The 288358-nt window shown below is 40.3% G+C and overlaps 1 protein-coding gene and 1 long non-coding RNA gene across 3 annotated transcripts; both read right to left on the bottom strand.

The window, feature by feature from the left end:
- Window positions 1–40964: 40964 nt before the first annotated feature.
- On the bottom strand, window positions 40965–41536 carry LOC133026272 (uncharacterized). The gene is made up of 2 exons (XR_009683185.1): window positions 41230–41536; window positions 40965–41088 (listed from the first exon to the last, which is right to left on the bottom strand). It is a non-coding gene; the product is annotated as an uncharacterized LOC133026272 (long non-coding RNA).
- An 18271-nt stretch (window positions 41537–59807) lies between these two features.
- On the bottom strand, window positions 59808–268475 carry sorcs3a (sortilin related VPS10 domain containing receptor 3a). Of its 2 annotated transcripts, XM_061090022.1 has the most exons (28): window positions 268185–268475; window positions 267804–268100; window positions 175316–175383; window positions 153210–153309; window positions 144414–144572; window positions 116475–116548; window positions 115207–115271; window positions 113548–113666; window positions 110320–110409; window positions 109733–109912; window positions 102556–102702; window positions 100548–100650; window positions 98393–98469; window positions 97370–97461; window positions 95991–96098; window positions 94842–94959; window positions 94603–94736; window positions 88910–89023; window positions 86979–87150; window positions 79395–79581; window positions 75580–75713; window positions 74432–74555; window positions 73816–73928; window positions 65704–65835; window positions 65522–65621; window positions 64046–64151; window positions 63094–63254; window positions 59808–60104 (listed from the first exon to the last, which is right to left on the bottom strand). In XM_061090022.1, the coding sequence occupies exons 1-28, from the start codon at window positions 268473–268475 to the stop codon at window positions 60046–60048; spliced, it is 3624 nt and encodes a 1207-aa protein (XP_060946005.1). In that variant the 3' UTR covers window positions 59808–60045. The 2 variants fall into 2 exon arrangements, with proteins under 2 accessions (XP_060946005.1, XP_060945997.1); XM_061090014.1 differs by having other exon boundaries at window positions 267804–268475.
- Window positions 268476–288358: the final 19883 nt, after the last annotated feature.

The following is a 288358-nucleotide window of genomic DNA, read 5'->3' as shown; positions in this document are numbered from 1 at the left end:
CCTTTTGGTATGCACCAGGTGACTCAAAGGGCCCTTTTGTTTTGACTGCAAAGGGAGCATTTGTCTCTCGGCCTGAGCATAAATCGGCGCTGACAATAAAATACAGCCTTCAGCAGAATTTACCATTGGCTGCGAAGGAGAATCACTGGTATTGTTTCACCACATGGTTTATATGACTGTGCAACTGCAGAGAAATGTATGTGCAGTGATGTATGTGCAGAAATGTATGTGCCTGTGACATTTTTGTGGTGCAGATGAAGCAATGTGTGTAATTGTAACCTAAAAATTAGTGAGTCAATTTTACTTTAGACTCTGGAAAAAGAAAAGTTAAACTTACGCCCATGCATTATGCAAACGTACCCTTTGTGCTTCTGAGGTTTTGACCTCTGGCCAAGAACATTAGCATACAGCACCCTGGAAACCAGCCGGCTTAACTTAATGTTCCTCCTCACATGAAGCTCACAGCCACAGAGTCAAAGCTCAAGCTCACTGGACTTACTGGGCAGACTAAGGGGTTGCACCAAATCCCAACTTGTGATTCCTCAGAGACCTCAACCATTAATTCCTATTACAAGAACACAAGCAGACGCAGTCTTTCATTTGAAATACTTTCATCAGCCAGCATCTGTTTTCTCTCTGTGGACGTGACTGGTGATGCAAACAATGCAAATAGTTACTTTTAGACTGTGATTCGTTAAAATCCCCCTCAGAGGCGGAGACAGTCTTATCTGGATTTGTGAATGAGCTGTGGAGGATGACAATATCATCTCAGATTCATATTTGTGAGGGGCACTGTTTGTATAGAATAGTATTAGAGTTTTGGAACTTTCCCAGCTGACGTGTCCCTAAATTCTCTCTGAGGTTGTTTCCTCCTTAATATCATCACACTTTGCTATAATTGTTCCGTCATTTGCATATGAAATAGCTGCATTTATTGTAACTATGAAACTGATTTTCATGAAATGAAATGAACTCGGGCTAAAGTGAAAAGAAAAAATGACCCAACAAGCAAACGGCCACAATCTCCTGATGTCTTCTCTCCATGGGAAAATGGTGAGATACTGACAATGTTGTAACAGTTTAGTTTCCAGTTCTTTTATTTTGAACCATACACATATACTTCAGTCTTTTGGAGACCAGTATGATAACACTCCCAATGTGGGTTGTATTCAGTGACTGAGGATCATAAAAACATCATCTATCCCCACGGAAAGGCCAAACAAACATGCAGGTATGATAAGACATTTGTCTTGGTAATCTGTCCTGTCTGATCATATCATATTGAATAACAGCAGCTGTAAAGGTAACATTCTCTCTCCTCTTCGATTTCTTTTTATTTCATTTCTTGTTTTGCCAAGGTTACACCCCCTCCTGCTATAAGTCGAATTGACTTGTAATTTGACGCACAAGTTCATCTCAATGTGCTCGACTAAAAGCCTCCAATACCATACAACTTCACCGTGATAGATATTTCTGCAAGGAAGTCTTGGGAAAAAAATCATCAAGCCTGTTGATAACTCACTAATTTTCAAGATCCTGACCAATGAACTTCACAATATTTCAAAAGTATTTATAACTCATGAATGGTTTGTCTGATCACCATAAATCTGAGTACATGTTTGGTCTGTTAAAGCATTTTGAGAACAAACTCTCAGCAGATTAGGTGTGCCTGCTATATTTTATCAAAACTCACTGGAGAAGTCCTCCACTATCACTGGAACTCATACAGGGTTGTATTCCAATCCACTGAACAGAGGTGGAACGGTGGGACGTTGAGTGTTCACTTATAGAAATGCTGCAGGTTCTGCGATGATGAAACAAGTGTGTGTCTGGAGTGTGATGTTTTCTTTAAACAGAAATGAAATGGCTGCAGTGATTGTGCTCGGTTTTGTGAAGCCTGAAGCACCCTCAGATCTGCCCACAGCTTTGATTTTGCCTTGAAGATGCACTTAAGCTATGGTCATATCTTATTCACACCAAATGGCCACGTGACTGTGTGTCTGTGAGGCCAGCGCCGTTTCAGCAGCATCAGCTCAAACTGGAGGCATCGCATGCAGCGTTTTGACAGCAGTATACTTTTCCCTCAACAGGGGGAGATGTGGCTCTGCCATATCAGACTCAGTCCTGTGTGAGTGAAAGGTGCACCCTGCGCCTCCCAGGCAGCGATAACCCGCCACACAACCCTGCAGCCTGCTGATCTGGCTGCAACATGCTGTTTTTATGTTATTTAATAGGATTTTCATAGCAATGTGTCACTTCCCCGCAGACAGTTACTTCCACTGACGGAGCGCATTCGTATGCTGGGAGCTGGTGAGAAGTTCATCATGGCAATCCAAGCAGGGCAAAACCTGACTCTGTGTGACTCCTCAAAGTCCAAGCTGTGTACATCACAGATATGTTAGGTGGCCCGCATCAGCCGGAGAGCTCGAGGAGAACGTGCACAAGATTTAAATTAATCAAATTCAAACGTATGCTGGGTGGAAGATCTAAAGAATATTACATAGCTATTACCATCTGTCTTAACATTCTATCTGACTGTGTTTATATTGAACATACAAAGCACATATCTCTGTGACTGTACATTTCATATCTTCTGCTTCTGCTTTTTCTTCTTTGTATTATTACATCTATCTGTAACTATCACTCTTATTGTTATTATTATAACAACCACTTTGACTGAGCTTAAATAGGATGGTTACACAACTGTTCCCCATCTTTCCCTGCTCACTCCAACCAGTCTGGTTCTGGAGGTTTTTTCCTGTTTAAAGGAGTTTCTCTCTCTCTCCACAGTTGTGCTGCTCATTGTGGGAATTGTTGGGTTTCTCTATAATATGGTAAGACCTTATTGTGAAACGTGACTCCGGATAATGTGCGTTGTGAATTGGCGCGATACAAATTAAATGGAATTTAATTAACTGCCATCTGACATAATTACAAATGGAGCAAATGGACAAATAGCAACATTTAAGATAAATAACAGTCTCAACTACTGGGGCGGCTGTGGCTAAGGGGTAGAGCGGATGTCCTTCAACCAGAAGGTGTGCTGTTTGATCTCAGTGTTCCCCATCCGCCTGCCTAAGTGTCCTGAATTTGGCCGAATTGCCCCTGATAGAAAAAATGCTGCCCATAGATTCACTGTATGAATGTGTGTGTAAATGGCAAACTGTTCTGTAAAGAACTAAGGGTGGTCATCAAGACTAGAAAAAGCATTATTTAAATACATACCATTTACCATGTTACTGTAGTTAACGAATACAGAAATGTTTTTTTGTTTCAGTGCTCCTGTTTGTGCCAACATCAATTTTCAGCTTTGGTTTTTGACACGCGTAGTTAGCTGTTAGCATGGGATTAAGTCGACAACATCGTATTTCCACGACTGTGATGGATGATGAGGAACCACCCACTGTAAAAAAAAAAGCCTCCACGCTCCCCCACAATATTTTCTTTTCACAACGGACTAAATATTATAAATTGCCATCTCGCACACGGCTCCTCTCTCTATCCTCTGTGACTTCACTCTCCACATTTCTGCATTTCCTCTCCATCCCTCTCTCCTCTCAGCCCGCTGGCCCTCGAAGATTAAAGCAAATGGACTGATCTTAAATAGTTTAATTTGGGCTATGGAGTGATTCTTACCCAAGAGGCAGGTCCTTTTGTTTTCAATTTTAGGGGTTTTAAAACTTTCAACCCATGACCATCAAAATGTCGCTGCCAGATTTTGTGACCCCAACGATCCCCGCAGGTGGTTGAAACACAGAGGATATACTTTTTAACAAGTCAAGAGTTCTCATTGGCCATGGTGTAAAAACTATATTGACATAGTGGTGTGTTAATACCAGCAGTGACATTTTTATACATGAGATAAACAACATGAGCGTCTGGGCATCAGTTTCTATCCATCAAACAACAATGACATTAGCTGTGACAAGAGTGGTGGACAGTGAAAGCGATAGATAGTGAAAACCTAAACTGCAGTATAGTATTACAATATTTGATCATTTTGGCATTACTGATGTTTATCACTGTGTTTCATTATATAGAAGACCCTAAAAATAAAATTGCCGTCACGATAGCAGTGAACCTTGCCCTGCCTCATGCCCTGTAGCATGTGTTCTACAGTTTGGGAGCACGCCAGCGTTGGCCCTGCACACCAGAAGCCCATGCGATAAGGCAGAGGCCGTGTTGTCTGGCTGTGCATCTAAACACGCAGCTTCATAAAGTTGATAACCACATTAGAGCTGCGGAACACTAGCAGAGATACATTACCCAGCACAAGGAGCACAATTTAGTGCCGTGTGTGTAGTTTATACTGGTCTATGATAAACTGCTTCACACTACCACAGACGCTCTCTTATGCGGTTTACAAGGAAATGGTTACACCGGGAGGGAAGTGCGGAGGAGAAAGGAAGAAAAGGAATTTCACTTCACTGATGTCGGCAGCTTTCATGTCTTGTGTGTAGACAGCAGGCAAGAGAACTGATGAGCGGGTCAGAGAGAGAGCATCCCCTCCATCGCTCGTCTCTCTGTCTCGATCTCTGTGTCTTTCCCTTTTCCGTTCATGCTAAATTTACCCCTGCAAGGTGTCAGACTGAAGATTGTTAGCTACTTGGCATTGATGTGGAACAATAAAAAAAGGAAACAGACAGTGTTGCTTGTAGGTCAGACACTAATTGTTTGTTAATAAAATGTAGCTGGATGACAAAGAGAGATCGACGACATATGTGCGAAGGAAATCCGCACTGTTTTTTTACCTGTTGTTTTGCTGCAGCCCTGGAGGCTCAGGCAGTAATGAGAACATAATTTGCATTTATCAAGAGGTAAAAAAATGTGGATGCTCGGAAATCTTATCAAAGTATAATAGCAATGATTTAAAAAGAAACTGCAATGAGAAAAATAATGTCTGATGCTCTTTGATTGTGTGGAAAAATAACTCAGTGTGACACCCTCTATGCTGGTATGTGTGTGTGCTGAGCGCCGTGTTGCTCTGTACATGTGTGTTTTTATTTGTGTTTTTTTCATTCCACAATCTTACAATCATTTTCACACGTCTTCTGCTGCAGAGGTGTAACAGTTTGTTGCACTAGATGGCACTGTGCACATGGTTGTGGCGAACCCACCCTGAATAATGTGACGGGATCAAAGCACACAAGCATCATTTGTGATCAGTTATTGACACTGTGTTTTGTATTTAGCCTTCAGCCCCATCAGTTCGGCTGCGTTGCCGTGGGAACAGGTCTGAAAATTGGCGTTACAAATCCACAGGGTGCAATTTATTCCCCCATCCAATGTCTCTGAGGCGAGTCACTGGGAGGCATACAGCAGCTGAGTTGAGTCAGCAAAGGTCACTGAAGATGACACTACACCGTGATAGTGAATTAGCAAGGGTCCCTGCCAGGGCCAGGTGCTGAGCTGTTAGCCCTCGTTGGCTCGCAGCCAGGCAATAAAAGTCAAGTCCTGGAAACTGATGTCCTGTAAAAAGCCACGTCTTACTCCAATACTGTGGTGGTCAGGTAACCCAGCAGTCCAATGAAACGTCAGCCTTGCTTAACATGCTTTAGCAGACATGCTTGGTGAAAATTAGGTAAGGCTCTTTTGTTATAAACAGCACCCACTTAACCCCAAACTAGTTTGAAAAACATTTATTTTTCTTCTGCTATTGCCATATCTAGCCAACACTGCTATAATATTCTTCACCTGCAGATATGTGATATGACTACAGTTCATCCTGTCTGGATGAAAATATGCCTTAATCTATGAAGAGTATATGTGTGAGTATTTTTAAACAATGACGCACAGTAAGTTTCCCTCAATGCTGAAACTTTAAATCTTTTTCAGTGAAAATGTTTTTTTTGCAAATGGAATTAATCGAAATCCATCATTAATTGGCTCAACAATTCTTTAGTAAAGTAATTACAGTGAGAGACCCTGCCAAATGCGATGCCATTATAATTGGAAGTTTTAACAATCGACCACTGACAACACCAAGAATAGCGCAGCAGGAACTTGATTCAAAGATATTTCATCAGTTAATGGAGTTTCCCATGAATCTGAGTGTCCAGTGTCATTTATTTTGTTTTTTGATTTCATTCTAACAGGGGATTAGCCTGCACACTTAATATTTTGGCCAAATCGGGTTTTAACAGCCATTTGTGCTGTATTCATGCTGAAGTAGTGGTAAGCAACAGGAACACATTTTTTTCAAAGATATATAGTTTAGGGGCATTTTGCCTTCACAGGGAAGCCATGCAGCAAAGGGCCGGGTCACAACCAAACCTGCGGCCACTGCAGGAGGCCTCAAGCCTCTGTGTGCAATGTGCAATGCTACCAGGTGAGCTGGCAGGCACCCCACAGGATATTCGGTCAAAAGAGGCTTCATTCTGTACCAGTGACTATAGAATTAATTTCAAATTTAAAGTACCAATAATAGGTCTTGTTCTGAACATGAAAAGCATGTTGTGAACACACTGAACAGCTTGTTGTCTACAATATTAACTCATCTGTTCATGTTTGAACAGACATGTGATGAAGCGATTTAGAAACAATATTTACCATATGAATGTTCAGTGACAAGTTATCTCTTTTAACAATGATTCCTATCATATTGACACTGATGCCTTTTGCAGACTCTGTTATTACTTAGGGATCAGAACCATATTTTGTGGCATTGTCCTCATATCTTTCTGAGAGTACTGCTGTGAATCCTCCTTCAATTTCTATTTCCACATATTTCCAAGTGAAGTAAATGGAATCTGGTTTGTTTCACCCATTGCATTGAAGAAATACACTATGAGTTTTCTTCGGAACAGAATTTACGTTATTTTCTATTTGTATGCAGATAGATGCATGCCTGATGGATGCATGTTATTGAATGCACCTCAAATTATAGAAGGACAAGTCATCATCCAGTGGTGCACCTCCTGTTTACTAAATAGAAATTCCATGGAAATGACCCATGCACAGGTTGCTCCTCATTGTACTTTAGAAACGAGTTCTGTCAAGTAGCCAGCTCCACACTCATGAATAAAGATCAAAAATGCTTTCTGCATTCAGCAGCTTTCTCCACTCAAGGAGGTAAAAGAAACACAAAGTATACATTTCAAAAGGATTTAAAAAAGGTGCAATGAGATCAATGATGCCATTGAACGCTTGTCTTGGTAATAATAAAGCAATGCCTTATTTTTAATACATCTATATAGAGCACATATAATCAAAATAAAGGTTTACACACACACACAAACACACACACTGGAATTTGTTGATAATCAAGATCAGAATAGTATTTATTTCGAGCAATATTTAATAGGAATATGAAGGTCAAAGTACACACATGTCCAGATGCCAGATATGATCTATAATCTGTTATTATTATTATTAATACTATACGATTATCATAACTTCATTGAGACAAATAAAAAGGGTTCACAAAAGTACAACTGAAAGCAAGCAGGTTTTCATGTCCTGCTCCACAGAGTCTGCTTTTAATGAATTTCATGAAATTCTTATTTTATGAAGCAAAGTAAGACTACATTCTCTTAACATGACAGTTCTCATGACAGTTCTGTCAGAAAAGAGGAATCAACAAAGACAGCAAATCTCATAGCTCTACAAAAGCACGATAAACTTTCATTTTAAACCAAGTGTGTGGGAGAAACAGTCAACCACATAGAGATTACCTACTGAATGTTGACGCAGGGCAGACATGTCCACATGTAGAGCTCTAAATGTCAGAAAAAGAACTGAATCCTGGAGCCAGTGTACAAACATCAAGGACAGGTGTGATGTGATTGGTCTGCGCATAATTTACTGACCTCAGTCAAAGATATTAATACAGTTGAGGCTTGTTATCTTTTATCAAGAAGACACATGGTTATGAAATATTTAATATAACCAGGAAAAGCTTCATAAGAAATCATAGAAAGGATCATATTATCACGCTGAAAATATAATGTCTCACATGTCTGACCGCTTCCCTCTGTTGGAAGTTCATTCGCTATAAATGAATGAGATTCTGTCAGTGAAACAGTAAAATTAAGGCATCAAAAAGAAATGGAGTTCAGAGACTTATTTAAATTTCATCTACAAAAAGCAACCAAATATCGATTCAGCCCCCTGTTGTTACTGTAAAGGCTGTCAGGGGTTATGTGCTGAATTTGCATTTGAACTCCTCCAAATGCTGCTGGTGTTTACTGTGTGTGTGTGTGTGTGTGTGTGTGTGTGTGTGTGTGTGTGTGTGTGTGTGTGTGTGTGTTTAAATCAGCATGTATACAAAGTACAAAATCCACATAACACAAACACAAAAGATCATTTTAGATCAAGTCACAGTTATATTCCTCTGGCCATGTGCCATTATGTGTCAATATATCATAGAGAAAGGCATTTATTAATATTTTTAATACAATGCACGCAGGTATACAAGATGAACAAAAATGTGAATGGATAGTTTACACACACACACACACACACACACACCGAACACACACACGTACATTAAAAGACGTGTTCACACATTCCTGCACATAAATACCACTCCCCTCCCTCTGCTCTCTCTCATCAGAGCATTGTCATTGCACTGGTAGTGGGACATTTTGCTCCTATTCTGAAGAGAAGTGGGTAATAGAGCCTAACGTCATTTGCATCTATTTTGCAGTTTTAAGGCAAAGCCGCCCGGCTGCTCTGATAGGGAGCTTAATGAAAAGACATGCTGCCACAGAGACTGGGACTAACAGGCTGTTGCATATTTCCTATACTGTGCAACTGTGAGTAATTATCTTTCTCTTCGGGCAATCAATTCCATATCATGGAGGGTTCCCACTAACTCGCTCCCCTTGTTGAAGCAGAGCATGGTGGTCGTCCGTCTACAACAAATGGGACTGTCCTACCCTGAAGTCGTCCTTGACTCCCGCAAACCTCTGTGGTGATGACAGATGGGCTGTAACGAGACTTAGATCTGCAGTCACGCTAGCAGTTTTGTGAGGCGGCACTTAAATGTGGTGACGCCTTGAGCTTAGCGCTATCATCGGTGTCCTTAACTCTCCTGATAATTATGCAAATATGCTAATTTTAGACCTGCAGTGCTTTTGTGGTCACTTGGTGGCAAGTTGTGAACCCATCCTTGGTATCTCATTGTATTTTAAGGTGCAACTGTGAATATGAGAAACATTAGAAACGCATTTCTGCACCAACTCTGTCATTGATTAGCAGTTAGCTTTGGCCAACCGGTGATACAGGTCCAATATTTACTCTGTTTTAGCTCAGATTTTGGTCTCTTCCAACATCTGAGGGAAATATTTGTGTCCTTAGCTGCTAAATGATCCCCTGTTGTCACCACCTATTGCTAATTGTGTCTAAATGATGCTGCAAGTGGGGCTCAAAATATATTATACACACAAACAGAAAGTGTTATTAATAAGACAATATATTAGCAAAACAGTGTTATATTAGATCAGACATGTGAAGGCATCATATCTAGATTTCTCTTCTAATTTATTTGTGTACATAAAACAAAGAAAGTGTCAATGCATCAGATATAACACAACATGGATTTCCTTCTATTGTTCCCTTTTAAACTGATACAAATTGATACACCAATATTTGTATGGATATAATTACACTGTTTTCTTGGTGTAAATGAAAAACAGTTCAAGCTAATTTCAACAAGCAATGTAAAATATAACATTCTCCCATTGTTAATGATTTTGTCTCATTTTACTTATATTTGACTTCAAAGATTGTGCAGACTGACAGGTATTTCCTGTTGCAAGTTGAATGCTTTTTATACAGCATCATCTGTGCAAGAATATGTGAGTCAATAATGTATGTCCAGTTAACCTTGTTAGGCAGTCAGATGAGAAGCTCCAAATTGAAGCTGCAGCCATGTTGATGTGTGAAAACTGCAGGCCATGTTTTCAATTTCCCACCATATATTAAAAAGCCGCCACAGGTGACAGGAGATGGGGATGGAGATGTGTAAACGACTTCAGATGGTAAAGATCAGGAGCTGGAGTTTAATTGAAGATGCTGAGGCTTCCTTACCTCCAGGCCTCCCATCAGCACATGTAGTGTTTTGGATTATGTAAACAACCATAACCACATATATCACATTTTGGTCAGATCCGTCCATGGTACCGTTTTAAGTTTCTACTCCTCAAGTTAAAAACATCTTTACATTTCCATTCTACCACAAGTGTTCATCATTGCTGGCTTCTAATGAAATATCTAGACAACTACAAAGCTGTGAATGCTCCATGTTTGTTCAAGAAATGCTTCTGCCTCTTGACAAGTGACCCTGGGGTGGTGCTGCACCTGAAGCTTACATTTAGACCTATAATCTTGTTTGAGTCCTGCACCATGCCAATATTACTGAAGTGCACTGTTTGCATCCCCCTCAGGACAGTGAAACAGGATAGAGTCGGTAGAGCAAAGGTTCAGCTGCATGAACATGGTAGTGGTTACTTAATGTATTGCCAGCAAGCACATCATTATTGAATCATTGCTGGGCTGTACACAGAAGGACACTGCTTTTCAAACCATGCCTCCACAACAATGGCTCTCACATGAGTTATCCTGGCTCAAAGTGATGCCATTCACGAATGGCGGTCCTGTCTGGCCAGGCCAGCCAATCCATAGTGGCATCTTGCAGTCAAGGTTTACAGGCCATGCAGTTGGGTCAACCACAGATGATGTACTGACCCGATTTATCATAACATCAATATCCTTTAGAGATCCTAGGTTGCATTTGGCATCTTTAACTTTGTGTGATTTGGAAGAACTGAGGATTTAAGCATAATTGGTAGATTACAAGAAAACCTAAGTGAGAATGAAGTGTATTTGCATAGCCACCAATCTTGGTAATGTTCATTAGAGTCTTACTTTTACGTCCTAAAGCAACAGCCTTGCCGGAGACGCAACATTTAACATTTTTGCTACTGACAACAATTTAGCACCAGTTCTACATATATCAGGCCCTTTTTCCCCTGTCTGGTTCTTGGACATGCATTTTCCAATGGTTTGGTGTATCATTACATTTGACTCAATAAAGTGGTATCTAGCTATTCATATAGTGTAGTTAGGCTTTCATGTGCCAACACTTAGAGATCTGTTTCTGAAATGTACACCTCCACCTCAGTGTAGTGAAGGTGAACAGTGCTTTATTTTGAGAAACGGGAGTTTGAAGGTTAGTTATGATGGTTTCTTTGTTTAAAACTCTCGCCTCTTGAACAATTGATTACCCTCAATTAACATTTACAACTACTTCAGTTAATATGTTTGTGAAAATTATACCTGCCCTCATGATCCCTATTATTGGTTTATTACCTCTGTTTTATTCTATTGTTGTGCCGTGCATGCTTTAAACTTTGCAAATACAATAAAACTGTATGTTCTGTAATAATTATGGAAAAGACTAAATTGTCAATGAGTGTTTTGCTGCTTTTCATTCTCAGCGCGTCACCAGTCTCTCATTAATCAACTAATCAAACAACAGAGAAAGCATGGCGACCGCAAACAAACGGTTATGTGGATTGACGGACGCTCTAGCAAACACAAAACTCATGTGTTGCTTCATTTTGTTTCCCAGCTCCTCATTATTGCTGTCGCTCAAGCCTGCTACACGAACTGAATATAGGTCACTTGCTGGTTAGTGAGGAAACACTCCCATTATTTTTCCTAAATACATGAAAAACAAGGGCTCATACAACAAAGGCTGTGATGCATTACTTTTGTTGTTGAGGAGAAAAACATATTTTCTCATCTGATGCCTCGCATGCCAATCAGCAACATCGTTGAAACCAGTTACCGGTTTTAACTTCGTGTCTTCTTGGTGTATTCTTTCTCATGGGCAAAGCTTTGAGATGGGTTTTTTTCTTACATCTCGATCTCCTTAGATATTCATCATCAAAGAAAAAGAAAAACTGTCATCTTGCCTCCTGTATTGCCAATAAAACAGTTTGTTATCACCTCAAGACGGAGCTTTCACATGTTTACTGCCACTTTTATTGCAGCTCCCTCCGAGAGGAGAAAAAGATAAATGCGGAAAATCTCTACGATGATATATGAATCGATGGGTGGAACATAAGTACCTGCTGCTGCCGCATATGATAGTGGTGTGAAATTAAAAAGATCCTGAATGTTGTTGATAGTATGTTGTATGTTCATGTGTGGGTGTTTTAATTGTGCTTCTTACTTTATGATAACGGTTTGCAGAACAGTTTGTGTAATAATAGTTTGAACTTCACGACGAAGTCCTCCTGTCTGAACTTATCAACAGTGACTTTTGTTCTCACACTCACAGGAAATTGTAATTATCTCTGCAGCGCACCAAATTACCTGAAACAAGACTCTACGGCGCTGCGAGTTAGTAATTACTGACAATATATGACATAAATCAGCAGGTGCGCAGTAACACACCATACATCACTGAGCAGACTGGCTTTTGCTCCGGCTAACACCTTGTTCGTTTAACTCCATCAGCAGGCGGTACCTGAAGAGGCAACACTGATGATGATTACATATCAGGATTCATTTGTGATGAGAACCATAAAACCAAAATGAGAACATGTTCTACAAGTTAGAAAATGCCCCCATTACTTTTAGTGTTGAGAACATTCGGTAAATCTCTGAAGTGACACGATCAACAGATACCACTGTTGACATTTGCTCTGATCCATTCCAAATATAGATCCTCACAAATTCTCCAGATCTTGTCTCATAATGATCAGATTCATTATTGTTCGTGAGTGGTTGTTTCTCCAAGTGGTTGTTGTTTGTAGAGCCGGAGGAGGACCGCCAGGAGCCAAATTATCAAGCCTCTTAATGATAATGAAACAAAAAGTCTGGAGGCTAAAAGCACAGTAGTGCATTCAGCTCCACGTGCAACATTCAGTTATTAATTGATACTCATCCTCAATAAGTTCTCATTAGTTTTCACCAGATAATTTTTGCAGCCTTTGTGTTGGCACAGATGATTTTTCCAGATATTTTTTCCGTCATAGATGAAGAATGCATTCGGAGATTGTCCAAGTCAGAGGCGTTCACAACAACAGGAACATCAACACAGTGTTTCAGGTGAGGAGTGGAGCTGCATGCAAGAGGCAGGACCTTACGTATTCACTCTCTGTGTAGATCACACCTTTACAGCACTTTGACACTGGCGTCCTCCTGTATCACCAAAAGCTCTCGACTCAAGTTGTCTTCCAAGTGTTTGGCTCCTTACAGCTCCTTGGATCATCCTCACCTGGTCCCTGCCTTCTCTTCCTGCCTGTCCCGGCTGTTCTTGCAAGTTCGACCTGTTTAGATACTGCACCTGCTCCCCTTTGTCCTCTGCCAGATTGTCCTTGCATCTCCTTGTGTGTGCATTACTTCCCTGTGTTCTCCCCGTGTGGTTCCCAAGGTTTGTGACTTTGATCTGTCATCTGGGTTTTTTCTCCCCTGCTCCCTGCCTACTTTGATTGTCTGTCTCTTTTCTAGGCAACCGTTTACATGCAAAGCACCAAACCGCTGATTTTGTTGGTTAACCCTGTTTGATGTCGTATTGGTTACCAGACTAGTAAACAAGTAGGCCGCGCAGTAACTCACTGCCCTCTGCCATCTTTTCAATGATATCATCTTTGTTAAGTGCCATAAGAATTTCCTTCTCTGTTGCCAAAGCCAAAACAGTGAAAATAGGATATTTTAATAACTCTTCTTGGTTTAAAAAGGTGGCAGAGAGGACTTTAGAAGTTATTTTGGGCTTCAGTTATCATTTTACCTAATGTATTTTGCAATGATCTATGGATACAGATCCGCTCTCTCAAGTGTTCAGGCTTCTTGGCTTCAACCTGTCCGACATTCCCTTACAAAAACATGATGTATGTTAAGTTATTTGTGTCGGACTGACCACGTGTCCATACATGGACTCCTTTCTCTCGACCAATCGATTGACCGGACAACCGCTTGCATGGTATGTGATCAGAGACTTTTCATCACTTTGAAGTTCTTGGCTTCCAGAAATGCGATATATAAAAAATACGTTACCTTTGTTCTACGAGACGCTTGACTGAGTTAACTGTGATAAGAAGAAACTAAATAAAGACAATAAAATAAATTGTATACAATATATTCTACTTTAACCCTTCAGTGTTTTGTGGCTGCATTTATCAGATCCATTTCCAGCACAGGACAGTCACACATGGAGAGGAGACACAGACACTGACTGGTACAAAGAGACAGACATGGTGAGAGCCAAAGAGCTGAGCGGTGCTGCCACCAGGTTATGTTGCAGAGCGATTTATGCCTAAAAGAGGAAATTTATGTGCAGTGTTTAAAGTTTGTGACATATTCAACAGATAGACATTGAAATATATAAAAGCTAATGTTCACTGTCTATTTTGTTGTCAACCGCATAAGAAACTCTGTGAAAACAGGCACAGCCTCTAGAAGAGCAGCATCTCAGATACGCGGTATACACAGGCAGTGTGGCTGCTCAAAACTAAGAACATGGGCACAGACAAAAGCAAATGTTCTGCCATCCACACGCAACCGGTGTGATATTGGATTTCAAGTTAAAAGCTGAGCAGCTGCATTTTGAACAGTTTGGAGACAGCTCAAAAAAGTTTAATTTAGACAGGTAGAAAGAATTCACATTAATCTAAATTAGAAAAAGGATGAGCGATCATCTTCATGTCAACATTGGTCACCTCAGATTTTGATTTAGCAATGTCCCTCAACTGGGAAAAAAATATGTACCCATAAATGTGATGATGATCAAAAGACAGATTGGTCAAAGACGACATCATATACCACTATGATGTAGGGCTGTACTGTGCAAACTATATGTCACATGTGCTACAATATAAACTGAGTGATAAACACATTAACTGCTGAAGTACCTGTGTGATACAGTCTTATGTGTGTGTGTTTGAAACACAGACACGTATGTGTCCGGACTGTGATAAGAGGGTTTGTGTACTTACATCTATGTATGGTCAATTAATGATGCACTGCTATTCTACCTTGTTGTTACAGTCTGTCCAAACATAAAACACAAAATCCCCAAATTCCTATCGACAATCCTTTTTTTGTCAGTGCATTGGGCGAGCTAGCACATCAAGAGATGCTATAACTTGATACATTTACTTAAATGAAGGAATTAGGGATGGGCATTCGATTAAATTGTCTTAATCGATAGTCAGGAGAGTTAATGAAAATTTTTCGATTAATCAGTAATATTTTTATATTAAAATTCACTATCTATAGGCTGTTAAAATGCAATGAAAATAGAAAAAAAACAGCGTGTTTCCTCATTGAGATCTTTATTACAAGATGAACAACTCTTGTGGCAGTTAAACGGGATGCGTTCAATGGTTACACTTGAAAATATGCGCTGCTGTACACTTCAGCCCCGCTGAGAGCTAGCTCGATCTGACAGTTCTCGACCTCTCAGTCCGGTGGTTGTCACGTCCTCACTCCCAGAACCCCTCCACCAGACCCGGCTTTGTCCGGGTCTGAAGGCGCTAGCTTTGGAGCTAGCCTCCGCTAGCTCCGGCGGCTAGCTGCGGAGCTCGGCTTCAGGTCCGCACACGGACCCTCAGTCTACGGGGAAGGGAACCCGTACAGACCCGGGTCTAGGTGAGGGGTTCCGGGATTGGTGACGTGACAACAAACGGACTGAGAGGTCGAGAACCGTCAAATCCATCTAGCTCTCAGCGGCTAGCTCGGGGTCTTTCAGCGGGGCTAGTAGAGTATAGCTCCGGGATGCTTCCTACAGCTGATAACATCGTCACTGTGCTGCTTTCAGGTAACTCGGATATCCCGACCTCCTGCTTGAAGAAGAGCAGTGGACTCCTCATGCGCTCATGGAGACGTATAGCTTCGCAGTGTTGGCAGTGAACGCAACATAATTTCGTCGATGACAAAATAATTTCATCGAAGAAATTCTTAATGATCAATTAATCGATCGTCGATTAATTATGCCCATCCCTAGAAGGAATATTAAGCTGTTTTGTCCGGTAGTAAATCAAACCCCAAAACCCAACAGCCCTATACGAGAAAAACAACCTTTTGGACACGCCAACACACAAAACCACATATACACAGAGCTCCCCCTGTTCATATTTTGTTGTCTTTTAAGTGATTTACACACTTTTTTTTAAATCAAATATAAAATATGTGTATATTAATGATGAAATGAGTTTAAAGATAATTGAATTGATGACTTGAATATATTGACGTTTTAATACAGTTCGAATGTCCCTGTATCAAAGACAATGTGTATCTGACAACATTACCTAAGGTTTGGTATTTTTGTTGTAATGAATCATTTCCTTGTCACATACTTGTTAAAGTGGACTATATCATGATTATTTTTTTTATCAAAACTACCAACCTCAGTAACACCAGGGCTATCTGTGAAAAGGTTAACATACATTCCTGTAATGGATCATCTTTAGAATGTACATGCCACATAAAGTCCATGTAGGAATGAGCAGGAATCACCACTTTCATCTTAATCCTTTTTTGTTTGAATGCATTTAATAATGCGGGGCTCCAATCCACTTCTTGGGTGGATACAATGTCAAACCACAAACACCTGTATCTGTTTCCCTCTTAACTTCTTGGCAGTTAATACACCTTTGTGATTTGAAATGCAAATATGAGAATGACACTTCCCCGGCATCTCTGGGTGCCAACTCGATCCATCTCCGATTGGCAGAAGTAACAGGTAATCATTAGAGGTGTCATCCAAACTCTGTGATTTAAAGACCCAACTTCATTTTCTTGAGGGTCAGTTGTCATTGAATCATGGCAACAGCTCGGCACTTTAAAACAGAGAGTTATTCAGTCCACGGCATGAGCACTCCTCTCAAATACACTCATTTAAAGCAGGGCCATCATTTCAATTTAATAGTACCCTACTAATAATATCATATATTATGGGAAAATCATTATCAAATGGTCGTATATCAAACTTAAACATAATGCATGAATGAAGTAAGTTAAGATCATTCAAAGTGTGTTGCATCAGGCAAAGGAATGCAACAGAGCATCATTTCAAAACAAGTGCAGATATAAACTGAATGAAAATAAAAGCATTTATACTACTATTTTTCTGTAATAATGGTTATAGTGGCTATAAGAATGATTTAGTTATCGCAACATTAGCATTTACCACTGTGAACTCACCAATCTAGCACGTGCAGCTTCAAACTTTTTCTCCCACTCACTTTTTCCTTCCTTTCCTTCTGTGTCAAGCAATGCAAAGCAAAGTCAATGTTACATCTCAATACACTACCATGCATGTTATCCAGCCAGCCCTTGTGTGGCTGACCTTTCTCATCACCTTCCGAGAGCCTCCAGTCTGTACTGGGACCTCTTAAATTGCAAAAGCAACAATGGCTGGAGCTCTTGGAGATCAGCCAACACACCACCACCTGCTCCTGGCCAGAAACCACGGCCAGCAGCAGAGAAAACTTAGAGACAAGCTAGTGATACGAGTAGCCTACACTTAATAAAAGGGGAATTTGCTCTGGAACAAATCAATTTTCATATATATAATTTTGAAAAGATGAATTTGTATTTGATAGAATGAGCCATGACAGCGGGCTGCTCATGCTGTGTGCTTGTTTCATAATGGCTAAATCTATTCCTGGAGACAACTGTAACACACTCTACCAAGTCCATAAAATGTCGTAAAATGGTCTAAAGTAATTGACACTCTTCATTTTAAATGTGCAATATGTTTTCAGAGTGGTGTCATGGTTCAGATTTCACACTTACAGCTCTAGCCTCTCAGTGCCATCAATATATTGACTCACTTTTTGTTACAGTTCCAAATTAGACAATATATATTTTCGCTTTTTATGACATTGTGGTGATTTTTCTGGGTCCCTTATCCTCAGCAATTCTTATTCTTATCCTTTTACTGGTGGTCATGACCAAGGCATATATTAAAAGGTTTAATCAAAGATTTTCCTGAAAAAATACAAAAAAGCATATTAAGCTAAAACAAATTAGCAACATTAGCTGACGGAGAGGCCCTGAGATACAAAAACGTTTTATTTAACACAAGTCCATGTCCCGGATAAGCTACAGGCCATCATAGTCCTGGTAGAATGTTTTGTTGTAAATGGGGATTTCATTACCACATAAATTGATCCGTTTTGTTCCTCCGTAGAAGGCTGCTCTCATGTTTTCCATATATCTACACTCCTCTCTACCATCTGGTAGGCTAAAATTATAAATGACAACCTGTTCCTATGATGGTATGTTCTCTATATGCTGGTATGTTCTCTATATGCTTCCCTGATAAGCGAAGTCTTTTATTAACTGACTCTTCTTGCGTATTTGCCTCATATCATTACAGTTCCTACTCAGTGCAACTTTCATATCCTCTGTAGCAAATACATTAACCTGAATAACATGAAAAAGACAGACCATTATAAATGATATACCAAATGAAGGTGAGAGTACCCTTTTGTGGAAACTATGTGAAAGTTGTCTCAAAGCAACTTATAAAAACAGACTCCCTGCAGAGCCTGGTGTAACTGAGTGCCAGAATGTCAATCAGGGACTGAATTACTGACATTTTGCTCAGTGTGGTGTCTGTGCTGCCGGATCTGAGGAGTATAGGAATCCATCACTTAGGGTTTATTTCAGGGAGGTTGCAGATGGTGTATACAAGTTTATAAGTTAAAAATGACACAGTTGGTTGGTTCTGTGTTGATCAAGTAGGCTGCTTCCACAAACACAGATCTGGAGGATGTGCGGTCTGTCCCTACTGAAGTGTGAGCATCTAATGCAGAGTGATGCGCAGGCTATATATTAGTGATGTCCAAAAGTTTGAGACCATAGTCTAAATCTGACTGCTCTCTGAATTTTGGACTCTCTTGTTTTTCTATTGGATATGTGTTACTTTTAATGCCGACGTTCTTTCCCCCTGGCATTTAGTAGCACTGTTGGAGCTGCTGTTAGAAAGAACGGGTCACAACATGGACACTGCAATCAGCCTAGCAACCATCAAACCAAGAAACCATCGTAAAATCCTAGTTTGAGCTATAAACTCTGATCTCAGTGCGATGTTTGAGGCAGACTCAAAGACCTGATTGTATTAGTTAGTGCAGGGCCTCTTCTAATCATACCTGTTGGGAATGAGCCGTTTGCTTGGTCTGTGGTTAAGCTGGCTGCAGCTTTCTCTCTGAAACTATGAAGGTGCCCTGCAGTAACTGACCTGCAGCAAGTAAAGAGCAGCAGACTCAGTCCACAAACCCCTGAAGCCACGACTACACTGCTGCACAAAGAGCTGTTCACCTGTTTATTCAAAGTTCAGTGAAGCTTGTCTCAGTGTCCTGAACCTGAACTGGAGAATCAGTTGTCTTTGCCACTGTTGTGAATGAGCCCTTTGTTGTGAATGCAGTGTCATTATCGACAAGGTCCCCTTTTCGTGAATTAATCCCAGCTGCTACTGCCACAGAGCCCAGCCCGTCCCTTTGTTCAGCGTTTCAACAATACACACGCCACACTCGTGCAGGCATGAATGGTTTTTGAGATATCTGAGCTGACAGACAGAAAACGGCTCCTGTAATTTTAAATATATAAGAAGGCAATATCTGTTACTTGATGATCTGAGGGGGGGGGGGGCATTTTGGTTTTGAACCTTATCAAACCCTGCACTGCTGGACCATCCAAGTATTTATTGGAAGTGTCAGTCTCTTTAGCAGCCCTCTTGGTGCGCCTGTCTTTCAGAGTTATAACCTCAATCTCTTTAGTAAGCAATTATAATAAATATATTCGTAGAGTAGTCAAAGTCGAATTGAGGTTGTAATTTTGCACACTGTACTGGAGATTGTGGTGTGTATTTGTTTGTATTATCTTCTGTGGGTGGACGTTTCCAGTGGCTGCAAATTAACTGAGAACTGAACCGGCGTTGCTTGGAGATGTGCTATCAACTTCCATGGTGCTCCTCTGACCAGTGTGTCGTAGTGGATGTACATCCTCACAACAAGCCATTCAAGTTGCTGTTTCATGTCTTTTCTCAGCAAGCCCACTCATTCTGTATTTACTGTGATTTCAGCCACATCATTACAACATCCAGAAGTTTGTGTTCAAATCTAGAAGTGGAAACTAGGAAGCTGTACAGTCAGAGCTTTAATGCATCATAACATGAGGGGTAATATATATTTTCTTTCTTTCCTCAGTAAATGACCATCAGGCAACATTAACAAGTTGCATTTTAACTTTAAAAACCCACCAGTTACCCAGTAAGTTTAATCACTGCACAGATACTTAGTATAAGGGATCATACAAAGTAGCCAGCCAGCAGTGTGACCACTGGATGAGAAGTGACATGACAAACTTCCATTCACACTGATGTCACATCAATCAAATGAACAAAGTATTTATATACTCCATCATACCAATTTATCCAAGACTTTGAATGAAATTCAATTGGCATCTTTTAAGTAATTACAGTAGTGACCCCATGAGTCAAATCAAAAGCTACCTGTTCCAAAATGGTGAGTTTGACATTGGAAACAGACATTTTCACAACCTGGATATTGTATTGTCTTTGTCAGTAACTTATTATCCCTTAAAGACACATTTGGTTACAGCTTATGAACGCTTTGTAAATTTTGACTCAAGTTTAATATAATGTTACATTATTTTTTATGTCAAAGTTGTCTGAGCCAATTTTTCAACAGTGATAAAAAAAGCCACATTTATCAAGTCGCAGAAAAATGATTTATAGCTGGTAATAGATCAAATGTCTTCTGATAAGCCACATAAATATTAATCAACAACCTTTTGTTGAAATTTGACAGTGGATCATCTTTACATTGTGATTATGAGGGGGGGGGGGGAACACGACTTTGCTTGTGCTGTGAGAACAAAAGAAAGGAGTGAAATTAAAGATTTGGAGTTCCATCCTCCAATGTGTTGATGATGAATGGGAGCTAGGTAGCTAAAGCTGAGGTCATCCATCATGAGCTATGGTGTTAATTAATGTTGTAGGAGGCGAGCCAACGAGGCCTGTTCCACATCAGCAAAAAAGAAAAGCTACTGTTTTTTTCTTAAGCTCTGCAGAATCACGGCAGACTAAACATGAGGTTCTTTGCAATGAGAGTCAGTCAGAGAAACATACATGAGAAGCATGGAACACACGGACTGACAGAAACACACGCCAACAGCTCTCTCACACACTCACACCTTCCAATGTATTCCTTGTCACTGTGGCTGAAAGCAAAGGCATTGCCTGCCATGTAATAGCTTCACCCATAAACCCCACCCTATCAGCCTGAGTTGTGTCTGGGTTTCATAATGAGTTCTCATTACACTATAATATGATTTATGTCCGCGGTCATTTTGAACTGTCTGCCACTGTAACTCATCATCCCAAAGGAAAACCCTGCAAATAAACCGGCATGTCATGATCGTAAGCATAAAGTGATTTTAATTCATTGATAGCGGCCTGCAGGAGAACGTCGGTCTAATGGCGGGAGCACTGGGCCATTTCCCCATCACCTGAGGGTTGTATTGGCTGGTGCCGGAACCAGTCAACTTGATCAGTGAGGTTATAACAAGCAGCGATGAGGACTTGATGGAACTCTGGCGTGTATGTGATGAATACTTCGCTGAACTGGTGCGTCTCTCAGCGGGTGTCCACGCCGCTGCTGCTGCCTGCCTCGTCTTTCTACACTGAGTTTGCCTTTTACAACTTGATGACTAACAATATTAATAATATTCATTGTTGATACAAAGTTGGAAAAGAAAAGAGTTGTAATCAGGAAGCAGTTTCAAGATTTTTGAGAGATCTGAAAGACATTTAAAAGAAAGAGCGAAAAAGTGACTGCACCTTCCTGTATCGCTATTCTATTGACAATTTGGGTTATTGGGTATATTGATGTAATGATTATTGATAATATATGCTTTGACTCTGCACATAATCTCCACTTTAACCTGTTATAACATATAATTGCTAAAATGGTTAAAAAATCATACATATATTGGTCATAATTCTTTTCATATATTTTTGTCAGTCACATATTTTAAGATTGTGTAACCTGGATCCACGCACAGTAAAATGTTGGCCGAATTAACTAGTCTGGTATCTATTACATCAACAAGCAGGATAAGTCACTAAATTAGCAGTGTGATTGTTAGATCCTGGCCTGAACTATTGTTACCATTGAATGGCAACCATACAATTGGGATAAGTGAAGTTTCATGTGCATGAAAAAGCAGTGAGATCTCAACTATTTGTATTTCTTTGGGAACAAAGAGGGTAGGCTTGTAAGAAAAAACAATTATTAGTGTGATGGTGCAACCTTCAGCATAGACTGTGGAGCTGTGTTGCATTTTTTTTTTTGAAATCTTACTGAGTTACTGTCCCTATAAATTATTCTGGCTGTTTACTTGATATTACATTTAAAGGAATGGAGAGTGTGGGGGTATGCTTATTTACTTTCTTGCCAAGACTTATATATGATTGATATCACTTTCATTATTGTGCATTCACTGGCTGGAGCCATCTCTGCAGTCAGCTGAGCATTGTATTGTAAGAATAAGATAGGTCTGCACAAAAATAACAAAACTCTCTATGTATATACATCTAAAGCCCATTTATTCACACATTTTGTTATTTGTTTAAGTTGGACAAAAAACAAAATAACAGTTGTTCCTCTTCTGGGGGTTGTGTGATGGACTACAGTTAGTCAGTAAGCTGAGATATCCTCCTGATCACTGCTGCCTGTATATCTTATAATGTCAGACAGTGGAATCTTCTAATCTTACTTTTCATACAAAGTGAATAACCACGTCTCCCATTCCGGTTTAGTACTCCTTTAAAACAAGTATTTCCACAAGTTTTACATTCACGTCATTACATTATTGTTGCAATAAAATGTCAGCCAGACTGTCTAACATACAACTTATCGAACACTAGTTGTTGTTAGAAATATGAACTAGATATTATCAGTATTACTAATCTATTTACTCTATTTTTACTAAGAATAGAGGGTCATTGACATTTTCCTACTACTTGAAAACAGAATTTTTTTGACATATACTGTCGACACTTCCCAAAAAGTTAGATGGGTGGGATGTCTGATTAGCTTAGCTTAGTTTGGCATAATGACTCAAACCAGGGCGGAAAAGCTAGCTAATTAAGAAATATCTTGTTTTTGCATGACCAAAGTGTAAAAACAACAATTTATGGGTTTTTGATTGTATATTTATATATAATTTGTGGCTGGATGCAGTATATTTCTTAAGCACAGTGTGTTTAATCTTCTCATATAACTCTTGTCAATATGTTATTTTTCTATTATTACCTGACAAAAGGTCCATGACTGATATAACTTTGCAGGCTGTAAGTAGTATTCCGATTTTTCTCTACGTGAGTTGCACTAGCTTCATATCTGTCTAACGAGTGTGCATTTGCCTGCACATAGTTTGCCTCGGATCCTCTGAAAACAGGCGGCTGATAAAGGAGCAATGTATTTGCTTTCGGGTTCACTTGGGAAAAGGGCGGAGTGCAGCTTTGAATCTTTAAAATGTTTCGCACAATAGTTGACATGGATGTTTTCTGCAGTGAAGAGGGCAGGGAGAAAAAAAGCAGTCTGTCAGTGTGATAGGTTAAATGTCAGTGTATCAAGAGAAACGCAAGGATGTGTCTTAAAGTCCAAACCTTGTGATTGGTCATGAGTGGACACAAAAGGCCATGTTGCCAGAGCACTGATAAAAACAAACAGGTCAATGACGTTCATCTTGACATATCTGAAGCGTAAGACACAATAGGTTGTGTCTAAAGGTTATGCAATTCACAAACTGCAGCACGGCACTGCTGCAAGGAAAACAACGCTGGAAATAGATGCCCTGTCCACTTTAATGAATTCCATTTAACACAACAATACAACAAAAAGTTCTTGTCTCTCAACAAACTTCAGCTTTATTACAGTTCATTAGTCACCACAAATTCAACTTGCATGCCCTTTAGGTGAACAAGAAGCCTGCGTCTGTGAGACAACAGTGACAAATGACGGTGCAAATGACTTAATAAATGTCCGCACCCTCTCTTTGGATTTTTTGTTGAGTCACTAAATGCACCCTGCCTCCTCTGTTCTGATCCTAAACAATACATCCTCCTGTCTTGGTCGGATTTCACCCTCATTATTCATTTACAATCACCCATGCTCTGCTGGTAGACTCTTTCCGTACATCTATCTCTGAACAAACCAGAGTCAAAGTCAGCACTGGGGACACATATCAAGAAGGCAAATTATCAGCTGCCATCATCTCTCCGAGGGCATTATAAATATGGCATTTATCTCAGAAGCGATGCTCAAACCTCACTTTAATATATTCTCATTTGACAGCAGGCAAAGTGATAAATCTCTCCTTGGACCGTTTTAGACGAGGTAACTACAAGTTGGAGAAGCAACAACCAGAAATGAATAATTCATGCAGTGACAAAATGGTGCACCAATTACCCAGCACATTTATAGCACAGTTGTATCCCGTCTTCTTAGCAGTTAAACGTGGGCATGACTGGGGAGATGGATGTAAGATCAAAGTTTTGGGGATTCTGCGTCATCAGGGGTTTCATTTCTCACACACTATCAATATAATGTTTGTAACACACTGTGGCACTTTGCAGTAAAGCAATGCACTGCACATTTCACAGGCAGCTGTGGGTGGATAGGATTATCATCAGAGCTTTGCATTGAGATAGTCTGAGCAGACTTTAACACTGACCAGCAGAAACTACATCAGGAAATTGCAGAAAGTATACATATACATGTTCTCATTGCCTTTGGAAACCTATGGAAACAGTACAAAGAGACTACAGCTAGCAGCTCTGAGGTTGTTCTGAGTTACAGCAGCACTTAACCACTTGCTATTGTCAGCGCAACATGGTCTTAATGATAATTCCAATATAAAAAATGCTTGGTATGCAAATATGTGTCACTGGTATTAAAAACAAATTACAGCTCAGGCTGTTTGGATATTTTTTAAAAACAAGATAAATAAGTTAGGTTTATGACTTGACTCATTCCCTTCAGTAACTCATGAGAGGATAAGGGAAAACTACCCAGCGTTAGTTGCCTCTGAAATGTAAGGAATTAACCACTTCAGTTATGCATGACATAATGTGAAACAACAGCACAATCACAGTATCTCACTTGGTATAAACCCTGAGTTAACCCAGGGAATCCACATACACAAAGGCAAACAACTTGTGTCGAATCACAGGGACCACGCCCTTGCAGATCTTCCACTCCTGGGCAAATCCTCCACGATGACCAGTGAAGCTCTTCCTGAACACAGTCTCCACTACCTGGAAAACAAGGGATGAGCACTGTGTATAGTTCACCAAACAGTGGACCAGTTATCTGCAGTGCACAGTCCCAATCTCACACAGGCCCCAGGACATGAGTTAACCAACAACTGTACAGCTCACAGTAACACGTCCACACTGAACACTGTCATCAAACCCAATTACCGAATGGAATGATGGCTTTTCTGCAGTCTGCTCCTGTTTGCCAGATCTGGGCTACAAGTAAGCTCTTCTCCATTTTGACTCTCCTTCCACTTCCACTTCTCTAGTGGGTTTTCCAAGAGGTCAATGGGAGATCAGTCCCTTCTTATTCAAATAATTACATTGACAGAGACATTTATTTTAGCAATAATCCCCAATAATCCCCATTAGTGTGTGCCCCATAAAAAATGATGTCGTATAAATCAGGGAATTACATTAGACTTATCGTTCTAACGTGAGAGAATAAAACGGTCCCCAATGACAAAGATTTACTCACATCACTATAATTGTCCACTCTAATCTTTTATTTTGTATATTTGTGCAACATGGAGGCACCTGCCCATCAAAACATTTTTAACTGACTCAATGACCAATGAAAACATTATTTTGCATTATACTATATGAATTAGATTGTTTATAAAATGATTAAAGTTGATTAAAAAATGAGTTACAAAACTTTGATATTATATTATCTTTCTGAAAAGAGATGCCCCTTCTGCTATGAAGCATTGTCAATAATTACACCCGAATTAAATTTGATGTTGCATGCTGAAAAGATTGAGACAGAAAGTTCCTTGCACAAAGAACTCAGGAGATTGTTTTATAATGAGACGACCGCTTCCTATGGTAGCTATTTTATTTTGATTCACTCAAGTATTTTCAGAAATTGATTGTGCAATCATAGTTTAGATCAAAAGGAAAAGTTTTACAATGATGTAAAATACTCCGACATGATTTTGGCCAGTAGCCCTGGGGCGGTGTAGAAGTTGCATAAAATTCCCCCTTCATGCATGTAGAATCCATATATGCATTACAGTTTTAGTTTGATTCATGAGCCAAGACTGCACTTACATGATGGTGACACAGTTTTCTGAGCAGTAGTTGCTGGTTTGATTTTTACTGAACCAGAACCCTTATTGGGCTCTTGTGGAGCTGCTCAGTGAAAAGCAGTGCTGATATCAATGCAACAAAGGGATGTAGGGCATAACTGGAAGAACAGAAACACCCCTGTATAGATAACGGCTTCAAAAATAGTGCAAATCATGAGTGACACTTGGCTGTATTTGTTGCTTTTGTATCTGTGCTTACAAAACCAGGCGAACCAAACCTTATAGTGCTCCAGACAGCAGAGATTAATCTCCTAAATTTAATATTTTCACCTGACAGCAGGGAAACAGATAGTTGCTGGAATGGCCTTATGGGTCCTTTGCAGGACATCTATAACAGTACTTGCTATTAATCTCCAGTGAAACCCTCTGAACTACCCAGTGGATGGCAGAGTTTCACTTCACACGTCTCGTCTTGACAGTGATTTCTTGGCTCCGTGATGGGTTGTTTGCAGAGAAGAATTGTATTCTACACGTCATGGTAGGCAATTTGCAACACTGTCATTGTTTACAAGTATATCTTTGCACAAAAACAATTACTGTGGTTTTTGTCATTCTTTTTCTGTTACTGGGCTAACAAAGGACAGTCATGAATATGTGCGCCTTCTCACTTCCTGACTTAATTGACTTGGATCGTTGCCCAGTCATTTTGCTCCTAAGATTCTCCCAATCATTTCCAACCCTGTTGCATTACGTATTGTAAAAGACTGGATGTGGATACAAATCCTGAAGCTTTGGTGTTGTGATGACATGATACAATGATCCTGAGATTATTCGTTACTAGCACTAGCAGTAATTAAGGGATAATATTAGAGGCGGGAAATTATGGGAGAGGCGGTCGACTCCAGGGAGAAACAACAAAAAGACGAACCTGGATTGATCTGTCCAAAAAATCCAAGAGGATTCTCCTTACCCTGTCTAGTGCCCCTGAGCAAGGCACCTTACTCCCCCAACATCTGCTCCCCGGGCGCCGTACATGGCTGCCCACTGCTCTGTGTGTCCTGCACCAGATGGGTTAACTTAAAAGCAGAGGTTAAATTTCCCTCCTTGCATGAGTGTGCTTGTGCATGTCTGTGCATGTGTTTTGGACAAATAAATGTATCTTAATCTTAATGTTAATATTAAAGTTATAAGAGGGGAAGAGGAGGGACAATTTGGGGAAGGTTAAGTTTTGCATTGTTTGCTTTTGAGGGAGAGTTTTTCTCTCTCTCTCTCTCTCTCTCTCTCTCTCTCTCTCTCTCTCTCTCTCTCTCTCTCTCTCTCTCTCTCTCTCTCTCTCTCTCTCTCTCTCTCTCTCTCTCTCTCTCTCTCTCTCTCTCTCTCTCTCTCTCTCTCTCTCTCTCTCTCTCTCTCTCTCTCTCTCTCTCTCTCTCTCTCTCTCTCTCTCTCTCTCTCTCCTGCTACAGTTAAAGTATGTAAAGTTTGACCACACTATCGACACTGTTCACCTCCTAATGAACGATATTTATTTTATGGGTCAAAATGTTTCTTCATAGCTTCATTCAGCCCATCCTGACTCCGCTCCCTCGCCTTCTCTCTCTGTTGCTCTGACACATGCAGACACACTCCATCACACACACACACACACACACACACACACTCACACACACACACACACACACACACAAACATAGTATAAACACATCTGTAAACTCAGACTGGGAAAAATAACATAATTTGGTCTTCATGAAATCTAATGACGATGTGTATGTATGTGTGTGTGTGTGTGTGCAGCTAATACCTGCATGAACATATCGTCAATGATGGTTGTTAAGCTGAAGGTGGCCGATTGGAACATTTTTGTGTCTCTTCTAACCCTCATTGAAAGGCTACGGTGACTCAGATAAACACGCATGTGGCTGCAGTAGACACAAACCATCACTGGACAGTTGAAGACTGAAAGACGGAGCCTGGTCTGCTGAGGCTGCAGATGGAAAAGTCACAATGAGGAGACATAAACATGAATGTACAGGTGACAAATCCACAGAAATTATGTCATGCCAACATTGAGCAGAATTTCAAGTATAAAACACATTGTTGAATCTATGACATTAAAGAACAGAGTCTGTTTGAGAGCAATGGGAGGAAATGCCCTGTATTAGTATGGTGTTCCAAGTAGAGAATGTATAATGTTGGGTCAAGCTGCCAAGCACCTGCTCTTTACTCAGGTGACAGTGAAGTTAAAGACAATGGTACGATTCAGGGCTATAGCATGGTGCTGCGTGTCAAGGGGCCCAGCAACTTGATGACGACATAACGTGTTATTACTGTGGGGCCTAAAACATAATTTAACATGAATATTGGGCTTCCATCTTTTGCTGTGTGCAGATACTGTACCTCAACTGGATTCACTTGAAATTCCTATTTTCTTTCAGGTAGGTGTACAGACTGGCTTTTAGTATTTCCACTGGAAAACAATATGGAAGATATCAGTAAAGCTATAGTCAGCCAGCAAATTGAAACAAGGGCTACACAATAGTGTGATTGGTTCCAGCGGATCAACTGCAATGTCCTGAATTGCTGTGGTGTGGTACTGTCTTAAGTTTTACTCCACACAACTGTTTATGATATGTTCTTGGAGAAAAGGACTTTTGCCAATCAGTGGCTCCAGTCACTATTCTTTTGGAGTTGTGCTTTTGTCACTTCAGCTACCACAATTACATATTTTAATCACATTTAAAGAACTTTATTGATCTAAAAAATTGTCTTATCTATTTACTGGAGTCGCCACTACCAGAGGTCTTCATTCATTTTGATTCACTTTCAACCTTGCAAGAACTCCAGACAGCCCCAAAATCAATGAACAGATGCAATTTCCATGCATAGAGTAGCTGCCCCTGTAATTCTTTGCAGCATTCAATCCTCTATTGTGTTCCCCAATCCATTGTCTCATATAGTTAGCTAGAGTTTGCTGTCAATTCAACCCTTGTATGCGGGAAAGCAACAATGTGTTGAGCTGTGTCCTTATCATTATAAAAGATACAATCCCTCAGGATCTATACAGCTATTATTAGAGAACTTAATTGATATTAAATGTAGTTTTAATTATGTGTAAAATATTCCAGAGGGGTAAGTAAAATCTCTGCATATCACTAATGCTATGGGGTGAATTTGAATAAATGAGTCTTTCATGCCGTCAGTACTTTGTAAAACTCAGTCAAATGGGATTTATTCCACCTTGAAAATGCGAACAATACCAATGAATGAATTAATAAACAAAATTGGAGATTGGAGTCATGAAAGAGGTCGAGCAAACAGAACTCTATTTAAAAACTACTGGTAACACAAGAAGCCATCAAGTCAACTAACTGACTGTAGAAATGAGACACGAGGGAGATATAACCTCTGTACTGGCTGATCAGACTATTTGAAAACAAAAGGGGGAAACTTCACAGTCATTGAATAAAACCCAAGACAAAGAAACAACATTTCCCTCATACTGATGCAGCTCCTGGCCTGGTCTATTGCCTCTGTAGTAAAGCAGGCTCCACCTTTAGCCACCTCCTTTAGTTTAGTGAGATGCCCACGTGAAAAAATACATGTTCAAAGAATGAGAGGAAAATGTAAAACTATATTGAATATTATTGGATGTTTATGGACCAGAGAGTGGGGAGCAAATATATATGCTTTAAAACCCATTTAAACTGATGATCAGGTAGAACCTTGAATATAGATGTATATTGTATGATTCAGCACCAGCAACTTTATTTAAGAAGTTGGATACAATCCAAAATCAAGCAAAAATACAGTGCTGTGGGGCTTTAACTATGACCCTGCATGCAGCTTTGCTGGTTGAAATGGATTGAATGCCTTTGGACATCAGAACACCTCGAGCATTAACATATTGGAAAAATGTAAAGGAACAAAAGGGGAACCATCTGGCTCAGAATATTTTACAACCACGTAAAGAGAAGGGAACAGGACAGACAATGAGCTCCGGGTGGACAATAGAGAATAAGGTCATAGGAGTACCTGATAACATGTTAAGCCCCACTGTGCCTTTCTCTATTGTCCTTCTATGGACTCTAAGAAAGTGAGGGTTGATAGCAATATGTTAATTAGGAAAAGACAAAGGATCGTGACAAAATCAAGTCAGTAAAAGTCATTCAAAATGTATACAACTGCATGTAGAGCATCAGCGTTATCATTTGACAAGTATACGGAGTGACAAGCTGATCTACTTCCTTTACTTTGGAGAGAGGAACTAAAATCAAGCACGTGTTGATAGGACCTTAATTCAGCAGTGCATTACCAAGTATTTTGAAAATCCAGGCATATTCTTCAGGACAATCAAAAACATCAGTGGAGGTAATTAAGAGGGCAGTTCCTGGATTTCGGGACTTATTGGTGTTGAAGAAAATGAAATTGCGGATAACTATGACGTGAGATGAGAAATTAAGGAGATTAAATGTATAATAAAATCAGGAATTAGAAATGACAGGAAGAGTGGGACAGAAGGAATAAGGGCCAATATTATTCAAAGAAAGGTTGGAGAAATAAGAGAAAGCAATGGAAAATGAAAGTAGAACCTTATTTGAAGAATGAGATATGGTCATGCCAGCCTGAATAGTACTTGTGTACAATATTCAGTAACTATTCTCATCACACTCCAAATGAGAAGGTGGCAGGATCTGCATGGTGTTTATTTAGTCTTACTTGCCTACTGTAAAGCCGTTTATCAGTCCTGTCCTGCACCAAAATCCAGAGAATTGGTTATAATTACCCAGAGTTTGCCTTTCACACATGCACAACACAGTGGGAGGCTCTCTGCGCAGACGCATTCACAACAGCAACAAGTCCTCCATATTACTCAGGCGAGAGGTGGAGCAGCCAGGTGCAGGAAGTGACGTATTTCCTCTGCTGCAGAGAACACGTAGTATTCTTGACACACTCACTGCGGTTACATGTGTCCGAATGAAACCCGATTTCTGGCGTTGTCGGGTTTCAAGCGGAAATGGCTGTATCACCACTAGCTGTAATGAAAACAGCGCCACCTATCGTAGCGGAGTATGAAATGCTTTCGGACAAGACTCGGATTTCTCAGTGCCATGTACCCTGAGATAGAGCAGTTAACCCCCCATGGATAGAGAAACCGGGCTTCAGCCGAAATCGGGTTTATGCCATCATGTAAAGGTAGTGACTGACACCGGTGTCGGCTCCTATCACCACAAACTCCCTTGACATCTTCGCCGGTGAAGATGTCAACATTTTCAATGGGAGATATATATTTTTTTTAATTTAATTTTTGCGCCTGCGTTAGAAGCGTCATCAACCGCCCACCCCCACCTGCTCGCAGTGAATCCAGGATCCCCTGCTGTGCTCACACATTGAATTCTCTGGATATTATATCACTACTACCACTCTACCCCTCAGGCTGTGGCTGAGGGGTAGAGTGGTCGTCCTCCAACCTGAAGGTAGGGGTTTCGACCCCCAGTCTGAACCATCTGCATTTCTGATCTGTGCACAACCTGAGTTCCATGAGCACAGAGATGAGGTAAGTCCGACAGCGGCTCACTCATCAAATTGAATTTTGAGACTTTGGAGGCGGGGACAGTGCTTGATGCTCCCATTGTTCAATTGGTCACTGAATTCTCCAGTCCCCACCCTGTCTCTAAACTGCTAAACCCCATTCTTGGGGACAGATTCATGAAGAATATGTCGAGAGAATTACAGAGAAAAAAGGTGCATGGAGCCAGCCACTTCTATAATGCCTCGAACAGAAATGTGTGTGCCTGTCTGCTCCCTAGATACTATAATATGCACTAGCGTGTTGTTTTTACCTGTGCACATTTCGAGGCTGAACAAATTACATTGGAGTGTTGGTACACAAATGTTGTGCTGCAATAACTCTTATAGTGTATCATCAGGCTTTACATCATTCAATAGTTACTTTATTTGTATACAAATTGAAATAAACAAAAAGGGACTAATTTAATTTCCTGCATGTTTTTGTCTTCATATGGATGTAGTGTCTATCAGGTCTTGACATAGGGGGGCTCATTGCAGGGAAACTAAGGGAAAATAAAGTCCTTGTCTGGTTTGCATGCTGTGGATGTGTGTCCCTTCACTCAGGGCCACCTCGTCGACCCATCAGAGAAAACTGTCTGACTCAACCTGTGAATCACTGAACTGTGTGTGAGAAAGAATCCGGTCCACACAGATGGTGAGCCTCCCTGTTGATTTCACCTGCACAAAAACATCTGCTTCATCCCTCTGATCCTCCTTTTAGCCGGGTGTCACACACACACACACACACACACACGTATGCTCTTTCAAAGTGCACCATGTTACAAACTCGGCATTTAAATTAACAATAGCATATTAGTTTATTTTTTATTTTTATGTTATTCTTCAATTTAGTTCTGTATGAAATGGTTCGGTTGAATGCCTTTGGAGTAGTTCAGCTCTATAGCTATTGTTATATACTTAGATTAAACTTTTTGACTGTTATGGAAGGATCCCTCTTTATATTTGATTGATTCTCTTGGTCTACATGATATTATTTTTTATTGACCTTTGAAACCAAAGCATCTCTTCATAAATGTTATTAGCTATGAGGAAGGCAATGCTAGTGGGATAGCCCTTTGGTACAGACTGATACTGTATCTCTACAACTAGAGCGAAACAGTGACCACCCACTTAAGAAGGGCCCTGGTTCTGGCAGGAATTTCCCCGTTCATTTTCTCGATTAACTTTTCAGAAATCCTTGTAAAAAGTTTAAAGTCTCTGACCAGGCGTAACAGCTGCCAAATGACTCGTGACCAAAACAAATTTAATTCAGAGCAAAAAAAATTTGAAAGCAAAAAAAGGCGAAAGTACAAGACTATATACTGTACATAATTATTTGAGTGAAGGAAGTACACATACCATAAGCCACTAAGAATTATCTCTTTCCAAAGGCTTCCCATGTTTCTTCTTGAACTCAACCTTGATACAAACTACAAGTTATTGTTGCAATATATTGTAGTCTTTATCTTGTATGTATAAAGTGTTTCATATAGTGCACAGTAACGAAGTGTAGTTCCCCTGAATGATGCAGTCATTGCAGATCGTAACAGATCCTAGCCGGCATGATTTTCAATTTTGTGGTCAACATTTCCATGGTAACAGCAAGCTCCACCAATCAGAGATGTTGCTGACAATTGTGGCTGGTGTTGTACTTATCCTTGACTAAACTTGCTTTCTGCATTCAACATTGTCTAAAAATGTCGTAGATTTTGGTATATCTTGGAAGATTACTATATTATGGTTGATAATCAAAATCTCTATTAATAAAATGAACAGGATTTTTATCTATGCAGCCACATCACTCAGCTCACTTGGATAAACCTATAGTCGACAAACTGGTGCTGTAAACACATCTGCTGGTTTATTATTCCTTGATAAATACATAAGAATTTGGTGCTCAGCTGATTTTACTTAAATTTTCTTCTATAACCTTCATGAAATTGAGACAATTTTGCGAAGCTATTAGATGCATTGCAATCAATTAGATTCAGACTAGTATGAAATTATAAGAATATATTCTAACTTGATAGACCCCACAACCTTTCATCTAGTCTAAATTCAATTTTGGCCTATACTTTGTCTTCTGACCAATTACCTGCAAATCCGTTGACATTTCCGTCAATCTCAGACATATTTTATGCAAAATCTGAAAATTAATTGTTATTTCGAGGAATTTTTCAGGGAGCAGCTCAGTCTCCCAAAGAGCCCCAACTCTCTGCATGAATCTGCAGAAGCAAAGTCGACAAAAGCAAAACAGCTGCAGTGTGGTAGCTGTTGCATGTTTCTGTTAATGAGCTTTGAATCCGGCCCCTTTTGAAGTTGAAAAACATCTCTAGATGAAAGCAGTTATAAGCTTGGCATAATATGAGTTTCTGGGAATCCATGAGTAGCACAGTTTGAACAAGTGGAGCACAAGAATGGCTCATAATTCCACAGTAAGAAAGTAACAACAAAAAAAAAATCAATAAGTTATGGTACTGCAACAAAACAAGAACTCTATTGTCTTTTTCATATATTCATGGTATACTGTTGTATATATGAAAGCAAATGGTATACTGTTTTAACCCCATACAAGTTTGATTAACAACATTTGATCCAGACCAAGGCCAAATAAGCACTTGGGTGGGACCAGTGGCACAGCAGACCATGCCATGTCACTGTAGTTAATTTTACAATCAAACCACTTATGCTGCAATTTAATTAATGCTTTTTCATCCAACATATTTAAGTTCTGACAAACACAGTCTAGCTTGAGGAAGCCTTTTTAAATCTATTTTTCCTCATAATTATCATGACTTTGAAGATCTCAATAGAAAAAAAGTCCAACACCAATAATTAAAGCTTTACCCTAGTGTCCTGCTTTGTATTCATTTTGTCTTTTCAAAGATTTGTTGTTGTGGAAAAAAAGTTGTGAATTATTTAGGACAGGTAGCTATATTTTATAGTGTGGATGCATTGCTTGAGGGAGAATCCAGAAGCGATCGATTGGTGGACAACTTCCACCAACTTCTCTAACTCTTGCTGTACAAATGGGGTGTAAATGGTACCTGCTAAGAGAATGAGTCTGTGTCAGCAACATTGCTGCTCATTTCCTAAAATCACTTTTCCAAAGTAAATTGCAAAGGACAGCATTTAATCCCAGATTAATGATAGGCAGTACGATAAACAATAAATACCTTGACGATAATGTGAAAATGAATTCAAATCTGTCCAGGCCCATTATAATCTGACAACATTTTATGTAAATGTGCTCATTACACGATGTTAGTCATTTATTGGAGCTCACGAATCCCCAATGCGGCACAGCTAAGTAGATCCAGGCCAAAATGAGCCTTGAAAAAAGAGGCTTCATCTGCCAGCCCAAACTGTGAAGTCCAGCTGTCGGTGACCATGAGCAGTCACAACAACATCGAGGATCACAGAGCAGATTCCAGTTATTTTCTGTTCAATTGCAACTGTATTTAAAACGTCTGCTCTCATGTAAAAAAAAAATGCTGCAGTTAGCAAACACTACCCCGGAGTTTCTCAGTTACCAGAAGCTGTAGCTCTTCCTGCAGTGTTGTACTGCAGCTCACCTCCAGCTGTCGCACCTCCGAGCCAAGCCATGTTGTCTCCTGGGAGGAGAGAGAAGGGGCCGGGGAGGGCTGAGAAATCCCCCCCTGAAAAATACATCTATGAGAAAAGCCCGTGTTGAAAGCTCAAACAAGACTGCATTCAAACAAGAAGGAGTCCTGTGTCAGAGTGAAGGCCAGGGTGGACATTCTGACGTGTTTCAGAAAACACAAGCAGGTTCCTCTGATGAGCTCATCAGTTTTAACATGAACCCCAAACTCCTGCCAGTCCCCTCATGTAAAAGGAAAGAAAATATTTTCCTAATGTTCAGTTTCTTGGTACATTGCGCTCTGTGAAACAATCACTGGCTACTGCCTCATGTATTGCTCCCTTTCACCAGAGCGCACATTTCAATACTCCATCTATACACACAATACCCTACTCTCAATGTGTGGATGTAGGCTGGCATTCAAATATACATGTTGCATCCAGGCCAGCTGCTCGGGTATGGACCTCGGAGTTTGGACACTGCATGTGTGAGGGTCTTATGGACTCATGGTCTTGCTCCTGTAACACATACACTGATATAGTTGATGGTAAAAGGAGACAATTTGTTACATTTGAAATATATGACAGAATAATAGGACCTGGTTTAATAATTTGACCTGATTTGTTAATTGCCAGACTACGATGAGCTCCTTATATGAAATGTTTTACTGTCTATGTATGTTCTCAAATAGACAATCAAAGCTACCTCATCACCAACATGACTTCTCCAATACCAGACTAAATATGGAATGCCAGATTGCTTAATTCAGATTTGATGAATGATTTGATGAATGATTGTAGGTCCAATTGTTGTATGCACCTAATGCATTTAGATATTTTAGAAGTCATGTTATTCAAGCAAATATTGAAAGTTAGTTCCACTCAATTTAAGTTTATTGTCATAAAGCATAGGAAGAGACAGTGAGTTGAGTATGAGTCATTTTCTCTGTATCATAGCTGGTTACCTGACTTTGACATGGTAGCTTACTTTTTTTCTACAAGATCCTTGATGAAATGTTGTGTTCTTGAAACAAATGAAAGAAATTTGATTCCCTCATGACTTGAGCAGAGAGCACAGAAACTTTGAGCAACAACATCTCACCCAGTGTGCCATTATCAGTCTGAGAATATTGTTCACGAACCACATTCACACTGTTTGTAGAAACCATCAAAGTTTCCCTCGGCTTTAAAAGTAGACAAGTGTTCACACTTGCTGATGTGCTCACTCATCTCTGCAGGAAACAAATGGACTTCCAGTGATGTGTTGATAGTGTTGCTTGCAGCGCAGACACAATTTTACTGCCTTTTGCGCTCCATCGAGAGTCATATTATTTGCTTAGAGTGAATACTATAATTAAATGCTGATTGGGAGAAAATTCATGATGATGAAGATAATTACTGGGAACACTAATATTCTCTCTTTCTCTTTGTTGTTGCGGCAATCTTGCTGCACTTGGGGAATAATTGCAAGAGAGGACTAGATATTGAATTTTTAATTTGCAGTGCCCTGAGAGTAGAGTGACCTGCTATGCATTGGAGTTATTGGGAGTTATTCAAGTTCCATTAGGAATTCTCCTGGTATGTTAATTAAGGTTGATGAAGTGACCAGGGATCTATAGTCATTTAGCAAAACCGGGCAAAAAAAGTGAGTAAGAGCCAGAGAAAATTTTCCATTGACTTTCTCCACAGAGCCTCTATGAGGCTTTGTCATTGAAAGGATAAATATGGGGCAACAGTAAGGGAGGTTGGAAATCTGAACTTTCCAAAATGAACTTAATAAATGTTCTGTCTATTCCCATTAGTGGAGGGAAAGTGCGAGTGAAGGAGCTTCAAAGCTCCCGCTCTGTTTAGCAGTCTGCAGGTAGCCGGCATACAAATGATTGCACCAGACTGCTTTTCTCCAGCGCCGTCTCCATCCTAGTGCAACTAAAATAGCTCTGCAAGTTTTATGTTTATCTCAGCTGTTCATCTTGATATGTGTCTCTAGGTGCTTTGAAGTGGGTACTTACCTCCTGAAAGCTGCAGCCCATTCTAATCTTAATGAACAAATCACCTTGTAAAATATGGGAGGCACCCTATTGATGAAATGGAAATGCGTATGCTGACCCAGCAGCATCGTTCAAACACTGACATAAATTACCAATTCAGGCCCTGTGTCTTTCTTATCTGCGCGGCCACAGTGATAACTCACAAGACTAATTAATTTTCATTTAGCACGTTTTAAATTTGTAAAAAAAAATATCCCCAACATCAATTTCACTTTGTTTCACAAGGTGGGGTATTTATGGGACGTGAACTAAAGGGTGCAATTATTGATGACAAAATGAAAGCTGACATAGCAAGTTATGAAGCCTCGCTCATTTGTGCACTCCATGTTTATGTGTACTAGTTTTTTTGTGAAAGAGGTCTCCTGTAGTGGTCAGAAAATTATCACTCAACGCTGCAGCTCTCCTTGGCTTTACAGAGCTTTATAGATAGTTTCAGTCTATTGATTATCTGCCCGGCCCACAACTTTATTGCTTCGGTTCCCCCTCGCTGCTCTCAAAGTATCATTTCAGCCACTGCTGCGAGGTTAAAACGCTCTGAAATCCCACTGTGTCCGACTTACTCAGCACCCAATGTTTGTGACTAGCTGGTGAACATTGAGTACCTAAAGAGAAAGAGATATTTCCAAAAAACAGAGCTAAACTATTTTAGACTTTTACTCACCAGGTACACACAGCTTTGACTGCTGCATGTAGGTAAATACTTAAATGTTTGAATTCACAACCTATTTATCCTAACCCAAGTGGCCTCAAAACATTAATTACTCCAAGTAAAATTTTCCAATTTTCCAGTGTTTGGTGTTCAGCAAATCTCAAGCCACGATTGCACGGCACACGTAGTATGATATGGTGTCAACCAGAAGTAAATCATGCTTCATTAACCTCTCAGTAACATTAGGCTGTCAGCTATATTTAACTGATTTCACAACTCAAAAAGGGGTATACTCTACTTACTGTAGTAGGCTAAATTCTATAAAATGAACCAACCCTTATGTACATTGTATAATAACAGTAGAAGAAATGGTCTGAAGATGATACAAATATTTAATAAGAAAAACAATGGATATTGAAAAAAGAAAGTTCTTCTCACTTTGCAGATGCAAATGCTCAGAAAAATTAAAAAGGACACTGGCTGTCAGAAAAATTTAAAATAAAATTCCTATATGGACTCCGTACGCCCCAAAAGAAAAAAAAACATTGATAAAAATTAGTTTTGTACAATACTCTAGTATACTTTTAATATTGCAGCAGTCCATGATTGAAAGTGATCCACTGCCAGTAGGTTAGATTGACAGAACTGTATGTTTTTGCAAAACAATTAGCTGCAAAGCCTTATTGCTTCAGGAAAGCCTGAAGTAAAACGGCATACAGGTATTGACAGGCCCTCCTCTATAAATTAAATCATATTTCTAATAATTCATCATTTATGTGCAACAATTTCAGCATTTTGTATTAAATGCAAGATAACATACATGTGTGTGTTTAAAAATTATAATTAAGCGCATCAACAAGTGGATATGGGTCATTATAACATAATCACATACGTTATGAGTGATTACACAATTTCGGAGAGGCCTTGATTTCAGCTGCCAAGCTTCAGGATTTGACATCTTTAAAATCAAAGCATCACTAGGTGTAGACAGGAAGTTAGTCAGCTGGAGTCCAGACTGAGGTGCAGACCAAAGTAGTGTACTTTAGCAACTCATGTCAGGAACACAGAATTTAATGTTTCATTAGAAATGTCAAATGAAAGAATCACAAAAGGGTTTCACAGGTAGGGGTTAAAGACAGTCAAGGCAGCAAAGCAAGTCCAACAAGGCATGGGCAGGCAGTCGTAGTGCAAAATTAGGCTATAGTCCAAAACTCAGGTACAATAAGAAGACACAAGAATAAAGAGAAAATGCACTGAGCGGGAAAACATAATGATCTGGAAACTGAAAGGTCGAAACACAAGGGTATACAAATGAAGTGGGAACTAATGAACTCATGAGACACAGGTCACACAGAAAAACAATTTGAAGGCCTGAGTAGAAAAATACATGGTGCACGGTGCAAGTGGAAAATAACATGGCAAGTTTCAAATGAAGAGGGTTGATTATATTGGTTACATTTATATGCAGTGCAGTATACTTTATGGGAATCTGCCTTTCTCATAATGATACATGATGAACAAAAGTGAAACGTTTTAGCTAATTGTAGGTCTGGTCAGAGGGCAGGAACACAGCAAGAATAATCCCTTGGGGGCCTTGAATATCCACTCACTTCATAGCAAGTAGCAATACTGTATCTTACCTTGAGTAAGATACAGTATTGCTTCTTAGGACTCAATAAAAATAGAGTTCAACGATTACCAGAGTTCTATGTACTGATTTTGGCCGGTCCAGTGAAGCACCACTTTCATCCTAGAAGCCTTTTTATCTGTGAGACCTTTTGGGTAATTAATTCGACTGCCTACTTAGTTCCTGTGAGACATGTTTTGTTCTGACTCAGAGTGAAAATCAGGCTTAATTGACCTTTAAACTAATATTTAATCTTTGCCAAATTGCAGTGCAGCCGTTTGCGGAACTCTGACCCTGTTGCTTGCTGTCAGTTTGATTCACCATAAATAACCAACACAGCCTATAAAACTGGTATCGGCTCTGATTCACATCCTGTAGACCACATGTGTCAAACTCAAGTTCATTCAAGTTCATTCAAGTTCATTCAATTATATGTGGCCCGCATGATAAAATCTATTTACTATTAGAGCTGGCCCGCCAGCAGTGTTTTGCAAGTTCTCAATACAAAATAAGTAATGACAATTCCTGAGGGTCAGTGAACACGTCGGGATGGGGCACGTGACAGTTCTAGACCAATGACAGGCTCTCATTGGCTGACGAGTGGGCGGGTCAATGGTGAATGACAGATCCCACAATGCACTGCCCGTGTGTCGGCATGTCAATCACGGTCCCGCGAACGAGCGCCTCACAGTCTGTATCACATATCACTTGTGACAACTTTCAACTGTCCCGCTCCCCAAAAATGGCTAAACGAAAGGTGGCATTTGAAAACAGGAGCTTTCAAGACAGGTGGGAGGCAGAGTACACGTTCGCGGATGTAAAGGGTGGATCCGAGAAAAGATGAAGGAGGAAAAAAGTGAGGAAAAAAGTGAGTTGACAGCTTATCACTGCATCATACACCAGGGGCCGGTTTTTCAAAAGTTTTAATATGGATCAAACTGATCCAGATTAGGAAATCTCTTTTTCTGCTATCCAGGATCACGTAATCCATTTATTTATGCTGGTTTTTCAAAGCAATGTGGGATTGGATTACTCTGATCCGGATTCAAACTTTTCAGGATTACCAAATCTGGATTACCTGTGGTCTAAATGGGACTATCACAATGTAGCTATGTAAAGAACAACAGGTAGAATAGTGTGGGGTCACTCCAATATGCTTTATTTGAACAGAAAATAGGACTGAACGGAACAGCAAACAAACAATATAAACATCCCCCTCCATTGTCCATTTCTTGGAAACAGGCAGTCCACTCATCTGAGACCTACAACAAATAAATAAATAAATACATACTTTACTCACAAATACATTATGGATGTTTTTAACAGGTTTCAAACAAAGATTTATTGAATTGAACTGGATAAAAAAAAGGCTTAAATGTCCAATACTTAACAAAATAAATTACTTCTTAGTTCTTGTTATGAGTAGTTCTTCTTATGAGTTCTCCTTCTTCTTCATCATCATCATCTGCTTCGTCGGGCAATAATAAGCTGTTCCTCTGCTAGATGGATCTGTACTTCTGCCCTTTCACTCTCTTTTTGCAGAAGTACCTTATAGGCGTCATCTTTCTTTGGGTGCTTTGAGCCTCTCTCTGGGGGTCCTGTGGGAACTAGGCCTTCTGGCTCCACCTGTGATTGACCTTCTCCCTGGATTACAGGGCTGAGATTAAGAATAAATGTTTCTGAAGAAGGCTCACCATCCTCTGCAACATCTTGGATCTCGTGCAGAGCTTCCGACTTTTCACCTCCAATAATATCATGGACTATGTCTGTGTATTCACCCCTCTTATATGGGTTGTTGCCTGTTTGGTTGTTCTTGGCTTCAGCGTGGTCTTTTGTTGCCTACCTACTTTATGTACTTCCTGTTGAACAATTCAAGTGAAATTGATGAATAAATATAAATACTGTAAAATGTATGATATAAATGTTGTATTATTTAAGTAACCAATTTTAGTCACCTAGTTTTATTACTGATATCCACCATGAATCCACCCTCCTGCTGGGATCAGTTTAATCCTGATTTTTGGGATCACACTGATCCCAATCCTACCAAAAAGTTTTGAAAAACCCAAACTCAAGGTTTGATCCGGATCAACAACAAGATTAGATAACGTGATCCAATCCAAATTCTGAATCCTTTTTTTCTTTTGAAATACCCAATTTCAAGATTTGATCCAATCCGATAGCTGTATTCCGATCAAATTACTTTTGAAAAACCGGCCCCTGGAGTCGTTGTGTGGCAAAGCCTTGAAAACGAACATGTGATGAGCATCATAACATTAGCGGTTAACTTTATCAGAGCCAAAGGTTTAAATCACCGCCAGTTCAAGTCTTTTCTGAAGGAGTTAAGTCCAGAATATGGTGACTATCACACACAGGTGCAATGGCTGAACCAGGGAAAGGTGCTGGAAAGATTGTTCCAGTTGCGTGAGGAGATCTGTGAGTTTATTGAAAGCACAGGGAAAGGCCCAACAGAGCTCCGAAATAAAACGTGTCTGTGTGACATCACAAGCCACCTGAATGCGCTCAACCTGCAGCTTTAGGGCGGGGCCGTGTCGTCACTGACATGTACGCTACAATGAGGGCTTTAAAACCAAGCTGCGCCTGTGGGAGACGCAGATGCTGCAGGAAAACTTTTTTTTCTCTTGCTACTACAGGACATTTGATTTTTCTTTGAAGTCAATTATTTTTGTCTGTTGTTTGCCTGTAGAAAATGTTTTCACTGGAAATTACTCTGGAAATACTGCAGATAAAGCCAGAAAGCAATTAATGAAACTGATTTTATTACTTTTATATTTATTTATGTATTATTTATTATTTGTATTTCATTTATTTCATAATTAATGTTGTTTTATCGGCAATACTCTATAGGCCTTGTTAGTTCCAGGTTCAATATGTGCACTAAGGTTCTTTCAATAAGTTTTCAATAAACGTTGAAATTGTGGCCCTCAACTTGAAGCAATTTTTTGATTTCGGCCCACTGGGTATTTGAGTTTGACACCCCTGCTGTAGACTATTGTTGGTGCCTGGTTCGTTACAGCCAGCTGTATACAAAACAATCTCAGTGTGGGTCCTTGAGTATTTGGGTGTAACAAATCTCCTTTGAAATCTTCCATTGTATTTCATGACATAAATTAAAGTGTCTCTTCACAGTGAGTCATTGTTGTCTAGTCCAGTGCTGACTTCTGAGTTTTCTGTACTTGAAATCATCAAGGACTTCAAGCATTTAAAGAAAAAACTTGTAATGATATGGCAAAAGGCTGGACCCAAACGCCGACTCAGACAACTCAGGTCCGAGTTCCTGAGGAGCGAAGACTGGAGAGCCGGCAGGCAGGTGAGTAGCTGCGGCAAGTGAAGGGGGGATTCAATGTTTCAGTTCGCAAATTCTCAAACTGAGCCAGAGATCAACTTACTGTCTACACTCCACTATGCCGATGGAGGGGTGACTAAAGTCCACAAAAAACTTTGGAGTTTCAGGGGGAAACAGCGTTGAAGTAAAGTAAAGTAGTGATCGATTCTTCAAACTTAAGAAAACAACAGAAAAAAACCATACATTTTCTCCAAACTGCGCCTTATAAGCCTTATTATACGCTGTGATCCAAGGGTGAAGGCTGTGCCAGAGGAGGACCTTTAGGCTAAAAACATAAATGATGCCGTTTCGAGTTATTGGATTTCACCCACCCTTCCATCGGCATAGTGGTAAGTAGATAACGAGAGAATTTCTGGTTGAACTATCCCTTTAAGTCCTGGCGTCGATTGTAGATGAGATGCAGACGAGACCACTTGAGTGCAGCTTAGCAGAGAGAGAGAGAGAGAGAGAAGCCACGCCCACCAAAATACACAAACAACACAGAGACACAAGGGAGAGAGACAAACAAAGGGGGAGACAGAAAAAGCACTGAGGTCATGACAAAACTATCAAAATACAGCAAAAAAAAACAACTAAATCTCCCATTTGGCAAACAAATCACAACATCCATCCTTTATGTGAGGTGAAAGGCATCAAGGACAAGGACCAATTTCCCAGGGAGTGAAGGAATACACCAGGTTGCGTTTTTATATGCAATTCCAGATGCCTCATTAGGGCTTGATGTCTTTCATCATTATTCTTTCATGTAATTCTGTAGCACACAGCATCTGCACTCTTCTCACACTGTTTGTTATTTATGTAAATCATTTTCATCAAAAAGCAAATGAACATCCTCTGCAAAAAAAAAATTCGAAATGGTGAATCACAAGGTGAACAGGCAACATCGGCCCGATCCTAAGGAGTTTATAACATCCACAAACGAGGAATGGAAACACCAGCTGTCATTTTCCATTTACTGACTCGAGCAGGTGTCTGCCACACATTTCCATTTTAGATATCCCATTTGCAGGCTCCTGTAATCACAATTTATTTTGTTTCATTCCTCCTTGTTTCGTTATTGTTTCAACTTATTACCAAGAAATGTAAAAATTGACTCTGAAAAGTTCAGAATGATTTGCATAGCTCATACCGATCACTTCCTGATTCTTGTGTTTTTATGAGGAGGGAAAGAAAGTTCTCAAACAAACCTGACCTGATTTGCATATCCTGGAATTCTAACTAAACACATCATTATTTCTACAGGTCACATATTGTGGTACAGGAGGTAGAGAGGATCACCCATTAACCAGAAGGTCAGATGTTCGATCCAAGGCTCATCCCAAGATACCAAACACCAAATTGTATGAAACGTGTGTGATGCGCCCGCATTCATCCAGCGCATATAGAAGCATTTTATGAAGGTTATATGTTATTCATGAGTCTGGACGAATGGAACTTACACAGTAAATTAACTACACTTACAATGTCCAAAGTGCTAAGGACTTGCAGCATGAAAATGTAGAAACATCTGACTATCTAATTTCAAGCAAGAACACCAGAAAAGAGAGTTCTTTGACTTTCTTAGTATTGTAATACAGATGCTTGGAGTTTTCTTTATCCCCAACATTTTCAGGACATACCAAAAGGTAATGCTTAAATCTTAAATCCATATTGTGGCCTTATCAAGCTGTTGTGGAAATCGGCTCAAACTTGTTGCAGCAGATACAGAAGAACAAAAGCATTTCTTTGAAGCCATGTTTCTGGCCACCTACAGGATGTCAATCTATTGTTTACTCTCCTTTTAGTTTTGTATTGCTCTAATGCGCCTCTATGTTCAGCAGGCTCAGTGTAAGGGTTTGGTTTGTTGTGCGTCTGCTCCACTGTGCTGGGGGGTGGGCTGTGAGGTTATTGTAAAATTGCGGCTTTAGCGTCAGGGCCACACTGGATGCGTGAGGGGAACTTCTTGCTTTTCATTTCGGCAGCCATGTTATCAGGTTAGAGCGGCCACACTGTGAGCTGAAACGTCTCAGGCCCGTCTTTTGTGGGTGAGCCTCGCTGCTCTGCTTGAGACTTGTGGTCTAGTCTGGTCTTGTTTGTCTGCACAATCAGTTCACAGCAAAATAGGTAGTGGTACTATTCCTTCACCATAGTTTCGATGACTTTCTGTCCAAACCTAAATATTTGAAACCATTCCTGTACCCGTTTCAAAGTAAAAGCACTAGCAGCTTTCTGTTGACTGATACCAGTTTTTATTGTTATTGCAGCACCAGAAAATACATTGCTATACACCGTACAGTCCTGGCATTTAGCTTAGAGTACATAGCCCTACTTGTATTCAAGGGAATTCTGTAGTTACACCCTCCCTGTTTAAACAACAGACAGGATCATGCGCTGCACCTGCACGTAGTGTGGCTACTTGTGGGACCAAAACAATGAGCTGAAACACAATAAAACATTGTAAGACTACAAATACTGTGGGGTTGTTACTACCAGTGACCCCCTTTCACACAACATAAGTATTAAAAAAGAAATTCATACGTTTTACAGTTGATTCATCTACTGATAAAAGGCATGTGTGTTTTGTCAACTGCTGTTTCAGAATAAACCACCCCTAATCAATGTAACATGGAGAGTTTTTATGTTTTACTGATTGGTTTATCCCTGGTATTTGGTTCTTTTGGTTATAATTACACTAAAGTTTCATGAGATCTTGGTACACTAAGTTATTCATTGTTTACATAATACATTTCTGGTGGACATTTGCATTTTGAACATAAATACCAGCAGCAATATTAAGATATTTGTGACAAATGCAGTGCGAAACATCAATGGACAGGTGTCTCTCATGTATTGCTATGCAGAGGTATAGACATGTGGGTGTAACCTCACTTCAAGGTGGCAAGGGGCGCACACTCCCAAAGAAGCTAGTCTCAACTTTTACTTGACTGTTGCTGCTACCTCTAAGCTCAAAGTTTATGGGGACATAAATAAACCTCTAGATATGACGTCCTACTGTCTTGATCTCCAGTGGGCCAGCTGAATGGGATTACAGTGTATTTCACATTAGAAAATCAACCCTTGCTGCACTGTCTCCAGTTTGTCAAAAACACAGACTAAGCAAACAATTTCTTTTATCATTCTGGTAAAAGAAAGGATTAATAATCAATTATTAATAGATCTGCATCCAAGCAACAAGGTGCAGGGATGGAACCTAAGCCGCAGTGTGGAGAGCTGAAAGATCTGCATACAAAGTGACACAATAGCTTCAGACAGTCTCCATATGGGGCTTTGGAGCCAGTAAAATTGAAAATGAAAGCACAGATGCTGTCGCAATACATAGGGGGATCACAATTCAACAAAGAGTCTTAGAGCTGTCAGGATGTGGCAACAGGACTCTGACTTGTGTTACCGAGGAGACGCACCTTCTGACAGCTTCACTTAGTGCATCATCCCTTGTTTTTATTGGAGCCAAATTATCATATTTCATATGTCAGTCAAAAATAAAGAGATGGCTGTTATCTGCTGGCTACGGCAACAGTGTGAAGTGTTTTTTCGCTGTCAGATAGATAATCAGTTTTATGAAGTACTTTTTGATTAGGGACTTTAATAAGTTTCAATTCATTTAGCCCTCTTAAAGTAATCAAACTAAGAACATGCCTCAGTATCCCTTGTACTTATCTTTTAATGGGTTATTTTAGAGGTTGGTGCTAATCCAAATATCTAAATTATTATCAAGGTACAGCAATCATATTGATGTTAGACTCATCAGCGTGCATCTGATATCACTGCTTCATCTATCTCTACATCCATGCTGAACCCTGTGAATTGCCTGTGTGACCTTCCATATACAGCACAGAATCCTTCTCTGAGGGGCTGCCACTTGAAAAATGCGAATTTTGTGAAACGAGACTTGCTGTCACAAGACATTTTAAGCTTACCGGTATTCACGATCCTGGCTCCACTGTGTTTTGGGGGATTTCAAATCAAACAGGGTATCAGAAGGATTTACAGGTAACACTGATTAAATGTTAAATAGCAAAAGAGGATTCAGTGTAAAAGTCACTGCTTGAGGTGGAGACACGTAAGTAAAAATACTGGAGCAATTGCATTTCTGATTTGAATGTTACGACTGACAAATTACATCTGCCGGTGGGTTAGTAAACATTGTTGAGGATTCCTATTGTCTTGCTACTTGTAAACGTACTAACAATGTATCAAGTGTCTGTGTGTAATGGTCTGTGTGGCTGTTTAGCATCTTCTCCTTAATGCTGACCAAAACGCCGCTCTCTCCTCTTCACCTCATTTCAAGCCACATCAGGCAGCTGTTTCACGCAAACATGCTCCAATAACCAAACTGTACGCTACCTGCCCACCAAGAAACAGCAGGCAGACAATGTTAACAAGCAGCTGCTGAACACGGTGCAGCATTTTGCTGCTAAAAAGCCTGATGGTTTTTCGACAGTGGACAGAAACTAAAGGAGGAGACTCCAAATGAAAACCAATTTTGCCCTGTGTCTGCTGGACATGTATAAAGTCAAGCTTTGGCACACATGCTGACTAGAATCAACTACATATGGTGATAGAATGTGAAAGTTTTCAGCTTATAGTGCTGCAACAGTGTTGCCTTAAGCATGTTTGATTTGTAGGAAATCTGAACTGTTGAAGACCTGTTTGTGACCAGAATACATAATAATTACCCTGTGTAAGCTATTGGAAAAATGGTGAATAAAATGTCTGGGTTTCCCTTATAACTCACAAGCTGAACTCCAGTTGCACATGATCCTCATCGTCAATTTCATCTGTAGACGATGCCATCAACATGCTCTGCCTTCAAAAGCTGCTTTCATCCAACTCTGCTGCAGGACAGGAACAGCTTACTGTGTCTGATATCACGAGTAAAGAGAAGGAGCTTGAGAAATTGATGAAACGTGTCTCTGCTTCCCCCCAATGCTGTGTACTGTATCCTCTGCTCTTCTCCATGTGCATCAACAGCTGCAACTCCAGTTATCAGTCTATCAAACTCCTGAAGTTCATGGACAATGCCACCTTCAACAGATGATGAGGATGAACTTCCTGTGGATGTTGTTCATCCTGCCAAAGACCATGGATGTGGACTTGTGCACTGTTTTCACTGAGTTAATTCTCAACCCCTTCATCACCATCTGATACTCTGCCTCCAAGGACAAGTGCAGACTGCACAAGCATGGCACTACACCAGGGTTAAGGTGGGCTGGAGCCATGCCACAAACCTATCCAGCCCTAGTCAAGCCCCCTCAGGCATTTTAGTAGGTTTTATATATATGTCTAAAAGCCTGTGTTTTCGTGGTGGCTGCACTTTGGATATGGTCTTTACTGATTTTGTGGCCGCATTTCTTTTTCCTGAAACATTATGACTAAATTGCATAGTTGTCTTGTTATGCATATGGGATAAATGCACTTCATTTTATTATGGTTTCTGAATGTGTTTGTGATATCAAATATGGCTGCATGGGCGCTGTCCGGTGCTGAAAGATGTTTTTGCCATTTCCTTTGGTCACTAATAGTTTGTTGAATATTCTTTGTCCAAATTGAATCAAAAATGTTAAATAAATCAAATGTTTTGTGTGCCATATGTCCTTTTAAAGTAACTCTGACAATGACTATTTTCTTAGCTTCTGCCAATCTCGGTCCAGTCGCCCCAAGGGTGGGAAAAAATTCTGTCGGCGGCCATAAGACTGCAGTATATGATGGGATGTGTCAAACCCTTTAAGCTAGACAGATTTGAGACTGTCCTTTCTGGCAGGAGGCTGGGGTCCATCAGGAACTCACACAAGAAAAAAGGTTTAATACATTACTCTGTGAATAGTCTGAGCAGATTGTTAATATAAATTACATTATATGTATTTTTAGATTTATTAATTTTAATATTTTACATTTGATATCTTTTCCTTTTTTAAATTATTCTTCCTGACTTGTAAAATTGGTATACAGCTAATATGTGTATGCACCCAAATGCCAAAGCAAATGTGAGGAATTGGCAATTAACCCACACACACTTTTGCAAGAGGAATAACATATTTTCCTTCTACTCTTTCTAATGGGAGGTCCATTTTGTTGGTACAGGAAACACACAAAAATTGTGTTTGGCACGAGAGTTTTGACTGCACCAGTGTGTCCTCTGTATTTACTTTGTGTATACAAACTGTCAAGACAATACAAGTCTTGATGTGTTGGCTGTCTTGCTTTAGTCAATCACTAACATAAGCTATGAGCAATGAGCAAGCAGTATCCTTGGTGTTTCAATCATAATGGCAGGATTTATTTATTTGTTTTGCACAGTTTAGCTGACTCAAGAACAATGATACATATTCTGAGTTTGATTTGATGATAAATGGCCCTGAGCTTGTCATTCTAACTAATCCGACATGTTGGTCTCTCTAAAAGCTTAGACATTTGGTAGATCTGCGATTATGAAATCATAAACTAACCAAAATTGTATTCCAACAGTAAGTTCATTTCAACAAGTTTAACAGTACGTTTAATGATTTCAGGATCCAAACGAAGACATATACCAAGGCAGGCAGGTTTTGATAAGGATAACCAATTACTCTGGCTGGCAAACACAAACAGGATGCAAAACAGGTAATCAAAATTCAAGAGAAAATGGAAACAAAAGAACAGAGCTCAAAGCTCTTTACAGTACAGTTTTACATTCACCCATTCACAAAGTGCATCTATTCGCAGCACTTTGTTATTCTATGGGGGTCAATTCAGGGTTCAGCATCTTGCCCAAGGACACTACTGCATGCAGATGGGTCAGACTGGGGATCGAACTGCCGACCTTCAGGTTGGAGGACGACCACTCTACCCCTCAGCCACAGCCGGAATGAAGAAAGGACTTCTTCAGAGGTCAATCAGGTGGCCAATAGCTTTTCTGGACACAGAGCAGGAGGTTAACGGCATAGGTTATATTTCTCAGGATCCTGACCTGGAGGACATCTTGTACAGTCAGAGGGACTTTAGTGAATGGCCTGAACACTGGTGATACAGGCTTGAAGTTAGGCAGAGTGTTGACAGGGCCGACACATTTAGAACCAGGTGACGCTGTAAGCCAGGCCTCTGACTGGAGAATAGAATCAGGGTTTGCAGGGAGGCAAGCAACTTAATCACATTGCAGTCCAGCCATGCATGACCCCATTAAAGTGAATGAGCTGTTTTTGAGTTGAGGCATCCAACGCATAGCTGCTCAGTTACAGACTGAGAACTAGGCAGAGAGCCTACTATGGACCAGACTAGTGCAGAGTAGTCTGAGAGACCCACTGGTCACTAGCAAACTGGGAGACTGGCTGAAAATAAAGCCTTAATGCTCAATTCAGATTTTTTCCTAGATCCAATTTTTTTTGATGTAGCTGTTCACATTATCTTTTAAAATGTGGCCAGTATCAAACTCCAATGTGAGCCGATCACGGCCATGATGTGACTTACATGCCCGGAATAAACAGACGTCACATGCAGCACGCTTTGTATGGAAGTAAACAAGGAGAAGAAGTCGGTAATTGAAATGGAGGTCATATGGTGTTTCTCTCAATTCACTTTCAAACACAGATTGGTTAGGATATGAACCCTCAGGTTTTGCTTGTAGAGATGTGTCACCCCAAGTACCCATGAGGTTTATATCCTCAATGTCCCTTACACTGAATACATTTATCTCAGCTGTGAGACCCGACTGCTCACCTGCCCCAAATTATGAGAAATGTTGATATAGAGCGCCGTAAAAGTCACATTGAATTCTGATTGAGGTTACATGACTTTTCAGACTGAAGTCGCATTTCATTTCGTGTGAATGTAGTGAAAGAGAATTTCAGCAGAAGATTAGAGGTCTGTTACGCAGACACACACACAAAGGCAGATGGGTGCCGATGAGATGTTTAGCAGTTTCTCCAACTGGCAGGAAGGTGAATTCAGAACAGGGTACAAAACAGATAAAAACTCAAAAGACACAGTGAGGCATGAGGGATCTAAGCAGAAGCAGGTGACACAAGGGAACTGAACAAGTTGATGGAGTGTGAACGAGGGAGATTACAGGGAACAAATGAGTACAAGGGGTGGAGGTAGCAATTTGCAGATACAGCACATTAGGGGCAGGGCATCGCAAAGATGGCAAGAAGTAAAGCATCAGCAAATAAATGAGTAAAATAATTTTCTAAATAAAACAGGAAACCCTAAAGCAGGCCTGGAAGTCTTGAAATAGCTCATGAGGAAGATCATGACACCTTCAAAGATCACGCTAGAGTTTATTGTCTTTGGACAATATTGGGAACAATGACAAGAAAAATGAAATTTGTTAGGTTTGGATCATTGCTCCATATATTCTTCAGATGGTGACTGGTGATGGGAGGTAAGGTTTCCTCTCTGTGAAGCCCAGCTTTGGTGATTGCTGACAAACCTGCCCTTGTTGGTGACAGCATTACCAAAGGTCAGTGTCCCTGCAGTCTGCTGCACTGGCTTGGTGTTGTTGGAACTCCTGGACAAGCAAAGAGCTTTTGATTTCACTAAGTGCCTCTGATTATGTAATGTGCCCTGCTCTCCAAATTTGATTTCTTGGTAGGTTTAATGCATTGATTATTATAAATACAGAAGTTCAATATGCATGAGCGCTGCCCAATGGCTTGTGGACACAATCCTGCACTGCAAAACAACATAGATGTCCCCTCTTTTGTTAGCAGTTTTAGAAAATAGCTAAAAGTCAGCAATTTACTTCAGATTGAGTTGCTGTTACCAGCTCCATGTTTAATAACTCAATTGTAATTTAAAGCGGTGATTAAGGGGAATGGGAATTACATTCCCCTTAATCTGACTGATTGGCTAACCCTCAACCTAACCCTTTAGTGGTTAATTAGTTGTTGGGTGAATATTGGTGTAACATTAAAATATTCAACAAAGATCAGTTGAATGTTACAAATAACTTGAATCTTTGTTTTTTTTTTAACAATCAGATTATACCTTCTTGAACATATGATGGATTTAAATGCAGAATTCATAAACTTTTGATGCAGTCCTGATCGACATGATGGTATGCATTTGTGAGAGACAAGTAACAGGCATGTCAATTAAACTGTTATCATTTTGAAAATGCGTTCAGCTTTACTTAAAAACAGAAACCTGGGAGACTGAGGAGCTCAGAGGAAGGCTTTTGACTGTGGAGCAGCTGCTGTTGAGAAATGCCATCAAGCACATAACCTCAAATCTTCCTTCACTATTGATGGTTTTTAGCTTGACATTGACGTTTACGCATTTGTAATACCAGAGAAAAACAACAATCTCTATAATGAAATGTGATGAAAAGCCTCCCTCTGAAGGTACAATAACAATCAGACTGCTCTATGCAGTTAGTGGCTTGGTGGGAGTGGATATGGAAATCAGCAGAATACCTTTAGGTGTTCATCATGTTCTTACCAGGTCTCATAGTCAGTATCAAACAAACATGCTGTGCTACCTGGACATGTAATGATGTTAAAGTTTCAACAAATACTTTGTAAAAAACATTAAAAAAAATATAATACTGAAACAGACCTCAGAAATAAATAGTGATATACATAAAGTGTGTGACTCCAAAAAGCAGATGACAGCAGATGGCAGCTTCAGATCTGCTCCAAGGAATGAGACGACTATTATCTTCTGTAGATTATCTTTAACATGTTTTAATAGTATAGCAGTGTTTCAGGACTGATTGGAGCCTTTCTTGGTTACATAATGTTGTTGATTCCTCTTCCTCTGCAGCACCAACTGTAGAATTATCACCATCTGTTCAAGCAACCATCTTATTATTATTTTCAAAACATAAATATGTATATATGTGCACTTGGATTCTGATTTTTTTTTCTCAACCATTTGCTCAAAATCTAAATTTGGGTGGAATAGAGAGTAGAGGCTCTTTAGTGTTTGTGATGAACCATGGTTGATCCGTGATTCATACAGATCGACCCTCATATTTCAGAATGCATGTGAACCGCAGATTATTTGCAAAGTTTACATACTAGTGTAAAATACAGTTTCACGCTCCCTGTCAAACATTTGCGTAATACTCATTGCAGAGATTGTTTTAAACCAAAGCATTTGTGTGTCTATTTAAAGCAGTCGATGATGAGAGCCATGGCTACTGAAGGAGTTGAAGAATTGGAGAAGCCTCCCATGTCATTTAGTGAAATGTTTGGGAGCATTTGGGCTTTCTGGTTAAGGACTGATGATGGAAGAAGGGTTGAAACCATTACGTTAATAGGCATTGTGCCACAAGAAATATATCTGTTAATGGAAATGCATCTAGAATGTCCACTAATTTTAAGCAACATCCACATCTGTGGAGGGACTGGGACATAAGACCAGTGGTTCCCACACAATTAACTAATTTTGTAGTGGTAGCGCAGAGGCACCTGCACGTAGTTCCCTCTCAATTGTCACAGAGCTGAAGACAGCTCTACAATGAATCAACAAAGCACAACACGGACTTAGAAATATCTTATTATTTTATAGTAGGTGTTCGTTTATTTTGTGTGTGTGTGTGTGTGTGTGGGGAGGGGGGTGTCCTTAGGAAAGATGTAAAACACCAAAGACACAACAAAATCTACTTTTTATTCACTACTGATCATATAGTACCTTAAATTAACAAGTTGGTTAAAAATAGTTTACTTTAAAAACTTTATTTAAACACTGGAATGTTCCAAAAGTTCCTTGGTATAATTATTCTTTAAGATAGATTAGTTATTTTTGTCTGCCTTTATTGCTAATCTACAAACCATGATCTGATCAGAGACTTTGACTTTTGTGATCTGATGCATCCTTTTCTTTAAATGCCTATAAAAGGTGAGGGTGGATGGTTCAGCCAAAAAGTAGGTTTTACTTCCTTTTCACTATTTATTCTAATCGATCTAATTATTATCCATATTGTTTGACCTGCATCATTTTCTGGCAATCTTTATTTTATTCTACGCATCAATAGCATTGTTTTGTACGTTAAGCCACAGATTTGGAAACATCATAAAATCTGTTACAAAATTCAGAGTACAATTGAAAACAAATGAACGCTGTTCTATGCTGAATCCAAATGTCGATCTTTACTATGTCTCTCCCTGACTTCCTTTCTACTGTCCCGTAGTTAAACAATTTACCATTACAGAATAAATTGTGGAATCAAACCTTTATCTGTATTTGCCACATTAAACCTCCACTGCCCCGTTGTTCTGTATCCCTGTCCTCCACCTGACATACAAGTCTATCAGTAACCTGCACCGAGGTTTTGAGTATGTGTTCAGGGTTCTAAGAGCCCTGAAATCCATTGTATCAGGCTCCCAAGGTGAAAGGGAGAGAAAGGGGCCCGAGATTAATTCAAGCCACAGTATAATAAGGCTGCTCTCAGACTTCCCTGGTGAATAAAGACAAATGGCTTTTGTTTGTGCCAGCTTTGCCATCTTGCAATGATAACTCCAATAATTCCATTTCATGTCTAAGTCTAATATACCATGGCCAAATAATACAAGAAAAGAATAGAAGCAACTGTAATTGTGTTTTTTTTTTACTTAGTGACATATATCACTATATTTCTATACTTCACTGGAAGGAATCCCACGAGGATGGGTGGTAGCAGAGAGTGGGGCTGGTGGAGCTGAGCTCACAATCCTGTCCTCCCCCCAGAGAACAGTCATCTAGCATATCTTGCTTTCAATCATCTTGCTTTTGACTGAGTGGACATTGGTATGCAAGATTCTTTTGTAGCCATCAAACCTAAAGATATTATTTCAGGGTGAAAAGATACAAGAATGGATTTGAATGGAACACTGTGAAGTCATACTACCACTGCAGTCAAAATTAAAGCCCCAATTCATATCGTAGTGGGGTTGAGGCCACAAGCCGCTGTGGCTAGAAGATTGGGGCCATAGCACCCTGAACCATTCATGTGTAAGAGTCACTCTGAACCTGGTCCTAGCCCCCCCTAAGTGCATTGAATGTCTGATTACAACATTCAAATGACTGCACCTCAAGTGGAATTAAATCACAAAGGATCATTAAAGCTTCTTAAAACTCAGGTCAGCCTAGCATGTTCTAGCACCTAGTTGCCTCGTTCGCATTTCCATGTTGTACGTAGCCTATATATTGTATAAAATGATGGTGGTGTCTGCAATTCAGCAGCACTGAGGTGTCCACATGGGCGTCAGGTTTCCATTTCTGATGGTCGGAGCTGGAGCCATCTCACTTTATAAAATGGTGCAATCAATGCACCAACAAAGTTCACTTCAGCTGAAAAATTAGGCAAATGTACTGACATGCACAGTAAGAAATAAAGTGTTGTGACATAAATGAGAGTCTACTTGACCCTTAGACTCCTCATGATGTCATTTAGTTTGAAATGGGGTTTGGCTACATACTTCAGTCTGATTACATGGCTAAAGAGAGTTTAGCTATCTGCATCTTCTCCTGGTTTTTACAATAAACAAGATAATATATGTAGTTAGTATACAGCATACTATGAGATGTTAAATAGTTTGGGGGAGAGACCGTTTGCATCCAAATTTTATTTATGTTGTATGTATTGAGTATTTATGTATTGAGCTCTCAGAGCCACTGTGACAAACTGCTACAGATAAATAACACAACACAATAATCTAATTCAGGTTGTTTATCTAGTGTGACTGCATGGTAAGCACACACACACACACACACACACACACACACACACACACACACACACACACACACACACACACACACACACACACACACACACACACACACACACACACACACACACACACACACACACACACACACACACACACACACACACACACACACACACACACACACACACACACACACACACACACACAAATGCAAACAAACCCAAACTGGTAACATTCCAGTTAGTACTTTCTGTAACTTCAGTGACTGGCAGAAATCTGATATAAATGTGCTGGTGTGGCAGCAAGACAGGAGCAGTGCTCTGTGTGCTTGCTACAGACTGGTACTGGCAGAGTAATTTGCAAAGTATCTTCCCTGCACCGTTCACTTCACAAGAATTTCATCACCCGGAGAATGAATGCGTTGATGTACAAAAATACATTTATTCGAAACAATTTCAAAATGACAGTTTCTTTACCGTAGAAATATCGAAATAAAGATGAAACAGAACATTACAGATCATGCATGCATTGTAGATTTTTGTGCACTGAAGAACATTACAATGCTTTTGCCTTCTGAAATATCACAAACGCAAGAATCTCTTATTTTTCAAGTATGGATTCCCTCAGAGGTCTGGATCGAACAGTGTAATGTGGCATTTGAGATATCAGATGAGACAGCCGTTTCCAGTGATCAGGGTGGTGATTGGATGAACAATTAGGAAGTAAACACCAGGAAGCTACCCAAAACCCTAAGGTTTCTTTCACTGGTGACAGTTCCATATGTGCAGATCCAAAGCTCAACATTTTCAGCTGCCATTCTTTACTTTCTTTACAGACTTTTAAGGAGTTCCAAACTCTTACCCGGCAACAGTTTCTACACGGCGTTATGGCCTGGTTACGACCCAGTGTAGTCATCATACATTCTTCACAAATCCAAAGGGTCAATCAGGCAAGAAAGAAAATGTACTGCAAGTATGATCAGAGATGTGGGCACTGCAAACTTTTTGATATTTCATTTTCTGTTCCTCCTAATCCTGTTATGCTATTAAGAATCAGAACAAAGTGACACAATCAAAGCCCCCACCCAAACAACATCCACATCATCCAGCCAAGCAAACAACCCTTTGCTTATGACATGTGTTGAATACAACAAAGATATAAAACAATCTTTGTTCAGTGTGTGTCTCTCTGCAGTAACACGGCTTGGCTTGGCTGTTTGCTTTGAGATGAGAGCACTCTGTTTGAGGTAATGAATATGTGATGTGGCAGCCCACTCGCTTCTCCTGCAACTGCTGTTGACTTAAATTTTGAAAAAGCATTGTGGGAAGGCTCTGCACAGCATGCCGTTCAGCACGGCTGTCCCACTGTCCAGCTTCCTCTGATTACCATTATTTTGAATACCTGTAGGTCGACATGAGTCGACTTCCACCTCGTAGGACTGGAAAAACCAACACTGGTGGAGAGGTGCATGCTGGGAGGACACAACTCCCTCACTTTAAATGAAATGCAAAATAGTAAGTTGGGCTGTGGAAGTGGCCTGATGGCCTTAGGGAGAGTGGGTTAAAAATATCAGCCCATCTCAGTTGTCCTGCATGTGCTGTGTTTGGGCACTGCCAGACATTATCATAAACTATTTCAATCTGTCTACTTGGGGACAATATTTTGATTTTGTCAACTGAATGAGAATATTTGTAAGTCGGCGTGAAAGATGTGGCAGATGGAGCACTGCAAATAATCACGACACTCACAGCAACCAACAAAAATGTAAAAAGCAACAATGAGATGTATGAAGCAAATACCCCAAGAACCTGAGCGAAGCACCAAATAAGAAAGAGCTTATTCCAAACCAGTGTTATATTCATTTGTGAACGAAATAATGAGCTGTCAATTTTTTTTATATTCTATGCTCATTTGAATATAATATTTAGCAATGCAAGATCCTCTAAAATACCAATAGGCCAACCAAGGGTTTGATTCAATAAAATGAAGTTAAATGTCTTACAAGTATCTATGTGTATAAATAACTAAAACTCATAATTAAAATTTTGACATGTAATCATATTTTGTTAGCTGCTGATAATTACGCTGTTTCCATAGATGAAAAAAAGTGGCCAGTGGTGGATGCTAATTGTGCTAACATTGCCTAAATGTTTCTTCACACACTTGCTTTATAATAGACAAGAACTGTAATTAGACTGTCTGTTAGCATAACACATAAACGGCACCTGAGGCTCATGGGAAACCAAAGCACTGGACAAGCGAGTGAGCAAAGAAAGGATCGCGGAAATCCCAATGCTTCTTTTCGAAGCAGTCAGATGTCTGTACAAACTTTCAGGACAGTCCATACAGTCGTTGTCAGGACATCTCAATCAAAACCTCTTTTGTGACCTGACAGTGGTGCTAGGTGGTATCACAGGATCATCCAAAGTTTAAATTAGTCCCTTGGACACTGTGCAGGTCTAAATCCATCTAAATGGTGTTAAGATATGTGAGTCTGGATCAATGACTGTACATAAAGATGCTCAGCAAGTCTACACCTCTTTCCAATGAAGTACACCAACATATCTTAGCTATGGACGCTGCCATCTTGGATCAATGAGTGCAGCTGTGATATTGAGGTCCAGTCATTACACTGGTTCAAGGAATCACGAGGCTTTCAAATCATTACAACTTAACTTATTAATAACAGGACCACTTGAATATATATATATATAAATATGATAATAATAACCTATAATGATAAAAAACATCTTTGGAAAAACATATTTGGTATGTACATGTATCTTTTATGTGACCCATCTGCTAACATGCATGGGGTGGGGCTTATGACCTGCACTGTAGCCAATCGAGGGGCGATCAAGATGTTTTGGCTTCACTTCAGGGAGCTGTCATGTTATTGATCTTTATTAACGTCACTGGTCTGGACCAAAGTGACGACTCACTGGCTAAAAAGAGTTAGGATTAGAAAAAGAGCATCAGCTTTGTAAAATTGGTCCTTTTGCCAAACAGAAACCAAATCCCAAATGGCAGCAGGTACAACAATCCAACACTAGGCTTACTGGTATTTTAGAGGATGTAAATATCAACTATAATGTCACATTTTTTATTGTCACCTTTTTCCTAACACGTGAGTCTTGTGGATGTGATCACTGGTAGCCACCGTATAATAACGTCTTCATTGTATTTGAGCTTTTGTTCTGAAGCCTAACCACAGAACTCTAAAACCCAATTACTCATGGAAAAACTGTAATGCACTGATGCCGATGGCAGATAATGTTTGGTTCACATAGTTCAGACTCAATGACTTCACCAGACTTTAAAGTAATCGTTGTAATATGTTTGAATATCTATAAGTATAAGTCTATTTGTCTAATGAAAATATAAACATATTGAACATGATCATGTTCACATTGATCCATTTAATTTAATTTCCGCCAAAATGGAGGGAAGTTAAATCTGCAATATGCCAATACAGTTCTGCTGCATGGACCTGTATTAACAGAGAAACGCTTTGTACTAGATACATACCGTCCAACAGTAAATGAAGAAAATAAGAGCAGAACTGAAGTCGAGGCAAAACCGACTGGGCTCTTTTGATGAATGATTAGAAAATAACTATTTACAACACTTGCCCTATCTACAACACATACACCGTGTCCTCAGTAAGAACATGCACAAGTCAAGGACCTTGGCAAAACAAAGTTGATTATCTTTAAGTAATGTTTGAATTTTTTACCACACTTTCAAAAACAGACCATCTTAAGATCTCCTGTCATTGCCATGGTACTCAGACTATGAGCATGTAGAAAGTAATAATATATACATTTAACAGATGATAATATTGTACATTTCAATAATATTCTCTGTTTGACTGAAGACTATATATAAGCAGAAATTATTTTTAAAAGCAAACTTCTTAGGAAATGTACATATCCTTTCATAGGTGTCGATCAAAGATATTTCACTCTGCAAATGAATTTCGTTATGTAGTTTATACATCCACAAAACTGAATACGTTTTGCAAGTAATTACAATAATCTCATTGAGGGAATTGACATTTGCTGCATGGATGTTGTTGAACGAGACATCCATGCAAGTCTGTATAAATGAGGTCCCTTAGAAAACTATTAACATCGGCTGTGTTGAATTACAAAACAGAAAAAGAGAACCCCGACACGGTAATACTTTGCTTTGTACATGGACCGACGTGTTCTCCTGCCTTACACGCTCGTACAGTTTGGAATCTCCCTTGTGCTCTCGCAGGCATTTCCAACTCCCCCTGAAACAGAAGAAGAAGAAGAACAACAAGCCAAGAAGAAAAGATGGTTAGTTCAGCGCTGTCACTTTATGGCTGTAAAACAAACAGTCTCTTTGATAGTGACACATTGCGTTGATTACTGAATTTTAAATGTGCTGTTTAATCAAAGGCTCTGAAGCTGTCAAGAAGCATAGGCATTGTAAAGTGACCCATTATAAAAAAAAATCTTTGATAACTTATAGGGATGAGCGAGTACAGCATTATCTGTATCTGTTGAAGTGGAAGTGGGCTGGTTCAACATAACTTTCTTTTTTAAATTTGAAATTTTTTTATGATTTTTTTATTTTTATTTTTTTTTAATTTATTTCCACACCAGGTGTGTGTGTGTGTGTGTGTGTGTGTGTGTGTGTGTGTGTGTGTGTGTGTGTGTGTGTGTGAGAGTGTGTGTGTGAGTGAGTAGCGAGGGACGTTCACTGTCTCCCGGAGAAATGAACACTCTGTGTTTTTAGTATAGAAAGACGTGAATTATATTCGTTCACAAGTCATACAGACTGGTTTTGTTATTTTCACTTTACATTAACACTTAAAGTTTAGTGCAGTGTAATTGTTTGCCGTGATAATTAAATGCCAGTGTGATAATAAATGACAATTTCAAACCATACAAACTGTCATGTTGTACTGTATTTAATAGAGGTTTACTTTACTGTAAAGTAAGTGTAAATGTAAAGTGAAAATAACAAAACCAGTCATTATGACTTGTGAACAAATATAATTCACGTCTTTCTATACTAAAAACACAGAGTGTTCATTTCTCCGGGAGACAGTGAACGTCCCTCGCATCTTCAGCGCTCCTCTACTGAGCCAATGCAGGTCTCGTAAAATTTTTTCCAAAGACTCGTACCCGAAGACCCAGTCGGGAAATGAACGAATCATTTCTGCTTCCTTGACTGAGCCTATGGAACAGTCCCGATGCGCAGTGAACCTGAGTGACTGAGAGACAGAGAGCTGTTCTGTGAGTGAGTGAGTGAGCAGAGCCGTGTGTGACGGGAGGAGCGCTGTGACGCTGTGTGAGGATTTTCATTCAGTCCGATCACAGATATTGACTCCGATTACTCATATTATACTCGTGATCGGCAAAAGTGCTTTATCCGTACCGGATACTCGTTTCAGCCGAGTATCCGGCTCATCTCTAATAACTTATCATAAAATAAAGGGCAGTTTTAAAATTCATGATAAATGAACTTCACGTCACTTAGACATGAGAGATCAGCTTAGTTGTTCATGAGTTGAATCAGAGATCAGTATATTTAGGAAAGCTCCACTGATTTGGGAGGCTACTGATAAAGATTACTGTTCACCTTAGGAGGCCACTTATGTAATATTTGAAGTGGCTCTGGAGAAGCATCCTTAGGTTTGAAAAATTAACCCTGATGATGTCATTAGGGGTTTAAGATGTAATTTGGGTTATCTCAGCCTGGGATTGGACACTGCACATTTATGACAGGAACCTGGAGTAAGAATTTCAATGAAGGTGTCCTTTTAACCAATTGGAGAGGGTAAAAATTGACCAGTCTTTTTTGCCTCTTGTGATACCCTTTAATGTTATGAACATTCTAGGACCACAAGTAAAAAATTAATATATAAAATGTAACTTTCCCAAATTCCAAGATTAAATCTTCAGATTGCTTTGTTTGACCAACAATTCAAAAGCCAGAGGGCAAGATATCCACAGTTTCAAAGTGAGAATCCAGGTTATATGTGACCTTAGTTTGGCTTCGACAATATATCCATATTTTTGGGAATTTTTCTGTCACTCCATATCGATTAGTCTTCTTATCATTCAAGCACTTGTGCCTTTGGTAGATACGCATATACCTGAGAACCGCTGAGTGTATATCTCTTGTCAAGTTATGTTTGCATCCAGTGTTACTGTGACACATTGTTTATAGTTTTTGATCAGTGGCTGTTTTCAGGATTTAAATTCATGCCAACCGTCGGGAACCCACCCATCAAGATATTGCTCCATAGCGCTTATCTCGGTCCACACCCCCAACTAGATACTTTTAGTTTTGAATGGAAATAACAACCAAATTCAATGTGATCCTCTTCTTCTAGTGCTATTATTGAATTCATTATTTCTTACGGTGTACAAATATGTTCATTGGATTTCATAAGTCTACTTTATTTAATATCTTCTCAGTACAGCAATAATTATTACATTATCTTCTAATCTATATAAAACCTCAGCTCATTGTATAACGGACTGAAATTACTCTGTGGTGGTTGAATAATTGTTTAATTTCTCTCCAGTGCTGAATTTCAAAACCCATGTAAAGCTGGGAGCCTGCTGGAGCCTCTTCGACTGTTTGATTAAACCATCACAGAAAAAAAATCAAGTCGGGATTGCACTTGCCAACCTGTGCTGTTTTCTGCTAGTAATACTGTAAAACAGACAGGGTGAGATTTTACCCAATAGACCACTAACAACCTAGTTGCTTTTATGGTGGCCTGAAGTATTCTTTCTAAACAAGTGCTATTGTGACCAAACAGACAAGTGATTAATGCTGCTCTCTTCATGCTCCTGCTGGGCTTTGGAATCTCAAGGCTGCATTCTTAAACATGTTGCTTTTATTAATTATTCATCTTCCTCAGTACTGCAGGCCTTGCAGGAATCTATTCTTTACTATGTTAAACCTCTCCAAGCAGTGTCTCTACTCTGTTGCTGCCTCTTCAATAAATGATAAAAAAAAACAACTAAAAAGAGGTTCAGTTGCCAATTGTCTATTTGAAACATAATTCAAATTCATAATTTTAAATATGCCTGAGGACTGAATTTGCACACAATTGTTCTGTACATGCAGCAGGATGACTTTTATCTCCAATACAAACCAGAAATCATCAGGAGAACAAAATCCCTTTCAAGGAACTGTCTATGCCACTGATAGTAATGAGAGCATATAAACATTTAGATTATACCTCATTTGCTATCATTATGGATCGCTTCACTTACTTTTGACCCTGGCATCCAGTTCCTTTTCCATGAGTTCTTTGGAAGTGGGGAACTCACTCAGGGTGATTTTTGGCGTGCTGTCGCCCTGGCCCACTGAACCAATCATCTCCTGCTCCTTCTCCTGGTTAACCTCAGCATATATGTTGATCCAAGGTATTTTTCTTAAGATTTGAAAAAGAAGAGATTGCCAAATGAGCCTCAGAGCAATGAGATGTATTGAAATTGAAATGTATTCATTCTTTCAGGGTTAAAGAACTAGAATTTTCCTTTCACCACACTTTAATAAGTAACTTTAAGAAGACATTTGTTAAAGACACACTTATGCATTTCACAATTAAACTCAAAGGAAACTCTTCTGTTGCTGGATGCTGAAAGTTGCATCCCAACTTTAAAATGTGTGGGGACTATTCTGTAATTATACCCCAGTTAATAATTTATGGGCAAATTACAGAAATATTGGCATCTGCATTTACAACACCTAATATACATCTTTATTTAGACACTAACCGATTTATTTCCAATTACTATTCATTTTGGTTATTAATTGCCCTGTTTTGTCAACTGTAAGACTTTTTGAAAAATGCATCCTCTTCAGACTAATGGGAGAAAAATGTATATCCATAATTAATGACAGCTTTTCCATTTCCCTCAGACTTTTCAAGAGAATCATTTCAAGTATGAATAATTTATTCAGCAAATAACGGGCAACGAACAGCAAGCGCATATTAAACCATTTAATGGTACTTTTTACTGCTGAGTGGTATCTGGAATCCAACAAGAAGTACATCTACATGCTTTAGTGGGACTCGTCTAATACAATTTTCACACAGGACTGTAATTGATTGGTACGGACTGTGCTCATCTGGTATCATCAATAATGGAGAAGATGGTAATAGATATATGGCCGTGCTGGATGTGCAGCAGGTGGAAGTAATCGCAAAGATAAAAATACCTCTTGAATTTGTAGATGAGGAACACTGCTAGGCCCAGGAACACGACCGAGAGGAGCATGAGCATAGCAGAGCTGCTGTGTCTGGGGCTGGAGTCCACCAAGGGTGCTGTGGGACAGGAGGAGAGCCCAGTCAAGAGTCTGACGTTGCTACATGTGCTCCGGTGTTGTGAGGTTAAAAGTTACACATCAACATTCACTTGTCCAAAATAAAATGTGATAAAAAAAAGGAGGGGTCTGAAAAACTTTTGTATGCACAGGATATAAATGTGGACACATGCATGATGAGATGAAGCTTAAATCACAGTTTCTACTGCTGGTCAAAGAATGTGACCGCAGCAGGTAGCTTGAATATTTCAAGTGGATTTGAAATGGTTAAATACATTTACATTTATCTAAAAAACAAGAGCCCAACCAAATGGCCACTTAGTCCGATTAATGTCACAGCTTGTGGTTTTGCTCACAAGGAATCTGACTCGAATTCTCCTCATTATTATGAAGAGTGCATTAATGTCTGTCACTGCAGGGAAATTACAGAGTATTTTCCAAAGTTTTAAAGCTACTGCCGAGCCGTTCTGCTCAGAGATGGAGGCATGTGTGCGCCTGACCTTTCTCAAAGCAGCTTTACGACTCTTTTTACCTTTTCTTCGAGGTGAAATATAAAGAGGGATCCAGCTGGGTACACCTCCCGTGTCAGTAGAGTGCAGCACACCAGAGAACTCACAGAGCTGCACATACCAGACTGATAATACCTAACACTTTGAGCTACAGACAACTCATGGCTGTGTGCCTCCAGAGACTGTGTGTCTAATGAAACCAGTCGAGCAATTGAAACAATGTAAGATCCGTCCAGCAATGGGGCACTGGAGTCGCTGAGGACTGCCAAGGCCTGAGCCAGTAAAAAAACATCGAACAGCCACATTATTTACAATCAATGTGGCTCCATGAATCCAGCATTGATTTGATACTTATAACAGCAATTTTTTTTTTGGCAGGAGGATGTTAAATGTCATACCCGCCTCCCCATCTCCACGAGTTAGGAACTGAACTCTGTTGTTGACTGCTGAAGCTAATCTCAATTCTGCTCCTGCCCTCAAAATGTACAGTGTTCTTTCTCAAGGACTAAATAATCAACATAATTATACTCAGTGTAACACTCATTTTGTGGTTGGGTGGCTGTAAAAGAAATGGAACAGATGTTCAGTTTTTGATGGCAGGCATAAAAGATCCCTCGTCTCAAGGAGCTCCACTCAATATCAAACCCCTCCCATGCTCCCCTGTGTTCCGCTGCCTCGGATGGCGAGAGACTGACAGGAATTTTAATCGGTGGACCGAAGAAAAATTATTGTTGTCAAAACACAGTTCTGTTTCTTGGCATTTCGAATATGAAAAACAGGCAAATTAATTACACGTGCACATTACATTATGGTTGATAAACAAATGGCAGTGCTGAAAGCTGTGACAGCAAATGTTTCTTACCCAGCGTTAACTGTGTGTTGTACACAATCACCCTCACTCCAGGCTTGAGCTCGAACTCCACCAAGTTTTGGTTCAGTGCACTTACAATAACATCAGACGCCTGTTAAAACAGACAGAATAATAAGTGTTTTAAAAGCTTTTCGATGATTTGTCAAGCAGAATCAACTCATAGTCTCACGCACCTGCTCCAGCTCGTCCTCACTCTTTTTCTTGCCCTCTGATTGGTTCTTGTGAGGTAACAGGAAGAGCTCGGCAGCTGTTGGAACTCCCGGGAACACGGCTACCAAGAGCTGCTCCTCCGGGAAGTCGGACACCTGCAGCAAGGCAGAAACAGGCTTCATTAGCGGTCATGCTCCGACAGGTGATGGATACTATTAGTTCCATGAAATACAGATGTGTGACTTTGTGCAGTTGATACAAACATCCGGTGAATTATTTGAGGATGTTGAGTTTCCCTGCAACAAGGCACCAGACTAAGCACAAAAGTGAGCATGAAGTGACGATGAGAATTTCTCATTTCTAGAAGACATCAACAATCCAAATACCAGATTTCCTCCACAGACATACTTCCCTCATCTGAATTATAATCTAATATGAATTTGGCCAGCTCCTGCATTGTTCTATACTTAATAGTCAAACATATTGTTATTATCGTACGATGTGTTTTGATAGACATATGGAAAACATCAGCAACATATCCAGAATACACCCCTCTTTTTATCCAATCTGTTGCAAAGACTCTCCTCCATTCCTTTAGTACTTCTGTCCTAATCGTTTTAAGTTTGTCCACAACTCGGCTGCAAGCATCCTTTGTGACACACAGTCCTGGGAACACATCGCCTTTCAGCACTCCCAGTTAAATACCATAACCATAACTCTCACACAAGATACAGCTACCTGCCTGCCGAGTCCCTGTTGGTTGCTAAGTGGTCACATAAACTTAGCACTTAAATCTAGAAAAAGAGAAAAAGATGGTTCACACGTCAGTGATGATTTTCAAGTTGCAGGATTACTTTCACCTTCTTCCAATCCTTTAAGGTTATGAGTGTATGTGTAATTCTGTTTTAACTGAGAAGGGAATATACTTTTTGTCAAAACACATTTTGAGGTAATAAAAAAAAATATATTTAAAAATTCCTTACTTTTTGTTTTAGTTTATAAAAGATCAAAACTGTGGTTAGAATAAACTGACAAGGCAATCAAGCTTATATTACCTTAGTGTTACAAGGTTGAGTGGACACGTTACTTGTGGCTGGTTTGACATGCAAAAGTTGATTAATGCAGTTAAACTGCATCAACTACAAGTTCATGCATCAGTATTTTAAAGTGGTAACGTTCAGGAAGAATGACACTGATTATACCTCTGTAATCTGGTTACGGATAAAGACTTTTTAAAGACATGAAACAGTCCAAATCCATTGAGATAAGTATCAGTAGATACAATAAATCAGCCAAATATGAAATGAACCTGAGTTGTATTTATCTTACAGGAAGCAGCAGTCCACTTACTGTTTCTGATTATTTAAAGAAGAAAAAGAGAAAGACACCAAAGCAAAACAGAAGAGTCTCTTCTTCGGTCTGTCCCAATTTTCAGATACAATGAACCAAGCCAGTTTATGTGATTAGTACAACTTATCTTTGGACATCAGTGGAATAAATGGCCTTTTACTTTAGCGCCACACACATTTGCGTACAGACTGCTGGCCATATACAGCCTAGACCACCTTCCTATTTAATTTAAGTGGTAAGATTGCAGGTAATCTTTGGTGCATTAACGCCAGGGCTGTGGTCGAATAGAGTATATGAATGGAAGACATGATAAGAGCTGGTTGAATTGTCTAAAAGCAAGAAGGAGAGGAGTTTCATGCTTCCTATTTGATCTCCTTTAGCAGATACTGGACCATCCTTTACAGCAGGAAAGGAGATAATGCCATCAGACAATTCCTTATAGTTCCCCATAGAGCACAGTTTCCTCAAAGTCCATAAACCACAACATCACAAAATTCACGGGGGCCTCACAAGACATGTTTTAGGCCTCTTCAACTTGATATCGAATGTCTTAAAATATACTTTATTGTTACTCCCTATGAGAAGGTGAGGGTTAAATTTCTCTACACTCTGCATGAACTGAAAACATCCTTTCTTGAATAGTAATTGTAGGATGGTGCATTTGTCATTGTACTCGTCGTGTTATAAATAAAGATGGTTTGAAGAGAAGCCTGGTGGATGTGCAGTCTGATTCCCTTAGCACCTCAGTCTCCTGTTGTCATTCTGCAGATGCTTTTACAACCTTCTACATCCACGTTTTCTGTGTTATATAAAGCCTGCGCTACTCTCCGCAATGCCACTGCTAAACACGATAGCTGCACAGCAATGTGATTTGAAGCAGAGCATGACTGGCGTTCCCCGCCAAGGAAAGTGAGACAGGTTCTAGCCATAGAGTAAACAACATGGGAGCAATGATTAGTTGGTTTTGCTTCCAGTAGCTGGTTGAGATTGGATTGAGCAATATTGTGTGGATAACTGTGCAATTTGGGGCATACATCGAGATATATATAGAGTCCTCCGAGAGAATCACGCCTCATTACATTGATGCTCTGCCGGCTTCTCTTCTACTAAAATGTACAATTGCACATTAGCACCTAGAATATTTCAGTTCATGGCAGAATTTCTCTAAATCAAATTATCAACATTGGGAATTACTGCTTACATATGTGAGTACAAAGGTTTTTAAAGGTTTAGTATGGGACATTGTTCAGTCATCAATAAAGCAAGTCACGATTAATAACCTTAAACAAGAAGCTCTAACATCAAATTTAAGTAAAGTGTTAAATGAAGGCATGCATGGAAATATTCTGAATATGAATGTCAAAATCCGGATAACCTTCAGGCAAGTAGCAGTTTTTCACTTGATACAAATAAAGAATAGTATTTGGTGAAAGTTTTCTGGCTTCATCTCATTTTTCAAAGCTCATTTTTCTTTTGATAAACAAGTGTGAAGCACAGCAAATGCTTCTGTTTTTGTTTCCCGAAAAGCCTATAGTCTTTTTTTTATACAAGCAAAGGACTCAGGGCCTGTGTGGTGATCATTCTTCATTTTTAGAGCCTGTGATATTTTTATCTTTTTCTCTGTGGCCCGGGTGGACAATGGAGTGGGTAGAGCCAAAGCACATCAATTATCAAGCACAGGAATTGCTATTTGAGTACCAAAGTAGTGGACAAATGATAGCCGTGGGCATGACTTGCAATGAGAAGGGCTGGTGGTGGGGGGGATGGAGTGAATAGGGTGGCAGCAGAGGCAATGGGGTCTGAAAAAAGAAAATCAATACACTCAGACCATGTTTGTTCTCATCGCAGTCAGTCATTAGTTTACAAAGCTGACTGGAACGCTCCTCTATGATGCTCTGCAAATTTACTGCTGGATAAAAAATAATCTGATTGAGACAAGTGAGGCAGTCTGTGAGTTACCTGTTCCAAGTTCATTTGAGGGAATACTATTTGAAGAAGATGAGCTGAGATGATGATCTTAAGGTTATACTTCATCTGAATAATCAAGAGCTCACGCTCAATTTACTAAAGAAAAAAATGAGGCTAGAAAGTTGATGTCTTTAGGTACAATGTCCTGCTTGACTGCATATTAAATTATCACATTACCATGCTAACATTTCTTATTTGGCACTAAACCTAAAGTACAGCTGAGGATGATGAGAACGTGGTAGGCTATTTGGCTAGTTACATTTTTAAACAAATGATGGCAATAGTTAAGGTATCACCATTATAACTAATAACTTCAGAGGGAAAATAAATGCTTTACCTAATTGTATGTAGATACGTGCAATAACTATGAAACACTTTAGTCTGGAGCAAACTGGTGGACCAACTGTCCATCATCAAGCCCACCTGTGTATAACCACTTGCATGAAATCTCCTCAATAATCACTCTGATAATCTTTAATGTCTGTATATGTATGATGACTTAATTAAATATGAAAGGGGGTAATCCAGATTCATCCTCCAAAGACCTTAAATCCAATATTTTCATAAAAAAACAAAAATATCGGCCTCATGTTGCTGTCAGAGGAAAAGTGAAAGGAAACTACTATTGTTCCTCTGAGGAGTATGAATGTCTGGACATGTAATTGCATCCAATAACTGAGATATTTCAGTCACGACCAAACTGGTGGACCCCCTCCACGAGCTGTGCTCCTGTTTTACTAATACTTCAGACATTACCCATGATCTTCCCCCACCAAACCAATACCAATCATTACAGTCAGAATTATAAATCCAGATTGTGTTTCAGCTACTGGAAGGAGAATCTAATGTGCGTTCAGTCATCTGAGAGTTAATTATCAACATCACGATTGCTTAACTGAGTGAAAAGATGAAAAGATCACATTACTGTGCATGATTTACCAAATAAATTGTATCGGTGCCTTTGGGAAAGCAATGTGGAGATGTTAGCTTCATAGTTTGTATGAACCTCTGAGGGAAGCTACGTGGGAGTATGAAAATCTGCATGAGTTTGAGCTATGAAGCGTTATGGCGATGTGAGAGGGAGATGGCTGTCTCTAGAAGGAGAGGAATGAAATAACCTCCATTACTGAGTCTGCATTCAGAACAAAGAGACAAAAGGCACTGAAATGAGCCTATAGGTGAAGAGTGCAAAGTCATGATTCGAAAGATTCGACTATGGGACAATACACACCGCACCTCAGTTAAATGGACCTTAACTTTAATTGCAAGTCGTTCCCTCTCTCATCTCCTGTTTTATTGCTGGGGAGTTGTTTACTATGCTGAAAAGACCATCAGCTGTGGACTGGCCTCCGTGTGGAGCAGGAGTTTTTCAACCATAACGAAGAGCTGGTTAAAAAGAAGCACTTCCTGTCACCACTTGGACAATATATTTGTCTGGAAATGAACTTTGTGTCGGCTCCCGCCTCATAAACAGATCTACAGCTGATATCAAACTGATATCAAGAGGGTCTACAAGCTAACAGGATAATGGGAAAAAGATAGAAACAAACAAAAGTGACACATAAGCACTTTTACACACGTGTAATATAATAACAAAACACATAACGGATGTGACACCATTTTAATGCGCTATTCCATTCCATAAGTACAATGCACTTTTCCCCGTAAAATAATAGTAATTATTCTTATTTCCATTTATAGATCAGACAAAAGCTGAAAAGCTGATTCATGCCTTCCTTTCCAATCATCTTGATAACTGTAATGAACTTTTTACAGGCTTCACAAAGAAGACAATTGAGACTCCAGCTCATGCAGAACTCTGCAGCTCGGCTGTTAACCAGAACCAAGGGGAGAGAACACATTCGTCCAGTTCCAACTGCTCTGCACTGGTCACCTATTACACACAGGATTGACTTTAGGGTCCTCTTCCTTACATACAAGGCTCTGATTGGTCGAGGGCTGAGTTACATAGCTGACTCTCTAGTTAACTATGTTCCCTCTAACACTGAGATCACCTGCAGCAAATCTATTAGAGGGTCCAAACAACAATCAGAGATGCAGTTTTTTTAAACTGCGCTCCATAGGTTTGAAACAGACTGCTCAGAGAATCTAGATGTATATATATCCATAGAAAACTTAAAACATTTCTCTTTACTTCAACCAAGATCTTGCACTTGCCTGCACGCCTGCATTATCAATTTTTTTTCTACTTTATGCCCTATTCTTTTAACTGTCATTTTAACATGTTCTTCAGCTCTTCTAGGTTATTCGAAAATATTTTTATTTTTTTTTAAAAAATGTGTGTTTTCATCTATATTGTATGTAAAGAACTTTGAGCTGCATTTCTTGTACAAGGCCTTATTATTATTATTATTATTATTATTGACTAACTAGGTGTGAGAGGGACACAAAATCAATCAGGTAAGGTAGAGTCTTTCTTTCTTCAATTCTGTTTACATTTTTTTGTGGTAACTATGATGTCATTGATAAGAAAAGCACTCATTTTCAAGCTGCAATCAAGAATCTAAATCTATTTTTCAGCATAACATGACCTCTGGATTAAATTTGAACTGATTTTTTTTCTATGTTTGATGATAGTATTTTTTAAGTAAGACTCAAAGGACCGCTGTTTGTTTTAATTTTTCTGCCATCACCTAAAACAAAGACTTGTTTATTTGTTGGAGCCTTCTATGTCACACATGTTTCCACAGCAGCCCAGCATGGACAAACCAATCACCGGCTCTGGAGAGGACCCAGATTTTAAGTTTTGTGAAGGCCATTGTAGATTCTCTTCCATGCTTGGGAGGTGAAGGTGAGGGGTACTCAGCTGGTTGCTATGTGCAAACTTCACTTTGAGCTGACACTTAATCCGACACTATAAATAGTCAGGTGCCCATGTGCTTACTGTTATCACTCCTCTTTTCATACTGACCTTAAATCAATCCATCCTCAAATCAATTTCAGCAGAAGTGATGGAGGACAAAACTCCACAGCCCTGGTTCTTTTCAAATACTCATTTAAAGTTTAGTGTTTTAGAGTCTTTGTGTCACTGTCCCTCCACTGCAGCCCTGAATGTCCAGGGGAGAACAAAAGGGGAGATTTGTGAGAAAAAGACTGCAACTCCGCGAGATAATGAATTCATCCAATTTATTCAGCTGAACTCTAATGACTTCTGATTAACAGTGGTATGTGTTTTAGCAAATAATACAATATAGATTTAATATTAGTACGATAAGCATGTTCAGAAAAGACTGTACTTTGCATCATCTTAAAAAACATCCAAGTATAAATGGAAATGACTGTGTTAAAAGATTTAAAACTTACAACAGTGTTCAGCCTTATTATTTTAGGTGTATTTTGTGCATGCAGTATTAACAAACAAATGAGTGATTTATCAAGTTATTACAAACTAATTTTCCACGATGTGAACGTGGAGCCTTTGAGCTCCAGGGAGCTCCAGGGCCTCAGGGCACTTGCTCGCTCTGTCTGATTAGTTATCTAGTCTTTTTTTTTGCCTGCTGTAATATGACACAGAAAAAGGAATACGCTAACTGCTGCTTAACAATGCAGCCCTCAAACACAATACGAAATAAAGGCACTTGCAAAGATAAAAGTTGCAGGACCTAATATATCGTATAATGCTACAACATCCCACTCACACAGTGAATGTACTGCAGGCCTGTCAGCCCCCCTTACAATTAAAATCTTTGGCACATAGACATAATACAAGAGTTTAACTGTGATGTTACTAATACGAAATAAAATCCTTGTGTTCTCTCACACAATTCTCTTTGACTTGTGTGATTAACAAAGTGCACAGGCCTTTAATGGCTCGAGAACACATCAATAACCCTGGTGGTGCATTTTAGAGTGAAATATAGACCTTCAGTTGAGTCCCTTCAGTTCACACATAAACAAACCAACATTGTGTCTACAGGGTTGTTAATATTGATTCTGTCTAAATAATCGACCCCATACTTGTTACTTTGCTTCTTGATTGAGCAATATGTCTGTCATGAACTTAGAAGTTAAAAAAAACTTTATTTGTCAAATGATTTGACTTTAAATTATATGCCCAGGAAAAGGTAAACCAAGTGGCTCTGAAAAAACAGGCCTCAGTCTGAGTTATTCAGATTACGCATGAGATCCCCTTCAACCACTTACTTCTTCCTCCAAAAGCACCCACCTGCCGCTCTAACTCTCAATATGGCCAATATGATGGCCAAAAGTACAGCACCACCAAATGCAGTCCGCTATTCATGAGCAGTGAATGAGGAGATGGGCAGCCCTTTAAATAATGTGCGTGCTTCCCACACACACTAAGACACTAAGAGCACTTCCAGCCCTCCTACGTTAAAGTGTGCAAACACGTGCACACACACACGCACACACACACACGCACACACGCACGGACGCACGCACGCACACACGCACGCACACACGCACACACACACACAAGACTTAGCAACAGGTATTGTCAAAATCAATGGTTTTAGTTTTGAGAATAATTTTAACTGTGACTTTTTAAATGAAGGAATCGGTGCTAATGAAGCCTTCCTGGGAGACAAGGGAAGCAGAGGCGTCTTCACACCTGTCTGATGATGAATCACAGTCGCCCAAGGTAGTTATCTTGCCACAGGAATGAGCTTGGGGCGCTGGGCAGCAAAGGCAATAGGGTTATAGGAAATAATTGAATAATAGTAGGGTGAGAGAGAGAGAGTGGGCGATAAAATGACAGTTAAGAAAGAAGACAGAGATACAGAGGGGTAGAAGGAAGGAGGAGAGATGGAAGGACGGAGAAAATGAAAATCACTCACTTGAAGCAGAGCCTTCTTAATTACTCTCCCCACATCCTGTCTCCACTCATGTATGTCGGGGTTGAACTCGTCCAGATTAGGTGAGAAAGATAAAAGTAGAGATTTGAAGAATTCTGTCGAGGAGAGTCGGGGGGGGGGGAAATCAACCATTTATTCACTCGGCTCTCAGGGCATTATTCTCATGGAGCTGTGCCAACTGTCATTTTGCTCAAGTTGAGTTTCAGGTAGTTAACACTTGATGAAAAGAAGAGGGCTTCACATATCCCTGCACTTCCCTTTGGCTAAATGTACCAGATGCACTTTGAGATAATTAGAAAAATGTCTCAGCTTTATGCCATCCCATCTGCTGGTCATAAATCACTGCATTATACAGATACTTGCTGCCAGATTACTACATTTCAAATGAAAAGATATTCTTTAGAGGTATTTTACTCAAGCAGCAGATTAATTTCAGAAAGGAACAACCCAGGGAATAGGCAGAATAACCCTGATTCAAAAACGATGAATTGCAATGTACTTAACTGCTTTAAATGAGACTGAAATTTCTTTTGCACATTAAAAGCTGGAAAGTTATTACTATTACAGACTTGGGCACAATAAGAAAACAAGCACTGACCTTTGACTGCTATGGTCTTGGTATCCTGCAGTATGGTGTTGGCTGCAGCCACTTGGACTGTGATGGTGTGCATTCCCTCATTCGTGAAGGTGTGTGATATACTCCCGTCCAACGTTATCACTGGCTGCAAGCACACAACTAAGAGGTTAAGAAATCCTGTTACACTGCACATGGCACAACTGCTCTACACTACACCATGCCTTATTTAGTACACATATGGATATATAGCTTATATCATTAGTCCAAGTACTTTGACAAAATAAAAGGTTGTGAAAGGTATAAGAGGAACATATTTGTTAGGTGGATATTTTATAATGCTCATATGGGTTTTACTATACTGGAAAGGCAAGCACTTTATCTATGATATAACAATGCTAAAATTTAATGTAATCTACCACACATTTTGGTGTATGGCATTGGCCAACGAGCAACTTCAACTTTGAACTTTGATAACAGTTGAAAAGTAAAAAATGAGGTTCAACATTGTTTTGCCATTGTCTTTTGTGTATGGGTTGATGGTTTATACTACCCTGTTTCCCATTGTACCATCATAGTTAAGTGTTGTATTGGAAAACATTACTAATTTACCCAAATATGTAGGGTGTTCATATTGTGGATGATATATTCCACTTGATGAGTGCAAAGGTTGATGGCTCTTAGTCAAACCATCCACAAATGCTTTATGATTCTCCCCGAGAGCCGTGAATATTCGCACCAATTATACGACAGTCTAGCAAGCATTTCTAAGGACACTTATGTCAACCTCAGGTTGGTGCCAAAGGTGTGGGCATCATTCTTGGAGGATCCTCTGAGGACCATGAATGTATGTACAAACTCCAGTCTGTAAATTTTCATACAAATCTATTTAATGCGTGTGACCCTGACATTTTTGCTGAAAGTGTATTGTAACAACAAACACAAAAGGAGCAACTACAGACAAACTAATGTCTGAGGGATTTTTTTACCAAATGGAATTGCATTATGATTTTAGTTATCCTGTACATACAAATTCCTTTTGGCTAGCTGCAGAACCTTTCGAATTTATACCAAAACTTACAAAAGTAATAAAACATGAAAAATCTGACATATCAAGCAAAATAAATTAATACTAAAATGTATATTAATGGGTCATCTCTTGGATGATTTACCTCTGTATTGTTGCCCAGCCACCAGAAGTAGGTGACGGTACGTGGGTGACTGGGCAACACCACTGCTGTGATGTTCACCTCCTTGTTTCGTATGACCACAAAGGGAGCAAGAAGTTGAACATGTTCCACTGGACCTACAAGAGTTCAAGAAAAGAAACACAACAAAGAAGTCACGGTCCTGTGCATGGTGACTTGCTCTGAGACTCCCTTGAGACTTGTGGAAGCACAAAGAGTGTAACGATTGTCCGAGGGAGAGAAACAAACATCATCACATTCAAATGCTTTTCTCCATCAGTCCAAGACCTGCACCTTGGGAGAAATAAAAAAATATTCCAAAAGTGTATATGTGTCTTCGCCCAGTGATAAAGTAGTGACCTGTCCAAGTTGTCTACCTGCATTCAAGGGTAGGATCCATCTCCTGTCCGCACCTTATTCCCCATGAACAGGATAAATGGATAAAGACAATGGATGGGTGGATGGATCCAAAGTGGATAAAGAAAATGGATGGATGAATAGATCCAAACAGTATACACTCTTAGAAAAGATTTACCCTGCGGGGGGAAGAGTTCTTGCCCAGAGTGTGTTGACATGAAATGATGGATCGAATTAGAAAATTCAAAATGATATGACCTCTTACTGTACGACCAGTTTGATGAAGATTATCTTCATTGGCCAAAAATAGTATGTTATATAAAACTGAATTGGAGCAAATACATAAAAAAAAAAAGCAAAGGCTGCTCACAAACTAAATCTTAATCATACTGTAACAGAATTGTTCCACTTTAATGTCTGTTTTTTTTCAGACTCGATAAATGGAAAATGAGTCAGACAGCCGTCCAATTATTGTGTCCGAACCTCATGCTGGCAGGTGTACTGAGATTGCCTCATAGGTAAGAAATACACCATATGGTGAGCCTTTTAACAGTGTGCATGCTGTGATAGCAGGAGATGAAAGACTGTTGTGTTCATGTGATTATTTTCTTGGTCTCAGATTCCACTTTGTTGTGAAGATATCGAGATGTAACGGTACATTTATTACTACTAATAACGACTGTAAATGGGCATTATTCTTTCATGTATAGTGGAGGGAAAATAATCCTCACATGATAGACTTTCTCAGTTTTTTTTATCCTGTCTGCTGTAACAGCATGTACTCACCACTAGGCCGATGGAGGGTTGGAAGTGCTTGAGTCCACAAGACACTTTTGGAGTTTCAGGGGAAAACAGCATTGCAGCCAAAACTAATACAATTGAAGTAACTGGGCACCGATTCTTTAAACACTTCACCCACCCCCCAGCATGGTGGTGAGTAGATAATGAGTGAATTTTTCATTTTTCGGTGAACTGTCCCTTGTAAGTGCTTTGTCCCTCCTGTGCCATGACCCACTGGAGCTTCTACTGAAATAGTGCCCCAGTCTGCTCATGGAGCAGTTACGTTTCTTCTAGACTGGACTGGATTAAAGTAAGTATTTCCTTAAAATAGTTGGATATTTGTTGTCATAGCAACAATGAAAAAAAATGAATGTGATTGAGGATGAGGAAGAAAGAAACAACGCAGACTGTTTGACTCAGAAAACAAACAGCGGTTCTACATTGTGTTGATCCATCTATCCCAACCTCCCTCGAATGTGGCCTTTTTGCTCTTTATACTAATTGCTACTTTGCTCCTGCCATAATTACTACAGCCACTCTGGCCGGCTTAACAATAAAACTGAACTATGGGGTCATGATCAACTGCAGCTCAGACGATTTATGGGTGCTGTTTTTGAAAAAGAGGACACTTTCCAGCTACGATAGCTCAACTCTTTCTCCAAACAGCTATCTCATATGCACGGTACTCAACTAAATGAAATGTTATTAGCAAGATCTACAACCAGGCAAGTTGAGTCAATTTACTGTTGTTTTTTTCAATATCAGCCTTGGCATCTTTTCTTTGTCCTTTTGCTCAGGGTTGCCTGAAACCATGTAAATTCTAATAGTGCTTTGGGTGTATGAGCAGATATTGTCCAGAAAAGAGATAATTTGATCCTTCTGAAGATACGTCCATCGTGAACACATTTCATTGTCATGATTAAAACTGAAATCCTGGCAAGATCACAGTTTTTTTGGCATTTTAGTAGCATATACATGTAGATAGATCATAGTTATTCCAATCTATCCTGACCACTTATTTGCAAACACATTAGATTTATGGGCGCACCCAGCAGCAAATGAGTTCCTGGGAAATGATCGCCAAAAAGTTGTCTTGAGTAATTCAAAGTGACAGATGATCAAACGATATTCTGACAACGTCTGACAGTATGAAGTGGTCACAGTAAAACTCCCTGATGATAACATTTTGCTTTTGGCTCTGTAACTATGGTGATTTCACCTAAAAAAGTCCCATTCTGACACAGAAAATATGTCAACGCCGTCATTTTTGACATGATACCTTCTGGGTAATGCTTGAAAACATCCCCACTAAGAACCAAACAGGACCTGACAGGGGTCTAGGTTGCTTTACACTAATCTCAGGGATGAAGTTTCAGATGCAATTCACTACTTTCCTAGAAAAACTGCAGCGAAAGCCTGGTGTCGTGCTGTGGTCTGGGGGTGCTCGTCTCGCCAGGGCTTCGGTTAGTTCTCATCCTCTTTAACCAGAACTAATCTTTATCCTCAGTTTGAGATGCTTGGTGTGTGTGTGTGTGTGTGCGTGTGTGTGTGTGCTTGTGCACTTATGTGTGTCAATGAGAGTCAGTCGTTTGGTACTAAAAACGCTCAGCAGAGAAAAATCACTGTAGGGAAGCTCACACACTTTGGAATAAATGCAGATAAATGATCACTATCAGAAATATATAAATCCAGAACACACTGACTGACACATCAGCATGGTAAGGTGTTGAATTAAAATGGATTGAACAATGAAATTAATGAAAGATTAACTAACCAGAAGAAGACACTGAAAGGAACTTATTGCCACTGAGTCTAGCTGAAAAAAAAGGTGATCTTCTAATTTGTCATGTAAGGTGCTGTGTAAAATCTGCTCTATTTAAAAATAATCCATTGTGCTGGAGTCGTTTCCTCAGGTAACCGGCAATTAGCTGGAGTGGCCCAGAAGGCCCACTTCACCGTGTCTGCCTCTGCCCACACTGACATCTCACAGAGACACGTGACGTTTGTAATGACCTTTCTCCCAAAAGATGTGTTTATCAACTGAATTACACCATCCTGCGCACAGGACACTTTGGATTTTGGTTTTGAAATTGCATTTTGTGTGTGCATTAACAATATAAGCACAAATCCTAGCACAGCTTAAAATAATTTTTAATTTACACTTAGGTACATTACTTTCTATCATTTAAAAACCTCTTAAAGCATAATATCTAGATATATAATATAAAACATATATTATCATTATATTCCATATAATATATACAATATAAAACAAAGCTAGCAGATTTTTGTCTTTCCCCATGTAGTTTTTGCACGTGTTCATTTTAGACTGCAAACAGTCCCACCGACCTCCTCCGGAGAGGAACAGCCACCTGTATGCAGCCTGAGAGGAGAAACCCAGGGCGATACAAGAACACAAACACTTGTTATACCACTCTTGTTAAGTTTGCTGTCTGGAGCTGTTGTCTGGACTGCGGTGGCCAGACAGGGAGGGAATAGTTTTCAGAGAGATATTAGGAAGAAAACCTGAAACAAGAAAAGTGAGAGGAGCAAAAATAGAATTTTGGAAATTGATGGGAACATCTTCCTTACAATCCCCAGAGAGAAATGAAGCCCTTTACAAAAAACAATGGCACCATGGTGTTTATAGTGAGAGCCCTTACATGTGATATGCAGGAAGAGCGTTGTGGTGTCAAAACCCAGCGTGTTCTCTGCCAGTGCTATGACACGGAATATTCCAGCAGACTTGTAGACGTGCTTGATTCCCTCCTCAGTCCAGCTGAGGTTGGAATACGACACGGCTGTGCCGTCACCGAAATCCAGCTGGATGTTGGTCCGTAAAGAATCCCCCTGAAACACAGCACAGCAGAGCTCAGTGTGACCTGTGATATCACAAACCTTGTTTCTTTCTCAATCACTCGCTGACACTCAAAGTGTGATTGCATGTTAATATAATCAGCAGTTTTGGTGACAAGGAGCATGAGTGAATGAACTCCCCACAGAGCTATTCAGAGGTTTAACATGTGGTATTTGCCTGCCAGAGCCAGCTGGTGTTTTCAAAAGAACTTGTACGGACACATGTTGTACGCATCTCTTTCGCTTCACTGTTTGTATTCATCTTAAATAAATTAGACTATTTTATCTGCATTAATATGGTTTGCTCTTTATTCATTAATTGATTTATTATATTAGTTTTGGCTCAAAGTATGCTCATGAGCTTCACTAATGTTCTTGTGGACCATGTGTTAGTTTGTGTATTAGTGTAACTATTGTTATGGCACATTGTTATTGTGCATAAGTGAACAAACTACTTCCCCCTAGTGGGAAAATTGGAAATTTGCAATCTTGTCATACCGACAACAAAACCATGCAATTGAAGAAGGTGTCATGCTCAATGAAGAAAAATACAGATAAGTGGTTATAAAGCTTGATTAAATCAGATCAATGCCTCAAGAAATCCCCACCAAACAGTCAGCCACAGTAAGTTTTCACTGTTTGACTGACAGCTCTAAAGTCCCATTTGTTGAACTTCACTAAGTGATTACCAGGGCAGAGGTTGTTGGCCTCCGCCAACCATTCAGGTTGCTGTGGAAAAGGTGACGATGCTCCCTTCCTTTACAAATGTTTCATTTTGAGTAATAGACAAAAATATCACTTTGATAAGTTGACCTTTGTCCACCAAAATGTTATCAGGTCACACCTGGGTTCAAAAAATGAAGAAATGCCATCACAGCGGTCCAGTTCACGAGAGTGGGATGGATGGACCGCCAACCTAAAACCATAATGCTTAAGGCCGTGGCTGGTTAAACACTGTAGCTTTAAGCAGGACATTGTGAATCTCTGTGACCTCTGCCCTCATAATGAATCTTTATCCAAATACTGAAATCCCACCCTCTGATTCATGTGGCTTGTTGGGAGCACAAACCGCTCTCACATTCAGCTTCCAAAATAAAACTTTGAACACTTCAATGTTTCACGATAGCTGATAACCACTGGCAGTGTTTATTATTATCCTTCCCAAAAGTTACTGCATTGTAAAAAAAATCTGAAAATGCTTTTTACACAGCGGACAACAATAACAGTGAAACTCGTAAAGCTCTTGCACAGTGATTCAAGGTAAAGAGACGTTTTTATCACACACTGTAAAAGTGATGGATTTATTAGACTACTGTAACTTCTACTTTCACTAGTTCCTTTTACACTGACATAGAAGAGGGTCATAACTCCAAGCGAGAAACAGATTTGCCTCTACAGTAATACTGAATTGGCAGGGATGGATCACTGAGAAGTAAAAGTAAAAAAACATAAATGGCAGAGAAGTGTTTTAGAAGTATCAGTACTTGAAACGTCCATGAAATGCATAAATGTAGTTTTATAATTCATGAGTGTGATTTTACTTTATTTAGATAATAACCTGTCATCATTTTGCTCATTGCTCAAGTATATATTTACAAAATGTTATGACAGTACTCAGATATAATTACACAGTTAGATAATTACAGTTGTTCCTTCAATTATTCCTCTTCCAGTGTGATAGTAAAAATTATTTTGGTGGCTTCCAGAGTTAAATCTGACAAATTTAGCAGAAAATATACTGGCACCTAATGTGCTTTGTTTTGCACAAATTTGGCAATATCCATGTACTTGGTGAATATTAATTAAATGAAAATATAACTTATAGCTCAAAGAACCCCTGCAGCAGTGAAGTAATTATGAACAAAAGTTTCAGCTTTGATTACTAATTATCTAGATGTTGTCATTCAGTGTATATTCTGTATGCGTGCGTTTCAGAGACTGTGTGCACATGTGCGTCTGTGTATACCACCATGTTTGCCTTTGCATGGTGTGTAAGTCTTCAGCTGCCTGCTGCGTTTCCTCAGGGAATCACATCTGGCGCTATCCGGGGATCAGCACTCAGCCCGAGTGTCGGTGGCTCCAGCTGCCACGGCGACCAAATGTGAGCTCACTCCCCCCTCATTGGGCCCATGAAAGCAAACTCCCAGACTCCCCTTGGCACACCGTAGCGCAAGGCTGGTGGGATCTTCATTTGTAAAACTGCATTAGCGTGCCAGCTCCACCAAAATGCACATGCAAACACAATAAATAAACCAATTGTTTTCTTTCTTTTTCATTTTCTTTCACTCCTTCCATCCCTCTCTACCTTAGTCCCATCTTTGTGTGCCTCCAAGTTTGAAAACACAGAAGGTTTGTTTGAGGCTTTTGGGGATATTTCATGCCACTTTGCCTGGAGAATGATATCTGTGATTGGCTGGAGACAATAGAGAACAGCTAAGAACAGGGTTTGTCGAGGCGGCCATTGTTAAGAGCTGTAATGAGTTGGCACGCAAACAAGACCTGGGCTCCTTGGCGCCAATGTTACTCAGCTCTATGGGCTGTCCATTCTGTGTTCACGCTTGCTCTCGGTATCAGCCACAATGGAATTCACTCATCTGCATGAGACTGAGGCTGACCTGTCTCTAAATGTCAGTCTTTGTGTGCGTGGATCTCTGCGGGCTGAGCAGATCCAAGTGTATTGTGGCTGGAGCCTTGAGACTTGGGACATCAGTGTCACTTGTGCAATGAAAGCACAGTTGTACTGCGCGACAAGGGTTTGGTTACACAAGGCTGGCGTCTGTAGTCGTGCGTGTCAAACCTGAACCCACAATGTCAGTGTGATGGGGGACAACAACAACAACAACAAAAATCACTGTAGCTGTGTATAATTCTGGAATGTCAGCCTGGTTATTTCTCACTTTTGCACTCACGGTCAATATTAAATGCAGGTGCTGTAAAAGTTTGTCAATGAACAGAGTATTGTTTCCATGGTTTAGAGCATCCTATTGTTGTAAGACACCATGGGTGAGAGAAACTAATCAAACTTTGTCTGTGAAATATAGTTAAATAAGCGCTGTTGCTCAATATTTCTGCATTAACAATGGATCTATGGATGGATGAATAAATTATCACATAAAACTGCAGCCCCCTTTAGATCTAAGGAGCCACTGAGCATCCTGTGGCAATGGGTCTGTCTTTGGAGCCCAAAAGTCAAATAATGGAATAGTTATTTGACACAAAAAAGGGACATATAGGTTAAAGTGTTTTAAACTTACTGCTGACTAATTTCTACATATATCCAAATGAGTCTGTACGAATCTATTTATTATCTTGTGGCAGAGTCTGAAAATGAACTCTGCAGTTAATATTTTATGTGGGAATCTTCAGTAGTCGTGGCTGTCATGTTTGATCACAATGTTCATTGGCAGGAGATTCCACAGAGCTTTTCCACTGGGGCAGAAATATGTTTCACAAAAAGATAACATGAGCAAGAACAACTGGAGAACATTTTCCCTTAAATGTGACTGGAGTGCCAAAACGTAACTAGCTCATAAAAATTCAAACCGGCAAACAACTATTAGGGAGATCACAAGGAGCGTGTGTTAACCAAGAAGGACACAGTGTTCAAGTCTTTGAACTTGTTGAACTTGCTGATGATTGAACTGGAGACACTTTGGGAAGGGACCAAAAATTCACATTATGCCGATCACTAAAATTCTAAAATAAGACATTTCAACAGTTATAAATAAATACAATTTTAAAGCCTTAAGGGAACAATTAAAAAGAAAACCCCAAAAAAATCTGTTGTTGAATATACCTATTTTCTGTGGAGAACAGAAGTAGCTCTCTGATGAAACAACTAAAATGAGGCATGCTGTTGCCAGCATCTATTCTCCAACTTAAGCGCTGAGATGGCAAAGCTTGAGTCACTTCAGCTCTGCCAGAGAAACAGTCAAATCTGACTCATGACATCCCTGAACCAAGAGGGAGGCCAGATTACCCACAGGCAGGAAGTCAGTCCTCACTAGAGCTGATTTCAAACATGCACTAAACTCCTGAGATCTGCTGAACTTTCTCTGCAGGGGCTGTATGTGTGAACACAAATGTCCGAGTGAGAGCCTCGGGAGTTCCTGCCAACTGTCTCCCTCTGGCCCCTTAGTCTGCAGAAACTCCGGAGGAGTCGAGAAGCGAACACAGCAGGACTCAGGATTCGCCACAAGCAAGCAACTTATGCAAAAATGCAAAAAAGAAACAACTAAAATAATACAAATATATTAATGATAAAAAAGCAGAGCCACATGGCTAGAAGACAGTTTATGGTGATAAGAGCTGATGCTGGTGTTAATGTACAGTAAACAAACATGCGTGATCTCCGCAGCGAGATTATTATGTTATGTAAATATGAGGCAAGAAGCCCCTGCAGAAAGCACCACCCCTCACCTGGACTCTCTGGAGAACTGCAGTTGTGACCACATCTGAGCAGAGAACCTCCTGCTGCAATGTTCATGTGTGAAAGGCAAACTCCGGAGAAAGTCTGTACCCTATTCTCTGGAGTTTCCCCAGAAGCCAAGTCTGAAAATGGCTTAGATGTCACCATATGGTCTGTTGCAGCCTCCTCGGTTTAAAAATGAATCAGTCGCAAAAAGCTTATTGTAATGAATGGGCTGAATGCGCCAATGGCCCTGTGCAGACCGGGTATTAGAGAGAGGTGAAGAGAGAGGTGCGCAGCGCTAAGTACGTCAGTTCACACATGTGTCTCCAGGGTGCCCGCAAGCTTTCATGGGAGAGCCGGCATCCGATATACAGAGTAAAGAACCCTTCCACATGGTAAAAAAGTATCTTAACATTGTCCTTATATTTAAATCATTTTAGTTATCCATCCATGTGTGATTTTTGTGTAACTGCAGAGGATAAACTTCAGTACTTGTAAAGGTTCGTATTTTGTTAGGGCTGCATTTGTTTGTATGCGGTACAACCTTCTTTTTTATCAGTGCAGGTAATTGTACAATGTCATCATGCAGTTAATCAGCCTCATGCATTTCAGAACTTCATCTATGAATTATCTTCCAACCACCTGCTCTCACACATACACTGTACTCAGCAAACACAACACTGTGTAAAGTGGCAGAGAGAAAGTAGAGTGAATGTGCAAGTGTCTCAAACTCCCTCTGTCGTTTTCCTTTGATGCCAGAAATGGAACGGCAGATAAATTCTTCATGGATTGTTTGAGATTTGCTCAATGTCATTTAGGCACGAGCCAATCGCTTCTCTGCCAAATGCTTAGTGAAAAGTGAGTCACTTTAAAAGGGCTCATTTGTAGCTGTAATTACTGTGTTGCGTAACACTTTTCCTGAACAGTTAAAAAACAGCCACTGTACCATGTGGTCATTTTGTTCTTATGAAATACCAAAGCATGGGTCCCTTTTACTTAGATTTTCTCCTTGCTTTTAAATGTGGATGTGTGCCAGTCTCTTTACCCATTAAATATTTAAGGCTGCTTGCCTTCCCCCTGTTGCAGGCTTCATGAATATAAATTAAACTTTGAATTCATCTTGAGAATTTCCTCAAAGAGGGTTGATGCCACAAGGATTCTTTACTGCATCACTCTTTTATAACATTACTGAGCACCCCAACTCCATTCCTCCATCACCCCCCCTTCCTTTCCACCAGACAATCCCCCTCTTAATGAAAGAAACAGGCTTCCATTCCTCAACTCATCACACAGTAATATGACAACCCGGCCTGGACAACACCCCAGGGGAAAACACTATTGCTAAAGCCCCAAAAGCTTGCAGTTCATTCCGATGGAATATTCTGCCTCAGAAAGATGCAAGGCAGTTTCCTAGTGACCAGACTTTCCAGCTCTGGACAGAACGCCTCTCACTCACTAGAAGGGTCTCTGGTCAGGTCTTTTATTTCTGCCTCCGGCTCAGAGCTCTGACAGACTGTGGGTGAGCTGCAACAATTTGACTCTATTAAACTTTGAGAGTCTTGGCACTAAGGCACTCTCCTACAGATCACCAGACAGTCCTTAAGCATGTGTGCTTCAGGGGTCAGTAAACTGACTTCGGTGAAACTTTGATTGGTACACTCAGGGCCTGATCTACTAAAGGTTTGCGCGTGTAAAAAAGTGTGCAAACTTGATTTCACCCGCAAAAACAAATGCAGGCTGATCTACTAACGATGCGAACTGAGGATTGCGTGCAGAATAACACGCTGTCCATTTATTCCTGTTTCCTTAATGAATATGCATTATCGGGCATTTCTACCCGATTGCGCAAAATATTGGGAGGAGTAGAAGGAAATATTTGAATTAAGCACACGCAATGTGATTTACAAAGCATGAAAATAATTGCAGTGATTGTGACTTTGTCTATATTTAGTACGTTTGAAAGGTAGGTGCTAATCGGCACAGCGTTACGCACACATGGCTGCAGTCATTGTGGTGAGGAGGAGACGGCAGGAAGAAGACGGACAGAGCAGTTGTTTTCTGCTTGTGTTAACATGTTTGGATCGATAGAAGCATAAATGATCCCTCTCTTGCCAGGGCACTGAGAGTGAACTGCATAATATTGGTCAGAGGCACCTCTTCCACCCACCCCCCACCACCTGTTATATTTTGCAGAGGTTTTATTGTGAGCTATTTTTTCTTTTGTTCGTTTTGTTTTACCCACAGCATTTACTTTCTTGCAGATACTTTCCATTAATGGGATTTAGGTCGTCAGAAGACAATGATGGATTATAATGTGTCATCAGCATATACATGATAATTATGTGAACAAGAGCTATTATGGAAGAACTCTTCCACAAAAGACATTCTAATTCAACGCGGCCACAGGAATTTGTTCTTTAGATGAGCAAATGAGGCAAGTAGTGAGGTCTGAAAATGTATTGTGCATGATATACCGATATATTTATTTGCCTTTCGAGCATATCCATGTATTCTGAGAATTTTTTTTATAGTTTCACTAATACATGTCTTTATATTAACATAGCATAAATGTGAAATCTAACAGTGATATTGATAAACCTACAGCCAATTATCACCTGCCTCTGCAGAGTTACCTTGGATCTTAAGGGCGAAGCACTGTGGTGTATACACAAGATACAGAACCAAATATTTCACTGAGAAGATAGGGAAGACTGAAACAGAGCTATGACGAGTGTGAATACTGCACAAAACATTATGCATGTGTCTAAAAGCACAAATGTAAGTAAACTCTACTGATTAGCTTGACAAGGAATTGGATATTCTAAATTGCAAGCTATGGTGTCATAAAGTTGTTCTGGTCCCAGGAAGCCAACAAATAATTAACCCTACTTTCTGTAAAAATCCATTTAATAAATCAGTGCCTTAGGAAAACAGGTATTGATCTAGTCTAGTAAAGGTGCCATGTTTTGTGTGTTCTAACCTCATCCAGATGCACCAGGAAGGTGATGTTTGTGCCCAGGTTGGCCGTGAGTTTTCCATCTTTGGTGGTCACCAACAATCCTTTAGGAGGTCTGTTTGGACACTGCTGCTTTCTTGCTGTGTACATTTCCTTCACTCCTTTAGTGCAGTTGTTCAACACCACCTTACGATACCTTTGGAAAAGCACAAGTTAGAATTCAGATTGTCTTTTTTATAAATTGAATTCTGTTGTCGGTGCAGCCCTTGTGTCTGAATAGCCTTTTCAAAAACAGACTGGATGACAACTGACAATACATACCATGTCAGTGGCTTGGACACCTTGCAAAGCTTAATCACAGCAGTGGTGAATAAAGCACTCGCACAGTGATTAAGCTTTGTAAGGAATATGTCTCCTGGGTATTCTACAGAACCAGCAAAGAGGGCAAATCTTGTTCGCACAAGAAACACCAATGTAATATAATAGAAAGTAAATCATTGCACCCCAGTTATTATCACCTCTGTCTCAACCAAACCAGGTATACAGCTGTGGTTGAAACGTAGCAGATTATGGCAAGTTCAGTTAAGTGGAGTGATGACAAGGTGTAAAGAAAGTACGAATTCACTAATGGAATGACCAGCGTCAGGAAATTATCCCTATACATTGCAAGGAACGTGACTTTGGTCCCACATCTATCATGTATACATTTGTGAAATAGATCAACAAAAAAATAAACATCACTACAATATCTTCATGCAAAGTTTCATCATGGCCTCATGACTCCTCTATCTCACCATACGGAGGCAGTTTACACCAAAGGTGGAAGCAATACTCTACATATTCCAAAGGCATGCTGGTTGATTAAATGGAGACTATAAATTGCTTGTAGCTACCTTTCCTGCCCCTCAGGGGTTAACTGGTATAGCTAATGGATTGACAATCTTTCCAAAAATGAAGATCTACTGAACGGGCCACATGGCTTTAATAGTACTGCGATACAACCAGTAGCCAGTTACATTTACCTTTAGCCTCAGCTTACCCTCAAGTTCAGCCTGTATAATTGATCAAAACCCTGATGACGCTAAGGTGCACATCTGAAGTAATGTCACTAACAACTGCTGGTGGTCGCTAACACCTGCTAACATCTACTGGTAGTTGGTAACTTAAATTGTGCAGAAGATCTTCAAACGTACATGGAATATTCAACATCTTGTCTAAAAGAAAGAGAAAAAAAGAGGATGTTTTAGTGGCTTATATTAATCCAAAGGTAGCAAACACGACACAACACATTTGTGGCTCAGGAGGGAGCAGGGTCATCCAATAACCAGAAGGTCAGTGGTTCAATCCCCAGCTCCTCCAGTTTGCAGCCTAAAGTGTCCTTGGGCAAGACACTCTGACGGTTGTGTTGACAGTGTAAGAATTGGGTGTGTTAGAAAAGACACTGCATAAACAGGTAGACTCATATGACTGTATGTGTGAATGGGTGAAAGTGACTTGTATTGTGAACCTCTTTGAGTGGTTGAGATGAATACAGTCAATTTACATGATTTCATAAAGTCCTGGGGAAAGGCCACAAGCTCACAGTAGTTTTGTAAAAAAAAAAAAAAAAAAGCTCTTAAAGATAATTTACCTTGTGGGATTGTTGTTGATGCGTAAATATTAAAGCTGCATTTTTACTGTTCCTGTTTTTATTCACTTATTTTTCACTTATCTTTCACTCTCTTGATAGTATTAGTATTAGTTTTTCGTGGGAGAGGTTAGAACTTTATTATTCATATTAGCACATATAGTTCGATATCATCTCATTTATATAGTAATAAGTTAGCATTATTTGAAAATACGTCGGGATCTGCTTTAAAACCCTGATTGAGCATCCAAATAATCCACCTGAATTACCAGTATATAACATGATGCTGTTATGAATATGAATCATCCGTAAATAAACAAGTCCTCACCCTGTGCTGTTGAAGTAGTTTTGGCCCTGGCTGCAGCTTCTGGACACAGTAGAGGGATTGAACCAGAATGCAGGCCGGCAGTTCCCATCCCCGCGGCGTTCGTATCCATAGTCACTGTCAGACAACAAAGCACAAGCAAACAGCACCCGATCAATATCAGCATGCGAAGAGGGACATAGTGTCATACAGTGTGTCCCACATCCATGTCTTGTCTGTATCTGTATAACAGGTGACTAGGGGCCTGTCTGGCACACAAACACATGGCTAATATGTATCGATTAAGGCCACTGTTGCCACAGCAGTATGAAGCATTGTGTATAGAAACACACCCTGGAGGGTTTTGTTCTCTTCACCATACGCGAGGGTGACTAACTCTCGCTTGCCTGCTAGTGTTTTTCCAATCAGAACATGATTTACATCCAACAAAGCAAGGTAAGCAAGTGCCCATTCTGATAATGGCTGTGACATTGATGTATCCATTAATTACCAGGGCAGAACAAATACACAAAACTAACAGGCCTGTGGCTGATCAGTCCAGTTTGATTCTGTGATTACAACACTGTGAACTACACCATTAACAAGCTGTCAAGACTGATTGGTTGCACGGACGCATCGGCCAATGAGGTAAAAGGTCAGAATGGAGTCCATTTTCGGACAAAACAGCAGAGAGCATATCTTACAATTGGCATCATGTAACACAGTGCTGAAGCTGAATGGGAAAGCAGAGTTGGGATCACGGCTAAGCCTTATGACATCATTACCTAGTTGCTCTTTTGATTGGTGATGTGTCTTAGTTACTAGGAAACCAATAAGTATTATAAACAACAGCAGGATGATAGGTCATTCATACCATTTTAATTCATGTTTCAATATCTTAGTATACAAAATTAATAAGAAATAATGTGTATATAGTGAATCCAATTTTATATTTTGGGAATTCATCGTACCATGAATTAGAAGATACCTGTCCTGTCTGTACACTGTGAATAGAGGCACTAGATCCAGCAGGTGATGAGCTTATTTTGGCTAAAAGACGACATAGAGGAAAACCTCTAGCCTTACTCCATCCTAAGTTAAAAGACTGACACTACCAACACTTGTAACTGCTGGTAATTAACACATTGTATGTATTGTGTGTAATCTTTGGAAAAACAGAGACATGGAATTGACGGGTAATGATTTTTGTGGGAGTTTAGTTGTAGACAGGCCCCGGCACTTCCTAGAGTCTAAGCAGAGACCCTGTAGACAATGACTAGGCAAATTGATAAACTGTTATTTGGTAAGGTGTGATGTGTAAATTAAAAAACTTTAAAGGAGTTGTGGATTTTTGATATTTGGACAAAACCAGACAATTACATCCTGCTATGGGGCGGCGGTGGCTGAGGGGTAGAGCGGTTGTATTCCAAGAAGCAGGTCGGCAGTTCGATCCCAGTTTACCTCATCTGCATGCCGAAGTATCTTTGGTCAAGATGCTGAGCCCTGAGGTGCTCTTCATAGAAAAAAGTGCTGCCCATAGATGCACTGAATGAATGTGTGTGTGAATGGGTGAATGGCAAACAGTAGTGTAAAGCCCTTTAAGTGCTCACCCAGACTTGACAATCTCTACATGAATACACACCTTTTACTTACTGCAAGGACACAAGACTGGTATTGATCTTTTCAACCTACTCTTGGTTAGAAAGAGATCATTATAAAGTATATTTTGTCTGGACTGAGGAAACATATATAGCAATGTACATGTAAACACAAATCAAATTATGCTCTTCAAGGAATCCTGAAATATTTTTTTACCTCACTTTTTATATATGGAAGACAACAAGAGCAAAACGCGCATGTTATGCGCCACTCTTCACTTATTTATTTAATGATAATCATATGCTTCTATGTTAACCACATAATGTTTCCTGAAAACATCAGGATCAATAGGTATATTTATTTCGACCGGTGTAGATCAGCAGATGGATTTAACATTAATTTAACCTTTAATCGACAGTATTCCACCAGTGGGACAATTTATTCTTGGTAGCACAATGTTTTGTTTGATCTAGACTCAAGCTTTACACAACCTTGACAAATAACACATTATTTGAAAACTCCAAGTCCCCTGATTCTGTCTGTGGGCAACAGTTAAGAGTCCACTATCACTAGAAACGCTGTTGACACTGAATTAGCTCAGGCTTGTGGTTGCGACTGGTTCTCACACAAAAGGTACTGCTACAGGCCTCATAGTAAGACTTTTAGTGCATCAGCTCAGGATTTTAACAATACCAAAAAGACAATAATGTATTTGTTCATTACAACATATATTCTTCTTCAATGGAGCAAGTACCATGTAACTGCAATATTTTACACAATGTTGGATTGTGGGTTATTTGGAGCCTTTAATGTTGTTAGTCTAGTGAGTGTCCAGCTTTAATGAGTCTTTTTCAAATAAGTCAGCCTTAAAATGTTAGGATGGCTCACTTCCCAAGTCGAATGACATGTCTAGTGAAAACTAAGGGATTTGTTTACGACCCACCAATATGGTGTAACTACTTTATCTGAAAAATCAACAGTGTCCCGGTAGCGAGGCTCTGAGAGAGATCCGTAGCGGGCTTCTTCACGCCGCCGGCGGCCGGGGCTCTCACGAGCAGCCCTGGTCACCGGCTGCTTCCTGGGGGCTTTGCCTCCAGTGGATATACGAGCGGCATTAGCAGCAGTTCCATTGATTTATTTAGAGAGTGAACAAACTCGTGAAACAGACAACTGACAACAACTATACGTCGCTTGACATACGTCACATACTACGTTGCTCTGATTGGTTGTAGGTCTATCCAATTGAGCGAAGAGGCATTTTGTTTCCTGGTTCTGTAGAAACACGCCCCATAATCACAGCCCAATGGAGCAGTCTCAGACTCATATTCTGACTAGAATAATGAGTATGACAACGTCAGGCTAGCAGACAGGCTCTTCACACCTCAAATTGAGTTAAGGGATCTGATCTTCTTTCGGCATTGATAGTTTTTTTTAAATCTTCCCTTTAGAATTTTAAGCGTGCACCTAATAAGTCCCTGTAGAGCACATGTGTCAAACTCAAGGCCCGCGGGCCACATGTGGCCCGCATGATAAAATCTATTTACTATTAGAGCTGGCCCGCCGGCAATGTTTTGCAAGTTCTCAATACAAAATAAGTACTGAGAATTCCTGAGGGTCAGTGAACACGTCGGGATGGGGCACGTGACAGTTCTAGACCAATGGCAGGCTCTCATTGGCTGACGAGTGGGCGGGTCAATGGTGAATGACAGATCCCACAATGCACTGCCCGTGTGTCGGCACGTCAATCACGGTCCCGCGAACGCGCGCCTCACAGTATCACATATCACTTGTGACAACTCCCAACTATCCCGCTCCCCAAAAATGTCTAAACGAAAGGTGGCATTTGAAAACAGGAGCTTTCAAGACAGGTGTGAGGCAGAGTATACGTTCGCGGATGTAAAGGGTGGATCCGAGAAAAGATGAAGGAGGAAAAAAGTGAGGAAAACGTGAGTTGACAGCGTATCACTGCATCATACACCAGGAGTCGTTGTGTGGCAAAGCCTTGAAAATGAACATGTGATGAGCATCATAACATTAGCGGTTAACTTTATCAGAGCCAAAGGTTTAAATCACCGCCAGTTCAAGTCTTTTCTGGAGGAGTTAAGTCCAGAATATGGTGACTTGCACTATCACACACAGGTGCGATGGCTGAACCAGGGAAAGTTGCTGGAAAGATGTTTCCAGTTGCGTGAGGAGATCTGTGAGTTTATTGAAAGCAAAGGGAAAGGCACAACAGAGCTCCGAAATAAAACGTGTCTGTGTGACATCACGAGCCACCTGAATGCGCTCAACCTGCAGCTTCGGGGGGGGGGGGGGGGGGGGGGGGCGTGACATCACTGACATGTATGCTACAGTGAGGGCTTTAAAACCAAGCTGCGCCTGTGGGAGACGCAGATGCTGCAGGGAAACTTGTTTTTCTCTTGCTACTACAGGACATTTGATTTTTCTTTGAAGTCAATTATTTTTGGCTGTTGTTTGCCTGTAGAAAATGTTTTCGCTGGAAATGACTCTGGAAATACTGCAGATAGAGCCAGAAAGCAATTAATGAAACTGATTTGATTACTTTTATATTTATTTATGTATTATTTATTATTTGTATTTCATTTTTTTCATAATTAATGTTGTTTTATCGGCATACTCTATAGGCCTTGTTAGTTCCAGGTTCAACATGTGCACTAAGGTTCTTTCAATAAGTTTTCAATAAACGTTGAACCCATGTGGCCCTCGACTTGAAGCAATTTTTTGATTTCGGCCCACTGCGTATTTGAGTTTGACACCCCTGCTGTAGAGAGACATGAAGGAAGGCATAGAGGCAGAAATCAAACTGAGACACAGAACAAAATAAGTCAAACTTTACATTAGTTCAATGGGAACCAATTAGGACTCAATCTCTGACCTGCTGAAATCCCCATTTACATAACTGCTGTATGTTGGGGTGCATTTTTTCTGTTCCCTGTCATTCCAAAACAACAAAATACAACCTTTTAGCATTTGCATACAAATTGAAACTATCTACATCCTCCCTCCCCCCATCTCGTCTCAACAGAATTACAAGCACAGCAGACTGGCTCTACAGACACAGACATAATGAGCAAATTGTGTAAAACTGAACCAAATTTATCAGATTATTGGAAAACGCACACGCACATTGGAGCAAATTGATGATACACATTAATAGCATATGCAATTGATCTCTTTTTAACGGCAACAAAATAGACCACCAGGAGGAACAGTGGAAATATTGTCTGTGAGAAACTCCTCTCTTGTCTCGTATGTGTGTTTAAGTTACGGCACAGATGACAGAAGGTGACACACACCCACCTTTGTGTGAGGAATAAATCCCCCATCTGAAACATTTAGTCTTTCCCTGACAGTGTTTTCTTTTATCAAATGGTAGTGACAATCTATATCTTGGGTTATGTCTGTGCTGCTGTGAAAGAAACCAGCTCATTGCTCTAATGAGAAAAAACACATCTTTAGTTTTCCCCATCTGAAAGGGCACATATTCATTAAGCTAGTTGTATTCATAATACATCTTTATCCACTCATTTAGTCACAATTGTGAAAACCATTAGGTGTAGGAGGTGTGTAAGAACACAGTGGACTAAAAGTAGAGCCTTACAGCTCTAAACATTATTTTTGAGTCTGCTTTTACCTGATTTGCACCAAATTCATCTTATAAAGTTACAGGGTTATGTGGGTGAGATAATGTGTTGCTAAAGCGTGTAGGTTAGACCAACCATAAAGAGCATATTTAAGTGGACTGAACGAGGCATTTAATGGTGGTTGAATGGATGCACTTTCAATAAACAAATGGCTACACTGTGTCTCAAGAAGTCTGAAGCTTATCATTGGGCATAGAATTCAATTAAATGACCCGTTGAGTCACATTCATACTTTTATAAACAATTCAGATATGTCAAGTAGAAAATAATTAAATGATTAAATCGTGATACCATGACACACATTCTATTTAAAGTGGTGCTTCGACATGTGTGGCAGAATTACAGAGCAAACTGCTGTTAATGATGTTCTTTTGCAGACAAAGGAGAGAAACATAATCCTTCCTAATGACTGTGAAGAAAAAAGCTACAGTATGAAGACAGTGTTCATCTTACCATTCAAAATCATGAGCTCGGCAAATACAGGACTCAGCTGAGAGGATTCTGGAGTAGTCTTTTCCCAGCATGCAGTAGTTTCCAGGCCTGCGCTTCATGTAAATCTGTTTTTGTCCCATCACACATGGCTCACCCTATGGTCACAATAGACACCACGATTACTATTAGTGACATTTCCCTTTATGGAATAAACTTTAACAGTTTTTCAGATGCATGTGTGAAAGGCTTTTTATTCTCACCTGGTTGTGAAGGTGCCAAGTCTGATAGTCCTCCTCCGTGCATTTCTTGCTGAAGATGGACTTGTAGTCTATCTTGATGAGCTGCCATTCAGAACGGTGACTGAAGTGTCCAAAAAAACTACACAGGCAAATAACACAATAGCAGTGGATTACTATGAATCAACAGCACTGAGGCTACATCACGCCCCCCCAGGTGGCTGGCTGCATTAATAAGACTCTGCCTCCACTATGATAGTTGTGGGAGCATGGGCCAAACTAAAAAAATCAGAGTTCACATTTTTTTCTAAGTTTGGTTTTCATTCGTTTTTAGATGCTGTAGAAACAGACTCTCGCTCCAAATACAGTCAAAAGTGCAAGATGGAGGCATCTTTATTTACTGTCTATGGTTTAAACTGTTTGGAAACAAGCCAACAGCTCTAAGCCACATTTTCTACACCAGTGGTTACCAATAAGTGTTCAGTCCTGGGAAACAGGATTAGCGGTAATCTACCTCCAACTTATTTCCCAATAATAATTGCTACGTTAAAAAGTTATAAACTATCCTGATATTTATTTAACTAGGTCAGTACATGTTCCCATGTGGATTAAATTCAGGAGTGGTCACTGATTCGAAACTCGTATTTTCATCGCAATGCATATATGCAAGTTTTAAAAATACAGGGAAAACCACTAAAAAGGTGACTGACTCCTCTCCTACTGATATCACATGATAGATGGAAGTGTGCAAAATATTACAACAGGTAGGTAGAGCATTTGATTGATATGCAGGCTATAGGGACCTCATTGTCTGGCTTATGTGACTTTTTGAGCAAAGGTTTATTATTTTTAGCTTAGCACATTACATTGGATCTGTCTTGCTTCATCAGCGGGTTGGTCCCTGTACAGTCTCCGGTCAGTGCTTGTGCCTGTTTCTCTCAGATGGTGTTTAGCAAACTCAGTTATCCTACAACACATCCTGCCAACTGTGGAAATACTGTCTGAAATACTTATCAGACATTACTTGCTCCTCAGAAATGTGACCTAATAAAGAGTTAGGTTCCCTATCCATGTAGCCCTTTGCTACATAGAGAAAACACCAATCATCTTTCAATCAGCCCAAAATACCCACTGTAATTGAAATTGACACCATTCAACTTTCTCTGGACTTACGTCATGATTTGGTTCTCGGCCCCAGCCTCCACCAAGACTCCATCCACAAACAGCGGCACCGAGGAGAAGCTATGTTGGGTCCACTGCCGCCCCTCGTCAAAGCTGACCCTGTGGATGTGTGTCAAATGACATTACCATCACAAATCCAGCAATAACGATAACACGGACGCAGACCCTCTGTACTAAAAGCTGGTCATAGGAGAGGATTTAAGTCGAGATCAGAATGACAGGCTTGTCCCGGCAGACGAGTCTCAGAGGCTCTGTGCAATTAGCACTGTAGCTTTGGGTAAATATCAAAAGGCTGCACATCAAAAGGGGCATTTAAGAAACACTGTGTTTGGTTATCAAAGCAGAGATGCACAAAACTGACTTCAGAGTGTGTGAAGACAGGAAATGTGTTGGTGTCAAAGAGGAGAAAAAGCAAAGTCACGGGCCCTGGGTAAAGTTTACACCAGCGTGAAAGAAAAAAAAAAGACCAGAATAGAACTGTTTCATGTTTGACTACAAAACTGCAGAGGGAGAAGGAGACAGCAAAAAATTGGACAGCTTTCATCAGTGAAGCGTGGGCTCTATTGATTCTGACAGCTTATCAACGTTTGTGCTGATATGGGAACAACTAGGAGTACCTGAGTGTGACATGGGTTGAAACACTACTGAGCCCCATGCATGGAAAAACAAATTCCCCCTTCCCCCATTGCTCTTAAAACCCCCCACTGCCTTCATTTGGCTAAAAGCAATGTAACTGAAAATGCTTTGACATGAACTTATTATGAGATTCAGGCCAGGGAAGTATTTAACTTACCACTGGCTGGAAAAGCAACTCTGTTTCATAGCTGCTTGTACAGTGACTGTGGAGATACACAGGGTTCTTTCTATCTGTCTTTTTTCCCCCACTTTCTCTACCCTTCGTTCTTAAATTGGTTGTGAGACAAAAAAAACAGCAGGATACACTTCACTGGATCTAAAACTAATTTCAAAATGGAGCAACTGGAGAACAGATCTGGTCTCAGTTGGATTAGCCTGCAGTGAGGTAAAGCGTAGGCACCCGATTTGGCAAGAGGAAGGCAACATGTTAATTAATACACTAAAACGGGGGTGGGTAGGTGTTTTGATGTGTGTTTGTGTGTTGGGGGGGGGGGGGGCAGCTCAGACTGCTGGCTGTTAATGATATGTGGCTAGAAAAAAATATCTCTCAATTTAGATTGCCCACGAGTTTTTTCTCAAGAGCCACAGTCAAAGTGCATCACTAAATGGATCGAGTGTCACATGAATAATATATACATGTTCATTTTCTTAGGATCATAGTGCTGGAATCAATGGGGTAAACATTAAAATAGTTGTTAGAAACTTGAAAGCAATTTAAGAAAGAATGGACGTACCACAAGTGTCTGGTTGGCACGGACGGCTGTTTCACAGCGACAAGGGCCCCTCCCCTATCCATGAACCACACGTTGTGCTCCTCCTCAAAAATCTGAACAGACATATGCAGAAATTCAACCTTAAAGTATTTGAAAAGGAATTCTGAGATTAGCAAATACATTTTCACAAAATTGACAGTGTATCCTCATGTAGCTACATTACAGATTGTATTATTATATGCATTATACTGTATGGGATGCTACTCAGAGTTTAAGCTAAAGATTGCATTTACATACTTACAACCTAAGCCAAGTTCAGACTACAAAATGTTAAGCCTGATTGAGTTTAGCAAGCCACTGACAAAGTCCTCCATCTGCACTCAGCCGGCAGTCACATATCACTCTGTGAGAACTGTTCAATGTCCATGTGTGAAAGCGATTAGAAAGGTTCTTGATGCATCAAGACTCAGATTTGATTTACAACCTGCTGGAAATCTAGCTATAGTTGGCAACAACTCCAGCCAGCTCCAGCCAATCAGAGTGGGGGATTAGGTGAAGGTGGTGAAGGTACATGTAGTGGTGAGGTGCCCAAGGAACAAGGCTCTGGTTGGGCAGAAAAAAGTCAATGTCTTTCGGGTTTGGACGGATAAATGTGGCCCGAGTCGCTCTTTGTTCTTTACAACTGAGGTTCACTGAAGCGTTTCACCTCCTCCAGCTTAATGTGTCACCGTATGATCATGGTGAGGATCAGTCCAGTTCACAGTGTTTATTCTTGGGTGTGTTTTCATGATTAATTCATCTTCTGCTGAAAGCTCATGAAGTGTGTGACCACCTGTAGCCACTCAGTCTTACAGTGGAAAGTCACAATGACGGCGAGACTCCCGATCACACAACAGCAAGTTGTGTATTATGAAACAGGCCTGATGCAGACTGCCTTTCTGAAGTGGAAACTTAGTAGGTTGGTGCTTCACAGCTGCTGTTACATCAATTTTTCAAATGGTTGTACCCGTCTATCAGTTGGCTTGATCTTGGTGTGAAGCTCACCTGTCTCCAGCTATTGCCAGCATCAGACGATACGAACATGCCAACGTTGTTGTAAGACAGCTCGGCTCCGATGTTCCCTGTAGGGGGAATGCCAACAGAATAAGCGTTACAAAAAAAGAAAAGCACAGTGAGCTCAAGCAGATAAAGTGGCTGCATGTTTTTTAAACACATGCTGCCAATCACACCACGTTTGTGATACATTTATTCCAATGGCTTAATTCCCAGATCAGCTTTCTCTATCTCGATTCATGTGAATAATACAAAGAAAACCCTGGGGTTAATTCTTATGCATGTCTGCATTATTCAGGCAACATAATGTGAGATGTGGAGGAGGGCGGGCGCCTTCTTCACCTCAGCAGTTTTCAGTGTAGCAACACAGAGTCTCCTTCGAGTGCGCAGCGACTGAACCAGCTTCTTGTGTCGACCTGCTCGACTATCTTGGTGGCGGCTCCGCAAATAGGCTTGTGTTTGATCTGGATGGTGTTTGTCATGTTGGTGAGTTGATTCCTGCGCCAGCTGACGTATTAAAAGGCGGAGCCGGCAACGGCTCGGCCAGTGATGAACACACACACACACACACTGTGCAAGCATGGCAGCAGGGATGTGCTGTAGGTTTTTTCAGTATCCTCACCCACCAAAGGGAGTAACGGAATACATGTAACGGCGTTACGTATTTAGAATACAAATTATGAGTAACTGTATTCCGTTACAGTTACAAATTAAATAGATGGTATTCAGAATACAGTTACATTGTTGAAATCAGTGGATTACATGATGGTACTTCTCTGTTTCACGAGTTTATTCACTCTCTCGTAAATCCACCGGCGGCAAAGCCCCCAGGAAGCAGCTGGAGACCAGTGCTGCCGTAAGAGCGCCCGGGCCCCCGGCGGCGTGAAGAAGCCTCACCGCTATCGGCCCGGGATCGTTACAGGCCCAGGACCGTGGCTCTGAGAGAGTTCCGTCACTACCAGAATTCTACGGAGCTGCTGATCCGCAAGCTGCCCTTCCAGCGCCTGGTGAGAGAAGACCGACATGCGCTTCCAGAGCTCCGCTGTCATGGCTCTGCACTGTGCCTATCGAAGATGAATAGCGCCACACACTAGCACCTGTACCGACACCCACATGCAGCTGATGAGTTTAAGTATGCTAGTAGGAAAGGAAGCTTTGAACTGGCAACACTATTATTTATGATGATACAAATGTAATTAATTTGAAATATTTCATAAAGCAGTAGCGGTTTTAGAAAAAACATTTTTAATTGCTTTACACGGCCTTTAAGAGTTGGCTTAACACCTTCCTTATTTGATAAAGCTTTTAGTTTGGACTGGTTTTGGCCTGTCTTGAACCAGCTCTTAGTTACGCTGATATCAGCTTGGATTGGTGGGAGACAAATGGCATGAGGAGTTTCTCTTCCCATCTCTCCATCTTCATCACATTAATGTCTCATCCGAGTGATGTTACCGACTTCACTTCTTCCCTGGAGTCCCTGTGCTTCATCTGACCAAAGCAGGGATTGCTGCTGTGGCCACCTAGTGGATCATGCATCGTAGATCATGGATCGTGGTGGATCGTGATCGTGGTGGCATCTGATCGTGGATTAGGATTAACACCAAATTACCCAACTAGAGATTTAATTAACAATATGCCTACTCACATATACTACTATTATTGGAAATACCTCTATTGATACAATTGTCACTACTGCTCCCTTCATCTCTTTCAGATATTTTCTTATGCATATATACTTGACACTCTAAACATTCATACATCTCACATTTATGTTCAACACTGTTAATTCTCATCAATGGCGTGAATATATGTATTTTTTTTGATGTGTATTATATTCAACATCTATTGCACTTGTGTCCCCCCTGGGAGAGGGATCCCTCACATGTGGCTCTCTCTGAGGCGTCTTCATATTTTTCCCTGTTAATAGGTATTTTTTATCTTCCTTTTCAATCTTTTTGCTGAGGGTTGAAGGCAGAGGATGGTTCAGTGATTGATTGATTGACATCACACACGCATTAACTCATATCTTTAAAATATTCAAACACCCTGATTTGCAGATATCAATTTGAGGCTTTTCAAATGAAGAAAAGTAGAATGTTTCTGTTTTTTTTCTCCACTGTAAATAACTTCCTGGGCTTCATCTCACCTGCGGCAACTATGATCCCTGGTGCCGAGTTCTTAGTGGAGATGGTTCCTGACAAGTAAGGGTTTTCTGACGTTTGCAGCTGCAGATGAAGTGAACAGAAAGGCTGAAAAAGACAGATAAAACAATAGAGGTGAATGGTCATTTGAAGGAAAGACATACATAGTGCGAAATGAAAAAACTGTTTATTCAACCAGGAAAAAAATGTCATCATATTTTGTGTAAATATTATAAACATATTGTCACTGCGCATCAGCTAATTCAATTCACTACAAGGTAACAGCAGAGGAAAATTATCATTTGAAAATGACAGTCGAAACAAAATTGTTTTACATAAAGGGAAGCATTAAAAAAAGTTTGATTAGTCTCCCAAACAGAACCAACTGTGCCTCATACGTTTTGCTAATTGCACTTAATCTGTCATTAATCAGAGAGCGATGGAATTTGCATTAAAGTATGACGCCAAGTCTCCAGGGCACGCACACAACAGAAGACAATTACATCTGTTCACAGAGCTGAAAAAAAAAGTCTGCTTTCATCTTTGCAGCAGACAGCATGTCACTGGTGCAAGGACATCGAGGGCAGTGGGACTGAACAGAGTAACCAAAAGGAGTCTAAGGCAGTAATTAAAATGTCAAATGAATGCAAACTCACAGGGAACCTGTAAGCCACAACGCAGGGCACTGAAAATCACGTCCTCAGCAGCATGAAGTCCTCGTAATGTCTCAAACATAATTCCTCATAGTTAGTTTTAGTTGCAGGGAGGCTCGCTAATGAGGGAGGAGGCTTTCATCAACACATGCTGTAAGTCTGGCACATTATGTACCTCAAACCCAACATGAACTTCCATGAGCATGCCATTCCAGAAGCACCAACATAAAACACTTACATTAGGGTTTGCCAGAATATTTATGTTTATAGAATTACATAATATTATTATTATTTAGCCTAATGTGAAATCCAGCAATTATCAAATAACAATATGTTAAAAAAGCTACCGCAGGTATAGGTATAAGTGCATTGTTATTTATTATTTTTTATTTTATATGTTGTAAGTATTTGTTTATTAGTGGCAACTTCTGGCAACTGGCAATTTCTTGCTTGTCTGGTAGTGAAAAACCTCTCTGATTAGTGTATAGCCTGGTTTGTCCTTGTTGGTTAAACATTTGCTTCAACAGTTCAGCAGAGTCCCGTAGAAAAAAGGCAGCTGGTTCGATTTGTGACTGGCAGGATTAATTAAATGTAGGGACATTTTTAGGAATCATACAATTTAGTTTTTTTCACACCAACACCTTGTCGATGCAGGAGCCTGTTTACTTTCTTGCTTTACTTATTTTAATTACTAAAACACCATCTGCTGACATTACAAATACGAGTGAATGTGGTGTGTGATATACAAGTGAGGAATGACAGTGTGTGTGTTAGAATAGAGAAGAGCTATATAAAAGTGCACGCACCATTTTAAACTTAACGTTTGGAAGAAGAAAGGAAGAAAAGAAAAGCATTGGAGGGGCACTGCAAACATCTATCCACTGTACATACCCCACTCCGGCAATGCTAACTTTTTAATTCTGTAATAATAACAATAATACCATTTAATACTGATCTCATTACAACATAATTTACACCGTATGAGGACGAAATAAGAATGAATGATTAATCTATTAAAGCTGTAGATTGGGCTTTGCCATTGGTTGCACAGGTGAATGCAATACTTCACCATGTGACATTTTCTGACTTCATATCAATATCCTTCCTACCATATAACCATTACACAGAAACTCACACTTAGACTGTCATGCCTCCAGCTATCCAAGTATGCTGTGTAAAAAATCAAGGGTCAGGAAAAATGTCAACATTTTTGAAGACCAACAAGTTATCACCTGAAGAGTGTAACTGGCATCTTCTTTAATTATTCAAGTCCACATCCTCCCTGAAGCTTCAACACCTATATTTTACATAACTACACAATCTTTAAAGCTATAGTACAAACACCGTATCAGTATCTTACCAGAATACAGTGGATGTCGTTTCCATCCAGGTCAGCAGCAGGGGCCTGCAGCAGCCTCCAGTCCCTGCCCTTGTTGTAGGTGATGTAGGTCTTCACCTGGTTGTCGTGCCTCTTGTTAGCAATTAGCATGCCTTTAACTCCTGCCACCTGACGGACGTAGACACATGAAAAATGTTTTTTATCTTTTTTGCCTTAATGCAAGTGTGCAAGTGAGTATTTTATATCTTTTTAATGTTCCATAACAGTCTCAATGCGGTGGAAAAAGCATACCATTAGAAAGGGCATTTTGTGTATTGCGGCAGCAATTTTCACAACGCAAGTTATTAAATGCAAATGGTGTGCTTATCTGTGTTTTGCTGTGTCTGACAGTCTGGCAAACACCAGCAGCAGAGTCGGCTGCATAGTTTAACGCAGTGTTGAGTGTGGTTTGTAATTATTGCATATCCCTCCATGTTTCAGCCATCCAGGTAGTACACAAATGTTCATTGTTGACAAGTGACATATTACCTGTTCTCTCACAGTCAGACTGAACACAACATCACACTCATACAGACTCACACTTTTCCAAAATTTTCCCGGCAAGTTGTCTGCCAGGGATTCGACATGTTCCTCAATCAGAGCAAAGCGCGATATGCAATGCAAAGGACAGTCATAGCAAATGGTTGCCATAGTGAGGGGCTCCAGTTGGATGTGTTTCTCTCCCTGAAGGAACACGTCTGTATAAGTGGCACTAATAGGCAGCACATTTGACACTGTTGTAGGAACTTTGGGCCCAAGATGGATGTGGCTAACGAGGGTCCCCCCATCCTTATCCAACCGGACCTGTCAATCACTGAGGTAATTATTTATGGCCGCCACCTCCTCAACATGTATGCATGAGCCAAAATGCACACACAAACGCACTTACACACACACAGAGGAGAGAGAGAGGTGTTGATCTGATGTCGATCAAGTTGACCCCGCCCCATGACAGACTTTGAACGACTCATATATATCATCACAGCAGCATCATACCAGATAAGTTATGATAGTCAATCTCAGGTTGGCTTATGTCAGGTCAACTTATATATAATGAATAGATAAATAAAGGTGAATGTAAGTAAAATTAATTTAAAAAAAAAATTCATGTCAGTTAAGTCCTATATGTCAATTTTTCCTATTTCTACCAGGTTATTTTGTAGGAAGAGTAGGCTACCTATACGTATATGTATATTGTATTTAAAGGCACATCAACTAATTTCAGTCAATTATCTTTTTCTTAATATATATATATATATTTTTTTTTATATTGGCAATTTTTGTCTTCCTTATTAAGGGATACAAGCACATTTTGGGATTTATTTTGTGCAGTAAAGATTCAAAGATTTTTTGCAGCAGCAACTGAGTGGAATAGGAAAGAGAATAAAGTGTGATCACTGTGTTGCAGTGTGTTAGCAAAGACAGTGAAAATCCAGCTGGTTTAAATAATCTCTGCTACAACAGTGAAGTGTGAGTCATCAAGTGGTGAATAGATTAAAATACATATACATTTCTTATTTCATTTTAAGATGTTTTCACACGGTCTGTTTTGAGGCAGATGTTCTTTATTATACTTTTTTAGGTTAATCTATATTAGATAAAACACAATACAAATAAATCATTGGATTTAATTGTATTTCAATGTGAATTCAATACTGGACTTGTATCTCACCTTTTTGTATTTAGCAACCTAACCTTAGCCTCTTGTTTTTGGATACCTCTGCCTTGTCTGTTTGCCTTCTCTGTTCCGAACCCTGACTGGAAATAAACAACACTGGGTTTTTTTCAGAGACGTGCTTTTGGGTCCTCAGTTCACGTACTCAGTCATTACAGGTACAGGGTATAAAATATTGGTTAATCATGTCTCATGACACCCTTGAGAAGGCAAGTGTGTTGTTAAGCCCTGGGGTATTTTTTCTAATGTGTTTAATGGTTTTTGGGTGTCTGGAAGTTTTTCATGCCGTATTATTTTTTACATTTGCAGAGCAAGAGTAAGTGTGAGGGGCACCCGGAGCGCTCTTGTTGCTATTATTTTCAAAGGTGATAACAAGTTCCTGGAGCCTTAGGTGACAGCTTCAATTTGCTTTAGTCTGTACAATAGCCCAAAACCCAAAGACATTTAATTTAAAATAACAGCAACCATACAGAGAAGTAACTGGAGATCCTCAAAACGTTGCTTTGGCTAATATGTCAGTAAGGGGTTCTAAAATTACATTTTAGAACTATAAAAAAAACATGAACAAGCAGACATTTGAAAGTTAATATTTGATTCTGATAATAAGCAGCGCTACTGTTTTCTGCACTGAATGCACTGTTTGATGGACAGGAGACTGATTGAAAATGAAATACAGGTCAACAAACATGAAGTAATGATGGCAGTGAGTTCATAACTCAGCTCGGCTGCATAGACAGTGATCTGCATTCAGACAAATCTGGAATATCAGCTTGGAAATGCTTCGGATTGAAATTGTGGTTGTTTCAGTAGACGGCACCATTCCAGAAAGTTATGGAAGCTACAGTTTCTTACCAACTCAGCAGTACCCAAATCCAGCAAATCCAGTAAATATCACCCCAGCTTCCTTAACTTAAACTGTATTTTACACCACCTGGCAGATCTTTTAAAATACATGTAAATATTGAAATAAATTTACTTCATTGGATAAGTTGTAGAAAAAATATTTGAATGGTTTATTGACTGTAGGATATTGTCAATAGATATAATTTAACAAAGTATTTTGAAAATGCTATACATTAAGCATTTTAGCTATTTTTTTTTTTTTTACCTGACCACTCAACACATGCATGTCAATATCATTAAATCTTTTTAAATCGTTTTTCATTTGTCATGTTGAAATAGGCTGTGGCACACTTTAACTGTCGAATGGTTCACTGTGTTCACAGGTAGTTGTACATGTTATCATTGTTTCTACTCAGGGCTGTAGTGGTAAAAAAAAAAACTTCAAAAAGAACCTCAGTCACCCATATATGATACTATATATAGACTAAGAGATTAGAACAACTGAAATTGAATCATGTAGACCAACGAATTAGCATTTTATGATTATTATTGTTATTGTTTATTGTACAGGTGTGTGGTAAACAATGATTGAATGTAATTAAGAGAGAACAGTAAAACCCTGCTAATACATGTGTAATAAAAATACACAACACCATGAATTCTTTGTAAAAATGGCCAAGTTAATGTCCAGTCAGCATCATTGGAAATTAAGTTTAAATTACGATTTGGAAAGTTAGCTTAGAGCAATTTGGCTAGAAACAAAGTCTTAAACACTAAGCCCGACTGAGATCATCACAATTTACACAGGCATGTTGTTAATCGTACTTACTGAGAAACAAGTGACCATCATTTACCATTTGCAACATATAATGTTATCCCTGTATTTTGTTGTCCCTTTCACTGTGCTTTTAAATACTTCTGCAATAAATCGTTAAAAACATCACTGGCGCTACAAACAGCATGCCTATCAGATAGTTGCAGTATTCTCTCTGTTAAAAGGGGAAAGTCCTTCTTTTCTCCCGTTCTGATGAGCTGCTATATCACATGGAAACGTTCATACAGCATAAAGGGACCCACAGAAACTCAGTCAGTTTGTAAGTGAGACTGGACTTTGAGAGTGTGCAAGCAGCGAGAGAGAAGAGAGCAGGGGTCGGGTGCCAAGCAACGGTGAGAAGGGGCGTGGGCAAGGGGAGGTTGTGATCGGGAATGTAATTTAATGCTCAGTTAACAATTTTGTTGAATTTAACTCAAACTTTTAAAATCAGGACAATCAGGACAACAAGTAAGTAATCAACCATTAAAAGGTGCATAAACGCTATGTTGTATTTAAAAAGGTATGTAGACTGTGCTTATGTTGGTTTACTCCCCACTACACCCCTGGTTCTAATGAAGTTAGCATACTATGTAGCTAGTCCTGGTCTGCTCTTCCTATCCTGTCCCTGTAATGTACAGTCTGCCTTAAAGAAGTAGCGACATGGCAAGCATCCGTCACATCCAACAAAAACACAGCAGCAGAAAAACATGGCAAATGTGGCACTTTTTACACTGTCGTCTGTTTGGTGCTGTGTAGGCAGTTTTTTTCCCCTGAAAACTGCTATAAATAATAGAAATAATGACGCAAGCAACATTTGAAGACCGTAAAACCAGACCAAAGAGCTTACGTTTAAAAAAAAATAGGGGGAGCGGAGCTGTGGGAAGTGCGAATTAAGTGGATTTATACGTCAGAATACAGTCTCCCAGCATCTATACAATCACCATAAACCATCTTCTAATTTAAAAACCTGTGATTTTCATGACTTAAGGAAATTATCCCATGGGAGAATTAGACCACATGCACTCGTTTAAAAAACGCAATAGATTAAAACAGAGCTGTCAATTTATCTGAAAAGGCTGCAATTCATAGAAGGTATAGAGTGTCTTTATGGATCAGCAGGGGATTGCCAATTATTTAATGTGTGGCAATTTTACATTCCAAAATATATTACATGGGTTAATTTTTAAATCACAGCTCTGTGGATTCAGGATTTCTGGCAGTAAAACACAAACATGAAGGGACAAATCGTCATGAGCATCAGCATCATCAAGATCATCATGCAGTCAATCACTTAGAGCTGCTCATGGTGAGACGAGAGAGAGAGGGAAAGAAGTGTTGATACAGTGAATTCAGCCAATCAGAGGGATAATTGTCAGAGAGCCACCTGCTAAATCACCTCTCAGACTGAGGGAAAGTTAAGTGGGTGATGTAGAGCCCTGATGTCAACAGAAAATTAGCTTCCACAACAAAGGCGTGTGATTACAGAAATTGCCCTCATATAATGTGATTAACAACTGAAATAATCCCCACCAATTTAGAAAATAGTTGTCAAATTTTCTGAGTGGGAATAGCACTATTCATTTTTGGGGTTGCGCAAAGAGAACAGGGGCCTTCTGGGAACAGACTTGACAACTAAGTGGAAGAACAAAACAACTTTCACGTACTTTGCTGATTCCCCTCTGGTCTGACTTGAGCCGCGCCTTGTCTTTGGAACATTAGGTCTGTGAAGTGCAGTTTGTCAGGGTCTAACACAATAAATGGGATGAGTTCCATCTTCCTGTGTGTAATGGGTCGGGTGGATCAGACGCAGCAGTGTATCATCTGGCTGTTGTTCAGCCTCAGATCAAGAACAGAGCTGTGACCATATGACAAATGCAATTAAATTGCCCTATCATCTCATACTGCATGCTGAAATGCCTTAACTACTGCGGCATGGTAACAGGAGCTGCACCCAGCCACCCACCCACCCACACACCCACACACACACACACACACCATGCTGTGCAGGAGAAGTAATGGCACTGTTAATTACCTCACCAGTGCCACTGCTGCTGGCCAATATCTCACTTCTTTCACTCTCTCAGTCACACCTGCCAGCGTGGGAGTGATAAACTGGGTTCACCAGGGAGTGGGGACGGAGGGAATTCTACTTCCCTGCCATGAATGCTAATGCAAACACATACAATAGCTAGCCAGTAAGCTAACAAGGTCATTACAAGTCCAGAGGTGCAAGGCAGTGAGCCCCATTAAGCATGGTCTTTATACTGTGCGTCTGCTGTCAAGAAGATACACAACTACCTCCTGTAACACAGACTCCACAGCAGTTCTGCATGCAAAGCAACAACAATACCTGTTGTATTGTGGACAAATGTATGACTCACACAAGATTCACCAATGTTAACTCTAAATCAAATGGATGTGGCTAGTAGTGGCAACATGAATATTAAATTGAATATTATCACCAGACTCAGCAGTTCCCTTCAGCTCTACAGAGCGTTTTATGGTTTTCCAGCTCATTCTTCTGATTTGAGGACCCAATACTTTAATGGTCTGGTTTATTCCCATATTGCTTACATCAACCTTGATTCAAGAATTCAAGGTCTGTTAAAACATCAACACTCACCCAGCACATCACCAAACGACTGTCGGACAAGGTTTGTGATCACAGCAGGTGAACAGGCAAATATTTTCCTTGGAGGAAAGTATATAAAAATAGAGCAAAACATGTACCTGATGCATCCTTTCACAAAGCAAAAGTTGCCCTCAAACTGGTTTCCTGACCATGACAGTGAGTTCAGTGAAATTCAGTGAAATTCAGTGCCACCCCTTACTAACCAGACCTTAATCCAAGAGAACATCTTTGGTAGAACAGAGGTTTGGCGGCATGAGTGTGCAGCTGAGATATTGAGATGTAGTCACGTCAACATGGAGAAGAATCTCCAAACATCTCCACCATCTGGAACCCTATACCCAGTGTCTTAATGGAGTGCTTGAAGGTCTAATCAGATTGGATCATCAGCAAATCATCATGTATTTGATAATTCTATTTAAATGCTAGTAATGATAATAAATAATAAAGAAATAAAAATAGGCTATGGGTCCAGCTAACTAGAGTAGACATTCCACAGAAACACCAGGTAAAAGACACACTGTATATTCTCATGACATGCTGTCATTCGCTGCTTCTGCTCGAGAAGGAAATATGAATATGATCAGTAATAACTGATAAAAGTGGCATTTTTTGTCAGCTGTTATTGGTTTAAACCCACCTTTAACAGCTTCAGATGTATTTGTATTCATTATATTTATGAATGAAAATAATTATCAATATTTACATCTAAAAATTATAAATATCCTGACCTAAATCCCTTAAATGGAAATCCGTGTTAGAAATCTTTATTTACAGGCAAATAATTGGCTCATATTCGGATCAGAGGTGGGTTTTTAAAATGTGAGGTTGTAGAGTCCTTGTTCCAAACAGAGTTATACAGCAGAGTTATAGAAGCCAGAAAATGTTGCAGCATGAAACTAAAGGTTGGGTCACTGGTATCGATTAACAGCCCAAGTAATGCACTACATTCTCATTTCCTGCAATGGGACATAAAAATCTGAATTTATTGCGTAATTAACCACAAGCTTACAAAGAAAAAAAGAAACTCTTGCTCCCATGTTTGTGTTTGGTACATACAGTATATGTATCTGTACTTTACTGCACATCTTATGAGGCAGTGAGGGAGTAATAGTCCCTGTAACTTCCAATAGATTCAGCCGATGAAAACCTCAGTGTATTCATCCCCGCAGGGTAACCAATTTCAGCAAGTACCTACCTCATACAGGTCTAGCATCTGGTTCCCTCCGATACCCTTTGTGGTTTTAACATTTTCCATGGCCAAGGTGAAGTAGATCCCTCTGGTGTCCGACAGGTAGAGGTTGTAGGTGTCGTTCTGGTTCCACTCCTGCACCGCCGCAAATACCTGCTTCTCATCAGTGCTGACAATGTGTAAATCCTATCAATGAGCGGGGAGAGATGAAGAGGAGTTATGACTGGAGGTGGGGAGGTGACGGATTAGAACATGCTGACCCTGTGGGACTGGTCATGAGATCAATGCTGTGGTGCGAATATAAATGGTTGGTGACATACGGTAAGGTATAGCTCACTACGGGGCTCGCTCTGAATATCGTTTTACTAGAAGTATGACTTTAGAAGTTTTCCAGCTTTTGAGGAAAAACAAACTCTACCAACCTAAATAGCATTTTCCCAAGACAGTATAAAATTCAAAATGGAAATGTTTAAATAATTCAATTCGTAGCCTTCTGAAATAAAAACTTGTATTAGTCATAAAATGTAAAAAAGTAAGTAATAATAGACATGATAATTCAAAGTACTCGTAGAGCTAAATTCGCTGCAACTTACCTTAGGCAGGGAATATTTTGGCAGTTTAATTTGTATAAACGAGTCTCTCTTGTAGGACACATAATAGTTGGCTCGACCCGATGTAGGAACCTACACAAAGAACACATCAAGTACAATTAATTGCTTATACTGCAGTGTTTCTCCCCCTTTATTATCTGGAGCTCTGGGTTCAATTTCACATGCTTTTGGCGCCATTAGATTTCCACAGTGTCTCTTAGCACTGCTGTGATGGAGATCTGCAGGTGAAAGTGCACATCAATCCACCTCTCTTTGTCCTGCTGGTTTTCAAGGTGCCCTTAGAGAGTTTTTATTTTTTTACTTTTTTATTTGCCCTGGGCCCTCCTCGTGCATTTAGATGATACTGCCCTCCTCAGGTGTCAATGCACTTGGTTTCCAAGTGGATTTTGGTAAATATCTCGTAGAACAATCAATAGTCTCATTACTCTCTGTCAAGAGAAATCTTTATGTTGCCTAACAGAGCCTCATCTGCTGTTGAGGAAAGAAAGTCATCCTTAATGATCTGGACCCTTTGCAAACACTCTGTGGTGTTGGTTGTTAGACTATGCAGCAAGAAAACAGGGATGGGGACTGCTGAAGAATTGTCATTAGCCTCGGGGCTATGGAAGCCTAGCACACACGCACTGACGCACGCACGCACGCACGCACGCACGCACGCACGCACACACACACACACACACACACACAACAAGACACACAAGCCTAGTGATAATGCAACTTCATAATCCACAGTTATCCCATTTCAATAATAAAAGGAAATCCATTTGAGGAAAACCTTCAAATCAAACTTGTCTCTCTACCTAAGAGAAGCAATATCACTATTAATGTTGTATAACAGGACTGACTCTTTCACTGATCTCATAAGTTCTCTGAATGAAGAGAGAAATCAAGCTCAGAGGGGAAATGCAGAGGCCCACATACAATTGAGAGAAGGAGCAGGAGATCGATGAGGGGGTAACCAGAGGCGGTTTGAACTTTAAAAGGAATTGGTATGATTGATCCCCCCCCCCCCATCCCTCTCAGAACCTTTCGCCTGGAACGCATATGTGTTCAAATGTGGAGGTTCTCCAATTGAGGGGGAGGTTTAGGTTGAGTGCTTGTGAGTTTAGTTGAAAGACTTCAGAGAGGTCAAACAGGATTGAAAGAGCTTTGGAGAACAACTCTATTTCCTGATCTAATGTACTCCCAAGGTCAGTGAGGCTTTCGAAGGAAGGACTTGCCTGTAGGTGGCATCAAGCACCTAGAGGAGAAAAATTGTAAAAACTACTACTACAGAAAATAGTATTGAATGTAGAATGTATTTATGTGACTACCCTAACATATTATTGCTTTATTTAATCTCATACTGGTACATTTGTGACAAAGCTCAGTGACTTGGTTTAGCAAAGACTGACGTCAGATCACGATGCTTGGTGTAGTGGAGAGTTGAGGGGACAAAGTCGCAGAGGATTTTATAAATAACGATTGCCAAAGCCGTTTTGAGACATGTCCTGCGGAAGATCTTTAGAGAATTGGGTCCAGGCTTTCTCCACAGTTTGTCTTTCACACATCCACAAGGCAGCAGTGGGTTCTCTGCTCAGATGCGTTCACAACAACAACAACAAATAATCTGCAGGTTTCCGGCAAGGAAGCCGGCAGCAGACAGAGACAGGATGTAACTTATTAATTCCACCGCGGAGATCATTTAACTTTGTTTACAGCACATCAACATCAGCGTCAGCTCTTGACACCTTTGTCTTTTGTTTATTAATTTTTCAGTCTATCACGTGATTGAAGCATCAACCCCCCCGACTCGCTGGCCGTGAATTTAGCCGGGTATCTACTGCTCTGTTCTCACATCAGCACGTCTGGACTTACTGTGGATTTTCTCCACCTGGCCCTCAAGTGTAAAGTCTGCAGAAAGTCCAGACGTGCTGATGTGAGAAAGTTTGGAGGATCTTGGACATTTGCATTCACACTTACACCTCTTCAGAAGAAACTGCCAAGGATTTCAGTGCATGTGTGTTCCAGTTATTCAAACCTAGTCAGACTATGCAACTCTGTCTATTGCCAGTTTAGGAGTAGCCTTTTGTGAAAACAGTTAAGGTATTTGTAGTCAGTGTTTTAACATATTTGCCTTTGCAAGAAGATATATTTTGAAATGATGGAGATAAACAGAAAACATAACTGCATACTCCCCACGCAAACACGGGTGCTGCACCTTTAACAGACATCGAGCACCATAACAGTTTCTCAAGGTACATTGGAATGAAATTGGTGTTGTTGTGGACTAGTTGCGTAATTACTCGGACTTTTCCTGTTAACTTTTAAATGTATGAAACCTCATTTACACAATGTCAAAGTAAATAATATTCAGGCTGCAGAGACAATTTAAATACAACCCATAAATTGCATCTGTGTTACTTGGAATTCAGGCAATTACCATTTCAGATTTTTCTGTCTCACAAATCATGATTAATATGACACACTGGGCAGTGGCTAGGATGATAATTAAAAGTACTCCTGGCTTTACTAATAACAAAGCTCAAGTGTTCAGCTGAGGATAAAGCAAACATTTTTTACATTTTTCTTTTTTTGGTAAGCAAAGTTTTTTCAGAGCTAATGTACTTGGAACCTGATTTTCATGGCAGTCATGTTAAAAATTATAGCAAAAAAGCAAAAACCCAAAAATTATTTTCTAATATTAAAACCCCTTTAATAATAACTAATCATAATTAATGAGTGAAATATTAATTATAATTGATCCAAACAATACCTGTGTGTGATGGAAATCTCATGTAGAATAAAATCTTATCTAAGTTAGCTAGATCTACTAAGATCATAAAGAAATTAGCTTTTTTTTTTACCCAATATACAGTATGGAGCTACAGCTCCATGGGGCTCCATTCAACTACCGTGCAAGCACTTTATACACAACCTTGAATATTAATATATTTAAATTAATATGTTAACTAGAATGATTTGAAGGTGTTCATAGGTTCTGCTTATGTCCCTTAATGGTTCAGAAGTATCTAAAATGGCTCAGAATATTAAGACTCTGCAACATAAGTCCTGACATTGATTAAATCCTCAGCCACATTTCATACAAAATAGCTAACATAAGATAGTTACAGGATATATAATACTAATTTGACTCAGTGTTGCTAGTTAATTAATGTTTGCACAGCATGATCCATCATGCACCATGTTTTGCATGCTGTTGAACCTCACCTGTATGAATATGTAGTCGTCCTGGACCACCAAAGAGCTGATGTCGATGTATTCAAGGAACGGGTAGTTCCTGTTGGCCTCCGTGCACATCTGAGCTCTGCATGTGACATACTGCACATCTGTCACAAAGGAAGAACAACGGGATGTATGAGAGGTTTATGGCTAGAAATGTTGCTGCACCGAGCCGTACCAAAACCTTATCTGTAACAAGCGAGAACATCTTCTCTGTTCAATCTAACAATGTATGTTCCCTACTTGAATTATAGTAGTTTAAGACCTATTCACTTTTTGCACACTTTATTTTATGGATTTAGTTTTAAATTCGTAAAACTGCCATTTCTGCCAACACCTCAACACAATAACCCATATTGTAAAAATGAAAACAAGTTTGTACATTTAAAAAAAGCCAGAGAATACTTACTCTGGCAAAGTATTCAGAACCTTGAACAAGCTCCTCTGGCAGTTATTACATTTTTCGAGTTTATCGTTTGCTACAATTTTAGCACACTTGGATATGGCCAGTTTATTTCATTCTTCCTGCCGCCTGCAGGCATCTCCACAGATTTACTGAACCACCACCCAAGATTCAGGTTGTGTGCTCTCGAGCTAATTTTCTCCAAGGACCCCTCTGAGTTTGGTTGCATTTATCCTTCCCTCAGTTCTCCATGTCCCTATTACTGACAGCGATGCCCCAAATAATGTAGTCACAATCATGCTTCAGTGTAGAGATGGTGTAAGCCAGGTTGTGTTCGGATGTGGTGTTCAGATGTAGTGTTTGGAGTCCTGCAAAGCGTTTTATTTCTCATTCTCTCAGAGTCCTTTAAAAGTCATTGGGTAAACTCCAAACAGGCTGTTATACACCTTTACTCAACACTGACTTTTGTATAACCACTCTACCATAATGGCCGATTAATCGAGTACTGGAAGGTTTTCTGCAGAGGACCTCTGAGTCTGTTCAAGGGGCTATTGGCTCACCCCTCTGACCAAGGACATTCTTGCCCAGCTACTTATTTTGGCCAGATGGCTAACTGTAGGAAAAGTCCTGGTGGTTCCAAACTTTTTCCACTGATGGGTAAGAAAAGTAATTCTATCAATTTAAAGTGAAAATGACAACACATTAAAGTCTGCAAAAACTGAAGACACGTTAAGACTCTGTGAATCCACTGTATGTCGGCTTGTATTCTACTCATCCATTTAGTCTGACATTTTCTCCAACTAATTGAACTCTCTTTGTTGAACCTTATCCTTATTCGTTTGGGTAGATACCATTATCATCACTATCATCTCTGCCTGTCAATCATACAGTGGTTATAGGAGAAAAAACAATGCTTGCAGCTCAGCTTTTCATACAGTGGTTATAGGAGAAAAAACAATGCTTGTAGCTCAGCTTATATCTCCTACTCCAACATCACAGGCTGGCATAAACAGTTTCACCTATGTCACCTATGGAAGACCTTGGAGCAAGTTATGCAGCTGACATTCAGCGAGTGAAAGGGAGGAGAAGAAAGGCCATATTAATCAAGAATCATCCACCGGGTTTATTGATGGAGCAGTGCCGTTTCCCCGGGGACGACTTCTGTACTCCGGGAGAATTGCACTACTATAGAGACCTGTTTATTACTTCTCTTTGGGGTGTATGTGTGTGTTGGAGACACTCACTTCCATCTGGTGTGTGAGCCTCCATGTGGACCAGATCTGGCTCCTTGTCTAGGCCCAAGACAGACCTTGGAGAGAATGACAGACCATGGGAGAATACATAAACATAATGATGATGAATAGAAAGGCATGCGAAGTGGGAAAAAAGACCAAAGAGCTGTCAGTGCAAAGGTGGAGCAGAAGAAGAGGGGATAGAAAGGGAGAGTGATTTTGTTCCAGCTCCCGGTGTTTTCTTAAAGTTAATAAGGAGATTACAGGAAAGGTTTTTTTTCCACATTCTAAATGCCAAATTATCAATATCAATAACACCCACAGCAACTCTTGACAAGTTTTAAACAAAACAAATTGACCGGGTAGTGCAGGGTCAGCACACTCCCCTAGTACGAGTCTATCACCTGGCAAAATCCTGCTCATTTTACTGCTTGTGGATTACACTCAGCTTTTCCATTGTGGGGATATTTCCTGTCCCTGGGAGGTTGATGAAGCCTAGTTATTGTTAGAGGCCAAAACCAAGATGTCCTTGAAGGGGATTTGGAGGTGAAGGGCAAAGCCAGCTATTGGATCGTGCTCATTATTTAGGATCATACCACAACGGCACGGAAGCAGCCCCAGATTAATGCGAGGTATGGCGGGTGTAGCTGACGGGCAATCCCGGGCGCCCACCCCAGTCACCTCAGAGAGATGGAGAGGAGCGATGAGCTGGACTACATCCAAGCCTTCGTTTGTGATGAGTGTGCACTTTCAGATTATAGGTACACTGCTGAGGGGTTTGGGGGTAGTGGGGGGGGGGAGCAACAGACGTAACTGGATATGAAGTGACAGGGACGTCCTGGATCCCTTATTAGTCACAGTTCCTCATTCTGTATGTGCACTTCTGTATCTGTGTCTGTATGTTTGCATCTGTGGAAAACTACCAACCTCTCCTTCCACTGCTGATGCAAAAGTAATAATCTAGTGTTTATGTGCAATACGACCGATCTGAGCGGGGGCCTGTGTGAGAAATGAAGTGGAATGCAACATGCCCTCGGACGCTGAATGTTAAGTGCGTTCTGAGGAGGAGATTAATCTCTGCCTGCTCGTATCAAGGGGTAGAGGATGTGCAGAATTTTAGTAGCATCACCAGTCAGTCACACACCTTGTTCCAAGCCATCAATAGCACTTGCTCAGCCGCGCAGAACACGAGCAACGGTTTCTGCATTTCCGAGCAAACGAAATGGACCAGTTTTTTTTTTTTTTTTTTTTAAGAGAAGGAAAAAAAAGGACTGACTCACCAGTAGAATCTGTTTGGCGTCACACGTTCGTGGATGAGCTGCCATTTTCTTCCAAAGTCCATCGAGCTGTATAACTGCGGAGATATCAGAGTGAAAATGAATCCTTGTTAGACTTGTTAGAGAGATGAATGCATGTTTCCACACTGGTTCGGCCTTTAATTAAAACGGCCGATTTAAAAGTTTGAATGGAGGAGGGTGAGCTTGGGGAATGGCCACATAATTCCTGGGTGGAGGTTAGTCAGGAGATACAGGCTGACATAGTGCTGAAAGGCTATCATCATTACCCACTGGCCATTCAAGCTATCATATTGTCACAGGCGTCTCTATTGCCCTCGCCTGTTACAAATGGCAGCGTTTTGTTCAGATGAAGCACTACTAAGTATAGTATATGAAACCTGAAATATATATGACAGTAATGTTGGCCCCTTTTAGCTTGATCAGCAGATACTTCACTTTTATTCAGTTAGGTGCTGGACCGCTGTAATATTAAAAATTACTGTTTGTTCAGCACCCAATCAGAACCAAGGTCCTACAGAATGAGCCTCCATGAATGCAACTGATGATAAATGGCTGTGCTGACGCTGAATTGTACAACAGGGAGCCAGTGGCCCAATTTCAATGTACTAATTACATTTTCTGGTGCTCGGGCAAACAATTAATAACCCAGGTGCATTTCCCAACACTGTATTGATTGATGTCACAGAAACAGCAGCCTTACCGCTATCGCTGTATCTCTGCAATGTTATTTCCTTGCAGTGCAGTGAGTCGGTGGCCCCGGTTGAGTATATGCTAATGTTCCTACTTGTTGCCTTTTATCACAGCAAATCTGACACTTACTATGATAAAAGGATACATATTTGTCACTTGCTTCTAAATGTATTCGTCAGCTCCGCAAGGAGAGATCTATCTATGTCAGCTGGTGTGCTTTCCATTTAAAAATCATTGAAAAGTTGCACCATATATGTGCATGCCGCAGGAATAGTCAGTTTTTGATTTCATCCTGTGGATCCCGTTGCATAACCAGCACTTGAAATCCATGTGTCTGGTCTGGAGCGCTTGACAAAGATAAACACTGAGGGAAACCAAAGCATCTCTGTGTGCCCTGTGCGGTTAACACACGGGTGAAGTATATTCTTGGGGCAAATATTTGTCGGAACCTTTACAAAGTTGAACCGTCTAACATACAGGACCCATAGGCACCTTTTAAACAGGCAATTTGATTTCTTATACTCCCAACCTCAGTAAAACGGGAAAAATGTTCCCCACCGGACACTTTGTGTTGGTGTATCAGGGCAGCAAGCAGGGTCCCTCATCACTTTGGACAGTGACATATGATGCCAGCAGGCAGGCTCAGTCCCCCCTCTCACCATTCGTCAGTTCAATGACATCTTAAATTCCAAAGCCTCTGAGCTGTCACAAAGTAAGCTTCATAGTTTCCCACTCACTTCAATAAATCAAAAGCACGGCTAGCCAGCTGCCACGCCACCAATGGAGTCAGTGACAGCCGCGGGAGATGACGAAGGACGAGAGCTTAAATGGCGACCGAGGAATTGCAAAGAGCGGGTTTGTTAAACTCGTCTTTTTACACCGGTGAAGGCTTTGGAAAACATTTGCGCTGCTCTGACTGGTGCATCATTGTGCTATAGTTCTGTTCATTGCTGTGATGAGGAAATCACTGTCACACTTGTGTGGGATTACTTTCATCAGCAAGGACCTTTTTTTCAATCATGAAATGGACATAAACTTAACAAAAGGTGAACGTTCACATTTAAATCTGTGACTAAATTAACAATAATTGCACTAAAGAGCGCTGTGAAAGAAAGAGAAATTAACTAATTACTTTTTATTGTTTGTATTCAAAGATGTGTGCCATCGTACTGCACAATGAAAGCTTGAGCATCATAAAACCTGCAAGTGCCTCCAACCAAAATCTCTCAGCTGCCAATTTAATGGTGGTGCTACTGTAGCTTCAGGGTAGAGTAATCTAATATAAACATAATATTTTTACTGTATTTTAATGGTAATGTTATCATTACTTTAAGTATGGTATTTTTATACTCTCAGTAGGAATGAATGCAGAATGAATGTTATAAACATTGGCCACGGTGTTGGCTAATGGATTATTGTTGAAGGGTTTAGCTGCTTGTCTCTAATACTCGACATGGAGCAGCATTATACTGAACAAAGTCAAAGGGTCAAAGAGCTGTTCAAATTCCCTAAATGATAAAGAAAGGAGCTTCAACGCTTCCTAACTCATCTTTTTTAGCGGGGAAACATCTGATCGTTCTTTATGAAAGGATAGGAGAAAATGTTTCCCGACAATTGCAGCAGCAACATTTAAAGTGACACAACCTCATAGTGGCACCTGGACACACCTACGTAAATATATAAAAATAGAAGAGCTGTTTAATTCCCGTGACATGATCCAAAGCTGAATCCTCACATGATTGTCTGATTTCTACTCTGTCACATCTGTCCAGTCAGGAGTCAAAGTGAACAACCGATGTAATTAACTTATTGATCATAACATCATCTCAAGTCAATACAGATATAAAAGTAATTTTCAACTACAGGATTGTGGAATGGACACAATCATTTTTATTCTCCAATTTTATAAGGTTTTCTCCATGTATCATCCTCACGTAATTATATAATTTCAACACAGTCCAGTTTTTTTTTTTATTTTCAATTAAATCTGTTTTGATGTATGAGTGGGTAATGATTCATTTTTGCCTTTGTATCAAATGAAAACATATTTTCTCTTGACGTGTCATTCTGTTTTAAACAGTAAACTACGGCACAGAGCGTTGTGCAACATTTTGTGTGTATCTTCTGTTATAAAGTTGTTGTTTTTGTAAACCGTGGAGTGTAATTGGAGTCAGACTTTCTCTGGACAGTGTTTCTCTTTTCCAAACTTCTTACGGTTTCTCCTTCACATCTTTCCTTGACTCCTTGACATTTTCCATCAATAGTGGTTAGAAAGGAGATTAATCGGAAAGCAGCCAAAGACTGAATGGAGCTTCTGAATATATCGTTTTAATGGGTAGCTGCATTAATAAAGGGACCAAGACACACAATGAGTGGCTGCATATTGTAATGCAGCATACGTTTTGAGTCAGCACTTGTTGGCATGTCTGACACTCTGACAACAAGTTACAATTTCCCATCCAAATTTCTCACCTGGTATGAGGCCACTCTTGCCCCATATTAGGTTCACCAGCTACCTCTGTCTCAACTCTCTCCAGGCTTATCTTGAGGTTCGATGATAGACAGGACCTGTATTTGCATCAAGGCCATTCGATTGACTTGTGCCCTCACTGAAGGTGAGCTTATCTTTACTTCTCCCGCATGCTCTCAAGCAAAGCAAGGTAGATGTACAAGAATAAAGTTCAGCAACACACAATGTCACACGGTTCAAAGTGAATTTCAGTCAAAACCTCTGACGTGGCCGTGCAAGTGCTTTCATAACAGGATGCCAAGACGACTGAAAAATTTAACACATAACCAAATCGAGAAATTTGTGGAAAGACAAAAGCTACATGTGAATAACAGTTCTTCAACATTTGGCAGGATAACCAATTGATCCATGCAGAGTTCAGCACAACAGCTTGGGGGCATATGTGAGCAAGCTTCCTTATCTCAGGAATAATTCATGTTAATCAACACACAGGGAAACACACCCCGACACTGTTTACACATGAGGTGTGTCAAAGCCGAAACGAATGTCTCACTCTGCGGTTAAGGTCTTCGAGGGCCATGTCTCATAAGAAATTCATTCCAGGCAGCTCTGGTTTTATCACATTTAGCCATCTAACAATTTAAGTTGTGCTGCGGGCAGGCAGGCATTATAAACAGGTTTTGTTCCACTCTTAGCTACGGATTTATGCAGGGATATTGGATTTTATATGTATAGCGAATAAATCCCATGGTTTATGTATTGGTCTGCATTAGGTTTTTCTTCTTGTCGCCTACACTTGTGCTTTAAAGGAAACACATCCACACAGGGAAGTAAGGTACATCAAACACATTTGAAACTTAGACTAGAAATGATTAATCTAAAATAAGAGTTTACTTATAGACCACTGAAATATGAATCTCTTTTTTTCTTTCATCCTTGAGGGAAATGCACATTATCACATCTGATGTTACTATCCAGCTATTTATGGTATGAGAGCACATTTGCTCAAGATAAAATATGAATCAGAATAAAAGATAAATGACTGCACTACAGTGGCTTTCCACATTTTAAATCCGTAAGGAAAAAAGTGTTTGCAGCAGTGGCGGTGCGGTAGACAGAGTGACATGGGTTTTCGATGTTTTAGGAACACCCATGATACTCACACACGTACACAAACGCACACACACAGCTGACTAGCACAAGCCGTTAGTTAGCTTTGAGACAGCTACCAAATCTACTGCTTGTCACAGACAGAACTGGCCATGATCATAATCTTGGCTTTGCCAAACTCTCACTTTGAACCGTCAAAAAAGCCTGCAGTGAAAAAGCAGATAGACAGAGACAAAGCATTACTTTCACAGCAGATGATAAAATGTGTTGGACCTGTGCAACCAATTAGTGGCAGGAGTCCCGTGCTGGACCTTTTCTTTAGTCCACAACAGCATGTTCCCACAGAGTATTCCAACCATTACTGGATGCACCACGCTACCCCCGCCCGCTCCCGCAGAGATTCTGATCACATGTGCACACAAAATGCTCTGTATGGACAGTGTGTCTTCTCCATTCTACAATGGAAGTTGGGATTTAGTTTGAGGCAGCGTGGAGGGAAAGTGGATAAAAAAATCTAAAGGCTGATGGCCATACTTCTCCAATTCTCGAATCCAAATCCTTCCTTTGCAACACTTCAAACAAAAAGCAATCATGTTATTTTAAGGATCAGATTTACAGTACAGACTTTAATATTGTGTAGATTGACAGGGAGTGTTCATTGAATGTACAAAAATAGCATATTTTTACACTGACCTCTTGTGATTGCTTGCAATGTGTTTAGTTTACGTAAATTTTGAATGCAAAGCAAGCGTGATTAATGGAGGTTCATCAGTGATGCAAACGGAATTGATTAAAAAAATAAACTTTAAACTATTTCCAGAGACAATATCTGCCACTGGAGATAGTCGATCTACAACAGGGGTGTCAAACTCAAATACGCAGTGGGCCGAAATCAAAAAATTGCTTCAAGTCGAGGGCCACATGGGTTCAACGTTTATTGAAAACTTATTGAAAGAAACTTAGTGCACATATTGAACCTGGAACTAACAAGGCCTATAGAGTATGCCGATAAAACAACATTAATTATGAAATAAATGAAATACAAATAATAAATAATACATAAATAAATATAAAAGTAATAAAATCAGTTTCATTAATTGCTTTCTGGCTTTATCTGCAGTATTTCCAGAGTAATGTCCAGTGAAAACATTTTCTACAGGCAAACAACAGACAAAAATAATTGACTTCAAAGAAAAATCAAATGTCCTGTAGTAGCAAGAGAAAAACAAGTTTCCCTGCAGCATCTGCGTCTCCCACAGGCGCAGCTTGGTTTTAAAGCCCTCACTGTAGCGTACATGTCAGTGACGACAGGGCCCCCCCCGAAGCTGCAGGTTGAGCGCATTCAGGTGGCTCGTGATGTCACACAGACACGTTTTATTTCGGAGCTCTGTTGGGCCTTTCCCTGTGCTTTCAATAAACTCACAGATCTCCTCACGCAACTGGAACAATCTTTCCAGCACCTTTCCCTGGTTCAGCCATTGCACCTGTGTGTGATAGTCACCATATTCTGGACTTAACTCCTTCAGAAAAGACTTGAACTGGCGGTGATTTAAACCTTTGGCTCTGATAAAGTTAACCGCTAATGTTATGATGCTCATCACATGTTCGTTTTCAAGGCTTTGCCACACAACGACTCCTGGTGTATGATGCAGTGATAAGCTGTCAACTCACTTTTTTCCTCCTTCATCTTTTCTCGGATCCACCCCATATATACAGTCTATGATCCACCCTTTACATCCGCGAACGTGTACTCTGCCTCCCACCTGTCTTGAAAGCTCCTGTTTTCAAATGCCACCTTTCGTTTAGCCATTTTTGGGGAGCGGGACAGTTGAAAGTTGTCACAAGTGATATGTGATACAGACTGTAAGGCGCGCGTTCGCGGGACCGTGATTGACATGCCGACACACGGGCAGTGCATTGTGGGATCTGTCATTCACCATTGACCCGCCCACTCGTCAGCCAATGAGAGCCTGTCATTGGTCTAGAACTGTCACGTGCCCCATCCCGTGTTCACTGACCCTCAGGAATTCTCAGTACTTATTTTGTATTGAGAACTTGCAAAACACTGCTGGCGGGCCAGCTCTAATAGTAAATAGATTTTATCATGCGGGCCACATATAATTCATTCGCGGGCCACATGTGGCACATGAGTTTGACACATGTGCCTTAGAAGAAAAAGGAAAAACATCCCCTGTGCTCAAACACAATAAAAAAAAATTAACTAGAAGGCAATAAAAAAAAGGTCAAGAGAGCTTCTTCTGACTGACAGACATTTTCTACAATCTCCTTTCTTCAAATTTATTCCAGTTTCCTCGCGGCTTCTGCCCCATCGTTCAACATCTTTGCTTTAACTCACTGTGGTAACTGAGAGCAAAGCATAGGTTTTTCCTTTTTCATTTTGCAACCTTCTTCAGAAACATTTAAGCGGCAACCTTCTGCCACCAAGAAAAGCTTTGCACATTAACATCAAAGCACAAACAGGTCCATCAACACATAAAAGTTCTGTGAAAAGAATCAAGTGCTTGGAAGTTATAGAAATTATGACTGAATTAAAGGACCCTGTGTCCCACATAGGGTTGCAAACGGGCGGAACATTTTCGGTACATTTCCGGAAACTTCTAGCCTATTCCTATTCATTTATCCATCAATTGTAAAATATTTTCACAGACGATTCCAGTTGTTTGGCTAACTATTTATTTCTCTGGCGTTACAAGCTTTTTTCTCATCTTAGTCTACAGAACAATGCCACGTGCACTATCTCATGTGTAACATTTCACCCCATCCAATGTAGAAGGAAAGGCTGTGTACATTTGCAAATACTGTGCAAAGATCTATTTTAAGAATGCCACAAAGATGCAGAAGCATATAGTCAAGTGCCCAAAGTTTCCACAGGGCTCAAATCAGCCTATGACAAAACAAAATGTTTATATTCATGTCTGTATATGACAAGGTAATACAGTTAGTATAAATTACCCACAACATTTCCAGTTTATTCCCGTTAATTCCCGTATATTCCCGTTAATTCCCATGGAAAGTTTCCAACTTTGAATATTCCCGCACAATTACCATAAATCCCTTTAACAACTCCCAATTAACCCCTCCCATAAATGCTCCATGCATACTACATGTATATACAGTGCTGTAAATCTAACAGCTCCTGTTGGCATCGCCTTGGCATATACAGTATGCAAGGGAAGAGGAGGACTGGTTTTATACCCCACAATTTATGAGGCCTGCAAAAGACACAGCACTGAGAAAGCTCCTATGGAGGAAGACAAAGGAAAGGGCTATGCAACTCAACAGTCTAAAATGATCTGAGTGAGAAGCCATGAGAACAAAGTATAACATCCTCGTTGTCTGCAATTTGTATCTCTGAAGAAAACAACAACTGTCCATTCAAGTAGATATTTCACAGCACATGGATTTCCTGTCTGTTTAACCATCGAGCAACATGTGAACGCTAACGTTAGAGTTGTAAGAGCCAATCCATCGGGTGATTAGTTGTTTAATCTCTTGCCTGAGAACTCAACACATTGTGACATTTAAAGATGTCACCATGGACGGGAAATTGAAGGAGGGATTATTATCTGGCATTGTTACAGACAAATGATAGATCAATTAATAAACTAATGAATGATCAGCAGATAATTATGTCTTATTCATCGAAAGCCAATTTGGCTTTTGACAACATGATCCAAAATCAAGGTCCACTTAATAGATTTAATAATGGTCTTCATCAGTCGTCTGTGAAGAATGTTATGAGCCAGGATGCAGATCAAATCTTGGGAAAATGCAAGTAAGTGAGAATGATAACAATATATTATTTTAATGTTTTTCTTAACCTAACTATGAACTTTCAAGAATCATTTACATGTTCCCTTTCATAATATGCAAGATATTAAGTTCACTGTATGAATAGTGACATTTGAACTTACAGCACATCAATGTAATTATTCTGCTTAGAACACAGTTACTGATCTTGTGGCGCTCATGCTATTAAACTGATCCTGTACACTGATGTGGCATAGTCCATTAGATGGTAAATGAACTGCATTTATATACCGCTTGCCTTATCGACCACCAAAAGTGCTGTACACGACAGGTCACATTCACACATTCACTCCCACATCAATTCAGCACTCTATCCCACATATGCACAGTATTTTTCCCAAGGACACCTTGACATGCAGACCAGAGGAGCTGGAGATCATTCCATAGGAGTTGTGATTATTGGACAAACAGTTGTACTTCCTGAGGAACAATCCCCACCCCATTAAAAATATAAATATTTAGTTATTTCTAAAGATAACCACAGATGCAATTTGTGATTGTGTCCTTTGTTCACTTCACAGTTTTCTTCTTAATCACACTGTGTGCAGTTCTTACCTACTTACTTCTGTGTCAAGAACAAACCTTCAGACTAAAAAAGTATATCATGAATTAAAAAGCATGTTTCAGCATGAACTGCAACCCCTTCAGCCAGTACACATTAAACAAGTTAAAATATTATCCGCTGTGATTATTAGTGTCAAACCCTAATGTTTACCCAGTCAAGTCTAATAAATGGATTCCCTCCGGCTTTCTGGTTACATACTCACTGCCCCCCCTCTTCTGGGTTCCCTCTGTGATTTCTCGTTACTTTATCTTTTTGCCTTAAAGGTACATAACACATGAAGGCAATTTCGATAAGCTGACCTAGCACTGTAACAGTATGTGCTTAGAAAAACAGCTACCTACAGTATATCTATCTCTTTGAAATTCCCACAATGCTTTCAAATTTAGCCTACCCTGTACTATGGTTCCTCATATGCATAAGCCGTTCCTTGTAAGCTAAATATAATAAAGACTTGCTCTCTTCAACCTGGGCCTTCAGGCAATCATTTCTCTCCACTTAGCAATATTTATGCTATAAATTTCTAAGCCCAATAAAAGGGGCCCTGTTCTGCATTGTGCTAGCAAGTGAACTGTATGTATTGTCCTGATCATAAGTTTCAAATTAAAGTCCATTAAAAGTGCCCTGGGAGGGGCCTAGGGATGGGTATCGTTTGGTTTTTATCCGATACCGGTTCCTAACCGATACTTTTAAAACGATACCGGTGCCTGAACCGATACTTTTTTCAAAAAAGTGCACAAAACGATGCTTGACTAAGAAAGGCTTTTTTATATATATAATATATTAACTGTATAAAGCGCCGGGGGAGAGGTCTCACGAGGAGATCCCCCCCCCCCCCCCCCCGCACGGGAGCCCTGACACACGCGGGGCGCGGGCAGCGCGGGGACAAGAGTTTGTCCACCGGCAGCCGCGGCCGACATGCCGGGGCCTGTGGGGCCCGGCGGGAGCCGCCGCTTCCCGTGAAGGAAGGAGTGGAAGTGTGAGGAGGCGGGACGAGCGGAGACCTCAGTCTTCTATTGGCTCAGGCACCGAAATGAGGCACCGAAATCTCCGTTGCATTTCGGTCCGGGTAGGTACCGGTTGTATTGGAACCGGTTCCATATTGGAACCGGTTCTCGGTACCCAACCCTAGGGAGGGCAGGCCCGCTGCAGCCTGATGAAGTGCGGCAGAGCTGTTGCAGCTCAGGACAAGGGAACTGAGCACTAAAGATACCTGCCATCTGGAGAGTCATTGGGTTGAGAAATGCAGTGCACAGTCTTTAGGTCCAGGAAGGGGCTAAAAGTATATCTGTTCAAATAGACACACTGATAGATTTAAAAGAATGGTTTGGTTTGTGAAAGGGAACTAGGGACTGCCATTTTGAGTCAGGTTATTACACCCCTGATTCTTATACATTTTTGAACTTTCATGTTTTTTGTTCTGCCATGACATTTGTTTCCCCTGTTTCCCCCTGTGTCTCCTGTTAGTGTGAAAGTGTGTGTGTTCTTTGTTTGTGCTGTGGACGCAGATCACCTGGCTCTTGGCTCATCTCCCTTTCTGCAATTACAACATCAAGCTCATCTCAAGCAACCCAGCTCTTTTCCCACTCATTGCGAGATTGTATTGCCTGTTGAATGGAGGCCGGTGCCATTTCTCCAGCCACATCATCTATCTCCCTGCAAAACCACTCTTGTGCCATACCACTGCAAACAGTCCAGCAACTTGCCAGACTTTGCTATTCCAAAAGCCCATAGCCTGTATGCCCCCTACATTGTCTAAACTCTCTTCATGTGATCTGCTGATGGGTCTACAAAACAAAACAATGACTTGCAAGTTATTGACTCAGCTGACACGGACTCCTTCTGCCAAGCTCTTGCCACTCAGGGCACATAAGTTGGACAGATGACAGTGCTATTCATTAAGTAGTTGATTCCTTGTGACCCTGATGGCCATTCTCTTCCATGTCCTCTTTGGCCAAAGTATTAGGCTCACAAATAGGGAGGTCCTAATGACTCGTACCGCCACATCAGCAAATCAATCACGCATGCAGTTCAATGCCACCCTCTTCTGGCAGAATGGACTTATTTCTCCTCTGGTTCTGGTGGGTTCTGAAGCTGGTGACAATTTTATTGATCCTCCTCATGACTCACGTTGGCATCTTCCTTGAAGTACTGCCCGCTCACACATATGTTAATGCCTTTGATGATAAGCTGTTGGCCCACATCACCCATCACACAGCCCTTTTAAGCCTCATTCTCTCAGGTCATCGTTGTGGATCAATTAAATCACTGGTAATTTCCCCACCAAATGCTCTTGCTGCTTTAGGACAAACTAGGGTAAAGTTATCCAATCAGTCTCCATGTTCAGTTTTTGGTTGGAGCCAGTTTCAGTCTGCTGTAGTGGTACTAGTCCTAAATATGCAGTCCCCATACGTCAGCCATCTTTTCTGTCATCTGTTCCCTCAATGTTTAATGACCTGGCTTAAGTTTTTGTGAGCAGTATGTGCCTGTTTTTCCCTTCATATGGACCTTATGATTGCACTATTGATTTGCTCAATGGTGCTCACTTGCCCACCAGCTCCCTTCATAACCTAACCAATAGCCTGAAAGAGAGGCTATGGAACCTGCATCCATGATTCCTTCTCTGCTGGTTTGATTGGACCCACTTCTTCAGCAAGAGTGTGTTGCTTTTTCGTTAAGAAGAAAGATCACATGCTATAGCCCTTTATTGATTTCCATGGTTTGAACGACATATCCATTACAAACAAATACTCCACTCCCCCTAATTGACTCAACTTTTTAACCTCTCCCCCAGGCCATTGTTTTCGTCAACTATACCTCCGCAACATCTACCATCTCATTCCCATCCAAGAAGGACATGAAAATCCCTATACTGCAGAAAACATAAAACATGTTGACTCTAATATGCTCCCAAAAGACACAGATTTATTTCTTTTGATTGCTTTTCCAAAGCTGAGCATTTGGTGCCTCGGCCTTATTTGCCTTCAGCCATGCAAACGATTGATCTCCTGGTTCACCATGTGCTCAAGTTTCATGAAATACCTCAGGTCAGTGTGTCAGATTCTGACTTTCTGTCAGGGCCACTGCCAGTAGCTTCTCATGCAGGATACCATCCACAGATAATGGACATATGTAATGGGCCAATCTGAATCTTGAGTTGTGCCGTGCTACTGTTCACCATACCTCATCCTAGTGGGACAAATGTCTGTCTGCTTTGACTGCGTCTCAGGGTTATAAACCACCTCCCTTCCCCACTTCAGAGTCCAAGCTTGTCTTTGTTGGTTCTGCTGAATTTGGATGGAGGTTTATTTGGCTTTTTGCCTTTGGTTTGCTGGAGAAGCTACCAGACATCCACTAGAGTAAAGGTACATCGCTTATGTCAGTTTGCATGCTTGGTTGGTAATTATCTTGTAGCTTGTAGCTGCAGCTCATGGAACTGATTAAAAGTATTTTCGATAATGTCAACCCCAGTGGGTTTAAATGCATAAGTTACAAAAATAAGTTTTTAGCTTATATTCTTCAGTTATTGGTGGTTATTATAACTATCTGCACCTGATGTTGCAAACACTGGCCATTGCACTAAAAGTTTATTGGATAAAAAACAACAATGTGGAGATTTTTTCTATGATTGCAGTTAAACCATGACACAAATGGAATTTAAATAAATGACTAACCTTATGTCCAGGAATGCAAATGCATTATTTTCTAAATTCTAGCAGTGCCACATAACAGACTGTAACAGAGAAAGTGAAAACAAAAGATAGTGGCCCATCTTCAAACCTCCCCAAGCAAACAGATCTACTGTGTATCACTTTATAGCATCCATTCAGAGTCTGTATATGTAATATATCGGAGGTTTAAATGAGGAATCATATTTAGCAGGCAAAAAGGTGTCAGCTGAAGATTACAATGACAGAAAAAAATCCTGAAAGCAAAGCACTCAGGGATGTAGACTCACTGCTTCCTATTAAATACGGTTTGAATTAAAAGAGCTTATCTAAAGGGGTCTCTTCAATACCAGAATCTATAGCCACAGACAACAATATCACCCACATTAGGCATGTTACAAAATGAAAAATGCTAATTTCTCTTTTGAGCTAATGCAAATGAAAAAAAGAATGAAAGAAAGAAGAAAAATATAATCCTGAATAATGTCTTCTCCCTTTTTCCCAGAATACTTTATTGAGCCGGATGTCCCCATTGCATTTCTTAAAACATTTAGCAGGGATATGATTCTGCTAGAAATAATTAACAGCATAAATTTGCATCATTAGGGTGGATTAAGTCAAACAGTGTTTGCATACTGAAGGACTGAAGGGACTGTGCAGCTTGATCAGAGAGGCGGTTGTGCTGGTTCCTTCCCTGTTTTAGGTGGGCTGTTGACTTCCCAGGGGAGTATATTGTGGAGAATATCTCTACTTTGTCTGGGTACGTATGCAGGTATTATAATACATTTTTATCATTTGGTTATTTTTTTTTGGTTCTTTAAATAAAAAGAGCTTGCTTGAGCATGTATGTTTGTTAAGCGTATGTGTGCGGGATAAGTGATGGAAAGGAATTGCAGTTTCCGGCAGCAGCACAGCATGTTTTAGTTGTCCCACGAGCCTCTTCAAGTCACAACCTGAGCAACTAAAGTAATGTGCCCATTTTCCTTAACTGAACTTCTCCCTGTTTCCCAAGATCACTCTGCTGACTCCTAAGACCCACTCTAAAAGTTCAGACAATTATAGACTTGGACAGTTTATCAAGATATGTCTGCACTTGTTTCTGTAAATCCCCTCAAAGAGAAAAAAATAGAGGAAAATAGAGGAGAGAAAATATACTGTTGCCTGTGAACCATCTGTCTAATTCACGGTCCAGTTTTGAATGCACACACACACACACACACACACACACACACACACACACACACACACACACATATGTATATACATATATGCATGCTTTTTTGAAGAGTAAATGGAGACCTTCAAACCTAACCAGCAAATATTGAACATTGTAGTGATTTAGTCATATTCAAGTATGTTGGCCATGCCTTAGCAACGATAGGATGTGAAAACAATCTAAAATAAAGAAACATTCAAGGTTAGCCAACTTAACTGCTAGTTAAGTTCACTTCGACTTAAGTTAGGCTGAACCCCATCTGTAAGCAATGCAGCAATGTCCCATTGTTTTGAGATACTACTAAATCTTAAATCACTGCGTTTTGTAGTTGGCTTAATATTATTTTAAATATTGATATTTTATTCATATTATTCAAACATCTTAACACTACCTTGATTTCCATGTGGTGCTTCTTAAGGTTACTGGTTTTCTTCTTAGCAACAGGCCGTCTCTCCCAACAATACTCAGTATTCACTTTGTCTCACTTTGGCTAAATGTCAAATCTTCTTTTCTCACCAGGCCCCACTGTCGATGTCATGTTTTTTTTCTTGTCATCACATCTGTCTGTGCTCCTACAGCTGCACTGCATACAGTAGACAGGTCCAGGCCAGCACTGTTGGTGGTGTGTTAAAGGATGCACCACTACTGTAAAGACTCAAATCGATTCATTTGTAAAGGAAAAGACAAGCATTTTAACTTCATACTACGCATTCTGTACTTAAAACAATAGGCAACATATTAACAATATATATTTTCTGACTTTTGCCGGCGTATGCAGACCAAGAGCGCGGTTCAGGTAACGTGACCTAAAACATGGTAAGAATGATTCAGGTGGGTAACGTTTGTGTCTTGCTATTTTTCTTCTATTTATTCTTCTATTACATAATTTTTTATATTGAGTTCTGACCCAAATGTCAGCTTATTTGAACTTTATTTAATGTTAAACTGAATTGTTGTTGTCTTTTTTTCTTGTGTTCTTATTGTTTGATTTTAAATGTTATAATTATGCTATGTCTGTAAAACACTTTCCATGATTTTATTATCTTTTAAATTAAACTTTAATATTTGTTTGGTCAGCAATTCGATCCCCAGTTTGACCCATCTGCATGCCGAAGTGTCCTTGGGCAAGATGCTGAACCCTGAATAGCTTCCCCCCATAGAATAACTGTAAAACTGTACTGTAAAGAGCTTTGAGTGGTCACCAAGACTAGAAAAGCGCTATAGAAATACAAAACCATTTACCATTTACTTTGAATGTCTTTAAAATGTTATTTAGTTTTTTTTCCATGTCTTTGAAAACCCATTATACCTTAGGGCCTAACCCATTGACTCATATGTTTTCATAAGACACTAATTATGTTTCTAAAGACATATTTATATTAGTTTGTAGCATGGACATATTACATATTATTGGTATGTCTAAAACACATAGGTCTGATATACATTGAGGGTAACATTCCTCTAAAAAAACAACAGAAAGAAATAGAACAGTTGTGCACCTAGCAGGATCAGCCATTGTTTTGAGCTCACTCACACTGCGGGAAGTAGAATCTGCCGACTAGATGGACGGCAGTCTTTTTATACCCCACCCCTGCTGTTATCACTTCTTCGTGTTGAAAATGAATTCCATTCAAGTTGAAGACGAACACTTTTTTTTTTCAAAAGTGTAGATAGGTTTCGTTATAGTTTTAGTCCATTTTAGTTATTCTGCACTGAAGCTTTGGAGTTTTCCTTCAGATGTAAGTAGCTGCAAAATATAAATAAATATGCACAATCCATATTTGAACAACTGTAACATGTGTTTTATTCTTTCAAAAGAAGTACAGCTCCCGGTTACCTTATACGCTATATGGAGGAACATATGGCAGAGGCAATGAACCAAGGCATCATCTCTGTGTGTTCTGTAGAGCACAAACCAGTATTGACCTTCTGTTGATGGACTGAGTTGTGACTTATTTAGATCAATGTTGTCATGTAACGTTTTGTGGATTGATCTATTTACAGACATGAACAGATGTAGACTTGAAACCTATTAATGCCAAGGTGATAGCTGTCCAACAAAAACCCTCCTGGAAGACTTCGTAACTTCATCAGGGAACAAGTGCCACCAACAACATTACCTCAACTGAAATTGACTCTGTCAACCTAAATCGGTCATCACCATTAGTCAAGTGGAAGAGTAAATCAGCTCATCCCCATTACACATAAGACAACAGCATGGCATGGGGACGTCATTAGCTGCAGGAGTGGAAGGAAAACTGATGAAGAGCTCACTGAAATGAGATTGGATTTGAACAAGTTCTGCCGCTGTCCTGGGGGCCTTACGTGGATGCTCTTTGAGCAGATAGGTGGAGGCTGCATAATGATGAGATACTTAGTTTCCCTACTGTTCAGATTTATGGGCTCCGAGGCCTGTTGCAATCATTAGGGGGATTGTGAAAGGAAAGGGGAAATGGGGTTGAGACTATATGGGCTTGGGAGGAGGTGGAAATTGCATAGAGATTTTTTTTCTGGTAACACAGCACTTTTGAACCATAAATCTTTGATCCTCTCCTCTGTATTTGTGCAACTGCATTTTATAATGGAATACTCCCTATGATTTCACACCCAATTAGTAAATTACTAATGTTGTCCTAAAATACATGCCTTGGCCTGGTAATAAACGGGTCATGTCCCAAATAGTACACAAGGTTAACAACCACGAGTGGCTTTTGTTCTAGATTGACCAAACTATAGCAACACTGAAAAATATACATTAAAAGGAAAAAATATACCATGGAACATTCTTTCATTTTGTTGTTGTGCAAGCAAGTAGAAAAGTAGAAACAAGTCAAAGAGCTGGGTCCTTGGCAGTGGCTTCACAAACATCAGCAAAATCTGTACCACTACTAAAACTGAATGAACGGAAGTCATTAGGCTTTTGGAACACGTTGAATAATTCATATAACATAATTAACTTAAGTCAACAGAAGCATTTGCTTTTATGTTACCTGGAAGACAAAATAACTAATAATGTTGCTCTGATGACTCTTAGTCCCTTAAGATCAGTTCAGTGTTTTTGCTTACGTTTGTTGGAGTGGAACGCCAAACCATGGATTAAACAAATATTGCTGTTATTAGTTATTGTAAGTGAACATTTGTCTTTTTCCTGTTTTCTTGAGTATTCCCGTTCCTTTCCGTCACCTGTCTTTGATTGTCAGTCCTGTCTGCGTCTTTATTGTCTGTGTAGCATTGCTTGGTTTCGGGTGAGATGTCTTTGATGAAAACCACTAAGCTGCCTGCAGTATTTAAGCAGTTTAGATCATTTCTTTGCTTGCTGGTTTGCTCAGTGAAAAAACACGTTAACCCGAGCTCCAGGTTCATCTGTCTGCTCGCCACCATGTCCATTTTTATCCATTTCTGCAGAGTTTGCCAAACCAAACATCCGCCTGACCCATCTCCTGCCAATTGCGTAATGGAGTTTGGACATTTTTGCACAAACCCACTTCCTGCTTGTTCACAAGTGTCTCAACAATAACGGTTTGTACTTGTTGACCTTTCATAGTAAATCCTTTTAAAACTTTGTCTTCTCTGGAGTTCTTTGTTCTGCTTATATTATTTACCTTAACAATAACCAGAGGTGTAGTGGTGCCTTTACACTGATCTCAATTGTATAGTGTTCACATCATGGTATATATGTTTACCTAATACAAAATAATAGTCCCTTTACATCATGTTACATGCCTCCACATAATCTGTGTTCACTACATAAAGAGACTTGATTCCTGATACTGCATCAGTCAAGAGGAAAATTGCGGAATCTGAGCTTCTTTGCAAATTAGGCCCACACAACTACAATATGTTACTTTTTCAAACTTTGTGAACAAGAAATAACTGCTAACAATTATACCAACAATAACTATAAGCAGCTAAGGAAGCAGCATCTCCAGAAAAAGTTAAAAGATGGACATGATGTAAAAAGAACACACTCAGAAGATGGAGTAACCTCTTCTGAAATAATAGTATGTATGTATCATCATGCCACACTTTGTAGGCCTGTGTGGTGACAATTTTACCATTTGGGCATTGATTTATGGAACGAACAACTTTAATGTATAGAAAGATGAGCAAATGGATTCCCTTACATATCAGAGTGTTGCTCAAGCAACTGATGTTATATGACTTCCTCACTCACATGGTCACCTAGCAATGGCAGATAGCAGATGCCTATCTGCAGATGTAGAATTAAAATTCCAGAAAGAACAATTGCAATGACTTGTGCTTGACTATTGAGAAATTTCCATGACACCTGCAAATAGTGACATTGCAATATATGCTTCTTGCAGAACAAGTTAAAGGAAACCATTCAGGACTTTTAATGATACTGGTGGCTTCTGCAGTGTTTTACGCCATTGGCTGCTTGGGGTGCTGATGCACAGAGAGAGACAGAAAAAGAGAAAATAAACTGGTTAGGAGAGCCAGCTCAGTCTCGGACTGCCCTCTGGATTTCACTGAGGAAGAGGGTGAGAGGAGGTTGTTAGTGAACCTGAATTCCATCATGGACAACACCTCTCTCCCCCTGCATGCCACTGTGGGGCCCTGAGCAGTTCTTCCAGCAGCACACTGCTGCACCCACAGGGCAGGAAAGTACGCTTCCGCAGGTCTTCATTCCCACTGCTCTCAGACTCTATAACACCATCCGGAATGAAAAATATAATACTGCGCTGGTTTTTCTCATGTCACTCTACTTATATGACTTGCGCTATTCTATTAACGGAAAATATATTTTGCACATTAGAGTCCTCTTCACATCACAGTATGTTACGGTTGTTCTACTCGCTCGTACAATCATCCTGTGCCACTGCACTTTACTACTTAACATTTCTATAAAAGACACTTCTACAGTGAACGGTGTATATTATGTACAGACTCTGACCTGCCTGCTGCTGTAACTATTGAATTCGCCTGTGTGGATCAATAAAGATTTATCTCATCTTATCTAATCTTAAAAGTCTCAGACAGTAACTACAAGTACAGATGTAGAAGATGTAGAAGCTACATTATACCCAGCCACTAAGACACCACTGCATTAATGTATCAGCTACAAGGACAAGCAGCAAGCAAATAAAACGATCTTAACTTGAAAGGTTTTTGCTTGTGTGTATCGATATCAGTGTTTTAGCATCACACCTGAGCTGCAAATGTAAGTAAAGCGATGTCTTTCAGGAGCAAACATTTACTCAAACTAAAAGCCCTTATTTTTAAAGATTTCTATGGTCCTGGGTCATGCAGAGCTGCCACATGAGATTGACAAGACCTTTCCGTTCAAGGTTTAGTAAATGATGTTTGATGCCCTCTCAGCCCTGCGTTTCCACACTCTGACAGGCTCACTTGTGGGATGCTGTTGACTCAAATAAATGTCATGATGGCTTGTAAACCAAAAACGTACACATTGACTCCTCACAGTAAGAGAACAGCTTGGAGAAGACCTTACCTCCATTCTGCCGCCAGGAACCACAGGGACAGATTGAGTGAATAATATAAATAAATATAAATCATCCCCCACAGAGCAGAAATATTAAAAAACATTAAAATGCTGCCTCTTACCTCTGTTGTTGTGATAAAAAGGAATTGGTTTGATTCTATTGATTATTGTGTCATATTAGGGCTTGGCTTGGCTACAGCTGGGGACAACAATGAGGGAGTACACTGCAGGCCTGTTAGAAAACTGATAAATAAACCAACACACCAGCTGATATCTAATAATCTGACGCACCACCAACATAGAATGTCAGCTGAGCCTCTATAAGAGATAGAAATTAGATATTTAATAATAATTCAAGCATGATCCATCAATCTTCATTTGCTGTCATTTAATGGTTCATTTAGTCCCCTCTGTTCCCACGTCCCCACCTTCCTCTCTACTTCACGCACACATGCCTGCTAATAGCCCCCCTCACCTTCAGGCTCCTTTCTCCATCCCTAGCCCCTGACAAATATGTTTGTCTTTCATGAACAACTAAAATTGGACTAATGGGCTCAAACGAGAGGGAAACAAAAGAGAGCACGGGGCACATTAGTGACAAGAAAAAGGTTACCATGGATGTGGAATTATCAAAGCCTACTTTTTCCGCCAGTGTGTTCAGAGTTTATCAAGGGCATAGAAAAGAGTAGAGTAGACTGAGAAGTAAGAAGAAGAAGAAGAAGAATACTTCATTAGGCAGGAAGAAGAAGAAGAAGAAGACATAGTAGTTGGCGGTAATGCACCTTGACATTGGTTACTTGCACTGTCAATAAAACGAACAAAGAAGAAGAAAGAAACCTTGCCTCTGAAGCTTTATCTCTGAAGGAAGAGAACAACTTCCACCTGATCCTTGGATCCAACGAGGAAATTGCACTAAAGAATAACACCTTCTCCAAGCATATAGCAGGTGAGTGTAATCTAGTGGATGCAGCAGGAAATGTGTCCAGATATACAGCGAGGTAGCCTAAAGGCCAATTTACGGTTCTCCGTTTTTGAAAAAACGGACAGATAAGACCGCCCTATCCGTCGTGGAACGCCCTCTCCGAGGGCCTCGGACAGCTTTTCGTACAGGTCTGATTTTTCTCCCTTCTCCGTCTTCATGTTGGAGAGCGACGGACTGCTCTTGGCTGTGATTGGTCCGCGAACGACATCATTTCCGTATGACGTCATTTCCGTACGACGTCATTTCTGTTCGACGTCATTTCCGGACCTCAAACTTCCTGTTTACTTCCATGTAGCATCAAACTCAAACACAACTACGATTCTACGAGACAATGTGACGTGTGTGTTAAGCCAGCGGAGTTGTCCGGCTGACGGTGGCTCGTCAGAGCACTGACGGCATGTGTGTACGGTCACAGACGGTTATAACAAGCTTTCAAAACGGCGCTAGCAGGCTAAGCTAGCGGGCTAGCCACCATGCTAACTGCGGTGCTAACAGTTCATAAACCCGCCATCACGACTTTAATTCCACTTCTATCATGACACTGTTTCTATAATACCGCCAGGTTAGAAGCAAACACTGGGTAGTAGTTAGTGCCGGGAGTCCCTGCTGACTGTGTGTGGAAGCTGGAGGGGAGCTAGTTCCGTGTAGCTGCTAGCTACATGTAGCCTCAAGCAGATTCAAGCTGTGGAATCAGCAACACAGTTCGGAAACAAGAACGGGGAACCGCTGCGCTAAGAAACGATAACATCAGCATCTTGACCCGCTGGGTGTCACTTTATTTAGTTCTGTTAGTTGCCATGGTTCAGTGTGTGGGAGGCAGGCTGATAGAGAAATATAAACACAAGTGGACTTCTTCTTCCGATAATTGGGGTAGGCTTCTCTGAGCTCGTCTTCCTTTGCGCCGCCTATGGGTTTGGCGGTGAAATTTTTTTCGACGTAAAGTGGTCGGAGAAGGTCGGAGAAGTAAATATCAAAAAGACTCTTGGACCCCTGTGGAGCCCTCTCCGAGAAACGGAGAACGTAGAAGCATATTGGAGCCTTAATGAGGGGATGGGATGTTTTTTGTTCCATGGTTATGTCAGTTACTGTCAGGCTATACTGTCAGAATAACACAGATGTCTTACAATCCAGATAGTAGCAAGCAATAACCAGCAGTGATGGAGGACGTACTCATTTTACTTGCTAATTTTACTTACTCAAAAATGTACTCAAGTAAAAGCAAAACTACCTCATTAAATGTTCTAATTGAGTAAAAGCAAGTACTTGCTTTTGAAAATATTTAAAGTATAAAAAGTACTTGCCACGAGAAGCCTATTTCATAACACAATGGTTTACTATTGTACCTACAGTATATTTAGTTTAGTACAATACATACACTCAAGTACAGTAGTGAAGTAATTATACTGCATTGCATCCCACCATTGCTAGTCAAATCTAAAACATGATGTGAAAATAAGGATGAACTTAATCAAAATACAAGTTTTAAAGTAGGTCAATGTGGGAAAAGTGCAGAAAAAGTACAGAGTTGGGTGGATTGTATAAAATAGTATGAAAGGAAATACTGCATGAAACTGGAGGGCTTCCCTTTAAATTTGTTTAAATTGAGACATAGGACAGACAAAAATACCATCATATTGAGAAGAAGAGCAGACAGACCAATTCAGTCGTGACTATTCATCCATGAAATGCTACATTTAGAGACTAGAGCACAATCTTAAGTGAGGGCCAACGGGTACAGAAAAGTTTCTTCATCTCAGTACTGTTGACACACTCCTCTTTCGGCTTGGCAGCAGACCCCCATCTGCTGTTTTGACAACAGAGTGACGATACATATCTGCTATTCCATCAGAACAAGTTACTCCATCTGTTCGGTCTGCCTCTCCTCACCATATCGGCACCACTACTTCACTGTATCCATAATTTCCCTTTGATATCAGAGCTAATTTCACTGTTTAATCATGAGCAACAAAACCACAATCAAACATTTCCTGATCATCAAGCCACTCTTGACCTGGTGACATCCTTCTTCTATCAAGCCCTTTTGCAAGTCTATATTACTAAGTTATCATAAGGACACTATTTTATTTCTAAGGCTTTTTATTTCCTTTGACACTTTTGAGAGGCTACACATGCATGCAAACTCACAAATCTTTGTACATCTATTATGGTGTGTGGGGTAAAATGGCTTAAATGCTCCCCCTGGCACAAAACTCAGAGGCTTCCCCTTTCACATTGCCCTAGGTGTTTGAAATTCAGGCGGCATATCTGTAAGGTTTAGTCAGGTTAGATTTAGGGTAGAGCCACACCCTAAAGCCTATTAGTAATCCACCATTTTGAATTTATTGGGAATATTTCTTGCACTTTGAAGAACTAGGGAAAATGGAATCAATCCAATTAAACTCAAATTTTGTCACTTTCATCTCAAAGTGATGACAATGTTAAATTGCAGAGGTTGTTTTAGTTTTTCTTGAATGGCCGGGACAGAAAGAACGAGGTCTTGGACGGTAAGTTTCTGGCCTGTATCTGGTCCAATCTGTGTCAGACCTCACATCTATTAGGAATCTTGGCCTGCACTCATCTGCATGACAAACTTCGCGTAAAGTTGTGTGCCAATTTTACACAATATTGTTTTTATAATCATGGCACCATCTAATGACAACAGGAAGTTATAGGCTGCACATTTACATGTTAACACTCAGCTTATTCAGCTCTTTCATAAATATTGTCTGATAATTTTTAAGTAGGGGAATCTCCTGAGTTTTTGTCAATTGGTTTGGTTTTGGTGCCACTGTCACGGCTTATGTCGTAACTTTAGTGTTTCCCTGTTTTCTGTCATCCCCTCCTTGTCTCCGCCTTCCCTGTCTATGTGTGTGTGTGTGTGTGTGTGTGTGTGTTTGTGTGTGTGTATGCCAGACAGCAGGTGAAAAGAGAATGCAATGTGTGGAGCTAAAGAAGAGAAGGCGTTCGTTTGATTTTCGTGAACTTTGTTCATGCTGTTTTTTCACGTACCTCAGGATTGCCAGTCAACTCGCCTGCCTGATCTCAAGCTCACAGTATCTTTTGCTCATCTTCAGACAGACTCTCACCTGCCTGCCCCAGCTCCATATTAAACCACTTATCTTTACCCAACCCAAATTCCTTTCTGTGTCTGCTTTGCGGATCCAAAAAAACAGTAAGTTTGCATCCACGTTGTGGAGAAAGAGATTTCTGTGACTCCACCCCACATTGTCCCATTTTTGAATGTCCAAAGAGTCCAAGCATGAAGAATGCTTAAGGCCAAATGTCAGTAGGCTACTGGTCATTGTGCCACCTAACAGGTAACAGGAAATGTAATTGCATGTGTGTGTATGTTTGTTATTGTGTATATGATAGACAGCAGGTGAAGATAATGCAATGTGTGGAGCAAATCAATACAAGACCTTGTCTTTAAACTTGAGGCCTGTTTAATACCAGGTTTTGGTACCATCATCAAATTAAATCATTATTTCTTATTAATTCTGTTTCTGGCAGCCTTTGCACTGTGTTTATTGTGCACGTAAAGATAATTTATCATTCAGCACTAAAAGGGACTTCTTGATTTCTGATCTAGTTAGATATTTGTATCTTTCTACTCATTCAGTTGTCACACTAGATGAAATGTTACTCAGCATGTTGTTCCACTAACAAAGCATTATTCTTATATTATTTCTAATCACCACCAGGGAGGTGATTATATTTTATTCACGCTCACACAGAACAGAACGGTGTGCTCCATTTGTGCAGACTCAAATTCATAAACGTTCTGAATCCTGTCTGCGTCAGCAACACAGCATCTGCACCAACCCCTGACACCAAAAAGGTTAAGGGCCCTTTAGTGCTGCTTGCAACTTTTATCAAAATTATGCTTTTATTTAGTTTTACTCTGTTTGACAGTGTTCACAAACAGAATACTTTTTTTAAATGTCCTCCCAATTCTAAGCATACTTTCTGTGCTGTATAGAATGAACCCTCCGTGTTCCCTGTTCATTTTGTTATGATCTATTGTAATATCACTGCTCCATTTGGAGCCATCCATCACCTCAATAATGACATTAATCCTTCTGTTTGTACTGGGATGCCAGATCAGAGCTTTGGTGGAGTCCCATGTGTTCCAGTTCAGACACAGCAATATCGCTGTCACAGCCACTGAGACAGCAGCTCCCTGCTACAGCAGCCTCAGCCTTAATGAATTGCTGCCCCTCCAGTGGAAATATAAACACACAAATGAAATGTTTGCCTGGACCTGGGGTTTTCTGTGTGCTATCTTAGGGTAATGCAGTTGCAGTGAAGAATGAATACGCTCTCCATTTCCATGAGGACGACTCTTTATGAAGTTAGAGCTGAACCTTGAAAGCTTCTGTCCTTGATAAATTCAACAGTGTTAATATACACTCTTTCTCGAATGTGCCGATTTGTTTATTTGTTGCTTGGAGTTCAAAGGAAATGCAAGAATTTAGAATTTCAGTGCTGCTCTAGTATTTCTGCAGGCTGGTCGGACTGCAGTAGACTCGGTGTGAGTCTATGAGTGGCAGGCCACTGAAAGGCGCGGTGCTGAGAAGTCACAACAGGCATTTCACAGGCACATTTTTAGAACTTAAGTATAAAACAAAAATATGTCAGTCATTGATTTGTTTGTGGAATAGCTGACACCAATCATTAAAAACTTCAAAAATATGACATGGCAGAAATATTAAAATTATTGTATGGATTTTCATGAAAGTTTTTACAGGCATTCATTCTCCCAGAGGATGAGATACAATTACTTTGATGACTGCCTGGGTATTGCCAGAGTGCTAACATGAAATTGCCATTATTATTTTCTTTTAATGTCTCATAAATTACTGGATGCAGTGTCATGGAATTTAGTAGAGATGTCTAGAAGCGATATCGTGATCCCCGCCCGATGAATCCTAGACTTCATTAGTCACATGGCTTTTGATCTTGTGCCACCAGCAGGTCACAGTTTTCCCTTATCCAGTGAAACAAACATATAACAAGACTTACCAAATGGGTTACAACAAACTCTTTGGTTCTCAGATGATGCACTCTGAATTATTTGAATAACTATCATTTAAATCGTTCTCTAGCGTCCATCATGAGGTGTAAGGATTGATGTAAGAAAAACATCATCCATTAACTCCTTAGCTGCATTATGGGAATTGGTGTCTTTGGAACTTCACTCTTATTAGGGACAAAAAAGTAACAAATTTTGACTTTTTTTCTTTTATTCTCTCAGACGTCTCCTCACGTTATTAAACAACACAATGAACACAAGAATATGCTAATAATAATAACTACAATGTAGAAAAGATCGAAATGAATTGTGACAAATTGTATATCCAAAAAGAGAATATTCCGTTATTGGTGAGAAAATCACATCCGCTAATGGCTGAACCTTGTTTGATTACAGTGTCGTGTCCTGTGCTCTTGTCTCTGACACAATTATTGGTCGAGTTAATCACTACAGAGTCCATTAGAGAGCCATGGCCTTTTGTCTCATGTTTGCTGAGGCGTAGGGAGACGTATCTCAATATTTATTGCCTTGATAGAAACCTTCTGTTTTCCAATCCCCTCAGTTCCGCGGCAAATGGAATAAATGTTTATCGTCCTCTTTTTTGATTTTGGAGAAATGTATTTCCCTGCAGCATCCCTCAGACGCTACTTAATATCTGCCAACAAAGCATCAGAAATATTATAGTTTTCACATCAGCTAAAGTGCACAAGGGTCTCTCATGAATAAGTGAGGAAATGAGAAAAAACATCCTGTACTTGTCTGGGCTTTTGACTAAAAAATTGAGATAAAAAATTGTTTTAGGCAAGATGCCCTAATGCCCCGTCTACCGGGAGCTCAGGCAGTTTACAGGGAATACAATAAGACAACTTTTCTCTCTGCTGTTCGCCTGTATCAGACTGTTTACATAACTCACTCAGTTGGCAGCAGCAACACTGGCCTTATTCTCAGAATCCAACTTGGGACCACATCAATGACTAATTGTCTCCACAAACCCCTCACAGTCCAGAGATAAGAGCCTGGAAAGGTCACTTAGAGGTCTAAATCCAACGTCTTCATTTACTTACTCGAGGAGTTGAACCACCTGAATGTTAATTTTTTGTAAGTCATAAAAGAAGAACTCAAGAACCAACACTCCACCCCAGCCTATTTGTCCTGACATGGATTCTGATGTCTCACTAAAGGGTTTCACTCCTGCCTCCAAGTTAAGTCCCCGAGGCTGCACTTAGCCACGGATAAGCACCAACTAGCAGCTGATTCAATGCCGAGTGACCCAGTCTGAAAACTGTTAGCCAGTTGCGGGCTGAAAATGAGCATATTAAAGCTTTCTCTCTGCCGGCGCCACGGTGGAGATGAAGCGACGTGGCTGCAAGGGAAATCAGGTCGAATTAGGCGTCCAATATCTGGGTTTACCTCTTTTAATCGACTAGAAGAAGAACATTTGCTGTTATGTGTTTGCAGCCACTGCCCCGGGGAGGTGGTTGCGGTGTGCGAATGGGACTCGAGCACAGGTGGTAATGATGCCCGAGCCTTTTGTCCCGATGATGACACAAATTAGAGTGTCATTAGTCACATCCTCATAATACCCGTGATCGGTGCACGCGCTGACCCCGGCTGCCTTGTTAATGTTGAGCTGCCAAATCCACGTCTCCGTTGCCTCAGCCGTCTTGAACCTTCGGCCCTGCTGCTTGATGTATATCCCGCCCCATGAATGAGATGTATTTAATCAGCAAGATCAATAGCTGTTACCGCCATTGATCTTGCGAGTCTATTTCATGGGTGAGGGAGGCACACCTCATATTTTGTATACGGTGTAATTTCTTATAGATAATGTAAGCTGCTGAGGGCTGTTTTTAATTAACATTAGGGAGTTAGAGTGTTTTGGAATAATGCAACAGCGGTGACTGATGAGTGGTTTTTACAACCGGCAATCCATCAGAATAATTTTACGTTTTGCCCACTACCTTGGCTGACGGCAGACAGCTCCCTCTTTCAACTTCATTCCGACCCACACTTCACAGAGGTCTGGACTTGTTGAACTTGGCCAGCGTCTTCGTCTTAACAGTTAGTCTCAAATTCTGAAATAGCAGCATGCTGAGTTTTAAGGCTGCAGCAAGTGGAGCAGAGCTCAAATGAAAGTTTGGATCCATGTGACTTTTCATTTCTGTGATCAAATGTTTAATGAGTTGAAATATGATTTGGAAGGTAAATATAAATCTAGAGAGAAATATGGGATAACCCAACTATAATGCACTAGATTAAATGGAAAAAAAAAAGATTTATAAATGTAATCGTTGGTAGACACTGTAACTCATCTGTTCACACAGTGACAACCCTTCCAAAGCTTTGTCGACGACAAGGGCAATCGCTGGCTCACAGGTCGCCGTCATTGACCTTAATGGCAGAGATGTGCTGGGAAAAATCTCAGAGCACTCTGTGAGAAGGGTGAGCAGAGCCTCACACAGTGCAACAGACCCCAGGGAAGGTGACACCATTAGGAAGAAGAAGAAAATGGGAGTCTGAGATTCACTTGAAGTGACTGATCTTTTTTGCGAATATAGTATAAACCTCTGCTTCATATAAAAAACTAAAAACTGCAGCTTTTTCCAAAGATCAAAAAAGCAAAATGGCCGTGATGGAATGACCATGCCCTTATTATCCATTGGGCTTTGATGTAGAACAATGGAGAATGTCGTATATTGGTTGTAGGAGATACAAAAGGTTTCTAATCAAATATAATAAGAGCACTATCAGAGCACTCTTTTAGAATTTCAATGTTTCAACAAATCTCATATTCCAGATGAGTGAATGCCTTACCATCAGCTAATCATCTAGAATGAAAAAAACTGCAAATTGTAGCAAGAACAGTAAAGGAGATGAGATCAAGCAAAACACGTACCTTCTGGTCGTGACTGTAAGCCAAGGCCCAGTCCTCTTCAGTGGGGTGGAATAGAAGGCTGAGAACGTAGAACGTGAGACGGTACTTCTGGTAGCTGGCTCCCTCATCAGAGCTGATGAGTACGCTGCTCTCAAACTCCGGATCTGTCAACACCATAATCTGAGAGCAGGGAGAAGAAATACAAGAGGGGAAGAGGAGGAGAGCGTGCACACACGTGAGGCAAGTCGGTATGAGTTGTTCGTGATGAGAGAAGAAAGAATTCGAAGGGCGAGTTTTGAGTAATGAGGTGGAAAGATAGGAAGATGCGAGGAGGTAGAAGAAAGACGTTCAAGGCAGGAGCGGTGTCAGCAGAACAGTCGTGGCTTTTGGCACACGTCAGACTAATGCTTGGCAAACAACTCTGCTATGTTTCCAGCTTCATTTCATGACTGCCACTCTGTAGCCACAGCTCTGCCTGTGCTCTCTGCGGTGGAGGCATTTTTATCATATCTCTCCAAAAAGAGATGAGGCCTGTTCACAGAAACAAACAGTGACAAAGTGTGTAAACCAAAGAGTGCCCCCGACTCGCACAGGTGGGCTGAAAAACCGTAAAAACCAGTCCTGTGTCCTGATATATACCAGAAAGGTGATAGAGCTTAGTGACAATTAAGGACTGTAAAAACACAGGATAAAGCAGCCATGAATAAATCTGCATATACAGGATGTAGTTTTCTCTATCAGCCCGTCCTTTAGCGTGTCATCTCTTTGCAATTCCCCCTACAACAAAAATTCTCATTTCAAATTTAACAGTGCCACAGTGGTAGAAGCTTCCAATTTCATGCTTGGAATATTTCTGCCAGAGCTATCACAGTTATTACCAAATTCAATAAGACCAGGAATTCCACGATGCATATTTCTTTCAACTAATGACGTTTAGAGTCTTTGTGGAAGGAGATAAAATGATCAAATGAACTCCCCCTTGACTAAAGAGAAGGCGTCTGAATAGGTGTGCAATATATTTTAAGGATGTGGTATTCTTTTGAATTAGTCAGTGCTACTGAAAACATTTATTCATGTTTAAAGGTTAAAACATTTTAGGCATTTACCTGGTTAAACTGTTAGTAGGCTCATTTAATTTACAATAAATTCTCACTTAACACCATGTACTCATTTGATGGGATTATTCTAAATAGATGTTGACAAATATTACAAATTCATAAAAATAGTGTCAATTCATTATGTCAATGCCCTGTCTGATCTGATGCCTTCAGGTCAGATGAAAGTAAGGTCAAGTGAGGTCAACAATCATGGACGTGGTTTAACAATAATTCCATTTCCACAAGACATTTGTCACCTGACTTAATCCTTCACTTCCGTCATAATTCCTGTTGCTTTGTCAGTTTAATGTTAAAATACATATCACTTTGGGACACTTCCTGTGATTCTGTCATGTTTTTCCTCAGAAACTGCAATGTAGTCTGCTTCTAGTTCCTTCAGAGGCAGAACCAAACTTAGAAAAGCTTCATTGTCCATTCCACAGGAATGGGGACATGTTTTTGATGTAAGAAGTAAAACCGTCTGTCTGCACTTTGAATGTAAAATTAAGGTAATATAGAGACAATGCTGATTAGAGCAGTTTATGGCCCAAAGACCAAAAATAATGAGTAAAAATAGCTGAGGGAAACAGCATAGTCCTGAGATGATCCTTTATTGCTCCTTTAATATGCGTGCATTCCTTCACATAACACTTTATCATTTATTCCATTGGTTATATGAAGAAATCGGCTGAATATATATATTTAAATGTGCATCTTGAAGAATGGAGCCTTTAATCTGGCTTTAACGACAACACTCACACCTCTAAAGGAATGGTGTGCTTGTACTGAGGCTAGTGGCCTCACTTGTGGTCGAAAGTGGCTGTTTTCTCACGTCAATTCAGTCTGAATTGGAAAAACAGAAGCACATTTGTCACTGACAGAAATGCTCACGCTCTTTCCAGAGGTTTTAGCGGGAACCCTCCCTGGTGGTGATTAGATAAATTGTTTTTCATTAAGCACCAATAAAGAGGCAGCACATTTCCAACCTGAATCTCTCGTTGGCCGGGGCTCAAAGAACTTGCCATTTATTACCTGTCACTTTGCAATGCCAAGGCCTCCTGATTTCTGCCAGTATCTTTGGGGCTTGTCAGATGTAATTAACATTTTTTTAACAGTAATCATTTCCTATAATATTAGATTAAGAGTAGAGTCTATTATGATTGAGAAATTACATTTCACCCTGCTGTATTTTGAGCCAACTGTCAGGAGTTTCAGTGAAAGGTTGCCAGGACGTATATTAAAGTATCGGTTTCATTCTCTCTTTTCCATTTTTGTGCTGATCATAGATTGTTATCTTCCCTTTTCTATGCTTCCAATGTAAGTGTAACCTTCAATGCAGTGCTCATCCTTTCTCAAGCCTCGATTGCTGCAGCTCACATTGTGCCCTTTTTAATAATGCGAATTGGGCCCAGAATGTACACATCCACAACTCGTTTGCTGCCACGCAAGTGTGAAAACAGCCACATATTCCTCCAACCTTTCGCATTATCTTAACAAGCCAGTTTCTGTCTGTCGCCTCTGCGATTAGAAAGAACCCACAGCCAATGTTAAGCTAAAACAGAGGCGGGAAGAGGAGCAGCTGCGAATTTCTCTCCTGCCTACTAAAACAACACAATAATTACTCAATTCCAAAATCACAGTGACCGATAGCATTAGCAAGGGGTGATTACGATTTTCCTCACAGCATCCACTCAGCTCTTGTGAGGAAGCCGGCCAGCAAGGAGGGTAACAATACTAAATCGATAGAGGTTGGAAGGATAACCTTTGTGTTTTATCGGCCTGGTGTTAAGCTGTGCAGCACAGAGATAGAAGCCGGTAGTTGTCGGATCATGAGGTAAGTGGAGGTATGGATCAGAGACGGAGGGAAAGAGACACCCTGCAGCAAATGAATCACGTCGCGCAGGATCAATTGGGCTTAGTCTGTCTTTGACAGGAGGTTTTAGCAGAGAGTTGTTGCTGAAATATGCTCATTAACCATGGATCAGGACTTAATCACCCACATTTAGCAATCATGTTTCCTCTGCTTTGCTTCCTCTTTGGAGTTTCCACTGTGCATGCCTTGATTTTCTTTAAATTAACCCAAATCAGACAGCCGCTAAATCAAACCATTCCAGGCCAAAAAAAAAAGACATAAAAATATAGCCAAGATGATTCATGTGAGGTGTCATTTTTTAGATGCTTTGTGCTAAATGTCATACTATCATTCATATCTATAATGCGACATTGTTAAAGGTCACAGCTTCGACTTACTTCATGCACATTGTAAGAGAACATTTTTTACATATGCTTCCAGAATCGCCCCAGTGGATATGTAACGATTCCTTTATTGGGGTTGGAAAGAAATATCTCAAAGAGCAGCAGACGATTATATCTTACAGTGAGTGATTAGGCACCCAGACTCTTTTTATCCGGTAGAACACAGGCAGATGCTAAATAAGGCCACTCAGATGCAAGGAGGGACAGAGGAACGTAGCCAGCATGCAGGCAAACTTTCATCCATCTATGGGATGGCAAATCGAAATAATTAGATCAGAGATAAGGTGCAGAGAAAGAATTGGCCCATGGGCAGAGCCAGAGGTCAAGCATTAGGGTGACATTGAGATTTCTACTCTTCTGTGATGACTACACAGTAACATGATGCCTGCAGTAATAACAATCGTCAATGAATTTTGGTGTTACCAAAATCAGAACTAACTGCAATGGGGAAATTGACCCTCTGCTTTTAACACGTCCGTGTGAACACAGCACAACACACACAGTGACCTCACGGAGCAGTTGGCAGCAATGGAAAGCACCCTGGGAGCAGATGTTAAGAGAGTAAGGTGCCTTGCTCAGGGGAACTTAGACAGTGGGATAGGGAGAGTCCATCTGTCCTATTGGACTTGAACAGATCCATGTCTGGGCCATCGTCCTGTCCAGGTATGTTTGCCAGTCCGTGGCCTTGAACCAGCGACCTTCAAGTCTGATGTGCCTCTTTTCTTACCACTAATCCATCGCCACTCCAGAAGATCCCGTATATTGTATGATTTGTGTGGTAGAGTCTAATCAGTTTGCTCCTTTGGGTCTTAAACAAGTTCATCTAAACTTATATAATAAAATATTAAATTAAAAGGGTCACACCAGCAACAAAGACAACCTGAGGGACTATGTTCCTGCTATGGACTATACCACCAGCTATATGTTCTGCCTTTCACCCTGATGTCGATTAGTTGCGGAATCCTATTTACTCCTGTACCATGCAAACATATTCAGGGTCAGAACCTTGGCTTGGCTACGATCAAGTGAGGCTGAACCCCGAGCCCCTCCATAACATCCTGTCAGTGATTTTTTTTTGTTCTATTGAACATGTGTCAGACGAGGCAGCTTCACCTGAACAAAACACTTATTGTCAAGAAAAACACCTCAGCACCCATCATGTTGCTGGAACATTATTCTTAGCTCTTCAGTCACATGGCCGTGACTTGTTCACCACATAATAATGCTGATGTTCCGTAGTTTAAAAGTTCCTTGATCCAATCTGTGAATACCTCAGTCTTCTTCCTGCTCCTTGTTAAATGTGTATTGGAGGAAGATAAGTCTAAATACTTAAAATAAACTTACATTTTTACAACCTCTGCATATTCACTTTATTTTTAGTGGGCACACGAATGCTGCTTCTTTATGTTTTTTAGTGAGATGAGGGCTATTGGCTAGCTATATCACTTTTTGCTGCAGGAGCCCACACAACACGATGTGCATCTATACAAGCATCTATTTAGAAAACTAAACCCAGATTATTTATTGTCATAAACGATTAACTTGGAGCAGTGCTGTTTACATCATCAGCTAAATACAAGCTCTGAATGTGGATGCAAGGCACCCTATGTTTTCCATCACCCTCCACAGAATGAGGAATCTCTTTCCTGGTTAAAAGGCTTTACATTTGAATAGTCACCATATGTTCATATGTTTTCACTTCCTTGACACAAGACCTAAAGAAAACCACCCAATACCAGAGAGGTGACAAAGCCCCATAATGAATCAAGACATCAGCACCTGCAGCTCCAACACGCTTTAAGTCTATTCTCCCATGTCACTGTGCGTTCCTTATTGCTGATACCACAAAAATGGAGCTAAATTCATTGCAGAATATTATTAGCAGGGTCACTCCTGCAGGCATTGAAAAAAATAATGATTAGTGAGTAGAATGAGTATCTTTTAATTGAGATGCTACAATTGACAGCCACTGTTGATGAGGCTGAGGAGGCTCAGATACAGGTAACTGTTTTTAATACTGTGAGTGTGAGTGTGAGTGTTTGACTTAGTCGAGCCATGAACCAATGGAAAAAACTACAAAATAAGCTTTAAATCACATTACTTTGCTCTACACTTCCATCTGATATGAGCAAAATATATTTATATATTGCTTTTGTTTTCTCTTTGTTCTACCTTTTATGCAATGGACATCTGCAGGCCATGCTATCTCAGAATATTGTCTTGATGTAATGCTACGTGAGATGTACTGTGTTTGTGGACAATGTTAATCAATAACTTAATTCTGATATACCTGGATCATGATGGCTTGGACCCGAGACATACATGGACAGTTAACCCCATTAACCTAAGACTTGTACCCGTGGCAACTAATTTCATGTTAAAAATGATATACTGTATGACTGTATTCGATAAAAGGAAATAAAAAGAAGTTAAAAAAAAAATCACATTACTGATACTCGGTGAGCTATTTCCAAACAGGCCGTGGATTTGAAGCTAGTTAGCGGGTTTGAAGCTGTGGCTTTCAGAGAAAATAGGGAACTTCTTTGTTATGGGGAAGACAATGTGCTGGTGAAGAACCTTGATTGTGCCTTCCTGAAAAGAAACACCAATTGTATGTGGTGCATTGTCTTTTTGATCATGTCAGAACATGTATGTATATGATTGATCAAGTATTGATGACCATGGTTTAGTTGAATACACTCCAGCCTGATCTTGTAGAACCATTTGCTCTGTCCCTGAGGGTGCATGGAGCAGGATCCTTTCCTACTCGATAGACACAGTGAGGATGTACAATTCATGGCAGCCACGGGAGCACAATGCCTCACTGCTGAAGGGATTCATTTTCCAACAGCACCTGAATCATCTAGACTCGAGAGGCGGATCATATGACCATTATTATTCTAGCAATGCTCTTCAAGTATTTAGCTGGTATTGCTCCATGTAGGCTTGTTATGTTAATTCCTCTTGCTCACAGAGGCAGATGTAGAGACTGTTCATATCTGGTGATGTAGTGATGCCAGACAGAGGCTCCTCCATCTTAGATGTGCTATTTCAAAGATGTGTCAAACTTATTATACCAGCGGTCATTCAGAAATACAAGGGTAGAAGGTCTGATCCAGGAGGCAACTGGCACAAGGACGAATGCACATACATTTTTAGGAGTTATCAGGTCGTTCAAGGTGTTTACATTAATCTTCCAGACTGTGCCTGGCACATAAAGTGGACAAAATGCTCTGAATCCAAGAAGCACTTGTGAACATGCAGGCGTATGCGTGGCGATGCTTACAGTTTGAAAAGATGCTGATTTCCAACAACCTTATATTTATAAATGTTAACTGAGTTGCTCTGTTGACTAGACCTGCAGTACCTTGAGTGATTTTCCTCTTAATATTATGATATATTATTATCGTATCGATTGCGTCTATCTAAGTAACTAACTAAACTTTACAATAAGTGTCTTAGATGATCTAAGTTTGATACAAAACAGCTGTGTTTGGCAGCTAGAAGTACTGTATGATTCTCAAGGTTATAAATAGTTAAATATATTAATACTTTGCTACAGTGCTTAACTTGTTTCTAAAAAAATATGTCTGTTTGTAATTCTGTTTGTATTTCAGCTTTTTTTCGTTTTGGATATGGTCAAATACTTAACCATATGAAAATCCCATCATTTATAAAGTTATTGTATATAAACGTGATACTTTTTATTGATTGATTGAATCATTTAAGAAGGCACTAAGTGAAAAAGGCACATCGTCAGCAGAAAAACTCAATGCTGGAATCTCAAGAAGATAATATCCTCTCCATCCTTTTTTTTTAGATGAAACCATTGGAATGAGTCTCTTGTTAAAATGTAAAGTAACCGTAGCCAAGCAAAGGAGGTCATCCGGCATTGACCTCTTAGTGAGATGGTACATACGGTGGTTTCTGTCTTATGCTAGATTCCATTTTAGAACAGTACCAACTATAAACCGAAGCACTGAGTGTAACAGAACGAATAAAGCTGTATAAAATCTCTGCATGTACTGAATTAAGCATGAGTGTATTTTATAATTTGTGAGATATATTTCTATTAAGAAGAACCATACTAAGTTATATAGTTGTCGTTTAACTGCTCATCGGATCATTTGAGCTCACTCAAGCAATTTACTGGGAACACCACTTTAACACTGGGTCGTTCCTCCCTTAACTCCCATAAGCAGCCTGGTTCTTTGTGGCAGTGGCAAGATGTTGGAGATTCTGCTCCGTGTTGACGTGACTGCATCTCATTATTCCTGCAGATTTGTCAGCTGCACGGTCATGTTGCTAATCTCCAGAAGGTTCTACTGGAGTCACATCTGGTGACAGCGGAGGACACTGAAGTTCACTAAACTCATTGTCATGTCAAGGAAACAACTCTGAGAAGAATTTGACTTTGTGACATTGAGCATTATATTGCTGGAATTAGCTATGAGAACATGGTAAACTGTGTTTATAAAGAGTTGAACATTTTCAGCAACAATGAAATGAATGGATAAAAGTTGAATGTGCACTTACATTAGGTAATGTTAATTTCAGCATTGTATTCGGCTGCTACTAAGTTTACTTCTGAGTCTCCAGAAGTGTTCTGTGGACTCAAACACTTCACCCACCCCTCCATTGACTTAGTGGTGAGTGTATAATGAGTGAATTTAGATTTTTCAGTGAACTATCAGTTTAAGATGCATTTGATATGTTTTCAGTTGGTAGCATTTAGCATGTAAACAAGATAGTCCACACAGGCTTCACCTGATAAAGGTAGAACTCCCAAGTCGAAGCAGTTTAAGCAAATGATTTACAATACTTATCATGGAAAACTTAGAGGATTCTATCCCACTGTAATAATGTAGAAAGTAAATATTATCATCATAATGTCAAGTCTTCTTGGGAGTAAAGTCAGTGAACAGGTACCATATTTTCTAGAGTTTTGCCTTAGGCAACTGCCACGCATATTAATGTTGCAAAATGCTGGGAAGACGTCGATAGGATGTTTTAATTCAAACAAGGTGTATACATGTCTACATTATCCAAATAATATTAGAACAATCCAAATTTTAATCCATTATGCCTATTCTGAGAATAACCTCATTGAGAAGATAATCAGAAAAGGCTTTTTACATGGCAGTGTCTTATTCAGAGTATTGCCTAAGTAAGGCTTTTGCGGTCCATGTAGACGTTAATGTATTGTCAAGTCTGCCCTAAGAGGAAGCATTGCTTGTGTATGATAACCTGTTGTCTTGGAAACACATCAATGGCTGAAGCTCTAGTCTAACATCACCACCACCTCCTGCTTAGAAACCACACTCCACGACAGACGAACATTTGACAAATTCCACCTTTTAAATAAGCCTGTTTTCCTTTTTTTTCCACCATGGTGAATGAACATAGAAACATGAAATGTAAAGCAAATGGAATGAAATCCAAATATTTTCCCATAACATCTCACCTTTCTCTTGTTAGTTGGACAGACGTAGAGGTAACTCAGGACAATCTTGGATCCGACTTTGTCGTTCATTCGTTCATATGTAGAGCCATAGTCAGTGGATCTGAATGGAGCAAATGGAGAGAAAAAAAACAGGCATAGAATGTTGTAGAAAAAACTTTCAAAGAACACATTCAAAGTTTTGTAACATTCTCATGAGTAACCAAGGATTGAGCTATACATATCAAAAAATATTTCACAGTGATGAAAAACAATGCAATACCACACCCGGCAAAGAAAGAAGCAGAGAGAGGCCAGTATTGTACTGTATATACTGTATACAGCTACTCTGTGTGGGAGGGAAACCTGTGGCATTAGAACAAGAGAAGGTTAACCAATCATCTATAGCTGCCAGCAAAATGAACCATTCGGAAATATCTGGGGACCTGGCACTGTAAATAATTAATTCCCTCCCCATGACTACTATGAAAGAAAATCTGACGAGTGCAAAAACATGTGGATGTTCCTGAACCCTTGGGCTTTAATAATTTAGCGGTGGGAATGAGCGTGTTAGCCAGCCCAGTCCCCAGAAACTCCACATGAATCCATCATCACTAGTAACTACCAAATCCGCCTTCAAGTAGACTATTACAGCATTTACAGGCATCTGCTGGTTTCTCCTGTCTTTTTTTTCTGTCAGAGCCGCATTCTTGTGCCCTCGGTTTTCAAAAATGTCTCTCTATGGGGACAGAAGCATCCATGCACAACTGTGGCATGACTCCCATTTGGATTTGCCACATACTTCATGGTGTTATGAGGAAAGTGAAGATGATATCCATTTCCACATTCTTTCCTCTTTTTTAGTCAGACCTAGCAGTGTGCCCTTGCTCCTTGGGAACAGTGATTCAGAGGAATTGCAGAGATTCTTCACAATCAAATTCATTCCTGCACGCCTCAGAGTAACGCAGCAGTTGCTATGATTAAAAAGCACAATAATGAGTCAGACAGAAAGCAGTGTATCTGCTGCATATTAAAGATGAGTGGAGTACGATCCTGATGTGGAGCAGAGGCATTAATCTAAACTGTTGGTCTCAGTGAGAAACTGGAGCCTCCAGAGATGAGATTTAATTAATAACACATAACATACGTTGTTTTTGGCATGACATTGGCAAACACTTCTGCCAGGTACACTTCTGCCAGGTGTACCTATCCAGTCACTGTAATGCATATGCTTAGATTTCTCAACTGACAAGTGGTGATGCCTTGCACCTACAGCAGGGAGCTGTCACCTCTTGGATGTGGACCAACATTAAATCTGGGAACCCTCAAACCCACTCTTACCCTACATAAGAAGATGTCAATAAGTAGATGAAAATGAGCAGCATTTATAAGGCGAGCTAACAGAATGACACATCAGACATTTTGACAGTTTTTTCCATGGGAAATGGACATTATAGAATAGTCACACTTAAATATATTTCAAAGCAAACAGATAAAAAACACAGGTGCGTGTGAGTTAGATACTGGACTTCTAAAAATCATTCATGTCTTAATCAGCTGTCCGAAAAAGCTATTTTGGAATGAATAGCCCCCTGTGTGTCCTCTAGGGATCTATAGTGGCCCCCTTTTATTTAGCATCTATGTGCAAAAAAAGAAAAGGGACAGTGCAGGGAAAGGCATGTTGAGACATTATATTGCTGTCAGCTACAGTGACTTGAAAAACTAAAATCTCTAGTGTTCTATAGAAAATGCATTCAATAAAGGAAAAGACAAGACAACATTTGATTTCCTACGGGCGCAAACAAACTGAAGTAATCCTAATTTGGACAAGTTAACATTCCCAATACCTATTCATGTAACAAGCCAAAATTACTGAAAATAACTGGTTAAATCTGTACAAGTATCTGTCAGATATATGTTTCTTCTTAAATATATTGGAGTAAGGGTATTTTGAGGTGGTATAAAATGGAAATACTCCAAATTGGTTCTCACGTACAGAACTGTAAATGTAACGTTCCACCATATTGTGGCACGAGGAAGCATTCTCTAAAAGCACAATGTCTACATATTCATTAGTTACACTGAAACCAGACATATAGTTACATTTCCTGATGCTTGCACAATGTCCTATTTAACATTATGCAATTAGTCTGCAAACCAACTGTGCCTAACGTCAGTGGGTCACTGCAATTTGTGTTGTTTGCAACAAACAGTGAGGCTAATAGTTGATCACCAATTAAAGGGTTGGAAATGGATCCCTGAATGTAGTAGGTAATGCAAGTGTAGTCATTGTAAAGGACCAATCCCCTGTTTGGTTGAATGGCTTTACTCTGATGGACATGCAGTTCTTTCAGATAAACTTCCACCTGAATTCATGGAACTAAGGTTATAAGGAAGAACTATAATTCTGTGGTTATAGTTATATAACCACATTTTCAGAAATGTCTGCAGAGAAATGAGCCCCCTCTTGTAATCAGTGTGTCATTGCAACAAATTGAATTCAATGTGAGAGTCCACTTCTCACTCGCCGCTCTCACACTTAACTGACGTGTTCATGTTTCTAGTCCTATGGGACGTTTGTTTACCTCTCATTCTGACCTGTCGCTATGTGCGGGGAAGTGAAGAGGGTAGGAGGGAAGAAAATACTGCTTCAATTTTCAGTTTGAAGCCCAACACCAGTAAGTGTATTTGCGAAAAAGCAACCTGTTTCCAATTCTGTTGAGACAAGAAGTTTGTGAGCTTACTTACAATTTCGGGCTTGTGTTGAAAGATAGCAGGTGGAAATATTTCATGAGTTTAGGTAAAAGAGATTTGACTCAGGGAGTTACATCAGTCTCTCAGTCAGTCTGTGACCATGGACTTGGCTCACTGTGTTCTACGAGTGTTGAAATAACTTAATCTATTGCAGAGCATGCAAAGGCTGCTTCTTTACTTCGACTTAACATTAACATTTGTGTGACGTTTCCGAAATGTTACTTCCTCTTCAAATAAAACAAATCCATTTTGTTTAACACAGTTGTGTGGAGATGAGGTTTCCTGTTTTATTTTTTTCTCATGGACAGCCAGCGAGGGAGTGCTGTGGAGTGCATTGCAATGTGGGAACATAAAATGATTGGGGGAAAAACAGGCAGACAGAAATTGCATTAGAGGATGTTTGTGAAGTTTTGCCAGATGGCTGCCAGTAAGACAGAACAATTCACCATTGGTGTACAACACTGTTGACCATGCTCTGGGGAGGGAGGAAGAAAAAAGCCATGCACTTCAAAGACGGAAGGGATGAAAACTCCAACCAAATCATCTTCGTTTGTCAAGCTTACACAAGCAAAGCCCATCGCCCGGAAGCATATACAGGAATTACAGAGAAATGAAGCAATATTGTTCCAGGAAAACAAAAGGCTACCGATCTAACGCTTCTGACTGTGGAGCTGACGTTGGCTTGCTCGCTGATGAACAAAAACTGCTTGTGAATGCATGATCATGCGTTCCATACACCAAAGATACGCAACAAAATCCAATCAATATTCATCGTGGCTCTGGAGATGAGAGGATCATCAGGTGGTTGTTGGAGTCGAACTGAAGCAGCAACAGCTCAATTGTCTGTCGTCAGAAAGAGAGTCGCACCGAGACACGGGGACGCTCGGAGAGTGAGAGAGACAGCGAGGAAAAGGTTTCTGAGCAGGGAACCCTGCGGCAAAATCAAGCCTGAAGACTGAACGCTGGCTGACTGATGTGCTTAAGAAACACTCTGAACACCGGTGAACCAAAGCGTTCAATGCAGTGCTGAGGTACTGACGCCTGAATGCGTCGCAGACATTTCAACTGTAATCGTCTGAATTGTTGCAGTGTTTGGCTCCAGGGACATACTCTAGGGCAATGACAAAGCCAATTCTGCTCCAGCCACAGGTCCTCGACCCGAGCCCCCTCTCTAAATACAATCCAGGGAACTTTGGGTGACCAAGAAAAGAACTAAAGAGAACTGTCGCCAGAACAAATGTCAGAGAATCTGATGACAAAGTAGGAGAGACCACATTTGGGCATACCGAAAATTTTCCCATTAACCTCCATTTACCCAGGGAAGATTTTGCTGAGGATTGAAAGTCTCCCTCTACACTACATTTCTTTGAACTCATTCAGTAATATATAGTTATGTGCAAGCAGTGCAGAGTTGAAAGAACAAGAAGATCCTGGGTTAAAGAGTTTAGGTGTTCTCTTTGTGTGGGCTTTCTCCTGATGTTCCGTCGTCCTCCCACACCAAAGCCAGGAAACTCAGCTGGTTTAAAACCGTCTCAGTAGGACCTGAGTAGGTCATTCGTGGGTCATATGACATTTATTTGTCTGTGTTAAAACTGCTCAAAAAAGCATCTCAGTTACACAACCATCGACCTCACATAAAAAGAGAGCAAATGCAAGTTTAGTGAGGGCAAAGAATTAGAGGAAAATACTGAGAAACAATGAGAAACATATATGTTTCATGCCACAACTGGTCAGGGAATTGTTCGACAGGAATCCTGGTGATGTGAAACAGGCCTTCCCAGTCATCAGGAAGGATCTTAAAAAACACCTAGGGGAGATTATGGGGAGACGTGTTCAGCTGGGCAGTCCCTGTATGCTTTGATTAAACATGTGCACTAAACCTCACATTTTAATCAGCCTTCCTGCAGAGCCAGGACTTGTGACCTTTATGCTCACTCTGATTGATTGACGAGCCGTGACAGGAGCAATGACACTGAAAGCAAATATCAATGAATGTATTTATATAAATTTACAGTAGAGCAAAGTATTTCTTCACATAAAATAGAATAAGCAACATAAATCCCTATCCTATAATACAATAACCCATGAATCTCATTTTGATTTGTTATCTTATAAAAATACAGAATACATGGAAAATTTGCATTTCCATGTCAACAATGAGTCACATATTTTATTCCTATTTCTCAGAGCATTACTGTTGATAACCTTGAGAATCACATTTCTAGATGAAAGCTGATTTTTTTCTGTTCCTTCCAGCCTTGAGTAGTCATCTTAACATGCTGTGAAAAAAAACTGCCTACACCAAGAAGACAGGGCCAAATGACAAGCGGCTGCTTGTAGAGCTTAAATGCTGTGAGTTCATGGTAATAACTCAGTCTCAGATGAGCACAGAAACTCTGCTTATACTTAACCTACATGTTTCTAAAACCATAGACTAACCTAACTCTATGTTGCCTAGTTCTTCGTCTAGACACGTGGACTTAGAGAGGATCCCTGTTCACTGGGTCAGAACGGCCCGCAGTCTAGATTGTAATGTATTTGTCTGCGTGATGGCCCTGCAGCGACTGGTGACCTCTCCGGAGTGTGTCCCTGCTATTTCGGGTGAAGCATGAAGAGGAAGGTTCCAGCCTCTCTGTGAGGCGTGAGCAGTAGAAAGCAGGCACAGAGCCTCTGCATGGGTTGGTCTCAGCAATTATTTTCTTGCATCCCCTGTGCTGCTTTATTCAGCCAATGGATTATGAAGTGCTTTAATCCATTACACTAAACCGGGACTATTGACAGCATTCAGTCATAAACACATGGTTTACTGTTGAAGCAAGTGGAGTTCACTCTGGCACATTGGATCCAGTCCAAGCTTCTTTGTCTAATAATTTCATATTAGCATAGGCAACAAAAAAAAGTTAAAGCTCTAAGAGGGATGGAGAGGAAACAAAGCCAGTCATGATACTGTTGTTCAGTGTTGTCTATGCATATATGATAACGTTCTGAAGACAACATCAATTACATATTAATTCCAATAAGGTTTGGCAGCACACAAAGTGAAACAAAGGGGATTTTTTTACCATCAGATATTTTGCTAAATTGATTAGTCCAGATATCCTTTTATATCCAACATACACGATACAGCAACTTTGTTTCTAACATGTGTATTTGTCTATTGCTGACAATTTCGTAAGTCACATTCATGAAAAACGACATATTCGAAGAGATATGGAAATCTGGAAAGACGCACTCATTTTCAAATCTATACTGAAACTAAACAGCATTCAGAGACGTCTCCCATCCTTTCCTATGCCACACATACACGCCCTGTGCCAGCGGTTTGAACAGCTTGAGACCATGAAGCTTCTCACATGCGGTTGAGCCCCGGCTGTCTCAACACCAGATGCCTGTGCTGGGGTGTTAGCCCAGCCAAAACCTACAGGTTAAATTACACAGAGGACAAAACTCAAGCCTGAAACTGTTTCATTGCATCTAAACTAATACTGAAAAAGAGCAAGAATTTATTTGTGAATGGCTACCACTACAATTGTGGACAAAAAGTCACGGGCCAGATGTATTCAATTTGGACAATGCTTCCTACTAGTGGCTGAATAATTCGAGTTTTATAAACTAATATTTATTTACATATATGGTACAAATGTCCAGCCGGCTGATGTGATCTTCAAAATGAATTCATTAAAAACACAGAAGTGCAGACAGAGGAGTCCCTGATATCGCTGTCTCACTTGCCAAACACAGCACATAATGCAGAGCTGCATATCAGATTTCATCAGCTAATGGAATTGTTTTGAGTCAAGAGACAGAAATGAAAAGCTTCAGGACAATGAAAACCCATTCTGATATTTGCTGTGTGCCTGGTGAATCAAAATGGTGATATTACATGCGATCTGAACATGGGGAGCAGAGGCAGCAGACATCCTGCAGTATTTAATAATCACAGCTACCATCAGCAAGTACAATATATCTCAGCCAGGGGAGTCATAATGCACAAGCTGCCATGAAGTGTATCTGCAGAATATACACCCTACCCTCAGCTGCACTCTTGTGGCACGAGTACACACACAAGCTCACACACACACACACACAAACACACACACTTGTATCTTTCCATGTTTTCACCTGAGGCAACTGCTGCAAATCTCTCCTCTGATGCAGAATTCACTGAAGCATAATTGAAAATGACTTTGGAGAATTGCCACATTGTGATCGGAAGATAGCGTATCGGTGTAGGTGTTTCTGCGGGAGCGCACGGACTGTTCGCTGCAACACCACGAGAGCAGAGTACGGTGAAGCATGGAATAAAATAATGGAACCTCGAAAGACTGAGCACTGTAAAGTCTTTCTTTCTTACAGCCGATTTGGAAAAATGTGTTCATGTGCATATCCGTCTGTGTGCGTGTGTTAATGTTTGTGTCTGTGTTAGCGGCACACAGCGAACGGGAAATATAAAAGCAACCCATGTGTGAAAGAAACAGAGAGCAGGAAATGTGTTTGCCAACTGCAGTGGAATCCACGCTGCCGCTGATAAAAAGCCCTGAGAGTCAGAGACGGTCCTGCAGCGCAGAACAGTAGATTTCACATAACAACCACGTGCTGGAGTGTGATTCTTGTTAACCACAAGCAAAACCAAAAGAGCAGAGCAGGAGGTGATATAAAAATTGTGAAAAAAAAATCCTCACAGTAGCCCATGTTGCCATCAGGCCTTACCAAATATAGCCCTGACCGCATCATTGCACCGTGTCTGACAAATACAGTGTTGGGGAAATACCTTAAAGGAACAGCCGGAGTGGGACAGAAGTGCTGACATTCAAAGATCGCTCTCAGTGACAACATGTGCTGTGTTTCCCACTCACAGCCCGTGTTTTCCATTCAACCTTGACAGCAAATATCTTTGCTTCCTGTCTGTCCCTGCTCGCTGCAGTCTTGAACGCTTCTCTTCCAGAATTAATCTTTAAATAGAGAATAAATCTTTAAAAAAATCCTCCCAGACATGATGACTTTTTCATGAGGTCTAGAAAGGCTTTTTTAGGTTACAAAGGATGAATTCACTTTTCACATCCACCACAATGTCGACTGCTGACCTGACCTGTATCGTCTCATGATTTAGTCATCACACCAAACCTTTTTTTCTTTCACTTCTGCTCTGTCCAGTTAGGTAATCCAACAAGCAGCATCCCTTTCAGCCCGCCACAGATGCTACTCTACAGTATGTGATTCACATCTAAGCCAGAGTGCTGGCTTCAGAGGGAAAAGCCCCATGTGTTTCTTTTAACTGCACAAGTCTGGCGGGCAGAGAACACCCAGATATGACTTCCATTCATTATTAATGCCATGACAAGGCCTGAAAAACAGCATATTCTACGGTTAGATTATTACCGACTGTCTTTGTGAAGAGTGGCAGCCCACCACAGGGGCTATAGGTTCGACTCTGCGCTCCAACAAGGTCTCCAGAGTGTTGTTAGTGATAATAAGTGACATGCCGGGGTCAGGAAGAAATGGAAGCCCCTGCTTAACAAGGGAACGGGGAGGTGGGGGCACTCGCTTTTGAAGACACTTGGGAAAGGTGGTAGATTAAAAGTATGTTTACTCTTTTAATAAAAAGTAGCTAAACCACATCAATATTTTTTACAGTTTTAGTGGTTTACTAGCTGCTTACAGTGTGTACAAAACTGTAACATGAAATAGTGGCTCACTTGTTAATATATGAAACTCTAAAATTGGCAAACAGGAAAGGCAATGAAAGATTTCACTTATTAAACCAACAAATCAAAGTGTTAATGTAATAATTTAATTGCAGTTTTAAAAACTCCAAACATCCTAACTTTTTTTTAACCAGTTGAATTAAGAATAGATATTTCTCCGCTACCGTCATTAGATAAGTGATTAGGTTTAAATTAAATGTCCGTGTCAAATGGAACATAAATGGACAAATTAGTTTTGTAAATGCAATTATTATGAGCTGTGCATCCCACTACATAGCTTGACCTAACTGATTTAATCAAAATAATATTTCAACATTTAAATACCGTAAATAATCCATCTCCTCTATGTTGTAAAGACTCAGTGTATTCACCTTTTTACTGTTAAGCAAGAATTTTAGCCAGCAAGCCAACTATAAACGATAATAAAGATAAACTCCTGTGTGACTCGTCTGTGTTTAAGGGAAATGATCCCTATTAGCAGTGAAATCTCACTTTACTGCTCTCTACAGAGAAGAGTGGTAAACTATCGAGTCTGGGTTATATGAAGAGTCGTGACTCAGTGGACGCAGCCCTGGTGTCTGTGTATCAAGATACATGGACACAATTATCTCATTATAATGTAGGCACACAGGAACAGTGCGTGCTCTGATGTTCTATGGGGAAAATACAGAATATATCAATTACTGGATGTTGTGGAAGAAAATGACAATAAACAATCTAAAAAATAAAATGTTCTCAGAAAAGATTAATAGGAATGTAAAATTAACTTTGTTGTGTAAATTTGAATCGAAAAACAATTATCACTGCAATGGAACCACCGCCATCAGTAAAGTTTACATTTCCCCTGAGCTGAAGCTCAACCATTGTCCCACTTTTCATCAGTACAGATCTACAGGGAGATTGTTAGAGGTGTGGAGCTCAGACAGGGGGTCAGCTGTGCTTTCACACATCGTTTCCTTGAACGTATTCATCCCATGGTATTTGGAGATAGGTTAATGTCTTTTAACTCACTAAATTACCCTCAAAATAGAAGGCTCACTTTATAAAATAGTTGTAAGTGCTGAGCCACACAGTGAAAAATATAAAAGTTCCCTTTTTAATCCGTTCCTCAGTGACTACAGGGACCTCTTTGAATACTTGTTTTGACTGTTTCAAAATATATGAAGGTTACAAACAAACTTTTGATTTATATCTGCCATAACTCCTTTGGATTTATGCTCATCATGAACCGTGCAGAATCCACATTTTAAATCATTCTCCCCTTTTCTGTCAGCACCACTTGCCGGGGATGAATGCCTCACAAATGCAAGTGTTTAGTCGAACACCAGCTGTGTCCCTGGTGGAGACTTGGTAAAGGAGGAGTGATAAAAGCCAGGCAGGAGTGTAAGAAGTCTGAGCACACTCTAAATGTCTCTTGTTTGATCGCCTGCTCATTTGCCAGTGCGCCTCCTGTTGCTCAGCACAAGGGTAAATACACCTTTCGCTGCCATTTCCAAGCAGAAGGAGGGGGGACTCTCGTGGAGGGTGAGTGGGATCTATCCTTCACGACTCTGCGGTGCCTTTATCTGGTACCTTTCTTCTCTCTGATAAGCAGCTCCGGAGCCAATCATGTGGAACCTATAACTCAGACATGTGAAAGACAAGTTTTACTGAGCTAAGTAAGGGGAAGCAGGGTGAAAATTAATAATAACCTTTCCTTTCCAACCTTTACTAAACTTTCTTCCTCTGCTGCAACCCACTTTTACTGCTGTTCACACATCCACAGTCCTGGCAGCGTCTCTCAGCGATGGCAGCAGCCCATCCATAATCGCTACAGATCTGAGCCTGTGTCCTCAGCGTTGACTTGTGCAGGCAGCGGGCAGCTGGAATGAGCAAAAAACAAAACGTGCAACTAGCTATGGCGCCCGTGCCACCAGCCACATCACCAGCCACCACGGTCCAGCAAGATGCTTCAGGGGACTGATGTCAGAATGCTGTCCTCTGTGGAAATATTTGTGTCATTTCAGATAAGCCGTGGAGTCAGAGCTCTCAGGCTACCCACTGCTGTAGACAAACATAGGACATTTTGACTTCCATTCACTGGGTGTTCTCATTCTCCTCTGTTTGCTTCCGAATCCATTAAGACGACAGGTTTTTGTTTAGATTTAAAGTAAGAGTAATGAAAGTGATGTGGATGGGCAACACATTTAGTTTATTCTTAAACATTAAGAACAGTTTGTGCTAATCGCTGGACGGCTGAAGGGACATATAGTTGATTAGTGAAGCAGGGGAGAAGCCCTTGAATTGCATTTTCATGAAATAACAGTTTGCCTCCAGACTAAAAGCTTCATGATGAAATCCACCAATTGCTGTTATGACAGAGAGAAAATGAGTATGTACTGTAATTCAGGATATGAGAAAAAAGCCAGAGAGTGTGTAATTAAAAAGGTAAGAATTTGAATAGCATGAGAAAGGACCAGACTAAATTACCTCTTCAATAACCGTGAGCTTGATTTATGTGTTCACTCGAAGGTAAGGCACGAAGGGAAAACAAAAAGGTGGCAGTAATTCCCGTGAAATTAGTTTGCATGTGATATACGGGATGTTATTTCGGGCTGCCTATAATTCAGTGCTGTCATTTTTATTATATTGCCACAAAATATATGATTTGCACAATCATAGCTGCAAATGCACTGGCTTTGTGTTGATCCAGGTTGACAGCTGCTAATGACTTACCCAGTCGTCCGAGTTATTTTCTGACAATTTCTGTGTGTTAATGGCTTTGTGTGGTTGGTTTGTGATCCTTGTGAGGTGCATGTATTGGATGCTAACATGCAAAGCATTGACTGAGAGTACCACTGTAATTGGATGATAACACAACCAGACATACAGGAAGTGAAGTTCATGACGATTTTTTGAAACACATGATTTACCCCCCAATGCCGACATTAATTGACAACGTTGGAGCCACAGTGTCAGTGTCAAGGCAGGAATTGATGTTGAGGGAGAGCGGGTCTTCTATTAACAGGGAGGTCGGTGGTTTGATCCCAGCCTGCTTTCCGAAGTGTCCTTGAAGTGTCCACCAAACTGAACCCCAAATTGCCCCTGGGATTGTGTGAATGTGAGTTTGATAGAAAAGACCTGGCCATTAGAAACACTGAATGTGTCTGTAACTTGTACCGTTGAGCACTTTGAGTGGTGGATACGACTAGAAAAGTGCATTTAGGTTCCATCACAGACTAAGTAAAAGTGTGGTTCCATCAGTGTAGAGGTGTCTTTGTATGACTCTGACTAGTAATGTGTATAAATTCATATATGTAAACTATGGAGTGCACTAGACTGTATAAATTAAATGTTACCCTTGAACCTTACTTGAATGTATCCACTGCAATCTTTACAGAAGAGGAATGTACTTTTGAAATCATTAAAATGTATAAGAGGAATGGAGCCTTTTATAAATATAACCTGTACAGTAAAGCGCTTTGAGTGGTCATCAAGACTAGAAAAGTGCAATATAAATACAGACCATTTACCATTTATTAAAGTATAACAGTCACAGGGGGCACTAATCTGAATTTAAATCTGAAAGTACCCCAGTTTTATTCAATAGCTTAAGGGCCAAATTACATGAAGAAAAATCCCAGTTTAATTCCTGTGACCCCTGTATTAATTGTCTAATAACAATATTTATATCCGTGTAATGTTGTTAATTGTTCTTTCCATATGGATATCTTCCTCCTTCTAGCTTCTCGTTCTATCATTGTAATTCACATTTTATTCAATCTAATTGCTGAAATCAGATGACTTGGCAAATTGGCCAACAAAATCTAGTTGATATGTACAGATATGGTAGACATAACTGTTTTTTTTACTAAAAGTCCATATTCATTTCCCTTTTCAATATTTTCTCCCATACACAGTGTTTGAGGAGAGCCAGTGGCTGTGTCGGTCATGTCCTCCCCTCAGTGCTGCCACAGACGTGCTTTTAAAAAGTTCTGGGGAGACCAGGTCGATGACGTTTTGAGGAATATACCCAAGTCCAATTGCAAAAGGTCACAGACATCAGGTGGGTCTCTCTGAGAGAGCCGGCCCCTTATTACAGGCACTGACCTGTGAAATATCAAATAGCCTGTGAGCATGCTCAGCAAAATGATGCAATTTGAGAGGATGTCACTTCGGGATGGGGTCAGCCCCAGGTGAGCCATCTCCTCTCCCTCTTAAAATGCTGTGCTGCTGCAGATCCAATGTTGTGTTTTTTTTTCTTTAGCAATTGTGTTTTAACAGAGTTAAGTTAATAGCAAAAACTAATACTTCTGTCTTATATGGTAATAAATAAAACAATGGGTTACATGTAATGTTCTCAAATAAATCATTGGTTTCAATATATGTTATGTGTTAAATGTCTTCCTCTGATTTACTTGGAAATATATCCCTTTTTCCCACGTCACCCAGGGTTCGCATCATTATTAACTATATCTACACTCAGGATTTTGTCAGTAAGATCAGATTTGATTGTTAAATAAGAATATTTTACTTTTTTCCCCGTTTTCAAAAAAATTATATTGAGGAATCATTAATTCAACATCCAGATATGTTAAGAGATGTTCAAAAATGCTTTTTATTATAATTTTTAGAGGAAAAAATGAAGAAATGTGAAACCAGACCAACATTTTTTTTTAATATTATGTGTTATAGAATTGATGTCCTCCTCAAGAGTTACTTTTAGTTTTACAAAGAATGGTATGTTCTCTCCTAGTAGCCTAAACTGACTATTGTGTGTAAGATTGGTGAAGATCACCTTTAACAAAATTTAGCGCAGCACAAAAATCTTCCCACAGCTTGACTGACTGCGGCCTAATACTTCATAATCACTGTCATTTTCTGTGACACTAATTTCAGGCAGTTATCCTCATTATGAACATTTCTTCCTACCAAACATCATTACAACTGCAATCAGCATGTTAATAAGGGACAAAAAGATTGAGGAGAATGCTATTTTTTATTTTTTTTATCAGATCAGTGGTAATTTGCTGAAGGCGTGAATGAGACCAATTAAATCAAAATAATTAGACTCAAATGCTGATCCTCTTGTGTTAAAATGTGTCTAAATGACAGAGCAGAGAACTGACTTGGACAACAGCAAAGTTCCCTGCAGGATAGAATGAAAAAGACAGACATTTACAGTGTGTTTATTGGTGATATGGTGTTATCATTTAGAGGTCCACTGGGGCAAAGTTGTTCATTTCCATTCATATTGATAAATCTCATACACCAGAGAAAAGATAATATTAGTTAAACAGAGAGGCAGTAAAGACTATAAAGCTCCTAAAATGACATCTATTACAAATCTACAATAATATCTGTCAGTTGTATTAAGTATTTGGACAGTGACACTGTTTATGAAGCAGCTGTGAGGCAGCCTACAAGACACATTCAAGTCCACTACTTGTCCAACATGCAGCGTTGTCAGATTTGACTGATACAAAGTGACCCGGTCACAGCCTCAAACCCTATTACCAAGTTGTGATAAACTTAAATGTCATTTGGTTTTGTCTTTTATATCAGTCACTGCATGCAGAGCTTCTTGAACTCTCCCTGTCTATCTCACTATACTAATCCAAGAAGAGGGTGATTCATTGAATTTTAGCTAAACTTTTCACTGAGGAAAAACCATCCACGTGATATAAAAAGTAGCCCAGACTGTCACAAGCTGCCCTGAACCTTTTTACGTAACAACTAACAGTGGTCTGCTGCACCTGGACAGCTCACCTGACACCCCTGCTGTTTGTACTGCTGCCATTCATATAGCATATCTTGCTCATATCTTGGAGATACATATGTGTTTGGTCTGTGCCTTTTGTTTAGAATTATGATTTAACATGATAACTAGGTGTAATGTTTATTACAAAGCTGTTTGATGATAAATTGAGGTACAATTGAGGAGAGTGTGATTTTTTTGACACTTTACTATAGCAGGTGGTGGAAGAATCTACACACTGATACTCCCATGGTAGTGACCCACCACTAGCAGGGTTAAAGATATTAAGTTTATGCTGGTATTAGGTCTCAAATATGGGATTACTAGTTGAGTGTATCTACAGTTGGTCCTATAGATGTGGGTCCAGCAGTGGGGGCCATAAAGCTATCATAATTGACACAGATATATATACAACTCCTGATTCAGTATGGAGCTTGAGTCATTATTTGAGTGTAAGTGAAATTGAAAATGGTTCCTTTCAAAAAAGCTAAAAAAGATTGTCACATTTAATGTGAGTTATGTTAATAAATACCTAGGTTTTGAAGGCTACTAACAGAGGCCAGATGAGAGAGGCTTAGCCACTTTGAAGACGAATTTCTGTGCTGAGTTGATTTATCGTCAACAATGAATAGCTTGCCTTCATTTCTTTTCCCTCTACCAAGCACATATGAAGGCTCCTTTGGAAATTATGCACAGACTGACTGATCAGCTTTCATTGTTTAAGGTCATGATGTTCATTAAAATTGACAGACTGACTAGGCAATAGTTTGACATGTTGCCACCGGTTTGACCTTTGAGGTGAAAAAAAGCTGGTGTTCGAGCTGCTAGTCGGGACCTTTCCCCCGCGAAGTGATAACGATTCTCTCTCACTGCTCTTCGTCAAACCCTATCAGAGCTGTGATCTCAATTAGCCAGCAACAGAGAGACAAAATCATGGACCCGAGCCGATGTGAGACAGTCGGGCTGCGCAGCACTGCTCAGTGATGTGTGGTAGTATGCTAGTTTGCCTTTTATCTCTCTCTTTTTACCCCTTTATCAAATCACCTTCCCTCCACTTCATCTACTTCTACCATTCCTATCTCAAATTCTTCTTAACATCCTGTAAATTGGAAAGTGGAAAGTCAGGCGAGGGTGGACAGCCGCTCCCCTCAGTGAAGGTTTTGTGGGTGAATGACGGAGCTGGGAGTGCTGCCAATAATGCTGATCTCCAACCATAGAGATGTATATGTTCTCACACCATGGATAAGTCGCTTCACCTCATTATGTCTCCCCTACAGAGTTTCACTGCATGGTGTATTTAACTATGATGAGTGTAAGGATTGGTGTGATTCAAATCATCACTTATTTGTGTGCAAAAAAAAAATACTGTTTATCAGGTCAGACATACTTTTGAACTTTTGATATTGCTGAACGACAGTAGATGTTCAGTTTAAAAAGGCATAGAGGTGATGATGTCTGATCTACTGAGCGAGCCACATGACTTTCTTAGTACTGCGATACAGCCAGTAGCAGTCAGATTTACCTCTAGTCTCAGTTTACCCTCAAGTTGGGCCTGTATCATTGATATTCTATTAGATGCCCTGTGTGAATGGATGTGTGAATGTGTGAATGGTAAACTCTACTGTAAAGTGCTTTAAGTGGTCAAGAGTAGAAATCCCTATATAAATACAAAACATTTACCATTGTTTTGTTCCTAATGGGACCTAAGGCATGATTGTGCTTACTGCTTGAACTGCCTTTACTAACTATCTAACTGGAGGTCAACCCCAGACCCTCTCTCTCTCTCTTGTGTTTTGCAACATTGTTTCATTGCAGAGTTGGGTCTTTAATACAAGTATACAGTTGTTCCTGCATTCTCTCTCTCTCTCTCCTGTTCTCTCTCTCCTTTTCTCTCTCTCTGTCATGGCGGAGTGAGCATGGAGCTGAGAGCTGTGTGTGAGTGTGAAAGATATTGTGGGGTTAAGTTTAACTTTACTGAGCTTTATCATTTAGGTGTATGTTTATTTGTGTCGTCTTTAGTTGTCTAGGTGTTGTTTTTTTTTCTGTTTAGAGTAGTTTGCCGAGTGAGTGTGTGAGTGTGTGAGTGTGTGTGCGTGTGTTCTAACAGGCAGCATGCCTGTGGCAGCGGCAGCGGCAGCAGACTTTGAGAGTCTGACTCGCCGACATGCCATTAAGCTGATCCCCGCAGTGGCATGCAGTGTGGCAGAGGCTGCGCTGGCTGTGGGAGAGGTGGTCGGCTGTGACTCGGTCAGGTCGGCCTCCCGGATGAACGGGGCCATTGTCATGTTTTTAGATAACACTGCAAAGGTGAGCGAGGTGGTAGAGATGGGAGTGGAGATCAACGGTAATTTTAGCCCTGTTTTCCCACTCGTAAACCCAGCCACGAGGGTGATTATATCTAATGCACCCCCTTTCATTAAGGGCTCCGAAGCCCCGGAGAGTCCGCTCCCAGAGGTGGGAGTCTAGAGGGGAACCCCCCCTGCAAACAGTCACTCTGAGCAGGCAAAGAAAAAAACCGACAGCCAGCCAGAGCCAATCGAAATAGATGAGACTGATGATGATGACATGAGTGAGGAAGAAATGTCTAAAATGTCACAAAAGAGGAAAAATTCGGGGACTGGGCAGAGCTATGCAAAAGCAAGCAAGGCAAGCCGCGGGGTGAGGTCCAGTCAGGGTGTGCTCCCCTCTCAGGTAGACACCCAAGGCCTCTACCCCCCCTCTGATATAATGATATAAGAACCTTCTTAAAAACCACTAAAGGTCAGAGGCTGACCTCGGTTAAAGATCACTTCCCTGACCTAAAAGTGTTTTTAAAGTCCTCTAAACCGCTCGCCAGAAAAACAGGCATCAATGGTGTTTTAACAGACCAGGAAATCTTTAGACTCCGGAAACTCATGTTGAGAGTAAGCGGCGAAATGATCACTGATGAGGAGGAGTTTTAAAAAGTCCTTTTTACTCTTCTTTTTTACTGACCTGTTTCCTGACTGTTTTTTTCCTGTTATCCATGTGTTATTTTATTTTTAAACTCATGGATTTTAGTGTTTTAAAAGTGTGCAACCTTGGGACAAAACAGCGAAGGCAACAGGGGTACCCCCTGCACTGGCTGCTGCAAGGGCCTGTACTGTACGGGACCATTGTAGATCCCCCCCGCTGGACACAAGGACCCTCTCCGGACTCTCTGCAGGCTGCTGGGTCTCTACGCTGGATTTTTTTTGCTCTGCCACTTTCCTGGCACTGGACATAAAGGACTATTCTGGAGCTCTGACACTGCCGGCTGGCCCTGTCTCCCTGGACGGAGCCGCCGGGAAAACTCTATACCGACTTTTTTTTGGAAAGAACAACCTGGACTCTGTGGTGTTTTTCAAGATGTTTAATGTTCTTGAAAAAATTGAGAACTTGTGTATGCTGATTATCTTGTATGAATATTTTATTTATGGCCAAATGTGTTTTTTAAAATAACTTAGTTGTTGTTAAAAAAATAGTACTTTTTTTTTGAAAATAAAGTTTTCAAAAATCAAAAAAAAATCTCTCTCTCTCTCTCTCTCTCTCTCTCTCTCTCTCTCCTCTCTCTCTCTCTCTCTCTCTCTCTTCTAGTTACACATTCTGATGTGGGGGATTGACAATTCCAAACAACAGAGTAAGTTAGGTGCCAGTCCTGTAAAATCTCTGTAGCAGTGGGCAAACAGTGATAGTACCAGGGACAGTGCAGCGTTACCCAGAATGACTCACCATCCTGTGCAGTCTGCCACTATTGGAGCACGGTGTTAGCTCAGGCAGAGCATTGACAAATTAGGTGATTGCATTAGATGAGTGGCATCAGAGGCTTCACTCACTGGCTAATTCAGTAGCAGAAATGTGACATGTTTGTTATGGAGGTCATGGAAGCTCAACCCTTTTGAACAGAAAGTTACTATTCTCAGTTGACTGATGTATTATTGCAAGTATTTAAACCCCATCATGAACATGGTGTAAGTGACCTTTTAACTTTAGTTTGAGCTCTTTTTATGTTGACATTTCTTACCTAATGTGTCTTTGTTATTCCTGTCTTTGTGTAGTTTACACTGATTTTGCCCCCACATGATGTGTTTCACCTAAGTCTGATTATCCCTGCCCTCTATGTTTATTTAGTCTCCCAGTAGTGTTGATCAGTTAATCGGTTCTCTTCAATCAAACCATGTGCTTCTGTTTTGTGCACCTGACTTTGCACTTTTTACAGTTTCTTCATATTTCTTTGAGTTTTTTGTGTTTTGATCATCTTTGTGTCTGTGTGCTCTGTGCCTACAGAAAGATCTGTAAGCCTATTCATTCACATTAAATATTATACTCAGCACCTACCTGTCTTGGTTTTTACTCGCCATTATGTGTACCAGAAACCTAAACCTAGGAGGTTGTATGTATCTTTTAACACAAGCAAACTTATAAATGTAGAAGTTATAAAGTTTTAAGAGGGGGATGCAACTTGGCTCCTGATAAATACATATTGTCATGTAAAAAAACCAAGTTTCTCCTTGAAAAGGTTTATTCCAGCTCCATTCAGTTTGTATTATGATGCTTTTCACCTCACCTCCAGGCTACAGTGTGTCATCTCTCTGCCATCTGTTGTGGTTGTGAAAGAGGACGCATGTCTGGGGGCATTTATGCAACAGGGACTTTAGGGATCACGAAAGTGAACAGATTTCAACTTTTACACACTGTAAGATCCTGTTATGAGCTCATGGTACATTCATTATCAAATACTTTATTGTACAGCACTTTGGTTATGAAAAGTTTAAGAAAATACATGTGGGACATGTGTTTGAATAAAATAAATAATGATAAGAGTTTAACAAAGACACTGAAATAAGAAGTGTTTTCATCTTATTTAATGATCTATATTGTTTGCTGCCAAAGGAGCTCTTCCCTGTTTTACTGCAGGACATCAGGGGACTCCATTTTCTTTGCACTTATTCAAACACAAAAACACTGCTACGTTTTTTCACCCCAGAGTCCAAATTATAAAGTGGCTCTCTGAATGTCAAAAATGGTTAGCAGTAGCTTTGGCACCTCTCATCACTGTCAAACTACCACTTCAAGCTGGGCAGAGTAAGCAAAGTTGAAAAGTGCAAATGTTTTGTGCTCGGGCTGTCAACTCAAGAATCTTAAAGGTAAAATGGCATACAGATATAATATAGGAGAGCAAGGAATCTTGTCACACTTCACCCCATCAGCAAGTAAGTTGTCAAACTTGGTTGGATACGTAATACTGGACTTTGCAGCGAATAGAACAAGAGCATATTCATTGTTGGGTTTGGGGTTATTTTCTAAAATTATTAATATTATTTAGATTATTTTCCAAATTTCAATTCAAGATTAAATTCAGGCCATGAAATTACTTATAAAAAAACTTGACAAATCATTTAAAACAAACTTTCAAATAAAACTCAAACATGCACTCAAACAAATCTCAAACCAGGTCTCAGACCTGTTGGGCTTGTTAGAATTTAGAGACCTGAGTCTCTCTTAAGAGGCTTTTCATATGGTTGGGTTATTACTGGGGTCTGGTAAGAATGGGTTGGTGGAAGGACTTAGAAGTGCTGCAGTGGTTCTGGGGTCATCTGAAGTCATATATTCCAAGCGCATTCCAGCATTCTGACACAAAGGTAACATGTCTTACCAGCAAGTCATGAATGGGAAAGGATAATTTTCCTTTTTCTTTGTCAAATTTAGTCCATCAATGTAAAGATAGCAGCTGCTCCAGAGAGAACCCACCTGGCTTATCTTTTGAACATTTGGCATGTTCACCAAAATGATTGAGGAAATCAACAACAGCTTTTGCTTTAGTCAATTGGATGATCCATTGGAAGCTATTACAGAAGTCCTTCTGTGTGCAGGTACCCTTCCCCATTGCTGTGACTGCACATGCTAACCTCTTTCACCATTTCGTTGACCATATCTGATAAACAGGCATCTGGCCATCAATCAGTCTGTTTTCAGCAGAGTCATCACACCAGTTTACTCTATATTCCAATATTCCCTTGGTCCCAGTGAGTGTTTGCTTAACACCTCCTCCAGATTGTCAAAGAAAGCCTTGACATTCTCCTTGTTAAATACACTCGCCTTGGCAAGCCCAAGTTGCCTCTAGTGTTTTGAGATTGTGTGGGCTACTTTTTAAGGAAAAATAAACGACTTGCTGCTGACCTTTTCTTTTTCAAGTAAGGCTGGTGGACACCACAGCTTGCAGGCCAGGGCAAATGTGTTAGCTGATCTCATAAGGTACTGCTGAAACCGCAGCTCCAAGTTGGCGCTAAAAATCTCCCGTGGAGATTTAGATTGAACACGCATAGTCGGGACGGTGTGTCTGACTTTCTATTTCAACTGCAGTACAGGTCTCACGATAGCCATTATACTGTATTGTGCTATATTCTAAAGCAAAAATATTGCAAAAGTCAAAGACAAGAGTAGCATTAGCATCAGAAAGAGACTAGGGGAAGATTTTAAAAAAGAAAGGTTTAAAGAGTACTTTCCCCAGAGAGGCTATAATGTCAGACCAAAGAGATGCATAACACCAAGAACTGACATTAAAGTCATGTCCTCTGGTGGTGAAAACATTACCAGAGTACAAACCTAAAGCCCCGGTCTCCACTACTGTTCCCCCCTTTCAAATAGAGCTGTTGGGGATTGAACCAGTAACTGTTTGTTCAAATGGGGTCAGATGTCCTTGGGAAGTAAACAACTGCTCTCCTCAACTACTCCTGTCCGCAGGACCCCATTCTATTGTCTTTCATTTCCTATTCTTTTAAACTTGAGAGGACACTCTGTGGACTCCCACTTAAGATGCAATATTTTAACTATATTACCACATAGGGAGATATACATCTGCCAACCCACATAACTGACTGTTAAAAATACAGCGTCCTTAGCAGCTAATTTAATCAGTTTAGTTCTAGTAACCCTAACCCTAACCCTAACCCTAACCCTAACCCTAACCCAAATCATCAGGCAGTTATCACATTCTAACATAACCTTATACGCTGCTTCCAGACATGAACTGAACTGGCTGACTCCAAAATAGTGTGCCAGTTCTAAAGGCTTGTTATCAACTAACATGTAATCCTATAGGGGGGGGTCTATTTAAATGCAGAGTTACGGACAGTGCCCCATGCATTGCACTTCAAGATGTGGACAAAAATCCAAAGCCTGACAGACCTACCGTCCTTAGTTACAGTTGATATATTATGACTGCATGATCTCCTTGGGGGTATATTTTGGAGCATGGTCAATTACCTGAAGGAACTTGTTGCCATAATGTCCATAGTCTCACTGGAAAAACTTGTCAAATAGTTCAGTTAAGTGCTGTAAAGTCATACATAGGAATATGTGTATGTGTGTCTATTCAGATTTTAAAATTGGTTACATGCAGTTTCAACTCAGTATGGATGTGTTTTTCATCTTCTTGCTAGTGTTTTTTTTTATTCTTTACAAGCTTGTTGCTTAAGATGCGTGTGTGTGTTTGTGTTTTGTTCCTAGGAGGGGTAAGGAAGAAAGGCACATCAGATAATACACCAGAAGAATAGCATGGAGAATAGCTTTGTCCATTATGCGTGCCCTTTCTGCCCATGTATGACACCAGATCATACTGATAACGGCACCAGAGAAACGAGTGAGTGCAGGATACAGTGTTTGCAGATAGGTGAGAAAAGACACTGGTGGTTTAAAGCTACAAGCGAATGAATGTGTAGGAAAAACAGAGGCAGTATTTTTTTAAGGGCCAGGTCGGAGGGTGTCGGTTTGTTGTCAGTCACTCGAAAATATGTTAAACTATCAATAACAGAAACAAACATCAGAGGATCATGGTGCAAGGCTTATTATACTCTTTGTCATCCTGACCACTATTAACACACTCAAAGGCACTTAGTTGCAAATATTTAATGAATATACATTTCCTTTATACTCACCTCCAAAGAGTGCTCTCAGTGACGCTGCCAATATGAAAGTCATAGAGCTTCGTTAGAATCAGGATCACCTGAAAAGAGAGGGAATCAAACCATTACAAAATATATTTTCATGAGATATAGTGATACAGTGAACTTAGATAAAACATCAAAATATATATTTAATGAATTGCTCCTCATGACCCTTGCGTAGCACCAGAAGGTAATGTTTAATAGTTAAAGAGAATGAGTATCTTGGGTTTTTGTTTACAAGTGAGGTTGAGTTGAGCAGCATATGGACTGGTGTTGCATCAGAACGGTACTCGATACCGATTAGTCAGCCAGCTCCCATCTTTTCCACCTTCACCTATGGTCATGAAATCTGGGTGATGAAAGCATAAGATATCTCCGGCCAAGGAAAAACAGGACATTACTTTTCAATCAGGTATAACAAGTTAAGCATCGGGTCAGAATGCCTGCTTGGTGCCTCCCTGTGAAAATGATATTTGCACATTCAAGTGAATGGAAGTACCCGCCTTATTATTGTTAAACTGAATATATATATAAAAAATCAACAGACTCACATCATCAAATATAATGATATAAGCTCAGTTATTTATTTACCATATCTCAAACTAAATGTGCATCCCATGAGGCCTGTAAAAATAACTACATTGAAATATCCCTGACAACAGTAAGAAAAGGTACTAGGTTTTTGGAAGCAATAGATCAGTATGCTGGGAGGTAGCTTGTTGCATAATTAGCACTATTACCAGTCGTATGCCACTTTGTAACTAAGTTTTTCTCTTGACGGAAGACGCTGCCATCCTTAGACCCAGTGGAACAGCTTGATCCAACAGTGTCTGTGTTCTAAGCTTTGGTCTTTGCTCTGCTGGAGAGTTAATCAGCAGGCGGGCACTTTGATAAGCATTGTGAAAGTCCTCCAAGCAAATCACTAGACATGATGGCCAAGTGAGCCAAAACAGATGTGATTCGCCATTCCAGAGTGGACGATCACAACTCTGTTGCCAGGGGTAGGTAGTAAAACGAACCAAGTAACACACACAAGTACACCTACAATTACTTTGCATACTTTTTTTTTAACTGTAGTTCTACTCAAGTACACTTGAAAGCCAGTTTCCACTTTTACTTAATTGAATTGGCCCTAGCACCTTCATCCCGATAAACATGTTGACTAATCTGGGAAGGCTTGAAGAGCAACTCAGTGAAGTGGGTTTCACTGAGGTGCCTGGCAGAAAAAAAAGAACCACCAGTCCACCACAACACCGACACACTGGGATGAGAGGGGCAATCCAAATGAGATCTAGTAAAAACCACGACTGGCCTAACAATGTGAAAAATAATTGTCAAGCAAATATGAAACCACAACAAAAGAGTGACTTTGGCACACATGCAATTATCCAGCATTCATCATACATTTTTGACCTGAGTCCAGAGAGATCAAACTCTCTTTTACAAAATAGTTCCTATTTGCATCCATCTGACTCTACACAGCCATCGGCGATTATGGCTGAATTAGGAGAAACCAAGTCCCTGCATATATTGGAAAAGAACCAGTGTCCGGCCATGCTCAAACTCTTATGTCCTCCTGAAGCTCTAAGGCCCAGGGACTTTCAGGACCTTTTCAACCTCACTGATCCTCACTATCCCCACAAGCCCTGTGAAGCCCAGCAGCACACCAGGGACCCTCTGATGGCTCTTGTGGTTGTAATTGACAGACTGCTGCACACTTAAGGGAACAAATTTTGACAGGGTGTCTATTTCAAGTACACTCTCCCTTCTCAATCCCCATTTGACTTGCAATTATTGAATACAAATGTCAGTCACAGTGCGCTTGTATTAACCTTGTTGCCTCAGCAATTACCCAACTTTTGTGAAAACATTACTTGCATAACGAAATGTCCAACCTGTCCTTAAGACAGAGTCAAACAGACAACGCTTTACAGCCTGCTAAGGTTTCACTGTGATCATGACCTTAAAGAGTTGTCACCATTGACATCAAGCACTACACAGTATAGCAAAGCCATTATACTAGCTTATGATATATAAATATATATATATAAATACACAAAAATTGTGTTGTAGATTGACAAGTTGCATTCCACACAAATGATTTAACCCTAAGGTTTTTCAAAGAAAGCTATTTCAGTGAACAAAATGAAACATAATGAATCAAAGACTGACTAGATTAATATGCTTTAAAAAGCGCCTTGTTTGTAGAATTTAAATCAATTAATCCTGCTTCATAATTCATTTGACACAATTCAAAGGCATTTGTGGCATCAAAATGACTGATCAAAGTGAAACAAAAGATTCAGAAGTTGAATCCTCATCAAGAAGCACAATAATCTTCTCAAATACATCTCCTCCGACACTTTTGTTTTTTAGCTCAGACTGTTTCAAAGATGTCCACTTTCTACACTCTATTCAGAACGAAAGAGCTCTCGGTGCCTTTGATTGCAAAATGTCTTGCTACTCCAGTATTGACAGTCTCGCACACAGAACTGAAAACAAGCTTTTATTAGTCTGCAGACACGAGTCAGGATAGTCAACAACAAAATGGCAGCTGGAACTGATCATTATCTAGAAGTGATTAAGCTTCTCCGCCTCTCTGTAGCATGTCAACAGCTGAGCAATTACTTTGTCAATTGGAAAGAGCTGTTTATGGGATAAAACGTCAACTTGGGATGACAGTGCCACCAGTTGATGCAAAGGCAGGCCCCAAAATAAACTGAAACCTTTTACACAAACAGGCATGACTGCACAGGAAAATGAAGCCATTCACTTAAGTGTAAGTGGATAAACACACTGTGTGATGATTTCCAATGATTGTATGGATCGTAAATAGAAACAAATGGAGGGCTGAAATAAAGAGGGTGACAGCAACACTGTGCATCTGACGCATGGGGCTCGACTGTCGTCTGCTGCCTTTGTTTTCTTTCTTCTTCTTCTTTGTTCGATTAATTGGCTGTTGGCAACCAACTAAACTATAGGGCACCTGGTTCACTGCTTCTTCTTCCTTTTTTCTTCTTCTACTCTGTTTGATTTATCGGCAGGTGTCAACCAACATCAAGGTGCGCACCTGCCATCCAATGCTGAACTTCTCTTATCCTTTTCATTACTGCACACCCCCCAAGGTGGTGAGGGGGATCACGGCTCCCTCGCAGCCCCACTTTTCTCCAAAGGTGCTGTACAGCAAATAAAACACGCTGTAATAGAACAACACAGAGGCAGATGACCTTTAATCTTAGAAGAATAAAGCTGTGCCATTCAATATTACACACACTAGATCAAGGATGGCGGTAATGCACCCTGATGTTGGTTGCCACCGGCCAATAAACCAAACACATAATAGGAACAATATAACCCAACTCTGCAGTAACACTCTTTTTTAGCCTATTTACAGTCTATTCTTTCATTGTCTAACCCATAACTCCATTCTACACTCCACATTAATTATTCTAGCTGCAGCAGGCAACTGTTTTCAATGGAAAAGCGGTGATGAAGTTAGGAACAGCATCACAAAATGACGGATACAGTTAGCAGCTGATCGGTTAGGATGACCACATCCACTACCACACTACAGAAATAAGATATCATTTAAATTACTTGTTTCTGACCATTCTCAATATAGAATTTCAAGAGGGTTTAAATGTCTCACTCTCTCACATCATTATCACACACGTAACCTGTTTTTTGACAGTAAAGTTTGGTTTAAATTATATTGTCATCGTTGTAGAATTCATTTTATTCCGTCTTTGTTTACTGAGATGGTTTTGTCAGTCCTTCTTCCTTGTTTGGCCAAAAGAGGTGGCTTCTTCTTGTGACTGTCACCTTCTGTGTGTGAGTGTGGATCAGAGTGGTTAATACATTAAATACTCGTAAAAATAAAAGCTAAATCCAGAGACCTGTATGTTTTTCCACACCGTCAGGATGTCTTCTTTTGTCACTTAACATGTTAAAATAAGTTGTCCCTGTTATCTATCATGTTGAGTGTGATTAAATCAAATGAGTTTTTAAATTCATGTGTAATTAAAACTTTGATTTGATTAAATCACTCTATTTACTAATATGTAAATGAAATACATAAAGTCTCCATTTTAGAATAGTTATTATTTATTCTATTTTGTTGGAAGCCCTGTAATGTTTGCAATATTCTGAGCACAACAGCTGTGTACACTGAACGATGGTCTGACACACTCTTTTAGAATTAAGATTAAGAAGCCCAGTAAATGGACCAGACCAAGAGCTGCATCAGAATGAGGGGAATGGTGTTTCTTTATGTTGGATTTTAGTTATCAATCTGTGCTGTTCCCCCTTTTGCCTCATTTTCAGTCAGTCAGTTTATTTAATGGCTTGTTTTTTTGATAGAGCTCTGTGGGGATAAATCTTGTATTGATCCAGGTTTCTACTTAATTTGCAAGAAATGTCATTCCTGTGTATTCTTTGTATTTCTTTTTTGTAGAAGTAATCCTGTGCTTGTTTGTCCTTTGGCTGCTTGGTCCCTGACACTTGCTGGACAGTGTGACATCATACAAGCTACAGTGCCAGATGTTTGGTCTCACAAGTTGATGGAGGGGGCAGCACAGTGGTTCAGGCCAGGGTGTTTCTGTGAGGAGTTTGCATGTTCTCCCCGTGTCTGCATACATTTTCTCCAGATACTTGGCTTCCTCCAGTCACAGTCCAAAAACATGTAGATTGGGGTTAGGTGTGTTTGAGAACTCTAGATTGACAATATATGTTATTAATGGGTATAACTGTGAATGGTTGTTAGTCTCTGTATGTTGGCCCCTTTGATTCGCTGGTGATCTGTCAAAGGTGTACCCCAGTGTACAGTTTCTGACAACACAAGCTGATGATCGCTCTATCATCAGCTTTTAGGAACTACCTGCCTATTGTTGCAGGCAGTTCTGGTCACCTGCTGAGGAAAGTTAAAGCTTTAATGTCGCTCTCCAGCCAATCAGTGTGGCAGAATTAATCCTAGTGCTGCCACTAGCCAGTCCAGCTCTGACAGAAGGGTCAATGTGTTCAGGCTGGGCTGCCAAAGTCTTGGTAATTATAGGGAAATATTACAGTAGAGTTACGCTAAAAATGTAAAGCTAGAATTGCATCATGTTTAATGGTTGAATCAAGAACTGGATTTCCAAAGAAAGAAAGCAGGTGTTTTAGCACTTTGATGGAGTCTGTGTGACCGTCATGTTCCACATCTCATGCTACGTCTTGAGCCATCGGTACATGGTGTCCCATGAATATGATAATGTCAAGCCTCCAATTCAGCTTTAAATGATGTGAGGAGTTTAAGAATAAGAAAAGGATTGCACTCGGAGAACTGGAGCTAGGTGAAACGCATTAGTGTCTGACTGTGACAGACAATGTTGAAATGCTTCTCCGTTTTCATCGTGCTGTGCACTTAAGGGCAACATGCCCAGCATCAGCAGCATGTGTGCATGTACCGTGCACAGACATTATGCACATGTCAACACAGGCTTCAAGGGGAAATAATTCCCTTTAGCCTTGAATGGATATGGCTGCCTCAAACCACAAAGAAAATACAAGAACAAAATTGTGTTCACAAGTCACCGCTCTGAATGTTAACTCACCAGAATCACATGCAAATTAAATACATGCAACCCTTCAGATGAAGGCCGTCGCTGGTTGGAAGGAAGAGAATTAAGATGTTCAAAGAGTTGTGTATGTGTGTCCACCAGGGTATGCTGTGGTTGTTTGTGTTAGAGTCCCATGAAGGCCACACAGACGAGGAGACTGCAGCACTCAACCCCTTCTGGACATCAGTCCCAGCGCTCCCTTTCAGTTCCCTCCTTCTCCTCCGCTGTCACTCTCTTCCTGTCACTCTGCTCCTTCATGCTCCCTCTCACGCATTCTGTCTCCATCTCCCCCTATGTGAATTACTTCCCCCCTTCTTCGATTTCGCTCCGATCCTCCCCTTGAAGTGAAGTCCTCTCTCTCATTTATTCCATCAGTCATGCGTTCGTCTTCCCTTGTTCCCCTTTTCCCTTGCCAGCCACATCTCACCCCACCATTACCTTACCCACACTGAGATTTCCTCCCAACTAAAGCCCTTTTTATTTCTCATCATCTGGGCTTGTCTCCTTCTTCTTCGTCTCACAATTTTCTCCTTTGGTTTTTCTTACCTCTTATCTTTATTCGTTCAGATGTTTCTCATATTCTCTCCCTATCTCCCATATTCTTTTACTTCTACTTGTCGGCCTTGTTTTGTTTTCCTCCTCTCTTTTTCACCCACCACCTGGTTTTGACCCTTTAAATTAAACAAGCATAAACTCTGAGTAGTATCCTGATGCAGATGCTAAATGAAAGTAATTTATGGTTGTGGATGTTGAACTACAGTGAGGATATTGTTAGCTGGAGAGGCCCCTTTGTAAAGATTATTAAATAGTCTGAGAAAATAACCCTTCTGATAAGCAACACTTTGAAGCTTATTTTCTTTATATTAACAAGGAATCAGAAAATTATTAAAACAAACCCGTACACTAACTCTGCGGTTTACATCAGTTCTGATCGTTAGCTTTGTTTTGAACCATTTAAAATAAATGACTGAATGTGTATCATATGTATGATTTCCTTATACATCCAAACAAACACATTTAAAGTTGATGGAATTTTATACATGCTGTGTTTACAATTTTTTCTTCTCTGTTGCCCCAAATAATTTATCAGTTAATCCAACTTTAATTTAAATCTCTCTCTTTTTTTTTATCTATACAAGCTTTAGGTTGTGTCTTATTTTCCTACAGGATGCAGAGATATCCTGGAAAAAAGCATTTTGATCTATGTTTGATGTAAATTTCTGACTTCATTGATGAATGTATGATATATAAGGAGGAGTTCATTCCTAAGCAAATACACATTTGTTACTTCAGGTTCTTAAATCTTTTTTCTTTGAGTCAAACTTTTCAAGTGTCTGATACCATTTGTAGCAGCAGCTCTTTATTTGATTGCTCTATCCTTGACTGGTACCAAATAAGTTTCTACTTGAGGAAGTGGCATGGCATTCAGAAAAGAGCTGGGGGATCAATATGACGCTGCAAGGTGAGGGGAAGGTCAATTGATAAACCAATCAAGAAGCCTGCATGGCAGGAATGAGATTGTGAGCCTGTCTTCTTTATCACAGCAGTTGGATGTGGAGTGGGAGGAATAACCTTTCCAGCAGGCCGATATAAACCTCATATTACGCTATGTACTGCCCCTTTAACCCAAAAATTGTTTTTAGGTGCAGCCATTTCACATTCGGAGACTAAATCCTCCCCCAACTTTTTCAGCTGGAGATAGAAACACTACCGTTACCAAGACAACTGTTGTTAAAGCTGCTGCGAAGGTTCTCAAACGCTTGAGCCATTTTTGATCCACAGTTTCTGAAAGAGTGGAGTTAACCCGCTGCGCACATCTTCAGAGAGGATTCATAATTTGTCAAAAGCAGGGATATTCTAGCACAGATAAAGCTGAAAGACAGAACATACTCTGACATGCTGCCCAATCTTTGCTGCTCTGCAAGTCGTTGCCTATATTCAAGACATAATAGGCCTTCTGAGCCAATGGGTGTAACACACTGTAGCAATTTGAATGATTTTCATATCCTGCCTGATGCTACATAACAACATAAAGGGTTAAAGAAACAACAGCGTCAGTCCTTCATATTCAAATTTCTTGGCAATGATTTCATGTTTCTTGGAGCACAGTCAGGATGTTGTTTGTTGCACGAGTGTAAGGTAAGACGCCAGCCTCATTCCAACACCTAATTAGGGCTTAACTAACTCTAAAAATATTTGCAGACTCAAAAGGAATTCTACATTGTCTTAAATAAACACGGCGAAAAATTGCATCGCCCGTTAATGAGGGGAAAACATTAGACAATGTTATTAGTAGCCGTCATTTACATGGGGCTATTTTTGTCATTTCAAGGTCAAGCAGGACACCAGCCGCTGTGACCTCCCATCTCCTCATTTCTCCGTCCCGTGGTGCATCTGTCTCTCGGGCCAGCTCAAGAGGAAGTTAAGCGAAGCAAAGACTATCTGGCGAGCGGCGGAGCCTGCACTGGGGGTGAGAGCTTATCAAAGTGCAAGCAAGAGAGCAATAAAGACAAAGCCTGTGTGGACTCCCTGCCTTTCCTCCAACACACACTGTAACACGGAGGCAGATAGGAAGAAATGGAAGCTGTGCAACTTCACTGACACACAGACACAGACTCGCTTCACATCACAAAACAAATTAAAAGACTTCCAACAATCTCATAAACCAACGCTGATTGTAGAAAAGAAAAGAGAGAACGTGAAACTATAGCAATACATCGTTAATGATAAAATAAAAAATAAAATATGTTACAAAGCATTCTTTGCTCTACATATCTGTTTTTGTATGTCTTATCATTCACTCCATGTAGGGTTAATTCAGTGGGAGCCCACAGTGACAATCTGTGAGATGTTCAAAGAGATTTATTTCCTCTGAGGGAGCTGTTATTATACGAATGTAGCCCTGCTTCTTCACTAATTAGAAAAACAGGACTTTGGCTACTGAAAGCAAATGATACCTCCTGTAGCAAAATGGACTGTGGTCCGGAAAAAGCTGTCACGAATAACATATTGTATAGTGTAACCTTTAAATTTGTAGTATACTAAAAGTGGCATCAGTAGCATGTTTTTCCTTTTCTAAGGTTTGTTACCTTGTTCTCTGCATTCTGATGAGTTGATGTTGGCACAGATTTCAACAACAGTGCACATGTGCTGTATTATGAAGGTTAATAAACAATTCTGGCACAAAAAAAACTTTAAAATCCAGGAAATTTGCTGTAGGTCAGGAGTGGGGAACCTTGAATCTGTATATAATGTATGAGGAGGTGAAGATTTGTTAAAGGAAGTTGTTATTGGTATTGAAGTGCCTTCAGGGGCAGTGCACCAACAAAGTAGATGGCAGGAATGCACCTTGAAGTTGGTTGCCACATGCCAATAAGCCGTACAAAGAAGAAGACAAGCTGTGAGTATCATTGTCACTACCATCTGACATCAGATGACTTCAAGCCATCACATTCGAGAGGTTAGAATGAGTAAATACAAAATTTATTTGTACAGCACCTTTCACAGAAACAAAAGTGCAATAAGAAATACACCATTTAAATATGACATAACGAATAAATGAGGAAAATATATACAGTAACAAGTAGAATACATATGTTCAATAATGAAGTATCGCCCAGTGAAGAATGTAATGAAAGTAAAATGGCCCTTCCATTATCAGAAACAGTACTAATTTGTTATGTGTTCCCTTTTACGTTAGGTATGATATGTTTGGCAATAACACCATATGTATGGTCTTGTTTAAATGATAAGGTTTTTCAACATTAATTAACTAAGAAAATAATTTTGCAGTAAAACTTGTTAATCAGCCGACAACATAGTTTTTAAGATTTTTCAACAATTTACAATGTAAAATAAAGGATTGTGTTTGTGTACACAATATTGATATTATTCTTCTATGTATGTATGTACGTATGTAATTATGTATAGCCTATATGTCTATACATCTTACATGCTAGTCATACTACGCTATTCCTACTTTATTTTTACTGCTATTACCCTTGTTATATTGCTGCTGTGCTTATTATCATTATTATTGTTATTATTGCTTTTCTATTACTTTATGTTTATGACGCGTGTTTATTATTGTTACTTTAATTTTAAGTATTATTATTATTATTGTAGTTATTATTATTATTGTTATTATTATTATTATTATGATCATCATTTTATCAGTATATATTAACACCACCTTATCATAATGTCACAATATAAGTGTGTTTTGGGACTTTCACTGCACCTTGTGTAATTACACACAATAAATATAAAACAATATAACATTTTTTGCCAAAATATAAATATAAAGTCTTTTACTGCTTTCAATCAAGAGGCAAACAATTATTTTATTTTAACTGTATTCTTTACCTTGTGTTTATTGTTGTTGTGACAGCTTATTTTCACTCAATATCATTACAGTAAGCTATGTATCTATCATTACCTCGTCGTACTGTATATTTTACATGAAGAGGTATTTCTCATATTAAAGTTTCAGTTGAAAAGTTGTATCTTGATGGTAAAATCATGCTCCTCTTGCCTAAAGAAACCAGTTGGTCAGGTGACACCTGACAGGTGGGAAATATTGTATATATTTTTTTTCCTTTGGTAAGAAATTGTTCAGGATTTGAAAAATGGCATAAAAATAAAATTGGATAAAGTGTAAGGAGACATGGGAGAGAGAGGGAGAGATGGAGTCAGATTTAAGTAAGGAGGTGTCACCAGCCACAGCTCATGTGCAAATAAGAACATTTCTACCTGTCTACCTGTTATTTAAGACAGAAAGAGACACTGTACTGTATTCACAATGACAACTTTTGGCTTTGACTCTCAAAAATCCTGATGTGCCTGACAGCTCAAGGTCTAAACACATCTTCCAGCATGAGCTACTATAAATCTAATCAGAGTCATCTTCCAGCACAGCAAGTCTGAATATGCTTTTTCCCCTCCTCCTTGTACTACTACAGGCACATCATTTCTGATTAGAGGGACATACTGCTCTTTATTCAGCAACGAACTAGCGAGAGGAATTAGTTGGGAGTCTGTCATTTTCATCTTCATGTTATTTCTTTTTTTTCTCTCTCACTCTCTCTCTGAGCTGTGGTAATGTTTCCCACCCTGGTGTCAGCTGGAGACGAGGAGAAGTGTGGCAGAGAGCCTTCACTGCAGGCGTACTCGCATGTCATTGCAAATCTTCTCAGAGGTGACACGACACCGAGGCAGCAGGACAGCTGATGAACGCCAGGCTCCGTCTTAAACTCTTAATTGCGTTTCTCCCTAGCTCTGACGGTCTCCTGCCTCTGGATGGTACATGCTGATTAGTTGGGGGGGGGGGGGGGGGGGTTATACTTTAAAGAACTGTTCAGTCTATAATATATATCCTGAGCTAATGCAGGTGTATCTGGATTAGAAACCGCACAAACACTCAAACCATAACAAGTGGGTTGTCCTTTCAGGGACATTATGTTATCCATCAAATGCTTGATCAATTGGCTTGGTTTGACAAGGACCAGTCCGCTGATGGCCTTAGCGGCTGCTTACACTGACATCTGCTGTGACGATGCTGGGTTAGCGGACATCAGAAAGTGGTAGTGATGCAACCCTGGTGTACCATCCATTACTGTTATTCCGTCGATTCTATCGACCGCACTGGGGGAATCACGCAGATAGTCTTTATTAACAGTGAAGGAACTTGGCAAAAATGCGCATAAAACTTTTTTCTTGCCTTTGTTCTGTCACTGAAAGCTCCAATTTGGGGAGAAACATAACTCAGAGTGCACAGTAGGGATGGGCATTCGATTAAATTGTCTTAATCGATCGTCGGGAGAGTTAATGACGAATTTTCGATTAATCATTAATATTTTTATATTAAAATTCACTATTTATGGGCTGTTTAAATGCAGTGAAAATAGAAAAAACACAGAGAGCATGAGTAGGAGGGCAGAATATCCGAGTTGCCTGAACGCAGCACAGTGATGACGTTAGCAGCTGTAGGAAGCAGTCCGGAGTTATACTCCACAAGCTCCGCTGGGTGACCGGTGGCTGGCCGCTGGGAGCTAGATGGATTTGACGGTTCTCGACGTCTCAGTCCGGTTGTTGTCATGTCATCAATCCCGGAACCTCACCCAGACCAGGGGTCTAGCTCCCAGCGGCCAGCCACCGGTCACCCAGCGGAGCTTGTAGAGTATAACTCCGGACTGCTTCCTACAGCTGCTAACGTCATCACTGTGCTGCGTTCAGGCAACTCGGATATTCTGCCCTCCTACTCATGCGCTCATGGAGACGTATAGCTTCGCAGTGTTGGCAGTGAACGCAACATAATTTCGTCGAAGACAAAATAATGTCCTTGATGAAATTCTTTATGATCAATTAATCGATCGTCGATTAATTATGCCCATTCCTAGTGCACAGTAAGGGTGTTCCATTTGCAATTCTCTTGTCTGTCAGCCAATGTTCTTGAACCAACCATTAACTGTAAGCCAACAATGGCAGGGAAAAAAAGCATATATAATATGTACTCATGTAATAATATTATATTGAGGAGTTAATTTAGCATTAGGATATATATATATATACACTGCTCTCCGAAAAAATTAAGGGAACACTTAATGATCACAGTATGATACCAGGTCAACTAGGGATATCAATCTGTCCGGGAAGCACAAGTGAATCAATTTCACCTGCTTTGGTGCACAGAAAGTGACAACAGGTGCAATGGAGGGGCAAAAGCAGGGTAACACCCAGAAAGGGGGATGGTTTTACATGTGGTGGCCACAGATAATTGCTCTCTTTAAACCTCCTGCGAGTTATTTTCTAGTTTTGGGTTCTGCTAGTGTCCTTGTCATATGGTAGCATGAGGTGGTACCTGCAGCCCAATCAGGTTGCAGTGGTAGTCCATCTCCTCCTGGACGGTCTCAAGAAGGTCCAGTATCTGCTCCTTTGTGTGTGGAGGAACAGGTGGAGCAATACCAGAGCACTACAAAATGTGCTCCAGCAGGCTCACAGCCCAGCTCCATGCCACTCGATTGGCATTCTCCAGAGAACGACAGCATTGGATGGTCCGCCACTGGCGCCCTGTTCTCTTCACAGATTAGAGATGGTTCACACTGAGCACATGGGACAGGCGTGAAAGAGTCTGGAGATGCTGTGGTGAAAGTTACGCTGCCTTTAACATCATCCAGTATGTGATGGTCCATGATTGTCTGAGGAGGCTTATCTTTGGAGGGTCACATAAACCTCTATGTCAGGGGTGCCCACACTTTATAGGCTCGTGAGCTACTCTTGAAATGACCAGCTCAACAAGATCTACCCCCCCCCGCGCACGTACCACCTCTTTTTTCGCGCACTGAAAAATTATTTTATATGATATAAATGATTAAATATGCATCCCATAGTTTGTATTCCCCTTCTGTTGTCCTGGAGATTTAATTTTACCAATTTTACCAATCACATTATTAAATGTCCCCCTCTACCCATCCATACAGACGAGCAAACAGCAAACAGCGGAGAAGTTCTTGAAGATGGATGATATTAAATTAATCATTTAAGTGGAGAAGTACAGTGAGCTGTATGATCCTCAGCACATATGAGACAAAAAAGACACATGTTGGGCTGTGTTGCAGTTAATGTTGGAGCAACAAGTAAGTGTATGCTTGAAAAAAATGATTAAATGCCGTTTTTACTGCAGGCTGATAACAGAAAAAGTATGTGATATTATTAGCACGGCGCTTCAGCGTCCGCTGCGAACAGCCAAGCGCCGGCGCTCTAGGGATTAGCGCGGCGCGGCCCTTCGGCGTCGCTTCCGCGTCCGGTTTGAACCCGGCGTGACGAGCAGTCCGCCCCGGTTGACGTTCGCAACATCGTTCAGGGCGGGGGGCGATCGACGTATTGGGCACCCCTGCTCTATGTCATAGCCAACAGTACCCTGACTGATGTTAGGTACCTGGATGAAATCATCAGAGCGATTTTCAAACCTCACGCTTGTGCTCTGGACCCTTGGTTCCTCCGGGTGCAGGTAAATGCCCGGCCTCATGTGGCCACAGTGTGAAGGCCGGGCCTTCATCAAAGTTCCTTGATGAAGAAGGCATTGATTCCATTGACAGGCCCTCTCGTTCCCCTGACCTGCCATGCACATTACTGAGTCATATAATGAGTTGCTTTGATGAAATTCAAACAGGTTGGATCAGCCTGTGATTTCAATTTGTTCTCATTCATTTTCATAGTGGGTCTGAATCCAGCCCTCAATGGGATAATGGTTTTGGTTCCAATTGACCGTTGTTATGTAATTTTGTTCTCAACATGTGATGTTGATTTTCAACTTGACCAATTATTTAGGCAGGTCGGCAGTCCGATCCCCAGTCTTCCCCATCTGCATGCCGAAGTGTCCTTGGACGAGATGCTGAACACAGAATTGCCCCTCATAGAACCAAAAAAGTGCTGCTAATAGATGCACTGTATGAATGTGTGTGTGAATGGTTGAATGTAAAGTTAATTGAGTGGTCATCAAGACTACAAAAGCGCTATATCGATACAAACAATTTTACCATTTCATCAAGATCTGAAGAGTGATGTAAGTGTTCCCTTAATTTTTTTGGAGCACTGTTGTGTTTCATCTTAATTGTACATATTGTTGTTTTCTTAAGCCAAAATGGGCCCTTTAAATTTAAATACAACTGGAGCGGTTCCTCTCTACGGAGGCCACCATATTTTTTTATGTCATCCAGACTGGACAAACTTAACACCTATTGAGTTTTTATGAAAACTGAAGGTTACCACATGGTTCTCTCTCATGTTTAGGGTAGGGGTGAGGTGAGGGGTATTTTGCTGCAACATGCAACTTCACTACTAAATGTCACCAAAAACTACACACTCAACCTTTAAGTTTAGTTTTGAATTGTTTGCTGTTTACATTTGTTGTATCTAAGGAAGCAAAACTTTCTTCTCTGGGATCGTCTATTGCCACACTTATTGTCAGTTAATGGTTAATTATGAACATCCTCAGAGTACTGACATGTTAGCAGCTCTAGGAGGCTGTGCGTTGACCTTAATGTTAACATCAGCCTGCTAACTTTGTCATCATGTCAATGTCCAAGTGTTGATGCTCAGAAGGTATTAATTTCTACAATCTTATAATGAATCAGTAAAAAATCAAGTTCAGCCTGATGGTATAGCGTTTATTGTTGATGTTCAAAAACAAAACAAAGGGAAGAGCTCACAACGAATTACAAGTCAACCTTTTGGGGACAAGTATTTCATTGCATTGCAGCCAATTTTGTTGAGCGATATCTCACTGAAAACCACACTGACACAGAAAATGTGGTAATTACAAAAGCACCAAAGTAGATGAGCTTACCTCTCTGGGCTGCACTGATATATTTTCTGTATGTGATGGCAATCCTCACAACATTTATACATATATTTCACTCCCCAGTCCCTAGAGCCATACCACTAGTAAAGCTAAAAAAAAATTAAAATAATACATTAACCACTCTCAATTCAAAATCCGATTGCAAAAATACATATTTGTGTGAAAATATGTGAAGGTGCACATGATCTTTGTCAGCTTTAGTAGTATGAAACCATAGGATTCACAGTCATATCTAAATTCTGAGTTCAGGCAGGGAAATTAGAATTGGTAGCTTCTACAGATGCATGTGAAAATTCTAAATGTTCTGCTTTATGATTGTGTTTTGCAGACTGACTCCTGGACTTCGAAATGTTATTCAAGAGAATCACCGAAGTGGAAGAAAGAGCTCAGTCTATTTCTGTGAAATTGGCCCATCCAACTGCATAGTTCCATAGAAAGTAAAAAAAACTGTTGCTGCGGAGAAGTTCCTATGAGACCGCGCTGCGTCTCTGTCTTCAGAAAGTCTGCACGTCTCAACTCATCATGCGGTGCCATCCCGGGTCGCGGGCAGGGGGCATCAGTTTGTGCCAACAACATAACAGGGGAAACAGAACAGTTGGTGCCATGTGTTGCATGGCGTGATTCATTCTGACATGCCTGGCGTCCAGCGTCTTCACAGCCAAAGCATTTTAAGTGAGTCACATCCGAGAGTCGGCTCTGTTGTGCAGGTCCCCAAAAAAAGCCCTGCTTATAGAAGTAAGTGGTTTGCTCAGAATCTAATGATCTAGTAATGAGTTGCCACAGGATGCACCGCCCTATATAATGAGACCTTTGCAATTTCAAATAATAATGGTTATACAATGAAGGGTTACAAGGAGATGGTAAGGGTCATCAGATTCTAAACATTTCACTATTTGCTTCTCTTCCACCATGAGCGGCTAAAAAAAACAGTTTTTTAAAAATAATGTTGTGCTGTGCTTAACTTGCAGAGTTGAACTATTAATTTACTAACAATTACATGAATTAAGAAAATGAAACTTGCTCCAGCTTCTGGTGAATCCCTTTCCTGAATGAAATAGAGAACTGTTCAAAGCAGTAGAAATTGTGGGTCATTGTGGAATCACATGGCATCATGATTCAACCCAGATATTTGTAGCAACACCCAGGAAAGGGGCCCCTCTCAGGCTGCTGTATCGTCATACCTGGCCGGTGGATGTGAAGGAGATTGTTGATTTCCTGATCAATAACCCGGCCTTGCCAAAAAAGAACAAATTGTCCCCTCAAGATTATTTATGAAAAAAATACATTACTATTGAGTTCCAGATAAAAAAGCTATTGAAATTTCTCCCCAAGGCATGTGCAGCTGAACAATCAATTAGCCTCGATGAATTTGAATGGACGATCTTTTTTACTGTTTATGAAAAAGAAGTTGTTGTGTTTTATCATTGCACTACCAGTTCATTTTTCACAGTAAAAATAAAAAAAACACATTTGAAACAGCCTTTACTTATCGAGCCAAGCTTCAGTGCAGCTGTGAGAGACTTTCCATAAACCAATTACAGGAAGAAAAGGTCATCCAGTAGCCTTGGAGAAAAAGAGATAAAAGCCTGATTGAATTGGTTCATGCTCTAATTTTGACCATTACACTTTTCACTTAGTTATTCAACTGAACATAGAGGCTGAGACAAGATGAGACCATGTGACCATTCCATTATGTCTCCCACCGCTGCTGATAAAAAAGAGCAAACTTATCAAAATGGATTGCAAGCAACCAGATCGCTGTGTTCGTGTGATGCAGAGTGTGCCCAAAAGATGAAAATTGATCACAATCTATAATGAAGTTTTGTGAGAATAACAACAACATGAGACATGAGTTGCTTATCAGTGAAAACAAGGGGAGAGCGGCGTAAGATGCACAAAGAAAATCCAGCGCTATAGCAATAAAACTGGTTCAGCGCCCACACACACACACAAACACACAGTGTGTTTCAAGTGAAAGTAAAATGCTTGTAATATAGCAGTGTGCTTGATTTACAGTTTAGCCTTCACACTTGTTTCACTTCACACGTTTCATGCTTGCACAGATAGACGTCCATGTTGACTGATAAATTCAACACAACCAGCGGGCGGGCACAATGACTTCATGTGCTCAGTTAATGCTAAACTAAGCTAACTGAATGAATCCTGTCTATAATGATAACACATAGACATGAGGATAATTTTGACATGCATATCTTAGTTATGTTTAAGAGGGTATATTTGTTTATTAACAATTAAATTAAAATTTAATTTTTAGTCAAAATCAGACACCATATAGTTTTTTTCCCTTTAAGGTTGTGGTGAGCACCAGAGAAGAAGAAAAAATATATTTCTGTATCAAATGTTGACACGGAATGTGTCAAATGATGAACCTGACGAATAGCTGTACAAATGATTCTGTAATATTGTATTAAGAAAACATTTGATCAACTATGCAAAAACCAATCGGATAAGAGTTTTTTTCCTCAGGTCATTATTTCTTCCTTTGTTTGGTTGGTAACTTCTTAAAATAGTCTGTCCTCTTTATGCAGGTCACAATCAGCAGACTGCAGAGTCCTCCAGTCTGACCTCACTTCTTTGTTCTCAGCATTGAAACTAAAAGATCGCTCCGTTCCTCTGGTTGCTACCGGTATATAATCTACTTTGTTGCCTTGAATTCAGAAAGAAAGTAAAGGATTTTCTATTGACAAAGAGAATTAGGACCATTAGGTCTCATTAACAGACTCGAATGGGGCCTGCTATTGTGTTTTCCCTAATGTCCCTTGTGCCAGGGAGATAGTGGAGGCCTGAAGGGATCGTTACAAAGAGAAGAAATTGTATTCTTTCAGTCAGTTGCTGAGACTCCATTGATGCTGCCAATGCATCTCTAATTTCTTAAGCCACTGAGATGGGGAAAATTTCCAAAAAAAAGCACGTTGCAGAGCATGGTGGTTCTACTTCTCGTGTGTGTTGTTGTTGCACAGGAAGAGAAAGAGACGGAGGGAGCTCAAGAATAATGTGTTAGGAGCAGAGTATCCATTTGATCAGCATCACAGCGGGTCCTTTGAATGCAAAGTAAGATGTATGGCTTGTGCAGGTGCATCCATTTTTATTCATGACTGTGAAAATACCAACTTAGCTTGATATTGCTTTTCTTTTATAAGCAAAGAGCCAGCACGCACTTTGCACGCTCCTCTTTTCCGCAGAGCCAAATCTGAATGCTAAAAGTGGAACTCTGCAGTGTGCTATAGTATTATACTCTTCAGCTAGCTCTCTTGGCTGCTGTTCTCTTTGTATCTATACTATGCTATAAATAGCGGCCCTCAGAAAAGCGAGGTAATAAAAGTGTCACGGTTTTGCAATGAAGAATGATGCCTTTGCTGTTAAGGTTCTCCATTGGCCTGATGTATCATTGAGGTTGAGCTCTTATTATCAACTCCGAGGATTATAGGCCCTAACTCTCACAGAGGAGGGTACTCTCCGTGCCTCTTAGAGTCGGTGTAATTCAGCTACATAGAGACCGGCTGGCAGTTGAATAGGGACATGTCTACCCCGTGTTCCGTTGCTCTGACCGTCCTCTTTCTCGTCTATTTACTCTTCCTTCACTTTCCCCTCTTGGCCATTTTCCTGGACCCTATCTCTATCGACTGCTTTCATTTCTTTAATGCTGTCAGAAAGTTCATTGACTTAGCTGACTCTCGCCAGACTCTGAGGAGAGCTAGAGTTGAGTTGACCAATCCAACAGCAGACATCTCTTCTCAATTAAATCTGGCACCTCAGCTGAACATGGCGATGGCTTATGGGTGGTCAATTACACGTAGAATTCAGTCCTGGGTAACAGAGTACACACTTGAATATAGAAACACAGGCAGTGCTTTGCTTTGATTTCAATGAATATCGTTCCTAGCAGAGCAATTCGTATTCATACGCCCCATTTTAGCTGCCATAACTAACATTGATAAAGTGATGGTGCAGTTGGTGTGAGGTGACAGTATAGGGACAATTTACCAATAACCAATAACCAGTGTAAAGAATATTATTTTTAAACAAAAACATATTCTCCTTGTTAAGTTCGGGAGTACTACTTCTTCAACATCTAATATATATGTGTTGATTTATTTGGACTTTTGTGATACAGTTACTATGCAAACAAGTGAAATTAAGATTACTCAAAGTAATTGTACTTCAGCCACAGAGTGCTATGTCGTTCGATTGTTTGGGAGGAATTCACTTTTTCCTTTGCTCTTACTGTAATTTACTTTGGACAAAATGTCAGGCAGATGATTGTGATGTAGATGTGAGAGGAGTTGCTTGTCGAGAAAAACACACAGTTTAAAAAAATTACCACAGTGCACTGCTGTGTATTTCAATATTGATTGGGATTAATTATACTAGTTATAATAAATACAACCCCATGTCACACTCTTACTCTGAAACATGTTAACCAATCATTCAATTTCTCTGAGCAGCTTTGTGCATGACGATTGTTATTGGATGAAGGATTTAAAAATACAGGCTTGGTGTGCAAAGACCTGAAGTCTAACCATATTGATTTAAAAACTTGGTTTCTCAGCTGCTTGATGTGTAGGTAGATGTCATGAATGAATTGATGTTGTGGCATTCTAGCAAAGCCCCTACATTCAAATGAAGCTACTCAACAATAAGACACCAAATTGTCCATAAGCAAATACCATTAGTGTGTCTCTTGTGTTGTTGTTAGCTATTAGTTTTGTGAAAAAGGTCGAACAAGGTTTGGCTTTTCTGGGATTAGTACAAAGCTCGGTAACGCCACCTGACAGGTGACAGCAGCGAGATTTGTTCATGATTCAGTCCATTTTGCAAAAAGAGCTGAGTTAAAATGTAGCACTCCGCTTTCCCTTGAGCTAGATAATGGATGTGGGAGAGGGTGTGGAGGATATATGGGAGTCCACACAGCTGGGTCACATCACAATAACAAACCATGGCAGCAACAAAAGGCAGCATTCAAAACATAGTGGTTTTTGTTTCACAGAATCACAAACTGGGCTTTAAATCGAAGTGGTTTGGACTTTGCAAGTTGTTTTGACCAAACAGGGACTTTGCAAAGTTGCAAGTCATTGATCTTTAGAAAGTGACCTGAGGTTTGTTTGTACAACTTGAGGGTGGACACAGCTCCTTGCAGACCACAGACATAGACACGCTGACAGATGTATGAACAGTGACTGGGACAAAGGACTTCTATATATAAAGACATCATAAATATTTGATGATTTGCCTTATGACAAACTCTGCCGCAAAACACAGATTTCATAGTTGAGAAAAAGGAAATATTGCCATGCGTTTCTCTGTTTTATGTTCAACTACTAAAAAATAAGTGCTCAGTTACTGGTTGTCAGTCCAAGGGGGTTTTAATGGATTATGGTAAACAAGGGAGAGCTTTGTCTTCTAGAGAAAACAAACAAAACATTTAATAAAGCTAGAGGAGGAAAGAAACCCTCAGAATCCTTATGTCTGCATATAGAGGATACAGGAAGCACTGCTTGTTTTCATGTGAATCCCAGGAGGCAAGAATTTATGTTCATTATGAAAATCAATTAAGCAAAGCTACTGGACCATGACAGCTTAGAAGTGCACATTTTTAAACTTACATTATGTTTGGAAAAGTGTTATGTCTGTCTGTGAACTGAAACAAGTCCTATTCCCCTGAAAACCAATGCTTCATTTGGGCTCTCATTTTTTGCTACTTGCCACTATGCTTGAACAGCTTGACTCTGCAATGCTGCAGAGTCAAGTATTTTTTTTCGCTCTAGTCATTCACTTCATGATTTCTGTGTAGAATAAATGAATCACATATTTCTGTAATTCAGCCAGTGTATCATATCATGTATCGAGGTGGTGTTTACTGGTATGGCACATGAACATCTCTATATTGCCTTTTCAGTCCAATGGCAACAGTTAATTGAACAACACATTCCACAAAATCCTGAAATAAGTCAGATATTGAATCTGAACACAGTGACTGAGAATATGTGCATATCAGGACCAAAGAAACTTGATTTACATCCGTGAGGTTCATAGAGGACGTGCAACTGGGATTGACATATGTGCTCTTGAGACAATAGACCTGGCAACTGGATGTCAATTTAAAATTAGTAAAAGTGTTTGTGTTAAATGGATTGGCTCTTGGCTGTATTAAATGCCCAAATATACAGGATGCACACTTGTGTCATTTAAGGGCTCTTTACATCATGTACTATACAACATAATCATGCTATAGATAAATCTTCATTCCAATACAACTTTGGGATTCTAGAATTTTATGGAAATCAGAATGGGCCATTATTACCTGGTCACCTGCATGTTTGTCCAACTGACACAAGGGTGTCATGAATTTAGATGTTCACGTATTTTGCCATATAGTCCACAGTAGGTGACAGAAGTGGGGGGAGGATTGATTGGCCTGCAGACGGGTGTGCGCCTGATGTTGTCGATGAACATCCTTGTTATTCAAACATAATGTCAAAGGTGAAGACTGTTAGTAATTCTGCCTAGTAAACTTTGTTTCTAGAGACCAGTGAGGCTTTCTGCTTCTTTTTCATCTTCTACCGTCCAATGCTGTCTCAATCTTCCTGCATTAGTCTGACTGTCTGAACAATCTAATAAAGTGCTTTCACTGTGCAAACAAACTGAACTGTAGTCCAAAACTTGGTCCAAAGCACTTTTCACACCTGTTGCTTAACTTTGGAGGAAACAGAAAAGTCCAGACAAAACAAGGCCCCATCCTGTCATTCATGTCATATACGTGGTAAGGAAGATATCCAAATTATTTGATGTGAGACTTGCTTGATCTGAGCAAACAAGTTGTTTTGCTTGATTTAACACAGACTTGCTGGAAATTTAAAGGTTAGGACATATGACTTGCTTGGGACTGGCACATGTTCGCCTTGCTTCAACCTTTGGTAGGTCGGAGCAGCCCATCGTTTTGTAATTTCCTAAAAACCCTCAAACTCACCAGCTCTAGGTGGGCCGACATCCCACAATCCATAATACACTTGATGGATTAAAATGGCAGGGTGCCCATTGAAAAACCCTCAGTGGAATTTTCCACAGCCTTTTAATTTATTGATGATCACGCATCACAGGGATATTAGACAGGGTCTGGGTATGAATTAACGGAGATATACTGGAAGTTTTATACACAATAAATAAAAAACAATCTATAATACTAGAGTGAACCTGTTAAAACATCCTTCATGTGTGGGTTTGAATAGTAAATATGATGTATTATTGTGCTTTAAAAAAATTTAATTCATCACCTACCTCAGGTTTCAACCTAGAATGCTTGCCATAAATCAGATTTAGAGCAGAGCAGGTTTCAGCCTGTATCAACAAATCAGTCAGCACAGTGCAACATGAGCGTGAGGATAAGAGCTGTGTTGTTTGTTCATTTGGTTGTCTATTTGTTTATGCATGAACGGTTGAAGCAGTTTTATATTCTTTTGATAAATGTGTATTCTGCAAACCAGAAAGTCTTCACTGTGAAGGTCATTATCCACCATAATATATTCACATGTAATTTCTGCGCCTCTTTGAAGTATTTGTATTTGTTGGAGAAAATGAGTTGGTGTATATCGAGGAGTAGTCTGTCAGCTCGGCTAGAGGAGTCTGTCAGTGACTGGAGCAGTCAGTGACCTTTCAGACAGCCAGCACACGGCAGCCTCCAGTCACCTCCTCCACTCTACCTTGGCATGTAAAGACGCTGAAGGCTCCCCGACAAACACCAGCTCCAGCCCAACTCTCTTTGTACATAACAAACAAAGCTGGTTTTGCTCCCATGCACGACCAATGAAAGCACACAAAGCTGCCAACCTTATATATGAAGTCACATGTCTCTCTGATGCAAGCTTTCTTTTTTCCCTCCACCTCACTGTTACTCTATCTCTGCCTTATTTTTTCCCACAGTCACATGCGAACACACTCAGCAGGATCAATCTCCTCCGATTGGATTGATGGTCCACAGGCCTTCTGCTGACTAAGGCGTTGCCAAATATGGTGAGTTATTGGGAAATTATGCTTAGCTGCCACTCTATCTGAGATGGTGATCCACTTTGTCAATCCTGATCTTTCGCTGTTGTCACCACAGCACCACCCAGCTTGCCTCTGTGACCTGACACCGCTTGTAGAGACAGCAGATGTCACAACAGGAGTGATAAATGCATCCCAATGAGTTCAGGCTTCAGTCTCTCTTGATCAATATTAGTGACCTCCAAAGGGAAACATTAACATTTTCTGGAGGAATTTTAGTCCAGATTAGGTGCCAGAATTTTCCCCACACAGATATTGATTAATTTGAAATAAAGCAGCCGACACTGTCAAGTTACTGGCAGGAACAGTGAAAGGAAAAGGAGCAATTGCCTGTGTGCGGTTGGGGGATTTGGTGAAACAAAGGCGCACAGATTTTCCCTTTCCTTTCATGCCCGGTCATTTCCATATGTCCCCTTGCTCTCCTACCCATCCATCACATTTCACTCTGAGCTAGACAGCTGTCTGGGGCTGGAGCATATTCACAGTTCAGCAGTCCATCAAATTGCACCAAATACAGTAATTCTTCAGTCAAGTCGAAGCAGGGGGTGGCGGGGTGGGAGGCAAAAAGTGTCAAGGAGTCAGAGCTGTGTTGTTGAACCCTTGCAACCTTAACCCTTTTAACACCGAGTCATTTTATGACATGGCCACTATATATTCAATGTGCCAGTCCTGTAAAAGGGCCAGTGTCCCCCCCCCCCCCCTATCTTTGTCACTATAATTGCGTGAATACAAATTCAAGACATTTATGTAACAAAATAAAATGTATTCTTTATACATAATAGTTTACTTTCCTACATTTTAATTAAACAGGAAAATTAGGCTCAGACATGAGGGAAAACTTCACAGTTGTATAGTGCAAATACACTTTTTTTCTACAAGATGTCAGTGTCACTATCCTCAATTTACTGGCATTCACTATTCTCCAAAATGTGCATTGAAGTTATTAAAATCGTTTATAGGAACATATTTCATGTTATTGTTTTTATTTTAATCAAATTAAAATTGTTCAAAGTCCAAACTTTAGTGGACACTCTGTGAAATACTGTTAAACTTAAAGGGATAGTTCACCGAGAAATGAAAATTCGCTCCTTATCTACTCAGCACTAGGCCGATGAAAGTGTAGGTGAAGCGTTTGAGTCCACAAAACACTTCAGTCAGGTACGGTAAACAGAGTTAGAGCAGAATCCAATATAACTGAAGTCAAAGGTGAGTCCTTCTTCAGACGTAATGAAACAACAGAAAAAAACTTAACGTGCCTCCATACTGCTTGTGTGATGTCATTCAAGTGACTTCAAGCCCCAACATTCATATTCAACTAAAAACAAGGTCATTTACATCTAACTTAAGCCTCAAAGTCCACCAGAAGTGGCTAAGCGAGCAGACATTGACACGTCCGAAGTTCCCTAAACGCACCTCATCGGAAGAAATCAGCTGAATCTTTATGCTTAAAACTTGGTATAAACAAAGACAATGGCCTATTTCAGTCCATTTCTGTTATTCTATTTCCTTCAATTCTGATGCGTATGAGAATACAATGCTGATAGCTCAAAGCAAATATGTCACTGCAACAGTCTACAAGGTTGTAGAGGATATAACCAAGGTCTCAGGGGAAATCAGACGTGAGAGTGCAGGGGTGATTGAATAAAAGCTTGATTCGTCTTCTCCACTGTAAGATGTAGTGAAGAGTGTCTCACACTGTGGCTTGACTATTCATATGCATTTAGTATGCAATCTCTAAAATGTATTTTGCCACCATTTTGCGGTAAAGGACAAAATGACACGATGCCTTGTAGCTAATAAGTGGAACACTCATGAGAGCTAAAAACGTTTCTTTTGGCTGTCCGATACAGACCTTCACCACTAATACTTAAAAGACAGGATAGTGCTGTAGAAGCATATGAGGTACGACCATTTTATTACCTTTAAGTTTGACTGCAACACTGTGAGAGGATTATTATACTGAGTTTTATTCCCACTTTTCCCCTTTGAGAAGTTTTATGACTTTTTGGAAAGGCTTGGATGTGAATGGGCCTTTGTTCTCTCTGGGGCATGTTGATCCTTCAATTGAGAGTGCCTTGTTAACCCACTCAGTGAGCACACAAGTGCACTTTATTTAATGCATGGAGGTGGCACCAAGCCATAAGCTGCCCAAATTATATTATGGCAGGCTTCGCTCAAAACCCCTCTATCAAAGCCTGCCAACCTCAACTCATGCATCTTACTCATTATGTGGGATCAACCTGTAGTGATGTTCTTCACTGTGGCTTGACCCCCCCCCAACACAAATTTAGGCATCCCATGAATGCAAATGAAAAGCATATTATATGATTGATTAAAACGAGGAAAATAAGGATTCTGTCCTCCACTTTCACAGATACCTCATCTTGGTTGAATTGTTTGCATATCCCCTTTACCCTGGGAACTGTGTTGTTAGTGGAAATTGCTCCTGATTTGTTCTCTGAGAAAGAGTGACCTCACCTGCAGTATGTAAACCAGGACTCCCTTCTGGAGTCAGGGTAGCTCACAGGCTCTTTCCGCATTGGCCTTGACAGGCTCTGATCAAAGAAACAATATGGGACGCTATCATCTCGGCCATGAGCAACTGCAAGTAGGGGATGGGGGTGTTTGACAATTCTTATATTTCTGAAAAAATTATTTAAAGAAATTATCCAGATTAAATATCATAAATTAGGAAAGCCAATAATAGTGTAAAAGAATAACTTAATCACTTTCATTCACTAAAAATACATCTAAACATAAACAAGGAGAGTGACATCAAGTGTGGAAAAACAGACCATTTCACAGAAAAACATCAAGGTGCACAGCATTTCTCATAGTGAAATGAGATGCCACTTGGACACCGAATAGAGATTACTACTGGAATATTACTGCAGTTAATTAACTTCAAATCATGGTCGGGTAAACTGTACCGCAGTTTTGAAATATCAGCCCCTTGCTGTGAATGAATGTGTCAAACTGACAGTAATTTCCTACCATTTCAAATGTAATGGAAACATTTGATACAGGCAGTGCCAAAGTCTGGAATTAAAAGTATTTTTCATAGAAAGGAGATCGTGCTGGAAAATGAGCAACATAAGCACTGACATGGCCTGACAATCGTAACTATCACTGTAGTTAAATGTTAAGTTAGCAAAAACCTCCTTTCCTCCCAGAGGTTCATGCAATTTGCTATAGTTTCAGAGTTGAAAATCTCAATGAACAGCATTTAGGCAGACCGCATATCAAAGAGAGAGAGAGAGAGGAAAACAGTCATTAAACAACTCTGGATTCTAGGAGCTAGCGATTCATTCCCTGTAATGTTTTATTAATGCTGCCTCTCTGCCTGAGGGGTAAATGTTTCTTTTCCTGTGCCACACAGCCACTTTAAGAAATCAATCATTCTGCTCGCTAATGGCAGATCATCTGTGCTTGCAGGCAAGCAACATCTTTTCAAAGTCCCTATCTCCAAGCTGTTGCACTCTGATCAGAAAGGGCAGATTAAATGAGGGTAGCAGTGATGGACCTACACACCTTTTCTCTTTTGTGTGGGTTGAGGAGAGGAGTGGGGGGGGGGGGGTGATGAGGAACATAGAACTGTGTGACTACAGCAAGGTTTTTTTCTTAATTCTGCTCCTGAACAACTCCAGGAGGCTAAATAAGAATGACAGAACATAGAATATTTGTGTGGTTGGAAATTAAAAAACATTCTGGGGACATCTGCAGCAGCTCCTGTTAGCTGAAACTGAATAGTCTTTGAACCTTTTGTGGATTTTTTTACGCATAACTACAGGTAGAACTTCATCTGATTAGATGCTATGAAGCCTTTCTCAGAGTTTCTTGTTGATAGTCCCTTTTTATTGCTGTAGACTCTATTCAGGGTCTTTGTTGAGCTTTGTAGAACCATCACCCTAACCTGCTTTTAACAGCTATGCTAAAAGCCTATTTGATGATTTGATGAAATTAATAGCATTTAATTTAATTTAACGCTGTTGGTCTTTTTGTGTGTTAGTTTAAATTTGTTCAAGTAAATGCAACTAATTGATATTAACAAGTACGTTTTTCTACAGACACCTGTGCACAGACCATTGGAATCCTCATGCTGAGTGATTGTATGATTTGTATGAAACTTAAATCATGCACATATTATCACCCTTTACATGACATGTCAACATACTGAGATACAGAGTATATTAGCATGATACAGCTTTTATTAAAGATATTGATTTTTTTCCCTCACCTATACACACAGTGCTTGTATTCTATTCTAGTATATATTCTATAGCTGGCCTGAAGGGGCGGCTGTGGTTCAGGAGAACAGGTCACCCACTAACCAGAAGATTGACATTTTGTCTCCCCATTCCGCATGCTAATGTTAGGCTGAAGTGTCCTTGGGCAAGATACTGAACCCCCACAGCCGTCTCTGATGGCCACTGACGGCTGTGCCGGCATTGTATAATAGATGTGTGATCGACAAGGGCTGCACATAGATCCACTGTGTGAATGTGTGCAGGAATGGGAGGATGGCAAAACTGTACCGTAAAGAGCTTTGAGTGGTCATCAGGACTTGAAAAGTGCAGTATAAATACAGACTTACCAGATTTACTTTATTGGCCATTTGTCAAAACCATTAACTCATGGTCAGCTGGTTAGTGTTACAATAGAAGTATATTTTTTAATAAGCATCCGTACAAAAAAAAAGCAGGTTCCACTAGAAAAAAGTTCCCCACAAGGGAGACCAGACAAAACATAACCACCAACCAGCTACCAACCACAAACAAACCGCCAGTGTTATAAGAGTGCATGACCAAGGCAGGAAACTGAACCCCAGGTCAGTGAGGCAGCCCCTGTGCAGTATATACACTTTCAGCTTCAATCCTGTTTTCTGTGGACGGTGTGGTTTGCTGCTGCAGAGACAGAGGAGTTCACACACAAGCACAAAATGGACCCAAATACGCTGTTTGAGAGGGGACAGGGCTTCAACAACAAGAAAGCTCAGCCATTCACAGTAGCTGTTGTGATACCACAGTGACAACTCTATAACTCCTGGCCACCCAACATCACACCTAGTTGAGCTGCCGGCAGCGTATTTGTAAGTACGATATAAGACAGAGAATGCCAGTCTCTAATAAGACAAGCTATATCCCCAGTAGAGATAATACACTACTGTTACTTTTTCTCTTTTCTATTTTTAAATCCTTTTTCAGCAGGGAGTCTGTGTTTTCCAAATGTTATTCTACATTTCAGAGTATTATCGGTACTAATTTGTGAGTTCTCTCATAAAACACGGCTTTTCCCTGTGTTATTATCTGCTTTATTGGCCGGATAAAATCCCTCTATTTCTAGCCTTTTTAGTTCCTGTTGAAATCCCACAGCCCTCCCGCTGAATCCTTTCTCCCGTTTTTTCAATTTAAAATCTCTTTATGATATTCTGGTACATAGAGATGTGCAGGCACCATGGCAACAGAAAAAAAATCTTGGTCACTTGCTTGCATTATGAAAGCCTGCCCTGAATCCAGCTCTGTGCTGGAGTTTATTCAGGCAAAACCTGTCTGGCAGACTTCCCTGGCTCAGTTCACGCACCACACATCAGTGCAGAAAATGCAGAAAAGCCACAGAGCTAACCTTGACCGTGGCTGCCACTGTGGGCGGCTGATGGAGGAGCGGAGGAGTGGGAGAGGTAGAGGTCATGAACTGCCCCTCTGGTAGTAAATGGATAATTCAACTCTATCCCACTAAAACACCTACCGGAGCCAGGAGGCGATAGAGTTTGTACAAATCCTCATACCATCAACAACATAACAGGCTCCATCGGCTTTTGGAATAAAAGACTGAAATGGTGAGTGACCCCTCCACATAAAAACCTCCTACCCCCACTTTCTTTTCTATTACTTATTTCTACCGGTCTCTGCCCGTAGCTTGATACAATCCATCATCTTCTGCAGTGGCTGAGTCTCCTCAGGTTCCATTGCTGCTTAGTGCACCATATGGTTTCCCAAACTAAACATTTTTCCTCTCTGCATCCAACTCTCTGTGCCCCTGTTCTTTTGACCTCTTGTTATTAATAGACTAGATTCTGAGCAAACGACTTAGGCAGCGGCAGGTTTGGCTGCGACAGATCACAGCAGAGATGTAACAAAGAGAAGATAATGGGATCCTTTCTCCCTTCGCCTCCTGCTTGGTTTTCATTTAGTTTTCGTTGCACCTTCAAATTACATTTTTTTCTTCCCATACAAATATGTTCTGTACACAATAGCTCTGGTCTTAACTCCAATAAGATGCTTCTGATACTGGTGGTTTGGCAATAACAGCTGTATATGTATTTTTTTTTTTAAAGCTCTAAATAAGAATTAAGAAAATAAATAATAATAAAAAAAATAAACTGTAAAAGTATAAAGTATAAAGTAGACAGGAAATCTGTATCCAGAAAAAGAAAGAAAACAAAGAACTTCTTTGTGCATTACTGATACAAGTGTGCTCATGATTAATAACTTGTAACTGCACACGACAGAGTAGTCTATAGGCTGGCTCCTCACATGTAGAGCAGTATTGGGCAGTAACGTATCACAGTAAACCAAGTAAATTTCTCTGCAATACATAATAAATAAAAACAGTATTAAATTAACAATCACCACTAAAATATTTATTTATCATGGCAAGTACTGTTCTGAGAAACAATTGTCTTCCCAAGTTGATACAGTTTTCATCATTGTGGGTTCAGCAGACATACAGGTCTTAGTCCTGTTAACTTAACTTAGTCATATTAACTTAACACAGGGACTGAGGGGTTTTGTTATGGTATTAAATGCAAATGGCCCTTTGTAAACAATGTGGCAATGTGCACAGGGGTCAAGCGTAGGGATTATCCTCAATTATGACAATCTGCAGTTCCACTGGGCTTTATAGAACTCCAGCACTAAACAAAAGCCAGTTACATGGAGGAGCATTTAGTAGCATAAGAGCCGGATGTGTCCCTCAGGAGTAGGTTGAAACCAAAGTCAGTGCTAAGAGAGTTTCGCAATTACAATCATATACTTTCTAACCTTGTTTCTGCTGCAGCTAAATGTTAAGGTTGTAGGATTACAGACACCATTGTCACAGCCAGAATGAGTGGTGAAAAAACTGTATTGTAACTTCTCCCATTTATTGTTAAATGAAATAATTTTATGAATAAATTTAAGCAAAAAATACCTTTTGGCATTTGGAACATGCAGTGTACACATACTGAAATTGCCATTTGCTAAAGCTGCATCTGAAGGTCGTCCCTAACCGTGTGTCACGTTATTATTCAAAAGATTTGAAAAACCTTCTTAGTGAAGATCATCCCTGGGTGTTTCTGAACTTATGCATAGTTAAGTATCGTGCTCATCATATTTTCCTGCCTACGGATGTGTGAGGATTAGTCACACTACTTGTCACTGTTGTGTGTTGTTTTATCCAATTTTAATGTAAAGATTAGAGCTGGCTTTGTTTGCTGTCACTGACAATATGTGATTATCTGTTGCTTGGTGTATAAGCCGACTATGCTCTAATGATGGGCCGCACTTCTCTGCATAGCTTTTTTATTGCACTTTAACAAAACCTTGATAACCCCTCAGCATTTATCAAGCTCTGGCATTATCAAAAGTGACACAGACTGCAGCAACGACGATCAATATTTGACGTTTCTTCAACATCTACACTCAATATCCCACACACTACCTAAATGCCACTGATTCTTCAAACTGAAAACACAGCAACTAAAATGTGCAATAATAGCGCACAGGCAGCCAGACATTGGAACTGCCAAAACATTAATTTAGGAAAAATCATTAAGATACTTTCAAAGACCTTGTAGAGGCAACTTGTCTCTGCACTGCCTCAAAGGGGTAAACACATCCTGTCAGCACAGAAACAGTATTGTTCAGACAGTCACTTTTGTTGTAAAGTCAAATGAAGGATAAAGCAACTGTCCGTCTCATGTAGCTCATTAAAAGAGAGATGAGCTGGGTGCTCTCAGCAGAGTACGACCCATCAGCTGTCAAACACCTGCCTTCCACGATTGGGAGACAGGGAGCCTCACAATGCTGAGTGCAAACATTTGGTGCGACTCTAGAACATCCAAAACAACAACATCAAGAGGAATACACCACATCATTATGGCTAGAGCCCATTCCACAATAACACAACAATATGATAGCAGCTCAAAGCCATTGTGGAGATTCAAAAGCAGCTTCATCGCCTTAAAAACAGACGCAAATGCATGATGAAAGCTCCATTTTCATATGGTAAAAGGCTTAATAGGAGTGAGGATGTGCTGTTATTCAACAGGGGCTCAAATCTCTCTAAATTCAGATCCTCCGCAGTTTTTTCCTGTCTCTCGTTAACCCCAGTAAAGGTCAGGCTCAGTGCGGAATACATCAACTTGATCATCGCCAGAGGGTGCACAGATGAATTGTCCATCAAGCTTACACCTCTCCCAGGAGAGATTCTAGGGATATCCCAACACTTGGTCTTGCTGACCGGTCGCATTGATCATCTTCCCGTCAGACCACTGGAGATTAAAGACACCCAGGCTACAGGCTCCCAGGCTGTCACCAGATGTACACTTAAAGCTATTCCATCCTGCAATTAGTCCACTGATAACTGGTGACCTTTCCATGCATGGTGTGACTCAGCTAATAGGACATTGGTATTTAATTATATCATTGGCGTAATAGGGCTCTGAATAATTACAGATTTGATCACACTGAAAAAACAAACAGTACTTAAAAATGTTTTGGATGGAGAATTATAATAAATTATAACAAACAAGGCGGTCTGAACAGTTGGCTCAACCATTCTCAACTTTTTTTAATATATACGTTAACAAATGGACCCGTTTGTCTTTATTTTACGCTCATTTCGTCTTTAGTTTAGCATTTCTTCTGAAAGCTTACCGACACATATGCAGTACCACAGGAAAGCATGGGGGGCAGTGTAGCCTATAGATCATTCGAGGTGACCATAGGTCAACACTTTGTCAGGATTTACTCATTTATTGCACAAGAAATACAGTTACGCTTAGCGCGGATGGCTCCATTCTTTGGAGGTTCCCTGGATTAGCGAAGCAGCATGCACAGATAAAACAGGGAACTTGTGCAGAACCCCCCTGGTGGGCGTAGCAGGCAAGATTCATTTGTATAATAGCAGGGCGTGAGGGGCAGTGTCAGTGGGCAGGGATCAGTGAGGATGAGGTAATATTTAAAGGGAACACTTTGGTGTAGAATGGGCTGTGATTGGTGGGTGACTGACGAGCACCCATAAACCTATCAGCAGCTGACAGCTTATGACAGCTGAACACATGACTACGTGTCCTGCATGAACTAACGCGATGCCTCATTGAGTTTTTGAAGCATTGGTATTTCAGCTTCCAATATGACTGAAACTTCAAATGGTTTAGAATTTCAACAATATCAAATGCAAATTTGCTGCAGTGAGCACATCTACATTTTCTATGGACCATGTTGCTTGTTCTGGCAAAACATTTTGCTTTCTAGTTTATATTTCAAAGAATATATATTTCCCATTTAGACAGACAAATCTATCATATCATATATCATATCAAATCGATCTTTCAGATCGATCTTTCAGATCAATAGCTACTGTATATAAATCATATTTCTTCTGGTGGCTCTTTATCTCAGATGCAACACAAATAGGCAGAGGTTTTGCAACATATAGCCTGGATCCGCCCCATGGAAAATAACAGCAAATCTGCTCTGCAGCTTCTCTTATTGTCAATAACACAAGGAAAACCCTAACATGCGTAAAGAGCAATTACTCTGGTTTGTACATTACTACTGAATAAATCTAGGCCTTAGATTACACATGGCTTCACTTAAGAGAAAAGTTCATTCTGTCAGAGAAGTAAATGATCTTCTCGCTTCCCTGGTTTTCCCTTGTTTCACCAAGCAACAGACTCACTCTTAATCTTTTCATGAAATGAGACTATAAACAATGAGAAATTCACCAGACATCTTCTATTCCATTCCACTGGAAAAGGTTGAAGTTAGCCTTGGGCAAAGCTGTTAGTGCTTCATGCTCCAGCAATCTGGCAACTACTTCTGTTGGGAAACCTTCGCGCGTGGATGAGAGAGGTTGTGTACCTTGGCAGGTGGCAAGATGTGTGTTTTTTTGTGTGTTTTTTTGCTGAATTTCTTTCCTTCCTTTCTTTCTTGTATTTTCAAAATCAATCCGTAGTTGTGTCATGCACAGAGGAGAAAAACAGAATGAGGTTGTTTAAGTTGCGCCACAGACACGTCTGAAACCACTCTCTTTGTGACTGATGCTGTGTTCAAGCACTGCAAAATTGAATTTAGCTTGAATGTCGCATTGTCAAGGAAATGTAATCTGTGTGTGTTCGCGTCCGAGAAGCGGCTTCATGAACAGAATGGCGTGAGCAAATTGTTGTGCATTCCTGTCTTGTACTGTCAAAAGTCAATGGAGGTCTTAGATAGCATTTTTGAATCTTTTTTTACCCCTTTTTGTTGAACCAAGCTGATATTGCTTTTCAAATCACTCTCTTTAGAGATTACGTTTGCCCGTGTTAACCTTGTTTGGCTTGTTTGGTGTGATAAGGCTGTCCCTTTAGCCACCGTTATTTTTGAAAATCAATAGAGAACGGTGCAATGGGCCAAATTCCCCAGCCATCTTACGGCGATACACTCAGTATGCAGCCATCTTTCCCCTCTCCTCTCTCATCAGGCCTCCTGCAGCGGATCTCTCTGCTCATTAACCTTTATGGTGCCGCACACCCCGCGGCTCTGTTTTTTGGGCGCATTTGCTCATTTTGTGTTACTCAGGGTCTGAGTGCTCAGCCGTTTCACGCCTTGACCAAATACGTCCTATCACTCTTTTTGAACTTCTTTTGCACATTTCTGCCTTCCTCTGTCCTCTGATAAAAGGTTTCTATCATGCTGGTTGCCGAGTCCTCCTGTTCTCCTCTGCAAACCACCAGAGGGTATCCTCTAACTCTGCACTGTCCTAGCACATTAAATCAAATATATTGAGCAGCCTCTACCATATGCCCTCCTTTGACACTCTTTCAAAGGATGGACCTCACAGAAATTTGCTGAATGTCACCAAAAAACAACTATGCAGGGGGGAAAAAACAACGTAAGCATTTCAGTATCAGCTACAAACTAAAATCCTCAAACTAACTCAAAGTCATGCATCTAGTTTTCTAACCGACAAAAGCTGACTTCCATTGAGCCACTGAGGATAACACCAAGGAATAGGTGGCACCATACTACTTCAGCATGATAAGAAATATGATATTTAGCTCAATGGGAACTGTTTCCTGTCAGGGCTGTTGTTTTGCAGACAACTCATGAGAGATAACAGGTAGTTGAATATAAACACAGATGAAAACTTTTTCAACATCAATCTGGTAAGAGAGGATAGTCAGGCAGATCCACCTCAGACATCTGTACTGAAAAGTGAGCCGATCTTCTACTGTGTTTCTGTCCATGATGAACAAATGGGTATGTCCTCCTGATCTCTCTCTCCTCTATCTCACCTCTTTTCCACCCATATCTTCTCTCTTCCCCATTTTCTCAGCTCAACCCCTCCGGTCGAGGCAGATGGCCGCCCACAATGAGTCTGGTTCTGCTTGAGCATTCTTTCAGTTAATGAGTGAGTTTTTTCTCTCCAGTCGCCAAGGTGATTACTCATTGTGGGAAGTGTTCTAATGTCTAATTCTCTATAATGTATAAGTTCTCAACCTTAACATGTAAAGTGCCTAGAGGTAATGTATATTATCATTTGGCACTATACAAATATAATTGAATAGAACTAGATAGAATAGATGATATTCAATACCTGAATGCTCGTTCATCATTATCACCTAATTGCTAACATAGTCCATCCACGATGCTTGCCAGGTTGCATGCAGTTGATTCATGGAGCTTGTCATGAAATGCAGCTGTGTACTAAGGCTGGAAGTTGCAGTGGTCAGTAAATGTTGGGGTAACACCCTAATATTGGACTCATAGTTAATACTTTCTCATTTTGGTCAGCTTTAAAGTTGCAAGTGAGTGTTTTGCATGTTTCACCTTGCACTCCACAGGATATGAGAACAGATTGTGAAGATAATAAGGACTGACAAAGTTCTCCTTTCTTATTTTGTATAACTTATGAAATATAACAGTAAAATTCCAGTGATCTCAGCACCCACGGAGGAAAATTGAAGAGAAAACTAAGGTCAAAGGAGAGAGTAATTAATCTCACTCTCATGTGTTTTGACATCCTTTATTCATATATTTGCTACAAGAGTAATCTCACATGCTCTAATTAATTTTCTGGAGGGAATGCATATTTAGCACAGAGTAGCAATGCAGCAGCGGAGTTCGGGTCTAATGAAGCAAAAGCTACACAGCTATCCATTTGTGTTCCATTTTAATGAAACAACTAAACACCGCCTTGGGCTTGAACATCAGCAGAGTAAAGAATGCATAACATCGGCAGAAAAGGCTTTGGAGTCCCCACTCATCACACACCATGTAGCTGTAGAATGTCACGGAACTAAAGTGTTTGTTTTTTACTCAAATGTGATGAAATTGGTCTCAATATCCTGCCCTCGAGGTAGCACAATAAAAAGCATTTGGGAAGACCTTTGTTCTCCATGGTTGCTTCTAGCCTTTTAAGAGAAGCTCTGTGAGCAGTCATGCATTCAGGTGAAATACGGTGCAACACATTGTTTTCCAACTTTGTAATGCGGAGGAAAAACACACCAGGTATATCTGCCTTCACCTGTTTTACATTTTGTAAAGTCACAGTGAAATGATTGTTTAATTCTCCTGCTGGGCTGAGTTATTTCCAGGGCTAATATAGCGATATAAATTTTATCATCAACTCATGACAACTTTCTCTTTCTTTCCGACTTCGCTTTTCTCCTTGACTGCCTTTATCTCCCTCCGTCTTCGCGTCTTCTGCTCCCAATTCTGATTCAGCCGACACCACATCACAGGCACCCACTTTTGTCATTTCCTTATCCTCCACAGAAACTCTTGCCTTCCCCTTCTTCTTGCTACCTTTATTGTCCCCTGTGTTACTTCCTGGGCCCCAGACTGTGGCTGATGCTCTGCATTCTAATGAAAACGCTTGGAAGGAGAAACACCCCTAACAAAGGTTCTTCAGCGCTCATTGCATTAATTTAAATATCTTTTTAAATCATTCGCTGTTTTCGTCAGCAAAGATTCGTCACAGTTTCCATAACTGTTCCACCATTGGTGCCCATCAGCGAAGGTCTGAAGTGCTGCTCAAGTAGGATATCACCATTTAATTGGTCACGGCGGTGGATCGTGGATCATCATGGTAGCAGCTGATCATGAATTATGATTACAACTAGATTGCCTAGATATACAATATGCCTCCTCACATATACTGCTATTATTGTCTAATACTTCTATCATTACAATTACCATTGATGCTCCCTTCATCTCTGTCAGACCTTTTCTATTGTACTAATAATTTATACATTCATACATCTCTCCATTTATGTTGACACTGTCATGAATGTTGTAAATATTGTTATTTTGTTGATGTGCTCTGCTACACGTGACATGGATTGCACTTTTTTCCATCCTGGGAGGGTGATCCCTCACATGCAGCTCTTTCTGAGGTTTCTATGGTCTTTTTCCCCACAAAAATTTTGAGGTGTGTAGTTTTTCCTCACTCAAATCAAGGAAATTCAATAGGATTCACAAGTGTCTGAAAGGAACTCATGGCAATCCTTCTAATAGCAGTAAACCAACCAAACGACTAGCATAGTTATATATGTTGATGTTGGTAGCATGTATCAATCAAATTCAATTAGATTTGATTTGTATAGCCCACATTCACTAGCCTGGGTGCCAGACGAACTTAGCCCCGCCCACAACATTTGTTGTTCGGGAAGTTCGGTCTGGAGTCGCTCCGTTGGGGAGAAACTATGCTCCAAACCGAAGCGGTTCGATCCAATCAGATCGTCAGTGCGGGCTTTATACGATGATTGACAGATGATCTACAGTGACGTAATCAACCACGTCACCAAAGAGCGCTGCCTGCCGAGCTGAGACATAGACATATATAGTGTTTATATCTATCAGCTGAGATGTGTCGATGCCATCGAGTCTATTTCAGCAGACATCGACAGCGCATTCATTTTGAAAGAGGAACAGAGGAACGCGATCAAGGCATTTGTAGATCGAACAGATGTTTTTGCCGTCCTCCTACGGGATTCATAAAAAGTTTAATTTATCAGCTGGCCCCGATGCTGCAGCCACACAAGCAGTCATATAAATAAAAAGAGAGTGTGGGGGGGGGGGGGGGGCGCTACGCTCCTCAGCACATATGAGACAAAAACACACATGTTGGGACGCTGTTAATGTTGGAGCAACAAGGAAGTGAATGCTTGAAAAAAACGATTAGCTGCCGTTTCTCCTCCTCGCTGGCTCCTGCAGAGCCATGACAGCGGAGCTCTGCAGCGCAGCTGGCGGATCAGAAGCTCCGTGGATTTCTGGTAGAGACGGATCTCTCTCAGAGCCTCGGTATCGGCGGGTCGCGGCCCCGGGTCCCGGTAGCGAGGCTCTGAGAGAGATCCGTCGCGGGCTTCTTCACGCCGCCGGCGGCCGGGGCTCTCACGAGCAGCCCTGGTCTCCAGCTGCTTCCTGGGGGCTTTGCCTCCGGTGGATATACGAGCGGCATTTCCATTGATTTCTTTAGAGAGTGAATCAACTCCTGAAACAGACAACTGACAGCAACTATGCGTCGCTTGACATACGTCACATATTACGTTGCTCTGATTGGTTGTAGGTCTATCCAATTGAGCGAAGAGACATTTGGTTTCCTGGTTCGGTTGAAACACGCCCCATAATCACAGCCCAATGGAGCGGTCTCAGACTCATATTCTGACTAGAATAATGAGTATGACAACGTCAGGCTACACATTCACTAGTCACAATTTGTCTCATAGGACTACACACGGTGTACAACCTCTCTCCATGATCCTTGACTAGAGTAAGGAAAAACTACCCAAAAAAAACTATTAACATGACAGTAAAACCTTGAAACCTTAGAGAGGGCCCATGTGATCCCTCTCTCAGGACAGACAGAAGTGCAATAGATGCTGTGAGTATGTGTATTTATCCCATAACAGGACACTTGGTGCATGGTCACTATTGTCAGTATTGTACAGATATAGGAGATTTTTCCAAACTGCTTTTTGACACCGCTACTGGCCCCAGCAGGGACCCACTCATGATGACATTAGAGTTGTGTGTTTGGTCACTCCCAGTGGACGTCTGGAATGTAATTATGTTCCGCTCTGCACTCACAAAACTTTGCCAGGACATTTCTCCCCCTGTCACATTACTGTGCTTTCTGGGATTTCATCTCTTCCTAGAGAAAAACACAGATGGCACATTGGAACTGATGTGTTCAGGACTAAATGGGCCATGAACATCCTGGCATGACCTCTTGTGCGAGCATCTCTAAAAGAGAAAAATGCACCTTTGTCACCTTGGTCCAAGCTGTGCAGAGCTATCTCTCCCCCTGTCTCTCCCTCTGTGAGTCAGTCAAGGATTCAATTTAAAACCATGCCGCAGTTCTCATCAGTTACACTTCCTCTAAGAAGTCAATAAGCCATGTGCCAGCGTGACGTCAAGTTGTAATAGTCAAAGCAATTTGCTGTGACTATTGTGGCTCCACGGGGAGACTTCAACATGGACATATGGACAAGAGGCTGTGAGACTGTGAAAGTCATTGCAATTAGTTCATTACCATAATGAGGCCAGCAGCAGCTTGTCATTGTGGCATTTCATTGCCATGTTCTAAGCAGGATAAAGCTAACTATGTCCATACTGAACTGGGCATTAACAGCACCGGTCATTTCTACTGCTCTGACATGCCAAATTGTATGTTTAAATGTTAGGAAACACGCTGTGAGCATTCACACAGTTTAGATTTAAGATTTAAGATACATTTATTTATCCCACACACATGCACAGACATACTCATGCAAGGGGAAATTTAACCTCTGCTTTTAACCCATCTGGTGCCAGACACACAGAGCAGTGGGCAGCCGTGTACGGCGCCCGGGGAGCAGATGTTAGGGGAGTAAGGTGCTTTTCTCAGGGGCACTAGACAGGGTAGGGAGAATCCTCTTGGATTTTTGGACAGATCAATCCAGTCTTTTTGTTGTTTCTCCGTGGAGTCGAACCAGAGACGAACCAGAGACCTTTTCTGCCCATTGTCCAAGTTTCTGCCACTAGTCCACCGCCTCTCCAGTTGCACCTGTTCCCAGATGTTCAGTGCATTTTTATTTTACAAGAGCAAAGTAAGTGGACATGTGGAAATATCTGCACCGCTAATACGATTCTAGCTCCTAGAAATGACATGATGAGAGGAACTTCAGATGGCATGTTTTAATATCATTGTGAGGAAACTGAAACTGTAATGAATGATGATCTGATTGATCAGTTTTCAGGCGTTCACATGAACAAGACGTTTTCAGGACGTACAAACAGATGGATGGACAACGGGAAAGCATAGTGCCTCTGGCCACTGGCTGCTGCTGGCACAGAGGCATAATATAAAACTCCATAGAACTAAGCTTTATATTTTTTGTATCATCTATTCAAAATTATTTGTAGCACAAAATGTAGTTTTCTTGATGTTTAAACTGGAAGTTAATGAATAAGAAATCAGTTAATGTCACAAAAGTTCTGCTTACGGCTTCCAGTAGTATTACCAGGCACAAAACCTTTTACATTATTTATTCATGTGAATGTCTTCATCTGATTTATTGTGTCCACTTCACGCAACATGATAAAACTCATGATAACAACAGATCCATTACATGATAGTCTCAGCTACTTTGCCTTTCATATGCTCATTTAAATGTAAAGTACAGATGTCAAATGTCTTCTGCTTCCACCCAACCAAGTCAACTGAGTCCGCTGATTCACTGTTTGTATTTGCATTACAAGTCACACTGCCCAAAAGAGCACGTGGGTGCTTAGGCAATGAACCACTGTTCAGATCTAAGATTTTTCTGATTTACAATTTAATAGATTTTCTCAACACGTTGTCAGTAGACACCTACAGAACAGTGTGTAATTAACTCAACTGAAAGACAAAGGCTCATTAAAGCAGTTCAATCACAGACACAAATATTACAAAAAAGGACGGTGATCTTCCCTTACCCTTTCAAGCAATTTTCTGAATTATTATGTGTTGCCCATGATTGCACAAAAACACACGTAGGAAGATGAAAATAGCAAACTCTTTGTGTCTATCTCTTGAACTCACATCTTTTCCAGCGGGAGCTTCAAGCTATTTTTATTTGATTATTTTCAGTCAGCTGAGGTTGTGAATACAAAGTGACCCACTGTGTATCTCTCTGGGTCATGTGATGCCTGCTTTTCCATCTAACGACCATATATGAACAAATATCTGAAGAACTTATCATGGCGGCCTTTTTTCTCTGTGCCCTCTTCTCCTGCCCTCATCTCCGTCAAGTTCACCATTGACCAGAATACAAAACCTCATCCATGCATACTGTATAGTGCACGGCACTCCCTGAGAAACTGCCCCCCCATAACTTATCATTAGGCAGATGAAAAGATAGTATAACACAAGTATGCCACTTTGTTATGAATAACTTGGTCCAGAATGCAAAGTGAATTTATTTTTAGTGCCATTCGGAGCAGAGATACAGTACGCAGCTCTTCAGATGCACGGCTAAAGTGTCAGTAACAGAGTTCATGTTCTATATTAAAATATTAGATAAACACAGAATCATTATAGAACATATTACGGCTAATTGAATCTCTAGATTCAATGATACATGTTTAGATGCTCTTCTTTTCAATTGTGTTTCTACTTATAGAGCAAATCTTGCCTGCTTTAACTACAACAGCTTTAGAAAAGACATTTCTACAATAGTTCACAAGGGCATGACTTTACACCACAATGAAGCATATAGAACACAGCATCATATTGTATGTTAAATGACCCGAGTAATTGCTGAGATCGCTAAAAGAGAGCGTCCAAATAGTACAGACCCAGATGGAGCAACCCCCCCCTCCCTGCTCTATTCCTATGTCCTGTGAGTCATCAGCGTCTGATCTGAGCTCCCGTTGCCATATAGTGCTGGATGTTCGTGGACATTATTTCAAGCTGGGACTTGTAATACCCAGCGCAGTCTTGTGTTTGGTGTAATTAGGAAAATTTTTCTGTAGGTTAGAAACCCTTCAAAAAGCCTGTCGATAATTGTCCTCACCTGGAGAGTGAAAGCATTTCATCTGGCTGATGAAATAATGATTTCAGCCTCATCAACAACCCATATATATAAAAGCTGGAGTGGAAGAGGGCTTGAGTGCTCACAATGCAACAAGACATTGTGTTTGTTTCATGCTGCGATTATCGGCAACATCAACTGTCTCGCTTTATGCCCAGCTTCCTCTCACGTCGCTCAGGCAGAATATTAAATACCACCCCTCCGACAATCATTATTGCGTATGAGCCATTACAAGCTAGTTGGTGTCCAAAAAAAGAAAAAACTGTGGCCAGTATACAAGACCCTCTCCATCCTCTAAAAGCTTCCTAACAAGATCAGGGATTGAATGATCCAAGTTGTGAAGGAGGGCTTCCTTATCTCAGAAATCAATTAATGGCAGAGGCTTGAATGGGGCTCACCATGGGAACCTGCACATGCACCACTTCTGACACAGCATGACAGTTTAAGCACTCGTAAACCGGATCAAGGCTGAGATGCTAAAATGCTCTGCATGTTATTTTGCCCACAGAGGTCCTGAGATATCTTTAGTCTCCTGAGAAGAGAGAGTGAGTAATCAATACGACTAGGAGAAGGGATGAGTAACACATTTAAAAACGAGGCTTTTAAGATTTAAAAATATATTTTATTTAATTGTGAAAATTCGACGGGAGATTTAATAATAAATGCCCTTCATCAGTTTAGTTCTCAACAAGCAGCTTCCATGAGACCACGCTGACAAAGACAATGTTATGCAGGGAATTTTTTGTGTTGAGCGAGCTGATAGCCAGTCTTGTGTTTGGTGTAATTAGGAAATTTTTTCTGTAGGTTAGAAACCCTTCAAAAAGCCTGTCGATAATTGTCCTCACCTGGAGAGTGAAAGCATTTCATCTGGCTGATGAAATAATGATTTCAGCCTCATCAACAACCCATATATATAAAAGCTGGAGTGGAAGAGGGCTTGAGTGCTCACAATGCAACAAGACATTGGTTTGTTTCATGCTGCGATTATCGGCATTGCAACTGTCTCGCTTTATGCCCAGCTTCATTATCCCTCTGAATGAGCTGACACCTCATTCAGAGGGATAATGTGTGAAGAGCTCTAAGGACCAAACAAAGTAAAACAATTTTCAAGGAGTCAGTCTGTCTCTAAGAACTGTCACAGAGCAGATTTCAGATATGGCAGAAGGTATTAAAAACCACAGGAAAGTCTTTCTATCAGACATAATATACACCACCCAACAGGTTATTGTGGATCATCATCATCACCACCATCTTACAGCATATTCTTAAGAGAAGCCTTTCCTGCCACTACATTAGGAGAAGTTAGAGAGGTGTGTTATAGTAAGTTATGTAATTAAAGTTGATTTGTACAGCATGTTTCAAACATACAAAATAACAGAGGGCTGTACATCAATAAATAATAACCCATTAAAAAACAAATTAAAAATACCAAAGAATAAAATACCAAGCCACAATTAAAACTACAACAACAATAACAAACCAATGAGGAGAAAAACACAAAAACAAGTACATATATATATATATATATATATATATATATTCAATCATTTAATATTGCTGACGAAGGATGTTATAAAACCTGAAGGATTTACCTTTTTCCACCCCTTCTGTAGATCTCATTTAACCACAAATCAAGGTGTATTTAAGAATATTCTCTCAGTCAAAGTAAAGTTCATCTTTAGTCAAGAGAACATTTAGATCATTATAATTCAACAACCATCAAAGAGGATGTGTTGTCCACAGCAAATCTTTGTTTGACCAGTCACTGCCACAGTCTACAGACAGTACCAGGAATTTGTCCTGAATGAGGCTGCCACTAAACTGAAAAGTCACTATTTGCAAGAAATGACGTCATCTAAGATCTACATTATTATTATTAAACATATTGGGAAACATGAGACATAGTGTGCAAATTATTTTACTTTTGATTCATTTTTTTATAATTACAGAGTTCAAATAGCTGCATCTATTCTCCAGAGCCCAATTAAAGTGTTTGCATATCAGAGTTGAAATAGTAAAGAATTAAACATCACAGAGAACTCATTTCTAAATCCATCACTTCCCGGGTATTTCTCTTTTTTTTTAAGGTGGCAGACAAATCTGCCTCAGGTACTAGTTTAATTTGTAGATTTGCAGGATGATATTGCTTCAAATTTTATTTCAATATTGTCTTGTTTTATTAATATGTTACCCATACTGTCTACTTTACTTTGCCTCTGTTACCTCCAGGCTAACACTACCTGGGTTCTTGGTTCATATTTTAAGCTGTTCCTTATCTAGGTGATATATTCTTTTTTTGATTTGATATATTTTAGAAAACCTATCTGATCGCTTTTTCATGTTCCTCTAGAAGTCTTGTCAGTTTACTCTCCAAACTGTTTCTCTGCTTTCTCCTAGATCCTCACTCTCCTCTAATGAGGTGTATCCACATCTCCAAACCACTTATGGGAGATTTCTATTGTTTTATCATAGTTGCTGTTTTATTGATTCATTTTATTGAATTCAGTGTCATTGAGTTTCCAAACTAAAATCTTTTTCTATTGCAAGTGACCAACAGATGACAAAATAGCTAAATATCCGAATGACTACCTCCACCGATCACCTACACTGGAGGGGGGAAGTCATGAAAGGGATACAACACCAAAGCATAGTTCCTCACTACAAACTAAATTGAGAAACAATTGTAGTTGAGCAGCCAATATCCCATACTATAACATATAAATATAAACTACATTAGCTCATAATAAACTTACTGAAATGAATGGATGATAGAGATTACTTTGCCAGAACCTAATTTTTAAACTATGATTTAAAAAAAAATTATTTTAGGAAAAAGAAAATCTCATAGAAAAAGGTCACTTTAATTAAACCAATCACTATTTGCTAATGCAATTACTCTGAACAAAAGTGGAAATTAATGGAAGTTCAGCAAATTGGCAGATATTATAATTTATAGGTATCTGCTGAAAGGGAGAAGAAGAAAGATATAAGAAGTGGAAGACAGGAAACAGAGAGTAAAGGAGGGAAAACGAAAATAAGAGGGGATGGAGTCATAGGAGTGGAAAGGAGGAGGAATAATAGGAGAAAGGAAAGGGAAAAAAAGCGATCAGGAACATCATGAGCTATTTTTCATTTTATTTATCAGATATACATCAGATTAAAATCGGATGTATCTATATCTTTTTTTAACGACAAAACTGAAGTATAAAATGTATGTTTCTTTAGTAAGTAGTCGTAAGACATTGGGATGCCTTTCATTTGGTTTGAAGGGATCTAATTGGATGCAGTTCCTGTCACTGTGATAAAGGTCTGGATTCGCTCAAGGCCTCTTGATTGTAGACTTCACCCATATGGTGCTACTTGATTGTCTCTGTCAGATTGCTTGCATTTGACTGTCACTGTATACATCATCGTTCTTGTATAAGAAAACAATACATACTTGCAATATTTGATATTTATATATATATATAATCCATTTCCAAAGACAAAGCATAAAGATCAACATGTGTACTTTAGTTTTGGATTCGGTAAAGAGGAAGTCAATCCAAACCTCAAGCAAGAGACAGAAATGTGTTAGAGTTAGAAAGCAGTTCCTTAAACAGCAGGAGAGGATGTGACAGCGGGAGTCAGAGCTTTTAAAAATGTATGAGTGTTTTACTTTACAGAATAATGTCACATATCAGAGTTCATGGAAACTGATTTCCTGAGCCAAAAGGTGAAAAGATGGCAGCTCTTTGCTCTCCAGTTCGATGTTTTTGATTTTGTTGTATTCTGCTGATACATTGAAAATAATGGCTTTCTATTTCTATATAATTTTATGACCTTTTCTGGCAAACTCATCTCCTCCTTTCTTTATGGAACTGAAGTAATACTTGTTCAAATGACACAATAAACAGTATGAAACAAAAATAGATTTTTAAAATGACATACGTTCAACCAAAGTAATAATGTTGGATTCATTATAGCTAGGACCTGATATTTCCTAATAAATCTGCCTCTATAATATTAGGATGTAATGTTAGTTTTGTAAGATTCTGTTATGTCTGAGGTAGAGAAATGCATTTGATCCCATGAACTTGTGAACCTGTATAAGTTATGCGTGTCGTCTTGACTGATTTTCTGTCTGCCTGTCTGTTCCCCATCTTTCTCAGTAAGCCTTTGTCTCTGTTTTGATGTTGTCATTCTCCATTCTATTTCTTTCTTTCACAGGTGAGAGAGGAGAACTTTTTTTCCTAATGAAAGCCAGCAGTTGTGCCCATGGCCCTGTGGCACTCACAGTCCGATACATGGATCCACAATATGTTGGGCTTTAAATGAGTTGATCTACTTCAACAGGAGGATACAAAGTGTCATTGATAGCCAGTTAGATTCTTAACAGATGAGACATTTATCAAATCCCCTTCTTTTAAAATTAAGGGATATACTGTTCCTCATATTATTATAATTTGGTTGATCATTATTACTGAGCAGAAGAGAAAAATGATCCGCAAAAAAACGACCAAAGCTGACTGATCACAAATTGTAGTAAATTAACAATAGACCCATCATCTGCAAATTGACTTGTGTTGCTTGTAAAAAAAAGCCCTCCTGTTATCAGAGTTTTCATGGTAAAATGATCAAACTCAATTTGGCTCATCTTACTTTGTGGTAGCTCAAAGAAGGAGGACTTTGTCATAAATGCTTCTTTCTGGACTAATTTATATTTTGATCAATGTTAGTGGCAGCATTTTGTATCTTTCAGTCTGGAGAATAAAGTTACTTTTCAGGTTCGGCAAGTCAAACTCAACATCGAAGCTAAAGTCAAACATTATTTTAAATGTTTGGTAAAGAGTTAAGATAAAAGATTGCAGTGTCATAAGATTTACCTTTAGCCTCAGCTTACCCTCAGGTTCTGCCTCAGGTTCAGCTTTTAACGTTATTGCGGTTAAAAGGCTGAAACACCTGATGATAGCAAAGTACAACTGAAGATTATTATTATTGTCTCTCTCTCTCTCTCTTGTCTCCCCTCTTTGCCACCCACCTCTCCTCTCTTCCCCATTTTCTTAGCTCCCCCTAACTGGTCGAGGCAGATGGGCGCCCACAGTGAGACTGGTTTTGCTGAAGGTTTCTTCCAGTTATGAGGGGGTTTTTGTGAAGCCCTTTGTAACCTTGTTATGATAAGTGCCTTACAAATAAAGTTATAATTAGTATAATTATAACTGTTTATTACGTTACAGCCAGAAGAAAGTGTCTGTGATAAAAAATAAATATCACCAAGTTACATGTTACTTGGTCTCAAACAAAGCATTTCAAATTTACTAAATTATTTCTTTGCTCTTAGTAGTAACCAGAAAATAAGAGGAAGTAGCTGTATGCAGCCACAATGAATTGGGACAATTTAACAGATTCTTATGCCGATAAAACAAATAAAGCGTGTTAATAACTGAGCTTTTCGCGTGCTGGTAGTACAGAGAAACTGAAAGCTATGCTATTCCCTCAGTCTCCTGTAAACTCTCTGTCTGTGGTTGTACGAGTACAGACAGAGATTAGTGATATCTATCTTCTCATCTAACCCACGATGCGTATTTGTGTAGGCTATGACTATTACTATATTAATGTTTTTAATTCCTTACAGGGTTATGAGACAATGCTAAATGCTTTTCTGCATTGGCATTGGCATTGAACATTGGGACCGAACATAAATCCTTGGCAGGAAAATTCTCCATGTAAATGTTATTAAAAAAATTACTGAGCTTACGGAGGCTTGAAGCTATGGGGACATCTCTTACAATTCATTTCTTAAAGAACCTGCGTCATATGACCGTGCACAGGGACACATGTATGATTTTAAATTTGATGGTTAAAGATAATACATTACGGACACATTAATGGGGCGTTTTAGAAGACAAATTAGACAATTCTAGGAAATGGGTAATGGCTCATTATATTGCAGGGTGATTATTCAGTGGAATTCAATTTAAGAGAATTCAGCCCAGGGAGCCATCACGCTCATAGTTAGTCCTCTGTGTGCAATTGCCCTGCCATGCATGATGAGAAAAAATACCTAAATTCAATGAGGTGACCAGAGGGTCAAACAGGGTCGGCACAGCTCTTCTGTGTGCACCGGGATATCAACGGAAGCCTCAGCAGCCTTTTCATCCTCCAGATAGCATTATGTATTGAGCAGTATGAAAAATCTGTAAATCACCACTTCATATTTTGCACAATATATATTGTATTTGGTTTGCTCACTGGCTAACTGGCTGGATTGCTGAAACTCAAGGAAACATCGGTTCAACCTTGAAGGAGCCGACATGCAGCATTTTGCATACGCTAACGACCAGTTGGAGTAAGACGTGGCCTCAGAGTAAATATAGTCATAAAGTGATTCAAAAACTTTTCATCTCTGTGAAGAGTTGCCGTGGTTGTTAAGCATGACCCCAAAGATGTGTGTTCACCTGAATAACTAATTAGAGCAAACATTTGAAACAAAGGCATGGTTGATGAAGGACAAACTGATTAAATTCAAATAAACATCCTTCAAGATAATTATGTATATATACACTGTCAAGCTGAGGGTTAATGTATTTATCAAAATTCCTTGAACTCTTTGTTTTTTATTGGATTGCAAATCTCATGGTATTTTATGATTTTTTAAGGGTTTTTACTATGGCTGTTTTTGAAACAAACCAGCTAAATAAAACAAATCTAGCTGCTAAAATCATGAAAGGGTCCACGCATCGACCTGGCAAAACGGTATCTCCAGATATGGTGCACAGGCGCAGTAGGTAGCGGTAATGCACCTTGATGTTGGCTGCCTACGGCCAATAAACCGAACAAAGAAGAAGAAAAGATTAAAGGACCGGAACAAATGGAGCTGAATGACTTCAGCTTAGCAGACTGGGCTGATGATGTATGGATAATAAAGTGAGTTACCTGTGAAACAGTCAACCTGAAACGTGTTTCTCCACCGTGAAAGGATTGGAGCCTTAATATAGATGGTTATGAATTGTTTCAGAGCTTCCTCCTCTTGTATTACTGTCTTTTCAGTTCCTAGGCTTCTAATTTGATAAAGGAGTACATTTCTGTATTAAACTCAGTGACCGAGGAAAAGGCAGAAAAAACAATGGGGCTACATGTAACATTTTGCTATAGCTACATAGCCACGGTTAACATCATCAGCTTTTTATTTACTAATCTGGCAGAAACAGTATGAGGATAGCATCAAACTTCATTCTGTTGCTCAACAAGTTTTAACTCTTGTGTTAATTGTATCCCACATCTGTTGCATCCAGTCTGCCCCAAAAGCAGTGCTACTCAGAGGTGGCAGTACAACCACTTGTTTTGTTGTGCATTCATGTGGTGTGGGATTAAGCTGAAATAGTGTTCCAAACTGGAAAAAATCATATGAATGCCATCTCAAGTTGGAAGAATAATTTGGTAAATCAGCATAACTTTTGGTACAAGAGCTGCAGAGCTGCTGATGTAAGCTCTTATAAACTAATTTACATAATTTTGCAATCAGCTCTAAATAGCTCTTATGTCCTCTTGACAAATGATCAGTTTGGTAATTTGCAAACTGCATGTCCATCTCTCACAAACCCCTTACACCATATTGTTTAGCCAATACATGTGTTTTTATGATTAATGTGCACATTTTCAATAATTTACATGCCTGCTACATCTGATCCTTTTGCTTTGCTCTTCATTATTATGCATATATTAGACAGAGGTGTCAGGGGGTTAATTAAGCACTCATCCCGTTTACAGGGTGGATGTATTTTCCTCATTCCGACGACATAGCACGTGAACATACTGACGATGGGACAAGGACTTAACAACTCGAGGACTGGGACATTCTGAGTATCACATGAATGCACAGATATAAACACAATGGCTGAAGCACTTGACACGTGACCATCACCACCACCTGCTCCCGACGAGATACCAAGTTCATTCGCAGGAAAACAACATATAGAACCTTAAACCTTCCACAACCTAACTGATCTTCAGTCAGTCCAACAAGGCTTTGTGAGTGTATGACAACAAGAATAATCATGATTGTATACACCATTTATTGCACTGCTGTCATGAGGTCATCATGTTACAGTGAACTATGGGGTTGTATTAACTTTGATTGTGTTTTAATCATACTGTTTATAAAATTAATGTACATTCTGGGTATTTAAGTGGCTGATTCTGGTATTTTCTGATTCAAAATATTCAAAGCTGCACCACTCAGGATTGATGGTACGTTTTTGAATCTTTCAGCTCCTTGTTTTAGTTTTCTGGCTCAATACTATTGTTCTCTGGTCATCTCTTTCAGGAGGTGGTGGATAACAAAGCAGAGATAAAAGTGGGCGAAATATTTTATTGGTATTCATTAGATGGCAATTAAGTTTAGTCGCCATATCTTGAAACAGCATTTAGACTTTCCTCTTAGAAAAACTCAAACAAATATAAACAAAATTGCAGACTTATCTCTTTCAGGTGTTGCTCTGCAGGACCTTAGTATTTCTAAAATCTTTCCAAGGGCATTTCCACTTTCCACAGTTGGAATATGAGAGCATCACAGCTGATTGCTAGAGTGAATCTGCCTAAATGAAAACCGGCTCTACTGGAACTAAATTCCTCCATGCTAATGTTGCAATCACATATTTCTAGGGGATGTATCAGAGCAACATTCTCTGATTGCGTAAACAAATATGCAGATTCTCTCCTAAGACAGTTTAATACCTGAAAATCAAGTTGAGTTAAATGACAATGGTAAAGTTCCTCAAGTGTAATACCCCTGGATCAGGCTGAATTAAATCCTCCTGCAGCCCTCCGTGAAGGAATTCTTCACATCGCCACTTCTATCTGGGTGTGTGTGTGTGTGTGTGTGTGTGTACAGTCTGCTGTGCTGTTGAAGCATGAGACCCAGGCTGTATCCTCAGAGTGGAGGAGCCCTTTTCCAGACTGAGGGACAGACGTTGCCAGCATTGTCTCGCCTTCAAGCCAAGAATGCTAATTGGGCTATTTAAAGGCTGTCCATCCCTGGCAAAAAAAATGGAAACAGTCCATAATCAAGCCATTTAGTATCCTTGTGTGATGTGTACAACTATCACATATAGTATGTGAGACAAGTATTAATTCATAGGCAGTGTGCGTCCCACATACACTGTTGACTCACATACCCATCCCCAGTGATACGAACCATGATTACATTTATTTTCTTCTGATGTTCCAAACACTATTGCAATTATTTCAACTGATGATAAAGTGATATACAAAAGTCTTATACAACAGATTTTAAGTGAGGAAACTACTAACTTTGTGAGTTGCTTTTTCTTCCAGAAGTAGTACACACCCAGATCCGCGCCTTCCGTCTCACATTAGGCCCCACACAGATTCTGACAGGGTGACATGATGTGAGAGGAAACACTCTCACTGCGGGATCCGCGGTGCAATTAATGAAGTGATGACATTATATATTTATTTCCAAGTCATTAGGATTCAGGGCCCCGGGTGTCACATCCCATGTCTCTGCCAAGGCTCTCCAAGGAGCATTCATTTTGTTTGGTCTACATAACAAAGAGAAAAATTAAAAGCTGCCACAGAAGCCCTCAAGCTTTAAGCACACAAAGCCTCAAGTTTGCATTGTTGACTGAGAGGCTTTAAGCGTGGTGAGGGAATTTTGTGACTGAATGTTTATAGTTTTAATTAAATTACAAGACGAGACAAAAAAAAGCCCAAAGGCAAAGTGCTATGTTTAACAGAAGCCAGCTATGGTTATTTGGAATGAACAATCAGCTGGAATTCCTTGTCTGAGGTTTAATTTAGCTTTAAATTCTGCATAATGTGCTGGTGAGTAAGGATTTCAGTGGGTTTATTAAGCAATGGCCACACAGAAGAACAATTCTCCATGGTGTGAGAAGAGGCACAGCAAACGTGAGAGAAACTGTTGGACGATGTACGGTGAGTGCACGTTTAGGCCCAGTGTCGGGGACAGACTCATATCCTCTCTCTCTCTGAGATGTAGGTGCGCACGCTCTCCATCCTAACTGCTCATCTCACAACCCAGAGGTGATGAACCGGCGTGGAAGACAGCCATCATTACATTATGTCATCAATTAGTCTCGTCAATTAATCTGGTGACATAACATGCCCTCTGACTGTACTGAGAGCTCATTCCCAGCGTGCCCTTGCCCTTTTATATCCCAGAGTGCTGCAGAGCACTGATATTGCCGTGCGGAAGGTCGTGCTAAACGAAGGGGCTTGTCCAAGTACTGACGCTTCTCACATCTCACAGGATAATGGCTCTTCTCCCCCCCCCCACCGCTCTGATTGTGGATACAACAAGTCTGTGTCAACGCACCACTTTGGAAAAAAAAACATGACCTTTCTCACACGGTGTAAATGAGTTCTCAGCGAGCATGTGAACTTCCTACACTCTAAAAAGTCAGTCAGGGCTTCAGTATATATCACAATAATAAAAAGTATATTATCTTAATAAAATCTCTGAAAATCACAAAAAACTGATTATTTGAGTTGGACATATCAAAATAAATGCTTAAAAATCAAACAGTTAATTTTGCATCATATTTACATCTATTATTTAAGTTTATTTAAGAAAATAAATTAGTATTTGACAAACAGATTATAATTTTAAGATATCAATAATATTTTAAGTAAATACCAGTCAGAATATTTGAGTATGGAGCAATCATACCAATCGGTTTCAAGAACTTTAATTATTACTCACTCTAATTCAATAGTCTTCATCTCTAACAACAACTTAAGAAATTGAGTAGTTTTTTAAGCAGAACGTCATGCCACCACTTGCGCGCAAAAACAGTGGAATCATGGGATATCTACCCTGCTTTTTGCATGAAGCAAGCAACAGAACAGTCTGGAGACGCCCGGTGAAAATCACTTGGAGGACTCCACTCGTCGGTAAGTAGAGCACTAGCAAAATTTAATTAAATAGCGCCCTGTCTTCCCGCACATAAACTTTATTGTTTGTTTTTCTATATAATGTCAGCACCATGCTGTTGTACATATGCTAACTTCATTAGATTTTATGAGTAAATCTGCAAACCGAAGTAGATTTGTCTCGAGCCCTGTGTGTTTTACAAAGCTGCGTGTTCATTTCATCGGGTCTGAGAGAGTTGTGCGAGAGGACCAGGGTTATGCATTGAACACGTTCATATGTTTTGTGAACGCTGAAGTTACGAATCAGTTTACGAATGATGAACGTGCGCGGCGTTCACTCCAGTCGACTCGACATAGTGTAGGAAAGCCATCATGTGTAATACCACGCGCGGGAGAACCGGCCTTGCCATACACGAGCGCAGAGCATGCGCACACTACGTGCTCACACACACGGCCCGAGGCTCCGCCGGCCACCGACACCGACTCAGCGCGACAGACATGTAGAGAGCAGGACGCGGTCACGTGAAGCAGCCGGTGAGTGACTTCGTTAAAGAACAGTAGAAACAAGCGGTGAAAATACAGTTTGTCCGCAGCTGCACAATGATTAGACGGTGGCAGTGATGCCGGCTCTAAACTGACCACTTTTTTCAGTAACGAGTAATCTAACGCGTTACTATTTCCAAACCAGTAATCAGATTTAAGTTACTTGTCCAAGTCACTGTGCGTAACTATTTTGTCATTAATAGTAAAATATATATTTAGTTGAGAGATCGTCAGGTGTGCCGTGTTAAATTATTATCGCGGCTGGGGGAGCGGTCGCCCCGGCGCTCTCCTCTCCACGCAGCTGGGGGATCGGTGTGCGGTCTGCCTCGACGTAGTTTGGGGGAGGAGGTCCTTGTCCGCGGCGCCTCACGGCGTCTCTGGTACGGGGCTTTCTTTCTCTTGGACCGAGGGGTTGTGTCAAGGTGACAAGGCATGGATGCACACAGAGAGGGCCCCAAAGAGACAGACAGCCGATTAAAACTTTATTCTCACAATGTCAGTGCATGAGAGTTGGCAGCGCTGCCTTTTACTCATTACCTTTTTATTTTTCATACAATTATACTTTATATTTACATGTTTAATTAAAGATTTGCACAAATGTTTTAAATAAAATGACAAAAATGAGTCAATACTTGTATTGATCAGGTATTTAGTCATTTAATTTAAAATGTAATAAGCCTTTCCTTTTGATCCTTTTATATAGACTATTCATTCACTAAATTGACTGCAAAAATGTGCTACAGCATGATATATATTACCTGGATAAAAAATGACCTATATCAGGATATGATTAATATATGATTATATATGATATAAGATATAGATATATGATATATGATTAATTTAATGTCATCCATGGATGACATTAAATTAATAATTGAAGTGGAGAAGTAGTTTTAGAAGTCTGTTGTCTTTGAGTTATTTGACCACTTTTACCAACCACATTATTGAATGCCCCCCTCTGCCCATCCACTACAGCCACACATGTCATATAGGTAAAAAGAGAGACTGGGCTGTATGTGTGATCACGGAGCAGAATCGGCAGGATGACCGGCGTGGGGAAATGCGAGTCCGATGTGAACAACCAAGCACCAGCGCTCTGGGGATTAACGCCAAGCTTCGGCGTCGCTTCCGCGTCCGGTGTGTTCCCGGCGTAACAATGGTTTTGCTAGCGACGCTTTTTCTTGAGTCGCCTTCAGTGTGCACGGCCCCCTACACGATCAGGAAAGCCTCGTGCTACCGGTGGTTCAGTCGTTTCAGTGATAGTTACAACGGTTTGGCCGTAAATCGACTTTCTCTGTCGGGAGGTTTCTGCCATTAATTAATGCATCATTTTGATAGATCTGTCTGATAAAAGATTTTATGTACATGAATGGAAATGGTATTAAATCAGTCTTTTTGCTCCGTATTGTAACTCTGTTTTTTATCATCCTTTTTAAGGTGTGGCTCATGAGATGGCAATGCAAACTCTGCACATTTGAGGATTCTTCAAGAGGGGAGCTTCTCAAGCATTATCGCGTCAAGCACGGTACTTTTGGTCGTGGCTATTCTGTACCCTGTCTTCATTTAAGCTGTCCTTGCTCCTTCAAGACATGGGGTGGCCTGCGTACACACTTGTCTAGATCCCACAATTCACAGGAAACTGAAGAGTGTGAAGGTGTGCAATCTTTCAGATGTCAAATTTGCAACTCATGTTATCCTAGTACAAAAGACTATTTTCAGCATATTAATTCCCACTTGAAAAGACATGAAACCATAGAATGTGCTTTTAACGGATGTGATTTCAAGACAAACATCATTGTCCCATTCATTGAAAGACTTTAAGACTGATGTGATCGCAGAGCATCCTGTTGCTACTGAGAACGAAATTGACTTTCCAGTGTTGGAATCATATTGTCATGTGGATAGTGATACCACCTTAGAGTTGGGTTGTGAAAGGGACACTAAAGGTGAAATTGTGAAAAATGTCGGTTCTCTCTTGTTAAAATTGGAAGGCATCTATAATGTCTCTGGCAAATGTGTTGATGACTTAGTGGAACAGCTTCAGTTTATCTGCGAATCATCCACTCAGTACATTCCAAAGTTAGTGAGTGATATTTTTACAAAGAATAACTGTGCTGTTGATGAAGCTATTGTTAGTGAATTGGTAGACAAACTCTGTCACTCCAATCCTTTTACTGCAGCCTTGGGTCCTGATGGTCCCTTTTCTTCTAAATTTAAGAGGGTAAAGTATTATAAGGACAACTTCAGTGTAATTGAACCAGTAGAGTATATTTTGGATCCAGAGGAGAATTGCAGCTTTCAATATGTGCCTGTTCTTCAATCCTTACTGCAATTGTTGAAAAATGAAGACATTGTAAACAGGTTATTGACTAAACAGACTACAGACGACTCACAGTTTGCATCCTTCCGTGATGGTAAATATTTCAAGCTAAATGAATTTCATGCTAATGAGGAGTTCAGTATTTACCTTATACTGTATGCAGATGATTTTGAAATCTGCAATCCCCTTGGAACTTCATGGAAAAAACATAAAGTCACAGCAGTTTACTGGGCACTAGCCAATACACCACCTGAACTGAGATCACAGTTAACATCAATTAATTTAGCTCTCCTTTGTAAAGCAAATCATATAAAAAAATTTGGCTATGAAACTGTTCTTGAGCCTCTTTTGAAGGATCTCACAACATTGGAGAGGGAAGGAGTTTTTTTGCCTCAGGTTGGCAAAAATATCAGAGGTACTGTTTTTTGCGTTTCAGCAGACAATCTTGGTGCGCATTCTTTAAGTGGACTTGTAGAAAACTTTTCTGGACATTATATCTGTAGGTTTTGTATTGGCGACCGTTCTGACTATCAGCAAAAAGAAGTACATTCAGGAGCTTTTTCATTAAGAACAAAAGAGAACTATGATTTACATGTTCAGTCTGTAAAGATAAATCCTGCTCTGGTACACTGTTGTGGTGTGAAGAAAAGTTGTCCCATCACAGAGAAATTAAGTCATTTCCATTTTGTAACCGGGTACCCACAAGACCTTCTTCATGACCTTTTTGAAGGTATAATTCCTTTGGAACTGGCACTGTGTCTTAATGTGTGCATCCACAAGAAGTACTTCACCTTGACAGAACTTAACAAGTCCATCACTCAATTTCCATATAAATTTACTGATAAAACGGATCACCCCGGACCTATCCCAGTGAATTTTGCCTCTCGTAAAAGTATTGGTGGGAACGCCAGTGAAAACTGGACATTGTTAAGATTATTATCATTTATTATTGGTGCAACTGTACCACTGAATGATCCAGCATGGCACGTTCTTATGATTTTAAAAGATATAACTGAGCTTGTAGTAGCCCCCATTCATACTGAGGAAAGTATTTGCTACCTAGACACGCTGATATCTGAACATCGGCACTGGCTGTTGGAAGTTTTCCCAGATCAAAAATTGATTCCAAAGCACCATTTTTTGGAGCATTATCCTGATTTGATAAGAGGGTATGGTCCTTTGGTTAGCCTCTGGACTATGCGATTTGAGGCAAAACATAGCTTCTTTAAGCAAGTTATTAGACACACAAAGAGCTTCAGAAATGTATTGATGTCACTTGCCTCAAAGCATCAAATGATGATGGCATACATTTATTTCACAAGGAAATGCTTTGAAACCTGCAGTGTGTGTCACAAAAATATCATCTCTTCCATTAGACATACTTGATACAGGAATACAGCAGTCTTTCAAGGCAGTTTATCCAACACAAACCTCTTTGAATTTGACCAATGTGGCCATACTCCATGGAACTAAATATGCTGCTGGGATGGTTTTGCCTTATGGGTCAACTGGTGGTATACCTGATTTTGTTATGATTTCACAGATTGTTATTGTCGATGGCAGTGTCAGTTTCATTATGAAAATGCTTAACAGCTGGTATGATGAACATTTTAGGGCATTTATGTTAGACCACTCTGGGAAAATGACCCTGGTACAGCAGAGTGAACTTGGGGACACATATCCCTTGACAGCATATTTTGTGGAAGGAAAACTCATGGTGACATTGAAACGTCACATTATTTGCCAGTGTTAGGTGATGAGTCTGACTCTTTAATGTCTAACACCTTGCTTCCTTCCTCCAGAGTAATTTCTTTCTCTTTCTGTCCAGATGGATTTGGTTGCATTGAAAGTTGTTATAGAACACGGAGTGAGAAGCTTACACTGTCCTCAGGAATACCCAGCACTGTAGAACAGTTACATGAGACAGTAAAAGAGACATTTGGACTTATTGAGGATTTTACCCTGCATTACCTGGATGAGGACTTTGGTGATTACTTCACTCTGCATTCTACCAACCAGATTAAACACAAGGGGACAATCAAAGTGGTGATTATTCCATCTGTTGTTCTTACATTGACTGCTTTGACTGAAAACCAGACAGATATAATGAATGACAGTTCAAGCTCTGCTACTGATGCAACGACAGATTCCCAGACAGATGCCTCATCAGTGTCTTCACAAGACACTATTTTCCTATCCCCACGTAGAAGCCCTCAGGCGACAACATGGCCAAATCGAATCATCATTCCACTTTTCTCTGTGGCAACAGAGACAGTACTGATGAATGCCAATGAAGAGTTTGTCAAAGATCGTACTGTGCTGAACAATACTCGGATCCGATCTGAAATCATGGAAAAATTAGCTGACTACATGTACAGCTACACACCCTACCCCACAGGCCTTCAGATAGGTGAGGTGGCAGAGGCTTTAGTCAGAAAGCATCCATGCCTGACAGAGCTAGGCAGTCGTAATGGCTGGCTTGGATGGATGTACAGTCTTAAATATAAGATGGGAAATTACAGGTCGAAGCTCCGAAGCCTTGGATTTCCTGAGGTTGTCTGCAACTCACTTAAGAACAAGCACCCGGATGACAGGTCTGCTGCAAAGAATATAAAGAAAGCACGGAAAGGAGAAGTGGTGTTTCTCCCACACTATCCTGCAGGAGACAGTAAGGAACAACAAGAGCTGGACCGAAACCAACTAATCACTGAATCAAAGAAGAGAGAGAGCACAGTCATCAAGGACTTGATGTGCAGAACTTTTGCACATAGGAGACATGAGGTTGTCACCCTACAGATGAGCATCAGTGACATCAAGGACAGATGGCCCGCCTTGTTTGATGTCTCGCAAGTGAGTAATTGGAATTGTTGTTACAGAGTGGTCAACACATATTGTGGACTGAAAACCTGCATGTTTCACAGTTACACACTCATTAGTTAGGCCTGTGTCATCTAATGCAATCAAATACAACAGCTCTGCCACATATACATTTTCAGTTTTTGTTGACATTGTCAGAAAGGTGATTATTATGCTTTGTTTATCATTGAGGTTGTAGTGGGTGGTGCTGGAGTGCAATACATTGAAAAGTGTTCCTAATATTTTGTCCCCCTCAACGTATGTTAATGGTTGGAGAAAAGTATAAGGACACCGCTCAATATAATGCACTCCAATAAACCATTTTCCACAATGTCCTCAATGATAAACAAAGTATAATAATCACCTTTCTGACAATCTCAACAAAAACTGAAAATGTATGTGTGGCAGAGCTGTTGTATTTGATTGCATTAGATTGCACAGGTGTACCTAATCAAGTGGTTGCTGACTGTACATCCTATTAAAAATAATAATGGAACAGTCTTGCATCCTATTCATCTCAGTATGGACTTAGGTTTTTGCTGAATGACAACAGATGAGTCACCAGTTCTTTTTTTTCTTTTCTCATCTCTCTCTTTCAGGTTAGTGCAGAGTTTCAGAGGATCACCACACTGAATCTTGAGCCAAAATTCATGGCAATGTTGGACTTCTATACACCTAAACTGCTGTCCTTGTTTCAAACAAAGAAAGGTGCTGCAGGAGAGAGACATCGGGCACAAATGAGTGTTCTACTTAAGGTATTAAACCTGTCTCATTCACGTTTCTCTCCTTTAAGCTTATTATCATCAATAATTACATATTCATTTCCTAATCAGATAACTTATCTTTATCCCCACCGACTCTCCCTCATGCCTCCTCCTATCCTCCAGCCTTCCTTAACAGTTCTTGCTTTTTCTTCCTTAGTTTTCTGTCCCTCAATCTCTCACATCCTCTGCACACCATTTTACATGTTTTGGTTTATTCTTACATCACTACACTCCAACTCCAGTTAAATTTTTCTAACGTAAATTCAATTGAAAGGTTTGACTCAAGTTTCTCCAAGAAATGAAAGCTCTGCTTGAATGTGTAGTTTTGCATTGTATTAGAATTTTGAGACTTTCTGTTCTGCAGAGTGGAATCCCCATTCAACAGACCCGGGATGTTGTCATCCGATGTCTCATCAATCACTTGGGAGAAGATGCCAGTGCTTTGTTCAAGGACTTTGAGGTTAGTATAATACTGTATTATTTTCATGATTTTTAACAACGTAATCATGGGTGACCATAGAGTTCCTGCAGTACGTTTGTTTTTTCCTTACCGCACACAAAGAAGAAGCTGCTTTCCACATAGTGCAAACCAGCTGTGGACATCAGATACTGTACGAGTCAATTTTATTTGGAGAGAGAAATGAATTATATGGAAGCATTAATTAGTTATTTTGTCTGTCTGTGAGATCAAAAACAAATTTGGGACCACCACAGTAGTATTGTTTAGTTTGTCCACTTTATGTCCTGCTATGCTCTTATGTTGGTAGGTGGTATTTGTCTTGTGACATGCAGGTTGAGAGTGAGTTCTAAACTAAAGTTATCTTTACAATGTCTGCAGGATGCTGCTGATGGATCTGCCAGTGTTCAAGAGGAGTTGGCAGAAGAGGTCATGAAGATTTACCTGCTGCGGAAACAAGATGGGTCATTGGATGTCGGGATTGTCATTGAGGGCAACACTGTCCTCAGCAGTCTTGGAGATGTTAGCAGGGCCTGCTGCTATCTTTTGGGACTGACGTACGCGTTAGATCTGCAGTACGCCAAGAACCTCAAACATAGTTTTGAGGTATTCCAGAAAGTACTGCTGGAGCTGGATTCTGGAAACCTTTCCAACAAGGTTCAGAGACTAAAGAATTACCTCTGTATGTAGTGACTGGCTACTGTTCAGCAAGATGCTCTCTTAGTTAGGGAATTTTTCATTGGCAAGTCTAAAGTTTAGCTGATGTACTGTTGTCTTAATGTTTACATAAGACTTAAGGTTTCCATTCATAGTGAAATTGCATGTTGGACTGTTCTTGTTTTCTGATGTGGAACTTTAATGTGAAATATCACTGTTTTTGGTGCATTTCAGGAGGATGCAAAATGTTGTCCTTGGTGCATTTTAGACATGCAAAATGTCATTGTTCTGTTCAGACCCAACCAGACCAGTCACACCCCCTGAGGGACTCATTATGGCTCCTGGTCACCGCCTGGTAGAGAGTTTAGTTAAAGCAACAAAAAGAAAACAGAGATAAATATGGAGGATGTAGCTATTTGTCTTTACTCAGACCCAGGAAGTGAAACATAAAGACAAGAAAGACTAGTATAAGTATATTCATGTTAAGATGCTTTAAAAAGAGATTTGATTGGTTTGGCAATGCACTTTGACTGTTGGAACTTGCAATTCAATTAGCTGAATGTAATTATAGTTATTGTATAACATGGTAGACATTTATTCATTCTTGGTGCATTCAGCCTGATGCTCACATGGACACTGTCACATGCTCACTGGCGAGAATAAACCATGTTAAAAGGAACTAGATAATATACCATGAGTTGTAATGCCAGTTGAGATTTCCAGGTTGAGACCCCTTATTAAGAGTTCAACTGTTTTTACATGTCATTTGCAAAGATAAGCTGTTGGATTTAAACTTGATTAGATTAGATTCAACTGAGGGGGTCTCAACCTTGAATTCTCAACTGGCATTACAACTCATATTATCTAGTTTCTTTTAACATGGTTTATTCTCGCCAGTGAGCATGTGACAGTGTCCATGTGAGCATCAGGCTGAATGCACCAAGAATTAATAAATGTCTACCATGTTATACAATAACTATAATTACATTCAGCTAATTGAGTTTGGATTTAAACTTGATGATTTATAATTGTCAAAACAGACAAATAAATGTTTACTTAAAAATGTTGATATGTGTAGAATTGCTTTATGTTTATTATTTTGTTTCATATATTGACTTGAAGTACTCATAGATTAAAGAGTAAATACTTAAAAATAAGTTAATGTAACATATTTATTCTGATATTTGATAGTCCAGTATGAATTACATTATGTTAAAAAAATTAAGTATATGTAGCAGATTTGTTTTGTTAAATAATAATCAAATTTTCAGTTGCATCTACCTAACATTTTAATTATATCTACTCATTGTTTTGAGTGGTTTGAACTTAGGTTTACTATTGCATAGACCTAAAATTTTAATTATATCTACTCATTGTTTTGAGTGGTTTGAACTTAGGTTTACTATTGCATAGACTTAACATTTTAATTATATCAACTCAATTTTTTTATTTCATGGTACTCAATGTAATTGTTCAGATCTGCTTATATTTTTTAATTACATTTACTTAATCCATAAGGTAAATCTAAATGATTTCACAGCTTTCAAATTTACTCAATATTTTAAGTGTAAAAATGTTACACAGATTAAATTGAGTAGAGCATAGTTACAGTTTTTAGAGTGTAGGAAAGCAAGCATGAAGAGAGAGGAAGGGGTTGACATGACAAAATTGGAACACGGCATGAAGAGATTACAGGGTGATAAGGTTAGGATTCAAGGTAGGGAAACTAGTCACAGAGCAATAGGTCTTTTTTCTGGCCCGGGCGTAATACCCTGCACTTTTGCAAGTGGCTAATTTAGAGCAGCCTTCTTAAAACAAATCCGGCACCTGACTGAGCTAAGTAGGCAAATTACCCATCAGGACACCAAACCCTCTCTGTGCCAAAATGCTCCAGGATCCAAATTTTAGAATTAGCCAACCCGTACAATGCAATTCTACATTACTGTGGTTGTGTTTGTCTTTGAGAGAAGAAAACACAGTCTCAACAAATCCACTTGCAGCGTGCCATGCACACGATGAACAAAGCAGCATGAAGCTTGAAACAGATTGGAGAACAGACCAGAATCATGATTTGATGATGAAAAGCATCTAAGCTAGAATAACTTACTGGTCTTAAAAACAAAATCCCCTCTGCTTTATGCATATTTTCTGTTGGAAATTAACATTTAGAGAACAGTTTCTTGCACATATTGCAATACTGTCTTGGACAAAATGTACTTTTCCCCTTTTTACTTAAAATCTAAATAAAATAAAAATAAAATTCCCCATTTCTCTCAAACGTGGGGAATTTTGCGCTATTTTCTAATATATGTTTGAGGTCTCACCCCTTGACCAGCTCCCAAAGGGCCACAGGCCAGGTGTTGCAAGGGGTTACTGGGTCAGTTTGATGCTGGGGGCCACGGCAGTCAGAGGGGGAAACAAGGCAGAAATAGACCAATGGTTAGAGAGGATGGCAAATTGAAAGTGACACACTGAACCAGCAGTAGAGCAAGAGAAGATTGGGAAACATGGATGCACTGTCTAATTTATGGAGTATCTTGAGTGGTCACTCCAAAAGCGTATAATATTGACATTTTCATCCATGTTGTGCATAAAAAAAAAGTTGCATTTGCATTTACTGGGGAGTAGGTGTTGTCTAGCGTGTGCATGGCTGCACAGGTAGACAGGTTGCATCACATGTAATGTCCCGCTGTATTTTTCCAACTGTTAAAGTAAAGAACAGTTTCTGATTTGTCTCAACAGCCCAGAACGACTCAGACATGAAATGTGGGGGGTGAATTTTAGTTTGCCAGGACACTTAATTTGAATATATTTGAAATGGGATGGTATTTTAAACCAGTGTAGATATTGTTATACTAATTTCACACAAAACTTGGGGATCCTGAAACCGATTTTTTATTCCCATACTTCTACTGTAGAGCTCCTGAGGGGGAAGGTCAGAAATGCATATGCATCTAATAATTCTAAGAAGAGAGAATATGCCAAACGGTTGTTGTTTGGCTGAGGTGGAAAAGTTAGCGTATTGATAAAGAAAATCTAATCACAATGTGACTGAGGAAACAAAAACATAAAAGTACCTGTGGAACACTGAGGAGACCAATCATAAAATTAATACGTGAAACAATAAACAATTTCCATCATGTGTCCAACATCCATTTGCTTAACTTCAAACAAAGAAAAACAATGTAATCATGATTGGCTTCTTTAATCTATCAACTTGTTGCAACCATTAATAGATCACAGTTTTTCTAATCTTAAAGACCACAATCTTAGTGATCAAAACGTTTTACGAGTCATGTTCACCCATTCATACAGGCCTTCTCTTTCACACACCAGCTGTCAAGGGCAATTTAAGGTGCATGTCTTGCCCAACGACACAACATGCAAACTGACGGAGCCAGAGATCAAACCTCCAAAACAATGGCACCTGACTGGACATCAGAAGATGTTTGTATTGATATACAGAACTCCCTAGCCGGGGATGTACATGCATATGTATTTACGGTACCTATTGTAGATTAGCTAGAAATGTGGTTAAAAATTGGGCTCCTCACTATAAGTGGGAAGAGATTTTTCATTAGTCTTTGATAGTGATACTGTTTGTGGACATGATAACTAGTTATTCTTAGTGTATAAGTCACAGCCATGAAGAGCCTAGCTTCACATCCTTATACTTTCAACCCATTAAAAAGTTCTGTCAAGTGCAGCTTCAATCCGGGAACATTACCCAGCTCTTCCCCCCCCCCCCCCCCCCCCTCCCCCCCCCCCCCCGACGTTTTGCTTGAAAGAACTAAGCACACTCAGAAAATAATCTGAATTGCAAAGTCTGCCAGTGGATCAAGTCAGCCATGAGCAGTTAAGCTGATGCTGGGCAGAGAAAACAAAAAACACCATAAGCACAATGTAGAATTAATGAATTAGCACAGAGGCTTTGTTTACACATTATGCTATGGTGATTTCAGCTGTTCCCAAAGCGAGGCAGTGCATAAATCATAAACAGTATGATGAGAGGAAAGCGAGAAGAAAAATCAAACAAATGTATTTGGACTATGATGATGAAACACAGTCATTGTATAGACGAATTAACATAATGTCTAGCACACAGCAGCTATTTGGAAAGCCAGGATTACTATTCATGGATCTGAGAGGGACATAAGAGTTTAAAGTTACGGCTGTGGTGTCCCTGTTTTTTCTCTTGTGTCTCCTCTAGCTCCACCCTGGTTACCCAATCAATGAGGTGTACCTGCCCGGTGGATTGTGGTTCTTTAAAAACTCCTGTGTCGTGATCAGAAGAGAGGCTTCCAGTGTGGGGACTGCTAGTTCTGCTGGACTGCAGCCTGGGATTTTAACATTGTTTGCATTGTGTTGTTTAATGATAATTTCCGTGTGTCGACGTTTGATCTGAAACAGCTTTGAACACAAAGCCTTTTTGCATCAAAACAACCTATTGTGTGTTCTTTTGCAAATGTTTGCAATGTGCCACTTATTATGCACCATACACCAGGTGCAGTTCTGAACGCCTGCTGCCATGGGGCCCTTTATGACAACATGTTTAATGAAGTCAGGTGAGGTTGTTGAAAGAGAGCATCCTATAGTGCATTGGGGAAGAGGTGGTGGTGGATGAATGGACCAACACAGGTTCAGCTCCTCAAATTAATGTTGATATATTTTTAGACCTTGTAATGTAATATTTTATGGGTATTATGAACACATTGGCTATACCTGACATGGTGAAAAAGACATATTGGCTATTGACACCTGGCTATAAAAAACATCTTCCACTATTGGTCTAAAGTTTTAGAAAATATTTCCTGTTTTGTTGAGATTTCAGAAGTTTACCTTTAGTGAATAACCTTAAATTCTATCAAGACATGCTGCGAACTGCCCAAGGTTAAACAAAGATAGTGATTACTACTAAGTACAGCTCTCCTGCAGCAATAAATGTAAATGAAGCTTTTGAAATAGCGATCACTTATACTACCCTCCATCTCGTACAGTACAGTAATACTGTATGGTTCTATCAGAAGGAAGAGAAAAAGTGAAAGGTGAAAATTCTGCAACTATTGCAACAAACTTTCCAAACGATGTTTCATTTTATTTGTAGAGGGAACATAATTCAGGATTTCAGTCAAGAATTTTGATAATGGATTTAATGAATATTAAATTGTTTATCTGTTTTCTTCTACTTTCACTTCCCTTCACTTCTGTTGAATCAAAGACAGGAATTAAGATGTGAATATTCATCATGGCAACTATATTTTACATGCATCATATTATGACAACTATCTTTTACATGCAGCATATTATGACATTCTGGGGCTCACACGTAGCAACGCCTTTTTTTAATTTGGTAGGAATCACAACAAGTAAGAGGTAGGGCCTAAAATGCATCAAAAAACTGAAGTGGAAAAACGGTGTGCAGGCTTTTTGATATACCCCAGGTTCTCGCTCATGTTTGGAAGGTGAGGGTGAGGTGAGGTGTATTCAACCGCAACTTGACGCTTCACCACTAGACGTCACTAAATTCTACACACTGAACCTAAAATGTAGACATCGGCTGGCTGTGGTGTCCTCCAACCTGAAGGTCGGCGGTTCGATCCCCAGTCTGACCCATTCGCATGTTGAAGTGTCCTTGGGCAAGATGAACCCTGAATAACAAAGTGCTGCGAATAGATGCACTGTGTCAATGGGTGAATGTAAAAAAAAATTGTACTGTAAAGCGCTTTGAGTGGTCATCAAGACTAGAAAAGCGCTATATAAATACAAAACCATTTAAACGTGGTTTCAGGTGGCTCTAATACTCCGATGAACGTCTCAGAATGCTTCACAGTGCATGGTGTTCAAGGAACATGCTCCTGCAGCCTCCATCTGGCTAAATCACACTTCCTCTGTGCTCCATGTCGGTGGAATACTATAATGTGATTAAATGGTGATGCACATAATGTAATTAATTATTATGTTTTATACAAGTTGTTCCATGAGTGTAGAGGCAGCTTTTGATTAAAATGTAATAACTCACTAGACATATATTGAAATGACAAATGAAAAACTGAAGCCTTTAAGACTAATACATACAGACCATCACACATTCCACAACCTGGCATGTTTTGTATATGTAGCCTGTAATGCATATAATTTAAGAAAACACATACAGATAAGAAGAACCGGGCAACTTAAAAAAAACTTAAAGCATGTAACCAAAAAATAAACTGTAAAGACAAGCACTGCGAGATGCACAGAAGACAACAGAGGTGTTTGCAGGGGGACACAGAAAATCGAAAAAAGTTTGCAGTGAAGTTGGCTACTACATCAGTGGTGTTGAAAAATAAATCAATATCCCTGGAAACACTATGTCAAGGCCCCGTTCATCACTTTATGTTAACATTATCCACACTAATTATGTTATCCACAGTTATTATCTTTCAACAAGTTGTGAATCATACACATGGGAAAACCCTGAGGAAGAGTCTCACCTCACATGCAGGATCAATATCCTGTTATGCTGGGACTCATTACAGTCGTGTGAAAAATGAAAAAGAGAGCTCGAGTCCAAACTCTGCCCTCCTCCCACACCTCCACTCACCTGGCCAATCTTGAAGTGGGTGTGATTGATGGATTGTCTGAGTTACACAAATTGTCAGACACAAGCCCCAAATTCAGGTGTTTTTAAGGGGGTTTCAGAAGCCGTTAGATAAGCCGAAAAGCACTTTGGTTCGAGCAGCGTGAAGCTTTGACACTCAGCCTGAGACGGTGGAAAATGTTTTGTCCATTGTGAATGTTACAAGGGAGAAAAAAAAGACTGGGCTGAATTCATCTGAAATCGAACCAAACCCTGACGGTGAACTGATTGTTCAGTGAACCTGTGCAATAAACCTAAAAATGTTTTATCAGACGTCTACCAAGTCGAACCTTTAGCTTTGTTTGTTGTGAGTTATACGTGTAGCCAAATTTGAAGCTGGATAACTATAGATCCATATACACACATATATACATATATCCATTTCATCCATCCATAGCAGAGACACATTCACACTCACAATCATAAAGTCTCTAATCAACCGTAGCCCAATCTACACGTGTTTGGACAGTGAAGAAAGCTGAACTACCCAGAGAGAACCCAAGCAGACTCCACACAGAAAGACTACGGGAATCGAACCAGCAACCTCCTTGCTGTGAGGCAACAGTGCTTATCAGTTCCCTTGGAAGTCGCAGTTAATTAAAAAAAAATATATATATATATATCAAAACACCACATTTACTTCCACGGCCTTGGACACCTGAAGTAAACCCCATACCAAGCACATATCTGTGTTTCAACTCAATATGCTAATCACAAAATGTATAAAATAATAACATCTTACACAGTCTAAAGTTATGCAAAAGTGTTGTGGGACTTTGGGAGATGCTAAGATATACTGTGTTAGAACAAACTATAACAGCTTGTCAAATCACCCAGTCAAATTGATGCTATTAATTAAAGCTGATGCCTCATATCCCTCATTTGGCCCTGGCCCTTTAAAAAGTGAAAGTGAACAAATAAAGGTAAAGACCTTGAGCAAATGACTGAGCCAGTGAGAAGAGAGAGACATCATGAGGGAGACAGGAGGGGGAGGGTGCGGCTTTGATTAGACAAGCTCCGAGAGGGGCTTCATTTGGCGAGAGGGCTGTTAATTACTGCTCTCTCCCTCCCGCTGGGTTCCTCCCATCCCATAAAACCCTCAGCCACATGGCGGCCCCTTCATCAGGCTCGGGGGCCGCATTTCTGCGTCGCATCCTCATCATCAACCCGGACTCGCGCAGACTTGCATGCTCTCACCCTGCAATTAGCTCTCAGAAGGTTGTATCATCATTGTGTTAGGTTACATAGTGATTAACTTGATACTCTGATGGAAACGTGTTGTTTGTAAGATGCATTATCAGTTCCTGGAGGATTGCTGTGTACAATACTGAGGCAAAATTGTCTTTACTATCAAAGTAGCACATGTTTACTTTTTTTGTCACATTTCATCAACCCGACTCTTTCAAAATAACCTGAAACAGCTGCTTGGTCATTTTTCATCGTATATTTTCCTTTTTTCTGTGGTGAAGCAGACAAAAGGAGGTGTATAAGCAGAGAGGCCCAGTGGCTCCCACCCGTCCTCTACCCTGGGGTAACTTCTGCAAAACTAAGGAAGGAGATTACAGCTGACCCCACTCATCCCTGCCATCACTCGTTCAATCATGTTCCATCAGGGGACATGCTCAGGTCAAACATGACAAAGAACTACTTGCAAACACAGAGTGGACCAACTCCAGAAACCCTCTGAACCCACACCAAACACAACTGGAGATAGGATTGTATACTGTATGTATACTATATACACGGCATACTGTTCATTAGCAATGAGTGGTTGGCACAGAAAAATTAATGTGACAATATATACTGGTGTCAATATAAACTGATGAATAATCTGTACACAAGGTTCAGATAGAAATAAGGAAAGAAATCCCCAGAAGCATTTTTGGGAGAAATATTCAGTTGCCAAGATTGAACTAATGTTGTGTGTGTTGCATAGCCTGATTACAGACCTGTACATCACTGCACACAGTTTTCTTCTGCCATTAGAATGAAGACACAGTATATGATTAAATTGAAATCAAATGGCATTACAGGTCAATTGTCAGGCTACTCCTCACATCGAGCACAAACTAAAGATCCTGATAAAACATTTAGTAGCAACTTTTTGAACTAAACCTCTTGAATGTTGTATCTTACTTTCTAGCCGAGTTAACTGAGAAAAATATTTTCATGTTATGCTCAATATGAAAGACTGGAAAAACTAAAAATCTACACAGCAGCCCCTATAGAGTTCACAAGTTGTCACATTCTATCTGTTTGGTAGAAAAGTGTAAACATCTTTTTAAAAAATCTTTTTCTGGTTCAGCTTTTTAAACATTTATAAAATGTTGAATTTTCTGCACTTTTAACCCAGCATGATGGTCATGGATATTGTAGTTTGCTATACCAAAAGGGAAATATCCGATTTTTCAACACATTTGACAAAATTAAAATTGATGGTCGAAGCCGGAACATAAAAAATCATTCAGACAATATGAAATTAAGAAATAATAATTAATTAATAACTTTTTTTGTCTGGGAAAAATACCTCCACCACCAGCTCCTTTTTCAACTATATATATATATATATATATATATATATATATATATATATATATATGTATATTCAAACTCATTGTACCGTTCTTTTTGTTTCAAAACTGAAACTGAGATTTTATTCCAGGGGGAAAATCAGATGGCAGCAGAGCTCGCATTCTCATTCAATCTTGGCTTCATAGCTGTGCCAGGGAGGCATGGCAGCCATCTTCTCCATGCCTGACCCTTTTAATGCAGTACTCTAATTGATCAAAATTCCTCCCTCATCCACACTGGATTTACGGAGACTCAGCCCACGGCTGCCACGGGGCTGCCAGAGCTAAAGAGAAATGGCCGGAGGAGCTCTGCCATCAGCCATCCACACTAGGAGGTTTCAGACGCCATCGTCACACAGGCTGTTTACTAATCAAGATTTGCACTGTTAGTTTGTGTATGTCAATAAATCACTTGCGAGTGCACGTGGATGACCATGAATCTAAACCAGGAGTTGTTCTCTAATTGCTTGCCACAGTGCTGAAACAAATATAAACCATGGTTTTACCTCTCAGGGTTTAATATTAGACCACAGTATAGGCAACAAATGCCTTTAAGCTTTTAATCGCTGAATAACCTGTCTCCAGGCGAGATATATAATCTCATTCTTGATGTTAAGAAGTCATCGTCCCAAAGTAAATGGTAAATGGTTTTGTATTTATATAGCGCTTTTTTAGTCTGATGATGACCACTCAACGCTCTTTACAGTACAGTTTTACATTCACCCATTCACACACACATTCATACAGTGCATCTATTAGCAGCACTTTGTTGTTCTATGAGGGGCAATTCGGGGTTCAGCATCTTGCCCAAGGACACTTCGGCATGCAGATGGGGAAGACTGGGGATCGAACTGCCGACCTTCAGGTTGGAGGACGACCGCTCTACCCCTCACCCACAGCCGCCAAAAAAGTTAGGGCTGCAGATTCAATTCAACTGCATGTTTGATGTCAGTGTTTTGAAAAAAGGTAATTTCTTCTAAGTCCCTGTTAAGGGAAGAGGTGAATTCTCACTCTGGTGGGAAATGATCTGATTGAGCTAAATGTACCTCTACAGACTGATTTTGAAATGTCAAATTCCCCATGGTGCATTTTGCACCTTCTGAAGTCGGATGGGATGGAATATCGTTCGCATGGAGTGGAGGAAGAAATATCCTCTGAAGGTCACAGAGGGAGAAGGACAGAAAGACCCTTGGAGGATAGAAGGAGGTTTGAGGAGCTGAGGAGATGGTTTGAGTTCTTGTCCTAGGGGAAATCTCCATCCATCTGGGGAGTCACTGAGAGCGCAGCCAATTCACACGCTCTAACAGGCCTTTCATTTGGAGAAACATATGCCACCGTTTAGGCCTTGGAATCTGTCCACATGGCAGAAATTGGTCATTATGGTGGACATTAGCTGGTTGAATAGATTAGGCATGAATAATCTTATTTACACATAACACTCTCCTGATCATGCTCTGTCTTCTCTCATGTCATTTATTCGCACTCTCTGTTATTGCCCAGGACACTAAGAACTATTGAATTTTGCATATTATAGTTCAGACCTCGAACAGAGTGAATATAATCCATGACTGAAAGTGCCCTTTGTTTTTGTGTCTGGGGATAAAGCAAATTAAAGTCATATAGCATTACTGAGCCAAATCCTTATCTGTTTCGGAGGTTATTATTCCCGGAGGCAGTGGGGATAGAAGCACTCATATCTCGTAGTTCGTATGTAAAAGTAGAATAACCTACGGTGACCTGCTAAACACTTTACTATTGTCATCAGATATCTGGAAGGAGACTGATGAGAATGGTTGAAACAAGGTCGATGAGATGAGCCCACATTCAGTCTGGTTGTGTTAAAAGTTTCCTCCAGCCTTTGCTCATTGTGGAATCTATTAAGTGTCTCTATAATATCGTTAGGTCTCAACCTTACATGTAAAGTGGCTTGAGATAATGTAAGTTATGACTTGGCCCTATGCAAGTACACCTGAGTTGAACTGAATTGAGAGTGGTGAAAGTGAAACAAAAAAAGGGAAGCTGGCGAGTCTAAAGGGTAAATAATGATGTGAAATGCACAGCAATGCTCCAAGGAGCTCAGGGAACAGACTATTCTTCCTGGGTTCAACACTACAAGCGACAACTGTTCCCACCTGATCCATTGTTAATAGAAAAGTTAAAACAGTCACAGCTAATGTACGGAGGATCTAACCTTCTTGGGTCTTTGGCGACAACTCATATTTACGCCTGAAGCATCAGGTTCTACAGATTCTAGACAAAAAAGCTCATATTAAAGAACAGCTGTAAATGAAGAATCAAGAGAGATACTGTAACCGTATACTGTCATACCTGGCCTCATTATGTATGCATTAGATACCTAACCTTCTTATGTCTTTGGTAACAACTGAAATGTTCCTGTAGTGTAGGATTTTATTGAAATTCATTGCTTATATTTAATGAAAAGCTATCAACGAAGACTCAAGCCTGAGGAAAAACATGTGTTGTATCCATATACTAGTAGATATAATTTAATGCATTAGAGGTGGAGATTTGGATCAACAACAATACATCATATTTTAAAAGCTGTCACATAAATAATGGGGAGAACAAAGCAGAATGTTTCCTGCTGTAATGTAGTGAAACATGAATATGGTTTGTGCAGGTTTCAACAAGTTACATTTAAGATGTTTAAGAATTCAGCCTATGTCAAGCACGACAGATATGAAGGAATATAAGAGTCCCTGCAATAGGTACACTTCCACATAATAGAAGATAAAGTGAAGTAACAAAATATAGAATAAAGCCTCATAACAAAACGTTATCTTGAAAACTACAGGCAGAGATAGTAGAGGTCCATAGTTTTTCCGTCAGCTGAGGAGATTGCACTGAGATAAATTCTGACCAGGGTGTTTGTAGGTTATCGGTTATTAGTTCCACGTTGGCCTGATATCTGTATCCTTGAAAAACAACACTTCTTCCAGAAAATGCTTCGTGTGATTTTATCCCTTAATTCCATCTGAACCTGTTGTACATATTATTCAACCTGTGGAGTATCATGCTCATCAGAGTATAGGAGATAATTCAACCATGTCACCTCACGTCGTTCATGCAGAAAATGAAAAGATGTTAAATTCCACGCCCCCTCAGCTGAAGTAACTGCCACTTCTGTTAAAGCTGCCACTGCACATTAAATATTATCTACTTTTGTAGTGTTCTTGTAATGGCTTGAGTTTATATTACAACATTTTTTTGTCTATGCCAACCCCTCATTGCTAATGAACAGTATACTGTAGGTAAAGTATACAAAAAAAACAATACATTCAAGTTATATTATAATTTTAAAGTGCGACAAAAGTTGTGTTAAATGAATTGTAAAATAATTTTAATAAACCTCAGACTCTTCATGGCCTCAAATTCAAACTTGTTTAGACTTCCTAAGACCCCACAAAATCCCTCTTTAAAGGAGCATGAAATGGAAAGCTCAAATACAACACACAAACACACCTTAAAGCAAACTGAAAGGAGATAATAAAGGCATTAGTGTTTGTTTGTGTTGCTGGTTGGAGTTGGGGGCGTGATACAGGCGTGGAACAACATAAACACATTTCCCAGCAGCTCTGGCGCAGCTGAGCACTGTCCTCTGCCCACTAGCCTCAATAGCCGCAACATTTTAATGCTGATTATTCACACCCGGCCGCCGCGGCGATCAGCGTCAGCAGCTTCGAGCTCGCCGTTCACTCTCCACACTTGCTCCGAGTCTTAATTGTATCGTACTGCAACACACAACACAGCAGAGAGAGAAGTTTTTTTTTTCCACTGTGGCAGCCCCAGGGGGAAAAAATGTGGAGTGGGCTCTTTCAGCAATTTCAGTCCCAGCCACCACCATGAGCATCAGAGCCCGAGGAGCAGATATGGTCCAAATTGTGAATCCACCCACACTGCATGTCACTCTCTATCACACAGAAACGGAGCATGCTATCTACGCCGACCACACACACATGTGCACACACACCTACACTAGCTCACACACGCTCAGAGTCTTGCAGGGAAAATGTTTCACCCATACACAGAGAAGTGGAAAACTTCACATAAAGAAGATGGAGTTTATTATATGCTGTAGACAACAAAAGGTACTGGAAATTACTATATTGCCTTTGCAGTGATTCTAGAGTGCCTCCACTCACACTCCGGCTGTAATTATCTATAATCTTATCTCAATGTTGCATCTAAGGTTTGAGTATGAGTGGGAGCTTGGCATGTTGGCACGCTCTCTGTCTGCCTCCTGATAGAACTCTTTCCACTCGGCTGAATTACCCACTCCATGATGACTCGATGCAGCAGAGCAAAAAATGATGCTCCCCAGACTCCCATGTATTCAGATTCTTTCCAATGGCTTCCTTACCCAACCACCCCGCACCCCCACCCATCAGGCTGCACACCCGAGCAATGTCAGGAATATAGCCTGCTATGGATCAAGGCTCTTTGATTTCCTACTGATAAGAAAATATAAATTATGCCGAGGATCTTTTAATAGATGTGTGTGACACAGCGTGTCATGTATATGCACAGGAGTGAAAAGAGACAATGAATTTGTATCTTAACTAGCATGACTGCTGAATTTTTCATAGGCAGCTAACTGCATGTTAATTTGACTAAAAATGCCAGGATGTGCATTTGTTTTGGCAGCGTTTGAACCTCATTTAGTCCCTGCTCACAACATGTGTATGGATGTGCTGTTGTCAATTCAGATCATTGGAGGATATTACCATCGGTGGAAAGAATGAAATTACATGTTAAATGTACTGAGAAATGAAATTGCTCTATTACCATGCAGAACAACAGAGAAGATTTTAATTTAGATCTTTCCAAATTTCCATTCGCAACTAGGCTGCAGTGCTTGCACAAATATACAGAATCATTTATTAAGCTGCTTTACTTCTACTAGGTCTAGACCAATTGATTGGTTTGATCCCTCCCCTTCAATTAGTACGCTAGTGCTGCAGGTGCAGGTGGGCAGGTGAGGGTGAACACCCTTTCCCTGACCTTTGAACTCCTGTTGACAAATCAGCGGTGTCAAGTTGCGGAGGCGGTTCATGTGTGTCTTGGTTTGCATGGCAATGACATTAGGAGTAATATCACAGGAATCCACTAGATCCCCCCCCCCCCCCCCGACCCCCCCCCCACCATATTGCATTGACATTCCATCTACAGGGAAATATGACAAAGCCTACTGTATGCAAAATATACCAATATTGCTCCACTTTGATCCATGTGGATGGAACGGAGCATTCTTTTATCTAGAATTCAGCACTATTGCATGTTGCGATAACATCAACTATTCTGCATACGCCAACCTTTCCACAGCAATACATCTGCAATCTTCTGTATGTTATGAGCTCATTGCTGCAGGGACACAAGTGAGTGATGATTGTGTTTGAATGTCAAATCAGACCTCGGTCTCATCGTCCCCTCCCTGTCTCTCCTTCCCTGTCAATCTTTGCCATGCCTACCAAGCAAAGCACCGTGATCTTAAAATACACATTTCAAAATATAACAGCCCAGAGATAGTTAAGTGGTAAATTCCACATCTGGGGCCCCACTGATCAAGGTCAGAATCACATCAGAAGTTTGAGCTCCTGTGTGGCCGTTGTGTCTGCCTATAGCAACACAGGACTGTTGGATTAAAGTTTGATAAGTGGCCCTGAGACGAGGGACTGCAACTTATCAACAAAAAAACACTGCTTCTCACTTCATTAATCATCAAGTAGAAGTATAAAATGTCTGTAAATTATGGAATGTCCGTTACAATCTCCTGAACCCCAAAGTGACATCTTCCTATTTCTTCTTTTAACATCAAATAAGTCAATTTAGAATGAAAATACAGCAAAACCTTCAATCCTAACTTTTGAGAAGTAGACAACAATGTTTGCCATTTTAAGTGGATAAATTACAAAAGTTATCAGTAAAATATTTGCCACTTTACTAATTTAATAGGTAAATAATTATTTTTTCAGGTCAACTAAAATCAAAAGCTCTTGCTTGAACACAAACATCTAACCTGCTAATTAAATTTTTAAGTCATTTATCAATAAGAAACTACAATCATGATCTCTCTGAGGATTTGCTGCTTTTTTTTTGTCATTTGGGTTTAGGACAAAACAAAAAAAATAAACGTAAATAAAAGTACTTTTTCAAATTGTTTTCTGACATTGTGTATCCAAAACAATTAAAATTTAATCCAACAATTATTTCCTCCAAAAATGTATTAACTATGGAAAATAATCACTGGCTGCCGCTCCAGATCATGGCCAGTTTTACATCCATCTGCGGGGATGTTGTGGGCTGTGCTGGCTTTGTGCAAACACGTTCACAGACAGATGGACGGACTAACCAACAACGACATGATGAGCGGGGATAAAATGTTAGCTGACACACCTCTCTCTTTCAGTGAAATAAATGAAACGACAGTCGTGACCACTGCACCCCGAGAGACAGTATTGCGAAATTCCCTCTCCCAGCGACGACTAAAACCAAAGCTCCTTAAATGCAGAGATAGGCCGCAGAAGCGAAGAATCTCCACGAACAGGATTATCTCTCTTGTAGCAGCCTGCTCAACAAATGCTTTTCTATCTGGTAAACCATGTAGCTCTAAATTCAATTAGGGCCACATAAACATTTTCCTGTGTGGCAAGTGAGCTGTGAAAGGGCAGCAAACAGGCACAGGCTGCAGCCGGGAGAGACGAGCACGGCCTGATCTACTTCAGAGGAACGGAGGAGGGAAACCGATTTGAGATGCTGCAGGAGATGCGCTGCAATATTTAGCATTCAACAAACTAGCTGCTTTGTGAGTCCAAGGCTGTCTCTTTATCACTCAGAGTGTGTCTGTCTGACTGCGTGAGCCTCCCTCCTGCTCACTCTCATCACACACAAACACAGGCAGACAGACACGTAGTAAACACTGTATCTATTACGTTCAATAACAATCACAGAGTCTTCTCATGTGCCAAACAGCATGACATTTGTCCAGAGGCATCCGTCCTGTCGCACTCGCATACACAGCATACTGTAAGCAGGATGCATCTATGTGCACTGAAGCTGCATGGGCACAACACACTTCTCCCTCTGTCCCCCAGTCCTGCAGCTCATATTACACTTCATTATTCTTTAGGCTACCCACTCCCTCTAGTGATGGACAAAGGCACTGCCTAAGGAGCAGCCAGCAGGCAAACAGGCGGCAAATGTGGGACCAGGGGAATGGCAGGAAGAGCCAGCCTCCTTCGCTGCAGGCTGGATGCTGTGCCAGGCTGCCGGTGGGAAACACAGCGGTGGACTGACGGGAACACTTGTTTGACGAGAACACACAAAAGCAGCCGCTTCCGCATAAAAATGACCAGCCTTATTGTTATCGCTCTGTTTCAGGAAATGTGGTGCGCTTAAGTGCTGAAGGCACAAAAATAAAACAAGAGGCATGCGGGACCAGGCAGACAGAAAACACACATGCACACACATGCACACACACCTAGGCACTTGATTAAGCTGCTCTTCGCTGTGAAAAGCATGTTAATTTGTATTTAAGTGGCACAACATGATAATCACCTGGGCTGTGTTTCTCCAGAGCTGCATGATACTCTGTGGGCTTCCAACAGGGCCTAGTTTTCCCCTCAGCACCCGCTCCCCTCATCCATCTCACTGGTCGGGATGATGTAGCGATGCCTTCACTCGTGGCCCTACCTCGGTGAATGTTAATAATCATACACAGCCTCCGCTGTCCTATCTGCATTCCCAGCACTTATCAGTGGGATATCGTCTTCAGATGATAAACGCTGTGAGCAAGAAAACAACCAGGTCTGCTGCTTTAATAATCCATCAGTTATTATATCAGATTCCGTGTCCATGTGTTCAGAACAGAGAAGATTAGGCCAATAAGCATCCAGCTGACTGCAGAGATACATGAATATTGTAGCTTGCTGCGGAGCGACAGAACAAATGAAAAGGTGAGTCATACATTCAGAGCACTGGACTGAATAGATTTCATTAAATAAAGTTGCCACAGAGCACTCTCCATACATTAAGTCATTGCTGCCATTTGAGTGGTCTCATTTAAATTCCATTACGTCTTAACACTGACATGGTAAAAATCAGACAGGAACTGGAACGGGATCCATCGCCTTCAAGATAATTGATACAGCCGGAGTCTCGGCAGGCCCCACAGTGAGAATTGGGTTTTATTCATAATTCATTTCATTTTCTATAACCGACTAACTTTTGATGATTACACAATAACATATTCATTGTTAAAGGGAGAGCAATGGTCAACACAGACTAAACAGGCATTGTGGTGCTGAAGGACCAGACATGATGGATGGAAGTGAATGGCCTCCCATTTATCTTGTAAAAAACCTGCAGTGGAGAATTGTGCCAAATCACTAGATTACCACTGCGTCGGTTAAGTACTGAATCCAGGTGTTTGCGAACAAAGATTATACCAATGATGTTGGCCTTTTACAGGTTTGGTCCATTTAAAAAAACAAAAACAGTCATGGTTCTTCATCAACTCCCTGATGAAAAGGTCAAGCCTGAGCTATCGCTGCTGGTCTCGTACTGGGAGCAGCAGCGATCATTTGTGATAATTAAAAGGCATATGGTTACTATCACTAACATGCTGTGGTAGTTAATGGGAGATAGTTGGGTCTTGTGGGGGATAAAAAGAGAAAGAGATGCCATTGTGGATGAGGATGCATGCATCAGGTAACAAAGTATCAGAATATTAAGGTTTTAATAATTTCGTTATCATTTAAGTTGTGTCCCCTAGCAGACGCTTTGCCGTTTTACTTTGGTTTTATACCTATCTCTGTATCTTGTGAATTTTTCTTTAAGAACAATAATTCTGCAAAAATGGCTGCAGCAAACTTCAGTCCTCTCATACATGGTGTGTCTGGGATCTAGCTGACAGAAATATGTCAATGGCGACGGAGAACTTCTTTCCCTGTGGCTGGCAGTGACATTGGACCATCCACTAAAAGTGGGCTGTGAACCAAAACAAAAAGAAACTATAAAAAAACTCTGTACAGAGTTGAGTGGTAGTTCCTTCACTAGGATTTCGGCCCCACAACTGACCCCTGTCACGCTCCCGTCAGTTGATACATTGTTCATGTCAGAAATATTGATAAATGTAGGTTTATACTGTCTCAAAACCACAAAGATGTGGAGCGGCCAAAAGTCTCACTGTGGCTGAATAGATATTCGCCTTATTTTCACTGTAGCCTGAAGGTATATGACACACCAGGACTGATACTGAGCACCATTGATTGTAAAGGCCCACTATCAGTCTCTATGACAGGACTGGGGCAGCACTGTGGCTAACCACACTGAGAATTATTGGGATTTAGGAGGTTTAAGCTTCTACTTTGGGAAAAGAAATGTTCTAGGAGTTTGCCAGGTTTAGCTGGACTAAATGAACCTTTCGTCAATAAATGGTAAAGTACAATATGTGACTGTTCAAGGGGTTCTCTTCTTTACAAGTTCTACAGGAGAAAAAGTGATAAAGCTTTACATAAAAGAAAATACACACAAAAAAACAACAACACAAGCCCTCATTGACGCCGGCTTTTATGTGCTGCTCTCAGCACGACGTGCCACACTGCAGAAAATCACTGTGCTGTTGACGCAGGCAAAAACAGACTTGCAAGCTGTGGCGTGTAAAAAGTGTGATACTCCTTGTGTTCAGTGCAACCTCGGCGGCATGAATAAAGTGCGTGAAAGAACAGAGTAATTGGAAAAACAAGCGGCGAGGGTCGAAGTGGGGCCACTTGAGGATGACTCCATTGCAGCAGCAAGAAAAGACAGATTATTTTTCACTGTTGAGATTAATGTAAAATAGAAGAGACACCAGTGCTGTCTTTTTCATTATGGGTATTCTATGTTTGATTATATATCCATTTATAGCATGTTTTTGCAACAGGGATGTTTTCACTTTCATTTAAGTGATGGAAACAAAAACACCCACTAGGGTAGAATGAATAAAGACAGAACTTTATGATCTTGGGCTCTGACGCTTGTTTTGTCAGTTAAATAATCCAAAACTGACAGGTCTTAATCAGCCCGTTTCATTAGGTTGTTATGTGTTACTGGCAGCTTGCAGCCATCAGCAGCAACACACATTAACACATAAAGCAGCATTTATGCAGTCACACACACACACACACACACACATAAAGTATGCATAGATAAGTGCAAACACATCCCCTACACTAACACACACAAACACCCACTTCGCACATCTCAGCCATTTATCACCACAAATGTGACAGCGTGAGGCAACTGCAGTCGACTCTCTCCCCCGGCTCTCTGCAGTGATACCTGGCAGCGAGCGGGAGCGACGCACCTCCCCCCCCCCCCTCTCATCTGAAACCGGACGGACGCCGACGAGCAGCAGAAAGCGACAGCCTCACTTCCTCTGTGCACTGGGTAAACAAACTTGATTACAGGTGGCAACAGTTTGTCGTCTGCTGGATGCAGGTGCCAACTCTCAGAGATCCTTGAAAGCAATTATCAGCTGAAACAACGCACTGTACTGAATCACACACCATTTGGCAGATTTACGCCGACTGTTCTTCAACAGAGTGGCCAGGAAAAAGAGGTGTCTGTAATGCAATCAGCTGCAACAGTAATATGAATACATTTATGACCATTTCTCAATCCCTCCATCATCTATACTGCTTATCCTTGGAGGGATGCGGGGGAGCTGGAGCCAATCCCAGCTGACACCCTGGACAGGTCTATATCTAATTTTGTTAAACATCATCTTTGATGTACAAAAATCTCTGCTAAAGCTCAATTTTTTCACTGTATCATACAGTTTTCATCAGCAGAAAAGTGAACCACTTTCAGGACTCCTCGTCCATGTTGGCTTAAAGCAAGCCGACGCAGCAATTGCTGACTGTATTGTGATAATAGTAAGCTACTTACTGAATCATACTGTAACATTAGCAAAACAAGAGAAAAGCCCAAAAGCCAGCAAACTGACAAGCAAGTCATTCCAGTTACACAGCAACCTCAGTCTAGACCACCTAAAGCTGTGGCTGCAAAAGCTATTGGAATGTGTTTGACTGAGCAAGATTGCAGCCTTTGTATTTACTGTCACAGCTTCTCATTTCAGAGGGAAGACTGTGTTATTCATGTTTATCAAAAGTTACACATTTGAAAACGAAAGAATGTATACTTAAGTGAGAGTGAAAGACAGAGAATATGTTAGATAAAGAGAGAGACAGCAAGACCATGTGACTCGCCCCTGGAACGTGATCAAGCCGAGCTAATTTCTGATCAGAGCACAGAGTCAGAACAATGGAGAGTCAATGGTGTAGACACCCAGTCACCCTGACAGTGCCTGAATAAGTCTTTCAAACATGTTTGGACCATTAAGTAGTAAAACATTTTACAGTTTTTAGCAGCTGTGTCAGTAATTTACTGCTCCTCTCAGTGTCTCTATCATACTCACTGAGTCGAGCCAATCTGAACACTCACCACCATCTCCTCCTGCTCCCCTTACATTGACTTAGTTTACAAAGTCTGTTGTTTTTACCCAATCTCTCACATTGTGTCCAATCACACTGTTTGTGTGCGTGAGTATGACTACTTGCGCAGTTTTGAAGAAAGATTTGACCCTTAGAAGAAAGGTATCGATCATTATGTGACAATCAGTGTTGATATTGTGGCGTCCTTTCAAACAAATCAAGTCAACCGAGTCAGATAGATAGAGAGAGGGAGAGAGAGAGAGAGAGAGAGAGAGAGAGAGAGAGAGAGAGAGAGAGAGAGAGAGAGAGAGAGAGAGAGAGAGAGAGAGAGAGAGAATGAGTAGCAAAGTCAGGGAGCGCTTAGTTGCTTGGGTACCGCTTCCAAATTCCAGATACCGGCACTGGTATTGTTCCTTGTATGTGTAAACAAACATGGCTATTAAAGCTGATTCTGATAATATAACCATTAATTTAGTTAAGAACATTTTGCAATTTAAAAGGAATAACATTTGGTCTTGGTTGAAGCACCTTATCACCCATTATCAGGTCTTTCCACACATGTTGGTTGTCAGGAGTCTAGCTGATCTAGGACTTGTCACGCAGTCGTCCCCGGAGCTCTTGCGGTCATTATCATGTTGAAAGACGATCCCCAATGTGATACTACATTTTTTGGATCGCAGACTTAACAGTGGTCTGAAGTTGTACATAAAATGGATATCTTTAATGGTCTCTTTCAATTGAGTCTACTGGTAATTAACGGTGTTGAGGAGAAGGATAAAGGTCATGAGAGAGCTGCCACTAAACAGGTGGCCCAGGCTGGATACTCCTCACTGGTTCTATCCAGGAAAGCCGATGGATTCCTTACTGATTCTAAACATAACATCACGCTAGAGCAGATTTGAGTGAGAGTAGTAGGAGACATTTCAAGGTTAAGTGTGCCATTTGCTTTCCACCAGGCACTGGGAGTTGTCTATACAGTGTTTACTTTGAAGCAACTGTGGGTCTTAACCAGGGGTGAAAGTAGGCAGGTACTTTCTGCTTCTTCATACCATACCAGTGCCGGTGTCGTACCGAAAAGGGATTGTCCACCAGAAAGTGTGGAAGAGTGAAGAGTCCCAGTTATGACAGTTTGATAAAAACAATTGTAGATATATATAAAGTGTATCAGAGCCAAATCAATTTCTGGTAGACAGTCACTTTTGGCCATGAAACCAGGATAATGGCAGAAATACTATTCTTCGTATCATAATATTCTTCACCATCGAAATTATGTCAAAACCTTGATTTTAAGGTAAAAAAAATCTGTATATGACTGTTTCATCCAGATAAAAGCACTTGTGGATGTTTATTAAATCCACAATTCAGTTTTTTACTATCGCATTTCCGACAACAAAATACACACACACGTACACACACACACACACACATACACAAAAATCACGAACTTTATCAATGTCATTGTCACAAAGCAAGGACAAATGATAACAATAAATAACATATTTGTGATTGGTCTTCATACCTAATTTCATTAAAAAATAAAAATCCAAGAAACCAATGTTATGACAATTTAAATTAACTATTAACCTGATTTCGATGAATTTGTCGAATTTTCTTCAATTTATAAATATATATATATATATATAAATATGAAACACTGAAAGTTGAGGTAGCAGTGCCAGCAAGAACTTCAATCTAATTCACCCCCGGTCTTAACTGATTTATCTTTAACTACAATATGTGTAGGTTCAGTGTTGGAAATACTGAGCCTGCAGGAGAGGAAAATGTGGTAAAACTCAGGTGCATTGAGCCTGCCATAATGTTTGGGTTTTAAGAGTGTAGTGATTTTGATCCTGGGCCTTTTGCCCTTACTTTAAAATGTATTGACTGCTGAATTTAGGAAGAAGGAGCAGTCCAGGGGTAGATTAACAGAGGCCACGGCAAATGAATCATTTATTTTGACAGTGGAAATGTGGCCAATTAAAGACCAGGGAGCTTTTATTCTATCTCTCCAGGTCTCTTTTGATGTTATGTATTAATGAGGCAAAATTGTGTCTGAATATATCATCCTGGTTTGTTGAAACATGGATCCTGAGGTGTTAAAATTGATTGAGTAGTGTGATTATAGGACGGGTCCCCAACCTCAGCATCCCAGTCAAAATGGCTTTAAGGCAGAATCTCAGGCTTAGACCAGTTAATGGAATAGCTGGAAACCTTGCCAAAGCTGTTAATCATATTGCGTCTGACCAGAGGCAGGTTAAGGGATTTGTTAGATATAACAAGATGTCATGGGCATATACACTGATTTTATGACAATTTTGATTTTCGGAATTGCAGTAATCCTTGTCTTATGGCTGAGGAGAGCAGTTGTGCCAATGTACTGGTGATAATGGGAATCCGTACCTCTGTTTATAGTTAATGATCTAGATCTTTTTTTTCATTATCTGCATTGACGGTAGATGCTGAAGGCATCGAAATTCAATTGTTGGAGAAGAACATTTGGACTGAGTCTTTTTTGATGAATTTAATTGAATAATCGTCATATGTTGTCTGAGAAATATTTCCCTTTTGACAAAACCAGTCTGAACTAATGGTGCAATAGCTTATAATCAGTATCTGGTCAGTTCAGGGATATGTGCGATCAATGCAGAATTCACTTGGGGTGAAATGTTTAACTCACGGTGAGAGAGTGCTAAGAATCGACTGCGTATCTAAGTAAACCTGGGACTTGTTCTGACTTCCTCAGTTCATCCATAGAGGGTGGTTGCTCCAAATTCTCCCAAATGCATTGTCTTCTGTAGACATTGTGTCAAAGTCAGGGGTGTGTAGTATAGAGTCGTAATAGCTGAATCTTTCATTTACTCTGCGGTTATTGATTGTGGGGACAAGACAACTTCTATTGATGTGTTGTTACATTTCTCAGTTTGTTGTTTGAATTTGAAGGTCAATAATATTGTATTCCTTTTATGAAAGGAAAACTGTTACCTTTGATAGGCAGAGATACAAACCACATTCTAAAGGCCCTGCAGCATATAATGGGTTATTGGGAGGAATTGAAAGCAATAGTCCTGGGACCGATTCGTGGTTCTGCGTCGAAGCTACGCCATCGGTTACTTACCACTTATTTACACATTTTCTAGCGTCTCTGTTTACTTCAGAACAATGGCGAGTGTTACAAAGCGGATCATGATGGAGCTAAGAGATTTTGAAGAGCAATTACTTAAAGAAAGAAGTCGGAGGAGATGGCTACACACACAAACACGTAGGCTACTCTGGAGCTACGGCAAAGATTCAACACAAAAGCATGAATTGGGCTCTATGGTCACCACTAACTGAATAACCAGGTGGATTGATAATAACTAAACATTTCCATGGGCCAATTGTACTCTGTGCAGGTTACAGTATTACCCACAGCAGGATTATGAGAAGCCATTCTACTTTCTGTTCCACTGAAGTCTCCACCCTCACAGCAAACCAAATCTACAAAATGGTATCAGGATTATTAAATGAATGTCGTCCATGACCACTCACACTCTCGGTTATGAGGCAGACGTCTATTAGTAGCGTACCCATCAAGCAGTCCAAACAACTCTTGCGGCATCATTTAAATTTTAAAAACATCTCTGCATGGGAGCTGGGTAAGAGACTATTACTGCGCTTGATAGAAAAAATATAATGCGGTTTCCATTCAAAGAAAGTAAGTGCAAACCTTGGCGAGAGGAAAATTACTTGATGACATGACGGGATGAAAATGACAAGATGATTTATTTAAAGGGCTCTTTTCAAGCAGAGTTTGTCGCCAGATGCTACGGAGTCAGAAGTTCAGTCACGTCCGTGCGGCTGCTGGAGTATTTTACGCTGTTTGAGACAGGATCAACAGAAAATGGGAATCCAAAATCAGGAGCGTCTTTCTCCCGCTGGCATCAATGAAAGATGCTTGCACAATCTGTTTAGTAATGGGGGGATGTTCAAGCAGGTTATTACCATTAAAATACAAATGGAAATTAAGAAGCAGACCTGATTGTAAAATTAATGCAGCGTGGACCCATTTTACAGCCACTTTCAATCTCTCATAGATAAACCAGTAGATCACTTTAATTAGACAATGTGTTAATTGACTGCAGGTCCTGGGGTGTGATGTGTCAACATTAGTCTCCATCAATGACAACCTCCTCCAGACACGACACCATTCACTCCGACAAAGAACGAGACAAGATACTGAGGATCACTGAGTGTGTCTGTGTGCCTGCGTGTCTATGCACATGTTTTTTTTGTTCTGTGCATTGCGTGCAAGTTTGTGTCTTTCTGCTTGCATGTGAACAATTTGTCTCTGAATGCTGGAAATGTTGTGAATTTGTGACCTTGTGAATATATATTAATGCGTGGAAGGGAGGAGAGTCAGGAAGAGAGTGGAAGCAAAAAAGAGTCTGAGGCAGAGAGAGAAAGACAGAAAGAGTGAGAGAGAGAGAGAGAGACACAGCGTGCGATCGCTTCACTGTGGTCTGACATTATTACGTGCTCATCTCATGCTCTCCCCGGCTTTCCCATGTTGTGGAAATGGCAAGGGACATCAACATTACAAGGTATCACACCTGGATCGGGACAAAAACGCATCTTGGGTCACGATGCACTGTGCCTCCGGGACGTGGAAGTCCCGCAGGCACAAACCTCAAAGCTTGATATTCCTTAAGTCAATCCATAGAAGTTCAAACAGTGCACAGCAAGAGAGCAGGCAAAGATATGCTGCCTGGTTTCACCCAGATGGGGAAAAGGCATTTGAAACCAAATTAAATCTGACACTTGGTTGTACCAATCTAATTAACGCACATATACTTTCACACAGACTTCTCTCTACCTCACACTCTTTCCCTCACACAGATAATGTCAACACACTTGTGCCAAACCGGATCTGTGGCCAAGCGTATGATTATACTCTCTGAAGTCGAAGCGAGGTGGCTTCCATCGGGGCCTCAGCCACCGTGGCAATCACACAGGAAACATAATGAGGCCATTAGATTTGGGGAACGCTGCCTTAAAGCCCCTCATCTGACTGGCTTGGTTCCTGCTACATGCATGCTCATAACTTCAAAGCTTTTAACGGCTTGATGTGATCCGAGATCTGCTGCGTGCTGCAGCAGCAGGTGCAATGCACCCCTGATTGGATGGCTTCCTGAATAGCTTCCTTGATGTGTAGGCGTTGCTGTGCTGAGCACAAGGGAGAGTTTTAACATTATGCGACACTTCTAAGTGCATCCAGTGACCTTTAAGTGAAGTAATAAAATGAAACCTATAAATGTGCTGACCTAGATACGTTAGGATTAGAGCTGGATTTTGTGTATGCAGTCATATAGGTTAGATGATCTTGACAGCTGTATGTGTGAGTCAGATTTTTCAAGCTTTGAAATCTAACCAGCAAATAGGGCAAAAGCAGTACTCCTTTCCCCCCGAAAAACCTATCTGGCCTAAATGTTACTTTTGAAAGTGCTTGGCACACATTGGAAGTATCCAGAAATTAAATTTGACCTATAGCCTCCATGACATGACTCATCATACACATGGAGACTTCGCTTGGCCATAGAGTGCAAGCATGAGGTGATATAACATGCTTCTAAAACCAGGCTGCGTGATATCGGAAGGTCAAGAGCAAGCCACAGCCCAACCCCAACTGTCCAGTAACTGCAGCCAAGAGTTTAGCTCTGGAGGCCTGTCAAGACGGAATTTCATTCATGTTTCATGGCACATGGCTTATTGCCATGACATCATACTTTCACTGCAAAACAACAAGGGATGGGAAACATTTGTGTAGACACTAATTAGAGGAGGAGGAAGGGAGGAGAGATTGAGGGATAATGGAGATAAGGCCCGCTTGAAGGTTTACATTATTTATGATATCCCAGTTTAGTTTTTTTCCCCATCTATCTTCCTCCAGAGCAAAGGGCCACCAAGGTAGTGGGAGAGAGAAGAAAATACACATCTTTACAATGTATAGCCATCAGTAATTAAGGCTGAATGGTGAGATGGTTGATTGAAAAAGAGAAAGAGAACAACCTGCCGCTATTTACTAAATGACATCCTCTCTCTGCAAAGACCATGGTTAGGTTGCTGCACACGGCTCTATCTGTGTTTGTGGGTCTCTGGGGTATTTATATACTAGAGATGGGGAATATAATGACTACAACAACTGGCCAGTCAGGTTGACAAGGTATTCAACTAAACATTTTATTATAGGACTACAGATTATTTTCATAAAGGAGTCAATAAATTATCCTAATCAAAATCGTGGAAAAAAAACGTGAATATTGTATTGGTCCGGTTCCTGCCTGAAACTGTGTCTGTTTTGTTGCTGCATGACATTCTCAGCTCATGAGAGTCTGCATGTGTTCCTCCGGTTCTCAGAGGGGATTTGGGAATTGCGAACACACCCAGTCAGCTCCATTGATGACTTGCCAGATACGGCTGACCTACCTCTGCGTGAGTTCTCATGACATTAAAGACCACAGTCTTATGCTAATTTTGCCCCCACCCAATGGATGGAGAACTACAAAGACAGTGCGATGTGCCATAGTACATGAAGAGAACATCAAGGGTGGAAAATGTGGTGGTCAGCCGGAAAGCTGCCCTGTGCTATCGTCTAAATATGCCGATATTCATGGTCACAATCTTCTTATAGGAGCATATTCATTGCCATTACGCTGTCGGGAGGATATCTCAAGGTTCCCTTTACCAGATTAATGTTTCAAGATCACACTTAAAGAGGCAGTGCTCAAGCTATTCATGTTGTATTCAAGCTGTCAGTCACAATGCCATTAGGGTTCATGACTGGTGAGGGTGGAGGGGTTCCACAGCCTCAAAAATACTTCAGGGAAGAATATGTCCCTTTGCTGTAGGGATGCTTCACTGGAATTATGCCCATGAATATGATAAATCACAGTAAGTCCACACATTGCCAACTCTACATTTCCATTGACTATCAAAGGTTAAGATTTCAACATAACCTGCATAAGCCTAGGGCAGGGACAATGAGACCCATACAAAGACAGACACAAGGAGAGAGAGAGAGAGAGAGAGAGAGAGAGAGAGAGAGAGAGAGAGAGAGAGAGAGAGAGAGAGAGAGAGAGAGAGAGAGAGAGAGAGAGAGAGAGAGAGAGAGAGAGAGAGAGAGAGGTAGGGCTTCAGGGGTAGAGACAGCAAGTTGGTCAGGTACAGGGAGAAAGTGAGAGTGTATTAGCCTTGTGTACACGCCTCAAAGGACACACCATTCCCCCCCCAGGGAACCCACCGCAGCGGCAAGCCCTCCCGGAGGCTGTAGCAGTACAAGACACAGCCGACCAATATGGCTGAAATAAGACAGAAAAGTCTCTAGACCAAAGAGGTTGTGAATTTATGGTTGGTGTTGAGGGCAGCCAACCAAAAAGCACACCAGAAAACCAACCAAGATTAATTTACATTGATATTTTAGGCATGTGGTCCACATGAACTGAAATGGTTCAGCAGATAGGAATTCAGTTTCTTGGCTAAAGGTCAGTGAAAGAGGGCATCCATCCAATCAGTGTGACAGACCCTCCAGATAAGTCATTTTCCACCAAAATAAAATGTCATATTCCAAATCCTCCAGCCTAAAGGACAAAGCAGGTCACACGTTAGTGTTTCCTTGGTAACCCTTTGAACAATATTGCACATCATTGCTTTGTTTGAAACGCATAAATACAAATGATTCATATGAGCTTTTCTGATCTACCAACTGTACGATCATCATTTGAAAAGAATGAAAAGAATTTTAACATTAGCCTAAATGCAGTGATTAATGTCAGTAAATGATCACAGCCGTTGTTAATAAAATAAATACATTGTCGAGTTTGGGGAAATGTGCTTAAAATTAAGAGAAAGCTATGTTGGCTGTGTGTAGAAGACAGGAAGACAGCCACAACTTGTTTGATACCAGAGGCTAAGGCCAGGGTCAGGAGGTTAAGAATTGATAATGATTACAGCTAAAAGAACAACTGAGTTAAGTGTATGGAGCTGATTTATGTTCAGGGTTTAGGTAAAATGTTGGTCATGGTAAAAATAAAACAACAGAGGGTTAAATTACAAGAATGATAAAATATGACAATCATTTTAACTGCTGCATGTGTCTCGCTGCTAACAATAACATTTGTAAAATGACATCCTATTTACAAAGCTTATATAAAGGCAGGGCAATACATAAGACTGCATTACCAATAGGAAGGTCTTGTTACATCTTGTAAAAACAAGTATGCCAAATGAATGCCGATCAAGTCCCAGAGCTCTTGAGATTGCTGAACAGTGACAAATCTGCTGGGATGCTGAGAGGAAGGACCATAAAATGCATGCCTGTCTACTGCTGAGTGCATGCATATACCACAGCTTAAGTAGCCCTGACTGACCATGGCTATCTCCATCCAGTGAATTCCAGTCCAAACTCAAGTGTTTTACCTCAGCTCTTTGCCTCAATGAAAGTAAAAAAAATAAAAAATTATATTGCCATTTCCAGGTTCACCAACCTTAGCCTGTTTGTGGTAAAGATTCAGAGTTGGCAGGAAACATGATGCCAGGGCTCATGTAGCCTATTAATCTCCACTACAGTTGACAGGCACACAGAGAGCGCTAGACAAGAGACTGACAGGGTCAAGTCTTAATTCCTGGCGGCCAGCAACCATAAGACCACCATGGATGAGGACAGGAAAATGTGGTATTTTGAAAGTGCGGGTGGGGCCATCAGGTGACAGTATCTGGATGACATCAGATGGAATGAATATCTGGCTGCAGTGCAGGAATAATGAACTCTCTTGACTCATTATTAATTAAAGCTTCTGTAAATGTGGTTTCTGATCATCACAGCCTACATTAACCCCTGATCAAGGTTTAAGCCAACCCAGACTGTTAGTTAGAGAAGTGGGTGGAAACAGAGGTGTCCAGAGTCCTTGTCAGAGGCTTTCCTTACCCAACCATCCTGCCTTTCTTCCTAAGATGTATGTGCCTCTTTTGCCTCATAGAGGCAACAGTCATTTATTACAACACACAGCTAATGTGCTGTCCAATATAACATGGGTCAAATGTAACATAGGTCATGTCTCATTGGTTCTTTGGTAAGTCTCTAACCCAGAGGTGGGCAAACGTTTTGACTCGCGGGCCACAATGGGTTCCAAAATTTGACAGAGGGGCCGGGCCAGGAACAGATGGATGGAGTGTTTTTGTGAACTAATATAAATGACATTTAAAAATCATTACATGAAAGGATTTTGCCTTTACCAAGTAGCATAGCACTTATTTGCAAGGCCATTTAACAAAAACCCGCCTTCAGAAAAAGGCTTGCTAGCCTTTGCTATTTCGAATGCCCCCCAAAAAACATGCCTTGGTAGAATACTCTTTAATCGCAGTTTGTCTGTGAAAAAAAATGTTGCTGAGTCTGTAAATAAGTCGCCAACCTCTCAACTGCAGCAACCCATTCTTGCGTTGACTGACTTCGTAGCAAAGTGACGGCTGATGTTGTACTCTCTGTAAACTGCGACAGTTTCTCGGCATATCAGGCATACAGCCTTCGATTGGACTTCAGTGAAAAAGTATTTTGTTGTCGACTCCGTGTTAAACACTCGGCACTCATTGTCCACTTTTTGTTTCCTTGATCCTCTCATTTTACAGAAGGGCTCACAGGGCAAAGGGAAAAAGTGAAGGGAGATCATGTGCCCTTTCGAGCCCTATACACCACACTCCCTGGCAAATTTAATTTAGCTGACCATTTTATCCAAAGCAACTTACAATAAGTGCATTCAACCCCGAGGGTTCAAACCCAGAACAACAAGAATCAAGAAATTACGATTTCTTCAAAAATAAAGCAAAACTACAAAGTTCTATAAGTATGTGCCATTTAAGTGCTACAAAATTGTTAGTTTCCAAAAAAAAATTAAAAAAATATATTTTTTTAAATTTAATTTTTTTTAAATTTTTTTTTTTATTTGGACAAGTATGGCGGGCCGGATTAAAAAGCCCAACGGGCCGTATACGGCCCGCGGGCCGTACTTTGCCCATGTCTGCTCTAACCAAACAAGCAATGTTCTTATTTATCTGGTGAGGACTGTCTCAGCACAGCCGGATGAAAGTGAAGGAGCCCACCAAGTGTACAATAGGCAGATAAGATTAGGGCAGCTGAGCCAAGATGTTCATCCATCCAATCAGCTAGTTATTCTGTTAGCCAGCCACTTACTCTAACTCTAACTTAACTACTGCTGCAGTTAAATTAGCAGACTTCACCCTCATAGCTCTCGCCCTACTAGCCCATTCATCACAACAACAAGCACCAACGGCAGCTGAAGATTAAGTCGAAGATCTCCTCTCTGGAAGACGATCTCCAGGCCATGCCTGATTTCCTTCATTTTTGCCGAGGAAGAGGAAAAGACTTTGAAATAAAGGGCTCAGTTGTCAAGATAATTATTAACGATTTAAAGCTGAGGGGCAGCGGCACACAATACCCCACTCACCCTCTCCATCCAGTGCACACTCACGCAGTTACACACACATACACGCACACACAAGCATGTTCCACTCGCAGCGCCTCAGTCTTCACTGCAGGTTAAAAAACAAGTTCATGCACCATGTCATAATCTGCTCAGACAAGACTGAATATGTGGGATTTTTTTTTCAAATGGAATAAAGCGAGTGGAGCAGCCACAACAACAAATTAAGCTTATGAAACCACAAAGAGAGCCCAGCAGCTCCCTGTGAGCTTACATGGTTGTGTAAATGACTTTGATTCATTTTGTCTCATTATTCTCTTCGTATGAGGGCCCTTTTGTGTAAGAGGAGCAGGGTTTCCATCCTATTCTGTGCAGAATGGGCCTGAATGTGGTCTGTGTCTGAGAGCTATTTACTGATGTTCCCAAGATTTACAGATGCTTTAGCAGCAGGTTTCCCCTTGTCTTCGACCTGTGCAGTGATGCTGTGATACTCAAAGAACTGCATGTTGCCTTACTCTATCCACAGAGAGAACCTATTAAATTATGTATACTTTCAACGTGTCTTAAATGGAGCATTCAAGGAAATATTTTGCCTCAGTTTATATTTTATGTCAGTGCTGTCAAAATCTCTGCAGTTTACTCTAGCATTTCCCTGAGTCCATGTCATTAGGCACGATTATTTCAGGGAGGCATCTCTCTGATTATAATGCCGATGGGGAAAGACTGAACCTCCAAACACTGCACACCCCGTAGGAAAAGCTGTGGTAACGCATCTTTTTTATGTGCAATATAACAGTATCACACACCAGTGGCGGCCACCTAAGATGTTTAAAGATTAAATAGCTCCTAAAAAGTCAATAAGGGGCTGGGCTCAGCCGACTCAAAAATTTCAGGGAAGCACGAGGAGTCAGACAGGGGAGAAATTCATAATCTACAGAAGTCAAGGGCTTATCAGAGACTGAGCAATATTTTATGACTCCCTCCTTCCCCAGTCAATTAATTTGGATGAAAACCTCACATCAGCAGGGAGGAATGAATCATGCATTAGCACATCTCCAAATCGCTGCAAATAAATCATAAATATCGTTCACACCTAGAATCCATAAATCATGGTTAACTAAATATTGAACTCAAAATGCACGGAGCGTCCACTGGCACGGGACAGTGACATGGGTTTGGATAAAGAGACAAAAGATGCTCCAACAGGGAGGGAGGATGTCGTGCGTAATACGAGAGTCAAAGGTCGCGCGTTAATACGACTCACAAACGCCACACAAACTCTGACATTTCCACAGAGCAGCGCGTCGGTGCGCATCTGTAGCTTCCAGTGCACCTGTTAACACTGAACCACAACTCAGCGGCACGCCACGGCGCACAGTCCCGGCTCCGCGCGTCACGGAGTTGGTTCCCTCAGCTGCTGGAAACAACCCACTCTCGGGCAAGAGTTAGTTTAGAACGCGGAGTCGTGGAGAGCAGCCCAACACGCAGGAGGAACAATTCTGAGAAGCGAAGGTTTACTCACGCTGCTGTTCTGTCCTGACCAGTAAACCACCGCGTGGTTGTGCGCAGAGTCCCCCGTCAGAGCGAAAGTGCTGCTGGCGATCTTGGGCTCATCCTGCCGGGTATTCCCTCTCCCATCGTTCCTGTTCCTGCCGAAGTCGGACCTGCCCTGCTTCTGTCCGTCAAACAGCGATCCTCGATCGTCCGGTGCGCCCGCGTCCACGCCGGTCCGGCCGCTCCACCTGCTCTCGCTGAACTCGGCAAACTCAGGACCGCTTCTCCTCGCTCTCCGGAGCGCAGCATCCTCACCCAACTCGGGCTCCCTGGCATTAACCCTGCCGCCATGACTTTCTCCACTCTGCCCTGGGGTTTCTCCCTTTGTTCTTACTCCATCCAAACTGACATGTTGAGGGAACATGGGGACCTCCTCGACAGAAATGTCTGTCTCATGGTCGTCGTCCACTCCAGCATTTTGTCCGGAAGCCCCGAGTTCCTTCAACTCTAAGTCGCTCGGCTCCTCTGTCGGGTCAGTGCGCATTCCCATCTGTAATGTCTCCAGGTGAAGTTGAACTGGCGACGGGCAAGATGCGCACGTTATCTCCGCCTTGGCATTTTGCAGGGTAAGAGCGGCTATCATCACCCAGATACCTACAGATAAGTGCAATCCTGGGCAGAAGCCAGCCCAAGTCTCCATCGCTGACAGAGATTTTTGGGAGTGAAGGACCGTGAGAGACCTTATCCGACACCTAAACTCCCTTCTCTCAGTTCGATTCGGAATCAGAGGCGCCTCGATTGTCCGTCTGGTTGTTTTGGAGGGGAGAAAAAGTGCTCCTCAGCGAAACTGTTCACGTCCAAGGATCTTTGGTCGGGAAAGCCACCACACAGGAGGGAGGAGCTGCATCACAGCCAGCTGCCGAGTGTGCGCCCGGAAGAGAGGGAGAGAGAGAGACGGAGAGAGAGGGAGAGAGAAAGAGTGTGTGTGTGAGAGAGAGAGAGAGAGAGAGAGAGAGAGAGAGAGAGAGAGAGAGAGAGATAGAGAGAGAGAGAGAGAGAGAGAGAGAGAGAGGAAGAGAGAGAGAGAGAAAGAGAGAGAGAGAGACGCTGTCCGTGGTGCTGATCTTCTCCAGTTGTCACTGTTAGAAGTTTTCATCTTTATGGACGGCACATAAATCCAAAACCTAAAAAATTATTCTTGAAAGTACAACCCACAATATTTTCTTGCAGGTTTAAAACACTGGGCTTTCAGTTGGATATGGTTGCCCCCCCCCCCCCCTTAGGGTGATGAGTCCACAGGGGTTTACACAGGCCTACTTATAGGCCACCTGTTTTACCAAAATGAATCTGAAATCATAGATGGACCTGAAAAGTCAATACAAATTAATTCAAAAGTATCCAACCTTATCCATATAGCGCCAAATAACAACGTGAATTATCTCAAAGCACTTAAAGTCCAGACCCACAACAAGTCACTGTGCTTTCAAGAAAAATCCCCCAAAATGTACCAACTGAATTATCGTTATAACAAATACAATTATTCATGAAAACATGTTGCCATGCCCAATTGAGAGGGTTTTTTTCTGTTATGACGTTATATTGCATTTTATATTACTTTAATATTATTGATTTTATTATTCATGAATTCTTTGTATTATGTATTCAATAATTTTGGGTATTATAAACCTTATATACCTTATAAGCATAACAAAGAGCAGTGCAACCATATATGTCAAATCAGACATCAAACTAATCCTTATACTTTTGTATTTACAGATACACAGCTCCTCCACACAGAACCCAGCAACCTCCAGTGGTCACTTGCATCATATTTGTTGCTTCTGTGGCTGTAGTGCAAGTGTCTACATCCAGGCTGCCAGTCTCTCCCCCTCATTCCAAGCTCAGTGTAATGTGAAGAATGAAGCAGAAGCAGCCCCTTCCTAGCGGAGGAGACCGGGTCAGTGTGACGGTATATGGGGGAAAAACCAGGGGGTCAGAACACTCAGTGATGGATTGTGAGAAATTGGTAGGGAGTTGCACCATTCCTGAGGGGCAAAATAAGGCAGCGCCTAGAGGCACATGAGAGGGAGGGAGGGAGAGCTGGAATACTGTGCTCTGCCCATCAAGGACCCAGAGCGCGGCAGGAATGGTGATATAAAAGCAGGAAGCTTGTGTTTTTGTTAGATTCAGGGAGATAGAGAGAGAGAGAGAGAGAGAGAGAGAGAGAGAGAGAGAGAGAGAGAGTCAGAGTGTGTGTGTGTGTGCGTGTGTGTGTGTGCGTGTGTGTGTGTGCGTGTGTGTGTGTGCGTGTGTGTGTGTGTGCGTGTGCGTGTGTGGGTGCGTGCGTGCGTGCGTGCGTGTGTGCGTGTGTGTGTGTGCGTGTGCGCGTGCGCGTGCGCGTGCGTGCGTGTGCGTGTGTGTGTGTGTGTGTGTGCTTAAATGCAGGGGGCTTATTCATTAGCGATCTAACATGTTGTGTCCTTGTCTATCAACGTGACTGGCCGTAAAAAATTACCCACCAGGGAATACTCAGGGGAATGGGCCTGAATTTCAACACTTTTCAGATCATATCAATGTGTGAAAAAAGACAGTTTTGTTGATTTCCAACTGCAGTAGCAGAGCAAGCACACACAGCATCATGTAAAAAATAAAAAAATAGTAGGAGGGAATAAAAGCAGCCATATATACCAGATTCCATATAGCTACACATGTGTTCTATATAGCAGACATGTACATTTAACCCAAATAGTCTCAGTTTGTCAGAACTCATGAGTTATCACAGCAGCTCATTTCAAAATGTGAGAACCACAAGGCCATGGTGGTTTGTTCCTATACTGGAGGTCAGGTCACATGATGTCCAAGGGACACTAACAAAATATACAAACTAAAAAAAAAATTCTATGTAGATTTCTTTATTTTACAATTTCATTTTCTTGTGATTTATTCATCACTTTAGCCATGATTCAATTGAAGGATTAGATAGGGTTAATAATCAAACTCTGGATGAACTTTTGAGTTCATGCGACAGATTTATCTTAAAGGATTAATATTTTATGTTTTGAAAAACGAGTGGTTTGGTTTGGAATGAGATGAGAAGGTTATCCTACATGCTAAATTTGAAGCTAAAGGCAGAAACCAGTTAGCATATAGCTACAGGTGCTGGGCATTACTTCTCTTAAGCACTCGTGTTTTTATACTTAGCCTTATTTATTAATTAAACAAATGATTACAGCCACATGCAACGCTATGGAAAAATAGTTTTACATTTCTTTTCAAAAACATGAGAGTTGCATTAGTCTCATCTTTCATGAAAGTGAATTAACATTTTCCCACAATGTTACAGGCTTCTTTTAATGTAGAGGTCATGAGCCAAAGCAGTTGGGAACGATTGTCCTGTACTCAGCCATGTCCTCTACCCTCTGTACCCTGAGAGGAACATGTCTAAGCAAAGAGTCACCCAAGAAAAACTCCAAGCAACTCAGATCAACACAGAGACAGGGACTGTATTCCATGACTGAGTTATTTCAGAGTCAGACATATAATGAGATTTTAATGAAACTGAATGAAACTTCTGATCTCTTGTGATGCTGCCATTCATCAATTACCATGGCTTACTAATGGAGTGGAAATTATTAATCACTTTCAACAATCAATCACATTCGATTTTTCAAAACTATCCACATCCAAGTAAGATGTATTTTGCACAAAAAAGGATCCGAGCACATTTTATGTTTGAGACATACAGAATCTCATATATATTTCTCGATGCAATATGGGTTTATCTTAACAGTGAGGGTGGCCTGGTGCCTGAAGACCACCCTTCAACAGGACGTGTCCGTGAGCAGGACATTTAATTCAGCCAGAAGCCACTGGTGCTGATCTGTACCTGACCCTGCCCTCCTTCCCTCCTGCAACCGAGAGATTCATAATGTGATTCTATGCATGTAAAACAATTCACATTATATTACACCCTGACATAAAAACTAAAGAACCTCAGCTCTGAATTGCATAGTCTGTATAACTTTATGGCAATAACTTCATGTGATGTAAGAGTTTGTAGGTGATAATGAGTCTAAAACCAAGAATGACTTATTGTTTCTATTCAAACGAACCAAAAGACCCTTATACAACAATCATGATAAAGAAGAAACACTGTGACAGGAATGTAGCCTAAAAAGCTGTTATTGTTGAATATTTTTTTCTTTTTCTGTATATTTGTTTCTCAACACGAAGGTCTAATAGCTCTTTTAAAACCATCAAGCTGCCACCAACATTCTGGTAAAGACACTGTGCAAAGGGTGACTCCAGACCACCAAGCACCAAGAAGAGGAAAATACAAATCTCACTATGACCGAGACCAAAACAGACACTGCTCAGTAAGTAGGGACCGACTGAAGCATCCCACTGGGACAGGCTGGACTATCACAACAAAGTTTAGGTCACAAGTTGTTTATACCCTTCACAAGTCATCAACATACCTGGATAAGTGTGGCTTAAGTAGAAGACCGCGAAGGCTGAACCCAAATGAGATAGCCTCATCTAAGGAGGATTTCTGACTTCATCCCTTACCATAGTGTGTTAGCTCCTTTACTTCATGTAGTACTTACATTTTTTAGGAACCTTTGAAATGGGCCAGCTTAGTCACGCTGGTCTGGCACCTTAACTGTTTTAATACTTCCTTGGATCTGGGCCCTCCATTATAAGAGCTTTTAATGTTGAGCCGTGGCAAGCAGATGACAGGCTGGTGGCTGGCTTAGGCTGAGCAGGTGACTCTGTGGCTTGGAGCAAAGGCTGGCGGGTTGGCTCTCGGGATCCTGAGGCACAAGGGAAAAAAGAATTAGATAGATCAACTAGAAGCACACGAAAAGACTTTCTCTGAAAGTTACACAGAGCGGCCGAGAGAGTATACCACTGAGGTGACTGAACATTCTGCCGATGAGTGGAAAGAAAGGTTCTTGTAGAGCTGCTGAGAGGTGACTGAGACCAGGTCTACTCACGCCAGGAACCAGGAGTGGGGACAGCGCCCACACACACACACACACACACACACACACACATACACACTCTCACATGCACACACAGGGAAGGAGGAGAAAGGAGGGGAACATAGAGAACATGAAAAAACACAAGAGAAACAGCCTGAGGCATGATAGAGAACGACATGCAGCAAAGGCCTAGGTCAGAATCAAACCTGCAGCAGCTGCATAAGGGCTCAAGCCTCCACATGCACATGATGACCCCCAGACACTTCTCTCAGCCGAGCTACAAAACATGTTTCAGTACTGCTTTAGCTCAGTTAACATAGTGCTTTGAAAACCAATGACTCAGTATGTTAAAGTTCTAAGAGGTGAGATGGTGAGTAAACGATGCTTAGTAACTTTGAAGAACGATGATTTATTTCAGGCCATTATCTCATGCCCTGATTTCTGATGAGCTGGAGGCTGTTGAGAGACGTGTCAGGAAAACAAGCGAAAAGTAGCCATGAAAATAGTTTTTAATCAAAACTGGACTCTTACATATTCAGACTTCCGACCACAACCAAAACAAATATGTCTGATTTGTTCTGAGACTTTGGCGATTGTAAGAAGCAGAAGTATGAAATACCCTTCTAGCCCATATTTGAAATCATTTTCTTACTGAACAAGAAAAGTGGGGGTAGCATATAAGACAAAAACAAAGGAAGAGAAAAGTAGGTGTTAAAGCTGTTCAGTTTCTAAAATATGTTGAAGTTGTTAGATAATTGGTTGACACTGTGAAGTGAGTTTTTTTTATTGTTTTACTTGACATGACAGAAGAGCATATATTTTTATCTAAGTACTTGTTTATAATCCCTCCTGTTCAATTTGAAAACTCACATTAAATGTTGTTAAATATTATTACTTTATACTCTCTTGGATTTGACAGTGGTTTGCATTTAAATACATATAGCAATAAATCATGAAGATGTTATGATGTTATGATGTTCGGGACCTGGGCTTTTCTCCACCTGGACCCTCTGACCCGATATTTCACTGAACAGTGCTCCATTTAAGCGAACAAATAGTTGGTTTCCCAGATCTGACTGTCTTGCAAAAAACAGGATAGCAACTCATGTTCATGAACTGATAACAATACCCATTCAAGATTTGATGTGACAATTATGAGGTGAGTGGTCAAATTAATTTATACACTTAAATAATCCAAGGTGTTCTATAGGAGAGACACCTTTCCTCCGCTCACTAACAAATAGAGTCTGCGTGCACTTATTGTAGGGTTTCCCTTGCAGGAGTTAACACATAGTGAATCAATACAGACAGGGGTCGCATGAAATACACCAAAGCCTGGGGAATCAAGCACTGTCAGGAAACATGTGACATTTGGATGAGTCTCTCGTGGGTTTCTTGGTACATCAAGCCAAAAGGTCAGACTATGATAGAGAGTCCTTGGACACGCAACTGTAATTGCCCTTTTCCTTTGATAGTAGGTCACGGATTGACATATGCTTGTATACAGGCCCGGCTTCATTCACTGCTGTACAAATCTAATTAGTTAAGTTGCTCTGGGAGTCATTACATACAGGAAGGATTAAGCGTGGAGGACAGAGTTCAGCGGTGGCGGATGAAAATAATCATCACAGCTTTTTCTTTCCTTGTACACAGCTTTGAGGTTGATTTACTGCCAACAGACCAGATCGGACAATGAGATATCGTCATTTCATAGGTTTAACATGTTGTGTTTCATGGTCTGTAATCACACAACTTTTTCTTCCTCTACAGGGTGACCTTTACATACTTTCTGCTAAGACGACAGTGAAATGAACACGTACCGTAATTAACACCAAATATCTTACCCTCTGACACTTGTCACAACAGGTGCGAGCAGACACAGGGGGCAGGACCCGAATGTAGATGCTTTGTCAGAACTCATATAATGAATAAACCTGATTTAATTTAGACATAACAGGATAAGGCTTACTGAGTGTTGGAACAGACAAGAATCAAAAAGCAGCAGTCCAAACAGGCAAACAAAATCAGAGGGGAAGGAGCAGAAATCAAAATTATTATAAAAACATAGGAAAGAAGGGAAGCAGGCAAAATGCTTAGAAGACAGACAAGAGAGACGCAGTAAACTAACATCACTGAAGAGGGGAAACCCAAATCTACAAATACACTGAGGACTAATTATCTAATGATACACAACTAAAACAGGAAGTTAATATTGTAACTGGCAAACATGAATCATTTCAAATTTAGAACTAAAACACATAAGGTGAGGTTCACACGAGGGGCATAATGACAATGGTAGTTGTATCTAAAATCACTCCCTCCTCCCTACTCACTGTCCAGGGTGTTTCATGAAGTGGACCAAATAATTAGCTCATTGACAGAGTGAAAAAGCCAATTGGTTCAATACTTGGATCATTTTCCTTGTGCTCTTAATTATCTCATTCCTCTACCACATTTAAAAAGTTGCTGCGTCAATGTCTATAAATAAATGCATGCATTTTTGTGCTACAGAGCATATTACCCTTAAATTAATGAAAACAAAATATTTTCTATGTCTTCAAATCGTTTCTGTTTGGCGCCACATTCTATTAAGTCAAATCTGAGCACTGGTGTATTGTTTTATTCTCATATTTAATCCACCTTTTTTTTACCATTATTCATATATATACATGTATTCTACGACTGTATAAATCAGCTCTATAAAAAGTAAATAGTGTCTCCATTAGTTGTTGCCATTGAATTCTAACAAATCTTAGAATTACTGAGAGGCTACATGAGAAGTAAATATGTATCAGCTTGCATCTAGATGTTTCCCATGCATTATTAAGTCAGGAGGTGTAGTTTTACTTTAAAGATGCACTTATCACGAATTTCGTATTAACAATGAAAGGCACACAAAATAAACATGACCCTCTCTTGAAAGTTTAGGACTGTCTTTCATCTATTGGTTTGAGAACACTTAAAGGGATAGCTCACCCAGAAATGAAAATTCACTCATTATCTTCTCACCACCATGGAGGGGTGGATGAAGTCCATCAAACACGTTAGGAGTTTCTGGGGTAAACAGTGTTGCAGCAGAACTCAAACCAATTGAAGGAAATGGTGAACAAAGCTTCAGACGTATAAACACAACAGAAAAAAACACAGAAACTGCCTACATACTGCTTGTGTGGTGTTGTCCAACTGTCCACAAATGCACTGAATCCATATTAACGCCCCCCCTCTTGTGGAATTCAAAACATCAGAGCTCGGAATTTTCTGAAACCCCAGACTTTAGAAGAAGTAATGTGTTTGATGATGTTTTTCTTTGCAAATTTAAAACATGACTGAGGATAATATTGATAACTTCGTCCTCTATCATTATACCTTAGCATTTCCTGCATTACCTTACCAGACCGCTAGCTTGACAACTTGTTAGCCTCTGCGGCTTCTTGAGCACGAAGCTCACAAGCTGTGTCTCTCTATCGGAGGCTGCAGTTGAAGACTCAGCGGTGTGATGAGACTGTCCCATTTCAAAGGCCCCTCCAAATGCAGCTGACAAAATGTGTCCTTCCACGTCCAAGCGACGGAGGCTCACACAGGTGGATCCTTCCCGGCCCAACATACCCCATGATTCATTGCGCTTGTGTGACACACTGTGTTGGCTGCCAAAAGCAGCCAAAAAGCAAGGCAAACACATTAGAAGAATTGATTTTAAATGTAGAATATTAAACAGAGCAGCTAACAGTACACATGTTAGAAAATGAAGGATTAGGCCCCTGAACTGAAACACAGCTACAGTTGTTTATGACTTCCATCGTGAGCCCATAAGTTCCATAAGCAAATTACCTTTTCCTTGGCAGCCATTTTGAATTAAACTGTAGGTAAATGCAACTGTTACTACTCACATCAACGAGGGTTTTGTTGTATTTGGAAAAAGTTTTAATGAATGTGATTAACAATACTTTGGCTTACCTACAGCTGAATATCAAAATGGCTGCTTTGAAAGACAAGGTCAATTGTGATTTGGATGTGGACGCGTTTGCTCTGTGTGCGATCGGAGGCGACATCCTTTAGTGGAACTTCATTTCACACTGCATGCTTGTTCAGACCAGCTCCGCAGAATGCAAATGCTGCTTTCATCTCCAGCTGATTGATAAAGTCGACTAATTGGATGTAGTGAAGAGCATTTTGAAAGAACGACAGCCAAATAAGGTAAGGAGTGTTTCAGTCTATCCGCTGTCACTAGCTTTTTCCAGGCTGTGTTTACTGAAATGAACTCAATACTGGACACATGGATTTATAGGCACTTATAAGCATTCTTAAATAAACACTGTGTCACTTTAAATCAGTGAACATTGGAGTAAAGACCCTGAGACACAGAGCTGCTTTTCTTATCCAGGATCACTTAAATACTTCACATTGTATCTCTCCATTGCTCACTTATCACTTGATCAGACAAGCATTAATTACTTCTTTGCACTATCACATCTAGCAGCCTAATTACTTGCACTGCTTTTGTATTATTTTTCTACAAGGAGAAGCACAGGTGATAAATGCACACCAGCACAGCATTGTGTTGTGTGACTAACTGTTACAACACCACAGCCTCGGTGCAGTGAATCTGTTAATGAGTGTGGGTGTGAGGACTTCATAAAAGTTTTTAAGTGGGCTATTCCAACACCATAAATTCAGCCTCTGTAGATCTGGAGCCCTCTGTTTAGTCACAGACAGCATGCGGGTCAGGGTGAATGGTTGCTGTATCGATTACTGCTTTAATTCTAAATAGAGACTGACAGCTCGGGCAGCTGCTGGATCTTCCAATGGCTGAGTCAGTGCCTTGTCGCTGTCACAGCTGCACTTGCCTGTGGCAGGTTTGTTCCCCTATCAGTGGATAAGCATATCCATCTTCACACCTCAGGGTCCTCAGTAGGCAGCGGATCTCCTCAGCCGCCAACTTTGCTGAATCGGATTGGGGCATTTCAGGTAACCAGTCTCTCTCTCTCAGGATGCATTATTTAGCCATACTTCAGGGACGTTTTCAGTGCTTGAGCGGGGAACTCGGGGGCAAAGCTTTGAACTTTATCATAGCTCTTTTTTGTGTGTGTGATACATTTTATGGGTTAGCCACCATTTTCAGAATCATGTCCCTGTGATGTGTTCAACACTTTAACATTGCATGAAGGAAATAAAAAGTATGTCGTGAAGGAGCTGGCGGCGTGCTATCAGGAAATCAGACAAGTCAGATTTGCACCAATTTGTCAGCAATACTTGCTTGATCGTTACTGAAGTGTCCTTGAGCAAATGAGATCGCTTGCCTTGATGTGGTGAAGCAGACCTCAGATCATTTGGGACAAGAAGGGAGAGAAGCTTTGAGGATTGATGGGAAATATAATGTTAATGGGCCTTAGCGACTGTTGAAGAGGAAGACAACTTTCATCATTCTCTCAACTCCTTCCTTTATCATTTCTGCTGTGCCACACCCCTTGGCTAAAAATCCTGAGAGACAAAAATGACTGAGTGACAACTGCTTCCTGTTCAAATTTGTCAAATCACATGAGTTGAAAACAACCAGTCATTTTACAATTATCAAACGCAAACCTTTTTTTTAATTTTGATTTTATTTATAAATAATGTCCAGATTCCATTTTATGGCTGCATATTTTTGATTGTATATTACCAAGTCTGGCCTCTGTAGAAAAGGTGCAGATAAAGTGAGGACAAAAGGTGAGAAAACACATTACAATCCAAAATAAATAAACACTTAACACTTCAAAAACTAAAAGGGATTGTCAACATGTTAATTATCATGTAGTGTTAACGTTCAGTTCCCATCGTAACATCATTACTCTTATTCACCATTATTTGATACAAACATTGCATAGTATATATGGCTGTATCTATACTACTCTATATTCTATATCTATATAAATATACAGCGAATGTGTGAATTCCCCAGGTATACATGCTTTTTCTGTTTAAAGTTTTATCAGGTCTTTTCTTTCTTGCTCATGAGCCTGTGCTCGTATTCTGGGAGTTGACATTGTATTGTTGCAGCATCTCGGTGTATGTAGGAGTGCTGCCCCACGGGCTGTCGGAACAAGAGGAAACAGAACAAGCATTGGGGGTTGTGTGAATTTCTTTATACTTCATACATGATAAATTATATTTTGTTATAAGCTATGCACCTGGTAGTTATTGAACGTTTTTCTCAGGAGAAGACTTGAGAGCCAGCTAATTATGGTCATGGTGCACAATATAAAGGGAAACACTTACAGGAGGAATCTTTAACTGTTTCCAAAGAAAAAACAATTAACATAGTAAGGAGTGGCAGAATTGCAAACTTCTTGACCATGTGAACAAATTTCGCTGCTTGGCATTATGAACTCTTTGATTTTTCAGTGTTGGCAGTGTGACAATGTTTATGAAGTTTCTCTTGGAAAAAGGAGAACCTACATGCTATGATAAAACATGAGAGACCCCCTATAGAGTCAGTGTTTGTATTTTGTATTGTAGGAACATGGCAGACTTTTGAGCACTATATCAGTTGACTTAGATTTTAAATGCAAGATGCTTTATATAGCATATTATAAATCCCTCAAAGGCAAATCTGCAACATCACAAATGTTTCTTTGAGAGAGGAAAAAAGTGTGTCCATCCTTAGTTGTTTGTAGTGAGAAAAGCTGTTCTATAATATTGATTCCTGGGAGTTAAGTAAATTGTGGACAGATCAAGAAAAAGAGCACAGAAATCTGTTTAGTTCTGCAGCTTTGTTGTTCTGCCCGCACATTAAGCTAGTGACTGCCACTGTCACACTCCCATATTAGTAAATAAAAGTAATCAATAATAAGTATGTTGTGATCTATAACAGGTCTGGCCCAAACCTTCACAGGACTCTACAGGAAAATTAGATCTGAGGGGCGCCATCGCCTCTGCTTTGCCAATATTATTTACTTCTGTGAACGGTTAATAATAGGCACATACACTGTAAATTCAACTCTGCAGTTTCCCTAAAATCGATGGTAGATTTTAGTGTTGGATTTAGTTTTCATACGAGTAAACTGAAATGTTTAATGTTATTAAATATGATTAAAAGGCCGAAACACCTGATGATGGCAAGGTACAACTGAAGGTTATTATTCTTATTGTAACAATTAGTCTAATAGAGTCTACATATGATGGTTACACAACTGTCCGTGATCTCTCTCCCCCTCTCTCTTCTGTTCCCTCTGGATTTTGTAAAGTTCTTTGTACCCTTGTTTGGATAAGAGCTATAAAAATAAAGCTATTATTATTATTACAAGGCAGCAGGCAGCTGTTTTCAGCAAAAAAGGTCAGATCAGCTAAACACACTGTTATATTCATTACTCTGCACCAAACAGTTGACATACACAGTTAGCAGCAAGCTGTTAAACAGCAGCTAAACAGCCATATATTCCCCATAGAAGCTGACAGAGACCAAGACAGAGCTAAAAGGAGAGTGACCGTATATATGGTCACAGACCCATAGACCACAGTATATTTTTTCTCCCCTGGTTGGATAAATAGTTTTGTTTGCAATGGTGTTAGCCATTAAGGTGACATGCCAATGCTATGTTTTCAACTTGGTCCTTAATGCTTCTTTAAGTAAACCGATAACCCACTAAAAATAACTCATGAACATAATATTTAGATTATTACAGTTGGTAAAGGGTTGTGAGATTGGAAAATACCCAAAGGTCCATACATGCATGCTTATACCAATATCTAATCACACAATGATGTGGTGGCAGCTAATGTCATATAAGCTTGGATATATTGTCAGTTGTTGCTGAAAACGAGCTGTGCCAGACTGGCTGCTTTGAGAATCTCAGAAAATGTTGTTCTCCTGGGATTTTCACTCACAACATTCTCTAGACAGAATGACACGAAAAACAGCAAACATTTAGTGAGCGGCAGTTCTGGGTCAGAGGAGAATGCTCACAGTGGTCACAGTGATTTGAGCTGCCAGGACAGATACAGATATTTGACTGGTCTGCTAGCAAAACAGCGTGAACTCATGGATCCATCTCCCTCATGTGTCAGCGGCTCTAGGCTGCCACAGCCCACCTGTGTGTTGTTGCTGACCCTGTGCATCCAAATATAGACACAGACCACATATTTTGATGGCTTTACTTCCAGCAGGAAAATGCATCTCAAACTGGTTCCACAAACATGACTATGAGTTCCTCGTCCTCCAATGGTCTCCACGGTCAGCAGATCTTAATCCAACAGAGCACGGAACATCAATAGTTGGATGATAAAATATAACAGAGCAAGAGAGCATACTTTCTCCCACTGTTTCAAACTCTATCAGCATTTCTGTATTATCATTATAGATTGGCTATGGCACTCACAGTACTCAGTATAGTATCTTTAACCCTAACCCTTATTAATTTAGAGACACATCAAACCATTAAAAGTAAAACATTAAATAGGACTAAATCCATTTCTTACATCTCATCTTCTAAAAAATCAAGGAGACTATACTCAGTGAGTGTCTGACTTTTCCCACCTCATTTGAATCTTTTAAAAGTGATCTTTTTAATTGCACAAGCGCTGGAATTGTCGGCGCTTCTGTGCCTTTGCAATTCTCTCTTTCCTCCATTGGAGACAGGAGAAGCACACTGCTTTATTTCAGGGCCACTGAATAATTGATGTGTAATGCTGTTGTGAAGTAGAAAGCACCTGATAGTGGCTGCTTCAGCGAGCGACAGCGACATGGTGCCCCTTTCTAGGCTTCCTTCTCTTGTCTCAAGAACAGAGGGAAAAAAAGAATGGGTTGTGAGGGGAGAGGAAGGGGAAGTCAAAAGAGAAAGGTACCAAAATAAGAGGAAACAGACCCCCATCCACTACCAACCCTGTGACCAGCATTGCCATTGATGTGTTCGTGATTTTTCTGCAGGTTAGACACGAGTTGTGGCTCAGAGAGCAGAAAAACAAAGACAACTACAACTTCTCCTTTCTTTTGTTTCCTCCTGAGTGGCTCCGACGGTGTTTGTTCATTTCCCTGAGCCGCTCTTGACTCGATGTGAGAAGATCATGTTTAAATGCTTGGAGCTGTTTCGACTAGCTGGAGGCCTGAGACTAAGAGGGAGATTAAAGCCGCAATCAAAGCTGGGCTGATGAGACACAGAGAGGGAATTTCCATTTTTCTGTTTCTTATCACCAAATACTTTTCACAGGCCACTTAATGTAAAAGACATCCCCACCCCTCATTTGAGGATGGCTGCGAACCATTTGGTTCATGGAGGTTCTAAAGATCAGCCTCTGTGTGTGTGTGTGTGTGAGTGTGTGTGCAATGCATCCTGTATGTGCATTAGGCTACATGTACAGAGTAATGTGTAAGTGAGGCTGATCATTGAGAAAATACAGGTTTGAGATGAGCAACCGAAGAAGGAAAAATGCGGGAAAGAAATGTCAATCCCTAGAATCTGCTCCTACTCTTCATATAAATGTAGAAATATTAACCCAACTGTAGCTCCAACAAGCTATCAAAGAATATCAGAAAAATAACAATATTTACAACTATGATTGGAAGCAAGAGTTTGTTACAAAATGGAAGAGTAATGAACAAAGTATTTATACATAAAAAAAAATGTCTGGGTTCGGGGTTAAGGGTGCAGACATGACAAATGAATTTAGGAGTTATTATTAACCATGCCTCCTCCATGTTAATGAATGGTACATGGATGACACTTCAATAGTGATTTCTGTCATTTTATGTAGTTCTTTTCCCACTGATACATGTTCAAGTTTTCGTGTTTCTGTTTGGGTTTAATTAGTCTTTTGATGCTTTAAAAACATGATGAGACTGACTCACCATTGGTTGAGAAGGTTTATCAGTAGCAGCATAAAACTCTCTCTCCTGCACGGCCTCCAAATGGTTACAAATGACATCACCAGTGCACGATGGCAGCACCTGTATCCAGGTTATTTTGGCTTCATTTTTGCTGAGTGAAAGGAAGCTGAGATGCGTCTTCCATCTTAACATACAGTCATTGGTAAATAAAGTTGAGCAGTTACATTAGCAATGGTTACATTGATTTAACTGGTCACACGTGGTGGACAAAGTCAAACAGTGAAGAGTCGTGAGTAGATATAGTTTTATTTTAAAGCCTCACTAGATAAAGTTCATTAAAAATGTCTGTCTCAAATTAATTTTCGAGTAGATATGCAGAGCAGATGGAAAACCCACACATTGTCTATATTAAAAGGACATTTAGACAAATAGCCTCATCAGGTACTTACGAGACCAGGTCTTCCAATTTACAAAATGAACCTGCCCATGTTTGATTAGAGCTAGTTACCTTTATTATAAATGTTGTCACGTCATGTCATATAAATGTTGACAAACAATCTTAAAACTTGGTAAGAAATGTGAAATTCAAACAAATGTTCATTGATCCTCACGCTTAAGATTGGATTGTTGCACGTTTCGCCTACTGATGCCAATCCACAAGGACAATGTATCAAATACACCACATGAATAGATGCACACGCAATATACTTTAAATCGTGAACCTTTTTCGAGTGTGTGAGTGGCGAAATTGTTTTACATTATTACTGCACTGTGCACAAGGTTAAGAGCTGATTACCAGGAGCTCTAAAAGAACTGTTTTAACCTTGAAGACTACAAATGACTGAGACCACACAGACAAGGAAAAAAGTCGGTCCCCGCATTGGAAAACAAGTCATGGACCTTTCAGTCTTATGAACATTAATATCTGACGGCAGATCTGAGGTAAACAAGATTGTAATACCATCGGATGACATTCTCTGCTGTAGTTTGGTTGATTAAAAGACTTTTTACATGAGCAATGGCCTCAACAGACAGAAATCAAACCACCTCCCACGAAAAACCTCCTGAGCAATGTCACATCCTGCATGCTAACGTGTTCCTCCTGTACTCTAACTCAAAAACACGACGTGTGCAGCCAGGAGGGGAAAAATTTTTACCACCACAGGTTGATCAAAGACAATTTCCTCTTTCATTGACTGCAAACTCAGCAGTCATTATATTCCTGGGTACTTTTTGCTATGACAGATTTGCAAAAAAGATATACAAGAAAAAATGTCTAGACATTAATAACTAGTCACTGCTCACACAAAAGTTGGTGGAGTAAGTGAATGATATTGTCACTGCATACTCTCACCAATTATGCATCTTACCACAGTTTTGGAATTCTACCTGATCACAGATTCTGAGAGGAGGATGAGACATTAATGTCAATCTAACCTAATGTTTTCCCAGTTTTGTAAGCTTCTGCAAACCGCACACGCCAAATATGTGACAGGCTGCTACTGTGACAAAGTCCCATCATCCAAAAACCTCCGTTTGACTGTTGCCTTCATAGTGTGTGAAAGTGCAATGAGCGATTGTTCATCTTCTAGCACTTTACGCATAATCTGCAGCGACAAACTGCGACATGAGCACAAGCCCTTTGAACAAATGTTCCTTTTCTGTTGCTCCAGCATCCCCCTGGGCTTACACAACAGTGTCTCCGCTCCGCTCTCTCCGTGTCACTAAGCAGAGCTTGCTAATTATCGTGGTAAGACGGTAGGTGTCAAGCAGCACAGAAGATTTGGCATGGCCCCATCTGCCTCACCTTCCTCAGGCAGCTTGTGTAATTAACTACCTCGGATTGTACCTCTGATCTGACTTTAATTTAGTTTACTTGGTCGTTTGCAGCAGGGCACTTCACAGTGACACTGTTTGTAATGTATATTCAACTCAGAGGAGCTACCTTTATCTATACACACCATAGTGGGTGCAGTTCAGTTCATTCAGCACTAAAATGTTTGATTTTTGGGGGGGACTTGTAAATTACTTCTCATCTGGACAACATATAAACCAGTATGCACATCTTTCCTGTGAATTTTCTCTCACATTTCAGATTGGTCTCTGAAAACAGCACTGTGAGAATGCATAGCAGGGACTTCACTGTGGTGGAAATGAGATGGAGTCATTTGCTCAGGCAAAGCTGAAGGATCAGTCTTAATTATCTCAGATTCTGGCATTTGTTCTGATGCCTCCTCACATCGCCTGCTGCCTCGTGTCTTAACACATAATCTGTCATGTTGAGTGAGTTTGAAGTGGGTGATTTTGGAGAGGTATACCTGTGAAGACCTAAAGTCTTTGTCTTTGCAAGTGACATGATGTAGTTAACTCTTACTAATGAATCTAGAAGTCTGTCTATCTGACTTTTTGTCTCTTGTAAGATTTTCTTGACAACTGGTCGACTTTAATCTTATCTGTATGCATAAATGAGGATCTGCAGAGCGATGTTTTTTTGATGAGCGCTTCCTGCGACCCTACCTTGTGCTTAATTGTGACAATATATAATGACACTTTCCAAATTTGTAAACAGAGCCCACTATTTCTGGCTAATTTGTTTTTGTTTTGTTACAAGGCCATCAATGACTAGAACATTTTAAATGGGTAAAAATGTAAAAGTATCCAGAATACAGAGATGATACAGTTAGCAAGAAAAACACATCACCCCCTTGGCATTGACTTGATATTCACAGTTCCCAGTTTCAACAATGCAAGGGCCAAATGGTTGTATTTCGTTACTTGGCTTCATGTAGAAAAAACATACAATGTACTGTGGTCCGTCATGTTTCCAGCACCTGTGCAGCTACGCTGATTGAACTGACTGAACCTTGGTTTCTACATGTATACCGCGTGTCGAACAGGCAAGTGCTGTCACTCTGCAGTAATGGCTGAAACACTTTGAACACGCGGCTTTCTCTGTGCTCAGCACCAGTGAAATGTCGCACTTTGACGGATAATGATCACCTGTGGCCAGAGTCCGCTGCTATTCTAAATCAAGATTAGGTCTACTTTACCGCAGCACCTTTGCCCTGTCGTGTAACAATGCTCCACTGCAAATGAAACCGTATCTTGGCTTTTGGCTCAAGTCCAGGCCCACCTCTTGGCTTCCTCCTATCATGCTTAAACAATGTCTATGACTTTATAATGAAGCATGATGAAGCCTAAGTAATGAGGTGGTGGTGAAGGGCCCTAGTATAGGTTTTCCCAAGCCCTTTAACACAGAGCCCTGACCTTTTTAACTAGCAGAATTAATTGGGCCGAGCTAACCTTTTAGAGGATAGCTGTGAAATAAGACCAGCGTTCCCGGGCCGCCTCATTATACCGCACCAGCTTTAGAGTAGGAGTGCTCCTTCCCCCTACAGTTTGGGGACACACAGCAGCCAGTCAGCGGCTCAGATAGGGAATAAATTCCAGGTCAGTCCAATTGAGCTCTAGGCCTGCTCTTTTACACTCTCCAGTCAGGAGGGTAAGCCACTGTTCACTTTCTTGGAGTGGGAGTCTCTGTTACAGTCACGGTCACTGTTCTTTTCTATGGATGCAGCAGTACAGCGACAGAGTTATCTTTTCTCAAAAAACACATATTGAATAGTTTTCTTATCGTGTCTGTGGAAAGCTTTGAATGTGGTATTTGTTCTTGTGGTGAAAGCATAAAATTCAATTAACTAATCAAAGCAAAAAGAATGTGGTGGTTTTATCTGCTCCAAACCCGCACAGCAATTTAATGCAACACAAATAAATAGAGAAATGATAATGTTGTAGGACAGTGGAGAGGCTAAGTGGCTATCAAATATGGAAGAACACATACCATTAGCCATGAAAGCTTTCATATATATAGAAATGGATTATTCACAGATCGAAGACTAAAGTGAACAGATTGATAGATAAAAGACTTAAATAGCTAATTAAATAACGACATGTTTCTGGGTAATAGTTTGAAATCCCCTGATTGAACTAGATTCTGAAACTATGAACATTAGAAGGATTTACAACATGTGAAAAATGCTGACCAATATATTGTAACTTTCTTTATAAACTAGTTATTATATGCCACACTTTTATTTTAATTTACTTATATAAGAAATTCACCCTTAAGTCAGCTTTTTGTTTACAAACCATAAGGGCATTTGACATTCCTTGTCATAAACAACCATGACTTTCTTTCTGTCTTATAATTTTTTTTTCAGTTGGTTATTACAATTTTAGTGAACTTACACACGTAAGAAAAGATATGTCTTCCAGCAAATATATGCATATACTTACTAATACTTATGTGCAGCATGTGTTCTTGTGTATGTACATTATATGTACTCATGGATAACCATTACTCTGTATACTTTAGTGACTGTATACAATTCAAATACTACTACTACCTCCCCCACTAATAATAATAGCAATAATAATAATTGAAAGGACCTGGGAATATAATGAATATTTTGTGGTTGTACAAGTTTATGAAATTGTTTCCAAAAAGCATGTCAAACACAATAAATCATTAAACCCATTGTTGAAAAATTACTGAGGGCATTTTTATTCATGGCCAGATAAGGTAAAAAGGAATGAAACAAAAAACAAACCTTTATTTTTAAGAATATTCAAGAATTTACTAAATGGAATCACATCTGCGAACATTTCAGCCACTGACGCCTTTTAAGATAAGGTTTTCTTGAACAAAAGTTACTAACCAGTTGCTTTGTTCCTGTACTAGCATTGTGGGAACTTATTGAAGGAAACAACACACACAGGTTTGTGGCGTAATTGCAGGACAGGTGGAGAACAGGAAAAATGAGCCAATCCCTGATGCCCTTCAAGTTTCAAGCACTCTCTGTCCCCAGTCCATGTACCATCACACATGCTAGCTGTTCAGAAGCTGGATAGCATGTGTAGTGTGGGAGTGAAATATGTGGCATCTTGTTCATTCTTCACTTTGTTGAATTATGAAAATACTTTTTTCTTTTACGATGTAGCCTTGATTTGCTAGCACTTTGCTTGATGCATTTCTGTCATGATGTGGGCGTTAGTGGATGTCAGCACGAGTCCCGGTAATTGCACTTGATGCATGATCATTACTGGCTTAAGTTGCTGCCTGTCTAACTGCTAAACACACAGAAGTCAATTTCAATTGTAACAGTAGCACACAGCTCTCACATTCTTATGTCATTTATTTTGGACTGTGCCTTGTCAACTATTCTATATGTGATTTCTGAGGTCATGACAAACAAATGATGGATTGCTACGTTCAGCATGGGAGCAAGTTGCTCTACCAGACTGATTTGGAATATATTGGGTTCTTCTATTCAAGTGGGAATCAGTTCAACAGACAGGTTGGAGCTACGGCAGCTGGTGGATGCTGGAAGTTGTACCATAATGATTGTAGATCTAGCTTTAGATTTAGTTTCTAGTTATACCTGTGTTTATTTTTTTGGATGGTAAATAAAGGAATGAGATCATGGTTACAAGCGACTAAAATGGGTGTACGAGGTTGCACAGGGGTGGAACCTTCACATTTAAAGGAAACAGTTGAGGAGATTCAGCCACCTGATTGGGATGTTCTCCCTTCTATCCTGTTTTTCCAAGTATGGCCAAGTAAGAAGAGACCCTGAGGCAAACCCAGAGCATTCTGTTGCAAAGCACATGGGATCCCCTGAAAGAAGCTGGAGAAACTTAGGGAGATGGAACGATTGGGATACTTGGTGCCAGGAAATTAGTGGATCGATGGAATTGGGCAACTCTGTGTAAGTTACCAAACAGTCATACATGTCAGGA

Source organism: Limanda limanda, chromosome 2 (assembly GCF_963576545.1).
Source record: "Limanda limanda chromosome 2, fLimLim1.1, whole genome shotgun sequence".
Lineage (NCBI taxonomy): Eukaryota > Metazoa > Chordata > Actinopteri > Pleuronectiformes > Pleuronectidae > Limanda > Limanda limanda.
The sequence above is the reverse complement of the archived record's forward strand: the minus strand, read 5'-3'. Positions and strand labels throughout refer to the sequence as shown.

Bases quoted from the DNA above. Each gene is read 5' to 3' on its own strand.
- sorcs3a (XM_061090014.1), bottom strand. From the start codon at position 268,475: ATGGAGACTTGGGCTGGCTTCTGCCCAGGATTGCACTTATCTGTAGGT. The intron at 109,913-110,319 runs GTAAGTTGCAGC...GCTCATTGATAG, and splicing joins CAAAATATTCCCTGCCTAAG to GATTTACACATTGTCAGCAC. The intron at 60,105-63,093 runs GTAAGTGAAGCG...CTTCTGTTTCAG, and splicing joins ACTGGATGCCAGGGTCAAAA to GGGGAGTTGGAAATGCCTGC.